The sequence below is a fragment of the Convolutriloba macropyga genome, chromosome 4 (genome assembly GCF_964194025.1).
Source record: "Convolutriloba macropyga chromosome 4, txConMacr16.3, whole genome shotgun sequence".
NCBI lineage: Eukaryota > Metazoa > Xenacoelomorpha > Acoela > Convolutidae > Convolutriloba > Convolutriloba macropyga.
The window spans coordinates 47,886,379-48,174,736 of NC_134471.1; the positions used below are offsets into that span (position 1 = coordinate 47,886,379).

The 288,358-nt window shown below is 36.2% G+C and overlaps 6 protein-coding genes across 10 annotated transcripts in view; 5 read left to right on the forward strand and 1 right to left on the reverse strand.

Moving 5' to 3' along the window:
• The first annotated feature begins 66,368 nt into the window (after positions 1-66,368).
• Positions 66,369-141,469, forward strand: LOC142337713 (uncharacterized). Of its 5 annotated transcripts, XM_075387169.1 has the most exons (19): positions 66,369-66,587; positions 67,900-68,025; positions 68,223-68,303; positions 82,337-82,382; positions 82,581-82,699; positions 83,379-83,582; positions 84,113-84,266; positions 88,128-88,187; positions 88,496-88,750; positions 89,107-89,383; positions 89,634-89,728; positions 118,408-118,563; positions 124,448-124,559; positions 125,058-125,084; positions 126,106-126,325; positions 126,554-126,607; positions 138,920-139,110; positions 139,217-139,229; positions 141,189-141,327. In XM_075387169.1, the coding sequence occupies exons 1-18, from the start codon at positions 66,544-66,546 to the stop codon at positions 139,222-139,224; spliced, it is 2,229 nt and encodes a 742-aa protein (XP_075243284.1). In that variant the 5' UTR covers positions 66,369-66,543; the 3' UTR covers positions 139,225-139,229; positions 141,189-141,327. The 5 variants fall into 5 exon arrangements, with proteins under 5 accessions (XP_075243284.1, XP_075243285.1, XP_075243280.1 ...); XM_075387165.1 differs by lacking the exon at positions 139,217-139,229 and having other exon boundaries at positions 66,370-66,587; positions 141,189-141,469; XM_075387170.1 differs by lacking the exons at positions 88,496-88,750; positions 139,217-139,229 and having other exon boundaries at positions 141,189-141,469.
• On the forward strand, positions 66,637-67,794 carry LOC142338463 (uncharacterized). Its single transcript, XM_075388231.1, has one exon. It carries the CDS (start codon positions 66,722-66,724, stop codon positions 67,643-67,645), a length of 924 nt encoding a protein of 307 aa, XP_075244346.1. The 5' UTR covers positions 66,637-66,721; the 3' UTR covers positions 67,646-67,794.
• An 11,161-nt stretch (positions 141,470-152,630) lies between the features above and the next one.
• LOC142338464 (omega-amidase NIT2-like) lies at positions 152,631-153,759 on the forward strand. Its single transcript, XM_075388232.1, has one exon. The coding sequence runs from the start codon at positions 152,788-152,790 to the stop codon at positions 153,661-153,663; it is 876 nt and encodes a 291-aa protein (XP_075244347.1). The 5' UTR covers positions 152,631-152,787; the 3' UTR covers positions 153,664-153,759.
• Positions 153,760-160,432: 6,673 nt separating this feature from the next.
• Positions 160,433-211,713, forward strand: LOC142338465 (DDB1- and CUL4-associated factor 5-like). The gene is made up of 11 exons (XM_075388233.1): positions 160,433-160,715; positions 178,771-178,893; positions 179,330-179,565; positions 179,838-179,983; positions 182,462-182,640; positions 183,087-183,223; positions 194,461-194,564; positions 198,030-198,198; positions 201,637-201,792; positions 203,675-203,866; positions 211,138-211,713. The coding sequence occupies exons 1-11, from the start codon at positions 160,497-160,499 to the stop codon at positions 211,421-211,423; spliced, it is 1,947 nt and encodes a 648-aa protein (XP_075244348.1). The 5' UTR covers positions 160,433-160,496; the 3' UTR covers positions 211,424-211,713.
• A 5,475-nt stretch (positions 211,714-217,188) lies between these two features.
• LOC142338466 (lysosomal thioesterase PPT2-B-like) lies at positions 217,189-231,769 on the reverse strand. Its single transcript, XM_075388234.1, has 6 exons — positions 231,618-231,769; positions 230,798-230,994; positions 227,549-227,702; positions 224,337-224,424; positions 222,428-222,594; positions 217,189-217,500 (listed from the first exon to the last, which is right to left on the reverse strand). Exons 1-6 carry the CDS (start codon positions 231,661-231,663, stop codon positions 217,259-217,261), a joined length of 894 nt encoding a protein of 297 aa, XP_075244349.1. The 5' UTR covers positions 231,664-231,769; the 3' UTR covers positions 217,189-217,258.
• Positions 231,770-247,358: 15,589 nt separating this feature from the next.
• The window catches only part of LOC142338087 (uncharacterized), a 230,832-nt gene continuing 189,832 nt past the window's right edge, over positions 247,359-288,358 (forward strand). Inside the window, exons 1-9 of the mRNA XM_075387719.1 lie at positions 247,359-247,495; positions 262,099-262,155; positions 268,355-268,470; positions 271,384-271,587; positions 271,956-272,309; positions 272,945-273,222; positions 276,122-276,306; positions 276,948-277,471; positions 286,064-286,302. Coding sequence (XP_075243834.1) covers positions 247,424-247,495; positions 262,099-262,155; positions 268,355-268,470; positions 271,384-271,587; positions 271,956-272,309; positions 272,945-273,222; positions 276,122-276,306; positions 276,948-277,471; positions 286,064-286,302 — 2,029 coding nt within the window. The 5' untranslated portion in view covers positions 247,359-247,423. The remainder of the gene's footprint in view (positions 247,496-262,098; positions 262,156-268,354; positions 268,471-271,383; positions 271,588-271,955; positions 272,310-272,944; positions 273,223-276,121; positions 276,307-276,947; positions 277,472-286,063; positions 286,303-288,358) is intronic.

The following is a 288,358-nucleotide window of genomic DNA, read 5'->3' on the forward strand; positions in this document are numbered from 1 at the left end:
CCCCCCAGACTCACGTGTCATATTTTTATTTTATGAAATAGTTTCTAATGGGGCGCAACTGCAGCGCACAAAACGGAAAAAATCTGTCTTCGATGCAGTGTAGCCTGGAGAATGATCAGAAATTTGTCTGATCATAAGTCATTTTGACCTGGGGAAATTTGTTCAGACGCGAGCGCACAGTAGTTTGATCGGAAAAGATTTCGGGCTTAATTGTTTCTAATAAGAAACCATTTCGAGAGCATTTTTCCCTTTTGCTTTTTTCTGTTTTTATTTGAACTGAGAGATGATGGCCCTGCCAAGAGGCAACAATACACTAGCATTCCAGGCAGCAACTTATTGAGAATCTGATGGCATTGATAAAACCATGGGGTCCAATGATATTTTACGGAATGTTGTCTAAGTTTATCTTCTGAGTCTGAAACAAACAGCACTGGTATTTTCACAACATTATTTTCACAACACTTAATTTGTCTCCTCATTAGCAATACGTTAGTAATATGACCATTAATCGGGTATATAAAACTCAGAATAATTATGAATCCCAAGGAGCGCACATTTTTCGACTTGAATAGGCAGAATATCCTGAACATTGCAAATTTGTATTAGAAATGTTTATACGAATAGCACAAACTTTCTATTCATCAAAGCGCTCACGTAACAAAAGTTGTATATAAAAACATTGTTTGCTTTTTGAGTGAGCGGTACACTCTAATCCCAATAAGAAAGAATGAATGTGATTGTCAGACGTATATAAAAAGGCGTGCTAAAAACCTTGGGCTTCATGGTCAAAGTCTTAGTTTGAAAGTTAATTGATTGCTTCAATTATGGCTGACACATGGCTGCTAAGTGTCAAATGAAAAATGCAGACAGTTCATTAGACAAAACTCGGGCTTCGAGTATTATCATCAAAAGCGGATTATCTTTGTTGATTTGTTTAATTTACCACAGTGATAGGACCGATACTTGGTACTGTCCAAAAACGATTTTTTTCCTTCGCTGAACAGAATGAAGGTACCAAACTCAATTAACTGCACATATAACATATTGCGTAGGGGCGGCTGCTTACAAGATTAACGTCTAACTCTCTGAAGGGAGCTGAAGCCGAAAATAAATCGTTTCCAAATCTTCCGCTCCAAATAAAAGTTGAACCAGCCCTACTGGACGAATTGCTGCTGTGAAACTTTGAAATAGTTGAAAATGATTCCAATTAATGAATGATTGATCCAGTCGAAATAGTGACGCACGTTACGTTGTGGAGTGTGAGACGTGATAATAATTCGGATCATCTACTCAATCAATACATCCCAAGAAATAATTAAAACTCTACAATAAAAACAAAATACAAACTAAGCAAAACGTAATGCACAACGTAAGCCATTGTTGAACACGCGCGATAAGTACAGGAGCCGGGTGCTTACAGCTAAATAATAGTTAACAGTGGTCATGTTACTTTAAAACAAACTAAACTTCCAAACAATTACCGAAACGGTACAAAAAATTCAGAAAAATGTTTAAACCATAAAAGGCGGGTTCATGGATTGAGTTTTAAGATCTAAACAAATAGGACTTTTTAGAAATTGTTTTTTCAACAAAAAAGAGCTTATGAGAAATTCTTAGTCAAGTGTTTCGTTTTATATATGAAATGAAACCTTTTTATTTGTGAACAAATTTCCTTAAAATTGCATTTTAATTTGATGCTAGATATAGCAAAAACGTATATAGTTTGACAATTGATTTAGTCATTTAGCAACTAAGGTAAATTAAAATATAATAACATCCTTTAACTGCCTCTGTTGTTAACTTACTTTTAATGTGTCGTGTTGTTTTCGGTGTTTCTGTGTATATCAGTATGCAAACCAAGTTTGTCTGTTTAAAGTGATACGTCAGCCCGTGTTGAACTTTTCCGCCCAAGATGATGTAAGAGTAGGGCTAGAATGGGAGGATTTTTTAACAAAATGCAGTTCAAAACCCTTACGTCTTTTTGGTCTTCATTAGGCTTCCAACGGGCGTAAAATGGTGTAAGAGTGAGGGGTAAAAGACAAATTAACCCCCTACTCTTACATCTTTTTGGTCTGTCAAGGGGAATAAATTGATGTAAGAATTTGGGGGTAATAGAGAAATTACACCCGAACTCTTACATCATTTTACCCCCTTGACAGACCAAAAAGATGTAAGAGTGGGGGGTTAGTTTGTCTTTTACCCCCTAACTCTTACACCATTTTCCCCACTTGGAAGCGCAATGCAGCCCAAAAAGACGTTAAAGTTTTGAGCTCCATTTTCCTCAAAATTTTTCCCATTGCAGCCCAACTCTTACATCATTTTACCCCCCTCCCCTTGGCAGCTCAACACTTACATCATTTTACCCCCCTGGCAATCCAACTCTTACATCTTTTAAACTCCTCAATCTTTTAGCCCCCATACCTGAAGACTGCCAGTCTTGAACCCACAACCTCTGTACCCTCAGCGGCGTCGCCTTATCCTCCAGACCATCGATGCTTGTCCAACTTTTGATGGTCTGTATATATAAATAATAATTTTTAGAATTGCCCCATCACAACAAATTACCCCCTCACTCTTACACCATTTTACCCCCCTTGGCAGCCCAAATCTTACATCATTTTAAACCCTCTGAACAAAATACCCCCACACCTTTACATCAATTTACCCCCATAGACAAATTACCCCACCCTCAAATCTTACAACAAAATGGGAGGATTTTAGGGCGGTATAATTTTGATTTCTTCTCAAATCGAGGTGTCAAGTACAACTAAACCACTGATCAGACAATCTTCGAGCACCCACGTGAAACTGAAATCGAAATACAGGGTCTGTAAAATTTTCAGGGATCTTTTCTAATTGTTCCTTCCTGCTTAGGGGGTTCCAATTATCATATTATTTGCTTCTCGTAGACGCATGTGTCAAATAATAAGAGACTATGTAATGGCACGTGCTCTGTGACGGGGGGGGGGGCAACGGAAAAAAATCCGTGTTCGATGCACATCAGTCTGGCGAATGATCTGGAACTTGTCTGATCACTGATAAATTCGGTCTAGGACGATGTGATCAGATTTCTGCGCACACTAGTCTGACGATAAAAAAAATTCGAGCGTAATATTGTCTAATCAGAATTAATTTCAAGTCATTTTTGAGAGATGATGGCCCTGCCAAGAAATAAAACTCAGCAGCATTCCAATCAGAGACCTATAGTGACTGATAAATTCGGTCTAGGACGATGTGATCAGATTTCTGCGCACACTAGTCTGACGATAAAAAAAATTCGAGCGTAATATTGTCTAATCAGAATTAATTTCAAGTCGTTTTTGAGAGATGATGGCCCTGCCAAGAAATAGAACTCAGCAGCATTCCAATCAGAGACCTATAGTGACTGTGATGGCACTGCTCAAAAACAAGGGGTCGAGCTGATACCATTTGCAGGCCCCCTTTGGAAGTAGGTTTTAGTAACTAGAACACGAATGGAATGCTGTCTAAGTTTAACTATTGAGTCGGAAACAGAAAGCACTGGTATTTTGTATTATTTATTTTTCTACACCTAGATTTTGTTTTCATTAGCAAATTTTTTGATTTCGTTTTTCATTTTTTAGTTTATTTGGCAAAAAGATCATCTTAGAGTGAACTTATATTTGCAAATTGAGAGATATATTCTTGTTTAAAAAACTCTGGAGAACTTAAATCTTTTTTAACTCAAGCTGGACCTCAATTAATAGTATCTCTTATCAATCTCTGCAAACGCCGTGGAAAATCCTAAAAAAAACCAATCAATTGGTCTTTTTGAGGGTAAGTGTAAAGACTGTGCTTGAGTTCCCGATTGGTTGGGATATTCTTTCGAATACTTTGAAGACTGCGTTCTGACTGAATTGTGGTATATCCAGTTTAAGAAGAATTCCATGTTCTCCGATATAAACGTTGCCTGGTAGTTCCAGTTTGTTGCGTAGACAAGCAATGATCTTAAATTTTTATTGAATTGCCGTTGAGCCAAAATCCATCGGAGAGTATCTGGCTGACCGAGCCGGGAGGAAAGCTTCCCACCAGCCATCTTTGGAAAAACTTCTCTCAATTTATTGTTGTATTCTTTCAACTCAACTTAATACGATTGAGTTTCTGATTTATCGGACAATAGGGAGAATGAGATGTTGTCCAGCACGTTTTGAGTTTTGAAGAAAATGAAAACATCATTTCGTTTATGGTCGCAGACCTGTGCTCGTTTTGCATCCTCCAAGTCATTTTGGAGACAATCCACTGCTCTATCAAGCATCCGAAAAACTGCCAGATGTATAGTTCAGTTCTTGTGCGATATTGCGTTGCCGTCTACTGTTTTCGTCAGCTAGGATATGCACCGCTGTTTTGAATGTGCCCAATAAATTTAGAAAAGTGTGCTTGCTCTAATGAAGCTGGGCTTTGATTTCGCTCATCTTGTTCTGCGAATTGTGGTAAAGGTGGAAAATTGATAGCATTACAAATAGTGTCTCACTCTTACAGAAGCCATCCGATGATTACATCCAAACTTGTATTTCCACCTCGGCGAGTGTTTGTGAGAAGTTGCATATAGCGTCCAAATTCATGTCAAGCACAGCGGGAAACGGAACGGCAATTTCGATAACATCCATAGAATCAGCCACTGCAATAGGAGGTTTTGGTATAAAAGCTACAGTATCTTGGGTTTGGTTGTCTGCCAGTGCCATCCAGGATATCAGCAGTGATAATAAGTAGCACCACAATATCTGAATAGGGTAGGGTTTGTTTATTTATCCTGCACCAATTTGTGAACGGGAGGTTTCGTTTGTAGTTTTTTTTTTCACAGAGAAATTGGGTTGCTTTCAAAACATTTTTTAGTTCCTAGTAAGTCAGAGCTTTTTTTTTCGTTTTTTTACTGTATGGCCAATTTTTTTTGTTTGTTTCAATTTCTTTTTTTCATAATGTGTTCATATTGTTAAAACAATATTCAATTTCGAATTTCGAGTTTTGAATTTGTATTAATTGAAGCAGAAAAATTTCAAAGTTTAATATTGTTCAAGTTATTTGTCGTCAATTCCATATCGCTTTTGATATCTCTTGGGCTTTTTTGGGTCGTCCTCTATTGTTGTCCATAGTGTCAAGGTTTATTGGCTCTAGAAGCACGTTAGAAATTTTACGCTTGACTGTGTTAAAATTGTGAGGGCAATTTTAATCAGACATTTTTGCTGTGGTTGCATTCTCGTGTGTTAAGATTGTAGTATTAAGGTTGGTTGTTGATTCTAATTGCTGCTCTAGAGAGGCGCTACAGTTAGACTCCACTAAATTTTATTGCACTTCGAGGTTTCGATTTACCATCTCCAATGGGTTTGGCTCAAGGGCGTCTTCTGCTTCTTTCGTTTCTCTGTTCGCTGAGCTCGGTAATCTCCTTCTGTTTCCCTCGTCAAGTAAATCATGGAAGTAGTCTTCATCTTCGACCATCCATTTATAAAGTTTGAGTCGTCCTGCTGCTCTCCTGGGGTCAACCGATGTTGCAATGACTTGTTGGTGTGACCGATCATCATCATCTTCCTCGTACAACATGTTAATTGGCCGTAGTCTGCCTGTGGAAGGCCTAGTCAATTTCCGTTGTTGGTCCTCTTTAAACTGGTTTCAGTTGATTATAGTTCACTATCTCGCATTTCCCAGTGTTGATTTTTTTTTCAAAATTTGCAATGGAGTTCCAAAATTTTCTCCAAAATGGTATATGGAAGAACAATTTTCCTTGATTTTGCCGTATGAGGAGCAACGAGCCATAATTTGTCGTTAGACATTCAAACGTCAACGGAGACATCTTTCTGATAGATATCGTTTGGTCGCTCTCGGTTTCAACCGAGCGCTTCTCTCGCATTCATGTGCGACTCTGTGAATTCGTCTTCCAAACATCTAGTAAACTCATACTTTCTTATCTCTACATCTTCACTTTTTTGGAAAAAACATATTTATTGGATGTATGCAGTCTTGGTCAAACATTAAATTGAAGGGTTTGTTATAAACAAAGCTGAGATATGGTAACATTTCGTCCCATGGATTTCCGGAGCAGTATTTAGAAATCACATCTGTTGTCACTCTGTTATGCCTCTCTACCATTCCATTTCCCCGTGGATGATAAACTGAAGGCCTTGTTATATCAACCGCTAGGAGTCTGCACAACTCCATTATCAATTTGCTGCAAAAGTTTGTTCCTTGGTCTTTTTGTAATGAATCAGGTGTGCCAAACAAAAAAACCCGGTATTCAACAAGCGCGTTGGCAACAACTTCTGCTGTGCTTGACTCTAGGGGTACACTGGCAACATATTTTGTGAAGAAGTCGGTGAGTACAAAAATGTATTTATAGCCGGTCGGTCTTCTCCTTGTAACTAGTCCCAAGATATCAGCTGCAATCTTGTTTAATTTAATCTTTACGTCAATAGTTTGTAGCGGGGCTTTACGTTTCTTGCCTGCTGTCAATTGAGCTTCGTCAACTAGACAACTTTCCCACTTCAGCTCTATGTCTCCTCCCATTTTGAGCCACTAAAATCGCTGACTAGTTCCATCCGGCGTTTTCTGAAAAGCAAAATGCCCACCGCTGATCTTCGAGTCATGAAGTTGGTCCAAAAAGTGGTCCCTTATGATCGTATGCTCATTGAAATGACAATTGGTTGAGTTTGTTACCTCTACAGGCAACTTCCTGTAGTGCCCTTCATCTGCTAAATCGAGTTGTTCCCATAAGCTCCACTTTGCAACTGCGTCTGCGCCCGCTGCAAATGCTTTCGACGTTTTCACTCTAAGTTTCCCAATGATGGTTGGGTTTGTTTCGTCGTTGCATCCGCCCAAATAAAAACAAAGTTCAATATCGGATCTTCCATCTGTGTCTTTCTCGCGATTTCTCTTCCTTCTTCTCTTATAAGGCTCGCTGTGTGTGTCACTCTGTTGAATCATAGTTCATAATTGTGGCTGCTTTAGCGAGTCGAACTTTCCTTTTGCTCTCCCAGGTGGGTTCACAAGACAACTCGTCTGATCCAATGTCAGCGTCAGTAGACCATTCTGATGAGGTTGTTTCGGTAAAGTCACTGGGGTTGGATAAAGCATCTATAAGATTGCGGTAACTCATCTCAAATGATAGCGCTTCAATTGAATTACTCAAAAGCTCCTCTTGCGTTGTTAAATCGTTTTCCACCTCTTCACATTCCATTGTTCCGTCTTCAAGTTTGTGCCGAACAAACGTTAACATCTTTGCCGCTCCGTTTTGAAATTGTTTTAATTTTTCTCGTCGTTTCAGTTGTTTTCACATGCTGAAGAAGACTACATTTTAATGTGTCCCAATGCACCAGTTAACGTCTCTGCGGCCGGGCAGTCGCCAAAGAACTGTTTTTGTTCCTCTATGGTGACTTTTGGCGCCTTGCTGTTTTGTCAAGATAAACCGTCTGCGTTCCCATGTTTTAATCATGGCCGATGGGCTATTTAAAAATCAAACTCTTGCAGCCTTGTAGCATCTAAAAGGTTCATCCTGTCATTGTTTTTTCTACACAGCCTTTGCAAGGATGAATAATCTGTTCTCAACGCAAACTTTGTACCACACAACTACAGCTTGAACCACTTCATAGCTTGGATTAAAGCAAGGACTTCAGGCTTTGTTATAGAGTGTCTGCTTTCTGCTGACGTCAAAATTCGGCTAGCAAAAGCAATAGGGTACTCAACGCCGTTGATTACGTTGGAAAATACTGCGCCCAAACTGTTATCACTTCTATCTATGTCCAAAACGAAGGTAGAGTGATAATCAAGTATCGTGGATTCAGTCGTTGCTGCTCTCAAAATCCCAAACGTCTTCTCGCTATTGGGCGTCATATTAAAGCGTTTGTTTTTCTTTGATAGCTCATGCAGGGGTCGGACATTCCTCGCGAAGTCTTTGACAAACCGTCTGTAGTAGCTGCAGAAAACAACGAAAGAGCAAACTTCAGTTTCGTTCTCAGGTCACTTCCACTCTTTGAGCGCTCTAATTTTTCCCTCATCAGGTGATATTCCGTCCGCGCTGAGTTCGTTTCCAAGATATGTAACCGATTCCTGGTACAGCTTATATTTCTTTGGTTTTAATTTCAAGTTTGCTGCTCTCAGCGCATCAAATACCAATCGCAAGTGCTCCTCATGTTCATCAATTGAACAGATGAAAACCAGAAAGTCATCCAAAAAGATGACGACAAAGTTGTAAAGGTTGTCTGTGGAGATGGCATTCATCAGTCGTTGAAACGTTCCTGGGGCATAACATAGTCCAAATGAAGATGTCAGAAACTGAAAGTGGCCTCCCTCTGGTGTCACGAAAGGTTTTTTGCGAATAGCTGCTTCGAAGAGAGGAACCTGCTAGTATCTAGAGGTAAATTCTAAATTCGAGAACACCTTTGCGCCATGAAGGTGATCGAGGATCTGATCTATCTGAGGACGTGTGATCGCTTCTTTTCTTGAGACCTCGATGAATTTTCTGAAGTCCACGCACATGCAATTGAGGCCATCTTTCTTTGTAACCAGAACAATAGGCGCACGGTCGTTTTTTGCTCCGAGTCTTCAAACTCACTTTTTACTGCTGACATTTTTCCAGGTGCTTGACTGTAGGGTGCAAGTTTTTTTGGTCGCAGATCTCCAGTATCTATTTCGTTTTCTAAAAGGTGAGTTCAGCCCAGCTCGGAGTCGTGTAGCGCAAAAACTTCCCGGAATGCAGTAACAGTAGCCAAGATTCGAAGTCTTTTTTTTCGAGCTGGCTTCCGTTTCTACCAGCTGGCAGATCTCATCTACCTCGGGAGAACTCTGTCCATTCAGTCTTCAAGTACCTTCAATCGGTTTGTCATCTGATGAATCCTTGTTTTCATTTAGTTCCTTTTCAGAACCGAAGGTGTCATTTGTTGCCAATGCAGCAGTATCGCTGAAATCATTTAGTAGCATTGGAGGTGAATAAGGTTTGTATGCTCACTCTGATATAATATTGACTTTTCTTCCCGTGTCCAACAATGCTTGGTGGATTTTTGCCTTCAGATTGGCATCAACATGAACCGTTGTGCCAAAAATTCCTTTGGATGCCTCGATGCTCGCACTGTTGAAACTTGTCTGCCTTTGGGCTCGTTGGAGAATCAATTGGACTACAAGTTGATTGTCTTTGGGAGCGCCATTTGATTTTTTGCTAGATCCACTCTCCCTTGTGCATTTATTGCCGAAGGTCCCTCAGTCTTGACAATGATGGAACTGTACGTTGCTGTTCTGATCCAGTCCCGCAGGGTTCTTTGAAATCCGTCCAGATGGTTGAACATTGGTGATAAACCAATTTTGGGTGTCCAAAAGGCGCTCCATGATCTGATTTTGGCGTTCTTGTTGCTCTAGGAGTTTGCCGAAACACCTCGTCTGGTTTTCCAAGTTTTCATTCATGCCAGTGGTCGAGTTAGTTGAAAGATATCGTATTTCGCCATATGTCATTTTCTTCGTGTTCAGTATCGAGCGTTGAAGGTGTCAGAATCTTCTTTTTAGGAGAGTGTACCTGACTTCACATTTAATTCTTCCGTCAATGAAAGCATTTTTATTGGCCTCCTGTCTTCCAGCGGGATTCAAGTGTGCATTTGCCGATTGGTCGAACTTTCCTACGCTTCTAGAATTACATGGCCTTAAAATGCCGGATCCATCGTTCGAAACAATCATAGTCTTTACTTGGGTATCGTAAAGGAGTCAGATTTGGGGGCGCAACTGGAATTCCTTGTCCACCGTTAGTGGCGCTGGCATTGTTGGATTTTGCATTGTAAGCCTTTTTCTCCATCGCTCTGTATTGTAACCGTTTGCGTTAACTGCAGAGTTAATTTATGGTTTGTTTTTTTATGTTGTCCTATTTTCACTATTTTTTCAAAATGATTATTCACATTTGAGTCAATGAAAATCCCTCTGTGGTCGCCAATGTAGAATTTGGAGGTGTCTTTTAGGTGGCACTATGATTGGTAGTCGCTCTGTGGTTACCTTTGTGGTGGCCAATATAGAATTTGAAAACCCGGGCTTGGGGAGTTCCCTATCTCAACTATTTAAATACTTGAAGATCAATATACTCAGAAAATTATAGAAGTGATAACTTCACAATCTATTATCATGTGATAACTTCACTACCTATTATCACAACCTGTTACACTAGGCCCTTCTACCACTCTGAAAATTCAGATTATAGGCAGTGCTGCGTATAATGTTATTATAAAGAAATTAGATTCAAAACAGTGCAACCTCAACAACGATCTAATTGTATCGAAAACTAAAAAGCTGATAAAACAGGTGGCACTATGATTGGGAGGTATACAAAAATTCCTTTGGTCGATTCATTTTTTCAGTCTCCAGAGGAGTGCTGCGATCAATATTCTTCGAAACCCTTGTCTTGAAGGTAACTGCAATCGCCTTTTGCCGGCCAATTCCAAGGTGCTCTTAACTTAACATATAGAGATTGATCCCTGTAAACTACCTGTGTTCCAAAATTAGTTATGCTGATTTACATTCAATGCCAAACATAACTCTATTGAAATCATAGAATCTATAAAGTAAAGATGCGAGATTGCCACAGATCTCAACCCCAACTAAAACTGTGTTCTACGAAGTGTCTGATTCCCCACAGAGTTCCTAATTGATTTCTAACTTTTTATTCGACAACTGAGTCTACTCCGAATCTATCGAATAGTTCTAAGATATTATAAAAATCGAAAATGAGGAAGACTTTTACCGCGGAGAATAATATGTTGGCATGTTAACGAGATAAATTAGAATCAAGGTTTTAGGTTCGACCAAGACGTTTGTCTTCAACAATGCATGTGAAAGTAATTGTTCGGTTTCAATCGTCAATTGAATTTCCGTCAAAATTCTTGTTGTTACTTGTTTTATCAACAAATGTCTGGTTAGCAAAGTTAGTAACACTTTTTTGAATTATTTTTTGTGATAATCTACAACAGTTTACTTCAATTTTCAAACTTTGTCAAATCTGGAACCCGTTACAGTAAAACGTTTGCGTAATCAACTCAAGTTTATTAACAAAAGCAAAACAATTAGATTGAAAACAGAGAGTCTCTGAAAGAGTTAGTAGTTTGGAAAAGAAAGAAAAAAACAGAAGTTCGGTTTTTTCAGACCAAAGGTAAAAAGATAAAAGGTTGTCTCATTGTCTAGTTTAATTATAACCATAGATTTTTTCATTGGAATCGCAATTTCAGCCAGGAATTTTCCTGCCAAAAGAATTGATGTTTTTTTCAGAACTCTAAAAACCGAAATTTTATATACTTGGCTAAATCTAATAATACTGCTTTCTCTGATTAATTCAAATTAATTAACGAACGCCGAGTTAGTAGTTTGGAGAAGAAAAAAAAAATTTGTTGATTTCAAGAGAAAAAGTGAAGAGAAAACAGAACTGGTATTGAGTTCAAGTCCAAAAATAATAAAACAAAATTGTCTTAATTTCAAGACTAAAAATGGATGTTCTTGAAAACGAGGAAAATAGAAAAGCCATGTACAGCTGAGCCTCAGGCAAAACAAAAATGAATTAAACCGCAGAGACAATGATTATAGAATTGAGATATAAACATCCACCTAAAGTTAAGCTAAAAACCAGAATATCAGCTTGAAGCTGAGAAATCTAACAATCCGCTAATTTCTGCAAATGAAACGTCTGGAACTGAAGGTAAAAAAGCATGGAATCCATAGAGGGCAATAGAAGGCAAACAACGTTACCGAGAAAATTGTTGAACTCTCTTCGCGGCCTAAAGAGAATACTAAGAAAGAAAGCAATGGAAACAAAAACTCCAAAACCGGAGACAACGCTACAAAAAGCAAGTACTGAAACAAAAATTTGCGAGAAAATAGTTAAAACTGATCCGAAAGCACAAAAGATGGCAAAAATTTCTGGCAGCCAAGTAAAATTTGTACCTGAGTTATTAAAAACTATTTTACAGAACAAGTTGAAGAGTATGTGAACATTGCGTAAGCTGACAATAGTTTTGCTTCAGGAAAATATAAAAAAATAACGGAGTAAAAAATGAAAGTCCGTCCGGTGCATCGGATGATGAACCATCCCTATTTCCTTCTCTTTCATTTTGTTTTAAATTATACGCATTCAATGTTAACAAAACTTTTTCAATAAAAATTTTTTCTGGATCACAGTAGAAAATCTGACAGCAGATTTTTTTACTATCAAAAACAAAAACAAAAGATAATTTAAAATATGCTGAGGTTCAACAGAGACAAAATTGAAAATTTGCATATGCGAAGCGGCAGATATTGTTTCTTCCTTTGAAAGAAGCATTTTATGCGACGATGTCATTTTTGTCATAGAAAACTCTGGAAATCATTATACCCTCTGAAAATGAATAAAAGAAGAAACTTTTAGAAAAACTTGTCAAAACTAGAACTTTGCTTTACAAATTTTTGAAGATGCAATTTTTAATTGCAGCGGTCTTTAATAAAGAAATTTCGTCAGGCGAGTGAAACCCATTATGTCGAGCAGCATACAGGAATCTTCATGAAAAAGGATAAGGTGCGATTCAAACGGAGCCTGCAGAATGGGTTTCACCTGCAGGAGAACAGCTTTTTAAAGACGACTTATTGAAACAATTTTGTTTTGTGCAATTCAAGGCCAACAAACATATCAGCGGATTAAATGCTTTAGTAAGGATGACCCTGCAAAAAATTTCTGTATCAAAAAGACAAGGCTATCAGCGGAAAAATTTTGCTGAAGAACAAAACAGAAGATTTTAATTTTTAAAACTAAAAAGGAAAGAGCAGTTTTTTTCTAAAAGCTAATAATACTGCTTTTTCTAATTAACTCAAATTAATTAACGAACGCCGAGACAAAAATCGATTGAAAACAGAGAGTCCCTAACAGAGTTAGTAGTTTGGAAAAGAAATGGGAGTGTCACACGTCCATTAAAAAGATGTACAGAAAACCTTAGGTTTCAAAATTAAAGATTTTGTCAAAACTTTTTTTATTACCTGATATATGGCTAACACAAGGTTGATACGTGTCAGAAAAGAAAACAGACCTTTGATAAGACAAAGCTCGGGCTGCGAGCCAAATCAACGAAACTGGCAAAATTTTATTGATTTGGTTAATCTACCAAGATGATAGATCTGATATTGGATACGGAACAAAGCGAGGATTAAATTCATTCCTTGAACACAAACTTACCATCAGAGCTGACCAGTCTTTTAAATCTTATTTATTTCAACCCACTTTTCTTCACATTGATCGACTTAATAATTTAACTTCTATCTTTGCATTTTAATCAAGTACCACGCTCAATTAGCAATTAGTAAAAGACATAGAGTATTGCGCACGGGCGGACACTATAGAAAGAGAAAAATTTTCTTGATTTCAAATGAAAAAGTGAAGAAAAAACAGAAATGGTATTGTGTTCATGACCAAAAATAAAAACAGAAAATTGTCTTAATTTAAAGGCTAAAAATGGATTGCCTTGAAAACAAGGAAAATAAAGAAAAATCAAAACTTTGTAACTTCAATTCAGGGCCGTAGAATTAGAAAAATTTTGGGCTCGAGGTCCACTGTGGGATTTATGCTTTCAAAAAGACGGTTCCCATTTATACACCAAGATCATTGATTGTACGGAATTAAAAATAGTTCTTATTGCAAATTTGTGTCAAGGGCTCCGCAAACTGAAGTGGAATTGCAGAGTCAATGCTTGTCCATTGAGAATTTGAAAGGTTTAAATCGTTCACTCATTCGAGTGTCTTCAAAAACTTGAAATGGTTAAATTGGGCACCAAGAGTGAGGCGCCTGGATTTAATTTAAAAGCACAACTATGCGCGCGTTGAACACAACTATGCGGATTTTGAACATAATGGGTAAGTGAAGCATCCATTTCAATATCTAAGGCTTTTTCTTTATTTGCCTGAAAAATTTCAAGCCACGCGAGATTCTCCTCAGTGCAAAATGGCTCCTGTTTGCTTCAAGTGGAATCATTTATGTCTTCTGTGGATAATTTACTTTGGGTGACTTTTAATTGACTTGTCAAAACAACTTTAATTACTACAAATTGGTGAACTTCTTTTAATTAAGAGGTTTTCTCTATAGGTTTTTTGCATTAGTTTAAGTTAGAAGTAAAAATTGCGAAACCACCACAGCAGGACAATCTACAGGCTACAGAAAAACGCACAGAAACCCAAATTTAAATGCTAAATTGCTTGTTTTAAAAGTCGTTTTTAGTCAACTTAGTTTCCGCCGTTTTTTGAAATTTTATTCTTCAACTCACAAGATGGCTTTCAGAGGACGTCCAGATATATGTTGGTCAGATTCCCAAAAAAGTGTAATTTGGGTCATTAAAGAACTTCAAATCTAGATGAAGTTGTTGCTTTTGGGAGAGATTTCAAATAAATTCTGAAACGGTCACAACCTATTTTGCAAGTTTAGCGGAGAATGGACTGTTCATTAAAAGATTGAAAGACAATTTTTTTCCCAAAGAGCGTCAGCTTCTTGGGTAAAATTTTGTCCGAGAGTGGAGTCGAGGTTGACAAAGAAAAAGTAAGAGTGGTAAAAAGAAATAAAAAGCCACCCTCTGAAAGTCAAGGCATTTCAGTTGGCTATTATCAAAAATTTATCTCGGGAAAACAAAAAACCTCCATACAGGTTACTAAATAAATGAAGTAAAATCGCATGGAGTAATGACTGCAAAAAAGCAGAAACCGAGTTAAAGAAAAAGCTTTCTGAAAATCCCATTTTCAGGGTCCCCGTTTACAGTTTCACTAAACAAATCAAATACATTCGTTTTGAGTACAGATTGCAAAAGTTCGATAACCGAACTAAAGAAGAAGTTTTTAGACGCCCCTGTTTTAGATTAACGAAATGCAATGAACAAGTATACACTACCTAATGATGCTTCGCTAGGAGGCACTGGTGCAATTTGTACCCAAACATAAAGAACCGAGAATAGAGTTTTTGCATATGCTAGCAAAACTCTGAGAAAAATTCAACGCAATTACTCAGCAACTCAACGAGAATTATTCGCAATTGGTCATCTTACGCAACTTTTTACTTGGGCAAAACTTTCTAAATATAACTAACCACAAAATTTTTTTACGGATCTGCAGTTTTAGAGAACCAGACGGTATGGACGCAAGATAAATAGAGAAACCGGAGCAATATAATTTTGAAATCATAATAGAGCAGGAATGGAAATCCCACACGTTGACAGCCTATCACACAAAAACTCAAAAGATGAGGAACAAACAGCTCTTGGTAACATTTTTGCGATGGATTCAGAGCAAAACAATATCGACTATTGGAATCGAGGTTGGCTATCACAAAAAATGCAGAGGGAACAACTGCAAGATTTGCACCAAAGTAACAACTTACTTAAAGAAGTATACTCATGAATCATAAACCAAAAAGGCGGAATCAAGACAAACTGAACATGGAGCTTCCAAGGATTTATCGAACTACTGGATTCAGTCTTCAATAAGTTGTCCCTTAATGAAACAAAAAATGCAGAACACGCATCAGTTGATGCGAGAGTTTATGGATATCTAACAAGAACGCGAGAAAACCTATTATAATTGCAGTTATTACAGATCAAACTTTCAAATAGAAGTGTTTGTTTTTAATCAAACGGTAGAAAACGATAAACACAAAAATTTACCTCTTCCCATAGAAGACCCTACACATTTGCTGAAATCATAAACAAGTTGAGTTTCAAGTTGAAAGACAAAAAAACAAAGAAACTTGTTAAGGTCTATCATGACCGACTGAAAATATAAAACACGTGTAAAACCATGTACAGCTGAGCCTCAGGCAAAACAAAAACGAATTGAACCGCGGAGACAATGATTATAGAATTGAGATATAACCATCCACCTAAAGTTAAGCTAAAAACCAGAATATCAGCCTGAAGCTGAGAAATCTAACAATCCGCTAATTTCTGCAAATGAAACGTCTGGGACTGAAGGTAAAAGGCATGGAATCCATAGAGGGCAATAGAAGGCAAACAATGTTACCGAGGAAATTGTTGAACTCTCTTTGCGGCCTAAAGAGAATAGTAAAAAAGAAAGCAATAGAAACAAAAACTCCAAAACTGGAGAAAATGCTACAAGAAGCAAGTAGTGACACAAAAATTTGCGAGAAAATAGTTAAAACTGATCCGAAAGCACAAAAGATGGCAAAAATTTCTGGCAGCCAAGTAAAATTTTTACCTGAGTTATTAAAAACTATTTTACAGAACAAGTTCAAGAGTATGTGAACATTGCGGAAACTGATAATGGTAGCAATTCAGGAAGATATAGAAAAAAATAACGGAGTAAAAATGCAAGACACTCCGGATCATCGGGTGATGAACCATCAAAAAGAGACAAAATTGAAATTTCGCATATGCGAAGCGGCAGATATTGTTTCTTCTTTAAAAGAAGCAATTTTAGTTAAGACGTCGTTTTTCTTATTAAAAAATCTTAAAATCCATATACATTTTATAATAAAAAACTTTTAGAAAAATTTGTCAAAACTAAATCTTTGCTTCACAAGATTTTGAGGATACAATTTTTAATTGCAGCGGTCTTTAATAAAGAAATTTCGTCAGGCGAGTGAAAACCATTAGGTCGAGCAGCATAAAGAAATCTTCGTGAAAAAGTATAAGCGTGAAGGTGCGATTTAAACAACGTGCAGAATGGGTTTCCCTGCAGGAGAACAACTTTTTCGAAGCGTTGTAGCCAATGAAAAAAATCTACATCATAACGATTTGACAAAAAAATGCTACAAAGAAACAAATTAGGTTTTACAGATCTCCTGGGTTGATCAAAAACTGTTTTAATCAAAACCAAATTTTTTGAAGACAACTTAGTGAAACAATTTTTTGAAATTCAAGGCAAACAAACTTGTCAAACGATTAAATGCTTCAGTAAGGATGACCCTGCAAAAAATTTTTGTAACAAAAAGACAGGGCTACCAGCGGAAAACAATTGCTCAAACAATTTGCTTTAAGAAAAAAGGAATTATTAGTCGAGAAGCATTCTAAGATTCGGATTGAAAATACAGTCATACAAATTTAAAAATTGGAACAACCAGTTTCAAAAAAATATCTAATACAAAAAATAAAAGTTACTTGTAGCTTAAAAACCAAATTCTTATACATTTGGTCAAAAGCCAACGATATTGCTATGTCTGACATAACAGCCTAGCTCATATTTCAGTTTGTTAAAACTCGTCCTAATTTGTTAATCTACTTAAGATTAGTCAATAATGGAGAATCTTGGCAACAACTTGTTGCACCATAACAGTAACACAAGTGTAGAATCAATCACCCAAACTTTTTATTGAACGCTGCGATTTAAAAAATTAATTTAGGAAGAAGAGTCTTCGAAAGAGTTGGTTGTGAAAAAACTAAACTGGTGAAATTGAAGAGTACTAACTCTTTACTGCTAAAAGACTTTGTCGAGTTTTGACAAAAAATAGACAACCGTTGAGATGAGGCCACAAAAGAAGAGGCAACATAGGAAGCTATAGGCAGCAAGCAGCTCAAAATAGTCCGACGCCCTCAATTGACGCACCCCCGGAATCATCCGACTTCTGGAAAAATTTTCAGGACAAACAAATATAAAAGCTCCGGAAAATCTACATTGAAAAGGCTTAATGGAAACCAGTCCTCTTTCCCATTAGCAACAAGAAGTAGGCTTCAAAATTGACAAAGTTATGAGCATCATTCTACCCAGGGCGCTTGAATATGGGCCCCAGACTGAATGCGCTATCATTTGCACATTGACAATGCCGCATATACTTCTCTCAAGATCCAAAAGTTAAAACGATGCTTAAAAAAAGCCTTGTCTACAAGGCTCAATCTATGAATCAGATGCAAATTCGATAGCCTGTTGGTTGAGGCAAAGGCACTTCAGGAATTTTTTCAAGGAAATCAAATAGAAAACGAGAAGTGGATGAATTTAGAGCCTTTGAGAAACAAATGGAGTCTGGTAAGATATCGAATTTTTTAACATGTTTTTCAGATTATGCGTAAACGGTTTGTTATCAGAATCCTATAAAGTGATTATCAAACGAAGCAATTTTATTGTACTCGCTCTTCAACAGGAAAAGTACCCTTGTAGTCAGAAAACTGATCCAAAATACGTAGTCATCAATCTGAAAAATTGAGACTTGCCGTTTCATCATTCTTCTTTTGAAAAAAAACAATAGCTCTGGAATAGAACGTGCCGCACTGAAAGAAAACAGATGGCACATCCAACTATTCTTGAAGCAGGGGAGTGAGAACGACTTGGACGTCATATATATCCTGCTCAATCGATCTTTGTAAAAAAGTGTCTAAACCTGCAATCAGAATGGCTACCGAAAAACGAAAATTATTGAAATACTATAACGCTTGTTGTCTGACTGCATTCCATAAAATTCAAGAGGTTCGCCCAATTTGCATTGGCGAGGGCCTAAGACGAATTATAAGCAGTAGTGTAGTAAAGTGCAATTAGCGAGATCTCCAACTAGTTTGAGAAACGTACAGATGTCCCTTTGACAAAAAAAGTGGCATCGAACAGGCTATCCATGCGGTATACCGACTCTTTTTGGAGCTTGTTCAGAAGCGATCTTTTTGAATGATGCCAGGAACGCGTTTAATAGGTTGAAGAGAGATCTGGCTCTAAAGACATCAATGAGCTATTTAACTATATTTAAACAACTTTCAGAAACTCGTAAAAGACCCTATCAGTCTATTTTTATAGGCAAAAGAGTAATGAAGTCTCAAGAAGGAACAGCAGACTGCGATCCAATAGCCATGGCTGTGTCCGGAGTAGCAATACTTCCTCCCATCGATATGCTTGCAAATAAAAATTTGACTCATAAATGTTAGGCAGATGACGGTAATGTGGCCGGTAGTCTTGAATCAATACGAATCGTGCTAGATAAGCTCAATAATCTGGCGGTAAGTTTGGTTATAATATGATCAGATGTTATCTCCTTGCAGAACAGGAATTTATTTGGAAGGCAAAATATTTTTTGGGGCATTAGATGTTGATGTTATTGAAGATCATCGTGTTCTGGTTTCAGTTATTGGCTCTGATAAAAACTGCATCAATTTCATGAAAAAAATTATTCATTGAAATACTCTAGATTGTTTAAGAAGTTCACCAAACACAGCAAGGTGTCCCCTCCGAATAGTTCACAAATGGACTGCAATATTAATTGATTTTTATTGCTGGGACTACTCTAAACTTGGAGAGTCTGCTGAGGTGAGCCAAAAAAGTATATGACATAATACTTATCCCTTCAGTTTTGAGTCATCCATTTCTCAATGACAGTGAATCTTCTATCAACCCAACTACAACTACAACAGGCAAGAAGATGACACACGAAGTGCAAACCAGAATTCCAGCTGAAAAGAGGCCCAAGCCAAGTGACACCATGTTCAACAAAACCCTCTCCGCTAACCAAAGCGCGTGTCCGGAAGTTTTGTCGTCCACTGACAGCACCAAGAATGCTAAGGACCATAGCTTTAAGATAGTCGCGGAGGGTTGAACACGAACCTGGACGAGGTCAAGTCAGTTATCATCATGATGTACCTGGCAAATATGAGCCTAGTGCGCACCCGAAGCCAAACCACCCAAGCACCAGCCCGCCTATTGTGAGCCTTCACGAGATGCAAGACAATGAAAACCCTTCTGATCAGCCGCAACCTGTTGATCGGGTTCAACCGTCACAGATGCGAAATGTCAAGGCAAGCCCAGCCCTCTTCTCCTCCTCTTCCAAGACGTGAGGTGGTGATCCAGTTCTACCTTGGTCACAAGACAAACGCGTGCACCCAAAAAGCTCGATGCATCAGATGTGGAGATCATTGTAAGCCAGCTGACTGACCAGCCCCCGGTAACACCCCAAAATGCGCAAACTGCCGCGAAGACCAAGCTGCCACCAATAGAGGCTGCATCAAATACCAGGACGAGCTATCAGCAAACTGACCTATCACAGTGAGAGACCTCCCAGAAATCCTCACAACAGTCACAAAAATTGTAGCTAATGCCGTGGTTCTAGCCAAGACTACCCAGGACCATGACTTCAAATCCGACAAGGTCCGCCATCAATACAAAAAAGAGAGACAAGACCTTCACCTCACCAACTTCCACTGCAAGCTCCTGAAAATGCCTCCAGACTCCAACAAGCAAGACAACCCAGACCCATCTACTAGATGAGACAAAAACCAATGCCACCAACAACGAAAACTATTTTGACAGAAACCTGCATAAGGAAAAAATAAGTTTTGGGTTTTTGCGTAGCTCCATACTCTGTCTGCGTGGCACACGCCACATACGCTGGCGCCCTTAAGAAGAGGCGTCAGTAGGAACCATTGTAAGGGAAGGAAATTGGTATCCTGAATGTTTCTAAAACAGTTCATCAGTTCATCGGTTCTTTTCTGTGAGCAAGTAGTCCTCTTTTTACAGCTTTTGTTTTCCTAGCAATTTCTTTTTCTACATGTATCTACTGGACGTTAGATGTTTTCTAGTTCAAATTTAAGCGTTTCGTTGTGCCAAGACTTTCCCAGTCTTGCTTTGAAAAATTTTGTATTTTCACATTCAATCACTTCTTCAGGAAGTTCATACCACGTTCAGACTATTCTTTGTGTGAAGAATTTATTCCTCAGTTTTTCGTTGCTCTTCCGAATTAACAACTTTTTAAAATATTCTCTTGTTCTAGTGCTGGTGTCCACCTGAAGAAGTGCTCCTTAGATTATGTGATCGTATCTTTTTGATGTCAAACTGACGGTCTCAATTATGTCGCCTCTCTATCATCGGTAGAAAAGAGCTGGCATGTCGAACGCTCTGAGTCTTTCTGAGAAACTCAGTACCCTCAGTTCAGGGATTTTCTTTGTAATTATTCTTTGAATATTTTCGATAGTTTCGATCAATTTTCTGCTTCCAGGATTCCACAAAGGGGTTGCATATTCGTCTTGAGGTCTTATCAAGGATCTGAAGAGGTATCTGATTTTGTTCACAGTTAAGATGGTGAAAGTTCTGATGATGCCTCCAGACTCGAACAAGCAAGACAACCCAGACCCATCTACTAGATGAGACCAAAACCACTGCCACCAACAACGAAATTTATTTTGACAGAAACCACCGAGTGGCGTATGAGAACTGCGAACCCACATCTCAAGAAGTTGCCGCTTAGACTGCTAACCAATCTGGCGAAACCTACACAACTCAAATCAAAGTCGAGAAAACCGCCCTATGTCTGTTAATCTTCTCAAGTACAGGTGGAGCCGGTCCGTCAGCATCAAACGCCATACAGTTGTTGGCTTTCAGGATCAGCAATAAGAAAAAAGATTCATATTTGGACGGACGTGATCACCTGCATAAGGAAAAAATAAGTTTTGGGTTTTTGCGTAGCTTCATACTCTGTCTGCGTGGCACACGCCACATACGCTGGCGCCCTTAAGTGGAGGCGTCAGAAGGAACCATTGTAAAGGAAGGAAATTGGTATCCTGAATGTTTCTAAAACAGTTCATATGTTCATCGGTTCTTTTCTGTGAGCAAGTAGTCCTCTTTTCACAGCTTTTGTTTTCCTAGCAATTTCTTTTGCTACATGTATCTACTGGACGTTAGATGTTTTCTAGTTCAAATTTAAACATTTCGTTGTGCCAAGACTTTCCCAGTCTTGCCTTGAAAAAATTTGTATTTTCACATTCAATCACTTCTTCAGGAAGTTCATACAACGGTCAGACTATTCTGTGTGTGAAGAACTTATTCCTCAGTTTTTTGTTGCTCTTCCAAAATTAACAACTTTTTTAAATATTCTCTAGTTCTAGTGCTGCTGTCTAGCTGAAGAAGTACTCCTTAGATTTTGTGATCGTACATTTCGGATGTCAAACTGAAGGTCTCATTTATGTCGCCTCTCTATCATCGGTAGAAAAGAGCTGGCATGTAAAATGCTCTGAGTCTTTCTAAAAAACTCAGTACCCTCACTTCAGGAATTTTCTTTGTAATTGTTCTTTGAATATTTTCGATAGTTTCGATCAATTTTCTGCTTCCAGGATTCCACAAAGGCGTTGCATATTCGTCGTAGAGGTCTTATCAAGGATCTGAAGAGGTATCTGATTTTGTTCACATTTAAGGTGGTTAAATATCTGATGAGGCCGAACATCTTTTTTGCTATGTTCACTTTGTTGACAATGTGCATTTCAATTTTAAACTCGTTGACAAACGTAACTCCAAGGTCCATTTCTGTAGTGTCTTGTTCTATCGTCTATGGCCGTTCGCTCTCTGCTCAATATTGCCTACCAACGATTCCGCTTTTCGTTAGATGAAGGACTTTGGCTTTCTTCGGCTGGAATTGTAGAAGCCACTTCTTGTCCAAAGGGGCAAAAGAGTCTTGTTGGACCAAATCCTCATCCGAAAAGCAGCTGACATCATTGAAAACTTTGTGTCGTCTGTAAACATGGAGACTGGTCTTTGAACACAATCTGTAGACAATTTATGAAGATGAAAACGAGGATTGGTCCTAGGACACTAATTAGCGGCTCAACACATTTGAAATCGCGTCTCAAAAACTACTTTGAGTTCACCGTGAGATGGTTTTGCCGGTCACCTAGGAAGGCTTCGATCCACCTAAGGAAATTTCATCTGATTCCGTAGGACCACATTCCTTTTAGGAGCCTTTTGTGAGGTACTTTGACAAATACTTTTGCAAATCGCAATAGATAAAACCAATGCACCGTCCTCTGTCAAATATCTTGCTCAAGTCATTTAGCACTGATTTTAGTTGGCAACTGTTGACGTTAAAGCTACTTCGCGCAAGGTGGTCCACTATTTCGCCAAGACCAATTCTCTCCATGACTTTGCAGACAATACTAGTCAGACTAACAGGTCTCTATTATTCAACAATTGCGGTCATTTTTTGAAAAGAGCTGTAATCGTTGCTTACTTCCAGTCCAGGGGGAGCTTCCTTTCATTTAGGAAAGTGTTAAATAACAACTCCAGTTGTTTGGCTACAACTCGAGTCAACTCTTTCAAGAGGTATGATGGATGAATTCCATTGAATTCTGGCGATTTATTTCTTTCGAACTCCAAAACCTTGATGATCAACATTTTCTTAGTGATGATAACATCTGTAAACGGACTTAAAAAAGCACGCTTGCCATCCAGTTCCTGAGAATCATCTTGTTCTGTAACAGACACACTGCAGAAACCCTTATTCAATGTCTCAGCCTTTTCTTTGTCGTCTGAAATTGTCTCTCTATTCTTTGCTCTCAAATCGCTTATTCCTGCTCTAATCTTGAGCTTTGAGTTTACATAACTCCAGAACCTTTATGGATTGGATTTGACATCTTTGGCAGTCTGGATTTCGATTTTCGCAGTTTCTCTTCGAGTGAGATCTCTTAGCTGGTTTCTTATCTTTTTGTATTTTTGCAGTGTCTGATCAGAGTTAATGCGCAAAAATTTCCTCGACAAGCTACTTTTTTCTTGATGTGCCTGCGAGTTTCAATGGTAACCGGCACTGGAATCTGTGCTTTTGCTTGACTCTTCGTTTTAGGCACCCATTGAGCTGTTACCCCTTCAATTTCTGTTTTCATATGGACCATTGTCTTTCGATTGCCATGTCATCAAACTGTTCGCTCCACTCGATCTGTGAAAGAGCTTCCCAACATTTTCTGTAGTTGCCTTTTGTGTAGATTTTTCTCTCTTCGACCTTCTCTCTCCAACCTATATTTTGTTCTAATCCTGATTCAAAATCACTATATATTATATTTTGATTGCTATTTATCATATCTATCTTAATTATATTTCTGATGCTACAATTTCTATGTTTTGCATATGATGCTTTAATGTTTGACTACTTCTCGATTTATAATATACATAGGAATTGACTTGCTGCCCCCGAGTCGGCCGAATACCCTTTTATGGGAGGAGCTTTCTTTTAATTGACCTTTTTTGAAAAGAAATGGTATTCGTGGGGTTGCTATTCAGCCTTACCGTTTAGCCCTCCATAGGGATCTGACACCGAGGATAAATCAGTTCCAACACATACACTTCAAGTAAAATTAGAATCTACCCTACTCAATGAATTGCCCCTACAGCACAACATTTATCACAGCCCTCAAAAAGAGAGTAGTCCCTTTAAATATTGAAATAGTTGAATATGATTCCAAGTAACGGAAGATTGATCTCATCAAAATAAATTTGCCAGTTGGGGTGTGTCGTATGTGATAACCATTTCAGATCACCTATTCAATCAAAATATCTGAAGAGATAAAACCAATTCTTCAATAAACTCAAAATATAAACTAAGCAATACATATAGCACAACGTAAGCCTATTGCTGAACACGGGCAATGTGTACAGAATCAAAGCGCTTTCACTAAAATACTAGTTAATAGTATTCCTGCTACTTTTTTCCGAAAAAACCTTTTATTACTTTTTGCAAAGTAAAAAATAGAAATGTTCCAAATACTTACCCAAACCTTGGAGAGATATATAAAGCTTTTAAGCAATAAAGGCAATAGTAGCCGCCCGTGCGCAATAGTTTATGTCTTTGGCTAATTGAATGTGGTACTTGTTTAAGACGCGAAGTTAGAAGTTAAATTATTAAGGAGTTAATTAAGAAGAAAATTTGGTTTACACTAATCAAGTTTCAATAGAGTGGTTAGCTCTGATAGTGGGTTTGGTGTTCAATGAATTAAGTTAATTCTCGTTTTGGTCTGTATCTAATACCAGTTTTATCATCGTTGTAAATTAACCAAATCAATGAAGATTCGTCAAATTCGCTGATTTGGATCGGAGCCCGAAATTTGTTTTAAACTTAATCTTTAACCTGGAAACCCAAAATTTTCAGTATATTTTCTTATTTACGTGTGACACTCACACTGCCCCCCTGAACAAAAGTAGAGTGTACCACTCACTCAAAAACCAAACAGAATTATCGTTCTCATGTCTTATTATATGAACGTCCTACTACACAGACGTTTGTAGTTTCATATGAAAAAAAAATTATCAGTTTTCTTTGTTAATAACTTGTTTTGCCTCGTCATGTCCAAATATTTTGTACGCTTCTCACGCCGCATCATTTCTTAGAATATGGTATGCCCGGTTGATGTTCTTGAAGAATTCGTCAACTCCACTATCATCAAGGTGCGTCAACAAGCTCATTTTGAGGTAGTGTTTCTTGATCTGGTCTTTTGCAGCAGAACTTTCTACCAACAAAATCTCATATAGCGTAGCAGGCCGGTTCAAACTGTTTTCGTTTCGAATCTCGAATAGACATTTCCACGTATCTTTTTTTGGCCTTTTCGTTTCTAAGGGAAATCTTTTGTCAATCAATAGCGGAATCTTTTTTCCGGCATTTGTTGGCCAAATATTGGTTGTAGTGTTGGAGTGTTCCAGCTGCTCAAGCTCTGACCGCATTCGGTCATTCAGTTTCTTCATTTTTTGATTCCTTCGCCCTTTTTAGCAGCAATGACTTTTATATTGGCAAACTCTTGCTTCAATACATTGATAGATTGCTCTTGAACCACATTTTTGGCTGTTGCTGCTTCAAAATTATCCTGTAGAGCCTCACGCTTGGCGCCCATTACTTCTTTTGTTGCCTCTTTGTTCATGTCACAATGATTATTCAGTTTTTGTCCAGGCTGGACGCGGTCTTCTTGCAGTGAAGAGTTTGTACTCTTCAATTTCTCTAACTGCGGGCACTGGTTTTGCAGTTCAACTTCAGTCTTCAGAGCATGGGACCGAATATTGGCGGGTGCTAGAAGTTCTAGCGTAGACATTCTCCAAGTCCGCGAAAGACAAATTTCCACCGACACACTTCCGGGGAAACCTCGGAAATAAGTTTTAACAATTCTGGCATATAGTGCACGTATTCACTAATTTGCGTGATCTTGTTGCCCGCTAAATTGAATAAAAAACATTTTGTGTCTAAATATTCTCGATGTTTTCAGTCGTGAACTCAAGAATTTTCCTTTTTTGGTCTTGAACTCAAGAAAAATTTTCTTTTGTTTGTTTTTGGTCTCGAACTCTGGACATCTTTTTTTCTTTATCTTCTTGAGCTCGAGACAACTTAATCTGAATTTTCTTTTTTTTTGGCCTAGACCTCAAGACAACTTTTTTTCATTTTTTTGGCATTCAACTCAAGACAACCTTTTTCTTCTGGTCTCGAATTCGAGACGTTTCCACTCTTTTTTTGCCTCGAAGTCAAGCCAGTCCTTTTTTTTCTGATCTCGAACACGAGACGTTTCCATTAGTTTTTTTGGTCGTGAACTCAAGACAACCCTTTTCTTTCTTTCTGGTCTCGAACTCGAGACGTTTGCAATCTTTTTCTCAAACAATTGACGCTTTTAGGGACTCTTTTTCGTCAATCATTTTTTTGTTCTCAACACAGAAATGTCCTTCGCCTTTAGACAAATGTATAAGATTTTAAATTCCAAAAAAATTGTTATTTCATTTGCTCGAAAAATTTCCTTTTGAAGCTGGTCGTTCCAGTGAATAAAATTTTTCATTCGACTGTATGTTCTATCTGAATCATATTTTTTGCGAAGTGGCCTCTTTTTCTTTTTATTTTGTATTATTGTCACGGTTATTTTGCCGTATTCTAAAAATTTTTTCCGTGTTTTTTCGCACAAACGATACTCGCATTTTTGAAAAATTTCTTTTGTTCTAAAATGGTTCAGAACTCAAAACCGTTACGACATCATCAACTGTGTCACTTAGCGATCACGCTCTTAAAAAATGTAATTTTTCTTCGAACTCTTTCATGGGTTCGACTATGATTACTGCTTGTTGTTTTTTTACCTTTTTCATCGACAATTTTGCATTTAAGGAAACCTTCGCAATGACGAGGTATATCGTAATCCTCTGCGGCAATTGAAAAAAAAAATTTATTACTGCGTTGTGCTGGGGACAGTTGCCTTGTTTTCCCAATTTTTGCTCGAAACTGTTCGTTTTTTCTGGGGTTTAAACTAGTCAAAATTATTTAAGATTTGCATGCCCAATAAACAAAGCGTTATTTCAATTTTGGTTACTATAAACTCACCTGTCTTTTCAGATGCAGTTTTTTTAAGTTGGAACTGAATTGCTGTTGACCCGTTTACAGGCAGTTTCTCAATGTTGGCAGATAATATATTTTTATTGGACACTCTGATCTGGCTCGGTTCTCCCAGTTAATGGTAGAGTGTGTCGCTTGAAAGATTAACACTACTTCCATTATCAATTAAGGCCGTTATCACATAGTCTCTTTTCATTATTTTGGCAAAAATTGCCTCCACTGGGCTGTTTCGCACGCAAAGTTTTTATTTAGCTTGCTGAAAATGAAGCCCTGCCATGTTCAGCTAGTTCTCAATAAAATACGGGCTATTTCGTTTGAAATGATTGGGACTCTCACGTTAAAAACAATTCTTGCATTCCGTACATGCATAAGTTTGCTGGCCTGAACGGCGACATTTTTCTTTCTCGAAAATCACTGCTCGAAACGACTCTCTTGCGACAGTTTTCGGCTTCTGTTCTGGACTCCTGGCGTTGGCAATTGTGCTCTACTGTCATAATTTCTTCGTCTACGATTAGCGCTGCTTCTGGTATAGCCATTATAGTTTCTATTTCTATCTCGGTTTCTCTTGAATATCGCTCATTTCCGCGCAAAAACTCTTTTGGCCTCGTTCCGTGCGACGAAAATTTTTGATCATCTTGCCTGTTAAATTGATTAGTCTGCAATGTTTGCACTAAATCGTTTATTCGAAATAACCAAATAACCATCTTCAGCTAGTTCTTATTTAATTACGGTCAATTTCGATTGAAATGATTTGGGCTCCCAAATTCAAAACAATTCTTGCATTCAGTAGATGCATGATTTTGCTGAAGGCACCTTTCTCAAAACTCACCGCTGTCTTTGACTGCTCCGCACGACTCTCGTGCGACCAATATCGGCTTCTGTTTTCGCCTCCTGGTGTTGGCGATTGCGCTCTACTATCGTAATTTGTTTGTCTATTATCAGCGCTGCTTCTTTCATAGCTATTATAGTTTCTGTTTCTATCTCTCGTTTCTCTTGAAGTTCGCTCACTTCCGCGCAGAAACTCTTTGACCTCGCTTTTTGCGATGAAATCTTTTGGTTAGTCTGTTATCTTGCCTGTTAGGTTGGTTAGTCTGCAATGTTCGCACTAAATCAATAATCGAATTAACCAGTTGGGCGTTTTCGTTCGATTGGATGGCAGAAACCCGCGGCTCATTGTCCTCCTCCTCAATTCTCCTGACTGCATCAATATGCAGTAATCTCTCTAAAGCTCTGTTCAAAATCATATCCGTTTCGCCCAATTTCCTTCTCAGGTGGAGTCTCACCTGACCATTTTCTTTGCCTTCGAGGAATCTCCTCAAAACTGAGATGTTTACTTATCTCGGTAGACCTTTGGGGGTACGGTTTTAAGGCTAAAGTTTGCAAATCACCGAGAAAATCTGTTATTATTTCACCCAGCTTCTGGACTCTTTTAGCTTGCTTCCCTCAGAAAACTAGCGTTTTCTCATTATAACGTTGTCTAAAAATATTACGGTCTCATCATAGCTCTTCCTAGTGTCCTCCGAAGGCGTACGATATAAATCAATGGCAAACTTTTGTTACCTTAACAAGAGATAATGCGGCCGTTCATCAATTTCGGTTTGGTGCCGTTTCTTTTCTTTGCCATTTTTGAGGTTGCAAATTCAAAGTGTGAAACATTATTTTTAAAATCATTTGATCCCGTAAAGGGCTCCGGTAAGGGCGTTTTTGAGGAGTGCCGCGCTATCCGTGTTTTAATTGAAAGCTGCTGTTATTCAAACTATTTCAGTAATAATGTTTGAAACTCGAACTACTTTTTTTACACTCTAACTCAGCAGCTCTTAGACATTATTGACACTGTTTTTTTATTTTGAAGAAAATCGAAAGTTTTTATTTAGCTTGCTGAAAATGATGCCTTGCCATGTTCAGCTAGTTCTCAATAAAATACGGGCTATTTCGTTTGAAATGATTGGGACTCTCACGTTCAAAACAATTCTTGCTTTCCGTTCATGCATAAGTTTGCTGGCCTCAACGGCGACATTTTTCTTTCTCGAACCTCACTGCTTGAAACAACTCTCGCGCGACAGATTTCGGCTTCTGTTCTGGACTCCTGGCGTTGGCAATTGTGCTCTACTGTCTTAATTTCTTCGTCTACGATTAGCGCTGCTTCTGGTGTAGCCATTATAGTTTCTATTTCTATCTCGGTTTCTCTTGAATATCGCTCATTTCCGCGCAAAAACTCTTTTGGCCTCGTTCCGTGCAATGAAAATTTTTGATCATCTTGCCTGTTAAATTGATTAGTCTGCAATGTTTGCACTAAATCATTTATTCGAAATAACCAAATAACCATCTTCAGCTAGTTCTTATTTAATTACGGTCAATTTCGATTGAAATGATTTGGGCTCCCAAATTCAAAACAATTCTTGCATTCAGTAGATGCATGATTTTGCTGAATGCACCTTTCTCAAAACTCACCGCTGTCTTTGACTGCTCCGCACGACTCTCGTGCGACCAATATCGGCTTCTGTTTTCGCCTCCTGGTGTTGGCGATTGCGCTCTACTATCGTAATTTGTTTGTCTATTATCAGCGCTGCTTCTTTCATAGCTATTATAGTTTCTGTTTCTATCTCTCGTTTCTCTTGAAGTTCGCTCACTTCCGCGCAGAAACTCTTTGACCTCGCTTTTTGCGATGAAATCTTTTGGTTAGTCTGTTATCTTGCCTGTTAGGTTGGTTAGTCTGCAATGTTCGCACTAAATCAATAATCGAATTAACCAGTTGGGCGTTTTCGTTCGATTGGATGGCAGAAACCCGCGGCTCATTGTCCTCCTCCTCAATTCTCCTGACTGCATCAATATGCAGTAATCTCTCTAAAGCTCTGTTCAAAATCATATCCGTTTCGCCCAATTTCCTTCTCAGGTGGAGTCTTCATTGCAAATCACCGAGAAAATCTGTTATTATTTCACCCAGCTTCTGGACTCTTTTAGCTTGCTTCCCTCAGAAAACTAGCGTTTTCTCATTATAACGTTGTCTGAAAAATATTACGGTCTCATCATAGCTCTTCCAAGTGTCCTCCGAAGGTGTACGATATAAATCAATGGCAAACTTTAGTTACCTTAACAAGAGATAATGCGGCCGTTCATCAATTTCGGTTTGGTGCCGTTTCTTTTCTCTGCCATTTTTGAGGTTGCAAATTCAAAGTGTGAAACATTATTTTTAAAATCATTTGATCCCGTAAAGAACTCCGGTAAGGGCGTTTTTGAGGAGTGCCGCGCTATCCGTGTTTTATTCGAAAGCTGCTGTTATTCAAACTATTTCAGTAAAAATGTTTGAAACTCGAACTACTTTTTTTACACTCTAACTCAGCAGCTCTTAAACATTATTGGCACTGTTTTTTTATTTTGAAGAAAATCGAAAAACTCAACTTTCACTGGTGTTCTTAGGTCAAATTATGTCGAGTTCGAATACGCTTGATTTTGAACGCTATTTTATTATAAAAAACATGTACAACCCGATTTACATTAACCGAAATTTTAGGGAGTACTCACTTGAAAGTTCGAATATTGAATTTCTTTTATGTCGAGTCCCGACACCAATTCAAAATTTTTCTTTCGGTTCGTGATGCTAAGACGTCAGACTCGTTTTAAAAGTCTGTTTTCAAACAGGAAACAGATTTCTATTTAGATGATGGTTTTCTAATTTTTTCTATTTTATTATAGAAAAAACAGGTTGGAATGATTTAAACTATTCGAAATTTTAAAGAGTACTCGCTTGAAAATTCGAATATGGCAGACACCAATTCAAAATTTTTCGTTCGGTTCGTGATGCTAAGACGTCACAATCGTTTTAAAAGTCTGTTTTCAAACAGGAAACAGATTTCTATTTAGATGATGGTTTTCTAATTTTTTTTCTATTTTATAATAGAAAAAACAGGTTCGAATGATTTAAACTATTCGAAATTTTAAAGAGTACTCGCTTGAAAATTTTAATATGGCAGATTTTTGTCGAATCTCGACACCATTTCAAAATTCCACTTTCGGGTTGTGCTGATAAGACATCAGACTCGTGTCGAAAGTTGATTTTCAAACAAAAAACTTAGATTTCTTAGAAATCAGTAGAGATTTCAATATTATTGGGCGGTGGTTTTCTATTTACTTCGTATCTATGTCGCCACTATAGTAGCCGCCCGTGCGCAATAGTTTATGTCTTTGGCAAATTGAGTGTGGTTTTTGTTTAAAATGCGAAGTTAGAAGTTGAATTATTAAGGAATTGATACAGAAGAAAATTTGTTTTAAAATATTAAAGGTTCAATGGAGTAGTTAGCTCTGATGGTAGGTTTGGATTTCAATGCATGAATTTAATCCTCGCTTTGTTCCGTATCCAATATCAGTTCAATCATCATGGTAAACTAACCAAGTCAAAAAAGACATATCACTTTCGTTGATTTGGCTCAAAACCCAAGCTTTGTCTAATCAAAGGTCTATGTTCTTATCTGACGCCTATCAACCTTCTGTCAGCCATAACACAGGTAATAAATCAAATTTTAAACCGAATCTTTATTCCTAAAATCCAAGATTTTTAGTACATCTTTTTATATACGTTTGACACTCACACTGCCCCCCTCTTAACAAAAATAGAGTGCACCACTCACTCAAAATCAAACTTAGAAGTTAATTTATTAAGTAGATCAATGTGAAGAGAGGTTGGTCTAAATAAATAAATATTTAATGGGGTGGTCAGCTCTGATGGTATGTTTGGTGTTCAAGTACTGAATTTAATCCTGGCTTTTGTCGGTACCCAATATCAGTTCTATCATCGTGGTAGATTAACCAAGTCAATAAAGATTTGTCAGTTTCGTTGATTTGGCTCGCAGCCCGAGCATTGTCAAAGTGTGTTTTCTTTTCTGACACGTATCAACTTTGTGTCAGCCATAAATCAGGTAATAAATCAAGCTTTAAATTAAAGCCTTAACCTGGAAACTTAAGGTGTTTAGTGCATCATTTTTTATATACGTGTAACACTCACAAAGCCAAGATTTTGAGTCAAAACTTAATATCTAGACGAAAACGACATTTAAGTATTTTGGTTTTAAGAAACATTTTGCGAGAAGTTTTTGATTCACTATTTTGTTTCATATTCTTAGACATTCTTGGTGCGCCTACGTACCGGTGTGCTCGAATTACGTGTTCTGGTAAAATTTTCGAAGATCTTTTTCATTTGTGCCCGCCGATTAGTGGGTGCCATATCAATACATTTGTGCCATTTGTGCCCCCAGACGCACGTGCCATATAGTAGTGGAGAAAACAGGGGTTCAAGCCACCAGCCCAATCTGACTCTTCCCCTCATGCTATCCGCATTCGGGGAAATGAGCCAAATTGAACTGGTAACTGGAACCCCTGTTTTCTTCACTACTATATCCACCACTATATACATAATACGTGCTCAATTTGCACAGTCTGTAAACAGTTCAATAATTGACGAAAAAAAAGCGCATGTCATGCTAAAATAGCCGCCACCATTTACTTGCACAGTCTATAAAGAGTACAATAATTGATGAAAAAAAAGTGCATGTCATGCTAAAATGGCCGCCACCATTAACAGAAATGACCATCAGCATTAGCAGAATGATATCAAACGAGTAAAAATTTCAAATATAAGACAACTTTAATTTTTACCTTGTAAGTTAAGTAATTGATAAAATTTTTATTTGATTTCAATAAGATATACAGATATCTTACTAGGATATACAGATACCACCATTTACTTGCACAGTCTATAAAGAGTACAATAATTGATGAAAAAAAAGTGCATGTCATGCTAAAATGGCCGCCACCATTAACAGAAATGACCATCACCATTAGCAGAATGATATCAAACGAGTAAAAATTTCAAATATAAGACAACTTTAATTTTTACCTTGTAAGTTAAGTAATTGATAAAATTTTCATTTGATTTCAATAAGATATACAGATATCTTACTAGGATATACAGATACCACCATTTACTTGCACAGTCTATAAAGAGTACAATAATTGATGAAAAAAAAGTGCATGTCATGCTAAAATGGCCGCCACCATTAACAGAAATGACCATCACCATTAGCAGAATGATATCAAACGAGTAAAAATTTCAAATATAAGACAACTTTAATTTTTACCTTGTAAGTTAAGTAATTGATAAAATTTTTATTTGATTTCAATAAGATATACAGATATTCAATTTAATCGAAGGGTTTATATATATTATTTTACCTTAAAACAGGTAATTAATTGGGAAATGATAAATTTAAGTTATCAAACATGTCTAGAAAAAAAAATGTTCTAGAATAATTCTTCATGAATGGACCTTTTTTCTCCACAACACTTCTTGGCTATTTTTCTCTCAGGTATGTGAAAACTATCCTAGGATCAGTGAAACTGCTTAGCAGATCCAAGTCTCAACAGACTATTATTCGGAATGGAAAAAGTTTCTAACAATGTTCTTAGCAGAGGTTCAGAAGGATAGTCAGCTACAATCTAGGAGCATGACAGAACTGCAATTTTCAAAAATGATAAACAAATGATTGGATATTGAGAAATATATTTAATATTAAAATATTGATAACCTTACTCTACTACTTCATTAATATTGATATTCTTACTATTGATAAATAAATATTGATATCCTCTAATTTTAAAATCCCTCTACTGAAAAAAAAAATTTTCTCGAGTTTTGTTAGAAACTCAACTTATAAACCGAAACGGGAAGTTCTAATTCCTACAAATTGTAGCTATATAACATGGCTATGTTGCTGTAAAGTTTCAATCTGCTCCAGTTATCAGTTGTTAAACGGGTGGTTTTGCAAGATTGAAAAACTAATAGCAATAATAAAAACATTAGCAAGTCTCTCTATTGGATTCAATAACTCCAATATCGGACTAGACTTAGGCTTAAGCTTCACAAAAGCCAGCAAGAGCAACCGACTAGTTCCAAAAACTTTGTCAATTATTCTGAACAAACAACAGATTGAATCCAACCAATTGTAAAGAATCTGATGCAATTAAGTATCGATTTTCGTCTTTTCTTCCAAATAAGACTTCAAATAGAATTTCTATGACTTCAGTGCAATAGTTGCAGCTGCTGATGATAATATGGTAAACTCGGAAGATTACCATTAATTATTTGCCAGATTCGGTAAGAAAAAACTAAAGATATTTTAAGCATTTCACGCAAATTTCTTTCAGTTATTTTTTGTGCTTAATTGGCAAACTGCTTAGCAGATAGTGGTGGTAATTCACATTTGAGCTATAGTTGGACTTCTTGTACTATTAGTGGTTGCTAAATATGAAGGAAAGCTAATACTACATAATTTTTTCTTTTTAAAAAATTAATTTTTTTCCAAAAAAATCAAAATTAAAGCCCTATAACCCGCATGATCCACACGCCCGCATGGCCGCACACCCCGCATGGTTTAAATCTGATTTTACCTAAAATTATGCGCATTGTGCGGGTTATGCGCCTTGATTTTTTTTTTAAATTTTCATTATATCTATACTTCTGGCTTAATTATTTACTTATATCTATACCTTAGCTAAATCTTTTTCTATATCTATACCTCAGCTAAAATTTTTATCTAGATTTGGCTAATAGCTCCGGTTAATCTATTCTTCTAATAATTTATCTATATCTATATCTTTGGCTAATAATTTGGAAACTATAAGACAATATTTTAATATTTGTGTTCAATGGAGCTATCTATTGAAGCTAAAGCAGAATTAGACTCAAAAGTTGAATTAGAGTTATCAATCGAAGCTAAAGCAGAATTAGATTCAAAAGCAGAATTCGACTTATCTTCTAAGAAATTAGACTTAATAAATTCATTTACAGGTTTTATTCCATTAACAGAATAAACGGGCTTTGGAAAAACTATATCTTCATGAAATCTTTTTATATGACCCTTCAACCCACTAAGGCTAATAACAAAAGAAAACTATTCACACTTAACCTTTCTTGAATTACATTCCTTACATTTTGATTTCTTTTTATCAAAACATGTTATTTGTTTTATAACCTTACATTTATTACAAATTTTATTTGTTATATCAAATATGAGTTTAGTTATAGTGTAACTATATGTGGGGCTAGGCTAGAACTAGAACCAGGGATAGTACTAGAACTAAAACTAGACCTAGAGCTAGAACTAGGGCTAGAACTAGAATTAGAATTAGAACTATAATCAGAGCTAGAGCTGGAAATAGAATTGGAAATAGAACTAGAATTAGTACTGGAACTAGAAATAGAGCTGGAAACAGAAATAGAGCTCTAAACACTCTATAATCGTTATTTATACCTGGCCCAAACTTCGATTAAATTTCTAGGATTATCTTTACACTGGACAAACTTATTTAAATTTTTCACACCTAACTTATTAAGAGTATTATGTTTAAATTTTTTGTCTATGATCTGATCATTACTCAATCCGGCTTTATCTTCAACGAAATTTATAATTTCACATCTAAATTTTTGATTATTTTTACATAGATTATTTAAATCATCTCTACACTTTCTGTTTAAAGTACGAGTCTTTTTATTCATATATTCATCTGTCAATTGGGTCCACCCTTGGCTAGGTTCATCCTTTCTCATATGCTGAATCAAGGGTGAAACGCGATCTGCGAAGCTGGCTTTCTGATGGTGAAACATGGGTGAAACCCTATGCGGCTAGCGGCAACTCTGTTGATCTGTGAGGCTGGTTTCCCTACCTGTTAAGCAACTTTCTACGTCCTCATCACCATAACCATGGCGGAAAAAAGTATTTGTTCTATTTAATATATTACTTGTACCCGCTGCTACAAATGCAGCAGTTTTTGCTGTTGTATCTGGACTCATATAATTATATATCATAAAACATTTAGCTATAATTCCACTTATGGCCGATACTGACTTTACACCATGAGCTTTAACTGTTTCATTAGTTAGAACATCATTCTGAATTTTATTACCTTTTGACGTAAGAGGTTTATTAAAATTGAACTGATAATTATCTGTAATAATAATATTTCTATCTGTAGCATTAATCATTAGTGGTTTCATATAAGCTATAAATTTATATATCTCATCACTTTCTAATTTATCTTTTAAACTAGGAGCTTTTAAGCCTAGGAAACCAACTCTCGAGTCATAGGTCAAAGTTCTATTTCTATCAATATTAAAGTGTTCTCTTTCTTGCTATACTTTATTATACCATAACGAAGTTCATCAGACTTCCCAACTCTACAATTATAGTAGTTACTGTTTAAGTTACTATTAATCATTTCATAGAAATTATGTTCACATTTATAATATTTCATTAAAACATTTAAAACGATCTGCTCCATTATAAGTTTTTAAATAAAAAGTATCACAACCCATTCTTGCTGTGATAATTATCTGGGCTGGTTTATGACACATTACAATCATTTGATTATAATGTTGTCTTTCTTCTGTAAAATAATAAACCGTATCCTTATTTAACTTATCACCCATATCATCAAGAGAAATTAAACTGTTTTTGAAATTAGGCATATCTTTTGATGTAATCATATTTATATCACACATATTAAATTCAGTATAAGACTGGCAAGTTTCAGGATTGATCCAATCTCTTTCATCTTTATATACTATGATTATAGGTTTTTGATCTTGATCTTGATCCTCATCTAAATCTTGATCTAAGTAAAGCTTCAAGTATTGTCTAACAAAATATGTTTTACGTGTATCAGTTCCACCATAAACAATAGTATGTAATGGTGACTTTTCATTTTCAACTCTAATTAAAATTCTGTTTATAAACCCAACAAATCTTATTTCTAGTTTTGTATTCATAATTGGTATTGAATTATATACTATTCAACGTAACATAACTACGAAAATAAGTACAAAAATTGCAAACCCATCTCTGTTTTTTATCATATAAAAATGCTTTTCCTAACTTTGAGGAGTGCAATAATAATTTTGGTATTGATAATAAAGCTCTGAGTAATATCAGAATAGAAGATCTAGATAAATATATAAGTCTAACTGCAATTGAGATAGTAATGAGAGATCATTAACCAGATAACACAAGTGAACTTAACTTCAACAGTATTTTAAATCTACAACCAACTGATGGTACACTTTTGGATTTAGTTATCAGGAGAGAAGGTGCTCCTATGTATTACTTTGATAGCTTTGGTGTTGGAACTCCATTATTCCTTGAAGGATATGTTGAATTAGGTTCTAATAGGAGAGTACAACAATATTATGAATCCTATTGTGGTGCTTATTGTGTATATATGATCTATCCCAGTGATAGAGGATTTAAGATAAAGAGTTCTTTGAATATTCTAGTTAATCAAGTTAAATGTCCAGGAATGTATAATGAGTGTTTGTGTTTTGGTTGTAAATGTAAAATTAAAGTTCATCATGGAACCTGCTTGGCTTGCCACGAGCAGAGCTCGTTGGTATACCACAGACGGAGTCTGTTCGCAGATGATGACGTTAATGTCATTGATTATGCGAATGTTAATGTTAATGATAATCAGGGAACCTGCTTCGCAGAAGTCAATGATAATGATAATACCAATGACCATATTATTGTCAATGATGGCAAAGCATTGGCGAAGCCGTTTCACGGATGGCCGGAGACCCATAATGTCAACGATATTGCTAATGATAATGATGAAGTTGAAGATAATGACAATGCCAATGACAATCGGGGAACCTGCTTCGCAGATGATAATGTTATTTTTAATAATAATGTCAATGATAATAATAATGACAATAAGAATAATAATGATAGTGATGATGACGTTGATAAATTTATATATCTATTTGGTGAAATACATCAAAGAAGTAAACCTATATGTCATAGTAATTGTACTAATATTAATTCTAAAAATTTAATGGGAGTCTAAAATCATGGCTAGATAATGATAATATAATTGTCAATGCTGTATTCCCAGAATACTTCAGATGTATAATATCTGGTCCTAGTGAATGTGGAAAGACATTCTTATTAAAGAATCTTGTTATGACTAGAATACACTTTGACAAATTATATATCATTGGTCCTACTGGTGATCAATATGATGGTATGAAGCATGGAAATAATGAATTTATTAAAGATATAAAAAATTTAGACCCACTTGATCAACTACCAAAAGATATAAAGAAACTCGGGATTTTTGATAATGTTAGAGCTAAGTAAACAGTTACTATTGAATACTTTTGTTGAGGCAGACATAATAATTGTATTATGATATATCTTAATCAAAACCTTTTCACAATAGATAGACAGATTTTTAGAGAAAATTTTAATCTATTTGTTTTATTTGACTAAAGACTTAAAGTCCTCACATCTATATATTAAGATTTCTTTAATAATATTGAACTTAGCTATACTGATTTTACTAATATATTTAATAAGGTATGGAAAGTGCCTTATAATTATATTGTCATTGATATATCTGAAAATAAAAAATATTAATGGTAAACTAATAATTAAATGGGATAGGAGAGTTTTGTTGTTTAATTATATTTATTATTAAGTCTATTACTCAGCCACAGTCAATGACTAAGTCTAAATCTATGTCCATGTCTATGTCTATGTCTATGACTAAGTCTAAGTCTATGACTATGACTATGACTATGACTAAGTCTAAGTTTATATATATGACTATGACTAAGTCTTTGACTATGTCTATATCTATGACCATGTCTGAGTCTATGACAAAGTCCATGACTACGTTTATAATTCTATGGATATCTATATTCTAAGTCAAATGTAAAGTAAAACTCAACACATCACCATTGAAATCAATTGGTCTTCCATGGTCATCTTTCATATGAAATTCAATATAATCTATTCTATCCTTTGTTAAATTTTGATATAGCATATTATTAGGATTATTTATTATCATATAATAAGGTGGTTCAAATAGATTAAATGTATATAATATATCTGTATCATTAACATTATCTTTAGCTCCAGATATAATTTTACAATGAATATTAATTCTTTTGAAACCCTTAATATCAAGAATTTTCATGTATTTTTACATTGTTTATATACTATTTTTCTGAATACCAGTAATGATGCTCTACATCAAAACTAAGTGCTCTTTGTTTTATTTCGATTTTATATCTCATTGTTTTTTATCTACTTCTATTGTAACATTACAATTAGTGTCATCTTTTATTAATTCTGCTATTTTAATTAATTTATATGCACCTGGTATAACAGCTAATTTATTGCCATTAAATAAAAAACGATTATTTTTTCTATTCATTTTAAATACCGAGTTATAAGCTGATATTATAATTAAACCCAGTTTTATTGTATTAAGTATAGGTTCACTAAAGTTAAACTTTTCTGTTGATTTTGTCATTCTAAAGTTAAGTGTATGCTCTTCTTTAGTTTTAGTTGGAGCTTCATGTACCTTTTGTAGTTCATATAGAATTAAGTAGTCAGTCAACTTTTAACTCATAAAAATGGTGGTAGGACTATTGAATATATAAATCATTGTCATCCTAATCTATTGATGTATAAGTTATTAACTAGTACTGGTGATGAATATGAGAGTGGTTTTGTAGGAAATCAAGGTAAAAGAGATTGTGAACTCAAAAGTGATCAGCATGTTAAAGTGAGTGATCTATTGGGTTTTGTGAATGACTTAGAAAAATTTATATATGGGTTGGGGTTTAAACTAATATTAAAAAGAAATAATAATGATAGAGCTCTATTTAGAGTTAATGCTGGTGCTGATGCAGTAGCTAATGTTGATAATATAGATATTGGAGATATATCATGGTGTGTACCTAGTATTGATCCTAGTAATGATAATAGAATTAATTTACAGAAAGTATTAAATTAAAAGAATAATATTGATTTTAGTTAATATGAAAGAAAGACATTTTATAAGAGTGTACCCAATGCTGTTAACTTCTTATTTGATCTTGGTATGGAGGGTGGAATGGAAAGACCCCAATACATAATAATTGGTTTTGAAAATAATAATGTTAATGAACAAACTCATGATGCGAGTGCATTTGATATAATGAATGTTACTGAATGTTATTGTAAGATTGGTAGTGAATTTTATCCTGAAGATAAAATGAATATTAGTTATCGTACAAAAAAATTATATTGAGGCTTTCAAAGAGATTTTATTTTTATCTAAGATTATAATGGATTATATCATATAATATTAAACCATATATAAATCATAGAATATCCAAAAGTAGTTATAGACTATATGTATTTGATACTAGATATCAATATGATCATATAGGTCCACAACCAAAACAAATTAATTTCAAATTGAGTACTGCAATTGTAGATGTTATATGTCATTCATTACTATTAACTGGTAAGGTTTTTAGTGTTAATAGTGATGGTAATAAGATGGTTGATATAAAATCTTAGTTATATCTAATGGTATAGTTAAAGTTCTTGTTAATAATAATAGTAGAGTTATAGTTCTATTTAATACTTTAGTAATAATTATATCTATTTTTTGTCATAGCTCTAAACTATTTCCTCCTAGTCTTAACAAAACCCTTAGCATATATAATATCTGATTTCTTTTTACTCTCTAGAGATAGACCTCTAGCTTCAAGTTTAGTCTAAGGCTTTGGCTTAGGCTTAGTCTTGGTCTATGTCTTTAGTAGTGGTTGAGGAACCAGGAGTGAAACTTCTTTGGCTTGATTTTCAAGTTTATGTTTACAGGTTACTTCAAGTTCATAACAACAAAGGATTTATACTTTCAACTTCCATTTTTTTATATATAGAAATACGAGTAATTTAATAAGTTTAAAACTAACTCATATTGTGTTGGTGGTAGACATTATAGTGGTACTATTATTATTAAAGGGGTTATTACTTCAAAAAGTACTAAGGTGTTGAAGGAATCTGGTACTATGTGTAGAAGGAATAAGTCAATGGCTGTCAGTGATGCAACAATAGAAGCAGAGGGATTGAAAGATTCCTTAAAAAGTGTTGGTAAAGCAACTGTTAACTTTGGAAAGAAAAATGCTAATAACCCAGTGAGAGCATTAGAAATATCAGGTAAAAAAGGGAATTGCGGCTGCAAGTAGAAACCCATGAGCTGCTTTATCAGCCACACCTGATTTAAATAATTTTGCAAATACTGCTGAAGTTATAAGAGTAGTACAGAAAAGTGAAGGGTTATACTTAGGTAAAAAGAAAATATATAGTAGTAAAAGATTATTTCTAGATAAAGATATATGTATAGATCTAACGCTAGATATAGAAGTACATCTAATAGTAGATATCAATAACAATATTATTTTTAATAAATATATTATTATAAAAAAACACTAATAACTTTAGTTTGAAAAAACACTTAATTTACTATTCTTATTCTTCTTATATTTTTCATATATCTTAATTAATTCATTATATTTATCATTATCTTTTTTATTATCATTCATTGATATAGTACATATTTGATTAAACTTGTCACTAAACTGTTTACCTAAAATATACATTTGTGAATACTTTATATTTCTTTTTCTTATTTTGGTTTTAATTGTTTTTGATAATGGACCAGTAACAGTTGCTGTAGCAAAATCTGTTGGTATAGAATAAGGTAATCCCATACCTGTTATTGCAACTGAGGTTGATGTTGCAGTTGTTGCTATTGATGATAATATTATTTCTGTTATCTCAGCTATGTTAAAATAATTTTTTATATCTACCTAACTTCTTATTATAATTACTAGTTTCAGTTTCATATTAATTTCTGATATCTTTTATAATGTTAATATTGTTACTAATATAAAACTTACTCTTAGCTAAGATTTTATCATTGATGTATTGTGCCGAGATAGAGGTGATATTGGGGTAAAGTAAGTAAAGTAAGGGTGCACTGGGTTTAGCTTCTTCCATTTTAATTAACTAAAATATTTTGCTATAGTCATAGTCATTGCCATTGTCATAGTCATGGCCATAGACATAGACATAGTCATAGACATAGTCAGAGACATAGTCATAGTCATAGTCATAGTCATAGACAATATCATTGTCATTGTCTTAGTCTTGGCCGTACTCAGAGTCATTGTCATAGTCATTATCATAGACATTGTCATTGACATTTTCATAAATATATAGTAAAAATAGCTCTCAACCTCTTTCGTTAAATCTTCATGATTAAAATTATAATGCATCTCAGGTCTTGCTTGTTTTTTGTTGTTTACTAGCTTACTTTCTAATAATTTAGCTATTATATATTGTAATATTGTCTTTTTATTCTTTATGAGATCTTCATCAACAGCGGAATTAGTCTTTTTATTAATTTCAGTAAATTTTTTTGAACAGTAGTGAACATATCATCTAGGTCAATGTTGGTGATGTTCTGATTAAACTTATTATTATCAAATTCCTGTTTTAATTGATTATACTTAGAGATAGTATCACTAGCAGCCTTATTACAAAAGTTAACAGTATTTGTAACTGCATTTGCTGATATAATAAACTCATTAATTAGTTCTTCCTTAACTTGTATTTGGTTTAGTTGTAATGTTTTAGTTGTGACTTCATCAAAGTCACCTTTTCTTAGTTCAGTTATATTTTTACTTGAAATATCTTTTTTATTATTAGAAGATAATAAGTTATTGTCACAAAACTCTTTTTTAACAACATCTTTTTCTCCTATCGGAGGATGTACATGTGTAATTTTATAGGTATCCTTCATATCAATATTATCATTTTCTTCTAGGAATAACCCACGAGCCCTACTTAGTGTTAAGTTGTTTGTTGATTGATGATACCAGTGCCCAGTGGATCTATTTGCTTGGTTAAATCTATTTCTTGTCATTATTTATATTAAGAAATAAATCCGGCTTGCCGGCTTAGGACCGTAGGTCTATATTTAATGATTCCAAAACCTTAATTAGATTCAAAGTCAAACTCGGATTTCAATAGTTCCTGTTCATAATATTTACCTTCTATTATCTCTCCATTAATATCTTCTATTTTATATGTTGGTGGTTGTGTGTTCAAAACTTCATTAACTTTAAATAGTTCTCTATTCCAATTAGAAGTGTAACCTTTAGAAAAGATATTACGTTTATCTGCATTTCTAACATAATCACCAACTTTAAATTTTGGTTTTGCTTTGGTAGATTTAACATAGTATTTAAAATTTTAAGGATTACTAGAAGCGTCAACGGGTGTCATTTTAAAAGTAGAGTGAAGGTTAATACTGCATCATTCAAAATATCTACCCAGTTACCATCACCATTGATGAACATTGGTTTATTATTTTAAATCTTTCTAAAAACAAAAATTTAAATCACTTTAAGTAGAGTATAATTCGGTTTCATATTCTTTAGGTAATGTGACGGCTGAGCTTACTATCTCAATTACCGAAATGAATAGCGCTTCAAGGCCATTTCAAGCCTCAAAGCTAGATTAGCATTACAAGCGAAATTTAATGCTACATTTTTTTGAAGCCATACGGATTTGTTCAATTTCTTCAACATTTATATTTAGCAACTATTATTAGTACGCAATCGTCATTCATGAAGTCAAACTATAACTCAAGATCGAATTACCTCAACAACCAGCAAAACAATACTACGACTTAACAGTATTGCATCAGATTCTTTGCGATTGGATTGCGAATCAACCTGTTATTGATACAGAATATTCGACGAAACTTCTACATGGTTAACAAATTGCCCATGACTTCAAATTTACACTGAAAAAGTAACGTTATGGAAAAGTGTTCACATTCTATCGACATTATTATCTACAACCAATCAACAGTTGAATTTGACATGTAAATCCACGTGACTAGCGGCATAAAGGAGCTTGAAAAACTACCAAAAATCAGTTGAAACTTGTTAATTTTGTCTTATTAAACTGACATACAGTGCGTATTGAAGCACATATAATAGTGTAGATTATAATAGTGATTGTATAGTCTTAAGTTTACTTTGACTTTTAAAAAGAGAATTAACTTTGATATTCTCAAAACTTTCTTTCTGAGGAACAAAGTTCCAAAGTAGGAGAAACTTTGTGCAAAGCATAAAGTCAGTTTCTCTTACTGGATTTAACGAAGCCTAGCATAGTTCACAAATTGCGTTATTAAGCAATTGAGTGCGCTGAAAAGCACAAAGTGCGAATTTGGTTACATTTGTTTACTTTGATTAAAGTGCGAATTTGGTCACATTTGTTAACTTTGACTATCGGGAAAAGGTCGCCCAGAACATTAAAACATTGCGAGATAGAAACTGTTTACCCTAACCAGTTGCTAGGACAGTTAGCTAGAGCTGCACATAAAGTGTTTTGCATTTTTGAATTATAATTTGAGTTATTAACCAAACCTCAAGCAAAATTTTATTGTTTGAAACAAGTCTGTTATTCAGCAAAGCCGTACAATTAGTTATTTGAAATTTTTGAGCAACAAGTAATGCAACGGTAATCTAGAGTATAGCGGAGAATACAGTTCACAAAAGTTAACTGCAACAACACAATATCCGGACAGATTTGAAACCGCTGAAACGAACTGGGCGGAGTAAAGTTTTCCTTGACTTTGATAGGAGATCAGCCGTTACAGGTAAAGATTTAAATTTTTTTTTTGTACAACTCACTACCTCTATCTTCCTATAACTTTTCTGGTTTTCTATTTTCAACTAATGCTATTGTAAAACCATTAGTTATGGATAAACCAGATTTATTTTTCAATGGAAGAGCCCAGGCATGTATTGTGAATATATCCATAACTGTTTCACTGTTTATATAAACTTAAAAATATTATTGTATTTACTTGAAGATGATTTGTCTATCATATCAGCTGACCATGTTTCATCTTTATACAAAAATATTGTTCTTTCTCTTCTAAACTTTGATATTTGAGGACTGAAAACTTCTTCAGCTATGAGTTGTCGTTTGTGCCTTTTTGCTTCATAATGGATGTAGTCATGGCTTTGCTCGTTGATGTAGTGATGGTTTCACTTATTTATTAAAATTAAAATCAAAATTGTCTTGTTGTTCTTGACTGATAATGTTCATTGATAATAGTTGTTTAGATAAATTTAAGATATCATCATATAATCCATCATGCACAGCTTTTGTTTCTAGTGTAAGTAATTCTAACTTTCCTATTAAACTATTGGGGTTCACTTTGCCGAGACCTCTAGCTTCTATTTGTTTATCAGTCTCGTAAACAGTTTCTTCCATTTCTTCTTCTATTGCCCCTTTTTCATATTCACTAGTATCAGGTTGATATATTTCATTTTCACTGGAGGTTGGTATTGATATAACCTGCGAATTGGGTTGACCGATACAAGCAAACATTCTTCTTATAAGTTTTGATCTATTACATTTAGTATCTCCTCTTTGTTTATAACCGATATCCATTAGAAATTGTTTGATTTTGTTTTCATCTCCTTTTATATCTCTTTAGGTTACATCTTTCTTGGTAATAAACATAGGGAAGCCCTTAAAAAAATCATAGATTTTACCTTTCATCTTTATACCATCATGTACTAGAGACACATTTATGCCATTTATTTTAAATTTGTTTGAATTTGGATCACTTGATAATAATTCGAATTGCTTATTTGTTTGTTTGCACATTAGTAACAAAATATCAATCATATCATTGTCTACAGCAAATTTCTTGCCTCTATCATCTTTTAAAGTTGAGGGAGCAGCTTGCAATTCAAGAAAACTTCTTTGTTGTTCATTATTATTATTTAATGCTTCCAATGTTTTGTTTTGAAGAACTTGCATTGTTTCATTATGGGCCTGCCAGGCTTCGCTATTAGTATTTAAAGTTTTGGTTAAAGGATCAAATAACTCTTCTATTTCACCATAATATTCTTGTTGTCTTAATTTATCTTCTAATCTATTTCTTCTGTTTTGTTTTTCTAGACCGTTTAATTCTATAAGTTTTTTTTAGATAAGCGATTTTTTTTATTTGTTAAGATAAAAAATAATTCCAGTCAAAAATTGCTTGGTAAACGTTCACAGATCATTATATAGTTTAATAGCACTTCAATTAACTTTCTATCATCATTAATAATTAGTTCTTGAATACTTTTAGCCAGTTTGTCTTTGTCTAATTCTAATGATGTATGGCGAAGTATGGTACCCCCTTTCTTAGTTTTATTTACTAGATCTTTTTTGAATAGATATAGATTCTAATCATGAGGATAGCTTTTATTATTATTTACATAAAATCTTTTATCATCAAATGTGTTTAGACTAATCTTACTTGTTTTTGTTGTTGTCACGTTATCACCAACTTTTTGTATTCTACCTTCATCTAGAGTACTCTGTGTGTTATACATTAGTGCATTATAGTATTCTTCATGTTTAGCTTTGTTACAATTCTTTATTCCTTTCTCTTTTGTTTTATTTGTTATTTGGGTAATTTTTAAAGCTATAAATCTTTGGTGATAGGGCTGTAAACTCTTCTATTAATCTACTTCCCAATTCTTGTTTGAATTTAACTGGAACTTTCTTATTAGTTTTAAATGGTGGTTCGAGATTGGATAGATCCATGTGCTCGTCACTAACCTTACCCTCGCTAAAACTTAGTACAAAATTATCAGTATCCATATAATGGAGTTGTAGATCTTTGAGAGACGGTTGAGGAATATTAAAGAATACATCATACATTTGCAATTAACTTAATTCTAATATAGTAACACCTAGATATACTGGAGAATCATATTCTATTTTTTTCTTTATATATTCAATTTGGCTATAATCCTTATAACTACTTATATTCTTAAATGTTGTTTTACTTATCTTCTTCATTGTCTTTTCTTCATCATGTAAGAACTTACTTTGAAGGAAGTGTAGAGAATTCATGCACATTCTTCCATATAGTGAGTTGTTCAATAATTTCCTTACATCCTTTTCCACTTCAGTTTCAGCTGTTGCTCTTTTATTATTATTGATTTGATTATAGTCTCCAAATATGTAATCTTGTTTAACTTTAATTACATTATGAATTTTAGTTATTTCTACACCTATCTTAACATAGAACTTTAACATCCTATAATGAACCATATATTCTGTTATGTTCTTTTGATCCAAAATAATTTCTCTGCTCTCCCTCTAGCTCTCTCTCTCTCTCTTTCTCTATATCCTATTTCATAATCATTTATCTTTATTTTATTGAGCATTAATGCTAGTTGCTCTGTTCTATCTTTACAACTATTGGTATAATTAATATCACAAACTATACAGTAACCATGATCACTATCATCTGGAGTATTTAATATACGATGAAGCATGGTTTCCCCTTTATCGGGGAACCCGCTTCGTGGATCTAGAGATGTGTCCTGATACTTGAATTCCTTAAAAAGTTTTTTGCATCATTGCATAACCGTATAGGTTGTTTGAGTCTATCTACCAGATGGATCTAATGCTATTGCTATTGTTAATATATCTATCACCTATTATACCACATATACCACCTCTCTTTCCTTCAACGAAATCATTTAGCATTTGTTTATCTTGTAATGTATCTAATGTAACACCACTTGACATTAACCAACAATAAAAACCATAACCTGGGAGACTTACATAGTGTAGAGGGTTGAGACCGAATTTTTTCTTAGTTCAACATATTCATTCATGCAGTAGACTAATATTTTCACATCTTTCTGTAAATACTCTATAGTAAGCTCTTTACCAGTTTTATGACTGTTGTCTTTATTAAAGATATCGAATTCCTCGTGTATTGGTAATTTATAAGATAGTGAGGATTTGAAGTCTTCTATATTAAGATTACCTATAAGATTATTATACAACTCTAAACCAAAGTATTCATATGGATATAATGTTTTAGTTTTACAATGGTATATCTTTGCCATTTGATCTAGAGGCATAGCTAAGAAGTTATAACTATCTAAGAATTTTAGACAACCAATACTAAACATTTTAGACTTACCAGGAGCTAGTGGTGTCATTTCTACTTTTCTTTTTTTCTGTTTAAAGAGTTAACCATATAGTAGATTGAAATCATAACCAGAGCCATTGTGGAATATTACAGTAATGAAGTTTTGTTGTTTGTACCTCAGGTTACACATTTTACATGCTGGTGCTCTATATTTACCAGTTTTATGGCAGTGGTCTCTTACTTTATAAATACATGTTTTACCACATATATGACAAATGTTACTGGCTTCATCATATAATTTATCGTCTTTATTAAATAACATCTTTTCATTACGCTTAAAATTATTCTTTGTTTCTATTTCTATAAGATCGTTAGCAAAACTTTTGAGGGAATCAAGACCGAACTGTTATTTGAAATTACTAAGCCTGACGTAACCCACACTTATTGGTATGTGTTCAGCAACTACATACTTATGGGTCTTAGTTGTGACATCGACAACACAACATTCTATATCAGAAGTTATAATATTTCTTATAATCTGACGTTTATGTTCATTTATAAAAGCAATTTTCTTCTTCCTAGGACAAAGAATCTTTGGTTTGAAAGAGTGGCTACATCCGTGTTTGGCGTTTTTAATTTGAGAGTTAAAACAACATGTGCATCTATCACAGTAAAAGAATTTATCATTTATTTTGTTTGGTTGATCTAACAAGGTTTCTATTGTTTTAATTAGAGCGCAGTGGTTCCTCCAAAATAATATTCTGACACCTTTTTTGTCATTATCAAAACCATCCAATGGTTTAAACAACTCTATATGGCCCTCATCACAAGGAGTGTATACCCAAATATTAATATTGTACATTTTTTTGTATTCCTATTATATAAGCAAAGTCATCTTCATGTTGTTGTCGTGCTTCGATACGATTATATACATATTTACTCTCAGGTGTTGCATGGTCCATAGCGGGATGTAGCCAAGCAGTAATAGTTAGTTGTAAGCAGTTGTATTTGGAATTGCGTATATTTAATATTGATTTAGAATTTTTGAGATCGGGGGGTAAATCTATATAACTACCAACAGAGGCTTTAGTTGGTTCAACATTTAGCTGATTAATTTTTAACCCAAGAAACTCAGAGTCATAGCCATAACCCTTGTATATTTCCTTTTCAAAGTTTAGCCATTGTGTGAAGTCTCCTTTTTCATATATTGCGTTATTAATAATATAGTCAGTGTTGAATACTGTTTTAATAGTTTTAACTTGTTCCTTGGTTCTCTTCTTGTAATCACACTCCGTTGTGATCTTATATTTAAAACTCTAAACTTTTTGAAACTGCTAACAGTTTTTAATTTCTTCTTATTAGTTATTAAAAGCTACATCTATATCTTCAATGTAATTTCCAGCTTTATCAGTAATATAAAATTCTTTCATAATATGGCCAGAGTTTATATCAAAGTGTTTTGTGTTTTCTAGATGCAGGCCATTATGACTATATAAGTGAGTGTTTAGAGCTTTTTTTCTAAATGCTTCATGACATTTTTTACATTCAAACTTAGTTCTGGTGAAGATATTATGTTCGGCTGTAGTTTTAGCTTTAGTACTTGGTTTAGTTTTGGTAATAACTTTAGTATTATCTTTAGTAATAGTTTTAGGTTTGAGGATGTAATCATCTTCTTCCGCATGATACACACATTCCTTAGTTTCATCTTCCACCTCATTCTCATACTCCTTTCTCGCTCGGGTTAAGTGCTCATCACTTAAATTGTGCTTGATAAAATGTTTCCTTGTTTTAATAGACATATTAATCATATGAATATACATTATAATGATCTTTATCTATATATAACTTGTATTATGTGTAAGGTAAATCAGCATATCAGCGGATTTAGATTTACTATTATTAAGTGTAGATTATGTATTTATCTGCATAGATATAGATATTAAAATACCAGAGAGAGATTTACGGGATATGTTGAAAAATTTAACATGAAAGGTTACAGAATTAGGATTATTTTTTATATGATATAGTCTTATAGTGGGTATAGCGTAGTGGAGAAAACAGGGGTTCCTGTTACCAGTACAATTTGGCTCTTTTCCCCGAATGCGTCTAGCATGAGGGGAATGAGTCAAATTGGGCTGGTGGCTGGTACCCCTGTTTTCTCCACTACTCCATATCTATGCATAATGAATTACTGTGTAATGGCACGTTATCTAACGGCGGGTGCAATGGGAAAAAATCCGTCTTCGATGCACTTTAGTTTGGAGAATGACCATGAACTTGTATGATCCGAGGTCACTTCGGTCTAGGACGATGTGATCAGAATCGAGAGCACACTAGTCTGATCAGAAGAGATGTCGAGCGTAATTTTGTCTAATCATAAACCCTTTTGAGCGCACTTCTTCCCTCTGGTATATTAAATGGATCACACTGAAAACACTGTGTTTTCAGATCACTTGAGCTAGGGTACACTGAAACATTATTTATTACTTGTCAAACCATACGAAGCCTCAGATAGGTTTCAATGGTATCTCACTTTTCCAAAAACTCCGTCTGGCCCTAGTTTTGACGGGTAAAGTTTAAAAAAATTGAATGCTATGACAAGGACAAGAAACACGAAATGTCCTACCTGCAAGAAGACAGTGAAAAATGATGATATGACGGCCATTTGTTGCAAAAAGTGTGGCAACTGGTATCACGGAGTTTGTGTTTCTCTGAAATATGATGAAGTGAAATGGCGGAATCCCGAAATTGTGTTTGGCTTTGCGACATCTGCATAAGCAGCAATATTTTCACCACTGATGCTAAATTGACTTCTGTTCTTGAATCAGTCAAAAACAAAATTTCAACTGTGCTCGAAAATGCAATACCCAAGGTTATTGAAAAAGTTGCTGAAAAGGAATATGATTCTGTAGCTATACAGCGGTGTCCGCTTAAAATTAATGAGAGCAATGACAACATTCGTAGAGAAAGAGACGATAGTATGAAACTTATCGTTACTGGTGTACCAGAAAGTGGAGATTCAACAAACAGTCGGATTGACAATGACTTCACTGAAATAGATGGTGTTTTGAATCACATTGGACTTAACACCGACGGCAATGTTGTTTCTTTTAGACGGCTGGGCAAATCAAGGTCACAGGGTGGTGAAAGTCGTAAATGTAGACCACTTCTAATTACTTGTGAAAGTCCCCATTTCTTATCTAGATGTTTTTCACGAAGTTTGAAATTGCAGGGCTACAAACATCCTGTTTATCTCATGAAATTTCTTTCCTCGTCCGAACGTGAAATCAAAAAGAAAATTCTTCAAAAACGGTACGATATAATTCATAGGGAAGGTAAAAATAAATCTGATTTCAGAATCAAAAAGCTTAAACTATACTATAAGGGCGATATTGTTCCTGTCATGGAGGTGCCTTCATGACTGGAAAACCTTAATTGTTTGCTTCTTATTTGCCAATCAGCCAGAAGCCTCGAAAGATGTCACAATATTTTGAAATTAGCTTTGACCTCGGATGCGAACTTTGTCTTCCTTACTGAAACCTGGCTCTCGGAGGAAATAGTTAATTCTGTAATACTTTTAGGTTCCTGTTATCAAATAATATCACGTAGTGATCGGGAAGTTGGAGAACATGGAGGAGTTCTGATTGCTTCACGTTCTAACGCTGATTTAGAGGCCTTAGACTTAACAATTGAAACATTTTCTTTTTGTTGTTGCTGTGCAGTTATCTGTGAAGGAGTTTTACCATTCTTTGTTAATATGTACATGCCTCTAGCGTCGTCGCGGTACTCGACTGAAATATCAAATTGTTTTAGCCAATACATCAAAACTTTTTCTTTTTTTGCTGATTCTAGAGGTATAGCAAACTATTCCTACTATTTTCTTGGTGATTACAGTTTTCCGGGAATTGATTGGACAACCTTAACTGCTAAAAGCACAGCCGAACAACAATTTCTTGACATCGTCAATTACTGTGGTCTAAACCAGTTTATCAACATGCCAACACACAGTCGCGGCAACATTTTAGATCTTGTTTTGTCCACAGTAGACACCCTCTCCTATGCGGTTTTAGATGCCCCTTTTACTGACCACAAAGTTGTTTGCTTTCAAGTGGCGTTACATAGTCACAGAACCTCTGCAATGGTCTATGCTAAATCGTCTTTCAATGCACTCAATTTCAACATTGAATTGAGACAATTTTATTTGTTTCTATCTTCTGATCCGTCCCTTCACCTTGACTACTATCAATCTTGGTACGATTACTTTTATGCGGCCATGTCAAAATCTTTGAAAGTCAAGCGTAAAAAACGACTCGACGTGCCATTTTTCATTTCTTCTCATACAATGCATCTATTGAAAAAAGGTGATACAATTACCAGAAAACTATCAAAAATATTCTCTACCAAATTAGACTTTCAGAGGGTAAAACTGAATGAAGACATTGATACTTCTATCGAACTGGACAGATTCTCCTTGGTAGAACAGCTCAACTTGAATAATACGAAGCATTGTTATCGGTTGCTGCAGTCACTGAAATCAAATTCCATGTATCCTTCCTTGATGTTTTTCGGCAACATCAAAGCTGGTAGCAGCTTTGAGAAAGCTCAGCTTTTTAATACGTTTTTCAGTTCGGTTTTCAAAGCCAGTTCATTCATTTTACCAGAACTCCAAGTGGATGGTAGCATCCACTTGGAAGATTTCTCTTTAACAATTGACAAATTATACAATTTGATTGGCAGAATTCCCTACGATTCATCAATGGCCATTGACTCAATTCCGTCTTTTGTACTCAAAGAATGTGCTCAACAATTGTCACCATTGGTCTTCGAGATTTTCTTGCAAATTAATAAAACTCAGCAGTGGCGTTCTCAGTGGAAAACATCAACCGTTATTCCGCTTCACAAATCTGGGTCAACATCCGATGTGACAAACTACAGACCTATCAGCATCCTACCGAAATTGTCAATTGTTTTTGAGCGTTTATTATTCAACTTCATTTACTCACGAGTCTGTTCCAAAATAAAACGTGAACAGCACGGGTTTATGAAACAACGTAGCACGGTCACTCAACTCATTTCGTACTTGACAAAGTTTATGCAGCTAAAGATACAACTCACGATTGCTTAACTGCTTATTTTGATGTGAGAAAAGCTTTAGACTCAGTTTCGCACGGATTACTATTACATAAATTTTCTTCATTTTGTTTTGATCACAACCTCCTAATGCTCTTTCAATCATATCTCATCGGTCGAAAGCAAGTTGTTAAAGTTGACGGAAGTTTTTCAAGTGAAGCAGTGGTGACTTCAGGAGTTCCTCAAGGTAGCGTGCTGGGTCCACTTCTCTTTATTAACGATGTTACAGACTCAATACAACATTCTGAATATTTTCTTTATTGCGATAACCTTAAATTGTTTTCTGTTTCTTCAATCGACAAAATTCAAAATGATATAGACAGCTTATCCTCCTGGTCAGTTTTAAACGAGTTGGACTTTCATCCAGACAAGTGCAAAAATTTGTCTTTTAGTCAACGCTACAACAATGCTGACCTCTCTTTGAATGGGTCTCGCTTGAAACACGTGGATTCAATTGTAGATTTGGGCATCACTGTGAACAGTTCACTGTGTTGGGATAAGCATGTTGACCTCAGCATTACAAAGGCTACAAATTTTTAAATTTTTTGAAGCGTAGTGTTCCAATCGGAGTTTATGTGTCTAGAAGAAGACTTTTATATAAATCGATGGTGTCGTCTGTTAAGGAGTACGGTTCGCCTGCGTGGTATCCTTCAATTTCGGCATTGCAAAAATTGGAAAAGTTTCAACATCGGTGTCTCAAATGGGTTCTGAATTGAAAAAAGTCTTACCTTGAAAGTTTGAAAGTCTTGGACATCTTACCTGTTTCTTTTCAGCTAATACGAACAGACCTACTCCTTCTATTGAAATTATTAAATGGCTCCATTGATTCGAATCTCAATACAAATTTTGTCTGCTCGACATCAAGAACTCATCAGTTTGGACATTTTGAAGTTTCAAAAAACAAGAAATTCAAGACGGATGAACATTTTTTGAATCGTTGTCAACGAGCCGCAAAGCATCTGATGAGAATGAATATTTTCGACTTTGACATGTCTAAACGTCAGTTTACGTATGCAATCGACCAGTTTTTACGCACTCGAATTGAATCCTTTGACCTGGATAACTCATGTTCTTTTTATGTGAAATGCTGTTGCTCTTTTTGCAGGACTTAATCTTGACTTAATCTTAATTTAATCAGCTTTTGATCAGTAAAAGTTGTTTTAGCAATCTTTGTACGCTCTTATGTTCTTCCCTAACAAGGAATTGAGTCTTTTACTACTACTACTACTACTACTACTACTACTACTACTACTACTACTACTACTACTACTACTACTACTACTACTTTGCTTTTTTAACTGAGAGATGATGGCCCTGCCAAGAGCAACAATCAGCAGCATTACAATCAGAGACCTATAATGACTCTAATGGAAATGCTCAAAACCAAGGGGTCGAGCTGATAGCAATTGCAGGCCTCCGTTAGAAGTAGGATTGAGTAACTAGAACAATTTGTTTATAGTATGCTGTCTAAATTTATCTATTGAGTCGGAAACATACAGCATTGGTATATTAAAAAATTTTTTTTCAACATTTCTTTTCTTTTCATTAGCAATACACTCTGATTTATCTTTTCCTTAGTTGATTTAATTACAGTAAAGATCATTTTTAGGTGAATTTATTTGAGCGATTTTTAAAGATCTCTTCTTGTTTTAAATAACTCATAACTCTGAAAAATTTAAAATTTTTCTTTGACCTCAACCTGGACTGCCCTGTTACTGATACTTTGTTGTGCGTTCTATTACCAATTAATTGCTCTCAAACTAAATTTTTAGTAATTCTTTTAGTCTTGTGGTTTGCGATTTTTGTCTGACCCATTGCCTTTTTGTCCCCAAAAAAGGGATAAGCAGGTGAAGGGATAAGCGCTTGGAAGCCACTAAATTCTCTTAGAGCCGTACGCCTAAGCAGTCTCTAAGAATGCGATTCGCCAACGCTGTTTCGAAGAGACAGTTTCATGGTGTGGAGGGCGGTTCTTATTCTTGAAAGTTTGACCCCCCATCAACCTAATCCACACTCCTCCACTTGGTCGTTTGGACCACCCTCTGGTCCAGCCCCACCCAACTCTCCCCACTCCACTCACCCCCTCCTCTCCCTCTCAATGCTAGCATCCGAGCCCGAACGTGGCACTATCGAAGACAACCACTCGCCAGTCTTTTAAGAGCAATTCGCCCGATTTTTTTTCGGTTATATTAGTTAAGTTGCACTCTGGAAAAAGTAACATTTAGAAGCATACCAGAAGCCGAAGGAAAATTTTTTGAGAGAAAAACATTCAATGGAGACAACAAATTATTAATGGGGCAGCAAAATTTGGCTGGAGTAGCTGAAATAAACAAGTATGGCTACAGATATAGAGAATATCCAAATCAATAAGTTCGAAACGCTACATAAAGGGCCCTGGGAGAATAAAACTACAAGATTCAGTTAATTTTAGCAACCGGGTACTCAGCGTCTCGGGAACAGTAAAAAGACTTTTCAATTAACAATGCAAGGAAATCCAGAAACAGTGCATCTCACCAACATTTAATAATTGACTTGTCTGAGCAAAATCGACTGGAAAATTAGTGGCGCAAATTATATGGCTGTCTGTTCTCTACATCCTTTTAAAGAAGAGTCCACTGACTGGCGAAATTCGCGAAAATAGTTAAGGAATTGGTAACCGAGAAGCTTTCCGCGATTCGGATGGAACAAAAAGCTATATGTAATTTTTTGTATTGAAATCACAGATATCATTTTGTTTGAATAGCAGATTTCATTGTAATCATAGATTTTTTTCATTAGAATCTCAATTTCAGCCAGGAATTTTCCTGCCAAAAGAACTGATGATTTTTTTAGAACTCATAAAACCGAAATTTTATATACTTGGCTAAAAGCTAAAAATACTGCTTTCTCTAATTAACTCAAATTATTTAACGAACGCCGAGAAGAAATTAGATTGAAAACAGAGAGTCTCTAATAGTGTTAGTAGTTTGGAAAAGAAATGTGAGTGTCACACGTACATAAAAAAGATGTACTAAAGACCTTGGGTTTCAAGATTAAAGATTTTGTTTAAAACTTGTTTTGTTACCTGATTTATGGCTGACACAAGTTTGATAGGTGTCAGAAAAGAAAAAAGACCTTTGATTAGACAAAGCTCGGGCTTCGAGCCAAATCAACGAAAATGACATGTTTTTGTTGACTTGGTTAATTTACCACGATGATAGAACTGATATTTGGTACCAACGAAAGCCAGGATTAAATTCAGTACTTGAACACCAAACATACCATCAGAGCTGGCCACTCTATTAAATCTTAATTTATTTAGACCAACCTCTCTTAACATTGATCTGCTTAATAATTAAACTTCTAAGTTTGCATTTTAAAAACGTACCACGCTCAATTAGCCAAAGACATACAGTACTCCGCACGGTCGGCTACTATAGTGGCGACAGAGATTCGAAGTAAATAGAAAACCACCGCCCAATAATATTGAGCGTTCTACTGATATCTAAGAAATCTAAGTTTTTTGTTTGAAAATCAACTTTCGACACGAGTCTGATGTCTTAACAGCACAACCCGAAAGTGGAATTTTGAAATGGTGTCGAGATTCGACAAAAATCTGCCATATTCGAATTTTCAAGCGAGTACTCTTTAAAATTTCGAATAGTTTCAATCATTCGAACCTGTTTTTTCTATAATAAAATAGCGTTTAAAATCAAGCGTATTCGAATTTAACATAGTTTGAATTAAAATACACAATTGAATCTTGCGTTTTTTTGAATTTTTTTTTTCAAAACTAAATACAATGTCAAAAGTGGCAAAGAAAAGAAACAGTAAACGGCGCTGAAACCGAAATTGATGAACTGCCGCATTATTTTTCGTTAAGGCTACAAAAGTCGGCTAATGATTTCTATCGTACACTTTGAGGACACTAGGAGGAGCTATGATTAGACCGTAAGAGCTTTCAGACAACATTATAATGAGAAATTGTAGTCTTCCGGGGGAGACTAGCTAGGAGAGTTCAACAGCCGGGTGAAAAATTAAAAAAATTTTCTTGGTGATTTGCAAACTTTAGCCTTGAAAGCGTACTCTCAAGAGTATAATGAAATAGGAGAACATCTCATTTTGAGGGGAGTCCTCCAAGGCATAGCAATTAGTCAGGTTCGACTCGACCTGAGAAAGAACATAGGTGACGCGGGTATGACTTTGGACAAAGCTTTAGAAAGAGCACTACATATTGAAGCAGTCACGAGAATTGAGGAGGTGGATAATGAGCCAGGGTTTCTGACATCCAGTCGAATGAAAACGCTCAACTAGTTAATTCGATTAATGATTAGGTGCGAACATTGCAGACTAACCAACCTAACAGGCAAGATAACAGACTAACCAAAAGTTTTCATCGCAAAAAGCGAGACCAAAGAGTTTCTGCGCGGAAGTGAGCGAACTTCAAGAGAAACCGGAGATAGAAACAGAAACTAAAATAGCTATGAAAGAAGCAGCGCTGATAATAGACAAACCAATTACGATAGTCGAGCGCAATCTCCAACACCAGGAGGCGAAAACAGAAGCCGAGATCGGTCGCACGAGAGTCGTGCGGAGCAGTCAAAGACAGCGGTGAGTTTTGAGAAAGATGCCTTCAGCAAAATCATGCATCTAATGAATGCAAGAATTGTTTTGAATGTGGGAGTCCAAATCATTTCAATCGAAATTGACCGTAATTAAATGAGAACTAGATGAAGATGGCAGTTCTTCATTTTCAGCTAGCTACCTGAAAATTTTGCGTGGCGGATACAGCCCAATTGAGGTCTTGTTTGCCAAAATAATGATACAAGACAAACTGATGATGGCCTTAATTGATAGTGGAAGTAGTGTTAATCTTTTAAGCGACACACTCTACCAGCAACTGGGAGAACCGAGCCAGATCAGAGTGTGCAATAAAAATATAATAGCTGCCAACAATGGAAAAATGCTTGTGAAGTGTTCAACAGATATTCATGTCCATCATCAAAATTTTACATCTGAGATAACAGTTTAGTTTCTAAGGACTGAAATTGAGAACGCCTTGTTTATTGGGCTTAGAATTCTATAATTTCCACAGTACTTTAAACTCCAAAAAAAACTCCTTTGCGGGAAATTGGGAAAAAATTACAATTGTTCCGATTACAACGAAGTAATAAGAATCTGTTTTTAATTGCGGTAGATGATCAGGTTTTACCTCGTAGCTGCGCAGGTTTGGTTAAATGCAAAATTGTTGATGAAGAAGGTCACAAAACGCAACAGAAATTATAGTTGAGCCCATGAAAGAGTTTGAAGACAAATCACCTTTATTAATAGCGAGATCGCCGGGAAAGAAAACGTCTCGAATTCGGAACAAAAAAAGAGTCTTGTTCAAGACTAAAAAACGGGAACGTCTCAAGTTCGAGACCAAAAAAATAAAGGAAAAATCTTTAGTTCAAGATTGAAAATATCGATAAACTTTAGGAGCAAAAAGGGCTTTCTTTTCAATATAGCTGGCAATGAGAATCCACAGATTGGTGATTGCCAGTTATTTCCGACATTTTCCCGGGATTGTACCAAACTTAATCTTGTCTGTCACGGACTCGGAAAGCTTGTACGCTGGAAATTCTGGCACCGGCCAATATTCGGTCGCGTGCTCTGCAGACTAAAGTGGAACTGCAAAACCAGTGCTCTCACTTAGAGAAGTTGAAGAGTACTAACTCTTCACTTCAAAAAGAGCTCGTCGAGCTTCGACAGGAACTGAATAACCTTTGCAACAAGACCAAAGATGCAACAAAAGAAGTATTGGGCAAATGGCGTGCCAAGTGTAAGGCGTTACGAGATTATTTAAAGGCAGCAGCAGCCAGAAATGCTGAATAGGAGCAATCCATCGAGATATTGTAGCGATAGTTGGCCGATTTGAAAGTCAAAGCTGCTAAAAAGCGCGAATCCATCGAAAAAATGGAGAAAGTAAATGACCAATTGAGGTCAGGGCTTGAGCAGCTGGAATACTACAACCAGTATTTGGCCAACTAATGCCGAGTAAAGATTCTGTCACTTATCGACAAAAGATTACTCTTAGAGACGAAAAGGCCACGGAGAAATTTTTCTTCGAGATACGAAACAAACACATTATGAAGCGGTCTGCAACGCTATAAGATTTTGTTGGTAAAAAGTTCTTCAAACGATCAGATCAAAAAACTCTACCATAAAATAAGCCTCTTGACGCACCCTGATGCTGGTGGAGACGAAGAGTTCTTCAAGACAATCAACCGGGCTTATAAAATTCTGACAAATGGTGCGGCGAGGGAAGCGTGCAAAATATTTGGACTTGACGAGGCTGAAAAAATTATGAACAACGAAAACTGATAACTAACCTGTCCATATGAATCTACAAACTTCGTATAGTAAGACGTTGATATAGCAAGATCTGTGAATAAAAATATTGTTTGATTTTGAGTGAGTGATGCACTCTATTCTTGTTAAGAGGGGGCAGTGTGAGTGTCAAACATATATAAAAAGATGTTCTAGAAACCTTGGATTTCAGGGTTAAAGATTCAGTTTAAAACTTGATTTATTACCTGTGTTATGGCTGACAGAAGGTTGATAGGCGTCGGATAAGAAAATAGACCTTTGATTAGACAATGCTTGGGTTTCGAGCCAAATCAACGAAACTGACATCTTTTTTGACTTGGTTAATTTACCATGATGATAGAACTGATATTGGATACGGAACAAAGCGAGGATTAAATTCATTCCTTGAACACCAAACTTACCATCAGAGCTGACCAGTCTATTTAATCTTAATTTATTTAAACCAACCTTTCTTCACATTGATCGACTCAATAATTTAACTTCTAACTTTGCATTTTAAACAAGTACCACTCTCAATTAGCCAAAGACATAGTATTGCGCACGGGCAGATACTATAGAAAGAGAAAAATTTTCTTGATTTCAAGAGAAAAAGTGAAGAAAAGACAAATGGTTTGTGTTCAAGTTCAAAAATAATAAGAAAAAATTGTCTGAAGTTCAAGGCCAAAAATGGATTGTGTTGAAAACCAAGAAAATAAAACCAAGAATCAAAACTTTATAGCAAAGCTCAAATTGGCTAATGCTCATTTGCGAGCTCTGGGAACCGAAATATCTCGGTAGTGCATCCCGTTGAGTCACCTTGTTTATCTCGGATCAGGAAAGTATCTTCATTGGAACTTCCAGTAAAGAGCTTCGCAAACTTAAGTGGAATTGCTGAGTCAATGCTCGCCCATTGAGAATCTGAAAATTATACTCCACCTCCAAAGGACGCAGTTGAGCGTTATCAAAAACTTGTCTAACGAAGCAGAAAATAAGACAATGGTCAAATTGGTCACCAATTGTGAGGCGCCTACAGCTAATTTAAAAGCAGGCAGATAGAAATGCCGAACGAGAGAAGACGATGGATTCATTGAAGCAAGAAATGGACTGTCTTAAATTCGATGCAGCTAAGAAAGGAGCATCGTCAGAGGTACCCAAAGAAGTGAATGACTAATTGAGGTCAAACCGCGGCAACTAAAGAACCTACAATTGGTTGCTGGCCAACGAGTAAAGGAGGAAGGCATAGTAATTGTCTAACAGAAGAACTCACTTGCTATATAGTTGACTTTGTTCTATATTGTCGAATCTCAAGTTCACGTTCAAGTCAACATTAACACAACGAAGATGAAACGTGCACAAGTTCACCTTTCATCTTCGTTGTGTTAATGTTGACGCGTTTAAGTCCGAGTCAATAGAAAATTTTCAAAATTTTTTTTTTTGAAATCAGTACAACGCTCAATATATTGGATGATTGTGTGTTGTATGAATTGCTGTCGGCACTATAGCAGCAGCCCGTAAGCACATTATTTGATTCTTTTACTGAGTGAGCGTTGTATCTGTTGAAAATACAAAGCAATGATTTGAATTAATACGACTTATTATTTTATGCTTTACCAAACAACAATAAAGGGCTGTGTACACCATCCGGCATCGATGAATGTAGGTCGAAAAATAGGGCATGATGAGTAGCACTTAGTAGCCGGATGCTGCACTCCATGCTGTTCCCCTCCAGACAGTGTAAAGACGGCCCAGTCACAAAAATAAATAACAAGTGGAGAGGAAAGCACCTACATATATATATATATATATATATATATATAGCACACATAGGGAACTAGAAGGGAAGGATTAAAATAAAAATGGAACATCAAGGAATAAGCAAATGAATAAAGATAAGCAGCCAAACACTCAGTGCAGCCTTCCCTCCTCCACGACGGCGCTAATCAAAGTCTCATTGAGAACACGAAGCTTGAGGGCACAACATCCCCTCAAGCAGAGAACACAGCTCCTCAGAAGTGCGAAGCTGATTTTCGTTCGGATGTAGCTTATAGTGCCGGCGTACGGCTCTCCGCGTTTTTCGCTGATCTTGGTTGCGAGTTGTTTCATAACGCGCGATGCTGATGGACCTGGACCACCCGAACAAGCAAAAACCAGTGCATTGAAATTGCTGTGTTCGGTTTCGCGGATTCGCTCTTCGTACTTATTTCGCTTGATGCTCTCGTGATATTTGTATGCATCTTTTATGGTCTTAGGGCAGCTCTTCGCATGAGGGTTGAAAATCTTCACATCGAAGAAAGTGCGATTAAAGCGGGAGCCCCAGATACCGTTTGCCTTGATGTCCAGTCGAGCGTCATCATCAGTGGTGGTGGAATTACTCGAGAAAATTTCTCTATCGAGCGACTGAAGTTTTGGCTCTATCTGTACATCGTGGCAAACGTCATCCATCAGTTTTGCAACACGTCTGATTTCGTTGTGTCGTAGGTGTGTATAACCGCCTTTGGCGCAATGGAGGGCATGGGTGAGGCTGAATGCTTTCCCGCATGGGCATATGGCTGGCGTGTTCTTCTCTTCCCAGGTGTAGCGAAGTGCTATTCCATCACGGAACTCAGTCTTCGTGAGGTCAAAACCATGTTTTGACAACGGAAGCGCGTTAAGCCAGCTTGATGCTCCTTTCTCCGAGGCCAGCTGGATGGAATACTTCATTTTTGGTAGATTGTTTTCGATTCTGGATTTTTTCGAAATGAGTTCACGTTGATTGTCTGCTTTCTGTCTGAGACTGATCTTGGTTTGTTCTACTTCACATTGTTGAATATTATTGAATGACGCCAATGGTCTTGCGAGTTCAACTGATTGCTCAATATTTTTGTGAAGATCTTGTGGGAGGGCGATGTTAAGCCCACCCATTCTGAGAGGGAGAGAAAAAAGTTCTCTTTCCTCTTGGATTACTTATTTGCCGACGATGATCGGTATGACTCGGCGAAGCCGCTCCTCCACCTTGTCCAGAACCCCGTCCATGGAAGGTGTAGTACGCGAGAGGAAGCTCAATTTCTGTTGAACCCCCTTCGTCAAACATGCATAGGCATTCTGGGGGGAGGTGAGAGCAAATTGACCAAGTCTGTCTATATTTTTTGGGTATTTAATTTCTGCATCTTTCAGGAATTTTTTACTGGCCTCAGAGCTTCCGATAACTGATCCCAGGACTCGAGCGCCCTGCGTGATTTCCACATTTGTGCCTACAAACACAGTTGACGCTTGGCGCTCGCCTCCTGGCTTAATTATCAACTGACACTTCGGAGGATTGACAAGATATCCATACTTGGGACCGAGCTCAGTGAGCTTGTCGAAGAGTGCCCTGATATCTTCTAACTTACCGACGACGCTACCATCATCAGCATACCATTTTTGTGTCAAAGATTCATTATGAAGTCTTGTTATTAGGGGTAGGATTGCGATTCCATACATTGCCATCACAAGGGGAACGCGTTGTGTTGTACCTTCCTGAGACAGTATGGTCGACTTATCGATGTAGAGATGAGACGGGTAGCTATAAGAATTCTGTAAGGCAGCATGCAAAGAAGGGCATAAAGCTTTCACGTTCTCTAATGCTGTTCGTCTATTGAGCACGTTAAAAGCGTTTTTGGCATCAATTAGAAGAATTGCTTCGTTTTCGGGATCATCAAAACTGTGGCGAAGCGAATGTATGACATGTTCAATGCCACATTTCTGGCCCAGGCACAGTTGCATGTTTCCACCGAGGGATGTTAGATCTTGCCTGATGCAGTCGACGATTATGCGTCCGGTGATGCGACGCATTACTTCACCAATACCAATAGTTCTCACACCTGGACATTTATCCAGAGCCACTAGTCGACAACCATTGTATGTAATCAAATCATCCGGTGGTATTATGGACGTGGCCAGCCTCTTAGCAAACTTGGCTACAAGCCTGCACAGGTTCGTGGAGGTTTGCCCGAAAGCAGAACAGAAAGTAGTCTACGCCAGTCATCGGCATCAAGACCTGAAGGCCCGGCACTGCCATGAGTCTTCATTGCATGCTTTCGGACGAACCTGGCACTGATTTTGTGGAAGACAGCGGGGTGGTAAGGAAGCGTGCGTGGATATTCGCTCTGAATGCAGTTGGGCTCCAAGGGTTGACCTTCAGGATGTTTGTCGCGTAAAATCTCGAGGACCGGTCTACCGTCTATGAGATCGGTAGGTGCAAGCAAGCCGCCTTTGTGCTCATCCGAAAGAACGCGAATAGCATTACTGATCTTATCACGAGACATGAAATCGTTGGACATCTTGAGGTTAGAGTGCTGCTGTTTGTTCCTTGAATTCATTCTCATTTGGATTGCCTTCGCTTCACAGAACAGTTCTGAGAAGTTGCAGCTGTACCATGCTTGCAGTCTACGCTTGATGGTCTTATTAATCGATCCATCGTCCGTGTTCTTTGTTCGACTGAGGGTTATGTGCGGAAGTATCATACAGAGGGTCAGAGATATATCGGATCTATCCGTGTTTACGGCAATCGGGGAGAAGACACTGTGAAGGGCTTCGGCGAACTGTTCCCCGGTCTTGTTTTTACCGAGCGTGAAGAACAAGGGCTTCCAAGTGACGACCTCGCGGTATATTTCGCACAATGTTACCGCGTGATGAGGCTGGAAGTGGTCCCAAAAGTTATTCGATGCTGCGGCGACGGAACGTTCGGGGGCGTGCGATGTTGCAGGATCTATGAGTGCAGTGTCGGGAACGGTCAAAGCGTTGTGTGGTGCCGGCGTTGCGATTGCTGTTTCGGTGGCTGCGGTGATCTCAGAGCAGTTTTTGCAGCTGAAGTTTTCGGTCCAATCCTTCGCTGCGGCTAGACCACTGCATTTCACGTGCAAATATTTATAACATGTATGACACCAGACGCCTCCCCTACGTAGGGGACCCCTGCAGAGTGGACAATGGGTTTGATCAACCATCAAGCTGCGGGCTAGGAGTTGGGAAGGCTGCACTGAGGGGGACTAGATTAAATTAATTACAGCAGAGTAATAACAGCAACGAAATTTAAAGTATTGAATGATGTTAAACAAAATAATAGTGAAAACATGGTTTCCATGAAAGGAGAAGTGCACGGTGTCTTTACAGAACAGCTTATGTTCAAGAACATTTCTAAATGAGGGTGAAACAATAAACAACTTTAGGGCACAAGAATCAATATAATTATACAAAGCGTAGTTAAGGGCACTGATTTTCTTATTTATGAGGCGATTACAGCTGGTGAGTATAACTTTGGGAACAATCAAATTATTTGGGCTAAATTTAACAATAATCAGCTGAATGAGGAATTTCCAATGCTCTATGAAAGTTTCAATACTACTACGGTGATCATTGAAGCCGGCAATTACTACAACAGTGTTCAGCTTCTGGTCTGGGTATTTATTGATAACATCACAGAGATCTAGCAGGTTAGCACCTCGATAGGAGTGAACACAACCCTTTACTTGACCCTCGTCTATATATTTGGTACGAGAAGTACCCAAGACCAAGTCCGAGCAGCTGGAGGGAAGAGGGTAGGCATCAAAACGTCCCATTCACAGAGCCTGCTAACATTCAAAACACAAAAAAATGCTCTAAAAATGAAATCAATTGGAATGCTACGACCTGATGTGATGAAGGAAGATGGTTGGCATCAAAACATTCACGGAGCCTGCTAACATTCAAAAACACAAGAAATTGTTCTAAAAAAGAAATCTGTTAGAATGATACGACCTGATGTGATGAGTCGGACCTCGACTCTAACGAACCATACCCGAACCTTGCCTCTAAAACCCTCCCATTGGAGGTCCCCAGTACAAGGATTTTGCCATAACAAATCTGTTTAATAAGTTTATCAAAACAATTTGGCTAATTACTTATTTGAATTAATAAGTAAGAATTCTAAACTTTTGAAAATTTAATTTAGTGGTACTTGGATGGTACGAATAGTTTTAATGGTTGAACAAGATCCTAACTTTTGACTCGGTTCCATCACCGTGGTTCTTTAAATAAATCAAGACTGGTACATCAGTTTTGTTAATATAATTCGAAGCTTTTTATCAAATGGCTATTTTAATTCTCTGGCAACTGTCCCTCTTGTGTCAACTATAAATCAAATAATAAAGTATTAAAAGGACTAATCTTTGAGCTCGAAAGGCAATCTTTTTTGAGAAATGAGTCTTTTTCAATATCTAAGGCTTTTTCTTTATTTGCGCGAAAAGTTTTAGGGCACGCAAGATTCTATTCAGTGTAAACCCGGGATGACCCTTCTTAGATACCATATCAAAGACCAAATATGGTTCCATCCAAGTCTAAGCAAAATTTCTTGCATGATCTTGCTATGGTTTCTAAGAAGCCATAAATGATCTTTGGTATGATTTTCAAGATTTTTCATGAAAATGGTAGTTTAGGGAGAGCAGCAGGTTTTCGATGTTTTTCCCACCAATGGAACATTTTATGGTCTTGGATATGGTACCCAAGAAGCCATTATGGTCTAGATCTCCATTTTTTCGTCGGCAGTTCCCATGAGATGTTGCGTAAAGCGTCTTTGAGTAAAAAATGAGGTTCCACGAAAAAAGCTTTATGATCTTGGATGGGCCATAAAAGTCTATGGTCTTGGATATCTTATCTAAGAAACCATTGAAAAAAAAATTTTAATGCCGTATGCAAATGCAATATTGCCTTTAGAGTTTTGTATAGCAAGCCAAAACACTTCGTTTTAGAGTACTTTTAAATTTTTGCATGGTCTTGGATATGGCATCTAAGAAGCCATACACTCCATATATGACTTTGATATGGTATCTAAGATCGGTGTATGGTGGTCAACCCGGGAAATGGCTCCTGTTTGCTTTAAGTGGAAACATTTAAAATAAAACATTTATGCCTACTGTGGATAATTTACGCTGCCTGACATTTATTTGAGGCAGGCTTGCTGACCAGAAACGGCTTCTAAAACAAGCAGTTTACCATGCAAAATTGCATTTTGTGCGCGTACTTTTGTCAACGAGTATGTCTTATAACTTTGCCTTTTTGACACTTGGTCGAATTTTGTTGAGGCAAACATTGGGTTAGAACAGTTGCTGTTCTCCGCGCAGTAAACCGCGATAGATCCGGCTTTTTCGACTTTTAAGACTTATCGAATAATCGATGTGAAATATAATCAGTGGTACTAAAAATGTTTTTTTTTAGTGAGAAATGTGAAAGTGTGAGTGAAGATGGTTATGGTAAATGAGCATTCCTGGAACTCTCTTCAGAGTGGGTGAGTATTTCCCGAATTGAAGAAGAATCGATGAGTTATATCTGTGACGATAGAAATGTTGTTACAGTAGCCGTTGTTGAATGTTTTGATAAGTCTTAGACGTTGAGTTATATTCCTGATTTTCTATTTTGGATATGAATGAACCGGATAATAACGGAGATGCTAACTCGTCCAGACCTAAGCTCGAAATGCGACCAGATGATGAGGTTGTCGACTTCACGCATAAAAGGGTTGAAAAAATTGAGGGATTTGAAATTCTAAATTGCGTTGAAACTGTGTGTTTGCGACAAAACCTTATCAAGAAAATTGAAGGATTGACAACACTCACTTCACTTGTTTGCCTTGATTTATATGATAATCAAATCGAAGTTATCGAAAATTTGACTGAATTAGTTAACTTGGATCAGCTCGATCTGTCATTTAATTTCATATCTTCGATTCAAAATCTGGAGACTTTGGTGAAGTTAACTAGACTCTACTTGGTTCAGAATAGAATTTCATCAATTGAGAATTTGTCGACTTTGACAAACTTGACAGTTCTTGAACTTGGAAATAACAAATTGAGAAGAATCGAAAATCTGGAAGTGTTGACAAACCTTGAACAACTCTACCTTGGTGGGAACAAGATAGCTGCTCTTGAGAACTTACAACATTTATCGAAACTTCGCATTTTGAGCGTGCAGCAGAACCGAATTGTCAAAATAGAAGGTTTGGAATGTCTTCTAGAACTGGAAGAAGTGTATTTAAGTGACAATGGGATTGAGGTGATTGAAGGTTTGCAGTGCAACCTCAATTTACGAACTCTGGATTTGGGTAACAATCGTGTTGCGAATTTGGAGAATGTTGCTATGCTGACTGAAATGGAAGAACTCTGGTTGAATGACAACGAGCTTAGTGATATTCGACAATTGAAAGAGTGCCAAAATATGACTAAGATTGAGACTATTTATTTGGAAGGGAATCCCTTGCAAAAGAATGATTCGACCGGATACAGACGCAAAGTGAAGCTAAACATGCCGGAATCGCTGAAGCAGATTGATGCTACTTGGTGTAAATAATCTTTATTGGACCTCAATCAGAAGTCATTCACATTATTCCATGGCATAGTTCTGTTGTTTCTTTATGTCTGTCTTAGCTTTCCTGGAAATGAATTAAATTCGAAAGTGAATTTGCCCAAATATTTCCCTTAATTTTAGTTTACACTGCAGTTCTTTTCTAAGTTAATGTTGCGCAAGCTAAGACGCGTATTAGCTGAAGAGTATCGAAAAGTTGATTTCTGAATCGCTTTTTTTTATCATGTTTGTGCTTTCAGTCTGAGAAGAGTGAAACAGGATATTGAAGATGAAAAGCGAACAGGAAGACTTGGAGTGGGAGGAGGCGCCAACAGTCCTAAACATCAGCAACCAATTAGAGCTCGCCAATCACCTCGACTTCCAAGGCAAGGGTTTCTTAAATTTGGAAAAATAGACTGGAAAAGATGACGACAGATTGATTGTAAATACTTTTCTAATAATGTCAAGGTAAGGTACCTTGGCACTCAACCGGACAATCACTAAATTTGTCGCTAGCTAAAGTTCTCAAACGTTTGCAATCTCTGTGAAACCATCAGCTTAGTAGCTATTTTCGCCATTTCAGGTTGAATTCGGCCGAGAGTCAATCTAACCACATTCAGGATCTGAGGAGATCAAATTTCAACCTAGTTCCACCAGTTCACAGGTAAGCTCGGGAAAATATTTGGCTGCTAAATTTGAATTTAACATAGTCAGTTGACGATTTCTATCTACAACTACGTTAATGTCAACAAAATGGATCGTACTTAATGATGAACTGATAATAGGCGATTCGATAATCTGATTTTGTGATAAAAAATAACCCTGAGTTTTTTTAACAACGTAATTTTTCAATTCACACAGTGTTAGATGGAATAATTCTGAAAGATTATTAAGCTTCGTTAGTATACTTGATGAGTCTACCATTAGTTGTTGCATTAAACGCCAATCGATCACTAGTTAAAATGGAATAGATAACCAGTCGGATAATGCTTGATTTAGTGGGATTCTGTGATATTTGAGATTCTGTGATATATGAAATTCTGAGAGATTAATAAGCTTCTTTAGTATGGTTGATGTTTAATAATAGCCGCCGTCAGCCTCTCAACGGCTATTATTTAGACGATCTCCTTTTTTACCATTCAAAGGAGCGTTTTTTGATCAGTAATTGCGTGAAGGAAGTGAAATGCGTGAAAATAAAGTGTTTAGGTCAAATTGCTGAAGAGAGTGGCTTTCCATGTCGCTTAGTTGAGAGAGAGAGAGAGAGAGAGAGAGAGAGAGAGAGCGCGAAAAAAATATGGCGTGAAAAAATTTTCAGTAAGCGAGCGAATTTTTTTGATCACGTGCGGCATTTTCAAAGCAGTTTGTCAGTTTTTAGTCCGTTTTTCAGGTAAAGGCGTTTGTTTCAATTATGCTAACTTGTAATTTGGAAGCATTTTTGACGGTCTGAAGAAAATGATACAATTTTATACTCAATTTTCAGCTATTTTACCATTTTGCCACGTTTAACGCTTTTTTTTGAAGTTTTTTAGTTCTTAAATTTTTAATTTTTTTATATCATTAAGGGAGTTCTCTAGATCACTTTTGGTTGCCCCCGATTGTTTTGGCTGCCTTTTTTTTAGATTATGCCAGTTTTGAGTGGTTTTAAATGAAGATAATTGGATAATGTTCATCAAATTTTGGCGGATTTTCGTCTGTTTCTTGCCTATTTCTTCTGATTATTTGCTTCTCGCCATAGTTTATCTTGTTCTGTTTTTACCTCTAGAGGGAAACTTATCATTGCAATAAATAAAACAAATTTCAATTTTTTCAGGTTTTGTTGGTTGTTAATCGTTGTGATATCCCTATAATTACTTTATACGGAATATCATTGAACTATATCTATATTTGGATATATGCCCTGCTCAAAATGTTTATTTGATTTATACTGACCTATTGTATTTACCACTAATGCTTTTAAGTTAATAATGTGAAATAAAATTGTCATGACAACATAAACATTGCTCTTAATTGCATCCTGTTTAATGTTTATACAAATAACTCACTTTGATGAAAATTGTAAATTCAGAAGACGAAAGTGGACATAGAGAGAGAAGTTGTCTGTGATTTAAAGTAGAAATGAAACCAGAAAGTAAAATTCAAACTTTTCTAAAGAAGTTTTTATTCACTACAAAAGCTGTCAGCACCGCTTCGAAGAAATGACCGCTGTAGCCTCGAATAAACTGTAAGGGAAAAGAAACCAATGGAAAATTTACTCATACTAACTAAAATTAATAATGAAATTCCCTAGCTACAAATTAAAAGTCAGAAAGAGCCGCTAGTATCATATTACATGGTGACAAAAAGGAAGGCAGCTCCAAAACCACAATTTTCCATTCAATTCCCTTTTAATATTTTAACATGAATATCGATTTCAACGAATTCATTCAGAAGATTCACTCAAACAGTAAAATTACAAAAATCTCAGATCCCGTGAATCTTATTAGTTATGGAAGCCCCAATGAAGCCAACACTTCAGCAGAGGTTGATTCAGTCTTCGCACATGAACTCAAAATTATCTTCTTTCTTGTCTTTACCGAAAATTATGATACAAGAGTTCTTGCCGTCAGTTCATTTCTTGATCACGACAATTATATGCCAGCCTTAGCAGAAATAAAAACGAAGTGCATCTTGATCTCACAAAAACCAATTTCCAGTTACACTTCGAAAATTGAAAAATTTGATTGATTCCCGATGACTTACACTGAGCTCTGTTATAAGCTTGGATTGGTAATTCTTGTTTTACTAATGCTGATTTTATGAGTAAATTTCTATTTCATTTAGTTGAAACGGGCAGCATGGTGAAAATTAGGTTTGGTATATCAATAACTAACAGCTCCAAGTAAAAAGCGCCTAATAATTACGCAAACGCCGAAGTTATGATCGCAAAATAATTACGCTTATTAAACTTAGTTCCTTGGGAATAGACATAACTTAGAGAAAATGAGTGTTTTTGGTTCATATTATAAACTTTATTCTTTAGTGTCAGATTAAGTTACATGTAAATATTATGGCTGCAAATGCACAAATAACAATTGAACCTTATAGTGGAACAGAGGGTGAAGATTTTCGAGAATTTGAACAGTTATTCCGAGGAATACCTGGCTTCGCTGCAGTACCAGCCAGACAACAAGGAAATTTTCTCCAAATGCATTTACGTGATGCAGCATTACGGTATTTTTAGACACTCGACGCGGCAACTCGAGCAGTTGTCGAATTAGCATTAACCGCTCTGGGAAATCACTTTTGCATCGTTCAATTAAAAGAACGGGTATTTCATAACTACCGAACCGAAATTGGTGATTGATATCTCATTTGATAGCTACGCTCACGGGCAAGAACTTTTAGAGAAAAAATTGTGGATTTTCAATCACAACACCTGAGAAAAGCAAAAAAACCAGAAAAGTCATATTGTGAAAACCGCTTGAAAACTGATCTATTTTAATATCTTACACTGAAAGCAGTGAACTCGTTCCTATTTGCCATCGCATGCCTACAGTCATGCACGCAGAATACACTGCTCTAACTCTTCTAGCGTGTATGATACAAGTCAAAGACACTGGCACAAACCACTGCACTCAAAATTGTTCAAACACCACTTGTAACGATTGAAATGACTTACCAAAACTACATGCTCATTTCCCTTTGGCAGTCTTGTCCAGCTCCTTCAACACATCGCGTGGCCAATCCTTCAACTCAGCAGCCGTCAAATCAGATAACATGGACTTATACACAGGAAGTCCACCACATTCATTGGCCGTCCGTTGTTGTTTAACCGTCAACTTTTTTGGAGCAATACTCGTTAAACTAGCTTTCAAATCCTAGTCATAGCAGTAAAAGAGCTTCACGTGTGCTTTCATCTTTTGAAGTTGGCAAGTTTGAAGTCTGGTCACCCATCTGTTTCCGATAATCCTTTATTTTAAGCAATTGCAAAAGATACGCTTAATCGTGAATTTTCAACTCTTTGGCGATAACACCCATGCCGATCCCTGTCGCAAAACAATTAACTACCTTTAATCCTCTCACATTGTCAAATTCTTTGCCAATCGACTCGAATCCCGTGACAAGTGCCCAAATTTTACAGCATGAGCTGCAAAACTGGGGTGAATAATAACATCATTGACCTCAGCAGTATGGTAGAAACAATTTTTAGATGACAACTTGAATTCACACAATGAATAATAAGTCGACAGTTTCGTTAAATTGACGCCAGCCTCAACTTCACCAGTTATAATCCGCATTTGCGAACCCGAGATCACTTTCGCTATCGAATATCCTCCCGTCCATTCAATATGCCCAAGCGTGAACCAATCCCCAAACTTTGCTATACTTGCAAAACTTGTCTGTGAACATGATGTTTCATCATAAATAACACCAGATTCAGTTGGCAACTCGAACGAAACAGTTTTTGATCCAGGGAACCCAAAATTGTCCACATTATTCCTTGTGATATGTTCAGCTGAATAACGAGCAATAAACTCGTTTAGTTCAGCCTCCGTTAGCGCTCCTCCCTGAAAACTCGCTTTCAATTCATCACTCGAACGATAAAGCTTTTCGGCCACCTCGCCTCTCAAACAAAAGGGCTGCTTTGAAAACTCACCAGACAAATCAAACTCACTCCTTACAGGCAACTGTTCAAAACCGATTAATTCCAATTAGCCTTGTTTGGCTAATACCATTATTTCATGCGGAGTAAGAGACATGCTTATCTGAAAACAAAACTCACGCTTACGTGCACAAAATTAGCAATAAATCAGACATGTGTTAGTACGTTTAAGGCGCCAGTTCATCATTCAAAAGTCTACATTAAATGACAACACACATTTCACCAGCCACTTGAGCAACACACATTATTTAGTTCACTAAAACAACACACAATACAAAATAAAAATACGAAACTCGAAAGTAAACACATTGTAACCATTAACTCTGACCAATAACTGTCTACACTCGATAAAGTTTACACTAACAGGAGTTCTGGATTAAAACAAACTAGGCAAAAATCGACTCCATCGCGGAACATACTCAGCCATTCAACCAAACCACCTCCTACAACGCTCATTGTACTTTAGGCTGATCAATAGACATGCAACCAACACAGCAAGAAAAGTCAACACACTCAATAGAAACGAGATTGAGTTCGATTGCTCCTTCTCAACCGCAAAGAAATGCTTGCATTGGGGAATGATCTTTACCTGGACACCAAACTTTCCCTAGAAGGTACTATTCTTACAACAAGTCAATACAAGACGATCAACAGTGGTATTGAAACACATTTCGTTCTGAAAAACTTTGATGTTTGGAAAACCTTCATTTCTTGAACTTAAGAATTACCAAATTTGGCTCTGTTAAACCAAACTAATATTAAATTAGTAAACACCGCTAGTAGAACCATAAACAGCGAGGAGGATAAAATTCACTTTTCTTTTTCGCAATCTCATACTTGATAGACCAATATTGATCAACAAAATGATACGATTCCGAGTTGAATTACTGATCACATGTATTTCCCCAATCATCTTCCTATGGATGGAGTCATTGTTTGATGCCAATTACAGTCAAAATGAAATCCCGGAGTACTTCTCTCGAGGAATTATATTTAATGGAGAAGCCAAAATTCTTTTGACCAATAAATGTGGAACCGCCCATCTCTACTTTGTACATTAAATACCGCATCCAAATTTAATACGTCTACTAGAACCTTTAATTTTGACCGATTTCTTCCAAAAATTGACGAAGAAATCAATTGTGCAGTACATGAAGTACAAAAAATACGAAAGGAGAGCGCGCCGTTCTTTAATGAACAAGAGAATGTAGGCCGAGTGAAAAGAGGAGCATCAGTTGCAGCAGCAGCTGTAATGGCTTGAATCGGTCTTTTTGGAGGAGTTGTACCCGGAGATAGTTGCGGACGAACAGTAACCTTTGGCTTATGTCAAAATTGCGGACGAGAAAATGCAGCTAATATTGACAAGTTACATCAATACGCATCAGTTTTAACCGATTTTGTCATGAAAATTGAAAGTAGTTCAAACGAAAAATTCTTCATGATTTCAACCGAATTGGAAAGCATTCAAAGAGCACAACAGGAAATGGCATCAAACCAGAACACGAATTGGGGAAATTGTCGAAAAACAGTTTGAGGTTTTTGAGAAAAACATTCATATTCTGATTGATTTTACACAACATTATTCTCTAACCAGCAACTGAATTTTAGCTTTGATAAAATCGTATCCCTTTTAGCCATATGGTATGCAGACATCAAAAGCTATCGTTGAGCTTTATTCGCATTTCGAATAAACCTACTCAACTCAATTCCCATCCTTTTAAGCAAGAGATTGCCAATGTCACTTGTACCACGTGAATCATTAAGAGTAATTCCTGAATCAGTCTACAACAACCAAAAAGATGCCGCAGATCGACTCACCTTGGCAATTCCGATGACGGATTTACTTTCTTTCTGTGACGCTGAACTGTTGCGTGAAATCACTACAGTACAAGAAGGTTTACTTCTGACTCTGGCCATCCCCATCTGCTTCGAGCCAGACAGCCTCCAATGTGTATAGAGCACACTTCATCCCAATGCCGCAATTAGAAACTTCTGGTGCTATACAATGGGTTACAGAAGTACCTTACTAAGCGATATCAGAAGACTCAATGGAGACAACGGTTCTCACGACAGAACAATCGATAACTGTCTGGGTTCATCACGTTACAAAACTTGCCACCAAACGTTAGAAAGACACCTAGGACAATCATCATGTCTCGCAGTTTTCTATTTTCATAGCCCAACAACAGCAATGACCGTATGTAATACAACAAAAATCTTAACCTACCCCCGAAAACCGCTTCACTCTGAGAGAATACAGTCTTCGGAGTGACAATACACCTCAAAACAGAGAGTACAAAGGATGCAATGTCTGCATGATAACACTAGAATTCGGCAGCCAACTAATAGGTAAACATATAAAAATTAGACCAGATCTTGAACCTTGTGGACAAATACCTTCAGCAACAATAGAAGTCAGACTCGCAGATCCCTTACAAAATTTAATTTCGACACTGCCATCAATTTCAGAGTAACCTTATTTCGAAACGACCATAGATGCAAATATCGCTCTCAGAAAACGAGTGAAGGCTGAAATGGTTAAAAACTCGATCTCCTATGACAGCAAACAAATCGAACGGATAGCAGCTCCAATCGTGCTTGATATGCAAATGATCAAACCAACATTGGTCAAACTGCATGAATATGTACCGCTGAAAGTGTCAATTATTCTTACAATCGTAGTCTTCATCGGAAACCTTTGTTTACACCTACTGGCAATGTATCTTTACCACCGTTTTGTTATTTTCAAAAAATTGACTCCATCTTTGCTTAAAGACGGAAAACAAAAGTTCTCGTTAAAACCGATCATAACAACGATGGCTGGGATTGACATCATCAGATGTCATTTCCAGAAAACGCGCACAGATTGGACAAGAAGTTTACGATTCTTACCCCAGAAAACATGAGGAAACTAAAAGCTCAATTGGATGAAGAGCCTGGCCCAGTTTCATCGACACTAACAACCAGAAAATGCCTCAGTTTTTCACCAACCCTGGTGTAGCCCCAAATTTGATTTATCGATCTACTAGCAAATATTTAATTAACAACCGATCAGATATATCAATGGGAGAGCAAAAAGAGTAAGTTAGTTCCGATTTGCCCGACGATGACGAAACTTTAACCATCTAATGTCGACAGTATATCCTATTACACATTAATATATCAATAAAAATTCTGCAAAATGGGTGGCACCACAAAAAAAGAGCTTTTAAAACTGGTAAAAAAACCAAAAATTTTCTACGTAAAATTTTGTGTTTGTGTGATATCCCCAAAATTACTTTATACGGAATATCATTGAACTACGGAATATCATGGATACATGATATTGCCCTACTCAAATTGATATTGCTTTGGATACATGCCCTACTCAAAATGTTTATTTGATTTATACAGACCTATTGTATTTACCACTAATGCTTCTAAGTTAATAATGTGATATAAATTTGTCAGGACAACATAAACATTGCTCATAATTACATTCTGTTTAATGTTTATACAAATAACTCACTTTGATGAATATTGTAAATTCAGAAGAGGAAAGGACATAGAGTGAAGTTGTCTGTGATTTAAAGTAAAAATGAAACCAGAAAGTAAAATTGTAACTTTTTTAAAGAAGTTGTTTTTCACTACAAATGCTGTCAGCCCCGCACCCAAGAAAAGACCGCTATAGCCTCGAATAAACTGTAAGGGAACAGAAACAAATCGAAACTTTATTACTACTAACAAAATTCCCTAGCTACAAAATAATAATAAGAAAGGGCCGCAAGTTGCATCATATTGCAATCGTTGTTTATTTTGTTTCCCCCAGGTGTTCGGTGGGTGAATCGTTGAGGAAAATAAAACATTTTTTTTTCACATTGCAAGGTTTGCGAAGTAGCATTTTCTGGATAGTTTTGTTTCTAGATTTTTTTTATAGATTGTACTTTTTAGTTGAATTTGTCCTCCATTTCCCTTCCCTCTACTGGGTTTTTCCTACGCGAACGATTTTTGTGGTTTTTTCGTTCAATTATTACCTTTTTATAAAACAGGACTAACTACATCGCAAGGTCTTTTTTGTGAAAAAAATATGCTTTAACGATGCTGCAAAAATTTTCGTTGATACTTGTTGTTTGTTTTTCCTGTAATTGTTTTAAGTAATTAGTATAATTAAGTAGGAGGTTCATTTCTTCGGTTTTGCTGATCATTTTTCTACCTCGAGTTGTTTCCGGAAATCTTCCGGTTATGTTTTTTTGAGATCGGTTCATATTGTAGTAGTGATTTTGGTCAAGCCGAAACAGGACGTGGAGCGAAAAAGCAAGTGCTTTTGGGGCGTGAAATTTTTTCTCTTGAATATTCAAGTAGAGTCAGAAATCGGTGTTTGAAAAAATTTTTGAAAAAAATTGCTTTTTCGTTAGTAGTTTTTTGTTCACATGCGGTAATTTCACTTTGATTTTTACTGTTTTTTTCTATTTTTTGGATCGGACCTTTTCTAAATGGTTTCCCCAATCAATTCAATTCAGGTAGAATAGTCAAGTAGAATCAGAAATCGGTGTTTGAAAAAAATTGCTGTTTCGTTAGTAGTTTTTTGTTCACATGCGGCAATTTCTCTTTGATTTTTACTGTTTTTTCGATTTTTTGGATCGGACTTTTTCTAAATGTTTTTCCCAATCCATTCATAGTTCGTTCTACGCCTAGTTTTTTCTGAGCCAAATTTTCCTTTCTCGCTAGTGATTTTTTTGTTCACATGCGGCCTTTTGTCTTTAATTTTCTGTTCAATTTTTTGGTCCGATTTTTTTGGAAATGGTTTTCTAAGTCGGGATTTCCACGTTTGTCTTTTGACTTACCTCACTCTCTGTTTCAACTGAATGATTTTCAAATTCTCACGTCTTGAATAACGTAAAGTAGTGAATACGGTCAAAGTCAAAAGGGAAAAATCAAAAATGCGATAAACATATAATGCCCGGTCATTAGGTCATAATGCATTAGGTTATCAAAGTTCATAAAGCGATTGCTAGCTGGCATTAGTATTATGCTTAATAGGCTTCAGTTTAGAAGCAAAATGAATCGTAGTTTTAGAATTTAACCGAATAAGCAGTGTTTACGCACCAAACAAGATGACTTTGAAACTTAGAGAAATTCTGCCACGTTATGTATCTTATTTTCCTTTTTCTGTTTCAATCCCAACGTGCGTCAAGCGAGTCAACGTCGGCTATTTGCCGGCTATGTTTGCATTATTTTTTGCCTTAGCCATTCGATTGCTGATGAAAATGGAATGTAGAACCAGTCGGATCGTGCGTGTTTAAGTGATATTCTTTGAGTGAGATGAGAAATTCTGAAAAAAAAAATCTTTTGTTCCCAATTGGCGGTCATTTTGTTTTTTTTTGCAACAGGACTACCCAGAAGTGTACAGACAGCGAATCAAAATATAGTAATTTCTAGTGACCAATTAGAGTAATTGTTCGGCTAGCGACTAAGAGCCAGCCAAAAAAAAGATAAAAGGATCTTATTATTTTACATGTGATGATACCAAAAGGCGAGTTGTTGCTAAGATATGCAAATTGTTGCATAAGAAACATTTTCATTTTGATGCGATTTTTTTATTCTAGGGCTTTTAGCTGAACGGGTAGATTATTTCAGTCCTGGAGAGCTGACTATTGACAATTGAGCGCTCGAGTCTTGACTAGTAATTCTGGAGTTAAGAGTTTTCCAGTTCTTTTGTGCCCCTTTATACTCCAGGTTGGGAACGTGTTCTCTTGTGGTTGTCTAATTGATGGCAGGAGTCCTTTTTTCAGTTTCTAAATGTAGGTTAGTCATTTCCATTTGAGAAAGTTTTTATAGACAGGGTGGAATATTTAATTTTTTCGATCAGAAATTGCCCCTATACTCCAATTTAATTGTTTCTCTAAAGCTTTTACCTATTGCGTGAACTAATGGTGCAGAATAATGTTAATGGCTCAGTACGAGGGGGTTTAGAACTGTTTTCATTGGTGATATCGGGACGCAATTTCGAACTGAATATACGGTTTTTATCACACAGACCATTTTTGAAGATGCTTTTTCTCTTCTTGGAAATCACATAAATCACATAGTCAATATCGGTGGTACTACAACTCTTTATACAAATCTGTGTAGCTTCAGTTTTTTTGTGAACATTCAAACCATAAGCTAATATAACCGTTTCTTGTGCTTTCTCCTTTTCCTTGAAATAGATGGCTAATATCGCCAACCAGAATTGATTTTTCAAAAAAAAACAAATATTTGTAGCTTCAGTTCTATTGTGAACACTAAAACCATAAGCTAATATAACCGATTCTTATTCTTTCTCCTTTTCCTTGAAATAAAATGTTAATGTCGCCAACCAGAATTGTTTTTTTCCTTTGACAGCAGAAGCAGCTTGCAGATGCAAATTGCTCCAGAAACATTCATTTTGATTTCTTCTGAATAACATGCGTCTAATAATGCAGTATCCTTAGATGACCCGTTGTTCTTCAGTCTCATTTCTGCCCATAGGCTTTCAAAGTAATCAGAGAAGTTATTAAAATCTGCTTGGTTGAAATTGTTTGGTTCTTGATATCAATGTTTTTTTCTGTTTCGAAGACGTTGGCAGGGACTGTTTAGTATGAAGACGCATTAAGAATTTCATTTTTTTTGCTTTTATAAATTGAATTATCCATCCTTTTTCACGGAAAGCTAAGTCTTCAATTTTTCATATGGAACCAGAAGATGAGCTTGTTGTTCGTGCTCTGCTGAAGTTTTTCTTTTTGATGCTAGCTATGGTTAAAAATTACTTTGACCTAGCAACTAGTGGTGCAGAATAATGTTAATGGCTCAGTACGAGGGGGTTTTCATTGGTGATATCGGGACGCAATTTCGAACTGAATATACGGTTTTTATCACACAGACCATTTTTGAAGATGCTTTTTCTCTTCTAGGAAATCTAACTTTTCATCCAGTTGTACAGCAAGGTATTGGACTCCTGGATGACCTCTTTAGCAATAACTTTTGAACTACTCCCTCCTGCTTCCCTTTGTCACCCAAAGACAATAAACGCTGTTTTCGAATCTTTTATTTGTAACTTTAGACTGAGAAAGTATTTTGAGAGCAGATGAATGTTCTGTTCAAGATCTGTATTACTTTCTTCTTTTGATGATGTAGGCGACATCGTGTCGTCCGCAAACTTGACTAGTTCACATGTTTTTAAAGCTGTTGTCTCCTGTTGTGTAAGAATTGAAAGCAACTGTCCAACCACCGTTCCTTGGCGAACCCCTCTATCTAATACAATTTTGTTGGACGCTGCAGTTGTTGGATAAGAGGGTAAAGGCTTACAAATTTTTTTTGAAATCGCTGTTTGAAGATTGGCTTAACTCTTCCTTCAAATTTTTGAAGGCTCGTTGTTCGTTCTCTTTTAAGGAAAATGCATTTGGTTTTTAGTTCCTTAGTTTTGGTTTTCAAAAAATTTCTTGATCTTGTAAAATCTATTTATCGTTTCCTATGAGTTTTCTCGGTGCGTGTACATCAAGGACTCGAAAAAATAATTTTCGAATATATCGTAGGTACTTGACTAGGATTATTACATCGGTAGATTTCAACCTAGCAATTATAACTAAGGGCTTGTCTGGATTGTTCTTGATTGTAAGAATAGTCCTAAATCCATTTGTACTCAAAACCGTTGCCTGATCTGATGTTTTTTAGTATGGATACTTGTGCAACTTGTTTTGCTAACACTGGACGTCACAAAGTTTGCTTAAAAGCACAATCTTAAATCACATAGTCAATATCGGTGGTACTACAACTCTTTATACAAATCTGTGTAGCTTCAGTTTTTTTGTGAACATTCAAACCATAAGCTAATATAACCGTTTCTTGTGCTTTCTCCTTTTCCTTGAAATAGATGGTTAATATCGCCAACCAGAATTGATTTTTCAAAAAAAAACAAATATTTGTAGCTTCAGTTCTATTGTGAACACTAAAACCATAAGCTAATATAACCGATTCTTATTCTTTCTCCTTTTCCTTGAAATAAAATGTTAATGTCGCCAACCAGAATTGTTTTTTTCCTTTGACAGCAGAAGCAGCTTGCAGATGCAAATTGCTCCAGAAACATTCATTTTGATTTCTTCTGAATAACATGCGTCTAATGATGCAGTATCCTTAGATGACCCGTTGTTCTTCAGTCTCATTTCTGCCCATAGGCTTTCAAAGTAATCAGAGAAGTTATTAAAATCTGCTTGGTTGAAATTGTTTGGTTCTTGATATCAATGTTTTTTTCTGTTTCGAAGACGTTGGCAGGGACTGTTTAGTATGAAGACGCATTAAGAATTTCATTTTTTTTGCTTTTATAAATTGAATTATCCATCCTTTTTCACGGAAAGCTAAGTCTTCAATTTTTCATATGGAACCAGAAGATGAGCTTGTTGTTCGTGCTCTGCTGAAGTTTTTCTTTTTGATGCTAGCTATGGTTAAAAATTACTTTGACCTAGCAACTAGTGGTGCAGAATAATGTTAATGGCCCAGTACGAGGGGGTTTTCATTGGTGATATCGGGACGCAATTTCGAACTGAATATACGGTTTTTATCACACAGACCATTTTTGAAGATGCTTTTTCTCTTCTAGGAAATCTAACTTTTCATCCAGTTGTACAGCAAGGTATTGGACTCCTGGATGACCTCTTTAGCAATAACTTTTGAACTACTCCCTCCTGCTTCCCTTTGTCACCCAAAGACAATAAACGCTGTTTTCGAATCTTTTATTTGTAACTTTAGACTGAGAAAGTATTTTGAGAGCAGATGAATGTTCTGTTCAAGATCTGTATTACTTTTTTCTTTTGATGATGTAGGCGACATCGTGTCGTCCGCAAACTTGACTAGTTCACATGTTTTTAAAGCTGTTGTCTCCTGTTGTGTAAGAATTGAAAGCAACTGTCCAACCACCGTTCCTTGGCGAACCCCTCTATCTAATACAATTTTGTTGGCCGCTGCAGTTGTTGGATAAGAGGGTAAAGGCTTACAAATTTTAATGAAATCGCTGTTTGAAGATTGGCTTAACTCTTCCTTCAAATTTTTGAAGGCTCGTTGTTCGTTCTCTTTTTAAGGAAAATGCATTTGGTTTTTTGTTCCTTAGTTTTGGTTTTCAAAAAATTTCTTGATCTTGTAAAATCTATTTATCGTTTCCCATGAGTTTTCTCGGTGCGTGTACTTCAAGGACTCGAAAAAATAATTTTCGTATATATCGTAGGTACTTGACTATGATTATTACATCGGTAGATTTCAACCTAGCAATTATAACTTAAGGGCTTGTCTGGGTTGTTCTTGATTGTAAGAATAGTCCTAAATCCATTTGTGCTCAAAACCGTTGCCTGATCTGATGTTTTTTAGTATGGATACTTGTGCAACTTGTTTTGCTAACACTGGACGTCACAAAGTTTGCTTAAAAGCACAATCTTAAATCACATAGTCAATATCGGTGGTACTACAACTCTTTATACAAATGTGTGTAGCTTCAGTTTTATTGTGAACATTCAAACCATAAGCTAATATAACCGTTTCTTATGCTTTCTCCTTTTCCTTGAAATAGATTGTTAATGTCGCCAACCAGAATTGTTTTTTTCCTTTGACAGCAGAAGCAGCTTGCAGATGCAAATTGCTCCAGAAACATTCATTTTGATTTCTTCTGAATAACATGCGTCTAATAATGCAGTATCCTTAGATGACCCGTTGTTCTTCAGTCTCATTTCTGCCCATAGGCTTTCAAAGTATTCAGAGAAGTTATTAAAATCTGTTTGGTTGAAAACGTTTGGTTCCTGATATCAATGTTTTTTTTCTGTTTCCGAAGACGTTGGCAGGGACTGTTTAGTATGAAGACGCGTTAAGAATTTCGTTTTTTTGCTTTTATAAATTGAATTATCCATCCTTTTTCACGGAAAGCTAAGTCTTCATTTTTTCATATGGAACCAGAAGATGAGCTTGTTGTTCATGCTCTGCTGAAGTTTTTCTTTTTGCTGCTAGCTATGGTTAAAAATTACTTTGACCTAGCAACTGACACTATCCTTAAAAGAAAACGACTTGCTTCGTTTCAGATCCTTTTCACTGGAGTCAATTGCTAATCCACCTAGAGATGCTCAGGTCAGTAGAATATATTTCCCAAATTTTTCTGACGATGAAAAATTGCGACCTAAAATTTTATACATGGTTCTTTGTTGATATCTGCAAATGCTTGTACCTGAAACCTTTCCACTTTTGCAAAAAGTAATTTCACAAAAAATACTCAGCCAATGTAAATGACTTGATGTTGATTTCAGAGAGTTAGTTATATTGTTTTAGAATATGGGTGTTTTCACTCCTCCGACCTACTTCAACAACGGGGGTGATTTGAGAAGGAGGCAGAACAACAGACTACGCAGTCAGAGGACGACCCAAGTGCCCAACAAATCAATATCCAAGTAATCTAAGCAGCCCAAATTCATTTAATAGCCACGTCCGCTATTACAACGGGTCTTTAATTAGTCAATTTTTATGGCTCTACTGTAGTCAATTGCTTTTAGTCCATTAAACTGTTTAATTGCTCTTGAACGAAGTTGATAGCAATTATTATAAACGTGTGTGTCTTTTTTTCTGCTAGAACATTCTTTGACTTCTCAAGTGACTTTTTCACTCTTTCGGTCTTCATTTTTGAGTGATCTCTATTGCTCCGAAGTAAAGCTTGTTGCTAATATAAAATCGGTTGCAGCATAGCAGAATTAAGTGATTCGTAGCGCAGTGGTTGGTGCTGGTGGTTATGGATTGGGAAGGTTCGAATCCCTGCGGGGAGAGGTTTTTTGCACCCATTGATCTAGGCTACAGCCCCTGAATTAAATTGCCTCGCCTGTCGTTCAAGAGCTATTCTTCCGACATTTGTCGGTTTGTTTTTTTTTTGGAAAATTAACCAGGTGTTTTTGTTGTCAAACTTCTAATGAATTGCTGTTGGCTAGGATATTTGGATACATTTAGCTCGTTTTTTGGCGTTATAAGTGCATTGTATTTCAATAAGTTACTATTTTAAAGTTAAATGTGTATTTTGAATCCGTACTTGTCATTAACAATAGAATAATCAATGATCAAATCAGTTCTCACATATTTTAGTTTCCTCGCTCAAAACAAGTCCCTAGCTACTTCACAGAGTTTCAACGCGGACGATGGTCAGAATTATGCCTCGATTGAAGATCATCCGCTGAGTTACAGAAGAGGGCCTGATCAACAGTATCAGGACAATCGCAACAGTCGTTATTCTCCTGTGTACAAAAAGAGGGCGTTAGAGAACCAAAACACAAGAAATCAACCTTTTAAGTTAGTATCCTTGGGACTGATAAAAGGTGTGCTGTTCATGAATGAATTAATTAGTAAGTTTAGCGGTAGATAATATTGCGATTTTCCCAGGCGCCATTTCTGGAAGAATAAAGCGGACAGATTGCCAAATATGTCATTGGCTCTCCTATATTTTTGAATTACGAAGTTTGAACTACAATGGATAAATTCGATAAATCTTGTATTTTTGTGGAAGATAAAATCTTGTGATTGGCGTATACTCAACACTCTATAGAGAGTGAAACATGATAATTGACTAAGAGTAATATCATCTCTGTAATAATGATTTAAAAAAGGAGCATAACGTGTTTTGTGAATATCCATCGCATAGATGTAAAACCTGGCTAATTTCGATTGACAGTTTGTATTATTGGTGAAGCATACCAAATGAAAATGCCACAGAAAGAATTTGAAAATTTTTTGTTCTAAAGAATTTATTGTACAGTCTTTTGGGTATATAAATGGTGATTGGAATGTAATAATGATGTCTAATCCTTTTCCATGTTTTTCAGCCTGTTAGATGAGTCTTTGGCCCCAACCCCTGTGTCCGAAGCAGAACAGAAGAGGAATATCAGACTGCGTCAAAGAGGTCGACGGGGGGAGGGAGTCGGGGATCCAAGGCAAAGAACTAGTTTAGAAGACTTCGTCGACAAGCTTAGGAATCAGGTAATACAATTTTTATCTAATTTTGACAACCCTCCAAATTTATTTGTGGGTTAGGAAATTTATGCAAGACTAGTTTTAAGATAGAGATGTTCCATAATAACAAAATTTTGAAAAATTTAGGAATTATCTAAAATTTTAGAAAATCATCCTTTGCTGTGAAGAAAAGAAACGGACTGCTGATTTTAGATTAATTAAACTGCTAATCTGTTGTGTTGATGACTAAAATCATGATAACCAAGTTAACTGTCAATTGATTTTTTCCAGTTTTTTTTTTTAAAATTTGGAATAAATATTCAGATTTGAACGGAAATGAAATGCGACCATTACACATCCAAAGAAAATATAATCAATTCCTTAGGTGCAGCTTCTCTAGGTTTTTGATTCTGGATGGTAAGGCAAGACCTGAATTATGTGTTTTGCATTTCATTGCCTGACTTTTTCATCCTTTGTGCATTCAACCAAAAAATGTCTGCATTTTTACATTTCATTATTCAAGTTTTTTTTAAAAAATTAGGGATAAATAAAATATCATTAAAGGCCGCCGAAAGCATAAAAATATAGTATAAGTAGCATATGCTTTTACCACTCTAGTCTGATCAGTTACCTTCGTTTCAACTCAAAATAACCATTTTGGGGAAACCTGTTTTTTTATATGAGCTTGGATGCGCATTGCTGGTCTTTTTTAGAACGCGAATTCTACACTTATTGTGAACTATGATCGTCGGTCTCTTCACTATGTTGATGCATATTGATATTCAGTGGATAAATCAAGATGCACTTATTATTTGCAAATAATATTTTATTTGATATCATTGTGTTGAACATCATGCAAATGCACATTGTTGGTCCTCCCTTGTTGTATAAGTTAGACGTGGCGCATATCCTAATGGTTTGCTTTTGCGACCTAATTTTCCGTGCTGTTTTTCCACAATGAATTTTTGATTTTTTTCTCCAAAAATGGAATATGCGAGGCTGGCTTTTTTTCAGTCACTACCCGCATTGGAATAATGGAATTAAAAATCAATTTTATAGCGGTTTTCTTTATAAAAAATATTATCAACAAAATTCCTTCTACGGCCTCAAGCTGGGACCATTTTAACGATTTAAATCCTCTTTAATCTATTTAATTCCGTTGAAAAAATGGATTGTAATTGTTTAAAAACCTTTGAAATGGATTTAAAAATGAGCTACGAAAACTCCATTAAATCTATTGTTACTAAAGTTTCTCCGCTCAGTGGGAAACCGTTATATAGTTTTAAGTTTGATTTAACAATTCATGTATTTGAAAGTTTTAACTAAACATTTCAAGTCCATCAGTTTCAGTTCATCCTCTCCATGCAGTACCTTCGCAACAGCAAGTCTATCGGCTCAACAGGTGCTCATATGAAGAAAACGAAGATCTGCATCTAAAACAGAGAACAAAATGCTCCAAACCTTAAAAAAAATTTCAAATACTGTAAACTTAGCAAAATTTTTGAATAAAATAATGAACTATACCTGCATAGAAGATGTCAAAGGTAGATTGAATGTGCTCATTCTTTGAATTTGATTTTCGACTCTAAACAAGGTTTCATATTAAAATTTGGCCAAAGCAAAAAAAATGAATTGAACTTGAACTCACCGACTTGCAGAAGAACTATATAAAGGCTATAAATTTTTGACTAAATTTCGTATATTTTTGAAGGTGTTGACTTACTGTTGTCCAGGTTTTGTTGGAGATCGTTTGCCGGAAATCAAGGATAACTGAATTAGTTGAATTGAAACTTAGAAAATCCAAATTGAACTAACCGATTTTTGGGCTTTTGATGTTGATTTGGGCTGTGATTTATTGTAAAGAAATCTTAATTTGAATCTGGAAAGAAAAAGTTGTGGAGCCAAAAAATGTAATGCCAAATTTGTTGAATTGAAATTGCAAACTTCTTTAAACGATGAAATCATTCGCGATTATGATGTGTTTTAGCAGTTATGTTTCGCAAAGCTAAATTTTGCTCAGTTCTGATTGGCTAAACATCGGTCGCGAGAAAGTAAGACAACTCTTAAATCGCTTTAAATCCGTCCTAAATTGTTTTAGATCCGTCTTCAATTGCTTTAAATCCGTAGCTGGAAGATTCTTTAAATATACCCCATATATTGGCAAATTGTAGTCTTAGCCTAAGAAAGTCTCCATAAAATCGATTGCTTGCTTAAGTTTTACGACCCGGGTAGTTTTCACTTATTGTTTACGCATCGTAGAAAAAAGAATAGCACCATTTTGTAGCTCAGAATCGAGTTTTGATATATAAGAATTATCAGACATTTGAAAAAGGGGGAATGCTTTGAAGTTGCGAAGGAAAAATCGAAAGGGAAAAAAATCGCTGGGGGGGGGGGGGGGGAGGTGAGACAGATCGCGTTGAAGTTTACGAAAAAAAAAACGGAAAGTTGTTGCTAAATCAGTCAGGATAAAAAGGAGTTTTGATTGTCAGTAGTATTTCTTTACATTTTCCTCATCAAAAAGATATTTTGGAAAATGAAGAATTCAGGCAACTTAGAGCTCTCAAAATAGCAAAAATCAACTTTGAAAATGTCAAACTGAAAGCAGAAAAGTTTATTCTTTTCTGATTTCTAGTGTTGTGTTGCCAATAATCATCTTATTTAGACGGAACTAATTTTTTCAGTATTTTCAAAATCGCGGAGAAGTAGAGAAATTGGGATTCATGGAATGAACATTAAATCATCCAAAGTAATTATTGAAAAGTAAAGATGGAAGTATTTTCTGATCTTTATTTGTATTCTTTTTGCTGCCAGAGCAGATCGTTCAAACAAATCTCCTCTTGTATAATGCAATACAGAAGAATTTGAGAGTTTATTGACAGCCAGGTGGGAAAACTTATGTTCATTTTTTTTGAAAATTTGAAGATTTTTTTTTTCGTATGTTGAAATTGCTCTTCGAATTGTTATTTTGCAGACTGTGGACGCTTCCTTAAATTGAAAAACAAAATATTTGATTGATTGTGAAGGTGTTTTTCTTTTCTTTTCTTCTTCAGAAGTTTCTTTTTTTTTCAGTTCACATAAACATTAATAAAATTTTCTATTTCTATAAAGGTACTCCGCAGTGAAAATGCCGGAACATTCAATTTAATGGTAACAAATGTTTTTCAATGCTACTGAAAATAACCTGTTAAGGACAGCCTGGAACGTTCCCTTGACAAAAGTAGAGGAAGGGAAGGGTGCAAAAACTGTCAGAAAAAATAGAAAAATTACTTTGTGTGAGATCTGAATTTTTCCATCATTCTTAATTCAGGTAGCAGAACTGAACAGTACTATTAAATGAGAAAAGAGTGCGTCAAAAGTGCTTCAATTTTTCACTTTGAATCTTCTTAGTATTCTGTAATAACGCCTAGGCCCCTTAGAGAATCTAACCCCCCCCCCCCCCCCCCACACACACACACACACAAGCTGCCCTCCCTCGACTTTATCAGGCTAAAATAGAACCGAGCCTCGAACAGTGTTTTTTTTTTATTTAACGGCTTCAAAATTTGTTTAAATGAAATGCATTTAGCTGAAATAATGAGTTTTCCGTTTGTTTCTTTACAAGTAGTGGATCTAATGTGCGCAATCTTTAGAAATATTTAGTTTCTCGTTCACCATTTTTGACAAGGAAAGAGTTTCAAATATACTTCGTTTGCATCAGTTTTCTACTAAAAGTTTTGGCATCTTTTAGCTAAACCTTTTACTTTTGAACTTGAAGTCAGGATAAGTCATGATTTCAATACACGACCCGTCTGGATCCATCCAGATATGTTTTTTTGTGGGCAATTAAAATTTGTTGATTTTGGGAGAGATCCAGTTGCAAACAATTAACTGAACTTTTGCTTTATTCAGCATCAAAACAACCCCGAAGGAGGGAGGGATGCGTCGCCATCTCTGCGCTACAAACCACTGGTGAGTTATTGAAGTGTGAGTTGTCTTTTATATGGTTGGTAAGGTCAATCTGCGCATGATTTCTACCTTTCTTGGCAATGCTATTCAACGGCAGCACTCGTGATTTGCTTGTGTACAGTTGATTTATGGGGTAAGGGATGAAAGATCCAAAATTTGTTCAGGACCGTCTATGATAGTTAAAACTAGTCAAGAAATTGAAGTGTTTCAAGAGAACAGCTGATCTAATTTGTCAGTGATATTCCTAGTGCATGATAACTATCTTGCGATTCACCTTTGCATGCGTTGTGTTCAATGTTCTTTGTGTGTAGAACTCATATTACATGCCATACTATGCGGGTGGATATGATGACCCTGGAATTGATGACCATTACTGTTCCTCATTTGATTATGAAGCAGCACCTCAGCATGCATGGACGGAGGCGCAATACACCTCTATAGCTCCAGAGGATTTGAACATTTTGCATTCAGTTGTGGACGAGATCGTGATGGAGACTTTGGAAGATGATCTGATTCCAGATTTGTTGATAGAAGTGTTTGTCGAGGCAAAAGATGGGCCTACTGGAGTGAGTGTGAATTTGAGTGATGATGTCAATTTATGAAATGAGACCAAGAGTGAAAATGAAGAGTGTAGTATTGTGTCTTTCGTTAATGTTAGAATTGATAAAAAGATTCTTTTTAAATGCTCGTAGCATAGCCACTGCTTTATCTCTTTACCTGCATGTTAGGCCAGCTTCAGTTTTCCGTCATTGCTGTAAAAGTTTGTATTTCAGTTTCATTCATGACCTTCAGTCAGGATCTAACGTGAAAATATAAAATTTTTTTAAAAGTTATTGAAGACGAAAAGATACATCGTACCAAGTTCTACGGACGTGAAATTCAACAACAATCATGAAGGTGTTAGTATTTTAAATTGTTTTAGGCTAAAAAGCCATTCCAACCGACTAACATCATCTCACAGCAACCGAATTATTCAACCACTATCCCTCAGAATCGATCAGTAATTAGCCCACCGTCTTTGCATTACCCTTGGATTGGAAGAGGCAGGGCCAAACAAGTACCCAGACCTAAGCCAATCGCTCCTGTCCCAGCTGTGGCTCGACCTATGCCAATTGTCACGAATAGGACTGCCGAAACTACAGAAGTTGATGATCCGGCTATTTTGGCGCAGGATGAATTGTTATTTAGACGAACGTTTGGTGAGTCGTTGCTTTTGAATCATTCTGTTTAATTCCTGAATGCGACATTAATGCGTTTATTTCTAAATATTTGCGTACTTTATGCTTACTGCAAACCTTGAATTACTTTTTTCATAGCTTCATATCTCAATTCTGAGTTGCATTTTAAAAAGAAAACGATCTTAAAGAAATTGTCGAGTACTTTTTGGCTGAGCACTTGCAAAAGATGTTATTTTGCAACAATATAGTATTGTAATATTGGCGTGTTCAGATCGGTTTTTGACTGTTCCCATGGTGAAAGCAAGCCAGTGGACAGAAACCGAAATTGTGGTGACTGATGTAGTCGACGAAATGATGCCAGATATAGTGAGTGTTTATTTTTTCATACTGACAAACATTAATAATTTAAATGTTTTTTACCTTGTCAATGAGAAATTGCAGTGGTGATTTTAGTCACGCTAGAGTAGTAAGAGGAGTGAAAATCGAATAATTAAAAGGCATGACTTTTCGCAAAGTGTTTATTAAAGTGAAGTAAGAGATTGGTGTTTGAACAGATTATTGGTTTTTGATAGCGAAATTTTTTTCCCGTGCGGCTATTTGACTTCTGTTTTCGCTGTTTTTCTTTTCATTTTCTATACAAAACTTTTAAGGCAATACGTACGTTCTAATTACGCATAGCTGCACTTGCTTAGACCACTCAAAAGGCAACCAATGATTTCCAAAGACTTTGAACTTTTTGTCTTCATGAAACAAAAATGTTTTTTAATAGCCGCGAAGCGATAGCGGCTATTGTTGGGGACATCGTGGTTTTTTTAATTCGTCGCCTCCATTGATGATTCTTACGACCTGACTTCTTGGAATTGACTTTTTCAATGACTTCAGTGACTTCTGCTGCTTTGCAATTAAAATTTGTGTACGTGACGTCATTTGTTCTGCTTTAAGGTGAATTGCGTGACTTACATCACTCAAAAATGACTTCTGAACTCACTTAATGAACTTTAATAAATTTTATGAACATTTTAAGTCTTTGAGTTTTTGATTTCGAATATAAATTTCGAAAATGGTCTTTTAGGGTTTTTTCCTTATAGACTTTATGTGTAAAAAAATTGACAGTCTGAATCTAAAACAAAAAGTTTAGTGGTCTATTAAAGGACTGGTGGTCGATCTGTCTATCTTATTCTTTAGTTGTTTCAGTTCTTGGAAGGCCAGTGGCTTTTTTCCGGCAATCTGCCATCTATGTTTTTAGATTTCCCGTTTGTTCTTTGTTCTTTATTTAGGTGCATCAATGATAGGTCTAAATGGCTCAACAAAATGGTTTCTAACAAAAATGACATCAATAGTTTTTTATAAAAAATTAACGACTTTTCGGATTTTTCCATCTTTTGTGGTTTTTTGTCACCTAGTCTCATTGTGGGCAGCTCTTAGTGGCTCTCTTATGCATCCCATTTTTATCAATTCAAAATTTTTTCATATCAAAAAGTTTCAACTACCTAGAGACTACCTGCTTTCAAAAATATACAGTTTTTTTTTGTTTTGTGACTTAATCAATAATGATGGGTCTCATTGGCTTTTCATTATCATATTTGAGTTAATCTAGTTTTTTAAATTCAAAATTTAACTAAATTTTAATATTCTGAGTTTGCTAGTACTGTCTATGCATAATTTTGCATTTGATTTTTGTCTTGATAATATAAATTGCGAAAATTCCAGCGAATCTTGGTATTTAACCTCCTGGTTTTCCGCCAGCTGATCATTAGAGTATATAGACGTTGAATGCTATTATTTCTGAAATTCTGTGAATTTGTTTCCTTTTTGTTTGACTGGCATTATTCAAGTAGTCTGCTGGTCAGATACAGTAGTTTTTATTGTTTCATTGATTTTTGGATTGTATTTGAGGACTTGTCCTGCTGTTTTACTTCGTCGAACGAAAATTTGTTTAGCTTTTTTTAGTTCACAGCTTGTACAACATTTTGCGTCAAATCTTTTGACTTTCCTAGGTTAGATTCATTCTTCGCTCATTCTACCCAAAGTGCTTTTAAACAGCAGTTGCTCTGCAAAGCAATCTAAAGTGAGCAGAATCAGTATCAGAGAAATCAAAATAGAAACAGTTTAAACGCATAAAGACCAATTTTAGATGCCCGGTACTTGAACTTTGTTCTTATAAGTCTTAGTTAAACTCCCTAATTCGTTTTGATATTGATGCTACCCCCTGCATCCTCTCATTAAGAAAATGGAGTTTGCATAACTACAAAATCCAATCAAAATAGTACAATGTAAAAATGGTTTTCTAAAACAATTAATTTTGCTCTCAACCGAAAATTGTAGCAATTATAATAGTCCTGTTGGTCTTTTTCTATGCGATTTTTCGCATGACCAATTTTTCGTCTGACCCATTTTGACTTCCGTCCTTAAAAACGGGATAAACAGGCCGAGCGGTCATTAAGTTTCCTTAGAGGCCCTTTGCCTCGTTTAGTACTCTTTCAAGTGTGTAGTATGATGAAGCTACCGGGAAAGACGTATTTTAAGGTTAAAAGGTCATTTTTGGGAGTTTTTGGGCCCAAAATGTTGCAATTTTTCGTTTTTCGTTATTTTTCGGCTTTTTTGTAGACCAGTCTGAAATTGAGGCTGGTCAAAGTTGATAAATGTCTTTTGCAAACTCTTTTTTAAATTTTTCAGCCCTAAGCGTCAAGAAACCTCCTCTAGGGTTCGATAATAGATTACTTCATAGTTTCTAGGTGTATTGGAATGGTTTTCAACCTTTAAATATCACAAATTATAGCATTTTTTGGACACAATTTGCAATTTTTTGAATTTTGTCATTATTAATAGCCGCACATCGATAGATGGGGCTATTATTGGCCTTCTCCTGGTTGGTGCAATTCTGTGTGGCGATTTTTGCTGCCACCAAATGACGTCACAACCTTTTCAAATCAGCTTTTTGTTCATGCAATTTAACTGAAGTGCGCGCGTGACGTCATTTTTCGCTCGTAGCAGAGTGAGCTTTTTCGTTCATTCGCGTGATTAAAGGTTTGATCACAAGTGACTTATCTCACTCTCAAAAATGACTTCCTCACTTTGAAGTTGACTTTCACTTTAATTCAAAGAGATAAGGTCAAATGTGTGTGTGTGACTAAAAGCTAATAGAGGTAGCAAAAACTTCTGTAGATTTTAAATCAAAATATAACATATCAGCCTTCAATGAAAAGACGAATTTCTTTGGTCTGTCTTTTTTACTGTTTTTTTGAGACGCCAGATCTACAAAGCTATTGCGGCTTTTTTCTGGCATCTGCCAGCTATGTTTCAAGTTTTTCCAGTCCGAGCCTCAAGAACCAAGGAACGTCCTCTAACTTTTGAAAATAGATTACTGCATAGTTTCTAGATGCAATGGAATGTTTTTCAAGTTTCTAATATCACGAAATTAAGCAATAAAAAAAATGTTGCCAATTTCCAAGTCTTTTCTAATTGTTTGTCTTTTTTAGGTTTCTCCAGCCTCAAGAGCCAAGGAACTTACTCCGGGGTTTGATAATAGGTTACTGCATAATTTTTAGAAGTAATAGAAATTTTTTCATGATTTAATTATCACGAATATAATTAATTTTTTCAGTTTTTAAAATATTTTCGATTTTTATTTTTCTGGTACCAGAGGCTGATGGACCTCCTCCGAAGTTTGATAAAAAGCTGCTGCATAGTTTCTAGAGTTAATGGAATGGTTATCAATGTTTTAAAGACTCAAGTATTAGCAATTTTTATAAAATTTAAATTTCATTTTTTCAGAATTTAATTTTTTTTTTCAGTTATAAGATTTAAATTTTTTCAGAGACAATGATTTTGTTCTGAAGATAATAATTTTACGAGTTTCTGCAAGATGTTGTTGAAATTTTCAATTCTTTCCAAAATTTTTTAATATTTTTGTCCTCTTCTTAGTTTAACGATCATTACTGGCCAACGAAACTTTTTAGGTCTTGCAGATGGGTTAAATGACAGAACTACAGAGACAAAAATGGTTTTGAAGATTATTTTTTTTCACTATAAAATATGGAAACGTTGAAAACTGCACTTTCAGTGTTTTTCTATATGATTTAATTACAAGCAAGTCTGCAAAACTAGAAATTGCGGAGTCGTATCTCATCATGGCTCTCTCATATTCCTAGCGCGCTCTCTCTCTCTCTCTTTTGGTTGGGTTTTCTTTCCTTCGCTTTCCTGTTCAAGTTTTATCTCTCGCAGACTCTCTCTCTCTCTCTCCTCAACTCTTTTGTTGTTGCCGCAATTCAGCGGCTGTTATGTGGCGTGATGTCATCATCTATTACCCTCACACCATGTCACTTCAATCAAGCTATGCTTGCCTCACTAAACCGTGACTAGCTACTGACAAAACCAACCACTCGCCGGTCGTTTGAGAACAATTCTTCCGACGTTAGTCGGTTATGTTTATCATTGTTTCTGTGTTCTTTCAATCCCAATCGGTGTTATGGAAATTAGTGGCTGCTTTTTGTTGAAAATCTGTCGGGTATTTTTCATTGCAGAAAATGAGAACAATTTTTCTCCCAGTACTAGTATATTTTGGATTTGCGTTTTTTAGTTTCTGGTTGCTGATTGTTTACTTATCAGTTGCTGACAACTTTGTAGCAAAATGCACTTGCTTTTCTAGTTCTCTGTCGTTATTCATATTGTTTTCAATAGTCGCGAAACGATAGCGGCTATTATTGGGGAAATTGTGTTTTTTTTAATTCAAAGATATGGAATTGTATTGGGGCGCTGTTTTCACACATTTTTCAATGACTTTGATCTTTCAAAACGGGATAAACAAGTTCCATTAGAGGCACAAAGTGGGCTTTAGTAGTCCCTCAAGTGCTAAGAGTGGTGATTCGGCTGGAATGGCCTTAATTTATGGTTAAAAGGTTTTAGTACTAAAAATACGAAAAAAGCAAAATGATGCCAATTTTTGCAATTTTTGCAAAGTTTTTTTTTCTTTTTTTGAGGTTTTCTAGCCTCGGGGGCCAGGGGCTTTCCCGCCTCATCCCTTTTAAGGTTTGATAATAGGGCACTGCATAGTTTCTAGTAACAATGCAATGGTATTCAACATTTTAATATCGCGATTTCTTGCCTCAGTAGCCAATTAACCGTTTCCCAGGTTTGATAGTTTGTTTGCTTTGTTGCTAGGGTTGAATGGAATGATTTTCAACTAAAATTTTTTTAAAATTATTGCCTATCGATCTTTGAGCCAACAAATTTTTTAAGGCTTGGATTTGGGTTACTGGAAAGCCTCTATAGACACAAAATTGATTTTGAAGATAATAGAATCACGATTATTAGCAACATATCTTCAAAATTTGAGCTAATCGATCGTCAAGGTCCAATGAAATTTTTTCAGTTCTCGCAGATATAATACTGGACCAGTTTCAGAGACAAAAATTGGTTTTGAACATATTTTTGAAATAGGTATATAAAAAAGGCATCAAAGTTTGCCTTCTCGGTAAAAGCTTCAAGAGTGTTAGCAATGAGTATATTTTTGTCTAGGTTTCTTGATTGTTTTAGTTTCTCAACTTTTTGATGATTTTGTTTGTGTTTTGGCTGGCATTTTTCAGTTGATCTGCTGGTCAGGTAGAGTACTTCCATGTTTTTCATTCAATTCTTGAGATTGTATTTCAGGACTTGTCCTGCTATGTCTTTTTAATTCATCGTCTCCATCGATGATTCTTGCGACCCGATTTTTTGGAATTGAATTTCGATATCAGTGATTTCTACTGCTTTGCAGTTAAAGTTTTTGTGCGTGACGTCATTTGTTCTGCTTTTAGGTCAATTGCGTGACTTACCTCACTTAAAAAATGACTTCTGAACGCGCTTAATAAACTTTAAATTTTATGAACATTTACTAGTTAAAGGTCAATAGTGTGATTCTAAGTGGTGCCAAACGTATATGTCCTAATTCTTGAGTTATTAGACTTTTGAGTTTCTGATTTCAATTATTAAATTCGAAAAAGCTCTTTTAGGGCTTTTTCATTATAGAATATGTGTCTCATAAAACGCTAGAGAAAGATCTGTTCAGGCTTGACTTGTTGATATTTCACTCTAGGGTTGTAGTGGCGTAAAAAGACCCATTAATACACCATCCGAAGTCAAATTAGTGCTTTGTCACGCCCCTATTTCGTCCCTCATAGTTACGTGATGATATTCCTTAAAATATCCATAATTAAGTGCTTTATATTAATTAATATTCAGTTAGTTTCAAGGCCATATATAGCCAGTATTTCCATCCAGGCCTGTAACCTCTAATTTGTTTATGGTTAGAGTTCCCTGATGATGAAATCGCATAATTGGTACATAATTTCATGAGAAACTATGTGCTCGGTAAAATAATTATTCTGATAAAGTAGGTGCTAATACGGAACTTGTATATGTACTTAACAAACATCAAGAGACGTACGAAAGCCGGAAATTGCCCAACTTGAAAATCAGTAAATATTTGCGAAGGACCAATACAACTCAAGGCACAGTCCTGCGAACCCACTATCACCAGAACACCGGAGAAACAGCCTGACTATCAGTTGCTAATAAAACTCAGCAAAAACTCGAACTTCTTATTCTATTATTTAAAACTTTGGCTTTATTTTCTGATTTATTAATTAAAGATTGAACTGGAAATTCTTCCTAAAATTAATAAGTTAAAACAGGCTACATTAGAGTTACAGCATGGCTAAATATAGCTCTAAAACCCAAGGCAACTAGTGGATATATCGCGCATCCTAACCGCTCAATAAAAGGCTATTACTAGCTAAGTTTATTCAAAATATATCCGCTAAAAATCGCACTGTGAAACACCAAAATAAGTCCTTGGAAATGACAATTAATCACATTATTTACTGCTATTATTAACCTCAGAAAACACCATGAGGAACACCTAGAAATCCGTGAGTAACATGATGACAGGAGTTATTAATTGTTTCCCAGTTTAACGGACCGAAATTCCGAATAATTCTTTGATAATTCGATATTTTCTTCTTTTATTCTGTTGTTTTCTTTTCTTCTTCTTCATTACCTTAAGAGCCTCCGATCATCCAGAACCACACCCAGCACTTCTGTTCCGAGCAAGATGATAATGCAGAAAGCAGTAACAAAGGAAAGAATGGGTGGAAATAGTGTTTGTGTCTACGTGGTCTAAGTGTAAGAACAATTCAAAAGTGTTTGAGTGGACAATAACTGGAACAAACTCAACCACAGCCGCGACAACGGACAAAAACAACACAGGGTATTTGCAAACGAGGATATTCCGAGTAAATGAATTTGTAAAATTAATTTTGGTGCTTTATTTATGTCAATTTATAAAGAACAAATTCTCCCCGCTATTAATAATTGTCGCGCTTCCCCCAATTTTGTTGAACATATCGAAGGCAATAACATCAACTACACCCATAACAGTAATAAAACACAAGCTCAGATAGTAAGCGCGTTTTCCTCTTCAGCTTATAAATCCATCGTTTTTTATGTGCTAGATAAAGATGATAAACGTGTTGCAATCTATTGGACAGCAAAAAGTCTAAATCAAAAAGCTCGCAAATTTGGCCTTATTCGTAACAAACTTCAATCTGACAGAGATATTAACCTTGACAACATCATTACTGATTATCAGATAACATCAGAATAAGCTAAATTACTGAAACCATCACTTAAACATTAATTAAAAGAGGGCAAAACAAAAGTTTAAACAAAAATAAAAAACAATTATATTTTATTTCCCCGCCCAGCTCCGGAGGTTAATGAATCAAACAGTGACTTCGGTCATTATGCTGTTGCCTATCTGAGTGCAGCTTCCACAAGGCCTGTGCGGTCGTGGTCCCCACGAATTTTCCTAGATTAAGGGGCACTCTTTAGAGGTGAGACTTCGGCGGCCCATACGGCTTCAACGATATAAGTCTGACGATTCGACCGGAGCTTTAGGAATAGGTTTATAAGCAGCCCATCTTTATTATTTTCTGAACGAATGGTTTCAGTAGTTTCTTTTCTGATATTCTTGTGCTATTCACTTAACTGTTTTCATCTCTTAAAACCCCTTAATCTCTCCATTAAGTTAAGTGTGCTATTTAATACTTTAGAACGAAAGTAAGACTGATTGAACGAGAAGTATATAATCTATCCGGGTAAAAAGCAAAATGGCACACGCGCAGATCAACATCACGCCTTTTTCCGGATCAGAAACGGACAGTTTTAACGAGTTCGAACAACTAATAACAGGTGCAATCGGAGTCGCGGCAATCGCAAACGCGCAACAAGCGAACTTTTTACAGTTACATTTAAAAGGAGACGCTTTACAATACTTCTTAACCCTACCAGAGGCTACCAGACTAGTCTTCGAAGACAGTATAACAGCTCTAAAAAATAGATTCACGCAGGATGACTTGAGAGAGATCAGAATTATAAAGTTAGAGAATCAAAAGTTTAATCCAAAAACAGACACTGTAAAAAATTTCTTAGTAAAGTTAAGAACTGAAGCCAATAAAGCATATCCAGCACCTGAAATAGTAGTAGCGCCAGCAGGAGTATGTGACCCAGAAGCCCGTAGATTCGAAAGAGAGACGGCAGCAAGAGATTCTGCCCTTCAGATGTCAGAAAACAGAAAAACGAACAGATAAAGCGCTTCTTTATTAAGTCTATGCCGAATTGGCTTAAGCCTAAGCTCTTAGAAAGACCAGAGACAGATACAATTGATCAATTATGCACCCTGGCTAGCCAACAGATTGCAATAAGGGAGATGTGCAACAGAGAAGAGTACCTTGATGACGGATTTAATGAAATAACTGAAACAAACACTGATAAAATGTTAAAAGCAATAACTGTTATTTCAAATAATCAAAAAGAACTTGAGCAGAAGCTTGAACAGAGAACAGCACCTAAAAATGAGCAACCAGAACAAGGCCCAGTAAACATTTTTACACCACATTACCCACAACAAGTCTACAAACAAAGTTAGACAAAATTTCCGCCCTCAATATCAGAATTATCGACAAAATTACCGTCAATATCAGCCCAATTATCGTCAATTTCAGCAAAACTATCAGCCCCAGCAACAGTATGCCCCTCGTGCTAATAATTACCGAGAGCTTAGACCACAATTTAATGCCCCTAGACCATTTTATCATAATGAACAGCCACAAACTCGGAATTATTGGACTGAACCTTCAGATAGCCCCCCATTTGTTCATCCAGCTTATGTTAATAGACCAGTTTATCGGTTTCCAACAAAAAATACCCCTCAAAACCTTCTTAGACAGGGAATAGTTTACGATAGTCCAGCACAAGACCGATATGGTATGCAAAAAGCAAACCAGTTTAATCGTGCAAGTATTCCTCAAAATAGAAATATGAGAGGTATGAATTTTCCATTTAATCAACAAAAAAACTAATAAAGCCACCCAACTTTAAAAAACCAAATAAAAATTTTAAAAACTCAGTTAATCATTATAACGAAAGTACGTCTAGTCCTAGTTTAGATAAAGTAATAGAGTCAGTTTATAATAAAAGTAACAAAAAGCGTAGAAAACGCAAAAGTAATAATAATAAATGTAAAGTGAATAAATCTGCGCAACTCCCAACACAAGTACCTCAATCCACACCAAAGCCAACACCACATTTTCAGCAATTATTCAGAATTGTCCCACTTTTAGGCAGAACATTATCCTATGTTAAAGTTAAATTTAATGGAGAATTAGAAAGACGCGCACTAGTTGATACAGGAGCATTTTCAAACGTGATAAGCCGCGAGTTTTACAAGGAACTTAGTAATACAAATATCAATTCAATAACAGAAATAGGAAAACCTGATGTAGATAAAGTAAAAATGGCAAACGGAAATATAGTTAAAATTGACAAAGCAATTAAAGTTACATTTAAATTGGGCACACAAACATTCACAGAAGATTTCCTTGTTCTAATTGTCACAACTCCTGTAATATTAGGCAACCCATTCTTCGTTAAACACAAAGTTAGCATCTGCCCAGGACAAAGCTACATTAAATTCCCTGACCAAACTCTACAAATAAATGAAAAAGCCAGAAAAGCAACCCAGAAGAGTTGTAAAACGTAAAAAATTGAGTTTATACACAGAAAAAGCAAGTCTTACGGCCAAATCAACAAGCAGTATTAGAATGCAAGCTTTACGATAAACTAGAATCTTTCACTGACCTTTGTGGGGTAATAATTCCAAATGAAATCTTTGAAAAAGATAGCGAAGTAATATTAACGTGATCATTAAGTAAAGTTGCTGAAAATAATATCCTTTATATCTATGTCTTGAACATTACTGATCACCCAATTACCATAAATAAAGGCGAAGAAATAGCCAAATTCTCGTTCTTAACGGCTGATCAAGCAGAAAAGTTGTTAGAAGTAGATCCTCAATTAATAAATGTAGCAAAAATGAGTGAAAATTATTTAACAGAAATAAATCAATTAATTCAAGTCACAGATACGCCAAAAAGAAAGGCCCAACCAGCAAAGCCGGCCCCGGAATATGAAAAATTGTGGTTGCCAACGCCTGAAACGTGCCCAGATCCGACAAATTTGTCGCCCTTGCAGAGAGAAATCTTTGAGCAATTGCTAAAACTGCAAGAAATGGAGAAATTAGATCCAAAGGGTAACCATCAGGACAAAATAACCTTTTTGAGCAAATTCCCGTGGGAAAGATTGGCCCTCAATGATGAGCAAAAAGCAGTAGTAGGTGAACTACTAGTTGAATTCAGTGATATCTGCGAAACAGATTTGACGTTGGATATAATACAGATTTAAAGATAAAGTTAACTCCAGAAAGAAGCATACCAATTTACGAACGAGGACCTCCAACGCCTGTCCATTTGAGAAATGAGTTACAAGTAGAACTAGCATTAATGCATTACTACGGACTGATAACAACTTTGTCTCAATCAAGATATAGTAGTCCCCTTTTCGCACAACAAAAGAATTCAGGAAGACTTAGACTGTTAATTAACTTGAGAAAAGTAAATCATTTGCTGAAAAACGATTTTGTGAATACAAATTTCGAACATGAGTGACGCAATAAACTACTTTGCCGGGAAAAAATTGTTTACGAAACTTGATTGTTCTCAAGCATACCACTGTGTGCAAATGGCAGACGATGTATCAGTGCAACTGCTAGCATTTAACTTTGCTTCGGGAACTTATGCCTATAAATGTCTTGCACAAGGATTGAATAAGTCAGTAACAGGATTTAGTTCCTTTATTAGACATTACTTGGACCCATGCTTAGCTTCAGGAAATTGTACTCAGTTTATGGATGATATCGGAAATGCAGTAACAAATTTTGAACAATTGGTACCCTCTTTGCGAGAAATATTTATCTGTATACGTCAATCCGGTCTGAAACTGTCGCCCGAAAAGTGTGAAATAGCAACAGATACAATGAAATTCCTGGGAAATAACATCAGTGCAGAAGGAATATCACCAGAAAAATCAAAAATAACGAAATTTCTTGATAAATATAAAATGCCGAAAACAACAAAGCAAGTAAAACGACTAGTTGGCTTCACGCAATTCTTCCGTAATTACATCCCTAACCTAGGTGAAAAACTAATGTCATTTTACAAGCTCCTGATGAAGGATGCAGTAATAGAAACCACAGAAGAACATGTAAAAGCATTAGAAGTAATAAAGAAGGATCTAATGGAAGCAACAAATGTAACATTGCGATTGCCAAAACCAGGCTTGCAGTATGTAATTCTTTGTGACGCTAGTTACCACGGCGCAGGTTTTGTACTAATGGTGGAAGACTATGTAAACGAAACTGGAAAGAAAAGAAAACATACGCTCCCGTATCGTTTGGATCGCATTTGTTTAATGCTACGCAATTAAAGTTCTCAATTTACTACAAAGAGTTCCTAGCTTTGTACTACGCGCTGGACTACTTTTCGCACTACATTTGGGGATCAAGTAAACAAGTAATTATACTCACTGACAACAAAAGCCTCACACAATTCTTCCAGTCAAAAGTAATACCTCCATCTCTTTGGAATTGTTTAGACAGAATACTCGCATTTAATATAGTAATTGCTCACATTCCTGGACGCGCTAACTACGCCGCAGATTTCCTCTCCATAATGGAGAACGACAAAACAGCAACAATGTCTTTAAAATTGACAGATAGAATTCCAGTCAGAGAAATAGAAATTGATACAGAAGCACAAAACCCCGATGTTGAACTGAACGTGTTATTTGATACTGACAATCTCTGTGACGAAATAAATAACGATGAAGTAAACTTCCTCAAAAAACTCGGATATTACCAGCATTACAAAAAACGGCAAAGTAACTTACCAGTAACAGAAATTCAAGGGCTATTTAAACTAAAACGAAAAACAGAAATAAATTTAATTGAGTACCCAAATCCATTAGATGAGTTCCCAGACCTTACAGATAATTTAATTAGCCTTAACTTAGCAGAAGAGCAGCAAAAAGATACAGACATCAGAACAGTAATAAATTGGATTCAACAAAATAATCAACAACCAGACTTAAAGTATGCTTCAACCAATTTAAAAAATCACAAACACTTAAACAGATTAATTCTTGAAGGGAATGTCTTATACCGGAATTTTTATGATGATACCGGAGATGTACTTCATAAACAATTCGGTGTACCTAAGCATTTGTGGAAAGAGACTATATATAGGCTCCATAATTCACAAACGGCAGGTCACTTAGGCTTTAAAGCAACAATTCAAGAATTTAGAAAGAGATTCTATTACCCAGGCTTCACCGAACATTTCATTAGTTTCATCAAAAACTGCCTCACTTCAAATTAACAGAGTATCAAAAAGCCACATCACACCAAAGTTACAACCAGTCAGTTCTCTACAATCATATCCAGGAGATATGCTACAAATTGATTTAGTAGGCCCCCTAAAGTCATCACAATATAAGTATGTTCTGAGTGGAATAGATGTTTTCACAAAGTACCTATTCGCAGTTCCATTAACGAATGGATACGCTGACACAGTAGCCCGAGAACTAGTAAAGGTGTTCTTCCAGCACAGCTACATTCCTCAAACGATACTTAGTGACTTAGGAACAAATATTACTTCAGAATTAATGTCAGAATTAGCAAGTTTATTAGAAGTAAAGTTGAAGCACGCCTCACTAAATCACCCTCAAACTATTGGAGCAGTAGAACGATCTCACGGACCACTGAAACGAATATTAAAACTCAATACTGAGGAACAATGGAAAGACTGGCACAAATATGTTCCTCTTGCATTTTTTATTCATAATACTTCATATCATTCAGCGACAAATTGTTGTCCTTCAACTTTATTCCATGGCAGAGAACCCATAAGGCCCCTTGACATTAGGTTCTCCAGAAAAGTAATGGATGCAGTAGCAGTAAATTCTGATTTTGTTAATGAACTGCAAGACGCCATGATGCAAAAGTACGGAGAAAACAAAGAAAAACTAACGACTGCTTACCTGAAGTTCAAAAAGTATTATGATCAAAAATTTTCAGCAAAACCGATTCCGGAAAAATCATTCTGTTTACTATTGAATCCTAAACTATTAGAGCAATCGACAGTAATAGCTTCCCAAGTTCAGAAATGGCTACCGCTATATAAAGTAGAAAAAGCCCTTACTGACTCTAATTACATCATTCGAAAAGTAAATACGAATTACTCAATGTGTTCATTGAATCAGATTGAAACCAATTCAACCAAGTGAAACTCCTGAAGACCTTGACGTTATTAACCCTACAAATTTTCAACCTGATCCGTCGAGAAGACAACACATGGAACCAGATCTATTCGATAAACATATCCCGAAATTGATAAACGAACAAGAAAAGGAGATAAAACAAGCTACAAAAGTGAAACAGGACCCAGTTAAAGTGACTATAAAGGTCCCACTAGGTGGACCCTTAGCAGGACCAGCAGTTAGACCACGAACAGCTCCAGTACATCTTCCAGTATTTGATTCTTCAAGCTCAGATGAAGCAATTCCTAATTTATTTGAAGAAAATAGTAGTTCAGACGAAAACCTAGCTGACCTGAACCTAGTTGCTGATCAAATAGCAAGAATACCGGTTGATCCACTAATTGCTGATGAAATTCGACAGCAGGAACCAGAAAATCGTGTTCCTCTCGTATCATCCTCATCAGATGACGAAATGTTTCTACCAGCCACCGTCAATAGAACCATTCGATAGTGAGTCGCCTCCAGAAACACACGAAGAACAAACTGCGTTAACTGACGGAAAAATAAGAGCGCGACCTTTTAATCCTAAACGAAAACCAGAGAAAAGTGCATTCAAATCACTAGACTACCAACAGCAAAAAAATGTACGCGGATTTAAATGCGATAGAGAAATAATGTTGCATAAAGAAGATAGAACAAACCCTCACCTAACCAACCAAGTCAGAAGATCAGGCAGTCCTAGACCAAAAAACGCACGTGCCAGACTGGAACAAGAAGAAAAACGCGAAGCAATAAAGCATCAGCACAAGCAGCAAAACAGTCAAATACACCAAGTAGAGAGACAAAACTAGATCAAGTTAGAGCAAGTATAGCAAAATATTCAAGGAAAAAGCCCAGTAGTTCAGCAAACAAACCAGTAACCAGATCTCAAACAAAAAACTCTTCACCAGGCTCTTCAAATCAAAACTTAAATCACTTTAGTCAAGAAATAAATGCAACATGTCTAAGTTCACCAACAGATATCTTATACTCTCCACACTCTTTTGCACACAGTATATCAGCAGACCTTGCAATGGCAAAGGGATTAGCCCAACAAGTCAAAAGCTGGTACCCAGCAGCCCCAAGTGCAATTAGACTTTGATATCCACCTGATATTGGCTCAGTTTTAATTTACTTCGACCCCATTTCTGAACGTTATATCTTCAGTTTAGTTACCAAATCTAGATACTACCACAAACCCACATACGAATCCGTATTAGCAAGTCTCTATAAACTGAGAGAAATAGTAATAAAGGCAGGAATTTCACACTTAAGTCTTCCAAAACTCGCCAGTGGCTATGATAAATTGGATTTTAACATCATTTTTGAGCTTATATGTCAAGTCTTCGACCCTCTACCCATAACCATCTATATCCATTAGCATGTACAGACTCAGTACAGTCTAGCAGCACCCTTCATTTGCCCCAAAAGCCCAACAAGTCTGAGCAACTTAACCCTAAAGTCCAAAAATCGCCAAAAATTCGAAAAATTTTGACCTCAAATCCTAGTTATTTTGTTATATCTCCAGAACTACTTGTCTGAACCTGGATTAACCTATTGTTCTGAAAAGCCCTTATCCATTAGAAGCGATTGCAGCTATTATTGACCCCATTCGACCCGTTCTAAGTACAAAAAACTTAGCCTAAAATTGACCCTTCCGAAAATCCTAGGTTCACTTCAGAAAAATAGTCCTAAAATTGTGAAAAATGCCCCGATCATCCCAAATGTTTGCGCTGCTGCATTTTTCAAGCCGAGAAACCGGCATGCAAATTTTGAAGCAATTTGGAGAACTTTAAAAATCGAGTGACGCTGGAGCCCTCAATTTTTGACACTTTTCGAATCCGCTCGAATTTAATGATAACTCCTACAAAAACCTCCAATTGACCTATTTTATAGCCCTAGACCATCCTACTGCTCACGCTTGACATCCCAGTACCCCGTCAAAAATCAATAAAAGTTGAGTTATGACAAAAATACCGAACCCTACCAAAGTGCGTTAAAATTGATTAAAATGTAGTGTAAATTATATCCCAAAAATATGCCAAAAACTGTCCCAATTGCCTCCAGCAGCTATTACCAGCTGTCACCTACATGGTAAAACCTCAGACAACCATTCAAACTCAATATTTCCAACTATATGTTGAAAAATGACGAAAAAACGAAAATTGCGCTTCTGCTTCAACCCTCCGCTTCAAAAATTTTGTCATTTTATTCTCCACCCGACCCAATAAAAGCCACCTATACCCCCTACAACCCTAGTGCAACCCCCCATTAGCTTTGTAGTACCATAATAACCAGTCCCAGCTCATCCCAGTATCAACCATGAAGACTTAAACCCAAACAAGCTCTGAAATTGCCACAATTTTGTCAGGAAAAATTCAGTTATTTCCAGCTAGAGTCAATATTATTAACTTCTGACAGCAATTAACCACACCATCAGCACTCCCACATCTATAGCTCTCAGAATATGCACTCCCAGCCCCCTAGTGCCAATACAAGCTGAGAAAAGACGGCCACAATAACGAAAATCACAAAAATTTAAGTGTAATTTCCAGAAAAAGTGATCAAAATTGCATCTTCAGACCTGAATATTGTTATACCCCAATTTTATTGTTAATTCAGTTAGCCCTACTCATGAGCAGTCCAACCATAGCAATATCAATCATTTTGAACAAGTTTTTCATAACCTCATAGCCAATAACCTATCCCCTATCTGAGCCTTTTCAAAAAACCCAGGTTCACTGCAGCAAAAACGTTTTAACTCGTGAAAAAATTGTTGAAACTGCCCAAATGTTTGCGGGGTTTTTTGAGCCGATAAAGCGATTCGCCAATTTTGAGCTCAATCGAAGCATTTTAAAAATTGAGTGACGCTGGGCCCCTCAATTTTGGAGACTTTTTGAAAATTTACGAACAAGTTCATAAAATCCGAAATATTGATCGAAAACCTGATATTATTAGCTTAAAACATCCGCATGCTCAAGTTCTACACGCCCATATCTACACGCCCAAAATATTGAAAATTGTTAAGTAAAATGTTGAAATAATAGAAAAAAACTGAAGCCTACCAGACTCTTCTCAAATTCGCCAAAATAGAGCCAGATTTAGACCAGAAAAATAGTATCAAATAGCCGAATTATGAGCCCATATCCAACATTTAGTCTCCCTAGTAGTCCTCTAAGCCTAATAAACCCATACAATCGCATAGAAATTCATAAATGTTGAAAAAATGGAAAAATTGAAAATTGCACATATCTGATCAAATTTAGCCCAAAATTCTAAAGTGAAAAACTCCAATATAGATAATAAAGTCAAATCATGCACCAAACTGCACCAATAGCTGCTACCAACATAGTACTCACTAGTATGATCCACAATTACTGTCAAAAATCAATTATCTCCAATCTATGTCAACTTGCACAAAACATGATGTTTCACAAGTAAAAATCTAGTAAATTTCACAGAAAAACCGGCACAAAACACAAGTTCTTCAACTTCAAAGCTACCAAAATGCTACCCCTGATAGCCACAGATATCAGTACTAACAGTTAGCACCTGATTTAGGCCACTAGAGAATCACCAGACCAACACATGTCTCGAAGAAGCTCAATTAGTGGAAAAATCATGCCTGAAAATTAGCATTTTGGATAAAAAAATCAATGTTCTGACCCGATAAATAGCTTCAAACCCTATAATTCAGTAATATACATTAGTACCAAGCACAGACAGTACCATTTTAACCATTCAATACCGATAATGTATGAACAGTGACGACTTATTCAGACCGAAATTTCATGATTCAAAAATAGCCAGGTTCAGATCACGAAAACAGTCATAACTTTGCGAAAAATGCTCAAATTGCGCCAAATTTTTGAGCTGCAGGGTTTTTTGAGCCCCTGAAGCGACCTACCAACTTTGAGCCCGATTGGAGCAATTTAAAAATTGAGTGACGCTGGAGCCCTCAATTTTTCGCATTTTTCGGTTTTTCATACATTAGTAAAAAAAGTTGACCAAAAAGTGCCCAAAAACCTGAATTTATAGCATAGTTATTCCCCACCGACGTCTACTGAGTGGGCTAAGCCAAAAAATTTGCCCAAAGTTTAATAAAAATCGAAAAATTCACATATGTATAAACCAGCCCTGATGCGGAAAAATGGCCAAAATTACGAAAAAATTACATGTGAAAATTAGTACCAAATACTCTTCCAAACTAGTTCAAATTACACACGAGTGCTGCTAACAACCAGGACAAGTATCTAGAACCCTTAGAAACAATCTATGATCAATAATTTACAAGTAAATTAAAGTTAATGCTCAAACATCAAAAAAGCCGTTATGTCACCAAAATCTCACTTTCACCAATATGTCATTATAAAGTCACACACCGCAATTAAAATGTTACCACATGCTCATACACACCACAGCTCCTAGTTCCAACAGTAAAAACAAACTATCAAAGCTACAATTGCCAAATAATAAGTAAAAACTCACTATAGATGAAACTAAACTACATGATGAATACAATTGCACCGATACTAGTCAATTCTCATCGGCGCTATCCTCAGCTACGGTACCACCACCACTAGTACTCTGACCGGACTGACCCCTTGTCCTAGTAGAACGAGTCACGTACCGCTCAGCATCGTCCAACCTGTTTAAATGTCATAATGAACAAAAAGCCTCAAAATTATATGAAAAACACGATAAATCTTCACAAAAACAGTTAAATACTCACTTTGGAAAGTCTACGATGGGCTCACAATGGTACCGATACTCATTGTCGATGAATTTCCCGATGCACTGGATCAGTACAGCAGGAGCGCTGGTCTTAGCATTGATAGAATGCCGGTAACACACCCAGCCGCCCCCCATTTCCTCAGTATACTGCCAATAGATATTGACATTGCATCCGAGGGAATATGCCATACCGACAAACTAAACAGCAAAGCCTCAGATAATATCTACCTACACCTGCACGTACCAGAATTATCAAGTATAACAAGAAAATTTACCCAGAACTCGGACAACGACCCATTATCTTCACTCTCAGCAATCTCATACTCCGACACAAAGTACCCTAACTGGTCTTTCACAAGTTCAGAGAACCCAGGCGAACGCATCTTGGCCATAATAGCCAAGCGTAGAGCACGAACATTATGCTTGGGAACCTTCTTGTCTGTAATAAATCGATTAAAAGTGTATTAAAGCCTTAAACTTCCTGAAAACTGCGATAAAATACAACAAATACCTGACTTCCGACCAGTTAAAGTGTAGTACAGAGCACTGAGACCACACAAACCACCAACTTCGGCCCTCACACCAGCCACACCAAGCAACTTTGGAGTTTTAAATGACACTACGTCCACATACTCAGCATAAATGTCATTGTAAAACTCGTACCCCAATTCTGCACACAAGTTTGCACGAAGATTTGCACGGGAAAAAGTGCACTGCACCTCTTTGCCGTGCATCTTCTTCACGAAACATGGCACACATTCACGACTAGCTCTAAACAATAAGTATACACCACTTCACAATTAATAATTTATGTAAAAAACTAAATAAAACCAAATAAAACTATAAATAAACATTATAAACATATGCAATTACCTCTCAACAGCGGCCTGCAATCCCCCCATCGATCGTGGAAAGAAGAACCCAGCAGCTTTCAGGCGATGGACTTGTTACCTGACACGAGTAATGTGCTTTGCAGAAGCACTGAACCCGACATGAAGCGAAGCCAACTCCTGAGACACCATCTGCTGAGTTGGAATTTCCTTCTCCTGAACTTTCATTTCGCTGCCCACCTTCACTTCCACCTTATACATCAACACCTCCCGACTTACAGCCAACTCTGAAGTCCCCACATTCTTTGTTCCCACTACCATATGCTCAGCTTTGTCGCGATAAGCTCGTCGCTCCTCAGATGTCCGAACAAATGATGGATACATCCATTCCGATTGAGACAACGACTTGCTTCGCAAGAAAGTCAGAAATCCTCATACTGGGCAACATCCATGACTAGCAATAACTATCTGAAAATTCAAAAATTGAGCCAAACTAGTTATTAACCAAGCAGAAAGTTACAGTGTTAAGTCAAAAATGAACAATCACAGGAATGAAAACACACAAACAGAACAGATTATGCAATAAATGCCAAGGACGTTTAAATGCCATGCCACAAAGATCGCTAATTGCTAATAACACATGCTGCAAAACACACAACGCCGCTCTGAACACACAATTACACCCTTCACTAACATTTACTTATTCTTATACCTCCAAATTCTTCCTTTTATCCCCTACTTACGCCCTTATTCCCTCACAAAACAAAGTTGACATATACTAATTACTATTATATTACTAGCACCATGTGAGAAGTATATTAGTAGCACCAGTCAATATTACACCTACAACTACAATATTAAAGTCAGTTTCAATAGTCCTTACACAGTTATATTAATATTAATTTTACATAATATTACAACAATTAATATAATTAAATAAAATAAAAATAAATAATAAGTCACACTGAATCTTCCCTGACAGCCTCCTCTGATCTTCTCACTTCCCCCCTCCTCCTCCTTCGATTTGCCCACACTCCCACAACACAGATACTAATGATAATAATAAAAAGAATACTAATATAATAATAATCCACCACTCAGTCCCACCACCACTATTCTTGTCAATAACTATATTATCTACTGCTGTCATATTACTCTTTGGATGGATTAATCTTGACCAGTGAACAGCGTTCCTTCCGACAAACCTAGTCCCAATCGCACAACATCCAATAGTTAGAGCAGAAACAGTGATATTAAAGCACATGGTGCAGTATCGTGGGCAAAATAATCTGAAAAACTCGAAAAAACATGTAAACACTGCACAATTCGACCCCCCCCAACCACTATTCCCATCATTACACACCCACCATTCAACCAAATAACCACACTTCAACATGCTTAAACACCATTTTTAGTAGTAATATCAATAAATACACACATCAACACACATGACCCAAAAGTAGAGTACACCTGAAATGAATGAACATCACATAAACAAGTGCCATATTGAGAAAGCTAGAACTAGAAGCCCGAGTAACGCACATAAATGAACAAATTAACACCGGAAGACCAAATAGAACCAGTTGAAACACTTAGAAGAGCCACATCAGTAGAAGATTGTCCTGAAACAGTTGTTATTATTGAAATACGAAAATGTTACTTACAATTGTGTTTAATCTCGTACTTTTCGGCCCCACTTTTGAGACTCCGATTAACACGGAAGCAGCTGTGGCTCAAGGAATAATCTTCCATAAGGATGGGAAGATATTAATCACTGAGAAGTTCATTAATGTGGAATTTTTAGTCCCGTTTCCTCGTTATAATTTCACGAAACGACAACAAGTAGAGACTCTACTTAACGAACTCTCACAGAAATGGATAACAAAGTCAGAGTTTTGTAATATGACGTCCAGTACCACGTATCGGAATCAGACACAGGCCTTCAATGTTGACTGGCTTTACACGCAGATCCTCAATGAAACAATCGAAGCTGAAATTGAAGTCCTCAAACTACGCAACGAGACCGAAAAACTCCTCACCAGAGTTGAAGAAGATCCTCACAACTGACAGAAAAGAGCCGCCCCGCTTGCTATATCAGCCGCAGTTGTTGGAATTGGACTTTTCGGCCCCGGAATAGCAATGAGCAGCGGATGATGCGGTGGAATCACAGGAATTTTTGGATCTTGTCAACGAACGTCTCAAAATGCTGAAAATATCGATCGATTAGCTAACAGTTTTAATAGCCTTAACGACTATGTCATGGAAATCGGCGCACAAACCGACGAGAAATTTTTCCTAGTTGCTGACGAACTTGCAAAGGTTTATAAAGTTCAAAACGAAATGCAAGAAAACCAGAACAGAAACTGGAAACTAGTTCAGGAACAATTTGCAATTGTAGACCATAATCTGAATGCACTAGCAACCTGTATGGAAATTCAATTATCACAGCAACAACTGAACTTTAACTTTGACACAGCAGCCTCATTAGTTCTTACCCTTTATGCAGATATTAAAAGTTATCGAGCAGCTTTTTATTCTTTTCGAATTGATGTTATCAATGCTATACCTACTTTACTTGATAAACGTCTTCCAATCTCTTTAGTACCGCGAAAATCTTTGATAAAGATCCTTGATGCAGTCCATGATAGCCAAAAGAACGCCCCAGATCGTCTAAATTTGGCAATACCAATGAATGACATACTTTCGTACTACGATGCGAAATTAGTACAAGAGATTTCGACAGTTGAAGACGGACTTTTACTGACATTAGCCATTCCCTTGGCCTCTAGGCAGACAGTATTTGAAGTTTATCGTGCAATTGTAATCCCTATGCCTCAGAAGGACTCTGTAGATGCCTTACGATACGTGATAGAGGGAGAGTACTTAGCAATCTCAGAAGGACAGATGGAAACTACAGTACTGACGAAAGCTCAGTATGACAACTGTCCTGGATCGCCACGATACCGAATCTGTCATGAGACAATGGAAACCCACCTTGGATTCTCCTCGTGTCTAGCAACCCTCAAGTTTCACCACTCAATCTCAGCATTGAAAGTATGTGACACAGAGAAGGTTGTGTTACCCAACCCTGAACGAGCACAGAACCTTGGATACGGAATTTGGCTCCTAACATCAGCTTCAAGTGATTATACCCTTAGTGAGATTGGTACGGATGAAAATGGCCGACACATCAATGTTCCTCATAAAGGTTGTAGCATCTATTTAATTACATTAAAGTGTGGACATACCATGTTCAGTGACCACATAAAAATTAGAGCTGATTTACAAAGTTGTCAGTACCTTCAGGCAAAGAGAAAAAAATGTAAAATTCCGGCTGATCCACTTGCACATTTAATTGATTCAGTACCCAACTTTAACGAACTATGACCGAAATATGAAACCAGCACTGAAGCAAATCTTGATTTATTGAAGAAAGTTAAAACAGAATTCATTTATTCAAACCGAAAGTTATCAACCGAATCACTAGACGGAATCGAAAAGCCAATTACCATCGAAATGAAGTCATTCAAGCCAGCATTATTTGATAAACTCGAATCTTACGTACCAATCAAGCTTCTCTCTCACTAACGATCATTGTCTTTATTGGAAACTTTCCTCTTCATGTAATTATACCATAATGTAGCCTTTGTACGAAGAATGGTACCAAACTTCATGAAGCTAAATGAAACAAATGTACCGCTCAACCCAGTAGTTTCCGTGTCGAAACATTTGAAAGCAGAGGTAGTGGCAAACGTCACAAAACAGCTAAGGAAGCCGCCAACAGTTATATCACCAGAAGACATGGGAACTCTCAAACGCAAACACAGACGAAACTCAATGCCAACAACCTCTACAATGTCACTCAACACAATTCAATGATTCGACAAAAGACCAACATTCCTCATAAAGGTTATAGCATCTGTTTAATCACATTAAAATGTGGACATACAATGTTCAGTGACCACATTAAAATTCGAGCTGATTTACAAAGCTGCCAGTACCTTCCAGCAACGAGAATTAATGTAAAATTACCAGATCCACTTGCAAATTTTATTGACTCAGTACCCAACATCAACGAACTTCCGAAATACGATTCCAGCACTGAAGCAAATCTAGATTTTGAAGAAAGTTAAAACAGAATTTATTTACTCGAATCGAAAGTTATCAACAGAATCACTAGATGCCATAGCAAAACCAATTACTACTGAAATGAAGTCATTTAAGCCAGCATTAATCGACAAACTTGAATCCTACGTTCCAATCAAACTTTCTCTCTCGCTAACAATCATTCTCTTTATCGGAAATCTAGCCCTAAATATTCTCTTCATGTTCTTATACCATAAAGTAGCTTTTGTGCGACGAATGGTACCAAACTTCATGAAGCTAAATGAAACAAATGTACCGCTCAACCCAGTAGTTTCCGTGTCGAAACATTTGAAAGCAGAGGTAGTGGCAAACGTCACAAAACAGCTAAGGAAGCCGCCAACAGTTATATCACCAGAAGACATGGGAACTCTCAAACGCAAACACAGACGAAACTCAATGCCAACAACCTCTACAATGTCACTCAACACAATTCAATGATTCGACAAAAGACCAACATTCCTCATAAAGGTTATAGCATCTGTTTAATCACATTAAAATGTGGACATACAATGTTCAGTGACCACATTAAATTTCGAGCTGATTTACAAAGCTGCCAGTACCTTCCAGCAACGAGAATTAATGTAAAATTACCAGATCCACTTGCAAATTTTATTGACTCAGTACCCAACATCAACGAACTTCCGAAATACGATTCCAGCACTGAAGCAAATCTAGATTTTGAAGAAAGTTAAAACAGAATTTATTTACTCGAATCGAAAGTTATCAACAGAATCACTAGATGTCATAGCAAAACCAATTACTACTGAAATGAAGTCATTTAAGCCAGCATTAATCGACAAACTTGAATCCTACGTTCCAATCAAACTTTCTCTCTCGCTAACAATCATTCTCTTTATCGGAAATCTGGCCCTAAATATTCTCTTCATGTTCTTATACCATAAAGTAGCTTTTGTACGACGAATGGTACCAAACTTCATGAAGCTAAATGAAACAAATGTACCGCTCAACCCAGTAGTTTCCGTGTCGAAACATTTGAAAGCAGAGGTAGTGGCAAACGTCACAAAACAGCTAAGGAAGCCGCCAACAGTTATATCACCAGAAGACATGGGAACTCTCAAACGCAAACACAGACGAAACTCAATGCCAACAACCTCTACAATGTCACTCAACACAATTCAATGATTCGACAAAAGACCAACATTCCTCATAAAGGTTATAGCATCTGTTTAATCACATTAAAATGTGGACATACAATGTTCAGTGACCACATTAAAATTCGAGCTGATTTACAAAGCTGCCAGTACCTTCCAGCAACGAGAATTAATGTAAAATTACCAGATCCACTTGCAAATTTTATTGACTCATTACCCAACATCAACGAACTTCCGAAATACGATTCCAGCACTGAAGCAAATCTAGATTTTGAAGAAAGTTAAAACAGAATTTATTTACTCGAATCGAAAGTTATCAACAGAATCACTAGATGCCATAGCAAAACCAATTACTACTGAAATGAAGTCATTTCAGCCAGCATTAATCGACAAACTTGAATCCTACGTTCCAATCAAACTTTCTCTCTCGCTAACAATCATTCTCTTTATCGGAAATCTAGCCCTAAATATTCTCTTCATGTTCTTATACCATAAAGTAGCTTTTGTACGACGAATGGTACCAAATTTCATGAAGCTTAACGGAACCAATGTACCGCTAAACCCAGTAGTTTCCGTACCCAAACATCTGAAAGCAGATGTCACTACTCTAGCCAAACAACTAAAGCAACCGCCAACAGTCATCTCTCCAGAAGAACTTGGAACACTCAAACGACAACGACGAAATTCCATGCCTGCAACTTCTACCATATCACTCAACACCATGGACTGATTTAACACAGACGATGAACTGGACAACCAAGCTCAATCCCGAGAGGAGAGTATGCTTTAAGCTCTTGAAAGTCTTATATAAGTTCGACAAGTATTATTCTTATAACAAATTAAGTACCCCTTCACTCAATAAGCTTAACTAATCAGTGCTTTATATACTCGAAATAACTGTTCACTTCCAGAAATCAACCAGTGCTTTAAACCCTTCATCCAACCAGTATCCTTCTCCTACTCCTTCTAAAAGTTTAGAGCCATTATTCAAAGAAATAACCATGATTATTTTCAGTGCTAATTCAATGTCTTCTCTTAATCTTAACTTTAACTTATGTCCTCATGCTTGCCTTCTGAAATAGCGCATCTTCAACAACATTAATGTTCCTTCAAAGCTCTTAATTTTGTCTTAACTTTCCTCACTTTAATTTTTATCTCAATTTGTCTTAACTTAAACTTTATTTCCCTTAACTTCATTAATTGCCTTTAATTGCCTTAAATGCTTTCGTTCCAAAACTCTTTTCTAAGAAAACATAAATTGGGTGGCTCCAACAAAAATATGTTTATATCATTATTTTCGTGCAGATTATATGTTTTATAGAAAAATTGTAGAAACCCAGTTCTTTCCCAAAATTTTCATGGAAAATTTTCATAAAGTCCGGTAGTGTCACGCCCCTATTTCGTCCCTCATAGTTACGTGATGATATTCCTTAAAAATATCCATAATTAAGTGCTTTATATTAATTAATATTCAGTTAGTTTCAAGGCCATATATAGCCAGTTTTTCCATCTAGGCCGGTAACCTCTAATTTGTTTATGTTTACGAAAAACAACCGCAGAGTGACAGTTTAATAGCAAACTGTTTACTTTTGCTTCAATATTTACTTTTTTGAGTTTCTTGATGATAAATTTACATAATCAGTAAATAACTTCATAAGAGATTATGTACTTGGTGAAGTAATTATTCTGATAAAGTAGGTGCTAATACGGAACTTGTATATGTACTTAACAAACATCAAGAGACGTACAAAAGCCGGAAATTGCCCAACTTGAAAATCAGTAAATATTTGCGAAGGACCAATACAACTCAAGGCACAGTCCTGCGAACCCACTATCACCAGAACACCGGAGAAACAGCCTGACTATCAGTTGCTAATAAAACTCAGCAAAAACTCAAACTTCTTACCCTATTATTGAAAACTTTGGCTTTATTTTCTGATTTATTAATTAAAGATTGAACTGGAAATTCTTCCTAAAATTAATAAGTTAAAACAGGCTACATTAGAGTTACAGCATGGCTAAATATAGCTCTAAAACCCAAGGCAACTAGTGGATATATCGCGCATCCGAACCGCTCAATAAAAGGCTATTACTAGCTAAGTTTATTCAAAATATATCCGCTAAAAATCGCACTGTGAAACACCAAAATAAGTCTTTGGAAAATGACAATTAATCACATTATTTACTGCTATTATTAACCTCAGAAAACACCATGAGGAACACCTAGAAATCAGTGCGTAACATGCTTTTATCTAAGAAACTTACTTCCGTTGAATTAAACTGAGCTTCCGCCAGTTGTATGAGAGCACTTTGGCAATCCGACATTAGTTGGTTTATCTTTTCAAGAAGTTTCTAAATATATATCAAATAATTCTTGGATTTTGCAAAGTTTGAATTGGTGAGCTACAAGTCATGGAAAATTTTGCATGGCTTTTTATCTCACCTTTTATTGTCTTACCGATGTAATGCTTGGTTTTAATAGCTACCGCCAGCGTCTCAATGGCTATAATTAGGTGCTCCTTTTTACTATTCAATGAATTTGACTTGTTTTGGGGTGCTGTTTTTTTTCAAAATCTGTTCACATTTTCATGATTTTTGAAGTCAAATTGAAGTAGTGATTTTGGTCACGCCGAAACAGCAAGTGGATCGAAAAAGCGAGTGGTTTTGCGGCCTGAAAATTTACGGTATAGTGAGAATTTGAAGTATAGTGAGAAAACCGTGTTTGAACAGAAATTCGCTTTCTCGCTAGTGGTTTTTTTGTTCACATGCGGCATTTTCACTTTGATTTTTCGTTTTTTCGATTTTTTGGATCGTATTTTTTTTCTAAATGGTTTTCCCAAGCCATTCTCAGTCCGTTTTTGATTTAGTTTTCTGTTTAGTCAATGAAAATTCTTTGAATTGTACGTCAGGACTTGTCCTGCTATGTTTTTCTTGTCAAGTTTTTTGTTACGACCATATGACGTCACAATTACTTTAAATCTGCCTGTTTATATTCTTTCGGATAATTTCAATTGAATTGCGTGCGTGACGTCATTTTTTTAAATCTAAGTGGAGCGAGCTTTTTGTTCATTCGCATAATTAAGTTTTTGTCACATGTGACTTACCTCACTCTCAAAAATGACTTCCTCACTCTTAAATTGACTTTTCTTTACTTTAATTCAAAGAGATAAGGTAAAGTGAGTGTATATCACTGTAATTGAAGATTATTTAGGACCACCTAATAGAAGCAGCAATAAGTAATACAGATTTTTAGTCAAAACATTACATCTCAGCCCTTAATGAAAGGAATAAATCTTTTTTCGTCTGTCTTTTTTACTTTCTTATTGAGACTGCATATCTACGAAGCTATCGCGGCTATTTTTTTGCAATCTGCCAGCTATGTTTAAGGTGGTTCTGATAAGTTTGACCGCCTTCACTCTACTCCTCAGTCACCATCCCCTCCGTCTAATTCCATCCCTAACCCCGCTCGCTGGACAACCTCTGACCCAGCTGGCTATTACTGAAGATAACTGGTCATTTGAGAGCAATTCGCCCGACGTCTCATATCTCACGTCCAAATTTTGTAATTCAAATTGACGCTTTCTTCTCGTTTTCCGTTTTATACGTCATAATTATCACGTCTGACTTCTGTTTCGCTTCTCAGTTTCAACTGAAGTAATGTTTACGTGATTCTGCTTGAAGTTTCTGAGAACTTATAGCGGTTATCGAGAACCGCGAAGCGGCTCGAGATATAAAGTCAGAATTTCGAAGTGACTTCTGCAGAGTCACGTAAACATGCTTAAAACACGAAACGCGCACGCTTAAAATTACGAAAGTCAACGGAAGTCATCCTCTGGCTAAGTAGGAATTTTTGGCACTGCAGACTTTCGGCATTTTAAATTTTGCACGTCAATGTTTCAATGGTTTTTAAATTTTTGCCTCATGTTATGCAGCGTATTGTTTAGAAAATCATATGCACCCCCCCCCCCCCAGTTACAGAGCAGTAGTAGTATGCACCCACTAAGCTGGGGTTATTGATAAAGCCGTTCCGTTTAGACTTATGTTTTTTAAGTTGTAATAGTTTGTTAAGGAAAATGCTAGTAGTATTAGTTTTTTGTCCCCGAATTTAGAGGCCGATTTGTTTGTCTAATATAATGAAACTGTGGATTAGGCTCAGCAATTTTCTGTTTTCTTTAATTGTTTCAATCAACTGTGGCTATTTTCCGGAAGTCTACTGACTCTGATATCTATTTAAACGGTGATTTGGCCATTTAGATCCATATTTGTAAATATCAGCCTATAAATTTTGCAGCTATATATTTTTTGCAGAATAAGTGATAAAACTAACTAGAGTGATAGCCCTGACCATCGTGATGGACCCAACCACTTTTAAAGATAATTTGTGAGGTAAAAAGTTGTAGGCGATCAATAGGATAAGTGAAGCAGCCATAGTTATGGCGCAGTTTATACAAAAATTTAAATTGCTATTGAATGATTTTTGCTGTGTATGATATAGGTACGTGAGGCTATTCTGGATGTGATTCTGGAAGATTTCATAGATGAGGAGATTGTTCCTGAGGTGGTTGCTGAGGAAAGCAGGGAGGTAGTTGTCGAGACTGTGAGGAAGTTAGACAGTCGGGTGGAATGGAAGCAACGCAGAGCTATCCGACAGGTTTGCGGTTTGACATTCTTTATTTTCCCGTGGACGGAGTAAACTAACCTCACGGGCTCGCTGAGATGGAAATTGTGGATCTTGTTGTCCTTTTATCTTTGGTGAATCGAGACTAAATTTCAGACAAAAATTATAGCTATGTGGATGTTTTATGCTTCATTACGTTGATTAAGTTTACTAAGTTTGCTGAAGGCAAGCTTGGCTAAGTTTATTGATTTGCCGCCCTCATCTTCTTATCCGGCTATTATTGCGTTATTACTTTTTTACAATTCAAAGAATTTGAAATGTATTGGTGCGCTCTTTTTTACGACTCGAACAGCAGTTGGTGGGGCGTCTTGTTGGAGCGGTAATTTTGACGGAGTGTAATTAAAACAGAAGTAAAGTACTTTAAAACAAAGTGGTTTGGTCAAATAGGTGAAGAGCAGGTAGAAGAGGGAATGGTTGTTGTTCATGTCCAGTTTTGAGAGAGTGACAAAAAAGGTGTGAAAATATTTTTGCTTAGCAAGCAATTTTTTGTTTGCATGCGGCATTTTCACAGCAGTTTTAATTTAAAGCCCAGTTTTCTTCGTTTAAAGGTCTTTGTATCTTAGATCTTAGGGCGTTTAGAAGCATTTCTCGCCATTTGAAGCAAATAATAAACTGTTAGATTCAATTGTCAGCATTTTTTTTTATTTCGTCATGTTGGAGGCTCTTTTAGCTTTTTTGTATTGTTCCTCAAATTTTTGTAGCCTTTGGGGATTTCTGTGGTTCAAAATAGTAGGATAGTTTTAAGCAAACTTTGACCGATTTTGCTTGTATTCTCGCTATAGGTTTTTTGTTCAATCTTTAATTTAGAGTTATCGTATAGGTTTTGCTCCCAAGAGGTTTCATTTAAGGCTAAATAGAGCACTTTTCATTGAAGTAGATAATAAATTTCATATTTTCGTTCTTTGCATTTTTGTGTTGTTAATGTTTCTGGCAGGAGTTGAGTGGGCAAGTTCTTAAGCAGAAACATTTCTGAAAGTTATTTCTCAAAGGTTGGCGAGTAGCATAGATTTTTGTGGATATTTTTGTGACGTATTTTAGAGAATATTTTTGTTGGACGTACTCCTTAATATGAGAAGACCTCTTTGTTTCTGTTGATTTTTGTGTTTACTAGTAGTCGTTAAATGAGTGAAAACAATTGGTGCTGCAAGTTATTTTCGCCAATGGTTGTTGGAGAAACAATTGGCGAAGAAAGTATCAGATGCTTTATCAGTTTTTGTTATATGCTACTTTTCCCTCTTTAATTTTCCTGTTATCGTTTCAGAACGTTGTTATAATTAATCAGGTGGTCCACAGTTTCAGTTAGGGTGGTTAATTTTCTGCTTAGCCTCGTTTCCGGAATTCTTTCTGCTATGTGGTTAAGAACTGCTCACATTTTTTTCGCCTTTTTCACGTCGGAGAACTCAAATTAGAATTGTAACTTTAATCACCCTGGAGTGGTAAAGGGAGAAAAAAAGCGAGTAGGTTCAAAACGTAGTTTCCGTATTTTTCAACTGGACTGACAAATTTGGTATTCAACAAAATTTCGGTTGTTGAAAGCAATTTTGGCATTGTTCTTAAAATGACACATTTGTGTTCTAATTCTGCCTATTTGTAATTGCTGGAAATCATCACAGGATACCTAATACTTTTAACGTTTGACACTTTATTTTTATAACTTTTTATGATTATTTGATTTTTGCCCCTTTTATTATTACTTCTGTTGTCTTCTCTCTTAGCTTCATTAATGGCAGGTCTCATTTTTTGCTAATGAGGCACAAATGTGTCTAATTTTAATGGTTTGATATCACGCTAGTGGTTTTCTTGACTGTATTTTTGAGTTATGCACATTTTTGTTGTACTCTTTGTTGCCTTATAGTTTTGTTAGTGTTTGTTGTACTTATGATATCTTATCTCTAATCTCATTGATGAGTGGTCTCATGCTGACTTACACTCAGAATTTTTGAGTTACAGTTTGTTTGTTTGGGGTTGTTTTTTTGTTGTCGTTTAAATTAGTCTCATTAATGAGAGCTTCAATCGTTTGATAATGAATAGGTAATCTAATTAGTAGCTTGAGTTTAGAGCAGTAGTTTTCATGAATTTGACACTTTCTTTAAGAAATATAAGCTGACTTTTAGTGTTATGTTATCTTGTTCTTCTTGAGAATTTATAGCTTAGGCTCAAGAGCACTTCTTATTTGCCCTCCAGCGCGGCGTAATTTTAGTCAATTTGTTTGACCCAGTATTTATGGAGTTTAATGCTTATTCAATGTTCAATGTTTCTAGAAGTTATGGAATTTGTTGTCCTTTTATTATAGCTGCGAAGCTGTAAGCTGAGCGTAGCTATATTGCGGTGCTCTTGGTTTTTTTTTGTTTCGTCGTCTGACGCTTCATTTTCGTTTTACATTTGTTCTAGAACATTCTGTCTCGTCACTGCTTAAATGGCTTTTTCGCGATTGATTTTACGCTTTCTGCGTGACCTAAATTGCTGTTCCTAAAACAAAGTTGATTGTAAGAAAACAGATTGTATGGTCCGACAGCCGAGTGGTGAAGGCGACTGGCAGTTAATCCGGAGATCGCCGGTTCGAGGCGCGACAGGGAAAATTTTTTTGCACCCAAAAACAACCTCCTTTGAAATAAACTTGTAAGTTTTATAGGCGGCGGCGATAACTATTATCAACTCACTTCTGTATCTTTTTCCATCTGTATTTTATGGCACGCAAGTCTATTTGGCAGCTATTCCGGCAATCTGCCGGCTATGTTCTCTTTGTTGAATGAATGGAGACTAAATTTCAGATAAAATTTTGCCCATTTGGATGTTTTGGCTCTTTTTTTCTACGGTTGTATTTCTTTACTCGAGTCCAGCTGAAATACATCTGCTCTATTGATTTTTGTACATGACTGCAGTAGCTATAGACTCTAATGTAGCTTCAATGAGTTGAAACCGAAGTTTTTTCTCGTTTTGCTGTCAGCCGAATTGTTTTGCACTGCTTTTTAGACAGTATAAAAGGTATCAAAGATTCCTCCAATTTGCAAAGACCGATGGCAAAATTGATGTTTTTCCCATTTGTTCTAAATAACTTGAACCATTTTTCCTAGTCCCCACTGGGACTTACTTAAGTCCTTTGGCCCACGCGGACGCGTGTCAGCGCTAAGATTTGTTCTGTCAAACTTAGGGTTCTTTAATTGGAAATCAGTTTATCGAATCATACAATAAAAGCTTGTATGAAGTTGAGTCCCACAGAATTGAGACTTTATGCTATTTGCAAAGCAACCCACATAATCAACGTTTCATTTTCTAATGAACCCACACGATCAGGTATTCAAATTTGTGAGAAGGGCTTGATTTAAGGGCTCCTAGTTGGTTTTTTAGGGGAAGTTAGCGTTCGAAGTACAAAAGGAGTTATTGCTGCTTCAGAATGGCACTTCATTGTTTGCTTTTAATGGCTCTCAACCTGTAGTAGTGGTCTGAGTCGTTTAAAGTCTCCGCTACAAGCTACATTCGACACTCGTGCCTACACTACAGTTTTCTTTGTTTTTCAGGACGAGACAATTGTGAGCTTACGATGCCTTGCCTCATATTATGCGAGCAATTTTATGGTCTCAATAGCATGAAAATTTGTGTGCTTGTACTGCATGACAAATAAAATGGTTTTTCGTATGATTTTCTGTTTATGGTACTTCTTTTCATTTGAGTTAAGGTGGTCGTTTTCTCTGCTTGATTTTTGTTACCATGTTCTATTTATATGAACTCTAGATTTTTTGGCGCGATGACTTCGAGTCGTTTCAAGAATTCTTGTGGTCGTCTTTTTTTAAGAACTGTTCACAAGTTTTCATGATATTTGAAGTCAAATTGGAGAAATTATTTTGATCACGCCGAAAGCGGATTCGGAGCGAGAAAGCCATCGTTTTGTAGCCATAAGGCAAAAATCTTGAACTAAAGTTTTGTAGAAATTAGGCGAATAGCAATTAAAACAATTACAGGAGGTAATTCAAAATCCACTCGATGCCATAGTTTCATGCAAACGAGTTATTGAAAGAACTTAAAAATGTATCACTGCTTTATCTTTTTGCATCTCTTTTTATAGTTGCGGAGCTGTAAACTGATCGGAGCTATATTGCGGTGATCTTGGTTTTTTACAACTCAAAGGATTTGAATTGTATTGGGGTGCTGTTTTTTTTAAGATCTGTTCACACATTTTCATGATTTTTGAAGTCAAATTGGAGTAATGATTTTGGTCACGCAGAAACAGGAAGTGGAGCGAAAAAGTAAAGGGTTTTGCGGCGTGAAAATTTTTCACTTAATTAGATTTTAATCATACGTGACTTACCTCGCTCAATGAAATGACCTTTTCACTATAAAACTTACGTTTAATTTGAATTAAATTAAAGTTAAAGGAACTCATATGTGTAATAAAGGTCCCTAATAAAAAGGCTTCTGCGCAATTAATTCTAGCAAACTTTATTAATTTATTGCTGAATGTTTTTAAATAGCTTTTTGAGTGGCTTCGAGACCTTTCTTTTTCAACTTATTTCTGTATCAGTTTCTATCTCTATTATATGGCACGCAGTTGCATCTTTTTCGGCAATCTGTCGGCTATGTTACTCTACTCAGTGTCATCACTGCCAGTCATTTTGATTTTAAAAAAATAACAGGGTATAAATTTTGACTCTATTATAGTTATTATTAGCTTTAATGTAAATAATTTAGAACCGGTTAAAAATTGGGTTGGAGTTAAACTACTTTGTAAAAATATTCAAAATTCGAGAATTCTGGTCGATTTTTCATTGTTTGTAGGATATTTTTCTTGAAGTCAATTATTATACGCACTTAATTATATTATAAATCAAGTGGATATTTCAGTACCTCCGTAAAGCGTTTTAATTGGTATTCGCATAATTTCCACAAAACCCCAGTTCAAAATTTTCGCTTAATGGCTTAAAAACTTCGTTTCGCCTAATCGAGTTTTCATCTAATATCCTACGACCCGTTGATTGAGAGAAATTCGTTCGTTGATCAAAAATTTGCTTTCTCGATTGTGGTTTTTGTTCACTTGTGGCAGTTGACTTCGATTTTTGTTTTCGAGTTTTTGATCGGATTTTTTTCCAAATCCATTTATCGTCATTTCTAGGCCCAGTCTCTTGCGCAGTCAATAAATATGCTTTAAAATGTGTAAGAGGTTGTTCCGCTAAGTTTTTTCGTCAAATAATAGTTTGTTTTCCTTGAATGCATTTTGCCTCTTTTTCCACATTTTGCGTGAAATCTGTTTGACTTCTTTAGGCTACTTACTATCTTTCTTCGCTTATTTTGCCCAAAGCTCTTTTAAACAGCCGTTGCTTAGTAAAGCGATCTTAAAATTAACGGAGTCATAAAGAACGAAATCAAAAATATAAACGGGATAAACCCATAAAGCCCAATTTTGGATGCCAGCTGCTTGAACTTTGTTCTGATAAGTCTTTGTTACCATCTGTAATTCTTATTTGCATTGATACCATCCCCTGTATCCTCGCATTAATTAACAGGAGTTTATCTACCTACGAAATCAAAAAAAAATATCTCTCCTTTAAACTGCTTTTGTACAAAAATTTTCAGTTTCTGTTTTTAATGCCTTTGGGGGTTATGGGTTTCAGTGGTGGCTATTTTCCGGCAACATGCAGGGTGTGTTTTTTGTTTTTATTAAAAACAGGTCAGATCGTTTTGCTGGAACGGTTTAAATTTTTGTTTTTACTTTTAATGATGTGTAAAATGTAAGTGTAGACTTTTATTTTTACTTTGGCGGAATAGCTACCGCTGATATTCTTAACAAAAAAGCTATATTTGCAAATTTTCTCCATGACTCACTTTTTTTAAAAAAAAATCAGCAGCGTATTTTATAATACAGGTTGCAAGAGAGCAGCTGATTGATGGTAGCAGCCTGGATCACTTGTTGGATTTGATAGCCAAGAGTGGACGCATATTCACTGAAGACCAGCATAGAGAAAACATTTTAGATGGTAAGCAGTGCAGACGTTACCATAGCTTGAAACCAGATCTCTGTGCTGACAGATTCTAGGATTACAGATTTTCATATGAGCGCCGGATTTTTAAACTAAAGGCATTTTAAAAGTATCTAAGTGTGTGTTACAAGCGGTTTGTGACTCTGAGAAAATCAGTTCCAAATTCTGGCTTGAACCGCTAGGCAGTTATCGACTAATGTCTTAATTCCACCAGATTTTCTCGGTGACTGCATCAGAGTAACGTAACATTTGTTTGAAATTAATCATTACAACAACAGATTGGCAAAATACGGCCACTATGTAACGTATCAAACGCACTTGTCTTAGAGATTTTCAGAATAAAGACGAAAGGCATCCTGATCATATAAAACAAAATTTTTGAAGTTAAGTTGGAGGAGTCTTCAATTAAAACAGTAGGCTGTTTTTGAATTTTTGAGGACATCATTCTCGATTTCATCCTCTGAAAATTGAAGAGACGTTGATTGCATATTTAAGGTTCCTTCGGTGATAAAATTGTTTCAGGTTAGTGAGCATTCAAGTTCAACTTGATCTTTCGTTTCAGAAATATGTTCATTGCCATTGCTGTTTTCTGTGTTTAAATTTATTGCATGCTCGGATTCTAAAGTTATTATACGGTAGGATGCGATTTGTGTAGAAGAAAGAATGAAAAGCTTATTTTCGCCAAATTTATATATATTACACATTTAAGCAAAAGTTATAGAACGAGGAGGGGACAGATTTTCAGAAATATTGTTTTTTTTTGAAAATCAAAAAACTTATTACCTAAGCTAACTGATCTGTAGAGTCAAGTGTTTAGCCTGAGTTCAGGAATTTATCATGCATCTTAACTTATCAAAAATATCTATCAACAATTTTGCAGTTTACACACTTCCTTGAATTTGTGATAAAAAGCAGAAATTTGTAAAGTGGACGCATCAATTACGTCCTCGGGTAAAACATAGTTGCTTCTGAGAAAATTGTATGTATCTGCATGAAATAGATTAATTTTGACGTAGATTAACGGTTGATTTTCTTGTTCTTTTGGGACCATCGAATGAAGTTAGTGTTTGAAAGCACTGTGTGCAATTTTTTTAATGAACGTAAGAAGTCTTACACATGGATCTCATGGACTGTGGGGTGTTCATTGGGAAGAAGATACCATTTCGTTTTGTAAAAACAGATAGATTTCAGTATTACTTTTCGGAGACGGCTTTGTTTGTTTAGCTTCTATTTCGCAAATTGAATATTGAAGTGACAGTTTAACATCTAATAGGACACCCAAATACTTTCAAACATGCGCAGTTTGATTAACTGTGAAGCATAATGAGAAAATCGAAAAGCACTTGATTTTGTGTAACAGTTTTTTGTGATTGATGCGAGCGGTGGTAAGAAGAAAGTTTGACTAGTGACAAAGTTGCAAGTGTGGAACACCTTTTCACCCTTTAGCTTCATAACCTTTAAAAATTTGCATTAAATTTGCGTGTTTTCGAAATTTTTATATGCCAAATTGCTTACTACCACTATATTCTTATCCTTATTTCAGATGTCATTCTTACGCAACTGTTAACTCAGTTCTTGAACGTGCGAACTCAGCTGACAACCACTGTGCGAAATTCGCCTCTGAGAAAAGTGCACGAGAAGTTAGTCACTGACGTGGCTGTAGATGTAATCCTGGAAGAGCTGGAAGCACAGCTAGATGAAGACCTGGAGGATCTCCATGAATATGAGAGCAGTTTGGATGACCCGAGGTTACTTGAAAACAGGTGAGGAACAACTGTCAATATTCTCACCCAGAGTAATTATCTCTTTAACAGTAAGTTGATTGAGTTCAATTTTGGACTAGGAAGTTGTTACCAGAGAGGACATTGCTTAAAAAACTTCAAGGTCATTGTTAGCTATGATAAAAATTGCTAGGCTATCATAGTTTAAAAATTTTCTGAGGTAGCGTTGTCACATTTAAATGTGCCCACTTGAACACAAATTTGCATTAGAGCGGCAAAGCGAGGAAGTAGTGCCCGGCCAGCATGGCTTGGTGAAGGTGAAAGGTAAAATTTTGTGTGTGTGTGTGTGATGACATTCTTAATTTGGATTCCTTTGTTTTCGACGCATTGATTTTTGTGATGTTTGTAAAAATATCATTTCATTTTGCTGCATAATATTCATGACCGCATATTGTTTTTTGTAGGAGAAACTTTTGTGTGAACATTACTTTGTAATCCAGTTCTGCTAACTTGAGCAGTAATTTTGTACGATCTGCTCGCAATTTACGTTCTTGACATTTTAAGAGGATAGTGAGACCATTTGTTATACAGATGAATGTCAATTAGTATTTAAGCAGACTATTTTGTCTTAAATTGAACTCAATGTTCTGTGGATTAACAAATCGAGCGCATGGGCTTTATTAATAGTGCATATGTAAACATTTAAATTTGCTCTCAAACAGTAATTTTTGTAGTGCAAAATTTTTTGATCGTTTTTATTCTTGATTCTTTTACTCGCTTGAGTGATTTGACTTTGTGAATTTCTTTTTCACGCTTGACTTGCTGATATTTCACTCTAGGGTTGTAATGGCATAAAAAGACCCATTAACACACCATCCGAAGTCAAATTAGTTCTTTTATCTAAGAAACTTACTTCCGCTGAATTAAACTGAGCTTCCGCCTGTTGTTTGAGAGCACTTTGTCAATCCGACGTTAGTTGGTTTATCTTTTCAATAAGTTTCTAAATATACATCAAATAATTTTTGGATTTTGCAAAATTTGAATTGGTGAGATACAACTCATGGAAAATTTTGCATGACTTTTTAACTCACCTTTTACTGTCTTACCGATGTGATGCTTGTTTTTGATAGCCGCCGCCAGCCTCTCAATTGCTATAATTAGGCGCTCCTTTTTGTACTATTCAAAGAATTTTACTTGTATTGGGGGGCTGTCTTCTTTTAAGATCTGTTCACACATTTTCATGATTTTTGAAGTCAAATTGGACTAGTGATTTTGGTCACGCCGCAACAGGAAGTGGAGCGAAAAAGCGGGTGGCTTTGCGGAGTGAATTTTTTCGCTCTAATTTTAAAGTAGAGTGAGAAACCGATGTCTGATCAGAAATTCGCTTTCTCGCTAGTTGTTTTTTGTTCACATGCGGAAATTTCACTTGATTATTACCGTTTTTCCGTTTTTTTTGGATAGGATTTTTTTTCTAAATGGTTTTCCCAATCTATCCATGGTTCATTCTAGACCTAGGTTTTTGTTTAGTGGATGAAAATTCTTTGAGTTGTACGTCAGGACTTGTCCTACTATGTTTCTTTTTGATGCTTTTTTAACTTTTGATCACGTTTTTCGTTTTCCATAAGTTACGAGTTTCACTTTTAACTTCTGACTTACTTCACTCACTGTTTCAACTGAAAGGATTTTAAATCCTTTCACGCGTTCAATTACGAAATGTGGTGAATGCTGTCGAAGTCAAAAGATCAAAATCAAAAGAGATGGGATAAACCGATAAAACCAGGTCATAATGTCATTGAGAATTAGGTTATTAATAGCCGCCCTCATCTTCTCAGCCGGCTATTATAGCTCTCCTATTCTTTTTATTTCGTCGAATAAAAAATGTTTTGCTTTACCTAATTTTGCCGCTTTTTAACATTTTGCGTGATATCTTTTTGACATCTCTAGGCTAGTTTCTCTCTTCTCTAATTCTGCTAAAAGTGATTTTGAACATCTGTTGCTCAGCAAAGTATTTCAAAATGAACAGTCAGTATAAAAAATTGAAGTCAGAAGTAGAAATGGGATAAACCCATAAAGCCCAATTTTAGATGCCCGCTATTTGAACGTCCTTCCTATAAGTCTTAGTTACCATCTCTAATGCTTATTGGTATTGATAGTTGCCCCTGTAGCCTCTCTCTAAGAAACAGAAGTACGTTATGTTCAACTGCGAAATGCCATCAAAATAAATCGGACTTATAAAATGTTTTTGTTCAAAAATCTTTCTTTTTCAATATCTATTCTTTCAATCCCAATCATGCTTATTGGAATCGACGGCGGCTATTTTCCGGCAATCTGCCGGGTATGTTCCAAGTTTAATAGAGTGTTTGCTAGCTGACATTCGTTTTAAGCTTATAAGCTTTCAGTTTAGAAGCTGAATTAAGTAAAGTTTTAGAATTCAACTGAAACTGCACGCGAAATTAGAACACTTTTTAACACTGAAAAAAAAACAGGAAAAATTCGTTGTATTTTCTTTTTCTGTTCAATCACGATGTGCATCAAGAGCGTCAACAGCGGTTATTTTCTGGCAATTTGCCGGCTATCTGCTTAATTTTTGCGACATCCAAATGTTTTTGCATTCGAATTTAACGAGGCACTGGAATTCATTTTGCGGCAGTGTGCCAGTAAAACCTTATTTAATGTTTTACTTGAAGCTAAATCAAATGAGTCAATGCGCTATCTTTGTTCCGACCCCACTTGTGGGAGGAACGATTTACTCAAATGGGTGTTTTTGTTCAGCCAATTTTCGCCGTTCGGTATATTCATCGCAGAGAAATCTGAGTGGTATCATTGAAAAGCTCGTTCAGCGTAATTAAAAAGCGTCGAAATTGAAAAGATTGTTTTGGTTTGGGTTTCTTTTCGAGAAGTTATCGAGGTTTAAACTTTTGTGTCAACACGTAATATTTGGCATGATTTTGTTCACTTTTAACGTAATTTCCCTTTATTCAAATTAACATCAATCAATTTGTTAATTCAATCTTAGATTTTACGCTACAGAATGAAACGAGTTTGTGTTCCTGATAGACGAAACGCGATAAAAAAAAGGCTAGTTTTGGTCTCATAGAGAAGTTTACTATGAAAAAACGTCGAATTCGATTTGAAATGCTGTTTTTTGAAAACCTTTTAAAATCTCATTTAGAGTCAATTGATGCTCAATGCAAAAATAGTTTGTTTTCAAGGAATCGCTACTGTTTTTTGAGGCTTCATTTCTTGAATTTTTAATGAAATTTTGATTTACTTTTTGATATAATAAATTTTTGTAGTCCCATGGCATAGACTCGTTAACTAAAAGTGCAGATGAAAATTAACCTATCGTAAACTTATTTCTGAACTTTTAGGTCAGTCTCTCTAATGACAGAGGACAGGACCCTTTTTTAACTGAAGCCAAAATTAATATGGTTAATGTTTTTGTCTTCTACCTATGTGTATTATGAAAAGATTTCGCAGGTTTATTTGATATTTTTCTCATTTTGGTTCCTTTTTTGAAATCTTTTTACATTATCCTATCATTGCCATCATAGATAAAGTTAGAGAAAAGCTTATGGTTTTAATGGCTTCGACACATTGTTGTTGCACTTTTCGACTGAATTTTTGGTTCTCGCCTATTTTGTTGTCGTTCTCATAGTCATAGAAATTTTGCGATGACGTATTTATGACCTATAGATAATAGATATCATCTTCCTGCCATTGAGGCATAAGTTAGCTTTTTTATTGATGTCCGCTGAAAGCTACGGGGTCTAATGTCTTGATACTACGGGTTTTCTTAGAAATTTCATAGTTTGAATATGATTTTAAAATGTTAGTTTTTTGAAGTCAAATTGTTACAATATAACAAATCCATTGTTGTTAGAACAATTAGGTGGAAATAAAAAAAAGTTCCTTCTAAAAATGTCATTTTTTTGGGCATTGACACTTCTCTCTATTTTTTTGTGGGTTTGCTGTTTTTGCTGGTTTTTTTTGTTCTTTATGTAGTCGTAAACATTTTTATAAATCCTGAGAGATCTTATTAGCTTTTACTTTTAATTGAGGATTGAATGAACATATTGAAGTTGTCGAACATATTGAATGCAGTCGTTTATAACTACTAGTCTTAAAGTTGTGATATACATTTTCCTAAATGTCCTAAATTTTTCAATTTTTGTAGTTCTTGTCAACTTGTAACTCATTCTGATCACTGAGGGGTCCCATGCACTTTCTTGTAATTCAAAGATTAATCTGTTTATTGATTATTCGTCATAATTGATGCTATTGTTGGACAACATGCGTTTTCATAAAGATTTTTGTGAGTGGTTATTGTTTGTTTTTTCTTCTTTTAACGCATTCGCGTTAATAACAGATCCCAATGATTTTCAGATGAGGCACAAGTGAAAGTTTATAATCTTAGTATATTCTAATTGAATTATTATAATTAATGCCTGAAACAAGAAAAACATAATATTTGGATAATAGCCAATAGTTTTAATGGCCTCAATAATTTCTGTTTTTGCAAATTCTTGGTCATTTTTTTTATTTTTCTGCACTTTGTCTTTTCGCTGGTGTAGTCTAACCAAAGACATGTCCTATTGGCTTCTCATGGACTTTTTGGTAAATTTATCGAGAATTTTTTAGATTAAAGTTTTTGGTTTTTGGCTAGAAGTTTGATATTATTTGGTTTAAAAAATGTTGATGGATTTTTGAACTTCGCCTTATTATTTCTTCTTATTGTCGACTTGTTACCTAGCCCCATTAAGGAAAATTCCCATCTGCTTTGTAGTTAAGAAAAAATAAATTTGTATAGTTAAGCTTTTATCTGATTGTGTTTTTACGTTGTTACTAGGTGCTTTAAATTTATATATTGAGTTTTTGCCGTAAAATTTTTTTTTCCGCTTATTTTCTTGTTTCTTTTTTCTCAGTCTTTTTAATGGCAAATCTTGTGAGTGCTCTAATGAGGACTGACATTTTGTAAGTCAGTTAGTAGTTTGGGTGTGTAACGATTCTTTTAAATTCAAATATCAATTTTTGAACATCTCCATCTGGTTGACAATTAAGTCGAAAAATGTAGATGAGCTCGGGTCGGAACATTATTTGCGAACGCACACTACCGAGCCTCCTTGTTTTATTCAGTTCTTTTGTTTATCATAAACTCTAAAAAAACTTTTGTGGCTAACTTGATTGGACAATTGCAGTTAGCTAGTTGGTCTCCATGGTATTTGAATTTCGCTGTTAGTTTTGTATTTTTTCTCGAACGTATTTTGCTGCAGCGTTTGTTGTCATGTATGCAATTTTTATCTAAAGTTTTGTTGAGTGGATGGTTTTGAGTTTTCAATTGTTTTCTCACGCTTGAGTTTTCGATTTTTGTGACGTCCCAATTTTTCCGATTCAAATTTAGCGAGACAGTGGAACTCAGTTGAAAGTTTTGCTGCCTGACCGATTTGTGTTTTCAATCGACATTGGAATTTTCTGAAAATTTGCTTGCTCTATATTCTCCCATTCACAATTTTAAGAACATAATTCAAATTTTGGAAACTGTCCATTCACATAATTGGAAACTGTCTTGAGGAGATACAAATTCATTCTGTTAAGCGCTGTTCTTAATCTTAAGAGTTTGGATCCCCCTAAGTCAGAAACCCCTCAACACTCCTCTCCCGTTCATTCTCCCCAGCTGGCTAATACTGAACCGAGCCACTCGCCGGTTGTTTGAGAGCAAGTTGCCCGTCGTTAGTCGGATATTTGATATTTTTGAGAGAAAGGAGAAAAGGCGTTCTAAAAGATTTCCGTAAAGCGTTGTAATTAGTTTCGATTTCTTAAAGTTGTTTTATTGCCGTCATCAGTATATCAACGGCTATAATTTTTAGGCACTCTCCTTTTTACGAGTCTTGCGAAGTGGAGTTATGGTGACCAGTTGTTTTAATCGGCCAGTCAAGCCGCACATGTCAAATGTTTCGTGTATGTTGAAATAATTGAAAAGAGGAGAGAAGAGGTGCAGCGTTCATGCTGGTTTTAAAATGATAAACGTGAAAAGTGGGTATTAATTTTTTTTCAAAACAGTTCAAGGGTTTTAACTCTAAATGTTTCAGCCAAAAAGCTGTTTTCAATTCTATTATAGTACGATTGTACGTTTTTCAATTTTTTTAATGTAATTGTACGTTTTGGGGCGCCATTGACCATCGGAAGCAATATTATACTTTAAGTTTTGAGCTATTTTGTTTTTCGTTGCTTTATTTTACATGTTTTCATTACTTAATTTTGTTTAATAGCCGCCCTCATCTTCTCAGCCGGCTATTATAGCGCTCCTATTTTTTACAATTCAAAGAATTTGAATTGTATTGGGGCGCTGTCTTTTTACAACTCGAAGAGGAGTATTGGAGAAGTCCTTTTTTTTTTTAATCAATTTTATTGGAGTGAATTTTGAAGCGGGAAATGAAACGCGTGAAAAAATTTGGAGTGATTTTGGGTGCTGAACAAAAGTGAAGAGCGGAGCGAAAAGAGAGTGGTTTTTTGTTCATACCGCTGGTTTTGAGAGAGCGAGAAAGTGATGTGTGAAAAAATTTTCTCTGAGCGAGCGAAATTTTTTTGTTCACGTGCGGCTTTTAAAAGCAGGTTTTTTGCAATTCTTCTTGTTTATGAGGTTTGATTATGATATTGTATTGGATTTGGGCTCGTTCTGATAGGAATTGAAGGTTTCAAGTAGTTAATTTGAGTTTTATGCAAATTTGGAGGTTTTTGATCAGTTTTGGTGATTTTTCAACGGAATTTAATGTATTTTGGCCTTTTATTTTGTTTTAATGCTTTAAGTGCAATTTTCATAGAAGCTCGTTACTCAAGGAATATCAGGGATACAAATTGATTACAATTTTGTTGGTATAAAACATTTTTTCTGAGGAAAAATGACAGAAAAATTGAGAATTTTTTAACCAGTATTTTAAATTTTTGCTTTTCTTTTTTTTTCAATCGTAGACCATTTTTTTAGATTGTTATGACTTGCCCATTGTTTTGCGAGCTTTTCATTACTCTATTTGCTCAAAGTAACTTCATTAGGCTTTATTTTTTCTTGTAAAATTTAGAAAACACCTTACTTTTTCTCGTTTTTTTTTGTTTAATTTGGTTTTAAATGTCGTTTCTATTCTTCCTCAACCTTTGAGAGCATTTGGGGAGTTTTCTAGTGGAATTCAGTTGTGCTAGCTTTTTTGGATGTCTCTCATTTTGATTAATATTAGTTTCGAGTTGTTTTTGTTAAAGAAAATCGAGTAAATCAGAGCAAATTTTGGCCACTTTTTGTCATTTTTCTAAGTTTTTTTGCCTATTTCTTCCAATTTGATGTTTTTTGCTGGCAACTTTTTCCCAATAAGGAGCATTTTTGTAGGTGTTCGTACTATGAATTTTCACTTGAAGGCTTAGCAGGGCAGTTTTCATTTAAACAAATTATACAAAACTCTAATTCGTCAAAGAGTTTTTCTTAGTCTTTTTTAGTTTGTTGTTTAACGTTTCTCTGCAAGTACTAGGTGGCCGATTGATCTAGCCAAATATATAACTAATTGATTTCTATGAGTTATTGATGGGAAGCTGCTTGTTATCTTTTTGTAGAAAATTTTGTTTGGATTTTTAGAGAATATTATTTTTTGATTTTGTCCTTTGTGAAGTTTCCAGTTCTCCAGTCTTTTCTTTGTGAATTGGTTACACTGTCTGTCGATTGCTAATATGCTGGTGATGCATCTGATTAGTGAGAGTATACAGATTTCTACTTCGAGTTGTTTCCGGAATTCTTCCGGCTATGTTTTTTTTTTTAAAGATCTGTTCACACATTTTCATGATTTTTGAAGTCAAATTGGAGTAGTGATTTTGGTCACGCCGAAACAGGAAGTGGAGCGAAAAAGCGAGTGGTTTTGCGGCGTGAAATTTTTTCGCTCCAAATTTAAAGTAGAGTGAGAAAACGGTGTTTGAACAAAAATTCGCTTTCTCGCTAGTGGTTTTTTGTTCACATGCGGCAATTTCACTTTGATTTTTTACTGTTTTTTCGGTTTTTTAGATCGGATTTTGTTCTAAATGGTTTTTCGAATCCATTCATAGTCCGTTCTAGGTCTAGTTTTCTGTTTAGTCAATGAAAATTCTTTGAATTGTACGTCAGGACTTTTCCTGCTATGTTTTTTTTACTTCGTCAAACTTTTTTTCGCTTTACCCATTTTGCCGCTTTTTCGACATTTTGCGTGAAATCTTTTTGACTTCTGTAGGCTAGTTTCACTCTTCTCAATCTGCTCAAAGTCCTTTTAAACAGCAGCTGCTCAGCAAAGCAATTCGAAATGAAGAGAGTCAGTATTAAAAAATCAAATAGAAACGGGATAAACCCATAAAGCCCATTTTTAGATGCCCGGTATTTGAACGTCGTTCCTATAAGTCTTAGTTACCATCTCTAATGCTTATTGGTATTGATACTAGACCCTGTAGCCTCTCACCGAGAGACAGGAGTATGTTCAAATACGAAATGACATCAAAATAAATTGCACTTAAAAATGTTTGAACAAAGATCAATTTTTGTTGATATTTACTTTTCTTTCAATCCCAATAGAGTTATGGGAATCAACGGTGGCTATTTTCCGGCAATCTGCCGGGTATGTTTCTTTATTGCGAGTTTGTTTTTATATAAGTCCGTTTTTTATAGCTGCAAAGCTGTAGGCTGAGTGGAGCTATATTGCGGTGTTCTTGTTTTTCTTCTTTTTACTTTTAATCACACAGCAAAGCTGAAAGTCAAATTTTCTGAATCTCATCTGCCTTTCACTAAAGGCCTTTGCGCGCGTGACGTTATTTCTCACTCTCTTTAGCCAACATTTTTAAAGCTCATTTGCGTGATTAGAATTTGATCATACGTGACTTACCTCAGTCAATAAAATGACTTTTGCACTTTAAAACTTGATTTAGAAAATTTGATTTTGGTTTAATTTGATTTAGTATAAGTTCAAAGAAACTCATATGCGTAGAAAAGGTCCCTAATGAAAAGGCTTCTGCGCAATGAATTTTAACACGCTTTAATAATTTATCGCTGAATTTTTTTACATAGCTGTTTGAGCGGTTTCGATAACAACTTATATCTGTATGTTTCTATCTCTATTATACGGCACGCAAGTCTGTTCTTTCGCAGCTATTGCGGCAATCTGCCGGCTATGTTTTTGCTTTTCTGGTGAGCTTTTAGTTGATTGTTATCATTTTGGAGTTGTTTTTGATAAAGATATTTTATCATTTTTTGGCCGTTTTAGAATTTTTCTGCTGATCTTTTTATTGCGTTTTGGAATAATTATGGTTTTCAAATTAATCATCGTCTGCTTAATTAGGACTATTCTATGGGTTGTATTACTGGAACATTTAAATTTTTATAAGGCCAGTTTGCACTGAAATATCTGACGAAAATTTGTTAGTTTTTAACCTTTCTGGGTGTTTTGTGTTTTCAAGTGAGTGTGTAGGTAGTCTTCGATTGGAAAGAATTGATTTAAAAAATTTTCCTAGAACAAAACTCGGATCCAAAAATTTGTACAGTATTTTGTGCAAATTTTCGTGATCAGATTTCTCTGTTCCCTTTCCTTCCACAATTTTATATGCCAGTTTAGACCTTTTAAAAAATATTATGCGCGTTATCTCATACAGAAACTAATAGAGGTTTTGTCGAAATCAATTTGTTTAGAGTCGCATTTTGCAAGGAGTTTTTTAATTGATGATCATTTGAGAGCAGCTAAAAGAAGCAGCATTAAGCTATACAGATTCTTCGTCAAGAATTAACATCTGAGCCTAAATTGAACTGTCTTTTTTGGTCTGTTTTTTAATATCTTTTAGAGGCTGCAGATATACAAAGCTATTGCAGTTATTTTCTGGCAATGTGCTAGAAATGTTTTAATAATTTCTTAATTTTATTTGTTGATTTACCTGATTGCCTCTTTTATATCCAACAAGTTTTGTTTTTATTTCCAAAAGTTTCTGCTCTTTTTGCATTCTTATACGAAGAGCGTGTTATTCAACACGCTGATCCTTAAAGTATGAATGCTATAGTTTTGAATGCTATAGTTTTTGAAATAAGTTCTTCTGTTTGACTGCCATTGTTCTCCTATCTGGTCAGGTTAATTATTTCAAAGTTGTTCATTCATTTTCGTTCACACGCTTCTATTAAAATTACATAAACTTTGATTTCTATTTTTTTTACTTTTTTTCCTCTAAATTTGTGAGACCGAATTTGGCTGGCACTGTGCAATTGGTCTGCTTGTCAGGTAGAGTAGTTGAAGTTTTTCATTGAGTTCTTTGGATTGGTCTTAGTAGTCTTTCACGTTTGACCTTGATTTACCTCACTTACTCTTTCAACTGCACGGATTTTGAATTGTTTTACTCATTTATTTACGCAATGTGAATACGTTTGAAATCAAAAGAGCAAAATCAAAAGAAATGGTACTAGCCGATAAAGAACGGTCATTAAGCCACAGTGAATTACGTTATCAAAGTTTATCCGAGCTGCTGCTTGCTGTCATTAGTTTTGAGCTTAATATCATTCAGTTAGAACACTGAATTAAGTATAACGTTAGATTGAAATGGAGACTCAGATCAAATTACGACACTTAAAATTGCTGTCAATTTTGATGTTTATTCTTTTTTGTAATAGACGCCCTCATCTTCTCAGCCGGCTATTGTAGCGCTCCTATTTTTTTTTTACAATCCAGGAATTGGATTGTATTGGTGCTCTGTCTTTTTCATGACTTTGATCTTTCAAAACGGGATAAACAGGTAAAACAGTTTCAATAGAGGTCCAAAGCCGGCTTTAGTAATTCTTCAAGCGCTAAAATCTAAATAGTTTTCCCAATCTATCCATGGTTCATTCTAGACCTAGGTTTTTGTTTAGTGGATGAAAATTCTTTGAGTTGTACGTCAGGACTTGTCCTACTATGTTTCTTTTTGATGCTTTTTTTAACTTTTGATCACGTTTTTCGTTTTCCATGAGTTACGAGGGTCACTTTTAACTTCTGACTTACTTCACTCACTGTTTCAACTGAAAGGATTTTAAATCCTTTCACGCGTTCAATTACGAAATGTGGTGAATGCTGTCGAAGTCAAAAGATCAAAATCAAAAGAGACGGGATAAACCGATAAAGCCTGGTCATGAAGTCATTGAGAATTAGGTTATTAATAGCCGCCCTCATCTTCTCAGCCGGCTATTACAGCTCTCCTATTTTTTTTTATTTCGTCGAATAAAAAATGTTTCGCTTTACCTCATTTTGCCGCTTTTTAACATTTTGCGTGATATCTTTTTGACATCTCTAGGCTAGTTTCTCTCTTCTCTCATTCTGCTAAAAGTGATTTTGAACATCAGTTGCTCAGCAAAGCAATTCAAAATGAACAGAGTCAGTATAAAAAATTGAAATCAGAAGTAGAAATGGGATAAACCCATAAAGCCCAATTTTAGATGCCCGCTGTTTGAACGTCCTTCCTATAAGTCTTAGTTACCATCTCTAATGCTTATTGGTATTGATAGTTGCCCCTGTAGCCTCTCTCTAAGAAACAGAAGTATGTTCAACTACGAAATGCCATCAAAATAAATCGGACTTAAAAAATATTTTTGTACAAATTTTTTTTTTCAATATATTCTATTCATTCAATCCCAATCATGCTTATTGGAATCAACGGCGGCTATTTTCCGGCAATCTGCCGGGTATGTTCCAGTTTTTTAATCAGTTTTGAATTGACTTTTGTTGATAAAAGTTGATAAATATCTTTTTATAAGATATAATTATTTTTTCTGACCTTTTTATGAGCTATTTGGTTGGTACTGCAAAGATAAACACGCAAAATGATTCTGAATTTAGCAATTTTCAAGTTTTTTAAAAGTTTTTGTTGTTTTTGAGTATTTTTTATCCCCAGTGGACAGGGAACCTCCTCCAGAGTTTAGTTTGTTACTGCATAGTTGATTGGGACAATGGAATTGTTTTCAAGATTTTAATATAACAAAATGTACCAATTCTTTATACAACTTGAATGATCTCAAACACCCCCCACCACAACAATACCAATAAGCATCCAATACCAATACTCGTCTTTTGTTCTGCTCAAAGTGCTTTTGAACAGCATTTGCTTTACAAAGCAGTTCAAAATGAACGGAGTTAAAAAAAACGAAATCCAAAATAGAAACCGGATAAGCCCACAGAGCCTAATTTTAAATGACTGTTACTTGAACTTTGTTCTTATAAGCCGTAGTTGTCATACCTAATGCTTATTGGTACTACAGCCTGTATCCTCCCACTGGGAAACAGGAGTATATTCAACTACGAACTGACGTCAAAATAGTTTGCACTTTAAAAATGTTTTTGTACAAATTCAATTTTTTTTTCATTATTTTCGACTTTTGTTCCAATCGTGATTATGGGAATCAATGCTATTTTCCGGCAATCTGTCGGGTATGTTTCCTTTACGTCACCAGAGATATGAAATTGGTTACAAAGTTTCAGCGTGATTCGTCGTCCTTTTATCCGCAGCAATAATATTGCCTTGAAAGGTTTCTTGAAGTCTTGAGAGTGAACTTCAATCATCATTTAGCCTTTGCACATCGACTTTGGTAGATTCTCGCTGCCTTTCTCTAAGCTTAACTGTATTTATTTGCAGTTTGAAACTGGCGGCTGGATCTGAGGCACTGCCAGATGGTCTTAAAGATTGGATTAGAAGTGTGGATGCAACGTTTGCACCCCACTCTTCGGCACACCCGCACCTGCACCCTCCTGTGGCAGCTGCTAGCAACAGTGCTGTTGGAGATGCCCCAGATCAACACACTAATTTGGACCACCTGCGAGAGTTCCGTGAGTAGAAATTTAGTTATGGATAAACTGCAATTGTGCGAATCTTTAGAGACTGATTATTTATAAGGCATCTTAATACATTGTGGAAAAATGTTTTTTGTTTTAGCTGAGTAGCGAAGGTATGAAATAATTTATTAACCTTAGTAACTTCTGTGAAACCAAAATTGGCATTGAAACTTTCGACGCTTTAACATAAAGTTTTTCATTAGTTGAATTTTTTGAAGAATTGTCAGCAATTGCTACTGCATTATAATTTAAGCTTCCTGTTCCAAAATTATATCCTGGATAATGAATAATTCCATGATAATGTTTAACTAACAGCTTTCAATTTTACATTTTCTAATTTTAAGTTTTAAAAGTACTTGTTGACTGTTGACATCTCTTAATTTCTACAAACATTATTGTTCATGATTAGCTCTTGTACTCTCCCTCACGAATAGTTCGCCGGAGCTATCATACTGACATGATTGTAGCCATGCGACATTTTTATTCCTCTCAGTCAAGTTGCATTATACTGAAGTTCAAATTTAAGTTACACCTCGAGGTCAGTGGAAATTCATCTGTTCTAGTTATTTTTGTACCCCCTAATGTTAAATTTTTGACCATTAAAACTTAACTGTTTTTATTCTCTCTTTTCTCTTTTTATAGCTGCGAAGCTGTAAGCTGAGCGAAGCAATATTGCGGTGCTCTTGGTTTTTTACAATTCAAAGAATTTGAATTGTATTGGGGCGCTGTCTTTTTTTTAAGATCTGTTCACACATTTTCATGATTTTTGAAGTCAAATTGGAGTAGTGATTGTGGTCACGCCGAAACAGGTAGTGGAGCGAAAAAGCGAATGGTTTTGCGGCGTGAATTTGTTTCGCTCTAATTTTAAAGTAGAGTGCGAAAATGGTGTTTGAAAAATTCGGTTTCTTGGTAGTGGTTTTTTGTTCACATGCGGCAATTTCGCTCTGATTTTTACTGTTTTTTCAATTTTTTTAGATCGAATTTTTTTCTTAATGGTTTTCCCAATCCATTCACAGCTCATTCTAGGCCTAGTTTTTTGTTTGATTTAAATTTTCATTTCTCGCTGGTGGTTTTTTTGTTCACATGCGGCATTTTGACATTGATTTTTTGTTTTTTTTTCTTATTTTTTCATCTGATATTTTTAGAAATGGTTTTCCCAATTCACTCATTGTCCGTTCTAGGTCTAGTTGTTTGTTAAGTCAATGAAAATTCTCTGAATTATACGTCAGGACTTGTCCTGCTATTTTTTTTGTTTCGTCGTCTGACGCTCTTTTTTCGTTTTACATTTGTTCACACAGCAAAGCTGAAAAAGTCAATTTTTCTGAATGACTTCTTCCCCTCACTAACGGCATTTGCGCGCGTGACGTCATTTCTCACTCGCTTTAGCAAAAGTTTTTAGGTGCAGTAAAGGTCCTTAATAGGAGGCTTCTGCGGAATGAATTTTAACAAGCTTTATTAATTTATCGCTGAATGATTTTTTTACCTAGTTTTTTCGAGGGGCGTCGATTTTTTTTTCAATTTAGATCTGTATCTGTTTCTATCTCTATTATACGACACGCAGGTCTATTCTTTCGCAGCTATTCTGGCAATCTGCCGGCTATGTTTTTCTCTTTGTAAATACCATTTACAGCATGTAATAATCATAGGAGATATGAATTCAATGTTTTCCCACTTTTTTGACCTGATATTACACCAACTTGTGATCAATTTTCTAAACTATTTTTCACCAATCCGCAACCTCGCCCCAGGTATTGGACTACGTTAAAATGAAATACCAGGTGATGGTAACTTACCAGATACCCCAATATAAATTTGATGAACGCCATCTGGGTTTGATATAATATTGATCGCAAGCAGGTGTAATGTTAGGCCCGTAAAATTAGAGAATGCTGACTTAAACTTCTGACGTTGTATACATTATGCGCCCGTTTTTCTTTTAAAAGAAGCGAATTTCGGATGGAGAATAAGTTTGATTTAGGTTTCTCCTGCTGAATTTTTGAATGCACAGACTACGTAATTGCTGATAATTTTAATCTTATATCGCTCTCCTATCAAAAACTCTTTCGTTTCAGAAGTTAATTACGATGAAGGTCACAAGCCCCAAACAAGTGACGATCCTGCGACCCTAGGTAACGTAGATGACAAGAATAAAGCACCACAACAAGAACAAAAACCCAACAATTTTGAACCACCCATCAAAACCAATTCACAGCAGTCTTGGCAACAGTTGTTTACAGACAGAAGCAACTCTAACTAGTTAGCTAAAATTGCGCTCTATATTCACTCTGAATTTCAAATTTGAAGAAATTACCTAATTAATAGCCGCCCTCATCTTCTCAGCCGGCTATTATAGCGCTCCTATTTTTTTTACGACTCGAAGAGGAGTGTTGGAGAAGTCCTTTTTACAATTCAAAGAATTTGAATTGTATTGGGGCGCTGTCTTTTTTTTTAAGATCTGTTCACACATTTTCATGATTTTTGAAGTCAAATTGGAGTAGTGATTTTGGTCACGCCGAAACAGGAAATGGAGCGAAAAAGCGAGTGGTTTTGCGGCGTGATTTTTTTTCGCTCTAATTTTAAAGTAGAGTGCAAAAATGGTGTTTGAACAAAAATTCGGTTTCTCGGTAGTGGTTTTTTGTTCACATGCGGCAATTTCACTCTGATTTTAACTGTTTTTTCGATTTTTTGGATCGAATTTTTTTCTAAATGGTTTTCCAATCCATTCACAGCTCATTCTAGGCCTAGTTTTTTGTTTGAATTAAATTTTCATTTCTCGCTAATGGTTTTTTTGTTCACATGCGGCATTTTGACATTGATTTTTTCTTTCTTTTTTCTTATTTTTGATCTGATTTTTTAAAAAATGGTTTTCTCAATTCACTCATAGTCCACTCTAGGTCTAGTTGTTATGTTTAGTAAATGAAAATTCTTTGAATTGTACGTCAGGACTTGCCCTGCTATGTTTTTTTTAATCAATTTTATTGGAGTGATTTTTGAAGCGGGAAATGAAACGCGTGAAAAAATTTGTAGTGATTTTGGCGCTAAACAAAAGTGAAGAGCGGAGCGAAAAGAGAGTGGTTTTTGTTCATACCGCTGTTTTTGAGAGAGCGAGAAATTGATGGGTGAAAAAATTTTCTCAAAGCGAGCGAAATTTTTTTGTTCACGTGCGGCATTTTAAAGCAGTTTTTTATTTTGCTTTGGTTGTTTATTTTATTATTTTGGTTGAGAGGTTTGGTTATGATTTTGTTTTAATTTTAGGCTGGTTTCGGTAGTGGTTTGAATGTTTCTGGAAATTAATATGAATTTTATGATAAGTCGGAGGTTTTTATTGTATTTTGCTGATTTTCGGGCTAATTTTTGCTTTTTTTAACGATTTTTTTTGTTTTACTGGCTCAAATGGGTACTGAAGAAACCCCTTCTACTTGAGCAATTTTATGATGAACAATTGGTTACAGTTTTGTTGGTAAGAATCTTTTTTTTTGAGAAATATGACAAAAATGGCGAAAATTGGAACTATTTTTCTTTTCGTTTTTTTTCTGTTTTCAGCTAAGTTTCTTTGCCTATTATGACTTGCCTATTGTTTTGCGAGCATCTGGATACCCTATTGGCTGAAGGGAAATTTTCTTTGGTTTTATATGTTTTTGAAATATTAAAAAATTTAGTAACTTTTTCCAGTTTTTCAGTGAAAGTTATTTTTAAGAGCTTTTTTTTCATAATTTTAGCCTAAAGTATTTTTTTTGGAAATTCACATAAGTGGTTTTTGTAAGTACTAGTTGTTTTGATGAAGTTTTTTGGCAGAGATAGTTTTTTCGGGATCTCAATTTATAACAAATTCAATCAGATTTTTTATCATATTTTCACAGATTTGATTTTATTGTTTTTACTTTTTTTGTTTCTTGACTTCGTTTCAAGATAATCATAAATTAGTGAAGACACGTTTTGTTTGATGAATAGTTGGATGGCTTTCAAATGGATTTTCACTTCGAGTCGTTTCCGGAATTCTTCCGGCTATGTTTTTTACTTCGTCGAATAAAAAAATGTTTCGCTTTACCTCATTTTGCCGCTTTTTCAACATTTTGCGTGATATCTTTTTTTACTTCTCTAGGCTAGTTTCTCTCTTCTCTCATTCTGCTAAAAGTGATTTTGAACATCAGTTGCCCAGCAAAGCAATTCAAAATGAACAGAGTCAGTTTAAAAAATTGAAGTCAGAAGTAGAAATGGGATAAACCCATAAAGCCCAATTTTAGATGCCCGCTATTTGAACGTCGTTCCTGTAAGTCTTAGTTACCATCTCTAATGCTTATTGGTATTGGTAGTAGCCCCTGTGGCCTCTCTCTAAGAAAAAGAAGTATGTTCAACTACGAAATGCCATCAAAATAAATCGGACTTAAAAATGTTTTTGTACAAAATTTTTTTTTTTAATATCGTTTATTCTTTCAATCCCAATCATGCTTATTGGAATCAACGGCGGCTATTTTCCGGCAATCTGCCGGGTATGTTTATTAATTTTAGAAAATAGTACAAATTGTAAATGATTAGTTTCTGTTGTATTTATGTAAATGTTTGTAAATAACGTGAACTGATTTTAAGCTGTCCCAATGTTAAATATTATATTACAGTGTTTTGACCGTTGTGTTTCTGTACTCGAGTTCAGTGGATATTCAGCTGTTCGAATTATTTTTGTACTCGACTACAATAGGTATAAGCTCCAATGTAGCTCCACCATGAATTGAAAACGAGGTTACTAAATTGTTTCTCCATTAAATGTCAGCAGAATTTTGTGCAGAATTGCATATGTAAGGCAGTTTCTCATGATCACTGGACGGCAACAAACAGCCAAGTGTGCAATATTGCTCGTACCTTTTGTTCGGTTTTTAATCAGTTCAATAATGAATATTATCATAGGGTTGTTATGGCCATCAAGAAGTTATCAAATTCTGAAGCGATGCCGATTAGTTGAATAACTTTGAGAGGGCGATGACAACCGTGAGATTATGTTTTTAGCCAATTCCTGTTGCGATTAAATGAGTTGCATAACTGTATCACATTGTTGCCGTGATTTGACTATGACTTTGTCACATTCTTTGTCACCATTGTTAATAGCCGCCCTCATCTCCTCAGCCGGCTATTATAGCGCTCCCAATTTTTTTTACGACTCGCAGAGGAGTATTGGTTTTCTTAAGGTTTTTTTTTTACCGGAAGTACTATTCGTTCAGACGCTGTTTTGACCTAAAAGCGAAAGTGAGTGAAACTGTCGTGTGAGCTAATTTTTTCTGAGCGCGAAAAGTTTTTTATAGCTGCGAAGCTGTAAGCTGAGCGTAGCTATATTGCGGTGCTCTTGGTTTTTACGACTCGAAGAGGAGTATTGGTTTTCTTAAGGTTTTTTTTTTTACCGGAAGTACTATTCGTTCAGACGATGTTTTGACCTAAAAGCGAAAGCGAGTAAAATTGCAGTGTGAACTAATTTTTTCTGAGCGAGAGAAGTTTTTTGATCATGCGCTGCGTTTAGTGAATGACTTTTTGACATTGAAATGTAGTTTTTGACTGAATGGCACATATAGATAACCGTTTTTAGCCGTTTTTTCGTCTAAGTGGCCTAGTTTTTTTGCTTGTAATTTGGTTTTTTGTTGAAATAATTTTTAATCGATGCTATGTTGAAATGTTAACCCCGGAAATTGATAATACAGTATTTTGCATAGCCTGAAATTGCGTTTCAAATGCGAAATTGGCACATATTTCATGATTTTTTAGTTAATTTTTGGCTTTTTTTTCTATTAATTTTTTCATTTTTGGATCTTTTAGCTGTTTTTTTGTCAAAAATCAGTTAATATGGCAACTTCCCTTTGAGATTTCATATACCCAATGCCTCTTTCTACCTCGATGAAGATTTGTTTCATAAAATTGTACATTTGCTAATCCGATTTTCTTAGTTTTTTACCATTTTTTTTTCAGTTTTTTTGTATTTTGCTTTTAATTACTAGAAATAGTATTTTGGGGAACAGGAGGGACTTTAATTTCGTTTCAACAAAAATGCAATCATTTTTTGGTGTTAAGTTTTTGAAAAAACAGATAAATTTTTTTCATAAATGCAGTCATAAATATTTTTTGACCACTTTTTTGCAAAATGTTTCATTGTTTCGCATATCGGAATTCTGCTTTTTCTTGTTTTATTCTCTTCAGCAATTTGGGTTTTTGTTTCGCATGACTCGTTGTCTTTTCTATGTCTCGAATGCTGATCAATGAAATGTACTCGTTTTTCTTGATTTTTTTAAATTTGATTTTTTACTTTCAAAAAATCAAGAATTGGTCTTTTTGTTACGGTGTTCCTAACATTGTGTCCATGTTCTTCACATTCTCGTTTGTATCATTCCAGTTTTGTCCTGGCACCTACTTTTATATTCGTTATTTTGATTTTTTCAGTTGTTAAAAATTGAATGAATTCAGCTTTTTCTTAGATTTTGGTTTCTTCGGTTTGCAATTGATTTAATTCAAAATAAGGCAGTACTGGGAGTTTGCTAGAAAGTCTTTTCCAACATTTCTACTTATTACTATTAATTGCAATTTTCTTCCGGGCTTGGTATTGTTTATAGACGATTTTTTGCCTTTGAATATTATTCTGTTGCTTTTGTTTTTCTATGATTAATTTAATTTTTGAATTAGTATGAAATCATGTTGTCTAGCATATATACAACAAGGAAGAATCATGTATTATTTTTGTCTTAATTGCCGTGATTAGAAATCTAATTGTAGTGGTTCTCTGATTCTTATGTTTGAGCACCCTCTTTGAATAATTTTGACTTTCCTGTCTTTTTTGAAAAGTTTTTATCTGCCGTTTGCTTTCGCGATCTTTTTGATATTAGAATCAATAATTATCTGAGGGCAACTGATGGCCCTGTCAGTTTTGTCCGGTTATCAGTTTTTTGACCATCCTAAAAATTTCAGATTTTTTTAACGTTACCAAACGTTTTCAATTATAAAATTTTGCTGCATTTTCTTTCTCTTGGTGACGGTGGTTTAAATTTCACCGATTTTTAGATCAGACCCGGGGAGGTCATGAGTTAATGGTTTAATACAAAAGGTAATGGCTTCAGCTTTTTGCGAAGTTTTGATTATTCGAGTCGCTTCCGGAATTCTTCCGGCTATGTTTTTTGTTTCGTCTGACGCTCTTTTTTCGTTTTACATTTGTTCACACAGCAAAGCTGAAAAAGTCAAATTTTCTGAATGGCTTCTTCCTCTCACTAACGGCGTTTGCGCGCGTGACGTCATTTCTCACTCTCTTCAGCAAAAGTTTTTTGTGTGATTAAATTTTGATCACAAGTGACTTACCTCACTCAATAAAATGACATTTGCACTTTAAAACTTAAGTTTAATTTGAATTTGTTTAAGGTCAAAGGAACTCATATGTGCAGTAAAGGTCCTTAATAAGAGTCTTCTGCGGAATGAATTTTAACAAGCTTTATTAATTTATCGCTAAATTTCTTACCTAGATTTTTGAGCGGCGTCGATTTTTTTTTTAATTTAGATCTGTATCTGTTTCTATCTCTATTTATTGGCACGCAGGTCTATTCTTTCGCAGCTATTCCGGCAATCTGCCGGCTATGTTTGATCATGCGCTGCGTTTGGGAATGACTTTTGACTTTGAACAGTTTTTTTTGACAGAATGGCACATACAGATAACCGTTTTTAGCGTCTTTTCGTCTAAATGGCCCATTTTTTTTGCTTGTAATTTGCTTTTTGTAGAAATAGTTTTAACTCAATGCTATTTTTAAATGTAAACTTCGGAAATTGATACCACAGTGTTTCGCAGAGCCTGAAAATGCGTTTCAAGTTCAAAACTGGCAGATATTTCTTGATTTTTTAATTAGTTTTTGGCTTTTTTAAATTAATTTCTTCATTTTTGGATCTTTCTGCCGTCTTTTTCAATAATAAGTTAATATGGCAACTTCATTTTGATAATTCATATACTATTTCTACCTCTGTAATTTTGTTTTGTAAAATTGTACATATGCTAATCGGATTTTGGTAGTTTGTTTCATTTTTTCTTAGTTTTTTTTTATTTTGGTTTTAATTATTTGAAATAGTCTTCTTTAGACTCAAATTTCGTTTCAATAAAAATTCAGTCGTTTTTCGGCGTTAGGTTTTTGAAAAGCAGTTGAAAGTTTTTTCAGAAATGCAGTGTTCAAAATTCTTTGACCATTTTTTGCAAAATTTTTCGTATGTTTGAATTCTGTTTTTACTTTTTTGTTCTGTTCAGGAGCATGGCTTTTTGTCTGGGACGACTCGTTGACTTTTCTATGTCTTCAATGGTGAACAATGAAATGTATTCGTTCTTCATGATTTTCTTATTTTTATTTTTAACTTTCAAAAATCAAGCTTTTGTCTTTCAAGAGTTTCGGTGTTTCTTATATTGTGTCTGTATTCTTAACATTCTAAATGTTATCATTCTAGCTTTGTCCTGGAACCTTCATTTGTGTTCGTTATATTGATTTTTTTAGTCGTTAAAAAGATGAATGATTTCAGCTTTTTCTTAGAATTTCCTTATTTCTTTGGTTTGCAATTGAGTTCATTCAACATAAGGCGTTACTGAGAGTTTGCTAGAAAACCTCTTTTTACAAAATTTATACTTAATGCTTTTTATTACAATTTTCTTGCGGCCATGATGTTGTTTTTGAATTATTTTTTGCCTTTGAATTTTATTCTGTTGCTTATGTCTTTTCTATGATTAATTTGTTTTTGAATTAGTATGAAATCGTTTTGTCTAACAACAGGTTAGAATTGTGTGTTTTGTCTTAATTGCAGTTTTTGTCTACATTAGGTTTTTTGGCGTTTGGTTTTTGAAAAGCAAATGAAAATTTTTTCAAAAATGCAGTGTTCAAAATTCTTTCACCATTTTTTGCAAAATGTTTCGTATGTTTGATTTCTGTTTTTACTTTTTTTTCTGTTCAGGAGCATGGCTTTTTGTCTGGCATGAATCGTTGTTTTATTTATGTCTTCAAGGCTGAACGATGTAATGTATTCGTTTTCAATGATTTTTTTAATTTGATTTTTAACTTCCAAAATCAAGAATTTGTCTTTTTGTTTCGGTGTTTCTTATTTTGTGTCCGTATTCTTAACATTCTAAATGTTATCATTCTAGCTTGGTCCAGGCACTTACTTTTGTATTCGCTATTTTGATTTTTTCAGTCGTTAAAAAGATGAATGATTTCAGCTTTTTCTTAGATTTTCCTTATTTCTTTGGTTTGCAATTGAGTTCGTTCAACATAAGGCGGTACTGAGAGTTTGCAAGAAAATCTCTTTTTTCAAACAAAAGTTCTACTTATTGCTATTTATTACAATTTTCTTGCGGCCATGATGTTGTTTTTGAATTATTTTTTGCCTTTGAATATTATTCTGTTGCTTATGTCTTTTCTATGACTAATTTTTTTTTTAATTAGTATGAAATCGTTTTGTCTAACATATATACAACAAGGAAGTATTGTGTTTTGTCTTAATTGAAGTTTTGTCTTAATTGGAGTTTTAATTGCAATTAATTTCAGTTTTAGTTGATATTGAAGATTTGTCTTAATTGCAGTTTTAATTGCAATTAGAAAACAAATTGTAGTGTTTTTTTTTTCAAATTTGAGCATTATTTTTTCTGAAAAATTCAACTTAGTTTCTAAGATCATTATCTGCCTTTTTTCTCATGATCTTTTCGAGACTAGAATCATGAAATATTTTAAGGCAATTGGTTGCCCTGTCAGCTTTTTGAGCCTATCAGTTTTTTGACCAGCCTAATTATTTCGCACTTTTTAACGTTACCAAACGTTTTCAATAATATAAAAGTCGCTGCTCTTTGTTTCTTTTGGTGACAGTGGTTATAATTTCAACAATTTTTAAATCAGACCTGGGGAGGCAATGAGTTATCGGTTTAATACAAAAGGTAATGGCTCCAGCTGCGATTGCGGTTTTTAATGAAGTTGTTACGCTTCGAGTCGCTTCCGGAATTCTTCCGGCTATGTTTTTACTTCGTCGAACAAAAAAATGTTTCGCTTTACCTCATTTTGCCGCTTTTATCAACCTTTTGCGTAAAATCTTTTTGACTTGTCTAGGCTAGTTTCTCTCTTCTGTCATTCTGCTAAAAGTGATTTTGAACATCAGTTGCTCAGCAAAGCAATTCAAAATGAACAGAGTCAGTTTAAAAAATTGAAGTCAGAAATAGAAACGGTATAAACCCATAAAACCCAATTTTAGATGCCCGCTATTTGAACGTCGTTCCTATAAGTCTTAGTTACCATCTCTTATGCTTATTGGTATTGATAGTAGCCCCTCTAGCCTCTCTCCAAGAAACAGAAGTATGTTCAACTACGAAGAAATGCCATCAAAATAAATTGGACTTAAAAAATGTTTTGTATAAAAATCTTTTTTTTTCAATATCTTCTATTCTTTCAATCCCAATCATGCTTATTGGAATCAACGGAGGCTATTTTTCGACAATCTGCCGGGTATGTTTACTATATTAGCTGTGGCGATAAAAGAGTGATGAACTCGTAGTTTAATGAAAGGCAGATTAGATTCCGTAGTGTTAATTGGGCGTTAACGTGTTAATTAACCTGTAAGTTATCGCAAAAGACAGTTGATTAAAGATTTAATGGAGAACAATTGACTCATGAGAAAAATTAATGATGCCCTGAAATCTGGTGGAAGTTCAGCTTAGCAGATTGATCTTCAGTTAACAGCATGCGCTTTATAAAACCTTGTATACATCCAATGTTATGCTAAATTAATGGCCCTAACTAGCTTTTTTAAAATCAGAAATTGGGAATATGCAGATCACCTCAGAAATTGTGGTTTAGATTATGAAGGACCTTGAGTATGACTGCTGTGTTATTTCCATAGACACCACTTCACTTGTTTAAACAAAAAGAGTAAAAAAGGTATCAAAATTTCCTCCAATTTGCAAATACCGGTCAAAATTGATATATTTTTTAAATAAGTGTGACCGTTTTTTAGCCCCACTGTGAATTGTACTTAGGTACGTCGGCCAAAGTGGACGCGTTTCAGCGCTAAGATTTCTAGAGATCCTAGAGATTATAGATCCTGAGTCTTATTATAATACACGTGTCTTCTAGCTGCGCCAATTCGCAGCTGGTTCATTTCATCAACAGGAAGCGAATGCTTATTATGACTTTGAGACTATTTTTTGTTTTAAAAAATTATGGTTTGTTTGATCCCCGGCACACAAAATTTTGTTTGTTTGTTAAATTAAACGCTGTTCTTTTCCAAAAATTTTAATTAAATTTTCGAGTTTTTCTATATATTGTACTATTGCTTTCTTATCACTTAATCTTATTAGTGACAGGCCAACGGTTGCTAGTGACGAGTAGTTCAATCTAATAATGACCTCATAGCAGTCGTTTTTTATTAACTTACTTTTTCTTATAAGATTTTTAATCTTGCATCTTTTTGTTTTTTTTAGGATGTTAATCGATTCTTGTTGTTCTTGTGGTCGTGCGTTATCAAAACTAATAGTTAATTTTGGTCTCTTAGCGTGGTGTAATGTTGATCTTTTTTAGCTCCAATTTTTGACTAACGTCTCCATTGACTTTGATTCGTTTCTTTTCCGAACGCATGTGATTTTGTGAATCTTGCATAGAACTGGTTCTATGGTCCCTTTTTCAGCAATTAGTGCTGCTGAGAGGAATTTTATAACCTCTTCAGTTTTAAAATAGGCTGTTGTTACGGTTGTTAAGGGTTTTGGCATGTAGCTATGAGGTTCTTTACTTTGACGCCACTGACTTTCAAAGATGTTCTGATTTTTGCCAATTTTTTCACGTTTTTCCCTTCTTTTTTGCTGTATCTGTCATTGCTTCCCGCGAGATTTTTGTATTGTTTTGTTTGCCCATTCTAAGGATACATTTAGTCAATAATTTCATAAGGTTGTTGTTCATGTTTTTAAATTGTTTCAAATTTTTTTTTTGTGATTCTGTAAACACTAGATCTTAGAAAAAGGAAAAAAGTTTTACTAATTGTTTAATAGCCGCACAGCGATAGCTGGGGCTATTATTGGCCTTCTCTTGTTTTTTACAATTCAAAAAATTTGAATTGTTTTGGGGCGCTGTCTTTTTTTAAGATCTGTTCACACATTTTCATGATTTTTGAAGTCAAATTGGAGTAGTGATTTTGGTCACGCCGAAACATGAAGTGGAGCGAAAAAACGAGTGGTTTTGCGGCGTAAATTTTTTCGCTCTAATTTTAAAGTAGAGTGAGAAAACGGTGTTTGAAGGTGTTTGAACAAAAATTCTGTTTCTCGGTAGTGATTTTTTTTTCACATGCGGCAATTTCACTCTGATTTTTACGGTTTTTTCGATTTTTTCGGTCGGATTTTTTTTTAATGGTTTTCCCAATCCATTCACAGCTCTTTCTAGGCCTAGTTTTTTGTTTGAGTTAAATTTTCATTTCTCGACTGTAGTTTTTTTTGTTCACATGCGGCATTTTGACATTGATTTTTTGTTTTGTTTTTTTTTGTTTTTTTTGATCTGATTTTTTTAAATGGTTTTCTCAATTCACTCATAGTCCCTTCTAGGTGTAGTTTTTTTTTGTTTAGTCAATGAAAAATCTTTGAATTGTACGTCAGGACTTGTCCTGCTATGTTTTTTTATTTCGTCTTCACGATTTTTCTTACGACCATTTGACGTCACAACTACTTCAAATCTGCTTTTTGTTCTTTCGTTCATGCAATTGAATTGCGTGCGTGACGTCATTTTTCGCTCTTAGTTTTTTTGCGAGTTGTTTTTCTTCTAGCGAGTTTTTTGTTCATTCGCGTGATTAAATTTTTGGTCACATTTGACTTACCTCACTCTCAAAAATGACTTCCTCTCTTTGAAATTTACTTTTTTTTACTTTAATTCAAAGAGATAAGGTCAAATGGGTATGTGTCACTCTAACTGAAAGTTATTTGAGAGCAATTAATAGAGGCAGCAAAAACCTATACAGATGATTTTTAATCAAAATATAACATATCAGCCTTCAATGAAAAGACGGGTTTTTTTGGTCTGTCTTTTCTGTTTTTTTTTGTGACTGCAGATCGACGAAGCTATTGCGGCTATTTTCTGGCAATCTGCCAGCTATATTTTTAATTTTTTTAACCATCTTGCGCAAATAGGGCCATGGGCTTTGTTTAATTCCCTAATTTGATGTTCTTGAAAACATATCAATTGTTAGATATTAGTTAATTCGATTCTTTTTATAATTCAGGACTTGTGCTTTATTTTTTCTAATATCGAATACCTCGCAATTTTTTTTATCAGTTTGAAGACCTGATCGTGCGGAACAAAATTCAAAAATTGATTGTGTAGGTTGCTTGGCAGATGGCATGCTGCCTCAATTGTGTGCGATTCAACCTCATACAAGCGTTATTGGGCCTTTTTCTGCCCTTTTCACCTTATGGTCCCAATGGAGATAAAGGGTTTAGATTTGACATTTTCTTCTGAAAATGTTGATTGCTAAATAGTGTAAGGTTTTGTTGGCATAATTAAGCTCTGTATCCGTAGGTAGAATTGCCTTGCATTCATTGTCTGGATTCAACTAGTGTTCAAACTTAATAACGAAATGTGAGGCCATATCGTGTTTGTTGGTTAAGTTGTTTGATATAATTGGTACTGCCCTTAATTTACATATTCAGATTAACTTGTGTACATGACGAGTGCTTTGAAGCAAGCAATGAAACTAGCTCTCATTCAACTCCGTGTAACTGCAGATAAAGCAGAGAATGTGCAACGTGCCTGTGTCAAAGTCAAAGAGGCTTGTGAAAAAGGAGGCGCAAATTTAGTATGTCTGCCAGAGTGCTTCAATTCACCATATGGAACGCAGCATTTTCCAGAATACGCCGAAAGTATTCCAGGGAAAACAACGGATGCAATTGCGGCAGCTGCGAAAGAGAACAAGTGCTTTTTGATTGGGGGAAGTATTCCTGAGCGGGACGGGTCTGGAAAATTGTTCAACACCAGCTGTGTGTTCAGTCCGAACGGCGATATAATTGGGAAATTCCGAAAAATCCATCTGTTTGATATCGATATTCCGGGAAAAATTCGTTTCATGGAATCAGAGGTATTATCACCAGGAAGCAATTTGTTGTCCTTCGAGATTCCAGTTGCAGAAGGTTCCTCAAAACCGATAAAAGTTGGAATTGGAATATGTTATGACATCCGGTTTCCAGTTTTGGCCAAGTTATATAAACAACAGGGTTGTCATTTAATTGTTTACCCTGGTGCTTTCAACATGACTACTGGACCAATGCACTGGGAACTGCTTCAACGTGCCAGGGCGACTGACAACCAATTGTACATTGCTGCTTGTTCTCCTGCAAGAGACGAATCGGCGGGTGGGTATGTTGCGTGGGCAAATAGTTCAATTGTTGACCCATGGGCTAAAGTAATCTCTCAAGCAGCCGAAGACGAAGCAATTATTTATGCCGATATTGATACCTCAGTTGTTGACAATGTTAGGAGTTCGATCCCAATTTCAAAGCAAGTACGAACTGATGTTTACACTGAAAGCAGTTTAGTGGAGTAAAACTTATAAAAGAGATGTAAATTATTATTGAGTTATACTAAACTGATCTATGTAATGCCATACCATAATGAGCAGTTGGATTTATTTTGAATCTTTCATTTTTTTTATTTAATGCGAGTTTTCAAAACATCATACCAGGATCGTATTTTCTTACAAGCTCACACAATGCTTGTGATTCTTCTCATTGTAACAGCCTAACATTGTTTAATGAAACAGAAAATAAAAAATGGCAGCGTTTTTAGTAGCTGAATAAAGTTATTGCAGCGGAGCAAGAAGCTAGGAAATTGCAGTTTTGTTTAATTTAACGACAAGTTAAGGGCGTTTGGTCCTATGGTTTGAATGAATATATTAAGCCTAGCTAGCTTTACTCTAATTATTTATCACGCATTGCACCAACATCCAAAAAATGGTTGTAGTCTAATTAAAGCCGACTCTGTAATTTGCGCTGAAAGTTTGGAAGCAGTTGTAACAAAAAATCGACAGGTGCAAGAATTGATCTCAGAAACGCATCTCAGAGTTCTTCTGTAGCGTGGTTGTACTAGTTTAAATAAAAATGCCTAATCATGTTCAACAAAAGCTCATTGTTATAACATGAAAGTCTTACACTAAATAAGTTCATGATCGCTTAATATTTCCCTCTGAAAGATTGAATCGCGGATTGAATGGCGTGCAAGTTTTATGATAAATTGTAAAAATGGTGTCCCGCCTTTTCACCACCATTCATTTAACGCCCTATCATTTAACCCCGATTTTAATCTTTCTATAAAATAAGGATTATTAAATTAGCAATATAATCATTTGGCCATGCCTTGCGGGCCATGGCCATGCCTCAGCGACCCGTGGGACTTGATATGAAACTATCACAACCGAACGTGGCATTAATTTATCCACTTAATTATGACAAAGCATGCCTTTAATGTCGACTGCTAATTGGGGGGATGAAATGATAGAGGGGTGAAATGATAGAGGGGTTAAATGAAGTGAAATATTTGAAACTTCTGCTAATAATTTTAGTGCACCAAGATAACTCTGGGGTGGGGATTTTTGCGACCATAAAAAACTTTGCAGCAGCACGCACCCCCTGTAAGATGAATTTCTCGTCCTGGCGTTTTCGCCTAACCGTTTTTGCCCCTTTTCTAGAATATGGTTTGATTTGAGTCACTTTTTCACCATTTAGTTCTTCACTTTTGAGTGATCGAAGTTGCTCCCGTTCTGAAATTTTTTTGGTAAAAGTGATTGTGAGCGAAGGGAAATCAAAGGCATTGTAGCTGAGTGGTTAAGATGACAGACTGCCAAGCTGAAGGTTCGACCCTGTGGGGTCATTTGCACCCATAAAACATTTCTAATCTACGCCCCTTAAAATTTGATTGCCCCCGCCTGTCGTTCGAGAGCAATACATCCGACGTTAGTCGGTTTATGCTATAGTTATTGTTGACCTAATTTTAGTCATTGTTTCATTTTTGAAAACAATACTTTTCGAAATTTGTGTCGTTAGTGTTATAAGAAATTCATAGCTGTTTGCTGTCATGTGGCACCAACTTTTCACGCAATGTGCATCATGAGCAATTTTAGTTTGAATAATTTGAGTCCTTTCTGTTCTATATTCGAGATCATTTTTTGAGGTCAAAGCGATTCTTATCGAATTCACTGAGTATTTACCGAATTCAAATCAGATTTGGTATCTCTGAAGCAGTTAGCTGAGACAGCAATTATGATAGCTTTTGTTGCATTTTCATTTGCATCTCTGAACATAAGGTTACCGAAATTATCTTATTATTTGCTCTCAAACTAATTTTGTAACATGCGTTTTAGTTTGCTGATTTTATATATGCGTCTTTGCAACTCTAACATTGGGATGGAGTTATAATTTGTCAAAGTTTAGAAAGGTTCGACCCTGTACTCTCACATCTTTTCACATGTTTTTTTTAAAATAAACAATCATAAATTGCAACAAAATCTTAGTTCAAAATCAACTGACAATTAACTTGGTTAACATGATATTCTCATCAACACAGCAGATTAGCAGTTCATTTAATCAAATATCAGCAGACCGTTTCTTTTCTCAACAACAAGAAAAAGGCCTCTTGCAATATGCTTTTGTTCTCCCCACTTAGATCAGGTAAGAACAAAAACTTGTGATCTTAGGCAATAACTTAGCTAGAGGTCTTTCTTCTGGATACATAATGTAGTTTTTCGGGTCGATGACATTTTCAAATTGAGCCCATTTGAAGTTGCTCGCACCATATTCAATTTGATTTTAGTTTGATGCCCCCACTCATTGGGTGACAAAAACATCAGAGCGCTAATAATTGGCGTTAAAATTTGTTGCCCCTGCTGATTGGGTGACTTATAAAACAGATTTTTGAATCCATGCCAGCAGACATTTATTCAACAAGTACGCTGTCCTCTCAAGTATCGTGATAAATATTTGATAACTTTTTTCCGATTACAACTGGATGTCAACATATTTCTTTAAGGAATAAATGCTCCATCTTCATAGCGAAACGATCTCCATTTAGATCTAGTTCCTCTTATGCACAGATTTGAAGCCCTTAAGATAGCAAAATTCAATCTCAGTTTGACCCAGTTCATGATAATGCTGTAGGGTTTGTCCCACTTAGAAGCGAGTCTCTCCGCCAGTCATCTGAGAAAAATTTTGCTTTCTCTGGCCATCATGCCGTCAACACTGAAAATTAACGGAGTAAAAGAGATATGTTTTTCATGGCAAGCCTCGGAGTATTTTCTCCTAATTTCGTCAGCGCAGCTTTCCAACACATCCTCTGGATTTCTGTTGCTGTAAGATTTAGCCTCAGTGTCTGTGACACGAATATCAAACGAGGCAATTTCTTGCGGGCTCCAGACACCTCTTATGAGAATATCGGCTCTTAAAGCTTTCTGATTTTCTGAATGTTCACGAATTACTGGTTCTTTTTGAGTGTAAGTCCATGCAAGGCACGATAAGTCTCCCAATAAATCTCTAATATCATTATGCCTTTGTGTAATCAGGCCTCCTTTTTTGCAGATTAGGGCATGCTGAACATGGGAATCTTCACCACAACCGTCACATTTCACAGGGAGGTTTGTTAGGGGTAAATCGTATCTTAGCGCCATTGAATCCTGGAATTCGTTCTTCGACAAAACAAAATTGTCTCTCTCTGACACTTTTGCGGTTAACCAACAAGAGTTTCCCGTTTTGAAATTCCGCTCCATTCTTTTTCTCTCTGATGAGCATGTTTTTAGTTGCTCTCGGACGAAGTTTGAAATGTTGAAGCGTTATCGTAAACATGGGTGTCTTTTCATGCAAAATTGTCGCTTACTGTTTACTTCTGCAATATTCTTTCTAGCTTGAAATTTGATTGTTCGTTGAAAGAAACTGGGTAAACTGGCGAAGACCGAGGGCGCCAAGTCTCTGATCAGCTATGCTATAGCTTTTCTAAGCTCTTAAGGGAACGGTTCAGCAAATTGGCTGAGGAAATCTGGATTAGGCTGATTTTCATGAATTACTGGGCGATTTTGGACCCCAATTTTATCTCCCAGGTTTTTATCGTCAGACTTGGAGGCTAGCATCCCTATCCCTAAGCTCTAGAGAAATGCGACGATAGTCGGTTTGGTTTAAATCTGCGTATCAAAATTTTTTTGCTGTGTTTAACTTTTTAGACAATATACTCATATGGTTTTCTTTGTATTTTTAATCTGTTTCGGGCATTCTCGGTTCGAGCCTATTATTCTTGTTCTACATTTTTTAAATCTGTCCGTTTTTGCGTGACGTCTCCTCGAAAAAATCTGATAAATGACATGGGCCATCATTTGCGATGTAATTGCGGTATCTAAGCTCCGCAAGCTTAAGCTACCTACTAACGAACCCATCCCCTGCCAGAGCAGTTCGTCTGATGTCAGTCTGTTATGTTTTTGTATGGTCATAGATCATTTTACGTGCATTCTATCGTAGATTTGAGGGTTAATGTCAATTGGGGGTCAAAATATCAATGCTAAAAAAATTCTTGAATTTTTAAAATGAGAAAAAATGCTGAAAGGTTTGATAGTATCTTTTCTTTAATCGTTTTTCGCCCTTCATTTGTCACAGAATTACCTCTGAACAGATGATAATAACAATAAGCGCTATGTAGCTGAGAAATAGAGCTCGGGGGATATAAATATGCTACATGATATATTGTTCCGACCCCTCTTGAGGGGGGAGGAACTATATACTCAACTGGGTTTTTTTTGTTCAGTCAATTTTCGCCGATCGATATATTCATCGTAGAGAGTTGAGACTGGTATCACTAGAAAGCTCGTCCAGCGTAGAATATGGAATTAAAAAGAGTTTTTCAATTTTTAATTTCCACAGGGAGTTATCGAGGTTTAAACTTCTGAGAAAAGTAGAGTGAATTCACGTTGTTTTTATTCACATTTTCCGAAATTTTTGCCTAAATTTTCGTCAATTTTGCTAAAGTTTGTTGAAATTTTTGAGGCTAGTGTTGTTGATTTTATTTTTAAAGACAAACAAGCCTTGTTCATTATTCTGATTTAATTTTTTTGGTCAAAAACTCTGGATAGTATTTCAAAATCTGGATAGATATTTCAAACTTTGCCGTTTTTTGCTAGCTTTACTCGTTCATTATCAAAAATGCAGAATTTTCAACCAACAAATTATCTATATCTACAATTTCGAAAAATCAATAGTTCCTAACGGAAAATAAGCATTAGAAGGGCTAGTTTTAAGCCAATCTTGAACTGTTACAATCCAAAAAGAATTCGGATTGCAATCAGTCGGCCTTTTTTTTGAAAAAATACCTATTTTTATTAATAAAGAACAGAACATATCAAATGAAAGCTCAGGAGTGACAGGTCCAGTGGGCTTCCTAAGCAGCTCCAAGCTAATGAAATTAGTTTTTTACCTGAAAGTTTATGATCGTTTCAAATTTTAAAAAATAAGTGATTTTTAAATAAATAATGGCTTAATGAACTTTTCCTTCATTTTTTTTTTAATTTGGTCAACTTGCAGCTTAGTGTCAGCAAGGAAAGAATGCTTCTTCATTCTACTGATGTGAAATTTAGTCTCGATTGCGTTTTTAGGCCTGAAGTTATTTTCTTCTGGCTTTGATACTACTAGATTTCAGATTTTTTTTGTTTTTAGAAATTTGCCTGTTTTTCACGTTTTCTAGTCACATTATCACATTACTGACAGTTCCCATATCACATTATTAGCGTTCAAAATGAAACACAATTGAACGTATTAAAATCCTTAAAGATATAGATTATCGTTTTAACGGCCTCGACACTTCTTTCTTCAAGAAATTCATTGAATTTTTTATTTTTGTCTTTAACTGTCATTTTTACTTTGTCAGTTCAGTTGTATGAAATTTCCTGTATAGTTAAAGGTTTCGCTGTGTTTTCATGGAAGAATAGATGAGCCGATATTCTGATATTAGTAGATAGCTGATGGCTTTCATGACTTTGAAAACAATCGTTTTCAAAAACTAAAAAAAAACTTTTTTACTTCGCAAGTTTGTTCTTCTTATTTTTCTTTTTGCTACCTAATCGTTAATTACAGGTCAAATTTGACTTTATGGGTGTCAAGGGAAGGTTTCAAAAGGGATTGAGTCCCAAAATCTTTTTTAAAAGAATGCGTTATGACCTTACTGACTTAGACACCGGTTTTTCACAAAAAAAAGTAAATTAATTGGATTTTTGTCATGTTTGACGTTCTTTTTGTAGACGTAAGCATTATTCTGGATAATTTTTAGGTCCGAAAAATTCTTTGGATTAAAAAACGACCCTATTTAAATAATTCTTTTTGTAATTAATGTTTTTCATGACTTTGGATATAATTTTGTTTCGAAAAAAAAATCAAAATTAATACATACTTTTGCCCTTTTCTCTTTTTTGTCTACTTGTTACCTAGTCGCACTAACAAATGGCCAAATACTACTTTATCCGTGTTTGAAGAGGGCGCAAACGAATGTATTTTAAGGGCCGAAATATTGCTTGACGGTTTTTACAGCGTTTTCTGGCAAGTTTCAATTGAATTTTTGTTTGTTATTTTTTTGTTCTTTTTAGCCGCTTAAAGAATTGAATAAGGACTGGTCCTAATGCCATTCTATAGAAACATTGGTAATCGTAAACCTTTGGGATATTTTACTCGATATCTAAGGGTTTTAATTACTTTGAAGCTAATTGTTTTCAAAAAAATAAGCGAATTTCTTAACTTTACTGTTTTTGATCTTTTTTGTCTAATTGTTAACAAATCTTTTTATGGACTGGTCCATATCTTTTCTGTTGATTTATAATTTATTTTGTTTAGTTTTAGGTTCATCTGACGGTATGTTGACTTTGTTAATAATTTTTGTTTTTTAAAACGGACAAAAACTTTTTGATGTAATTAATGTTTGTTGTTGTTGTTGTTGTTGTTGTTTGATTTTGCTGTTCTTCTTGACTCGCTTTCTTAATATTGGCATATCACAGCAATTTAATGCTTTAATTTTTACTCCACTGAGTTATTTGCTTTGGAGGCTATCTTATCGTTCATACACAATTTTTTTGAAAATTACTTGGGCTTTTTTGGGTTTTTTGGTATTCCCAAAAAATAATTTTTGGGTTCTCTATCTGTTCCTTATTTGGTAGACAATTATGCCAAAATTGTGGATGGGAGGGGTCGGAACCTTATGTGCCATCGCACATTGCTGAGCCGCCTTGTTTATATTATAATGTCGGTCTCTGCTCCAGGTGCAATCAGTGTCGAGTTGTTTTGGTGACACGTTTCAGGAAAGTCTATATGGCTCGAGAAGTAGCCAGCTGATTACAGAACATTCATCAACGTCTGGTAAATTACAATGAACATTGCAGACGTTTTATCAGCGAGAAAATTGTTTCCTGAAAAATTCGGTGCCGGAAATATCTGCTCGTCTAGACTTTCCAATTGCAACAGTTTGTACAGGAAAACACTTTTCGGACATCATGGATGTGTAAACACGTTGACATTTTCTCCGGATGAGAGATTATTAGCCAGTTCAGGAGATGATCGCCGAGTACTTGTTTGGGATACTGCTAAGGTGGGTAGTAGTTGAGCGAATTCCGTACGAGTTGAGGGGATCTATTAGTCTAGCAACAATCAAATTGAATAAAAATAGGGAGGCTAAATAAAAAATATATATTTATTATTGAGCTTTAAAAGAAGCTGCTGGTTTCATTAACACATAATAGCTGAAAAGAATTGCAAAAATCTACGTGTAGAACTGAAAAATTCGAATTTCGTCGGGATTGTCATAATCGCAATCTATAAAGTTGCTCTATTATTGTCCCATCCAAATGGAGGAATATATGCGAGGAAAGCTTTTCCTTCAGTCAGGTTTTCACTGTGTGCGCATCGTAGAGAGAAAAACACTTTGTTGCTCTTGTTTGTTAGTAATGGTTTACACAAAAAAATGTTCAATTTTTCAAAGATTTTAAAACGCTTTCTAAAAAAATACGAATGGGGAAAAATACGAATTTGTCGTGAAATGGTGGATTTTCGTAAAACAGAAGTAGATAAATGCATCATAAGAGATTTTATGTTCAATTCGTAACTCCAATACAGTGAGAAATTTAGGTTATTGCAAACAGAGAAATGAACTATTTTATCTAATTTTGTTTTTGTTAAAGATGAGAAAATGAGAGCACATCTTGTCTTTATTTTGAAGAAAATCTCTATATCACCAGAGTTTCCTTAAATAAAAAACACATGAATCAACTCTTTGCAATTCGCTAAAAAAAAGATTTTTTGTTGTATTTTCAAGATTTTTTGAAAATTTTCAACTCATTTTTTTGTATTTCCCAAATTGATCTTAAACTGTTCCTTTCCATTATGTTTGAAGTTTCATCTCATTGAAGAGACAAAGAATTTATACCACAAGTAACTTTTTCTAGATTGTACGCATTTTCGTAAGAGGGCAATAATTTGAAGATAAATCCAAAGAAAAGCAGAAATCAAACTAAAACTGTTAAAAAATAAGTTGAAATTTTCTGGCGGCTTTTTTTGGATCAATTTTGCGAATTATTTTTTCTAGCTTTGCTGGTTCAATGATTTAACGGTGAAAATTCTATTATAAGAGAATCGTCACGGTCAAATTTCTCGATTAAATCATTCAAAAACTAAACATTAACATTATAGATTTCTGTTTTTGTCTGGTTTTAAAAGTGAATTAAGGTAAGAAGATCTTCAGGTTGTTTGAAGCGTCATCAATTTTAAGTAGCCGCTCTTGTTAAGTAACCGTCATCAATTTTAACAAGCCGCTCTTGTTCTTAAATTAAGAAGGTTGAAGAAAGAGAGAAGCTTATTTTTGTAGCTCCTAGTTTTTATTTTTCATACAAAAATTTAAAAATTTGAAAAAGGGGAAAATGCAGAAAAAGATAATTTAATTATCGGGAAATGGTAGATTGTCGCGTAACATTGATCGAAAAGTAGTTGATTGTGCCTTAAGAGAATTGATGTTTAAGTCGTGCCGCTTATATAATGAGCAGTTTTGGTAAGTTGAAACAAAGACAAAATAATGACCAAAATTGACCAAAACAATAAGTGAGAAAATGAAGACCGTTTCATATTAGATTGTTCCTTCTTCGCGTTTCGCTCTTTTTTAGTTTTTGTCGTCATGTCCCTTAGTCTCATGAGTAATTACTCTCATTGGCTGTCTAATGATGAATTATTGAAGCGTTTACATTTTTTCTAGTTTTCTGTCACACAATATGACTAGTGACAGATGTTCTTTGCTCTTCATAAGGCTGAATTAAAATGTTTGATTGGTTTCCATTCATATCTAGCGGTTCTGTTCTGCAAATTTTAGATCGGTTGTTGCGCACTGATTTTAAGAGTGTTCCTCGTGGTGTTTCTGAGGTTAATATTCGGAGTAATTAACTTGAATAATCGTAATTGTACAAGGACTTATTTTGGATGTTTCATAGTGCGAATTTTAGCAGATATATTTTAAATAAAATTAGCTAGTAATAGCCTTTTGCTGATATATGCACTATTTGCATTGTATTTATTAGCTTTTCGGAGTTATTTAGCTATATAGAAGCCTGTTATAACTTAGCGTTTTATAAAGATTTTCCAGTTCAATCTTTAATTATTTTAGCGAGAATTTATCAACAATAATCAAAAAGAAGTTTTCAAATTCTATCAAGTTTTCAAGAGATTGCGATCAACTGATTTTCAGGCTTGTTCTCCGGTGTTCTGGAGATCGTGGGTTCCGTTGAGTTGTACCTTGAGTTGTATTGGTCCTTCGTAAGTTTTTACTGATCTACAAGTTGGGCAATTTCCGGTTTTTGTACGTCTCTTGATGTTTATTAAGTACATATACAATTTCCGTATTAGCAGCTATTTTATCAGATTAATTACTTCACCAAGCACATAGTTTCTCATGAAATTATTTACCAAATATGCGAATTCATCGTCAGGAAACTCAAAAAGGTAAATATTGAGGCTTTTAGGCTCTTAATATGTTTATAAGTAAACTGCCAATCTGCGGTTGTTTTTAGTAAACATAAACAAATTAGGGGTTAGTGGCCTAGAAGGAAATACTGGCTATATATGGCATTGAGATCTATCTGAATATGAACTAAATTATAGCACTAGTTATGGATATTTAAAGGAAAATCATCACATAAATATGAGGCACGAAATAGGGGCGTGATACTACCGGACTTTATGAAAATTTTCCATGAAAATTTTGAGAAGGAACTGGGTTTTACAATTTTTCTATAAAACATATAATCTGCACGAAAATAAGGATATACAAATGTTTTTGTTGGTGCCACCAAAATTATGTTTTCCTTGAAAAGTGTTCTGAACGAAAGCATTAAAATTAAAGACAATTAAAAGATTTAAGAGAAATAAAGGTTAAGACAAATTAAAATAAAGGTTAAGATGAACAAAGTTCATACAAAATTTAAGGATGTTAAGGAACGTAAAGACGTTAAGATGGGCTAATTCAGAATGAAGAGCTAGAACAAAGGTTGAAGTTATGAGTGAGAGAAAACGTTGGAAGTAGCCCTGAAAATAATAATGTTTATTTCACTGAGAGAAGGCTCTAAACTTTTGAATGGAGTAGAAGAAGTATACTGGTTGAATGAATAGTTTAAAGCACTTAATTTCTCGGATTGAAGCACTGGTTTGATTATTTAAAGCACTGATGAATAGAACTTATTGATTGAAGGGATACTTAATCGGTTATAAGTATAATACTTGTCGAACTATTCCAGACTTTCAAGAACTCAAAGCATACTTTCTTCTCGGGCTAAAGCTATGTTGTCCAGTTCGTCTTCAGTGTCGAATCGTTCACTTGTGTTGGGTGACATTGTAGAGGTGGTTGGTATTGAGTTTCATCTGTGTTTGCGTTCGAGAGTTCCCATGTCTTCTGGTGATATAACTGTTGGAGGCTTCTTAAGCTGTTTTGTGATGCTTTTCACTACCTCTGCTTTCAAATGTTTTGGCACGCAAACTAAAGGGTTGAGCGGTTCATTTCCATTTAGCTTCATGAAGTTTGATACCATTCTTCGTACAAAGGCTACATTATGGTATAAATACATGAAGAGGATATGTAAGGCTAAATTTCCAATAAAGTTTATCAAATAATGCTGGCTTGAATGACTTCATTTCGGTGGTAATTGGCTTTGCGATTCCGCCTAGTGATTCGGTTGATAACTTTTGGTTTGAATAAATGAATTCTGTTTTAACTTTCTTCAATAAATCAAGATTTGCTTCAGTGCTGGTTTCATATTTCGGTAGTTCGTTAATATTGGGTACTGAATCAATTAAATGTGCAAGTGAGTCAGGCAATTTTACATTTATTCTCTTTGCTGGAAGGTACTGACAACATTGTAAATCAGCTCTAATTTTTATGTGGTCACTGAAGATGGTATGTCCACACTTTAATGTGATTAAATAGATGCTACAACCTTTGAGGAATGTTGGTCTGTCAGCCATTTTCGTCCACACCAATCTTACTAAGGGTAAAACCACTTGAAGCTGATGTTATTAGCCAAATTCCTTATCCAAGGTTCTGTGCTCGTTCTGGGTTGGGTAACACAACCTTCTCAGTGTCACATACTTTTAATGCTGTAATCGCATGATGAAACTTGAGGGTTGCTAGACACGAGGAGAATCCAAGGTGGTTTTCCATCATCTCGTGACAGATTCGGTATCGTGGCGATCCAAGGCAGTTGTCATACTGAGATCTCGTCAGTACTGCTGTTTCCATCTGTCCTTCTGAGATTGCTAAGTATTCTCCCTCAATTACCCATTGTAAGGCGTCAACAGAGTCCATCTGGGGCATAGGGATTACGTTTGCACGATAGACATCAAAAACTGTCTGTCTAGAGGCTAGGGGAATGGCTATTGTCAGTAAAAGTCCGTCTTCTACTGTCGAAATCTCTTGTACAAGTTTCGCATCATAATACGATAGTATATCAATCATGGGTATTGCCAAAGTTAGACGATCAGGGGCGTTCTTTTGGCTATCATGGACTGCATCGAGGATCTTAGTAAAAGATTTACGTGATACTAAAAAGATTGTAAGGCGTTTATCAAGCAAAGTTGGAATAGCATTTATGACATTAATTCTGAAAGAGTATAGGGCTGCTCGATAGCTTTTAATGTCTGCGTAAAGAGTAAGAAATAATGATGCTGCTGTGTCAAACTTGAAGTTCAGTTGTTGTTGCGTTGCTTGCATTTCCATACAGGTTGCTATTCCGTTCAAATTATGGTCTACAGTTGCAAATTGTTCCTCAACCAGTTTCCAGTATCTGTTCTGGTTTTCTTGCATTTCGTTTTGAACTTTGCAAACTTTGCCAGCAACTAGAAAGAATTTCTCATCTGTTTGGTTGCTGATTTCCATGACATAGTCGTTAAGGCCGTTGAAAATGTTATCTAATCGATCGATATTTTCGGCGTTTTGAGACGTTCGTTGGTAAGAACCGAAAATTACTGTAATTCCACCACATCCTCCGCTGCTCATGGCGATTCCGGGGCCGAAGATTCCAATTCCGGCAACTGCTGCTGCTATTGCGAGGGGAGCGGCTCTCTTCTGTCGATTTCTGGGGTCTTCTTCGACTCTGGTAAGGAGTTTTTCGGTCTCATTTTGCAGTTTGAGGACTTCAATATCTGCTTCAACTGTTTCGTTGAGGATTTTCACGTAGAGCCAGTCAACATTGAAGACATCTGTTTTGATTGTATTTCGTACTATATGTGGAGTTACAAAACGCTGATTGCGAAACCCATTTTGTCTGAGTTCGTTAAGTAGAGTCTCTACTTGTTGTACTGTAAAGTTAAGTCGGGGAAACGGAACTAAGAACTCGATATTAATAAACTTTTCATTTATATGGTTCTTTTGTTCTTTATGAAAGATTGTTCCTTGGTCTAGTGCTTCCGTGTTGATCGGTGTCTCAAAAATGGCGCGAAAAGTACAAGATTTATCACAAGCGTAAGTAACATTTTCTTGTTTCAATAATAACAACTATGTTTCAGGACAATCTTCTGCTGATGTGGACGGTGTTTATATGCTCATTTTTTTGGTGTAATCAGGCTTCTAGTTCTAATTTTCTTAATTTGGCTCTTGTTTATGTAATATTTACTTGTTTCGGGTGTTTATGGATATTAGTACTAAATATGGTGTTTTATGATTTTGTAGTGTATTTGTTTCAATGAATGGTGGGTGTATGGTTATAAGGATAGTGGTTGGGGGGTCGAATTATGCAGTGTTTTCATGTTCTTTTGAGTTTTTCAGAATATTTGAATACAAATATGTGTCATAATATCACTGTCGGCCCGTATAATATCACTCTGGGATGTTGCAGCAATGGGACCAGGTTTCTGTCAAGGAACGGCGTTCACTGGTCCCGTTCGATTCACCAGAATGTATTATTCAGTCTAGTACATTAATAGTTTAGAAGATGGAGAAGGTTTGGACTGGGACACAATATTATTATTAGAATTCATATTATTATTTATAGTATTTGGGAGTTTTGGGATGTGGAGGAGGAGAAAGAGAGGAAGATGATTGAGGAGTGAAGAGAGGGAAGAGATTGAGATGGAGGATGAGGGAGGGGTTGAGATGGAGGAAACGACAGTGTAACTAGTTATTTATATTTTATTTATTTAACTTATTGACTGACTTTAGTTGTTTTTGATTAGTTGTATTACGGGGTAGTTAGTGTTAATATACCGACTAATATACAAGTTATAGGATGTAATTTTGTCGCAATTTTGATCATTTTTCCACATCAGGACAGGTGGTTCAAATATGTGATTTTTTTTAAATTTTTAGTCGATTTTGAGCAATTTTTATGCTTGGCCAATGATGTAGACATCGGTGGGGAACGAATATGCTATAAATTCAGGTTTGGGAATGGTTTTTCATCCATTGTTTTGTTTGTTGCTGAGAAATTGAAAAATGCAAAATTTCAGAGTCCTCGCCGTCACTCGAGCTTTAAATTCCTCCAATTGGAATCAAAATTGGCAGATTGCTTTAGCGGCTCAAAAATCCCTGCAGTGCAAAAATTTGGCATGAAATCAGCATTTTTCCCAAAGTTATGACTATTTTCGGGATCTGAACCTGGCTAGTTTTGAATTGTCAAATTTGGAGTCTATTAAGTCGTCATTCTTCGTATATCGGCACTGGATGATTAAAATGGTACTGTCTGTGCCCGGTAATGTATATTACTGAATTATGGGGTTTGGAACAATTTATCGGGTCAGAACATTGATTTTTGAGTCCAAAATGCTGATTTTTGGGCATGATTTTTCCACTATTCAGCTTTTTCAAGACATGTGTCGGCCTGGTGATGCTATAGTGGCCTAAATTGGGTGCTATCAATTGGTACTGCTATGTGTAGCTATCAGGGGTAGCATTTTGGTAGCTTTGAAGATGATTAACATGTAATCTGTTCCATTCTTTCCAGAAATTTGCTGGATTTTTGCTTATGGTACGTCATGTTTAATGCACAAGTTATAGGCTGGAGATGATAATTAACGACTTTAACGGTAATTGAGTTTCAAACTAGTGACTACTATGTTGCTGGCAGCAATTGGTGCAGTTTGGTGCATCTTGCGCTATTTTGACTTTTTTCTGGTTGAGTTTTCTGGTGTAAATCTTGCGCTATTTTGACTGAAATGAGAAGAGTTTGGTAGGCTTCAGTTTTTTGCTATTATTTCGACATTTTACTTAACAATTTTCAATATTTTTAATATGAGCGTGTAGAGTTGAAGCATGCGAATGTTTTAAGCTAATAATGTCAGGTTTTGTGTAATTATTTCAGATTTTATGGACATGTTCGTGAATTTTCAAAGTCTTCAAAAATTGCGTCCTCGTCGTCACTCAATTTTTAAAATGCTTGGATCGAGCTCAAAATTTGTCAATTGGACGGTTTCAACTATTTTTTCACGAGTTACAACGCTTTTGCTGCAGTGAACCTGGGTGTTTTGAAAGTAGATGATAGGTTGTTGGTTATGGGGCTATGTTTAACTTGGTCAAAATGGTTCAAATGTCTCTGGTTGGACTGCTCATAATTAGGGCTGACTAATTGAACAATAATAATTGACATATTCGGGTATTAAGATGCTTTTTTGGTCACTTTATTCAGGAATTGAACACAATTTTGTGATTTTCTAAACTTTGACAGTCTTCTCTCAGCTTGTATTGGCACTAGGGGGGTGGGAGTGCATATTCTGAGAAACATAGGTGTGGGGAGGCTGGTGGTATAGTCAATTTTTGTCAGAAGTCAAAATTGTTGATTTTAAAGGGAAATAACTGAATTTTTTCAGACGAAATTGGGACCATTTTAGAGCTTATTTGGACTTAAGTCTTCAATGCTGGTACTAGGGTGAACTGGGACTGGTTTTATGGTACTACTAGGCTAGAGGGGGTTTGTACTAGGTTAGTAGGGGGTATAGGTGGCATCAATCGGATCAGGTGGGACAAAATGACAAAATTTTTGACGTAGTGAATTGAAGCATAAGCGCGATTTTCGTTTTTTGTCATTTTTCTACATATACTTGGAATTAACTGGTTCTAATGGTTGTCGGAGGTTGTGCCATGTGGGTGGCAGCTGTAGGAGGCATTTGGGGCAGGTTTTGACCTATTGTTGGGGTATAATTTTCATTACATTTTGATCAATTTTAACGCACTTTCTTAGGGCTTGGTATTCTTGTCATATCTCAACTCTTAATTTTTGGCAGGATTTTTAGGTACTGGGGTGTCAAGCATAAACAGTAGAATGGTCTAAGTCTATAAAATGGGTCAATTAGGGAAGTTTTGTAGGAGTTATCAGTGAATTCGAGCGGTCACTCGATCTTTAAACTGCTCCAAATTGCTTCCAAATTTGCAGGTCAATTCCTCTGCTCAAAAAACTCGCGGCGCAAAAATTTAGAGTGTTTGGGGAATTTGACAATTTTATGACTGTTTTTCTGAAGTGAACCCAGGATTTTTGGAAAGGTCAATTTTATGCTAAGTTTTTGGTACCTAGAACGGGCTGGAATGGGTCGATTATTGCTGGGATTGCTTCTGCTGGACAAGTGTTTTTCAGAACACTAGGTTAATCCAGTTTCGTACCAGTGGTTTTTGAGATATATTAAAATAACTGGATTTTGAGGTCGAATTTTATTGATTTTTAGGCGATTTTTGGACTTAAGGACCATGTCGCTCGGGCTTATTGGGCTTTTGGGGCAGGTAGTGGGTACTGCTAGACTTTACTGGATGTATACATGCTAGTGGATGTAGATGGCTATGGGAAAAGCGTGCAGAGATTGTAAGATATCTTTTGGTGAACTGAGATATGTTGCTTTTTTTACTGAAATGATTTAATTTTTGATTAGATGAGCTCGGTGAAGAGTTTTTTGTGTGTGATCTAGTGACTGGTTTGTTTACTGGACTGCTGAATTTTTTCCCTGAATTTTTTGCTAAACTTGCTATGTTTTGCTGCTTGTGCTGATGCTTTTATTGCTTCTTTTTCTTGTTCCAATCAAGCTTGTGCGTTTCGCGGTTTTCGACTGCCTGATCTTCTAAGTTGGTCAGATCGGTAAGGGTTTCTTCTGTCTTCTTGATGCAATAAGATTTATTTCTCCGGTTTTCGTTTTGGCTGAAAAGGCGGAGCTCTTAGTTTCCTCTCTTTAATGCAAATTATTCTTCATGTGTTTCTGGAGGTGACTCAATATCGAATGGTACTATTGCTGGTTGGGGCTGTTGAAGAGGTGGAAACATTTTGTCATCTGATGAAGATGATACCAGAGGGACACGAACTTCTGGTTTTTGTTGCCTAATTTCATCTGCAATCAACGGATTAACCGGTATTCTGGCTATTTGATCGGCGCTAGGTTCAGGTCGGCTAGGTTCTCATCTGAACTGCTATTTTCGTCAAAAAAGTTAGGAATTACTTCATCTGAACTTGAAGTGTCAAACACCGGAAAATGTACTGTGGCTGTTTGTGGTCTAACTGCTGGTAATGCTACTGTTGGTGGGGCCGGATGTGGTACGGGAGTTGCTGCTGCTACTGGACCTGTTAATGGTCCTCATAGGGAAACGTTTATGGTCACTCTGACTGGGTCTCGTATCTTTGTTTTTGTTCTCTCGGTTTCTTTTTCTCGCTCATTAATTAATTCCTGAATGTGTTTATCAAAGAGATCTGGTTCCATGTGTTGTCGTCTTGATGGATCGGGTTGAAAATCTGCAGGATTGATAACCTCGAGGTCTTCAGGTGTTTCGCTTGTTTTGATTGGTTTCAATCTGATACGATGGACACATTGTGTGTAATTTGTGTTTACGTTTCGAATGTAATTTGAATCATTAAGGACTTTTTCAACTTCATACAGCGGTAGCCATTTCTGACCTGGGGAAGCAATTACTGTTGATTGTTCTATCAACTTAGGATTCAAAAGCAGACAGAATGATTTTTGTGGAATGGGTTTTGCTGAAGCTTTTTGGTCATAATACTTTTTATACTTCAGGTTCGCTCTTGTCATTTTTTCCTTGTTTTCCCTCCAACTTTTGCATCATGGCATCTTGCAGCTCATTTACACAGTCTGAATGTACTGCTACTGCATCCATTACTTTTCTGGAGAGCCTAATATCAAGGGGTTTTATTGGTTCTTTGCCATGGAATAAAGTTGAAGGACAATAATTTATTGCTGAATGATTTGAAGTATTATGAATGAATGTTTCTAGAGGAACGTATTTGTGCCAGTCCTTCCATATTTCCTCAGTATTGATATTCAAGATTTGTTTAATGGTCCATGTGATCTTTCTACTGCTCCGATAGTTTGACGGTGCTTTAGTGAGGCGTGCTTCAACTTTACTTCTAATAAACTTGCTAATTCAGACTTTAATTCTGAAGTAAAGTTTGTTCCTAAGTCACTAAGTTTTGTTTGAGGGATGTAGTTGTGTTGGAAGAACAACTTTACTAGTTCTCGAGCTACGGTGTCAGCATATCCGTTGGTTAAAGGGACTGCGAATAGGTATTTTGTGAAAACATCTATTCCACTCAAAACATTTTTAAACTGTGTGGACTTAAGTGGGCCTACTAAACCAATTTGAGGCATATCCTAGGTATGATTGTAGTGAGCTAACTGGTTGCAGCTTTGGTGTAATGCGGCTTTTTGGGACTCTGTTTAGTTGGAGGCAAGTGAGGCAGTTTTTAATGAAACTAATAAAATGTTCAGTGAAAGCTGGATAATAGAATCGCTTTTAGAAACTCTTGAATCGTTGCTTTAATGCCTAAGTGTCCTGCTGTTTGTGAATTATGGAGCTTATATATAGTCTCTTTCCACAAATGCTTAGGTACACCGAATTGTTTATGAAGTACTTTTCCTGTATCATCACAAAAATTCCGGTTTAAGACATTCCTTTCGAGAAATAATCTTTAAATGTTTGTGATACTTTTTTAAGTTTGTTGAAGCGTACGGTTAGGTCTGGTTGTTGAATGTTTTAATGAATCCAGCCTTTTACTGTTCTAATATCTGCATCTTTTTGTTGCTCGTCTGCTAAATTGAGGCTAATTAAGTTGTCTGTAAGGTCTGGGAACTCATCTAATGGATTTGGGTACTGAATTGAGTTTATTTCTTGCTTTCTTTTTAGCTTAAAAAGCCCTTGAACTTCTGTTTTGGGTAAACTTTTCTGACGTTTTTTGTAATCATCATAGAAGCCGAGTTTTTTTGAGAGCATCTAATACGTCTACTTTTATTTCATCATTAGGGATTTCGGCATCTAATAGTACATTCAGTTCAACATCAGGATTTTGTGCTTCAGTATCAATTTCTATTTCTTTAACTGGAGTTCTATCTGTTAACTTTGAGGACATTGGTGCTGTTTTATCATTCTCCATTTTAGAGAGGGAATCTGTGGCATAATTAGTGTTCAGGAATGTGTGCAAATACTATGTTAAAGGCGAGTATTCTATCTAAACAATTCCAAAGAGATGGCGGTATTAATTTTGCTTGAAAGAATTGTTGTCAGTGAGTATAATTACTTGTTTGCTTGATCCCCAAATGTAGTGCGAAAAGTAGTCCAGCGCATAATACAAAGCTAGGATCTCTTTGTTATAGATTGAGAACTTTAATTGCGTTGCGATAAACAAATATGATCCAAACGATACGGTTTTCTTCTTTTTCCAATTTTGTTTACATAATCTTGCACCATTAGTACAAAACGTGCACCGTGGTAACTAGCATCACAAAGAATGACATACTGTAAACCTGGTTTTGGTAATCGCACTGTTAAATTTGTGGCTTCAATTAGATCCTTCTTTATTACTTCTAATGCTTTTACGTGTTCTTCTGTTGTTTCCATTACTGCATCCTTCTTCAAGAGCTTGTAAAATGACATTAGTTTCTCACCTAAATTAGGGATGTCGTTACGGAAGTTTTACTTGATTCGTTGTTTTCGGCATTTTGAGTTTAGCAAGGAGTTTAGTGATTTTCGACTTTTCTGGTGATATTCCTTCTGCACTAATGTTATTTCTAAGGAATTTCATTGTATCGGTTGCTATTAACACTTTTCGGGTGACTGTTTCAGTCCCGATTGACGTATACAGATAAATATTTCACGTAAAGAGGGTATTAATTGTTCAAAATTTGTTACAGCGTTTCCAATATCTCTAAACTGAGTACAATTTCCTGAGATCAAGCATGGGTCCAAGTAATGTATAATGAAAGAGCTAAATCCGGTTACTGACTTGTTTAATCCCTGGGCAAGACATTTATATGCATAGGTCCTCGAAGCAAAGTTTCGTAAACAATTTTTCCCGGCAAAGTAGTTTATTGCATCGCTCATGTTCGAAATCGGGAAGTTGGTGTTCACATAGTCATTTTTAAGCTAAGGATTTACTTTTCTCAGGTCTAAGTCTTCCTGAGTTTTTTCGTAGGGCAAATGGGGGAATACTGTATCTTGATTGAGACAAATTCGTTATTAATCCGTAGTAATGCATTAATGCTAGCTCTACTTGCAGCTCATTTCTCAAAGGGATAGGCGTTGGAGGGCCTTGCTCATAGATTGGTATACTTCTTTCTGGAGTTAACTTTATTTTTAAATCTGTATTATATCCGACGTCAAATCTGTGTTTCGCAAAGATATCACTGAATTCAACTAATATTTCGCCTACTACAGCTTTTTGTTCATCGTTGAGGGCCGATTTTTCCCACGGGAATTTGCTCAAAATTGATTTTGTCCTGATGGTTGCTTTTTGGGTCTAATTTTTCCTTTTCTTGCAGTTGTAGCAATTACTCAAAGATTTCTCTCTGCAAGGGCGACAAGTTTGTCGGGCCAGGGCACGTTTCCGGCGTTGGGAACCACAATTTTTCATATTCTGGGGACGGTTTTACTGGTTCTACTTTCCTATCTGTCACTTGAATTAATTGGTTTATTTCTGTTAAATAATTATCGCTCATTTTCGCAACATTAATTAATTGAGGATCTACTTCTAGTAACTTTTGAGCTTGGTCAGACGTTAAGAAGGAGAATTTGGCTATTTCCTCGCCTGTTTTTATTGTGACTGGGTGTTCAGTAATGTTCAGGACATAGATATAAAGAATATTATTTTCAGCAACTTAAGAGGACGTTAATATTACTTCACTGTCTTTTTCAAAGATTTCACTCAAAATTATCACTCCACAATTGTCAGTGAATGATTCTAGCTTGTCCTGGAGTTTGCATTCAAGAATTGCTTGTTGATTTGGTTTTAATACTTGCTTTTTCTGGGTATAAACTTCAAGTTTTTTCCGCTTTACTACCCTTCTGGGTTGCTTTTCTGGCTATATTTGGTTTATTTGTAGAGTTTGGTCAGGGAATTTAATGTAGCTTTGTCCTAGGCAGGTGCTAAATTTATGTTTAACAAAGAATGGGTTGCCTTATATTACGGGAGTTGTGACAAGTAAAACAAGTCTTCAGTAAACGTTTGTGTGCCCAATTTTAAAGTAACTTAAATTGCTTTCTCATTTTTAACTATGTTTCCGTTTGCCATTTGAACTTTGTCTAGTTCAAGCTTTTCTATATGTGTTATTGAATTAATATTGGTGTTAATAAGTTCCTTGTAAAACTCACGGCTTATCACTTTTGCAAATGCTCCTTTATCGGTTAGTGCGCCTATCTAATTCTTCGTTAAATTTAAATTTAACATAGGATAATGTTCTGCCTAAAAGTGGGACAAAGCTAAATAATTGCTAAACAAATGTTACTCGCTTTGATGCGGGTTGCGGTACTTGTGTTGCGAATTGCACAATTTATTCACTTTTTTATTACGGTTTCTTTTGCGTTTTCTACGCATTTTATTATTTTCGGTAAACTGGTTTTATTACTTTATCTAAACTAGGACTGGACGTGCTTTCGTTATAACAATTAACTGAGTTTTTATAGTTTTTATTTTGGATTTTAAGATTGGATGGCTTTATTAGTTTTTTTGTTGATTAAATGGGTAGTTTATACCTCTGGCATTTTTGTGCTGAAGTAAACCTGCATAACTAAACTCTTCTACTTTTTGAATACCATAACAGTTTTGTGCTGCAGTTTGGCTATCATAAACTATTCCCTGTCGAAGAAGGTTTGCAGGGGTATTTTTTGTTGGGAACTTGTAAATAGGCCTATTAATATAGGATGGTGAACAAATGGGGGTTTGCTCTAATAATTCCGGGTGTATGTCTGTTCATTGTAATAAAATAGTCTAGGAGCATTAACTTGCAATCTATACTCTCGGTAATTATTAGGACGGGGGCGTAGTGTTGCTGAGGCCGATAGTTTTGCTGAAATTGATGATAATAAGGCTGATATTGGCGGTAATTTGGCTGATAATTTTGGTATTGCGGGCGATAATTTGGTCTATAACTTTGTCTATAGATTTGTTGAGGGTAATGTGGTGTGAAAATGTTTTCTGGGCCTTGTTCTGATGCCTCACTTTTAGGTGCTACTTTCTGCTCAAGTTTCTGCTCACGTTCTTTTTGATTATTTGAAATAACAGATATTGCTTTTAACATTTAATCTGTGTTTGATACAGTTATTTCGTTAAATCCATCATCAAAGTACTCTTCTCTGTTACACATCTCCCTTATTTCAATCTGTTGGCTAGCTAAGGTACATAACTGATCTATTGTCTCTGTACCTGGCCGTTCTATCAGCTTAGGCTTAAAGCGATTTGGCATAGCCTTAATAAAGAAGCGGTTTAAACTTTTTTTCTGATGTCTTTCAAGTCATCTTGTGTGAATCTATTTCTCAGAGCTGTTATACTGTCTGCAAAAACTAGTCTGGTAGCTTCTGGTAGGGTTAAGAATTATCTTAAAGCATCTCCTGTTTAGTGTAATTGCAGAAAATTCGATTGTTGCACCCCTGCAGTTCCTGCGACACCGACTGCTCCCGTTATTAACTGTTCAAACTCGTTAGAATGGTCTGTTTCTGATCCAGAGAAGGGTGTGCTGTTGATTTGCGCATCTGTCATTTTGGTTTTTACCCGTTTAGTTTATATACTTATCGTTCAATCAGTCTCATTTCGTTCTAAAGTATTAAATAGCTCACTTAACTTAATGGGGAGATTAACTGGTTAACAGATAAATAAAATGAAAAATGACTGTCCTAACTAGTTGATGAGTAGCACAAGAGCTCAGAAAAAGAAACTACTGAAACCATTTGCTCGAAAAAGAATAAAGATGGGCTGTTTAAGAAACTAGTGCCTAAAGCTCAGGTTAAATCGTCAGACTGCTAACGTTGAAACCTTAAGGGCCGCCGAAGTCTCACCATTAAAGAGTGCCCCTTACTCTAGCAATTTTTGTGGGGACCACGACCGCACAGGCCTTGTGGAAGCTGCTGTCTGATAGGCAACAGCATAATGGCCGAATTCACTGTTTGATTCATTAACCTCTGGAACTGATTAAATAAATTTGGTTTGCCCTCTTTTAATTAATGTTCAGAATGTGGTTTCAGTAATTTAGTTTATTCTGAGATTATCTGGTAATCAGTAATGATGTTGTCAAGGTTAATTTCGGTATCTGGTTGGCCTAATGTGTAACAAACTTCAATCAGATACCAAAATTAACCTTGACAACATTACTGATTACCAGATAACCTCAGAAAGTGCTAAATTACTGAAACCGCATTCTGAACATTAATTAAAAGAGGGCAAACCAAACAGTAATAAAACGCAGGCTCAGATAGTAACCGCTTTCTCCTCTTCAATTTAGAAGTCTACTGTAATCAATTTGCTAGATAAGGAAGATAAGCGTGTTGTAATTTATTGTATAGCCAGAAGCCTAACTCAAAAAGTGCGGAAGTTTGGCCTAATTTGTAAGAAACTTCAAACTTGCGCACTTTTTGATTTAGGCCTTTTGCTATCCAATAAATTACAACACGCTTTTCTTCATTATCTAGCACATAAATTACAATAGATTTTTAAATTGAAGAGGAGGAAGCGGTTACTGACTGAGCTTGCGTTTTATTACTGTTTTGCTTTATTTTTATGTTATTTCCTTCTATATGTTCAACAAAATTGGGGGAAGCGCGACAATTATTAATAGCGGGGAGAATGTGTTCTTTATAAATTGACATAGAGCACCAGAGAGTATTTTTACGAATTCATTTGCTCACAATATCCTCTTTTGTAAATACCCTGTGTTGTTTTCGTCCGTTGTGGTGGCTTTGGTTGAGTTTGCTCCAGTTGTTATCCACTCAAGCATTTTTGAATTATTGTTGCATTTAGTCCACAAAGACGCAAACACAGTTTCCACCCATTCTTTCCTTTGTTACTGTTTTTTGCATTATCGTTTTGCTCGGAAAATGGTGTGCTGGATGCTGGCTGAAGACTATTGAGATATTGAAATGAAAGAGAATAAAGAAAATATCAAAAGAAGGGAAAAAATGTCAAATTTGTCAAAGAATTAATAGGAATTTCGGTCCGTTAAATTCGGAAACAGTTAATAACTCCTGTCACCATGTTACGCACTGATTTTAAGAGTGTTCCTCGTGTTTCTTCGTGTGTTAATATTCGGAGTAATTGTTTTGAATAATCGTCATTGTACACGGACTTATTTTGGATGTTTCATAGTGCGATTTTTAGCAGATATTTTTTAAATTAAATTAGCTAGTAATAGCCTTTTATTGAGTGGTTCAGATGCGTGATATATCCACTATTTGCCTCGTTTTAATTAGCTTTTCTCGGAATTATTTAGCTATATAGAAGCCTCTTATAACTTAGCGTTTTATAAAGATTTTCCATTTCAATCTTTAATTATTTTAGCGAGAATTTATCAACAATAATCAATAAGAAGTTTTCAAGTTTTTTCAGGTTTTCAAGAGATTGCGATCAACTGATTTTCAGGCTGGTTCTCCGGTGTTCTGGAGATCGTGGGTTCCGCTGAGTTGTACCTTGAGTTGTATTGGTCCTTCGTAAGTTTTTACTGATCTACAAGTTGGGCAGTTTCTGGTTTTTGTACGTCTCTTGATGTTTATTAAGTACATATGCGATTTCCGTATTAGCACCTACTTTATCAGAATAATTACTTCGCCGAGCACATAGTTTCTCATGAAATTATTTGCCAATTATGCGAATTCATCGTCAGGGAACTCAGAAAGGTAAATATTAGGCTTTAGCCTCTTAATATGTTTATCAGTAAATTGTCAATCTGCGGATGTTTTTAGTAAACAAACAAATTAGGGTTTATAGGCCTAGATGGGGATACTGACTATATATGGCCTTGAGATGTATCTGAATATGAACTGAATTATAGCACTATTTATGGGTATTTATAGGCAAAACATCCCGTAACTATGAGGCACGAAATAGGGGCGTGACATCTGTCTTTGTTCTTTGTTTTCTTTTTACCTGGCCTCAGTTTTGGCAGGTCCTATCGAATTTCTAATTTAGTAAGCTTGAATTTTTTTAGTTTTTCAATTTGTAGCTAATTGTGTCATTGGCAAGGTTCGTTTTCTAAAAATTTTTATTTTTGCCTTCATTTTTGTTAGTTGGTCCCTTGGTAAGCTGAATTTTGTTTAGTCTAATATTGGGTACTTTTGTATTCTTACAGATTAAAGGTTTTATTTGCTTGTCTTAATGACTCTTCCGACATTTTTTTTCAAACAGTAAAAATCGAATTTCGCCGGGAGTCTGATGTGTTGTCTCTTTTATTAGTCTCTGGCTGGTGTTGTACAAAATGGGTGCATCCTAGCGGTGCCCAGAGTCTAGAGTATGCTGTGATATGATTTAGTGGATCCGTCAAAGCTGGTTTTTAAAAATTGATTTAAAGATTTTTGGCATATGCTTTGTTGAGCAGAATATTTTGGTATATGCTTCTTCGAATCAGGATTTTGGCCAGATCATCAGTGAATTCAATTCTTTGAATTGCAATTCAGACTCTTCCCTCCTGTATTGTAGTTCGTCATCTCTCCGATTTATGTTACGATCATTTGATCACGCGATCATGATGGTTTTGAGCATAAATTATTTACCCTAGTCAAAACTTTAAATAAATTTGATTTTAATATCGGGATCATTCGAATTTTACATTCTGAATAGCAGTTTTTGACTTTGGCCGTTTGTAATTTTTAGTTAGATCTCGTCGCTGTTGTGAACTTAAGTGCTGCTTCTTGTGTTATCCATTTTTACAATGTTCAGTGTGTTAATGAGAGACAACCAAGCTACCACATGCAGATGTGTAGCAAACACGACTCGAATGTGTTTACAACCTGCTTCAATTCAGACGCCTCATTACTGATGTCAGGTGGCAATGACGAACGTGTAGGTGTATATTTATATCTGGATTTCTAATAATTCCATATTGCCAGCACCGCGAAATACCAAGTTGAAAAAAGAAATACGAATTTTTGATCATTAATGCGAAGCCACGCCATTAAAAATTACGTCAGAGGTTTTATAAACTACCTTTAATATATCATATATTAATTCGGTGACGGTTGATCAGGGTTACTTATTTAAGCGTCCTGAAGAACGTTTTAATGCTGAAGTCGGTTGTCTTAAATTTCAATTGTTTGATGGCTACTGTTTAGGTGTTTTAAAAAAGCATGTACATTTGTTTAACCAGTTGCTATTGGGTATATCAATTTTTATCTAAGTGTTTTATTTATGTCTCGGAATAAAAGATCTTTATCATTGTAAGATTATCATAGTCATCAGTGAAGCGTCTTGAAATTATGAGACTGTTCGTTTGTTCCAGATATTAAGCCATGATGTGCATTCAAATAAATTGTTGGCTGACTTCACCTTCAGTGGAACTGAGATACTCTTCATAGACTGTCATCCTACGAATCCAAATGTGAGCATAGCTGGTGCTTCCTGTGGCAAATTGATGTCTGTGGACCAAAGGGTTCCGCCTCAATCGGATGTTAATGGACAACAGCAACCTCACAGGACAGCTGTCATCAGAGATGACTGTGTATACTCTAGTTTCAGGTCAGATTGTATATCAGTGGAAAGCCACTTAATCGTAATTATAACCTAATTGCCACCTATTATGCAACTAAGAATAAGAATGCAACTGTGGACCCGATTAAAAATGGTGAAAGCCAAAATCGGCTGTTTTTAGGACCTTACTCTCAGCTTTCGAGCAACACACAACATTAACCACATTATCACAGTAACTGTGTCAACGATTTGTCGGCGAATCTTTTCAAAACTCCAGCAAAATCTATAAATGTTGAACTGTTGGGTGGGTTTGTTTTCAGGTGTGTTAAGTTTGTGCCATGTGATGGGAACTACATAGTGGCAGCTAATAGCATCAGTGGTCTGTCTCTCCGAGACCTGAGGAAGAGCAAGGACCAGGTGGTGATACACTACACACAGACTAAGCAACACCAACAGGATTCTTTGGGTGAGGTGTTGATGAAATTGAATGCTATAGTTGTTTCATTTTTTTTAAGAAAACAAATTTGAATTAACAATTAACTTGGTTACCATGACTGGGTTTATAAAACAGAGATCACCAGTTTAATAAATCAATTTTCAACAGTTCATTTTAGTATTCCAGATATGAAATATATGTTTCTATTCTCCCCACTTTGGTCAGGTAAGAATAAAACTCATAATTAATGAAACTTAATCAATCGTGTTTTCATTTGGAATAGTAAAACCCACACAATCGGGTTTTCAACTAGGATAGTGGACCCACACTATTTGGTTTGCAATTGGGATACTGAAACCCGCACAATCGAAAGTCATGTGAGACATTAAGGAGGCTTCTTTTGCTTGCAGCTGGCTCACAGTTCTACGCTTCTTGCTATCAGCTATAGCGTTTCCTCGCGTTAGTGTGACTGAAACCAATTGCGCAAGCCTTCTGAAAGCAACTGACAAACCAGCTGAGTACAAACTTCTGTTGTCAATGAGCAGAGTTATTCGCTTCAATGTCTTTCTGACCAATTCAGACAGTCCTCCAAATGATTCAAAAGTCATGGGAATAAATTGAACACCTATATTGGCACATTGTTGGGAATATTGCTCCAACTTCCTGTGTTCCGCAGCTCTCAGGGCAAAACCAGACTTCCTCGCCGCATTTGAAATAATACTGGGTTGCAGTGGGGAGGTAATGGTTATATCCAGAGCTGCCGGTTGCCTAGCAGACCAACAAGGTAAATACACATCTCCAGGTCGAGAATTTGTTTCTGGTATCAGGTTTTTCTGCTCGCAATTTGGTGACAGGTTGGCAGCGCTGCAAGTGGATAAAATTTTGTCCCTTGGGCGGTCTTGTCGCGAAATCATATCGCCCCGCCCATGACATGCAACAGCATGATCACCGAGTGTATCCAAAGATCCTGTTTTACAATAGGGACACTTCCTTTCTTATTCATATATGGGAGCGCCAAGTCTGTACTTCACACTGTACTTCGTTTGATTTTCAATTTGTTGAGAGCAACTTCGTCGAGGACTTACTGTATTTTGCTTTGAGTAAGCTGCGATATTGACAAACCACTTATTTAATCAACGATTTTGGTAAAAGTGTAATCTGCTGTCGGACTTTGGCCAGTTATAAGGTCTACTAATGTAGCTGACTGGGATATCGAACCAATATAGGCTGCTTTTTTCTGATCAGACGCTCGTCGGATTCTAATTCCAGTCTTATTGATAGGCAAACTTGATAGATATGCTTGATGCCATGATTCATTGGACAGGACTGTTCCCAGTATATTCTGAGGTTGTCCTTTGAAGCGAGTCAAATTCCTCAAAAATATTTTTAGCTTCATCTGATGGTGTATTGCAGCGCAGTGAATACACCATTTTTGGTGCACCCAGGCAACTACGTAGAATTCCAAGAGCACACTGTGGGTCGTTTATGTACTCGAGGTTCTCCAGTATTTTTTCGATCTTTTGAACACGTTTCTGTATCGAGGAAGCAACGAATCCGGGGGGGGGGATCCAACAGCAGCACTCAGTATTTCAAGTCCCTCTCTACTGTTTCTTTTAATTCTGCTATCGATCGTGTTCAGAGCTCCTTTTGACCAGACCTCACATTTGTCTCTTCTGAGTTCTAGGCCGCAAGTTTTGCCCGATACAATCAATATATCTAAAGCCTCGTTCAGTTCGGGTTCTGTTCCAGCAATAATACCATCGTCAAGGTACCAACAGTGCTAGGTAAGATTAGGTATTTTTGATTCAATCAGTTCTATTATAGGCCACAAGGTTAGAGAGAACAACAGAGGACCCAAGGGATCTCCTGGTTGCACTCCAGATTGACTCGTTACAGATTTGTTACTATAATAAAGATGACTGTGCTGTGAGCAGCAATATATGGCAAATGATGCAAGACTCGGCATTAATGTAACAGCTGCATTAAGAATTTGACTTCGTTTAATGGAATTGAAGGCATTTTTAAAATCGATCTGTAATATTCCTGCATCCTGTGAAATAATTACAAAAAAACAAACAGGAACAACAAAAAGTTATAGATAGTTATAAATGTAAATTGGATTGAGGTCTCGAACGGATGTTTTGTCGAACTGTTGTCGCTGCTCAGGGTTCTCTGTTCAGTTTTTATGTGTGTGAGTTACGACTCTGATCAAGTCCCTGAGAAAATGTGGCTTTCTTTGAGAACCGTGTAGCTAGCCGAGATGTTAGTCAGAATTTCGCACAGTCACTTTAGCAGACACGTAATCCCATCTTGAAACACGCACTTTGAGTTTTAAAATCTGGCAATGTGTATGGGAAAATCTGTAAACCGAATCTATCACTGCAGAATTTCTGAAATACTCTAGTTTCTAAAGGGTACGTTGGAGAGTTAAATAGGATAGGTTTGTTGGTTCCAAATTATTTAGGAACTTCCTGCTCCCTGTCGTTTTAAGTATTAGTACATTTTCAGCGTCGTTGACTACAGACAACGGTGACATGATGCATTGCACATTGGACTCGTCTGGGACTCAGTTGCTGGCGCTCTCTGGACGTCAGTCTACTCTTTATCTGTACGACATTGACAAACCAGAGGAGCCAAAAGCGACGTTTGCTAGTCGCTGCTTATTCAAAAGCACTACTACAATAAAGGTTGAAACTGTTCCGAGAGTTCTTTTTGCGACTGTACTCTTTGCGTTGTACCTCTTTGTGTTGTAAACTAGTAAAGAATAATATAGTTCAATTTCTCGGTTTCGATTTACTGACGAGGCTAAGTGATGATTAGCACTCTGGTAACAAAAAGCTATGTATAACATGATTTATGCTCTCCTTAATTACGATTCGTGCTCAATAAGTATGATTTGCGCTGAGGCGTGAAATATCGAAGTCTTATAGGTGATACAAACAATCTACTGGACGTTTTAAAAAGCTATGGCTAAAGCTGAAGGCTCAAGGACGCATTACTAGAAATATTATCTGAACTCAAAATGTGATTTATTGTTTTGACGTTTTCTAAAATATCTTACTGTGTACGCAGCTTTTTGATACCACAATGGATTTTCAGCACTGCGACCATAATATCATCTGGACCATTTTAGGTTTGTTCCTTCTTCGGACCCTCCGACAACTATGTGGTATGCGGCTCGAATGATTTCAATATCTACATGTGGAAAGTGCCGAAGCAGGGAGGCTTCAAACATGTCAGGATCCCTCACATGCAACTGAAGGGTCATAGGTACGAACTGTTCATTTATTGTCCCATATTTTTAATGGAATTTATATGCGAGGGTGGCCTTTTACTTTTTTCACTTTCTCCCAAAATTTTCACTTGAGAAAATTGAAAAAAAAGGTAAAAGGATCTATCTGAGTGGGGTTTTTGGGTTGTGAATTATTATTAATAGCCGCGAAGCGATAGCGGCTATTATTGGGGACATCGTGGTTTGTAACAATTCAAAGAATTTGAATTGTATTGGTACGATGTCTTTTTTTCAAAATACCTTTAAAGTGGAGTGAGAATTTGGTGTTCGAACAATTTGGCGGTTTTTTAGATGAATTTTTTTCGGGTGCGTCGATCTGACTTCTGTTTTCAGATTTTCCTCTCCTTCAGTGCTTTTAAGACGGTACATATGTGTTCTAATTGTGCCTATTTGCCATTGTTTGAATTCATAAAGGGGCAGCTAACACTTTTTATGACTTTGCCACTATTTGTTGTCATAAAATATAAGTGAATTATAGATTTTGCCCGCTTTTTTGTAAAATTATCTGTTGGCTTTTGGCTTAATATCATCAATGAAGTGTCTGATTGGTTGTTAATGAGGCAAAAACGAACCTAATTAATGGCTCGAGTTATTAGCGAGAGGTTTTCATGACTTTGACGCTACTTTTTCTCAAAAATTTTGAGTGAATTTTGGAGTTCTGCAAGTATTTATTGCACTTTTTGATGGCTTATCAATTAATATCTTTGGGGACAGGACTCTGATGCTGCTAATAAGGGTTCGCTTTATCGATTTAATCTTTTTTTGTTTAAAGCTAGTGCTTTCTATGACTTTGACACTAATTGTTTTCAATAATAATTTTCGAGTTTTGCGAGTTTTTTTTTCAACTTAACTCTTAGTCTTAACTCTTAGTGTCATTATTGACTGGTCTCATTTGTTGCTTGAAAGGCTTCAGTTAAAGCAAGTCATTTCAGTTCATAGCTTTTGCTTTCTGTGACTTATACGCTTGTTCGTTTTAAAAAAAATCTGAGTGATTTTTAGGTTTGCTAGTATTTGTTGTACTTATTGCTGTCTTATCACTTGATCTAATTGATGATAGGTCTCAACGGCGTTCTTTTAGGAGTCAATTAATTGATGTAATTTTATCCTTCAGTAGCTGTTGCGTTCTATGATTTTTATACTAAGTGTTTTCAAAAAGTTTCAGCGATTTTTATTGCGATTTTTGGTTATTTTTGTCTTATCATTTAATATTATTGGTGAGAGGGCTCATCGACAGAATTCTTGTGTTGCTTTATTACTTAGTCTCATTACTAACAGCTCTCATTTGCCTTTTAAAGCGGAGTAAATGATTATGAGGTCATAAATTAATACAATTTTTTGAATTGTATTTCAGGAATTGTCCTGCTATGTGTTTTAGTTCGTCGTCTTCATCGATGATTCTTACGACCTGGCTGCTTGGAATTGCCTTATTCAATCACTTCATTTAATTTCACTGCTTTGCAGTTAGAATTTGTGTGCGTGAGGTCATTGGTTCTGCTTTTAGGTCAATTGCGTGACTTACCTCACTTAAAAATTGACTTCTGAACGCGCTTAATGAACTTTAAACTTTGTGAACATTTACTAATTAAAGGTCAATAGTGTGCATCTAAGTAGCGCTAAAATTTTAAGCCACAGTTTCTGAGTAATAGAGTCTTGAGTTTTAATATCGAATATTAACTTTGAAAAAGCTTCATTAGGGCTTTTTCCTTGTAGAGCAAATGTGTCTCATAAAAGTGACAGTCCGAATCTAAACCAAAAAATCTGGTGGTCTATTATAAGTCTGGTGGTCGATTTGTCAATCTTATTTTCTTAGTTGTTTCAATTCATGAAAGGCCACAAGCGTCTATCGCGGTTATCTTCCGACAATCTGTCGACTTTGTTTATTTGATTTTCTTTCATCTTCGAAAATCTTTATGACTCCTCTTTGAAAAGAGGACTGGCTAGGTATAGGTTGAAACCAAAAGGTTGAAACCATAGGCTGAAACCAAAAGGAAGATAACTTCCCAAATAAATTGATACTTTCTTCAAATCTTCTTTATTGCTCTCTAACAATGTTTATAGCACTTATTTTAGTTCTTTCACCATCTATTGCGATTTCTCGTCCTACCAGTTTTCTGTCTAGTTGTTTTTAGCAGCGAAGCTGTAAGATGAGCGGAGCTATATTGTGCCGCTCTTGGTTTTACAATCCAGGAAATAGATTGTATTAGTGCCCATTTTTTTTAGAATCCAAAATATTTAGATTGTGTTAGTGTGCTGTCTTCTAAGTTCTGTTCAGACTTATATCTGATTTTTCAAGTCAGTGGGAAGTCAAATTAGAGTGGTGATTTTAGTCACCCTGAATTAGTGAAGGACGCGAAAAAGTAAGTTTGAGGCGTGATTTTCAAATTATCTTTAAAAGTGAGAGAGAATACAACATGCCCTACATTCAGTCAAGAACAGGTGTGTTAGCTGCAGAAAGGGAGAGAGCAAACGATAGCACCAGTTTTGGCAAATTTACCCGACGAGTGGTTACATGCTTCAACAGGCTGTACAATTGTTAGATTGTAGTGCTTTTAACTTTTCTATTTGAAGTATGGTTGAAGGAACGAAAAGCGATGCTGACGTATTTTTGCGTGTCTAAATTTGAGGGCGATACATGTAGAAGTACTGCCTTATTTGGATACAGAGTTGTCGCATGCATTTATGCTTTTTTTTGCACGGAAAGGCTATCCGAATACAATGTTCAGCGAAAACGGGACAAACATTGTTGGAGCTGAATAAGAAAATGCAAATTACGTTGCAGCATGGAATAAAGAAGGGGTTGCAGAAAATCTAATTTAACGGGCCATCAGACGTTAGCTCAACACACCCACAGCGCCTCTCTTTGGAGTAGTATAGAAGCAGTTGGTCCGAAGCTGACAAAAAGCAATGAATTCTATGTTGAGGAGCGATCAGTCATTGCACAAACAAATCAGAAGGCGAACTCGTTTAATTGATTAAAGATAGTGACAAGCGAGGTTATGATGTACTGGCTCGAGTTACGGAGACGATCGAAGAATATGACGGTGAGGCTCGATCAGTGAAAGTTGGAACGATTGATCGAGTTTACAAAAGGGCGCAGTAGTGAAGCTCTCATGTGCTACCAAACGGGAAATGTATTTTATGACATAAGCTGAAAAGATAGTTGTTGAGTAGGAAAGATTCAGTATTTTCAATGGGCTAGGATTTATGAATGAATACGTAAAGCGAGCATTGAGAAAAAGCAAACCAGCAACACTTCTGGTAACAGTTAGAGAAATTGAAAAAGCGAAGGCAATCATCAATTTACTACAGCAAGAACAGTGCTTGTAGTCCCTGAGAATTGGTAAAAAATCCAGAAGGCAAGAAAATCCTACATTTCGCACCCTTTCTTGATATGGAAGGACTAAGTCAAATCGAGAGGCAGACTAGGTCAAATCCAATTGGACTTCAGTGCGAAACATCGAATATTGTTGCAATGGAAACTCAGTTGAGTTATTATTACGAACAGAGTAGAAGCACAACCAACATGAAGGCACTGATTATTCACGGAACACTTTTCAGCAAAAGATGTGGCGCTTTCGAATACGAAATGCCCTACATTCAGTCAAGAACAGGTGTGATACCTGCAGAAAAGGCAGAGAGCAGACGATTGCACCAGTTTTGGCAAATTTACCCGACGAGCGGTTACATGCTTGAACAGACTGTACAAATGTTAGATTGTAGTACTTTTAACTTTTCTATTTGAAGTTTAGCTGAAGGAACGAAAAGCGATGCTGACGTTTTTTGTGTGTCTAAATTTAAGCGCGATACATGTAGAAGTAGTGCCCAAGTTGGATACAGAGTTGTCGCATGCAATTATGCGATTTTTTGCACGAAAAGGCAAGCCGAATACAATGCTCAGCGACAATGGGCCAAACTTTGCTGGAGCTTAACAAGAAATTGCAAAGTAAGTTGCAGCATGGAATAAAGAAGGGGTTGCAGAAAATCTAATTTAAGGGGCCATCAAACGGTAGTTCAACCCACCCGCAGCATCTCTTTTTAGACGACTATAGGAGCAGTTGGTCCGAAGCTGACAGAAAGCAATGAATGCTGTGTTGGGGAACGATGGGTCGCTGCACAAACAAATCAGAAGGCGAACTCGTTCAATTGATTCAAGATAGTGACAAGAGGTTGTTATGTACTGGTTCGAGTTACGGAGACGATGGAAGAATATGACGGTGAGGTTCGATCAGTGAGAGTTCGAATGGTTGATCGATTTTACAAAAGGGCACAGTAGTGACGCTCTCTCGTGTGCTACCAAACGGGAAAAATATTTTAGTATTGGAAGGCAACCGCAGCACCTCACTTTGGAGGAGTATAGCAGAAGTTGCTCCGAAACTGACAGAAAGCAATGATTGCTGTTTTGGGAACGATCAGTCACTGCACAAAAAATCAGAAGGTGAACTCGTTTAATTCATTAAAGATAGTGACAAGCGAGGTTTTGATGTACTGGTTCGAGTTACGCAGACGATTAAAGAATATGACGGTGAGTGATTGATCGAGTTTGCAAAAGGGCACAGTAGTGCTCTCATGTGCTACCAAACAAGAAAATTATTTTATTGTTGGAAGGCGGGGCATGTGATCTGAGGGCCTCTCCTAACTAAAGTTTCTATTTTTATTGAAAAATCAAATCCAGCTCTATTTTAAGCTCACATAGGTTGTAATACAAATACGTAGGTGTACATTGTATTGTTAGGCCAATTTTTCACAAATTCCAGATGTGGATTTGAAACCTTCCTTGGACATTCGACTTAGTTAAAAACAATTCATGTCTTCTATTTTGCATGAAAAAAGTGAAATTTTGTCTTTTTCAACCGATCAACGGTTGATGAGAATTGACATGCAAAATGCTAGGATCTTAAGAATCTCTCATTAAGTGGACGTTTAGCGGGTATGGAAGCAAAATTCTTGAGCAGGAAATTGTTACGATGTCTTGTAATGAAAATCATTCTTGAGCTGTAAGTTGTTTGTTACTGTGTTCTCTCTACTGTTTCAACCCCAAAACTTTTTAGTCTACCATTTCTTCACCACAGTGTTTTTGTTGAGAATTACACAGAGAAATTTGCCATGCTTGATAAAGTTGTAAATGTCAATGCTTAGCTCACTGATGGATGTTGACTTGTTCTTTGAGGGCTACTATTGGTTTCTGTTAAGTATTGGGTTCTACTGATACACCTCACCCACCATGCACACACATGCACACACACACAAGAGCAGTATGAATCCTATATTCTTCCCAAGAATTACATTTCCGGTACTTCGTAACAGGAAAATTTTTCAGACCTATAATTACCAAAATTCTCACTCGGAATCTGACTTTTAAACATTATTACTTCAATTCCTGGTTGAGCGCCTATTTTAAAATGCAGACATTTTTTTAGTAGTAGAAAGCTTGCATACCTCCGAAAAAGACGTAAGCTTATCTGTTCCGGTCTTTGAAGTTGCAATCTAGGGATCCTAAATCAGCAGAGTAGCAGTACTTAAATCAATTACACTGAAGCAGATTTTACATATTGGCTCAAAATGCACACCAAAAATTTGATATCTTTCTTCAGATCAATAGGGAACCAAGTGGTGAGATCAAAGCGATTTAACTTGTTAGCCAGCTGGAACTGAAAAAATCATCAAGATATGGAGTCCATTTCACTTCAACCGCGGTGAGCAACGATCAAATCGCTCGACTTTAATAGGTTAGGTTGTGTTTTATTCTGGTCTCCTACTTTAAAAGGCTGCTATAAAAATTTTCAATTTCTGATTGAGCAGATAATTATCTGCTATCAAAGTACCTGCCAGCTTTGAGCTGTATATCATATATGGCAGGTACTTTAAGATCATATATGGGAGTTTTGTATGCAATATTGAGCTTTTGTTTGGAGATTTCGACGTTTCAATAATTTTTTAGGTACACATAGTTGCATAAAAAACTTTATCGATTCTGCAGTTTTTGTTGTTTTTTATTTAATCATATTCAGTTTCTTCTGTTCATTTGGGTGTCCCGTGGGTGCAATGAATCAGCACGACGTGTTTCTTAAGTTATTTGAGAAGCGAAAGCAGTTTCGACAAAATCGAGCTGATGCAAATCTCATTTGGGACAAATTTCGTAGAGTATTTGCCAACTTTCAATCTGCAAAAGTGGCGATCTGCAGTAAAAGAAAACCTCAAAGAAGGCGATCTCATTTGGTTGATTGAAGATAGTGACAAACGAGGCTATTATAGACGGGGTCGAGTTGCGGAGACCTCCGAAGTGTCTGGTGTGGTTCGATCAGAGAAGTTGGAACGAACGATCGAGTTGACAAAGACCAGGAGTAAAGCTCTCACCTGTACTTTCAGGCGGGAAAGATGTTTTGGCATTTGAAAACGTAGCTGGTGATATGAAGGCAGGCCCGCTTAGCTAAAATTACCATTGTCATAAAACAAAAAATGCTGCTCTAACTTAAGTCGACATACGTCGTCATATGAATACGTTGGTGTACGTTGTATTTAAAAATAATTTGTTCCGTCAATTTTCAATTTTCTGGCGCTGATTTGAAATATTTATTGGTTATTCGACATGGTTAATAGCAATTCATGACGTCCATTTTGCATGGAAAAAGTGGCGTTTTTCTGTCGTCATCTTCAACCAATGAACGATTGAGAATTGACATGCAAAACGGAAAGATCAGTATATAAATAGAGCTCTAAATAAAAACTGCCAAAAAAACAGTCGACATTCGTTAAATTTACTTATTAATTGGACATAGAGTGCGAATGGAAGCACAGTTCTTGAGCAGTAAATTTATACTGTATTGTATTGAAACTTGTTCTGGAGCATCAAATTTACTGTTTCTATATCCTACTTTTACAATTTGCCTGAGCTGCTATTCAACGTTTGACAAACCAGCTTCGGGTATTTCGAATCTGGAGTGCAAAGAGCTTAACGGAACCTAAGTCTAAGTTTAAATATTTTTGCAAAACAAGTCTTAGACATATCTTTTTTCTTGGATTTGTTTCCATATCGGATCGAACCGATACACGTGGAGACCCATATTGTGTGATCTGTTGTAAACCTAGTCCAGTTTTATATTTAAAAAACTAAGAGTAGCGATCCGATATATTAAACGCGTGAGCTCTAAAATGGAACAACATTTTTGCATGTTTAAGGGGCCTCTCGAAGCGCATGTTTAAGATCCGCATTGAGCAGCACTGTTAAGTGAACATATCGAGAGAGGTCAATGACCTAAAAGGCTCAAAGTAGATGGATGAAAACCGAACCTGGGACAAAAGACTGTTAGTCAGGTGCAGTTACCAGGAGGCCAAGAGGGCCTAAAAGTATGCTCGCCAGGAGGGAATTTTTACTGTCCTGGGTACTACGTGATTTTTGTTTGCTCCCGAATTAAGTTTGAAGTTCTTATTATAAACGTGTGTTTTTCTGCAAAGTTTTAGCGGTACAGTTTTTGCGCTATTCTAGAACACACTTAGCTTTCAATTAAGTTTTTTACGCTTTACTTTTTGCTTTTCACGTGATCTCAAATGCTCTCAATCTGAAATATGTTTATTGATACGATAAAAGCGATTGTGAGAAACGTTGGTATGTAGTCGTTATAGCGCAGTTGGTAAGATTGAGGACTGCTGTTCTCAGGGTCGGGGTTCGAACCCGTGTCGGTTACCCTGCCTTTTGTTTACATGAAAATTTCTAAACAGCACCATGGTGCCTGTTTTTCGAGAGCACTTCTTGCAACGCTGATTCGTTTTATGTTGCTGTTTTTGGGGGATGAAAAATGCTAAGTAAGTCGCACTTGAGCGCAATGGTTAACAGCGTTTCTGTCTTCACGTGTTTTTAGAATCTTAAAACATGCAGCCTACACGACCATACTTAAGCTCCTGATCTGCACGTTTTTGTGCTCATTAAAATTGCAGCCTAGCAAAAACGAGCGAGGCAAAAAGCCAATGACCAGAAATTTGCTTATGTGACAGTTCAATAGACAAAAGCAACAGTCGTCGGTAGCACAAGGAGTTAGAGCTTTAACTGTGAAGCCACGGGCGCGGGTTCAAGCACGAGCAGGGGCTGAAAAGGATGTATAATGTACTGGGTAAAAAATTTGCGATTTGTTTGTCTTTTTCTTCCGTTCTTCATTTCTTTTCTTTTATTCGTTATCTTAATCTTTTCGTTTTTTTTTCACGCATTTTTTCTGCATTTCATTCTCTCCCTCTCAGATATCTATTATCTATTATATTAATTGTAAGTCGCACTTGAGCGCAATGGTTAACAGCGCTCCATTCTTACATGTTTTTACGATCCTTAAACATGCAGCCTACACCACCATGCCTAAGCTCCTGATCTGCCACATGTTTTGTTCATTAAGAATGCAGCTTAGCAAAAACAATTTAAAACAACTTAAAAATGTTATAATTTTGGTTGTCTTTTTCTTCCGTGCCTCATCTCTTCCTTTTATTCGTTCTTTTTTTTTCATTTAGTTTTTTCTCAATTCCCTCAATTTTTTCTGCATTTCATTCTCTCCCTCCTATCTATCTCTCTATTATTTTAAAGAAAAGTTGCACTCGAGCGGTATAATTAACAGCGCTCATATCTTCATGATTTGACGGTCTTCAAACAGCAGCCTACACCACCATGCTTAAGCTTTTGATCTGCACATTTTATGTGCTCATTAAAATTGCAGCCTAGCAAAAACAAGCAAAACAGAAAGCCAATGATCCAATATTTGCTTATGTAGTCAGTTCAATAGACAAAAGCAACAGAAAGTCTGCAGTCAAGGGAATAGACCTATGTCTGTGATGTGGGTGGCATGGGTATAGGAACCACAGTACACATGGCTTACCACAGTACACTATGCATCCGAATAGGAAAGGAAAAGGATGCATAGTGTACTGCGGTAAGCAAATTGGTATTTGGATGTCTTTTTTTCCGTTCTTCACTTCTTTCCTTTTATTCGTTATCTTCCTTTCGTTCTTTCTTGATTCCTTCATATTTTCTGCATTTGAAAAGTCAATAGGCGTAAGCAATCGGCATTTTTAGCGTAGAGGATAAGAGTCATGACTGTTCAGCGAGGGACAGGGGTTCAAGTCTATTTAAAGACTTAAGATTTCCTGGACCACAAGTTTGAGAAGTTGGTTTTCTTTTTCTTTAGATTTTTTCGTTCCTTTTATTTCGTGCCTTTTTCTTTGCTTTCCTATCTTTCTCTTTCTTCTCCTTCTTTCTTTGGCTCTTAATGTGCACACGTTGTGCGCTCATTAAGCTTGCCAAAGCAGGCGAGCCATTAAATTTGTTGACCAACTGTTTGCTGATTCAGAAATAGGAATAGACAGATGCAACACGCATCGGAAGCGTATACGTGGGGTGCGGGTTCGAGTTGGTGCAGAAAATGGCTTGTTTTTTGGCTCAAAAGTGGTGAATGTTGTTTTTCATCCACTATTGGGTTTCCCTCTTGCTCCCTTCTTTTTTTCATCTTTCTCTATTATATTTTCTCTTCTTTGTTTTTTGTTATAATTCAAATGCCATGTCACCATGTTTAAGTTCCTAATCGTCGCATGTTCTAAGGTTCTTTATTTATGCCTAACTTTGTGCAGGTGTTTTGAAACGCGCTATGCCACAATGTATAAGCTCGATATCTCCAAGTTTTAGCGCTCCTTAAACATGCAACTCAGCACAGCCGAAAATTTCGCTTATCAGAAAGTTTCAACTACATAGGGTAATAGGCGCAATGATACGCGTCGGTAGCGTAGGCGTTAAAACCTATACCTGGTAAAAGAGGGGCATATGGGTTCGAGCCGGAGTTGGCACGAAACAGAGATCCTTTCTTTTGAACCTTCTAATCCGTTAAAAGATTTTTCATGTGATGCGTTTGCGGGCCTGCTAGTTAGTCATAAACTGCACTGATAATGCAACGGTAATCTACAAAATTGTTCATAATTCAGTTCATAAAAGTAACTGCAAAAACATAATTTCCGGACAGATTTGAAACGGCTGAAATGAACTGGGCGGTATAAAGCTTTCCTGGTCATAAGTGGGAGAGCAGCTTAACAGTTAATTTTTGTAGCTCGTGTTTCAATCAATTGAGGAAATTCTCTGTCTTTGGGTAAACAGCTGGCACCAACAACAAATACCATCGGGTAATTCTTGGCACTACGTAACGTAATAAGTTTATCACAGGAGTTTGGCTGGAAACGCATACTTTTAAATAGTCGCTTTTAATCAAAAGTTTGTGCTTCTTTGTAATTTGTTTCCCGATTGTTTGATGAAGCTAAGAACTGAAATATACCGACGACCTTTCAGTTCTTGATTTTGTCCATAATCTGTAAGCCGCTATTTGAATTCGAATAAAAAACAATAATTGAAGACTAATTTTTAAGGTACAGATAAATCTGGGACTTTTTCGCCGCTTAATTATGCAACGATTTTTTGAAACATTTTTTATGAAACATGACTTCAGATGGGTTGGAAGTTTGATTTTTTTAATGTGCATCACCGATCTTCCATGTCTTTGGAAGTCCATGTTATTCATTGTATTTTGGTCGCTTAAGATGATTTCCATGTTAACAAAATTTTTTTGGTCTACAAAAAAATACTCGCCGGCTGATGGTGATAGCTCCTAATTTAGTTCCCAACTTTTTTGCCTACTGTTTCTCAATCACAGTGTTTTTATAATGAGAATTTAATAAATACCCGGAGAAATTTGCTATCTTTGATAAAGTTGTAAATGTCAATGCTTAGCTCACAGATGGATGTCAGCTATGTACTTCGAGGCCTACGCTTGGTTTCTGTTAGGTTTTGGATCCTACTTTCTTACCTCCCGCACCATGCCCACCCTCCCCACCATGCGCACACACATGCACACTCCCACAAGCGCACTAGGAATCCGGGTATTCTTTCCAAAAATTGCATATCCGATATTTCATGGCAGGAAAAATATTCAGACCTATAATTCCCAAAATTACCACTCGGAAACTTACTTTTAAATGTTTCTCTCTCAATTCTTTGTAGGAAACCTATTTTGAAAAAGCAGAGCATTCTTTTTTTCTAGTAAGAATCTTGCGTATCTCCGAAAAATAAGAAAAGTTATGTTTCCGTCTTTGAAGTTCGAATTTAAGGATCCCAAATCATCGATACCTAAAATCAATCACAAATAACCAGATTGTACAGGTGGGCTGAATTCGCACATCAACATTTGATGTCCTTGTTCAGGTCGATAGTTAACCAAGTGGTGGGATCAAAACGATACAACTTGTTAGCCAGCTCAGGAACCGAAAAGATCATCAAGATATGGAGTCCATTCCACATCAATCATGGTGAGCAACGATCAAATCGTTTGATTTTGAAATGTTCGATTATGTTTTATTCCAGTCTCCCGCTGCAAAAGGCTGTTTTGAAAAAGTTTAATGTAATTTTTTAGGTGAACAGATAATTATCTGCTATAAAAGTACCGGGATTCGGAGTTAGGATCTTTGATGTACACGGAATAAATCTTGGTTTTCAAAGTGATCATCCGAGGAAACCAAATTATTAATCAGAATTCTCATCGGTTTGTCCAAAGTTTATGATAATAACGATAATGCTAATTGTGGTGTCTGTGTAATCGCAGCGGAACAGCATTAGAACACAGCGGCCTGTTCGCAGCTGCCCTTTTTCTTTTTTATTCCCCACTTTTCGACTGTTCCTTTAATGATCATCTTTGCTCTTTTTCGATGACGATCTGTTAATTGTTAATAACCGCCCTTATCTTCTGAGCCGGCTATTATAGCGGCCCTAAGTTTGCTTTGCGACCAAGGGGAGTATTGGTGGATTATATTTTCATCTATAGTTTTTGGAGTATATTTAAGACATGATGTTAATCAATAACGCACGCGAAAACTGAGTGTTTAGGTCAAACGGCTGAACTAATTGAAGGGCAGAGAGATGAAAGTGTGAATTTCTGTTCATGCCGCAATGAGAGAGAAAAATAGGGTGGGGAAATTGCGAGCGAATTGTTTCGATCACGTGCGGCTTTTTCGAAGCAGTTTTTTAGTTTTTTACTATACTTTTTCGGATAAAGTGGTTTTTCTAAATCTTATTTACAAGCAAATGTACGTTTGGTAGCATTTTTTACCATCTCAATCATATATTATAGTTTTATATGCATTCTTGATCACATTTTGTGATTTCGCCGTTTTGGATACCTCTTTTAGTGGTTTTTGTACGAGTTTTCATGTTTTTAGTGTTTAGTGTAACTCTTTAAGTTGAAATTAGTTTTTATTATTAGCCGCAAAGCGATAACTGAGGCTATTATAGGCCTTCTCTTACTTTTTTAAATTTTATCGTCCAGATTTTTGTTACGGCCATATGACGTCACAATCTGCTTTTTGTTCGTTCGTGCATGAAATTTCAATTGAATTGCCTGTGTGACGTCATTTTTTCAATCTTAACGAAGCGACTTTTAGTCATTGATAAAGTTTTGGTCACACATGACTTTTCTCACTCTCAAAAATGACTTCCTCTCTCTGAAATTGACTTTTCTTTACTTTAATTCAAAGAGATAAGGTCAAAGGGGTGTGTGTCACTCCAATTGAAGGTTTTTTTGAAGACAGCTAATACAAGCAGCAATAAGTATTTCACAGTTTTTATTTAATTAAAACTATGTTAATTCACGAAATTAGAAAATCTTGGTTCATAAACGATCAACGATCATTGTTATCAGTTCAACCCATGCAATCAAAATAGTTTCTTTTTTGAAAAATTGTTTGAGGTAAAACTTCCTGTTCTGGACAATCACATTTCACCCGCCACTGAGGTACAACTAGTATGATAATTCATTAAATTTGGGCTATAAGTTAAGCAGATTCTTAATCAAAATATAACATCTTAGCATTTAATAAATAGATTGTTCTCTTTTGGTCTCTTTCTTTTATGTTTTTAGACTGCAGATTTACGAATCTATTGCGGTTATTATCGGGCAATCTTCCAGTTATGTTGTTTTTTATTGCTTTTTGATTTCGTTATATTGTTTTTTTGTCTTAGTTGTAGCAAATATGCTAAATATAAATATTGATTTGAAGAAAACATGCTAAATATAAACGGTTTCCGGTTTTTGAATTACTTATATAAAATAATATAATCAATCTTTAAGTTTATAATAGCCGCCGTCAGCCTCTCAACATCTGTTATTTAGGGGCTCTCCTTTTAAATTCGCTTTACCTTTTGGTCACGTTTTTCGTTTTACTTAAGTACCAATTTTGAGGCTTGACTTCTGACTTACCTCGCTCATTGTATCAACTGAATGGATTTTAAATGTTTTGAATTACGCAATGTAGTGAATACGGTCAAAGGCAAAAGTGCAAAATCAAAAGAAACCGGATAAAGCGATAAAGCCCTGTTATTAAGTCTTAGTGCATTTGTAGCAAATTTTATCAAAGCTCATCTTTAGATGAGCTTTGATAAGATTTTCTTTGATAAGTAGTGAATCTTATCAAAGCTCATCATTAGAGCGCTTGCTCGTTGATATGATTATTAAGGTGACTAGCTTTAGTTTGGAAGCTGAATTAAGTAGTTTTAGAATCTTACTGAAACAGCACACCAAACACTCTTTTTGAAAATTGAAACTGAAAAATTCCTGTCAGTTTTTATCTCTTCTTTACGTTTTATGATTCAACCCCGATGTGCGTCAACGGCGGCTTTTTCCGTCAGTTTGCCGGCTATGTTTGTAGTTATTTACCTCTGGCTGATGTTTTAAGTGTTTTTAAGTGCGGTGGGGTGTAGTGTGGGTGACAAATGATTAAACGGTGTTTCTTATAGTGTCTTAACTACAGTTTTTGAGACTTTTTTAAGATAATATTGTTAAAATATTTAACAGGTTTCATAGATTTGTCTTCTATTTCTTTCTTTTTACACGGTTATTCTCCTTTTTGAAATGATGTATAGTTGTTTATGTTTGATATTTTTCGTTGAACACAATTGAATGTCACCACACAATCTTTTTATAAAAGTACATGTGGAGTTGCAACTCATGACATTCTTCTAAGAAATTTGATTCATAATATGCTTTTTCCATGATAGTTTGTTTCTTCAGTTTGATGTTTAAAGTTGAATGGTATAATGAATTTAATAGTTTCATCAGTTTGTGTTTCGCGTTACATTAGGTCACAGCTTGTTTGGGTGAATTTTTTTTACTTCTCTAAGCTAGTTTTCTCTGCTTATTCTGCTCAAAGCACTCTCAAACAGCAGTTGCTCAGCAAAACAATCTAAAGTGAACGACTCGTCAAAACGAAATCTATACTAGAAACGGGGTAAACCTATATATAAAGTCCAGTTTTAGATGCCCGCTAGTTGAACTGCGTTCTTATATGTCTTAGTTACCATTTCTAATGCTTATTTCTATTGGTACTACTAGCCCCTGTATCCCCTCATTAAGAAACAGGAGTATGTCTAACTTCGGAATGACATCAAAATAGTTCGGACTTTGAACGTTTTTGTACGAAATTCAATTTTTCTGTTTTAATCCCAATCGGGGTTAAGGGAATCAATGGAGGCTATTTTCTGGCAATCTGCTTGGTATGTTTACCGTTTAACTTAAACTATATCTTCCTTTTGCCTTACAAGTGATAGAAGGCATAAAAATATCAGTAATTTGTAGCATTCGTAACCTTTTTGCCACTGATTGAGCAAAACTGCCTGATCTGATAGAAAAAGTTGGTAAAAATGTGACCAGATGGCGTTAGTATCAAAATATAAAAAAAAAACAATTAGATTACAAACGTTGCATACAGTTACATGCTCTTCAGGAATGGGCAGCATAGACAAGGAAGTTGGAGTGACAAGAGAGCATCGGTATTCGTACGATGACTACCTCAACTTCATTCTCACTGAAGGACCAATAGACCATGACTACGAGTTTGGAACTACAGAGGAGGATCCCAGAGTACTCGCTCTCTTCGATCTCGACCATCTTAGGTATTAAAACGCTCTTGGAGTTACTATCGTTTTTCCACATTTTGTAACCTGCTGCAACAACTATACAATGCTCGCTTTTCGGCAATTTTTGCTTGATCGGTTTTTCATCTGACCATTTGGCTTTTCGAGTGACTTTTGGTATCTTTTGAGTGTCAATAACAGGTTGTCCATGTCAAAGAAGATTAATTGTCAAATTTTGGACTTTTGATTTCCGACTTTTTTGTCTGTGATTATCCATTTATGGATAATGTCCCCTTTTCAATGTTTTATTTTGAAGTGTTTTGTGGGCATAGTTACTATGCGGAAACAGTCAAATGATTATTGGGCCTGTCTATGCAGAAATAAATAAATAATTTATTGTTTTTTAAACGGCTTTCATTAGGTCTTTTTTTCTTGTTTAGTGTGCTGCATGTCGTGTGGTTCATCACTGAATAATCAGCGAGGTATCTAAAAAATTTGGAGAACAATTGTGGGAATACGCTCAAATTGTAGAGAAATTTCTCATAAATTTATTAACAGATCTTTGTTGACAATTTTCTTCGTTTCTTTTACCGTTTTTCCTAAAATGATTTTTTTTGTTTTTGCAATAATATCTGTCCTTTGGAAGTTTTTTATGCAATTTTTTCTCTGACGCTTTTGGTCCAGAAATTTTGGACGAGGAGGTAAAGCCTGGAGGGAATTTGAGCAGATTTCTCAGAGCCTTTGGCCTTACTAGCCTCTGAGTATGCGATTCACGGAAACTGTTGAGGAGACAAAATCAGTTTATGAAGATTATTCTTAGACGTTTGACCCCCTCTCCCCCCCCACTCCTCAGTCACCATCCCCTCCGTCTCATTACATCCCTAACCCCGATTGCCGGACACCCCTGACCCAGCTGGCTATTACTGAAGGCAATGGGTCATTTGAGAACAATTCGCCCTCAAATTGCTTTGAGGGCGGTTCTTATCCAACCCAATGCCCAATCCCCTGCCCCCCCCCCTCATCGCTTGTCCCCGCCCTCTGCAGCCAGCCGATCGTTTGAAAGCGATTCTCCCGACGGTATTACGTTATGTTTATTATATTGTTAGTCACTGATTTAAGATGATTAGTATTAGATAATTAGTAAGTTAAGAAGCACAATGACTTCAAATTTTCAATTTTTAGAGAAAATTTACATATTTTTCAATATTATGTCAACTTTTTTTCAATTCGCATTATTTAATGAAGTAAAAAGTTGATATAAGCAGGTATTTGCAGTCATCTTTTTTTTACTCAAGTTTCACTTCGAATTGATTCCGGGATATTTCGGCTAATGTTTTTTTTAATAACCGCCGTCAGCCTCTCAACGGCTATTATTTAGGCGATCTCCTTTTTTTTAATTCGCTTACTTTTTGATCACGTTTTTGGTCTTACATAAGTCACGATTTTCACGCTTGACTTCTGACTTACTTCACTCACTGTTTCAACTGAATGATTTTAAATTCTTTCACGCATTCAATTACACAATGTGGTGAATACTGTCAAAGTCAAAAGATCAAAGTCAAAAGGATGAACCGATAAAACGGTTAAACCGATAAAGCCAGGTCATTGAGAGTTAGGTTAAAAGTTCATTAGAGTTTTTGCTAGCTGACATTGGTATTAAGTTTATTAGCTATCAGTTTAGAAGCTGAATTAAATATAGTTTTAGAAGCCAACTGAAATTGCAAGCCAAATTAAAACACCTTTTGACACTGAAAAAAAACAGATAATTTGTACATTTTATCTCTTCTTTTTAATAGCCGCCTCAGCTTTTCAGCCGGCTATTATAGCGCTTCTATTGTTTTTACTTCGTCGAATAAAAATTCTTCACTTGACCTTAGTTCACAGCTTGTTCAACATTTTTCGTGAAATCTTTTTAGCTTCTCTAGGCTAGTTTTATTCTTCTCTCATTCTGCTAAAAGTGCGTTTAGACAGCAGTTGCTCAGCAAAGCAATTCAAAATGAACAGAGTCAGTGCCAAAAAGCGAAATCGGAAATATAAACGGGATAAACCCAGAAATCCCAATTTTAGATGCCCGTTACTCGAACTTTGTTCTTAGTTACCATCTCTAATGTTTATTAATAGCCGCCCTCATCTTCTCAGCCGGCTATTATGGCGCTCCTATTTTTTTTTACTTCGTCGAACTTTTTTTTGCTTTACCCATTTTGCCGCTTTTTCGACATTTTGCGTGAAATCTTTTTGACTTCTCTAGGCTAGTTTCACTCTTCTGTCTTTCTGCTCAAAGTCCTTTTAAACAGCAGCTGCTCAGCAAAGCAATTAAAAATAAAGAGAGGCAGTATAAAAAAATCAAAGTCAGAAATGGAAACGGGATAGACCCATAAAGCCCATTTTTAGATGCCCGGTGCTTGAACTTTGTTCTCATAAGTTTTAGTTACTATCTATAATGCTTATTGGTATTGATACTAGACCCTGTAGCCTCTCACTGAGAGACAGGAGTATGTTCAATTACGAAATGACATCAAAATAAATCGCACTTAAAAATGTTTTTTTTATACAAAAAGCAATTTTTGTTGATATTTTCTTTTCTTTCAATCCCAATAGAGTTATGGGAATCAACGACGGCTATTTTCCGGCAATCTGCCGGGTATGTTTGACATTGATACTAGCCCCTGTGTGGTCTCACTAAGAAACAGGAGTGCTTTCAACTCCAAAAATGACATCAAAATAGTTCGCACTTTAAAATTGTTTGTACAAAAATCATTTTTCACTATTTTTTTCTCTTCTTTAAATCCCAATTTTGGTTATGGGAATCAACGGCGGCTATTTTATGGCAATATACCGGCTATGTTTAAATTTGCCATTTTCCTCGTTTTTTTGCTACGACCATTTGATCACGTCCCAAGAAGTCAGCGACGTTTTTCGGTGATGTCTACAACTCTGCAACTAAATTTGTATGCGTGGCATCATTTATCACGGCGTTCTCTATGGGACCTTAGGTTAGTTGCGTAATACGTTTTGGCCTACCTCACTCAATAAAATGACTGCTCTCATTTTTTAAATCTGAATTGATTATTTAATTTTAAAGGAAATTAAATAGAGGTCTTTTCGAGTATTATAATTATGAGGCTGTGTTACCCGAAAGACATTAGTGTTTGTAATGTTTGAAATTTGATTTGAAAATAAAGGTGTTTTGAAATCAGTGTCTCCTATTCTGCAGCGCAGTTTTGTCCTTGATCTTCGTTAATTAGGGGGTCTTAACAGTCTGTTTCGTTGCTATTCTCCAGCAATCTGCCGGCTATGTTATTTTTTCATTTTATATCTTAGTAGTAGTCCATAAAATTCTATGATTCCATTTCAAGGCCCTTGATGACATGTGAAGGCCCGTGTGAAGTTCGGAAGTTCGGTCGTTTGAAAGCAATCGCCCGAGGGTAGTTGTTTGATTTATACAATTTTTTATATTCATTTGTTTTTTTTTTTCAGGGTAGGAGAACGTGATGGCGATTTGAGCAGTGGCAGCGAAGATGCAGATTCCAATTTAGTTGAGCCTAGCGATGGATTCAGGAGGTTTTCTAGATACTCTTATGATGACGGTGAACAGGTCCTCCCGAATCAGGAATCTACCAATTTTTCTGAAGGGTTAGGGCCTTTATCAGTATCAGATCGCTTCGCGTCTCAAGGGATCTTCACATTATTAATTGCCCTCAGACGAAGTTCGTAGCAATTATATTAGTCTTGCTGTACAGTGGCGTAGTTTTTATTATATAGTAAACAGGAACTGCTGGTAATTTTTAAGGTCAAAGATCATTTCGAGAAGTTTTCTTCACATAACAGTCGCTCACCCCTATTCAAACTACAGACATGCCACCACACTTACATAGGTAACCCCATCATCATCCCCCCTCGCCAAGCCAACCTAACCTAATCACCTCTCCCCCTGCGGCCTACCCCAGCCCCCCACGCCAAGAGGTCCCTCTCCCTACTCATACACCTAAAAACTAAAAGTTTTTCAAACGCTTTCTGTCGTTTTAGTGAGATATTTGTTAGTTTTTTCTCTTTTTTTATTTTTGATATAGAAACGTTTAGTTTAGAGTTGTTTCGGAGTCGCTTCCTATATTCTAACATCTTTGTTTTTTTTTAGCTGAAGCAATTTTGTCCTTGACTTGAAATTTGCCTCCTTGTTTTGGAACATTGGCTTCAATTATAGAACGCGGACTTCTGTTATTGAATATTGGACTTTAACAATAAGCTTAGTTTCGTATAAGTAATAATTAGCAACTGCTAATAATGTTTAATGCGAAAAGGTCATTATGAGAATTTTTGCTCCCATAGATGTCACGCCTCCCGGTTGAAACCACAGACTCCCACACTTACCTGCCTCTCAGTCATGTCATTTATCTACCTACCCCGCACTAATCTACTTGCCCCCTCCAACTACCTATACCCTAACTGCCTACCCTCAACTTCCCTCAAATCTACCCCCCTCAAAAAAACCTACATATTCTCCGAACCTATCTACCTACTGCCTCCGAAACCTACATCTATTCCAACTTCAGGCCGCACCTACACGCTGTCCTAACTAAAAATTGTCTGCATTTTGAAACACTTTCTATAGTTTTTATTAGGTAATTGAATTTTGTTATTTCTTTTTCTTTGATGTTTCTTACCTTAAGTAAGGTTAGTTAAGATTTTAAATTGCTCTTGAACGAAGTTCATAGCAATTATTGTAAACGTGTTGGTCTTTTTAATGGAAATTTTTCGCTTGACCGTAGGGACGGATAGTCGAGTGGGCAGTGCTTCTGGTTAGGGAGCGGGAGGGCCATGGTTCGAAGACCGGGGTGGTTGGTCAACTGTTTTTGCACCCATAAAGTAAAATTGATCTAGTCTACAGCCCCTGAATTAAATGGCATCGTCTGTCGTTCGAGAGCAATTCTTCCGACATTAGTCAGTTTATGTTTTATTGTGCGACTCTTCTAATTGGTTCCGGTATTCTACCGACTGTTTTTTATTGCGATTTTTGGCTTGACCAATTTTTCGTCCTGAAAAACGGTATGAACAATTAAATTGCAGAGGGTATTAAGTCACTGAGTTGCACTCTTAGAGCTCTACTAGCCTTTATTTGTATAATTCACCGAAGCTACTGAGAAGAGATAAAGTCATGGTGCAAAGGCAGTTTTTGGACAGTTTGGACCCCTCTTACCAAACCACTTACGCGCACTAGTGCTATCTTTCCTAAGCCCTAAATGGCTAATGCCGAAGCTAACTACTCGCCGGTTATTTGAGAGCAATTCGCTGGTTCTATTAGTTGGATATATTTGACACAACCTTCATCCCCGGTCTGAAGAATAAGATTGTGTTTGTTGTTTATTGGGAACATTCGTTTGAAAACTTCTAGATTTGGACCATTTCTTCAGCTGGTTCTTTTTTGCCAATCTCGATGGCTTAAGTAAAAATCCACGCTTTTTGAATAAGGAGTTGATGTTGCTTTGAATAAACACATGGCTGAAAATTTGCATTGCAGTTACCTGGATGCTCTGGAGAGATCGAGCCAGGAATCAGGTGAGGGAACTCCTTCGAGAAAGACACGGAGAGGTGGACGCTCTCGGGATAATTCAGCTAAAGATTCTCGAGATGATGATAGCGAGTCTTCGGAGGATCTGTACACTTTTGATTGGCCAGAGGACAGTAACAGCAGTACCAATGAGTCCAAAAGGTTGGTGTCAACAAAAAAAATGTTTTTTTTTTGTTTTGCTCAACTGCTATTTGTTTTTTGAAAGCAGCAGTGGACACTCAAATTGAATGAACAGTATGTTATAGCCTTTTCTTGCAAACATAAATACCACAGTTCCATTACAAGTTTAAGTACGTGAATTACTTGCGAATTGCGTCATTTTATCGAATTGCCGTATCTTATTCTTGGTCAGATGTAGGAATTAACAAATGAGTTCGCTCTCCCATGATTTTCAAGATAATGTTAAAAGATTTGACTGCGCTTTTTTCAAAACGGTATCTACAGTATTTTGTTTCAAATTGAATAGTGTAAGACGGTTCATTCAATTTAGTACGTTTTTTAGATTCCGAGTGAAGTTTTACCTCAAGTTGATTCAGTAGTCACCCTACTATGTTTTCAAGATCGGATTGGGTGTGAATTTTAATCACTTTGAAGCAGTAAATTTTGAAAAAAAAATAATTTTTTAACTGTAGTGAGAAAACAGCGTTTGATCAAAAGTTCGCTTTATCGATACTGGTTTTTGACGCGCCGCAGGTTGTTTTCTGTTATCACGTTTTGTTCTCGAACTTAAATAAAATGTGATACATGTGTTACAATGGTGCATAGTTACAATTGCCTCAACAACACAATCAGCCGCTAGTAAGTTTTATTTATGATTTTGACATCTGCTAAAAATTTTCTGTTGATAGCTAATAGTTTCTACTTAGTTTGACTAAGTTTGACTTATTTTGACCTTATTTTTAATTGCTCTCAAGTGAAGTTTGTAGCAATTATATTACTCCTGTGGTCATTTTATGCAATTTTTCGCTTGACCGATTTTTCGTCTGACCCACTTGACTTTTCGTCCTCAAAAACGGGATAAACAGGTAGTGCTCGGCGGGTAGTGCTCGGAACATTAAGTTCTCTTTGAGCCCTAAGCTTTACTATACTCTAAGAATGCAATTCACCCAAAATTTTTGAGGAGACAAATTCAATTTTTGAAGGGCAGTTCTTAATCTTAAAAGATTTAAAAGAATCTTTCACCGCCATCAGCCATACCACCATTAAAACTCCCATTGTGCACACTCCTCCACCTGCCGATTTGAACCCCCCTCTAATCTAGCCTTCGCAACCCTACTCCCATCACTTAACCCCCCCCCCCCCGCTTGGCCCCTCACACGCACACACCTGTCAACCCCCCCAATGCTAGCATCCCTAAGCCCCAGCTGGCTACTACTGAAGCCAACCACTCGCCGGTTGTTTGAGAGCAATTCGACAGACGTTAGTGGGTTATGTTTGCTCTTTTTGTCGATTTTTCCCTTATGTTCAATAATGGTTGCTTACATTGCCCTTCTAATGGTAAAAGCGTTATACCATTTTTCAACTTTTATTATTAGCTAATTTTTTTAAATGGGTTTGACTCTATTTTATTGAAAGATTGTAATTTTTTTAGTTTGGCTTGCTCCTGTTTTGTTATCTTTTTCTTAGCATTTAAAGTAACAGGATTCAGTGGTATTCTAGTATCAGGCACCATTTTTTTCGAACACCGATATTGTATCTTTGATGTTGCCTTCACTTCTTTCTTGTTATTAATAGCCGCGTCCTCAATTCCAGACGGCTATTATTGCGCTCCTAATTTTTTTAACTTCGTCTAACAGATTTTTGTTTCGTCTTACCCTGACTTCTCGGAATTGACTTTTTCCAATGACTTACCTCACTCAAAAAAATGACTTCTGAACTCACTTATAGAACTTTAAATTTTATGAACATTTACTTGTTAAAGGTCAATAATGTGCATCTAAGTAGTGCGAAACATATATGCCGTAATTCTTGATTATTAGAGTCCTGAGTTTTTGATTTCGAATATTAATTTTGGGATCTTCGTTTGTGCCTCCAGTACGTTATGCACCCCCCAGTTACAGAGCACGTGCCATTACATAGTAAGTCATTATGTAAAAAATATTGCACGTGCATCTGTGGGGTGCAAATAATATCCGCCCGTTAAGCTGAGGGGGCACAAACGGAAAAGATCTAATTTTAAACGCCCTATTAGGGCTTTCTCCTTATAGAGCTTATGTGTCTCATAAAAATGACAGTCCAAAGCTAACCCAAAAAGTCTAGTGGTCTATTAAAGGACTGGTGATCGATCTGTCTATCTAATCTCTTTAGTTGTTTCAATTCATGGAAGGCCTCAAGCGTCTATCGCGGCTATTTTCCGGCAATCTGCCGGCTATGTTTTTTAAATTGCCGACATCTGCCTCTTAATGGCGGTTATTAAAGCGCTCTCTCTCTCTCTCCCCTTTTAAATTCGTTTTTTCTTTCGATCACTTTATTGTTTTCAGTTTTTCTTTTTTTTCTAACTGTTTCAATCCGAACGGCGGTTAGTGGGATTACTTTGGCGTGTTTTAATATCTTTGACTCCTAATTTTGAAAACATTTAAATTTTCACAAACTTAATTTTGGTTATTTTGTTAGTTTTTAAAACGCTCTCGAATGATAATCAGTTATTGTAAACGTGGGTGTCTTTTTATGCAGATTTTTCGCGGGACCGTTTTTGTACTTTTATTCTAGAATAATCTTCGACTTCTCAGGTAACTTTTTCTCCCAATTTTTCTTGATTATTGAGTATTTTTAATTGCTCTCACTCCTGAAATAAAGTTTATTTATCAAACAAAACCCCGATTGTTAGAGAAGATGAAAAGGCCGGGATAGCCGAGGGGTTAATGTAACCGTCGAGGTGAATCGGAATCAGGAGGTCGGGGTTCGAACCCTACCCTCATCTGATGGAACCCTCATCTGATCGAACCCTCATCTGATCGAACCCACCCATAAAGAAATATTTATCTAGCTACAGCCCCTGAATTAAATTGCCCCGCCTGTCATTCGAGAGCAATTTTTCCGCCGTTAGTGGGTTTATGTTTCCCTAATTGTTTTTCCACATTGTTGGTGTAATTTTGCATGGACTCCGTTTGAACAGTTTTTGATTTGCTGTTGTTAATTGCTCTTGAACGAAGTTCATAGCATTTATTGTAAACGTGTGTGTCTTTTTTTGTGCAAAATTTTTGCTTGACAATTTTTACTTTTCGAGTGACTTTTACGCCCTTGACTTTTTGCGTTTCGCGTGATCTAAAATCCTCTCTCGATCACAATTGCAAGCAGCTAAATTCAATTGGCGGAAATCTAATACTAAAAGTCAAATGAAAAGTGCGCCGAAACTGGTGTCATTTTTCACTTTAATTCTTAATAGTGGTATATGTTAACCTCTAATGTGGTTATTTGAAGACCTTTATTGAATTTCTGAGTCCCATTTAGGCTCCCCTCCCTCCCTCCCCCCCGACTGAAGCAGGCTGCAATTGATTAGAGCTCCCACTAGTTGTTGGAGAGCAATTCTTCCGACGTTTAGTCGGTTATGTTTAGTTTTGGTGATCTTGAAACCACTAATATCTTCAGATTTTCTTCTAATTTTTTCTGCTCGTTTTTTTGTACAATGAGCCATATGCTCCTTCACTATCAATCGCTATTTCTGTAAGAATGCTGATAGCCAGGTTTATACAAGAGAATTTTTATTTTATTGGGGAAGATCAACTTGAAGTGAAGTATTGGTGGAGGGCGCTTTTTTTCTCGCTAATATATTGGATTGTATTCAAAACAGGATGTAAAAGTCAGTGACGCACGTGAAAACGAAGTTTTTAGGTCAAATGGCTTCCCGAATTGAAGAGCAGAGAGAATAGAGTAATTTTCATATCCGACCGCATTTTTACGAGAGAGCAGGAAGAGTGGGTTTGAATAAATTTTCGTTACGCGAACAAAAATTTTTGATTAATAGTGGCTTTTTGGAAGTTGTTTTTTGAGTTAACTTAACGCGAAAAGTTGATTTTCTAAGCCCTAATAATATGTAACTGTACCTTTGGGATTTTTGATCAGCTCAATCATATTAAAGACTTGTTTATATAGAGTTTTTACGTGTACTGCTAAGTTGAAAAAATCGAAGGTTTGATAATACAGATTTTAATAAAATACACGAACCTTTTGTGCTAGTTTTTTTGTTTATATTTTTGTTTTTCTATAGTGAATTCCATTGCCTTTGATTTGCTCTCAAATAAAGTTCTGTTGTCTTTTTTGCAATTTTTCGCTTCACCAATTTTTTGTTCGACCCTTTTGAATTTTCGTCCTCAAAAAGGGGACAAACACGTGGTGCTGGGAGGGCATTAAGTTCATTTAGAGCTAACTAGACGCTAAGTATACAATTCATCGAACCTCTTTAGGAGACATAAATTAATGATGTGAAAGGTAGTTCTTAAGAGTTCAACCCTCACTTCACCCCCCCCCCCCCCCACACACACACACACACCTCTACTTCTCCCCCCCACCTTCACCCACACTCCCACTTCAATCCCCCACATCAGCCCTTCTCGCCTCACTCGCCACTCCTCATCCCCTCCACTTCATTCCACCCGTAATAAAACACGCTCGAACGACCCCACCCCCCCCCCCCCCCCCTCCGCAAGGCTCACCACGCGCCGTCTTCAGTGAAGCTAAGGCTAGCCTCCCTAAACTACAATTCGTCCGACGATAGTCGGTTATGTTTTGCTCTTCTATTTTTTCCATTTTGCTCGGTTTTTCGATGTATCTTTTGTTTTAAGTAGCAAGTTGTCAGTAGTATTCAAAAATATTTTATCACAGTTTGTGTTTTACTTCAGATTGTTTCTTCCGTTCGTTGTTTCAAATTGAATGGTATTATGTAAATAGATTTAGTTTGGTTGTTTTTCGCTAGGTCATAAGTCAATTGTCACTTTGAGTCGATTCCGGGGTCTTCCGGCTTCAGTTTAACATCTGTTCACAGATTTTTGTGATTTATGAAGTCAAATTGCAGTAGTTATTTTGGTTAAGCCAAAATTGGAGTTTAGATTTCATTCAACAAATTTATGAAATATAATGAAAACCATTAACGTCAACAGAGTGAAATCAAAAGAAGAAATTAAATATATCGATGAAATCCAGTCATTCAGTCAAAGTGCAATAATTTATCACAGTTCATTAGAGCAAATGCTAATCTGCATCAGTGCAGTAGCCTTAAATTTAGAAATTGTATTCAGCGTAATTATCTAATTAATCGATACTGCACGTGAATTAATTAGAGGGCGTTTAAATATTTTAAGGACAATGGACTCTAAATATCTTTTTTATTTCCATGTTCAAATCCCATTTCATATCAAAGGGGTTGTTCAATCGCGGAGAAGCCGGAGGACTATTTTTCTTTTCTGAAATATTTTGTCTAGGGCAAGGAGACAAAATGGTAGAAAGGGTATTTAGATATGTTGCATATCTGTGTGCCGGTCTCTGAAGTGCGTAATGCTCGTAAACAGCCGAGAAGGCTTGAACCACAAGAGACGCTTAAATGAACCCTTTTGTGCAATTATTGCTGCAATTTTTTTTCTTAGAGTTTTTGCTCGAGTCTGCTTTATTCTGAACAATGATAGTTGATAATCGTTGAGTTAAATGATTTTATGCAAGATCGATTGAAAAGAATTTGAAGCTTTTGTGGTTTTATGGTCTTTCTGGTTCTTTATGCTCTATTGAATGATCAATTATTTGTTAGTGTTTTCTAGAGCAGCTATGTTAATCGGTTGTCTGATTGTCATATTGTGCTGTCGTTTCGTGGTTTTGAAAATTTCTTTGTTTTGTCAACATTTTTGAAAATCTACTTTTAGAGGCTTTTTGCATCAGATTTACGTATAGCAGTATTTTTTTATTTAAAAAGCGGTTGTTCGTTTTAGGTCCTTTTTCTCTTTTTTTGGTTTTTGTTGCTCGTTCCTTCGAGGATTACTTTAAGAGAACAGTCGTCATTACTAGTGCTGACCGTTTGCGAACTGTATTTAGTTGCTTCAATTTTCAGTATCAATGGAAGGAACCACTTCAATTTTGTATTCAATTTTATCTATGATTGGAAGGAACCAGTATCAATGTAAGGAAGCACTTCAATTTTGTATTCAATTTTAGCTATGATTTTTTTTATGTTTATTTCATTTCTATGAAATAGATAGAATTTTCTGTTTGGTTCTGTCTTTTCATTTTATTATAACTGCAAGCTGAGCGGAGCTATATTGTGGTGCTCTTGGTTTTTACAATTCAAAGAATATGAATTGTATTGGGGCGCTGTCTTTTTTTATGATCTGTTCACACATTTTCATTATTTTTGAAGTCAAATTAGAGCAGTGATTTTGGTCACGCCAAAACAGGAAGTAGAGTGAATTTTTTGTTTTTTTTTTCACATGCGGCAATTTCACTTTATTTTCTACTGTTTTTTTTTTCATATTTATGGATCGGATTTTTTTCTTAATGGTTTTCCCAATCGATGCAAAGTTCATTTTAGGCCTAGTTTTTTTGTTTGAACCAAATTTCCCTTTATCGCTGGTGCATTTTTGCTCACATGCGGCATTTTAACTTTGATTTTCTGTTGTTTTTCTGATTTTTTTAGGAAATGGTTTTCGCATTTAACTCATAGTCTGTTCTAGGTTCAGTTTTTTGTTTAGTGAATGAAAATTCTTTGTATTGTACATCAGGACGTTGTTTTTTGTTGACGCTCTTTTTCGTTTTACATTTGACGCTCTTTTTCGTTTTACATTTGATCACACAGCAAAGCTGAAAAAAACTGTCGCTGAAAAAAAAAAGCGGTTAGTTCAATAATCCAGAAGTTTGTTGCTGGTATCAAGTAGTTTTATTATTCGGCTTCGAAGTTAAGTCGATTGTATATTGTTTTGCAAAAACACTATCTGTTATGCTATTGTGATCTAATGCTTTAATGCTTATCCACTAAAGCAATTTCACTACTGTTCTTACGCTAGTAAGTTGATACAATTATTAGATTTCCATTGTAGACTAATGAAAATAACAACCCGTTTTTTAGCACCATCGAGGGTTTAGAAAAACCAGAGGCGAAGCAATATTGTTGATTAACTTGAAAGGTTGACATTGCTGTATCGAGATTGGAAAAGGGAAATTGATCTGTTTTTCTGCATTCATTTACAATTCGTTTTGTTTTATATAACGCTCGGTTTTTCTCTAAGACCTCTTTTGCTGATTTTTGCAACTCTTCTGCTTTTCATTTGTACATATATCATTTGTAACTCTTTATCATGTGCAATTTAATTATGTTAAAAATACCTTTTACTTTTTGTGCCAAATCATTGATGTATGAAAAAAAAACAAATAATAAAAAACTGTTATTGTCGCAACTGTTATAGCAATTGACTAATTGTTCTGACTTGCTTTAGAAAGAACAGTGCTGCGGATAGTGACGACAGTCCGAACACTATCCAACCGAAATCGAACAAATCAAAGCATTCCACGGAGGATGATAACGGTGTTAATGGAAACGCAACAAAGGAAAGCTCGAGCAATCTAGATGATACTGTATCAGTCTCTGAGACTGATGACGAAGGATCACATCACAATTCATCCGCTGTACGATTGAAAAACGCCGATCGCGGTCGACGTAACAGAAAACGGAAGAGTAGTCAAATGACATCTGAATGTGGAAAGGAATCTAAAGATGGGTGAGGCTTTGGAGATGGATAGATGAGAGTTTATCAAAGAGAATTCCGGGCTGTTTATAGCGACGCATACGATCTAGAACCCTCTGCAGATATGTACGCTGTTAGTTTGCCAGGGATCTCAGAGAAGTTATGTCTCAGTGGAAAGAGTTGTTACTATATAGAGCTCAGTAATTTGAAAATTACAGACAGGAGCCCAAAAAACAATGAAACTACAAGTTCTAAGATGATTTATTGTACCGTATGCTTTGAGTTAACCCAGAGTTAAAATCAAAATTAAAGTTATGCTGATCTGAAGTTAGTGCGCTAGAATTCCGTTGAAAGAAAAACCAAATGCAAATGACACATAAAATAAGATTGTATGGACACTCGTGTATTTGTTTGTTCAAAGTAAATTGGAATAGGGATGTGAAGCTTTTAAGTGCAAGAAAGAACTAGAGCAGGGGTCATAAGAGGGTGGCCGTTGTATTGGCCGACTGAGCGTTTAGCCGTATGCAAATATATGGAACAGTTTTTTTTACTCAATTATAGCGTAGCAAAGGTCTATCCGTGGCTGCGCCCACAAATCCACCCTCCACCCCGCCGGGAGGAGGTGCGGCCACGGATAGGCCGAGTGGAGCGCCACCCGACGCATCAAATATAATGGTCCACCGAACTACTAATTTATCGGCAACGGAGGTTTTTTTTTGACAAATAATGATAAAACTGTATTTTAAATTTCTCATTTTTTTCGGCTAAACGACCTGTCGGCTAATTTTCCTAGCTTCTCATGAGAGTAACCCTATTTCGATAATGTACAAACATTTGCAGTAATGGTGTGCCTTGGTAAGCTTGCACTTTGCAAAAAGCTGGCCTGAATCCGCAGTGGTCCATTTTCTCTGTACTTGCTCGTACTTAGATGCCCTAACATGATTTGAAAGCTGATCTGGGAACAATTTTGGCTAGCTAGTGATGTGTAATTGCTCTCAAATGAAGTTTGAAGAGACAATTGTGTGTATATTTTATTCAAGGAAAGTTTGGATCTTTTCCGTTTGTGCCCCCCCCCCCCCCCCCCCAGTTCGTTTTGCTCCACCCAATAACAGAGCACGTGTCATTACATGCTAAATCTTTGTAACAATATTGCACATGCTTCTGGGGGGTGCAATAAATATGCACCCACTAAGCGGGGGGGGGGGGGCACAAACGGAAAAGATCCCAAAGTTTTACCGTTCTTGTCTTTTCGGGTGACTTTACCTCCTTGACTTTGATTTTTGCGTAATCTGCATATTGTGCTCTCATTCACAACTTCAAAAAGGTGAACTCAATTGTTGGTAGTTTACTACTACAGATCAACTGTGCATTGCGCCAAAAACTGCTGCAGTTGCAGTTTCTGTCTTAATTTTAGTTTCAAATAATGACGTCTTTTGAAGCCCCTCAGTGAACTTGTCACCCCTGATGTTTACGCACCACCTTCCGCGGCAGTTGGTTTATGTTCATCTATAGTGGTTCTGGAAACTAATGAGACTAAATCGCCTTTTGTTTGCGCCGACAGATCATAGCAAATTGAAGTGTAGAATAAAAATTAATATTTTTTTTGTTTTTCTGGAAAAGTGTGTGGAACCCATATCTTATTTTTGTACTTCGCTACTGATCTAAATTGCCATTTCTGGAAAAGTGTGTGGAACCCATATCTTATTTTTGAACTTCGCTACTGATCTAAATTGCCATTTCTGGAAAAGTGTGTGGAACCCATATCTTATTTTTGAACATCGCTACTGATCTAAATTGCCATTTCTGGAAAAGTGTGTGGAACCCATATCTTATTTTTGAATTTCGCTACTGATCTAAATTGCCATTTCTGGAAAAGTGTGTGGAACCCATATCTTATTTTTGAACTTCGCTACTGATCTAACTTGCCATTTCTGGAAAAGTGTGTGGAACCCATATCTTATTTTTGAACTTCGCTACTGATCTAAATAGCCATTTCTGGAAAAGTGTGTGGAACCCATACCTTATTTTTGAACTTCGCTACTGATCTAAATTGCCATTTCTGGAAAAGTGTGTGGAACCCTTATCTTATTTTTGAACTTCGCTACTGATCTAAATTGCTAAATTATTAATTGCTCTCAAACGAAGTTTAGCAATTATTTTAGTCCTGTCGGTCTTTTTTTTATGCGATTTTTCGCTTGACCAATTTTTCGTCTGACGCTTTTGACTTTTCGTCCTCAAAAACGGGATAAACAGGTAGCGCCCAGCGGGCATTATGTGCTCTTAGAGCTTTTCAGGTCTGTTTCAGCTCAAACTGTCTTGGAGACTTATACTTATACTTATGGTGTGAGGGGCGGTTCTTAGAGGTTGACACCCCCCCCCTTTGTTGACCCCCCACCCCCACTATTGGCTCCACCCCCCCCACCGCGCTTTTGCCCCCCCCCACCCAGTGCTTCCCCCATCAGCCCCCGGTTCACCCCCCCCCCCCCCCCGTGGCTAGCTACTGACCAAGCCAACCGCTCGCCGGTCGTTTGAGAGCAATTCGCCCGACGTTAGTCGGTTATGTTTCATAATTGTAAGGAGCTGAACTCCATTGACGGCCGTTCACGTTTGAAAGGCTAATGAAAAGTGTGAGCATTAGTTTCATTCGTTTTGAAATTAAATTGTGATTTTCATCTGTAATAATGTCTAATGACACCATTGTTCCGACCCTCTTTTGTGGAGGAACTATATATTCAACTAGTTTTTTTTGTGCAGTCAATTTTTGCCGACCGATGTATTCATCTTTCAGAAATGTGAGTGGTATCATCAGAAAGCTTATCAAGCGTATAAATTCAAATTAAAAAGCTTTGAATTTTTTTTTCGCGGAGTAGATTGAAAGTTTTGCGAACGTTAGCCTAACTTTCGTTGTTCGGTTCTTTTTTTCCCATTTTTTGCTGAAACTTTGATCAAGTGTTGCTAAAATACGATCAAATTGGTAACGATAATCTGATTGATTTTACATTTAAAGATTGAGGAGAGTTGAGGAATTATTTGGCAATGTTTGTAGCTAAATTTATAAACATGGAGCATTTTTTCTTTTTTAAAAATAAAAATTGGCATCAAATATGCCATTTGGCCCACTTTGTCTTGTCTGACCTGTGGCACAGATCTGAAAAGGGCTGTTGTAATCTTTTACTCAGATATGGCTAATTTTACCTCAAGTCCCTATGATGGTTTTCTGGAGATTACATTCTTGCGGTCGTTCGCAAAGTTTAACCTATATTTATAAAAAAACATGCATCGTTCAATTTTGATTTGTTAAGGTTTTCGTTTGCCAAAAAACTTACGCAACGATATAGAGTAATTGCGCTTTTTAACAGCCACGCAGAGATAGCACTGTCAGTTTTGGTCTCATCGTTGATCTTTCCAGTGAAAATGTATTCGGATTTTATTATGATTCTGTCTCTTTTATTAATTATGTTTTGCATTTTTTTCATCCCAGTTGCGAGAATGTTTTTTTTTCATCTAAGCTTTTAATTGATAATGTCTTTTTTTGTTCCGGTAAGGTCCAATGAACCAATATTGTGTGTTGTGAGTAAAGTAAAGCTCATGAGCTTTACTCATAAAACTCAATGTTGGTTTGTTGGACCTTATGGGAACATAAAAAGACCTCATATCAATTAAACGTCTGAATGAAAAAAGATTTTCTTGCAACAGGGATGAAAAAAATGCAAAACATAGTGCAAAACGACAGAATTTATGGCTCCGACAAATTGTTTTCTTAAATTTTTAATGAATTCTTGAGATTTGTCAGCATTTGATGTTCTTTTTGTGGTCCTATGACTGATTCTAAGTGACGAAATATGTAATTCTGTATCTTAAAGGCCATTGAAGAAACTATCTAATGCTTTTAGTTGATACATAATGGTGTTTTGGTAACATAACTCGCCAAGAATCAAAGATCAATTATTTTTGATGCTTTTTTGATCAAATTAGCTAATTCGGCAACATTTGGAACATTTTTAATGGAGGCAACAAGAGAAAGACCAGTTTTTGGCGTAGTTGTTAATGTTTTTAGTTCAAAAACTTTTTGGAATGTCATGGGGTGCTGTATAAATTTTTTCGAATTATTTTTGCCTTTTTTTATGTTAGTTGCAGACCAGAATAAATTCAACTCGAACCTAAATTTTTTTCATTTCAAGTTTACGTGCAAGGAGAGGAAAGTGAATAAAAATATAAAATGGTTTCGGCTAAAATCAGATGATTTTTTGGCTTACACGCCAATTGCATAAAATTGTTTGTGAAATTTTGAGTTCTACTTGTTTTCAGTTTTAAGGTGTATTCTTTTGCCTAAGTCACATTGACGACATATACAATTGGCTTCCTATGCAGGAACATGTCAAACTGTTCATCATTTTTTAGTTGAAAGCATACGGTTGTTTTGTCTTGCGCTTTTAAAATCGTTTTTCAAAAAAATCATGGTATTTTGAGATTTGTCAATTTCAATTTTATTTTTGCCCGTTTTTAGCATAGTCTCAGTAAAGAGACAGGTCGCCTTCTTCGTCAAGATATTTTTAATGTTTTTTTGATTGCTTTTGGAATATTCAATTTATGGGCTTTTGGCGTTGATACTACGAATTTTCCAATTTTAAATAATCAAGTTTTTAAATAATATTCCAATTTTTGAGATTCTCTTTTTGTTTCTTGCCCGATCATCACATTAATAACTATCGGCGTGAGAATAAGGTGCAATTGATTACTCTCTTTTTCAATGAAAAAAAATGTTTTGATAGGTTTCCACACTGTTTCGTCTCAAAATTGCAATGACTTTCTGATTTTTGCCTGTAGTTGGTTTTTTGTTTGCTCTTGACATTCTGGATAATGACAGGTCTCCATGATCTTTTATGAAAGTATAAATGAATCCATTGAATGATTCCAGCTGATAGCTAATTTGTTTTCAAAAAGTATAATTTTATTTTTTTAGTCTGCCCTGCTATTTGCTGATAAAATGCAATTTATTTGGTTTGTTTTACTTTTTATTTGATGCTATTTTCACTCTTTCATTAAGTGTTTTAAGAAATAATAGATAGGCGTTTTTATATTTCGTTTGTGTTTTCTCTTACTCTCCTTTATATCAGGTATCATCGGCCCTCTGATGAGTTTTTGTTTCATTTGAGTGATTTGAGCTTAAAGCGATTTTTTATTTGATGCACAATTATTTTTGATCATTAAGTGATTTTATGAAAGTTTTCTATCTCTTCCTCATTTGGTGGATAGTTAAGTCAAAAATGTGGCTGAGTGGGGTCGGAACATTTTGTGCGAACGCACATTACCGAGACTCCTTGTTTTGTAGATTGTAATATGCTTCCATAACTTGAAACACTAAGATGTTCGGTAAAAATGTTGCAGATTATACCCACCCATCCACTATCTGAGGTGCATTTGAAAATCTCCAACAAACCTCCGTCTCCCAAATAAAAGCAAGCGTATTGCGCTATTGATCTTCGTTGAAATAGAATAGAGCACGGCTTGTATTTAAACAATAACTAGCGTTCAAGAGAGAAGAAGGTTTCAGACTTTCACATCCGGACCAGAGAAAGGATGCTTGAAGTTTTATTTTACCGGTGCTAACAGGCTCAGAAAGACAGGAGCCACGCCTGTTGTACGAGAGCAATGCTTATGGCGTTAACCAGTTATGTTAATTTCCTCAAAATTGATAGATTATTTGTGTGGTATCTAATTCTGCTTGCAATATAATTTTAAAATGTTGCTGAATCCTAAAGCCAGTGCAACGTAAAATCATAAATTGTAAAAGAACTGCTCTAAATATGAAAAACTTAAATTAATAGCATAGTTGAATGGCTTGCGTGAGTTATGAAATTCTAAGCGTCCTTCAATAGAGATAAGGCTTGATGCATTTCTCGTACACACTCTTCGTGTGTGGCCAGTGAGTGTGGTGGACACCACTCACGGTACAGAAAGCCAGTTTGCCAGCTTGGTCCAGAGTCCTCAGTCCAAAGGTATCCTGGGTATAGTAGTCCAGGTCTTTCATTGCCACAACGTTGAGCTTTGCATCCCAGAATGAGTACTGGGCACTTTGCCAAGGCTGGATCACTCTGTCGTCTGGACCTCCGACTGAAATGAAGGAGTTCAAAATCACTCGACCAAAAAATGAGATCTTTGAAAGCTGAACAAATTGTGCGAAAAACTTGCAGAATGATTGCTGAATTATTAGAGCTTAAATCTTGTCATTTCATGGGGCTTTCTTTGTCTTGGTTCTTTTTGTCTCACCCAATGACAGGAGAGCTGAAAGAGTTGACGGAAAATTTACTGACAGCAAGTAATGAAAATAATAAGAAGGGGGACGATATAAAAGAATTAATGAAGTATGAATTTAAATAAGAATCCTGATAATGTCAAACGACGTAATTTAGCTGTTAAAAATTAAATATGCAGATTCTTTCGCGCGTAGAACTTCTGCAAACAGGGCTCAAAAAGCTACGTCTGTTGAACACAGTGGCGACGTCCCATTATACCCAAATACACTCAATAATAGCCCATTATTTGAAGTAAATGAAGGAGCTGTCAGATTGGTACCTACCAAACTGGTGGATATACTCGCAAAGACTCCATAAATGTATGCGGGGTTGCTTTAAATTTTTTGTATTGTACTTTTGTGTGACTTGAAGCAGGATACAATTATGAAGACAGAATTTCCAGATCATTTCCTTTTTTACTGGCCGCAGCTTTGTTGGTGCATATTATTCATAATCTCCAAAAGCAAGCGCTCTAGCTTTACCATAGCATATAATTTGCACGTGGTGAGATAAATGGAAGTGCTATACTGAGACAAAATCCTTCGGAGAAGGGTTAGTAATTCAGTGCATAGACGTGATCCGCAAGCTCCACGCGGTGCCCTTGGCTAACTACTGGAAGCTCAGTTGGCGGTAGTATACTAAGCTGATAGTCTGAGGAGTGTGAACTGTACAAGCCACCTCGGAGTCAAAACAATCTGTCCATTTTTCCTTGCCATTCTGCTTCACATCAACGCAGGCAAGAACCTGAGATGAGAGGCGTTGAGTCAGAGCATCGGATAGTGCCCTTGAAAGAAGGGTGTGACCCTGTTAAGACGGGCTCTCGTTATCTTGTCTCACTGCACTCGCACTGTCGAAATGTCACCCATTAGTGATAGATGGTCTAACTTAATTTGAAATTCAACAAAATATCAAAAAAATTGATAGTAGATAAAACTTTTGTGCTAACTAATATACTAGTGACGCTTGCTGGTGGATGAAAAAATCGGTTTATTTCCCTGCACACAATTATTATCCGAAAAAATGACAATCTAGTCAGAAATAGTGTGTAGAGTCCAGCCAAAACCGATTCAATTTTGCTCACAGAAATAATTATCGCAGTTTATTAATGCAACTGGCTATTTATTATGCACGTTTGATCCAGACAACACATGCTCTGCAAGTCCTGCAAGATGGTCTTAAAGAGAATTGAGGCTCACAGCAATCAACTCCTCAAAGAGCTGTGCTCCTATATTGGTAATCCACCTATGCTCTATTCTTCATGGCTTGGGATCCGTCAATCCAAGGTAAGGTGTCCGTGTTTACAGCAGAAAAATTTTAACGTGAGCTAGTTATTTGGCTGTTTCCTTTCTGTTTCGTCGTTTGACTCTCTTTTTTGGCTTTACATTTGGCATAACAAATTTTTAAAAATCAATTTTTCATAGAATTTTGAATTTTTATTTTGAATTCGTTGGAGGTAAAAGGAACTCATATGTGTAATAAAGGTCCTTAATAAGAAAGCTTCTGATAATTAAATCTTATTAAAATTGTAACGCTGAATGTTTTTTACATAATTTTTTTGAGCGGTGTCGATAACTTTTCAACTTACAACTGTATTTGTTTCGAACTGTATTATGCAACACGCCAGTCTACGAGCGGTTGAGGGAATATTTGGGCTTCTCATTATACATAACGCGGCGACGTTATAGCCCCAATTAGGATATATCAACAAGGGGGCGACAATAAGATGATGTATGACCACGAAGCTGGAGAAACAATATTCCACACACACAGACACACACAAACACACACTCACATACACACTCGCACACACATGCACACATACGCACGCACACTCGCACACACACACACAAACACACACACGAACACACAGACCTAAACACGCGCACACACATACACACACGCGCGCGCACACACACACAAGCTCACACACGCACATACTTGCCTACACACGCACACACACAAACACACGCTCGCATGCACACAAACACACACGCACACAAACACACGCACACGAACACATACACACACAAGCACACACGCAAACAAACACACAAACATACACAGACACACACACACGCACCCAAACAAACACAGACTCAGACACACACACACACATACACACGCATACACACTTATACACTCACACAGACACACACGCACACACACAGATACATACACACACACGCACACAAACAAACACAGACTCAGACACACACACACGCACGCACACACACACATATACATTCACACAGACACACACACGCACACACAAAGACAGAGAGACGTACATACACGCACACACGCTCATAAACGCACACACGCACGCATACAAGCACACGAACACATACACGCACAAGCACGCACACAAACACACACACACATACATACACAGACACATACACACAGACGCACACAAACAAACACAGACTCAGACACACACACATATACACACGCACACACACACACACACACACACACACACACACACACACACACACACACACACACACACACACACAGACAGAGAGACGCACATACACGCACACACGCTCATACACGCACACACACGCATACACATGCACACACACACACGCTCACACAAACACACACGCACGCACACATATACACACAGACACCACACCTGTGCGGAGACACGCACCCATTCACACACACATACACAAACACGCACACAAACAAACACAGACTCCCACACATACACACACGCGCGCAAACACACAGACAGAGAGACGCATACACACACGCACACACACACACACAGACAGAGAGACGCACATACACGCACACACGCTCATACACGCACACACACGCATACACACGCACACACACACGCTCACACAAACACACACGCACGCACACATATACACACAGACACCACACCTGTGCGGAGACACGCACCCATTCACACACACAGACTCACACACACACACACGCGCGCACACACAGACAGAGAGACGCATACACACGCACACACACACACACACACACACACACACACACACGCTCACACAAACACACATATACGCACACAGACACTAAACCTGTGCGGAGACACGCACGCATTCACACACACACACACAGACACACACACACGCACTCACACACGCGCACACATATATACACTCACACAGACACACAAGCACACACACAGATACATACACACACACACGCAGACAGAGAGACGCACATACACGCACACCTCATACACACACACACGCGCTCACACAAACACACACGCACGAACACACACACGCACACGAACACATACACAGAAGCACGCACACAAACACACACACACATACATACACAGGCACATACACACACACGCACACAAACAAACACAGACTCAGACACACACATACACACGCACACACACACGCTCACACACATGCAAACACACACGCACACACATATATACACTCACACAGACACACAAGCACACACACAGATACATACACACACACACACACGCAGACAGAGAGACGCACATACACGCACACCTCATACACACACACACGCGCTCACACAAACACACACGCACGAACACACACACGCACACGAACACATACACAGAAGCACGCACACAAACACACACACACACATACATACACAGGCACATACACACACACGCACACAAACAAACACAGACTCAGACACACACATACACACGCACACACACACGCACACACACACAAATACACTCAGACAGACACACACGCACAAACACACACAGACAGAGAGACGCACATAAACGCACACACGCGCATACACACAACACACACACACACACACACACACACGCTCACACAAACACACACGCATACACACGCACGCACACACATGCACACAGACACCACACCTGTGCGGAGACGCGCACGCATTCACACACACAGGCACACACACACACACACACACACACACGCACATACACCCACACAAGCACACACATGCACACACACAGATGCACACACACACAAACACACGCACACACACACAGACAGACAGACACACACACACACACACGCACACACACACACACACAGACATACACTCACTCACCCACACACACACACACACACACACACACACGCACACACACACACACACATACACAAACCCACACACACACACACACACACATACACAAACCCACACACACACACACACACACACACGCACATACACACACACGCACACACATGCACACACAGAGAGATAGACACACACGCACGCACACACGCGCACACACACATACACACACAAACACACACACACACACACGCACACACACACACACACACACACACACACACACACACACACACACAAACACCACAACTGTGCGGTCACCCACGAGCACACACAGGCCTTTTCCCCTATTAAAGAGCTACACAACTGCAAAAAAGATAATACTCTCAAAAGGTTTCCAGATAATGTTCGTGTGTGAACTGCAACCTCTTGTGCACGCCTTTAATTTGTTCACTTTAGCTTAGCTTAGTTGAGCAAACAGACTCAGTGGATATTTTCCGTTACTGTCCCGCCAACCCTCCGCACCCCCAGGTACGGAGCACGTGTCAATACATGGTAAATCATTTTAAAATTAGTTCAGTTGCACTCTGGTGATGTAAAGAATACGCATCCATTGAGCTGGGAGTACAAATGGAAAAAAAACCGATGCATTCCTCGAAATGTAAGCGATAACTGCAATGGTCTACTTGCAGGCTTACTTAGGACTACTTTGTTGAGGTTGACGAAGTTGTCCTTGTATCTCTGTGAGTTCTCATGAGAAACTTCATTGTTGAGATAAGGCAAGTAGACATTGGTGTCCAAATAGCTGCTCCTCTTTGTTGGGTCATTCCAGTAGTTGCACACTGAGATCAACTGGCCAGCTTTGCTGAAAACGAAACAAATGTGCCAATAAGTGAGAATGGTTTTGTTGTCGATTTGAATTAAGCAAGCGAATAACGATTTGTTAGAACAAAAACTATAGAAAATAAATCTTCTCTCGATAAAATCCATGATCCCTCGCTGCGTCTGCTGCTGTCTACGCATAATAGGCGATAGTTTTCCTGCTTAAAAAGCTTCAATCATCGACTACTTTGGTATATCCGAATTTGGATGTACCAAAGTAGTCGATGATTGAAGCTTTTTAAACAAGAAAAATGTCGCCTATCATGCGTAGACAGCAGACGCAGCGAGGGATCATGGATTTTATCGAGAGAAGATTTATTTTCTATAGTTTTTGTTCTAACAAATTGTTATTCGCTTGCTTAATTCAAATCGACAACGGAACCATTCTCACTGCTTATGTTATAGGTCAATATTGAGGCATCACACTTATTCTCGTCCCATTGCTTTCCCTCTCTGTTATCCACGACTCTTACGACTAAAAGTGTCGTTTCAGCTCCACTTGCATAGGGAGGGACATTAATACAGATAGACCTGCCAGCTGCCCCTTCATTGAATTCCCACAAAAGGTTTAAGCAATTGATAGTAGAACTGAACATTTCAGTGTCAGAACGAGTAAAAAATTCACTCTCCATCGAGTGTTGAGTGATTTGAGAGCAGCTATTTCTAGAAAGTTGATCTCTCTCAATGTTTTGTTTTTCCTCAAAAATTGTTAGAGATTTTTGGTCATAATATTCTATTGACAAAAATCAAACATTATGGGATCAAAGGTAATATCCTGAGATGGTTTAAAAGTTTTTTTTTGTGTAATTGAAAACTGCTTTTGAAAGCATTTAGGGTCAAAAACTTTGTTAAACATTGAAATTGGTCTCTCAAGTGTCTCTGCTGGGCCCTCTTTCGTTCTTGTTTTACATTAATGACCTCTTTTCTTACTGCAACAATCGAAAAGGTTGTCTCTTTGCAGATGATATCTCAGTGTTTTTCACATTGCGAACTGCTTCTGATGTCTACAGACCCTATGAGGTGAGTTTCTCTTAGACGCGCATTTTGAACAAAAAACAATTCTATAAATTTTATCTAACTAAAATTGAGCTAACAATACGATATGATTTGATTGTTTACGGTACCACGACAAAAAGTAACTTGAACAAGAGTTTATTAGCCCGCAAACGCCTGTTTACGGTTATGTTTGTCATGATGGTAGTGTATCCGCTATTTTACATTCAGAGAAAATATACACTCTTTGTTAAATTTACCATTTATATGTTTAAATTTTTTCCGTAGTTTTTCCGAAGACAACTGCATTTCCGGAAATCCATGCTTGCTTGAACTTTTCTGTGGACCTCAGATTTATGTGGACCCCTCGAAGAGTTCTGTGGACCTCAGATTTATAAAATGACATGTGCCTTCCTTACTGTCTTGTTGATATATAAACTGAGTACACAATTGATTGACATTTATGACTTATCAACGAATTGAATTATAATTTGTTGGAATTCTTTTTAAATACCTTAACGACGAATGTGAGTTTTTGCTGTGAAAAAGTTGTTTGCTCAAAGGCATATTTTATGTTTAATAAATATTAACCCTCAACAGTTTTAGGGTTAAATAATGTGTTTAATAACATGTTAAACATTGTTAACATGTTAAAAATTATAATGTTAAAATTAAATAAAGTGTTTAATAAAATTACCCCTCAACAGATTGGAGGTTACTTGAGGTACTTACTTGTAACACACTCTGTACACTTCCTCCGCCATAAGGTGGTCAAAGAAGAAAGTGTCATTCAAATATGGAATTCCGAACTGGCCTAGACCTGAAACAAAGGAATTCTTGCAAAGAGAACGGTATTCTGGTCACAGAATTAACACTATCCGATAGTATGAGATATATATGAGATAAGACGATAGTATGAGATATACCAAATTTTCTTCAGTCTTTCAATAAAACCAGTGGGTTGTAATTGAATCGCCTAACTGTAATAATTTTAGATGTAATTCAATCGAAATTAAACGAAATTGATGCATAACTCGAATACTTAAAAACTTTTGCGTGGCCTGCTTTTACAGAATTTTGGAGCTCAAAAAGTGTTATTTTATCAAGAGGCCGAATTTGTGTAACGTTTGCAGCTGTCAACATCATATCAACTCAAATCTGTCACTGAACTTCTGCAGTTCGAACTTTAAGGCCTCCAGATTTTACTTACTTAAAAACGGCGATTTTATTCATCAGTCAGGCAATATTTCAGAAGCCAATTTTACAAAATCCATTTTAACTTAAAATCATGTTGAGCTTTACTATCGGCTTGTATGACCGCCATCACGTACAGCTATGCCGACGTATTACTCAGCTGATTATAAGAGTTCTGATTATTTAATACATTTTTCTCCCGATAAACTTGTAAACCAATTGATCTTTTGATGGAATCAAACCGAAATTTCTGAAGTCTGCTTTACCGTATATTTGGAATCAGCTTTTGTTTATTTTCAGTTACTGTGTTAGAAAATGTGAGTTTCCCAGTTTGTGGAAAAAAGTGCATGTACGGCCCCATTTCAAAGGCGGTAGCCAGTTAGATATCAAGAACTACCGACCGATATCAAGAACTACCGACCAATGTTTAGCTCCTTGTCACCACTATTGAGCCTATGTTGTAAAAACAGTTCTCGATCTTTCCGGAAAAAAGCTTTGCGTAGAGCAACATGGTTTTAAGAAAAATCGTTCAACAATCACTCAATTGCTCCTCTACTGCAACAGGTTGTATGAGTTACTTGAAGCAAACAAAATGCCGATGACAATGTATCTAGACATAGCAGAGGCTTTTGATACCATCAATTTTAATATCACACCTTAAAAATTATACCGAATGTGATTTGATAGTGCTTCTTGGGGTTTTTTGCGTCAGATTTCACTGATCGACAGCAGAGTGATGTAATATTTTGGCGGAAACCGGACTTTTGACCAATCACCAGCGATGGGGCTCAAGGTTCAATTTTTACAGTTTTTTCCGTTTATATAATTGACCTACCCGAAATAATTGTCAATGAGTGCTATTTTTACGCGGATGACACAAAAATCATCAGCACTGTGGACAATAAAATGCAGCTGGAAGAAGATATTGAAAAGGCTATTGTTTGGAGCAAGGAGAATTGTTTAAACGTTAATTTCGATGAGATTAAAAACGTGCAATTTTCCTTACGTAAAAATCAAAACAACCAGATTTTCCGTCTTCCCACCAATGGAACCATCTCACAGGAAAAACACTTCAAAGACTAGGGTATATATTTTGAGAAAAATTATCATGGGATTATCACATAAATATTGTTCTACTAAAATGCCATCAGAGGCTTGCTTATCTAAAGAGATCAATTACAAGTGAAACAACAATGTCAGTAAAATGCAATCTAGTCAAAACTTACATAATATTGGTTTTGTTTTATGGACCGAATGTTTGGTATGCAAATAAAACTGTCGTCAAGCATATGGAAAGGCTTCAGAGAAAAGTTTAAAATAGATACAATCAAACAGTCATTTTACTTACAAAGAATACAACGATTGTCTTCGATCAGTCAAAATTACTTCCATCCACATAACAAATTGTCTTGTTGGATCTCTTGGTTTTAAACAAAATTTTGACGAGAAATCTTCCACTTTAGGCAGAGCAATTTTGGTAAATAAGAAATGGAAATCTCAAAACACGATCTAACGAGAAAATAATACTGTACTCAAAAAATGTAATCGCCAGCGTTGCCGATGTAACTCTTTTTAACGAGGTACAGACTACAACAATTTGATGTCACTGTCGCGTGATTTTCCCAACTATAATCCTTAATCAGGACCTCCCAAAATCAAAAAAAGAAGTCAAAGAATACATTTTTGATTTAGCTAAGAAGAATTTTAATTACAAATCATACCCATATGGATGAACAGTATTTGAGGGAAATCAGATTCAAGCCGATTATAAGATTGCTGAAAATGTAATACATATTTCACCCGATAAAATTGTAAATCAATTGATTTTTTGATGGAATCAAACCGAAATTTCTGAAGTCTGTTTTACCGTATATTTAGAATCAGCTTTTGTATATTTTCAGTTACTGTGTTAGAAAATGTGAGTTTTCCAGTTTGTGGAAAAAAGTGCATGTACGGCCCCATTTCAAAGGCGGTAGCCAGTTAGATATCAAGAACTACCGACCGATTGCCATGCTTAGCTCCTTGTCACTACTATTTGAAAAAAATAAGAAATGGACATCCGAAAACACGATCTAACGAGAAAATAATGTTATACTCAAACAAATGTTATCGCCAGCGTTGCCGATGTAATTCTTTTTACCGAGTTACAAACTACAACGTTTCGATGTCACTGGCGCGTGATTTTCCCAACTATAATTCATATACATGTCCTCCCAAATTCAAAAGAGAAGTCAAAGAATACCTGTTTGATTTAGCTAAGAACAATTTTCATTACAAATCATACCCATATGGATGAACAGTGTTTGAGGGTAATCACACTCTAGCCCCGTTAGGGACTTACTAAGCTTGGTGAAACTGAGTTTGGTGAATAATTTATTATTATTATTATTATAACCAGATAATTTTGAATGAAGAAAGCGCGAAAAATTTGGAACCAATCGCAAGGATGTGGCGAGACATTGGATTTTATTATTTAGGAGAACAAGAGAATTGAAGCGATATAATGTTAATACTGATAACTGCTGACCGTGGTTGTTCCCTAGTGACATTAAAGTAATTGACTGCGAAACGTATCCTTATTTATTGCTGTTTTTTTAGTAATTGTTCGGCTCTTTTTCAATCACCTCTTATAGCTTCGGCGCCCTCTTAGACGTTACCATGGAAAGGTGATATTCTGCACATTTTACGTTTGGTTGTTCTCATTCTTCTAAAAATGATCTCAAAAAATATCAAATTGATTGTGTACTCACCAGGTGCAGAGAGTGATATGAAATTGTGTATGTTTGGATTGTCTCCCCATTCGATCACACCTCTGCTCACAATTCCACCCTGAGAGTAGCCCAGAAGATTTACTCCCCCATAAACGTCTGTCACGTTTTTCAACAAACTCACAAACTTTGGCACCTGTAAGCAGATCGACAATTTTAGATTAAGAACTCTTGAAGCTTGTAGCTTAATTATAAAATTTTCCAGGAGCTGGTTATTCTGGCCAAAATAAAACATTGATTACTTTTCAGTACGTCGGAAAAAAAGTAGCTTGTTTATTATCAGGTGTTCATCTGGGAAAAATGTACTTTTGTCATATTAGCTGTACTGGACTTCGAGAATAAATTGACACTGATCTCTGAAACCCAAGAAAAACATTAAAGGCATTTTAGAGGTTGTGTTCACAGTGAAATCTCAGGTGAAATCTCAAAGCTCTCAGGCATAGTAAGGGTTCACAACTTCACTAAATTTTTACTTTGAACTTTACCTAACTATTAGGTTTTAAAATATTACACATTAGCAACTAAGTTACTGTTAAACTTCTATGTTCGAAAAAAGATGTCAATGATCAATAAAAAAAGAAGTAAAATTTCAGGCCATTACCCAAAAAATATACATAGCAAACTAATGCTCCTCTTCGAGTCTTAAAAAAATTCAATACCTTAAAACACTAATTGCAACTCTTGAAAGCCAGGTTGCAATTATTTGGCTTCTCATGCTGGTTTCAGTTTTCCAAACTCCAAATTTCTTTGGAGGTTTGGCGTTTTATGCTAGCCTGGCTTACTTTGCGAAGTAAATTTTGACAGGTCGATGTTTTTTGGAGAGAGATAAAAATAGGGCCAACGAAGGTTTTACATAAGAAAAAAAACTAAATCAATCCATAATGAAATTTTTCTTTCAATTTTTTTCATATCTCGAAAAAATAGGCTTAAAAAATTTAAATAGATTAACATTTTTGATATTTTTACGCTTCGTGTTCGCATATGTGCCTAAAATGTATTCGATTTATTGAGAATTATGTTGCAGATGCAAATCAAACATTAAAATTCAGACGGGACTGATAAAACAAAAATTTGAGCTGAAAAGTGAGCAAATAATATGTCAAAGTTTGTTTCATTTTTGAATAAAACATCGATTAAAGGAAAAACGCAACTTTTTTCGGCATACAAAATGCAACCTACATTAGTGATAGATGGTCGCGAGATAGTCACTAGTAATGCCTTTGGCGTTTAAAAAGATTGAAAAAGAATAAAAGAGGAAACATACAAATCGCCAGCAGTTTAAAGTTGTCAAAAAGTGTTCTAAATTGGAGTAAAATACCCAATGCACTACGAAATTATCTTGAATTCAGTTTCAAAATTGATAGCTTTTAAACTCAGTACTAATGACAAACAGCATTCGCTTTGATGGTCTCTGCTAACCCAGTAGACAATGAATTTCCGCCCGAGCTTCATCAGTCAATCCCATTTCTTTTGACCGTCATCTTTTGACCTCGACTGCATTCACCAGATTAGTTAAATTTTGCCACCAGAAACAAATCTTGGTTTCCGTTTTTGTTTTGGAAAAGTGCGTTAGGTCAGTCAGAAATCAAGGAGGAAAATTGGGACTACCGTAAATTATTGAGGGAAACGAATTTGGCTCTTTTCTGTTATTGCCCCCCCACGTCCATTTGCACCCCCCACTTATACATGTTATAGCATTTTGGTTGCATTTCATACACATACATATACAATTATATACAGACGACATTTAAAATTTAATTATGCATCGAAGTTTTGAAATTAAGACGTATACGGTGATGGAATTTTGCTTATAATGTAAGAACACAAAAATTAATGCGTGTTTTTGATGTTTTTGCGCTTTTTTTTTCACAGAAATAGCTTTATGGCACTATTTTTGTTGACAACTGGAAACAAAAATTAAAACATTATATATTCGTCTACCGGTACCGTCTTTTGATAATGACTAAAAGATGGGATCTCTAACGACCAAAAAGTACATGTTTTTTGGGGGTTGCAAATAGACTGGCTAATTCAGGGCTGGGGGGGCAATAACAGAAAAGAGCTACAAATTGTTAACGATTGACTATATTGGGCTTCCTTCTTGAGACGTTTTTGCAGTTTTTGAGAAATCAGCATTTTTCTCGATGATTTTTTGTCCTTTAAAATGTGCACTTGTCCTTTGAAATTGAACAATTTCTGTCAGTGCTTTTGCACTTGGAATGTTCAACGTTGATTAAACAATTGTTTTGAGCTTTGAATTGGCTGAAAAATTTTCTCAAATTTCTGAAATATATTTTTATTGTTAGTTGTGCTTTACTAACAAAAGTTTTCATCAGGGAAAAGGTGCTGTTTTTTTTAAATGAAGATATAGTTTCCATGTAAAGTATTGACGCCAATTGGGCACTTTGTCAGACATAAATCTTTTAGCAGGTCGTAACAGGGCCTTTTCACGCTGAATTTTGGCTAGACAATAAATAGTCCTTTGTGCAATTGCGGCTTTTTGATGAGCTTATTTGTGAAACAAATATCTTTTACAGGGTTAATTCGGTCTTTTTAATGAGGTCATTTGGCAAAGAAAGATTTCATACGCCTTGATGATTTTGCCTTTTTAAATCAATACATGGCCGTGGCCTTCACAATTTGACAACACTGTCGAGCGCAACAATCACGATCTAGACTGTTCCACTTTTCACCCCTCACTTATTTGAACCCGCAAATTTAGCATTGCAAATATAATTAACAAGATAGTTCTCTCATAATTAACAAGATAAATTTATCCCATGTTCTGTATCTGTGATGGATTCCTATCAAGTCACATGGGCCGCTAGGGCATGGCCATAGCCCGCGCGGCATCATCATAGTACCAATTTTAATAGTACAATTTATATAAATCATTTAAGTCGGGTTGAAATGACAATGGGTTAAACAGATATGCATGAGACGAGAAACCGACCTAGACAGGCACGTTTAAACTGTTTTGGGTCACACTAAAGTTGGAGTAAACCATAAAGTCCAGGAAAAGTCTTTTCGCAGTCATTATAGTTCGAGCAACGTTTTCTCATGGATAGTTTTAGTCGAGGAGGGCACCGCTATCTACAATTAATTTTTTCCAATATATGAGTTTTTTTTTAAAAAATATATATATTGTAGAAAACGGTATTTTTTTCCGGCAGGATTAATTAATGATTTTAAGTGGCTCTCCTCGAGTGGCGATTGGCTTCTTCTACTGACCTGTTCTTCTAATGTAATGATGGAATAGTCATCGTTGAATGCGTCCAGTGAGAAGGTGGGCATGTCTGGGAAGTCCTCCTTCACCCATCCAATCACCTCGTTCAGGTCAGTATAGTCTGAATTCACCCCATGGATCAACACTAAGGGGCGAGTGACGTCATCACTGGCAGAGGTCACGCTTATGAGAGCTGCTAAAGCTGAAAGTCGTAGTTGAATGTGAATGGGATGTTTCTGTTTTCGTATTTATTTCTTATGTTTTATTTAAACTCAGAATCTTTATTAGGACATCAGTTATGATATCAGTTGCCATTTCTAGTTGAACCTAAAGTGGGACATACATCAACACTCTAAGTTCACCTGAACCCTACAAAATTTAGGGTCTGGTGCAGACACATTCACTAAAACCCAAAGCCCCCACGTAGTTCTTTGTCGGAGAAAGATTTGAAGAATCACTTATTTATTAAAACGGCGTGTGGTGATTTCAAGGTCTCGACCACATGAAAAGAGCAATAGAGTCGAGGTGGGGTTGTAGCCGACTTTAATTACAGGGTCGAGCACACAACTAAAGTCAAAGTAAAGTCTTTTCATATCCCTATATTACGGTCGACCAACAGTCTTTTTATCTTTTCACATCCTGTCTCTTCTATTTCTTTCTTAAATGGTTTAATTCGGATTGAGTAACCATGTTTATAGGGGTTTCAAAATCCCCTTTAATAGATGACCGGGCCAGGACAGGAAAAAACGATTAATAGCAAAAACAAACAAACAATTTTGAGGAAAATCAATAGCTAAAATTTCTATGAAACGCGCTGAAACATCCCAATGACTACGAGAGATGTTGCAAATTTAAACAAAATCAACTTCATTGTAACTAATTTGGAGAAAGAGCGAAGAGAACGTTTTATTGTAAGGGTTCAAACAGAAGCAAATACAACCGATCGCAACTGAGCCAACTAATCATAGTGAATACTGAAACATCACTTTGCCCAAGAGATTCTGTAAAGCTTAATATTATACAAATCTCTCAAATATAGAACGCCAGACATCACATTGTGTTGTATAATAGCTGGACGATGACATTGTCATTTGATTCTATACTCATGATTAGGAGGTTCGAATCTCGCATTATATTAGACTGTTGTGGACCTTGAAATTTAATATGTCTGCAAAGTTCTATTTAAGGTCAAACTCTTGATTTTTCATTGTCATTTCTGTTGTGACACTTCCATTATAAGACGTCATTATTAAAACGGATTTCAGTTGTTTCGATTGTTTAAATTTGGAATTTGCAATCGTGAAAACGGTAAATGTGAATGACTTCCACGGTTTTGACTTAGAAATGCGGAATGACTGCATGCTCAGGCAAAATTTCGTGGAAAAATTCCGGGTGACGATCAGAATTGAATATTAAATTATTTCTATTTGACTAGATAGTTTCAACAGTAATGAAATCCCGGGCGGAGGTATCACCCATATTTCACCCTTAATTAGCGGGTATAAGGATGTAATCCGTTTTCCACTCCTATTTATAGGGGAAAAGTGTAAGAGTACAGTTTTTAAAAATTACACTGTATTTACACTCTTTTCTCGACTCTATTTACACTCTTTGCAAAGAGTGCTATATAGGGTGAATGATAAAAGATTACTATCTTTTTTCCGTCAATATGCTAAGTTTCAATTTTTTTAAACTCTTGCACACTTGTTATTTACAGAGTGTAATTTATGGTGGACTGATAAAAAATGACAGTTTTTTCGAACGTTATGACTTGTTGTATCATTTCTTTTTATTCTCTTACACTCGTGTTGTTCCTTCATAAACGTGTACACAAAGATGAACGTAAACGAAAACCGTTTTTTTTTCAAATAAAAGTTATGCCAAATATATTTGGAGTTTTGAAAACCTCTTAAAAAACAAACCTTCGCGTTGAGTTCTAATCAATTTTAACAGCACTTCAACCAGACGATAATGTCTTTTTTGCAAATATCTTTATTTGATTATTTGTTCCGAAACAACTATTGAACGATTTTTTTCTAGACAAGCTAGCCCATAGAGAATTTGAGTTTTTAGAAATCTCTCACAGAGACAAACTTTGGGGTTAAACTTCAAAAATTCCTAGTATTTGGGAACGCTCTTGCATAGCAGAGAACCTACATTTGCACAAAAAGTAATTTAGAAAATTTCTTGTTTTTTTGTAAAGGAATCATTGAATTTCAACTGCTCACTTTTACCTTTAGATTAATGCAGGAGAAGTTGAGCAGTTGAAATTCGATGGTTTTTTTTTCAAAAACAAGAAAAAGCAAAATTATCTTTTTGAAAATTGTCATACTGCTTGAGTTTTTCTGAATGTTTGCCGGAGGATCTTTTACACACTTCAGTTTGACATAGGAAAGTTTTCTCAAAGTTACTATAAGAAAGTATTTAAAAACTTAATACATACACTGATTTTCAGTTTTCTCTCTTGAAAAATTGATACGTCCAATATTCTTGCACCAAGAGGAAATTTCTGTTCCCCTCACGTTTAATTTCAGTTTTTATGAGAATCAAAAACTCAAACCAATGACTCCAGTTAAGATACTGCGTCGGCTGGATAAACCTAGAGTTATACCCAATCAAAAATAACGGATAAAAGATTCGTAATTTACTACGCATACGACCCCTTACAAAATCCCATCTTTTTGTAAATCAAATTATCAAATTATCTGGGGTTGAGCTGTATTTTGTTGTTAGCTGTGAGGAGATCAAAGCGAATGGAACATAAGGAACAGAAACCTTAACCGGTTGAATCATTCCTTTTCCTCCCCCTCATGGTAACTAAACACAGAATTGTTTTTGAGAGAACTGATCAGCAGAGGGAAAACGTTAAGTATAACCTACTGGCCATTAACACGCTTAGTGACCCAAAAAGTACGCAAGATACTAATGCATGCAACATGCAGTCCCAGGAAGGTGCTCACACTGGTTTGACAACAATAAATTCAAAATTTGGTTATCGATGCGCACTATCATACAACCCTGGGTAATTTATTATTTCCCCCTGACAAAGCTAATAAACTCTACAAAGTGCAGGTGCTGGAAAGTTTTTGAAACACCGCAACTTTGAAGATTAAACGGGGATCAGAACATGACTCTGGGATAAATTTAAAGTCGAGTTGGGCATAATCCAGGTTCATGCAAACTCTGATTGCTAGAAAGAATATTTCTAACCAAATTTCAGCCAAAAAAGTCGAGCTCTTAGTTAATTCTGAGCTGAATTTTTACTCTGATCAGATGCTAGACAATATAGTTTTGGAGAGTTTCTTTCGCATGAACTACTGACAATTTTGAGCGCAAAAATGCACATTTGTTTCTTTGTCTATGTAAAGTGCCGATACCGATGGTCCCAATGGCTCAACCAAAGAGTAAACAGAAGCGTTCAGAACCCACACGTTCAGTTGAACTGGAAAAGGAACTATTATCGGCATCGAAAAGAGTACCTATAACGCGCAACCGTGGAGGAAAATTATACGTAATCTAGATCAAAAATTATAGCAACGCCCTCAGCGATGAAACTTTGGTGAGTTTGGAAGTCTTTGAAATGAGACAATTTCGAAGAAGCAGTCGAGAAGACACCAAAGAAGTGAAACAAAAACCGACCAAAAAGCAAAATTTTTGCGCTTAAAAGGTCAAAACAAACAAGCTGCCAAAATGTTAGTCCCTGAAGGACTCGCATCTGATGATGAAGTTGCGATTAAAACGCTGAAAAACCTGCAGCACAAGGAAGCCATAGCTTTAGTTAATTCCCCGAAAAATAATTCATCAACAGCTTTTCAGTTTAGCAAAATGTTGTTTTCGAACAGCTTATCATTTTCAACAAGTTTGCTGCTGCTGGACTCTCCAAAACCTATCCTGAACATTTGATCTATTCAGTTCAAAGTACAACCCTAGATCAATCAAAGTCAGCACTAACATCAATAACAATTTTCGTCAATGCAGGCTCTAGAGGAGACTTTTCCAAATTCCTCTCTCAGGTACTATGCAGCACTTCAATTACTGCGCGCTGGAAAAGGGTTGAATACAAAACACTGCAGTTAGCGAAAGACAAAGGCGGATCAAGGCAAACTGTTTGTTGAAAGAAGCAACTGAATTGTTTTAATCGTTCCAACTGGAAGTTGAATTAAGCTGAGGAGCAGAAACAAAAGTTCGTTCTGCTATAATTTTCTATGAAAATATACTCTGCTCAGGGTAGCCTCTTGGTATTCTTCAGCGTTGACATCTTTTGCCAGCTGTTAACAATCTTTTTCTGGGGATAACAGTAATCACTTTATCTGTTACTACAAACACATACACCTTTTCCACAAAAACAAAAAAGTGCAGAGTGAGTCTGATGTCCCCCAAGGCAATCTATTGGGTCACCGCTGTTCTCAATGATTTTGAAGCCATTGATTTTAAAATTTAGGTAGCTCACTCCCGATCTTACACAACACAACTGGCTCTTAGCGGACAATTTTGTTGCCGTGTCAGAACACCAGCTGAACGGGCCGCTAAAAATTCTTCTTAAGGTTGGGCGGGCCCGAAAGAGGCTCCGTTTTACTAAAAATGAATTGCAAATTTTGGTTGAATACAGAACTGTCATCTACCGATGGTCCCAATGGCTCAACCAAAGAATAAACAGAAGTGTTCAGAACCCACATGTTCAATTGAACTGGAGAATGAAATATTATCAGTATCGAAAAGAATACTTATAACGCGCAACCGTGGAGGCAAAAAAATATACTTAATATAGATCAAAGATTATAGCAACGCCCTCAGCGATGAAACTCTGGTGACACCAAGGAAGTGAAAAAAAATGACCAAAAAGCGAAACGTTTGCGCTTAAAAGGTCAAAACATACAAGCTGCCAAAATGTTAGCCCCTGAAGGACTCGCAACTGATGATGAAGTTACGATTAAAACGCTGAAAAACCTGCATCACAAGGAAGCCATAGCTTTAGTTACTACCCCGAAAAATATTGCATCAACAGCTTTTAAGTTTAGCAAAGTTTTGTTTTCGAACAGCATATCATTTTCAACAAGTTTGCTGCCGCTGGACTCTCCAAAACCTATCCTGAACATTTGATCTATTCAGTTCAAGGTACAACCCCAGATCAATCAAAGTCATCACCAACATCAATAACATTTTTCGTCAATGCAGGCTCTAGAGGAGACTTTTCCAATTTCCTCTCTCAGGTACTATGCAGCACTTCAATTACTGCGCGCTGGAAAAGGGTTGAATAAAAACCACTGCAGTTAGCGAAACACTAAGGCGGATCAAAGCAAACTGTTTGTTGAAAGAAGCAACTGAATTGTTTGAATCGTTCCAACTGGAAGTTGAATTCAGCTGAGGAGCAGAAGCAAAAGCTCATTCTGCTAAAATTATCTATGAAAATATACTCTGCTCAGGGTGCCCTCTTGGTATTCTTCAGCGTTGACATCTTTTGCCAGCTGTTAACAATCTTTTTCTGGGGATAACAGTATTCACTTTATCTGTTACTACAAACACATACACTTTTTCCACAATAACAAAACAGTGCGGTGAATCTGATGTCCAACAAGGCAATCTATTGGGTCACTGCTGTTCTCAATGATTTTGAGGCCATTGATTTTAAAATTTAGGCAGCTCACTCCCGATCTTACACAACACAACTGGCTGTTAGCTGACAATTTTGTTGCCGTGTCAGAACACCAGCTGAACGGGCCTCTAAAAATTCTTCTTAAGGTTGGGCGGGCCTGAAAGAGGCTCCGTTTTACGGAAAACGAACCGATGGTGCCAATGGCTCACCCAAAGAAAAAAACAGAAGTGTTCAGAACCCACATGTTCAATTGAACTAGAAAATGAAATATTATCAGTATCGAAAAGAGTACTTATAACGCGCAACCTTGGAGGCAAAAAAATATACTTAATATAGATCAAAGATTATAGCAACGCCCTCAGCGATGAAACTCTGTTGAGTTTGGAAGTCTTTCAAATGAGACAATTTCCATGAAGCAGTCGAGAAGACACCAAGGAAGTGCAAAAAAAATGACCAAAAAGCAAAACGTTTGCGCTTAAAAGGTCAAAACAAAGAAGCTGCCAAAATGTTAGCCCCTGAAAGACTCGCAACTGATGATGAAGTTAATATTAAAACGCTGAAAAACCTGCATCACAAGGAGGTCATAGCTTTAGTTACTAACACGAAAAGTATTGCATCAACAACTTTTCAGTTTAGCAAAATTTTGTTTTCGAACAGCATATCATTTTCAACAGGTTTGCTGCTGCTGGACTCTCCAAAACCTATCCTGATTATTTGATCTATTCAGTTCAAGGTACAAACCCAGATCCATCAAAGTCAGCACTAACATCAATAAAAATTTTCGTCAATGCAGGCTCTAGAGGAGACTTTTCCAATTTTCTCTCTCAGGTACTATGCAGCACTTCAATTACTGCGCGCTGGAAAAGGGTTGAGTACAAACCACTGCAGTTAGCGAAGCACTAAGGAGGATCAAAGCAAACTGTTTGTTGAAAGAATCAACTGAATTGTTTGAGTCGTTCCAACTTGAAGTTGAATTAAGCTGAGGAGCAGAAGCAAAAGTTCATTCTGCTAAAATTATCTATGAAAATATACTCTGCTCAGGGTGCCCTCTTGGTATTCTTCAGCGTTGACATCTTTTGCCAGCTGTTAACAATCTTTTTCTGGGGATAACAGTATTCACTTTATCTGTTACTACAAACACATACACCTTTTCCACAATAACAAAACAGTGCAGAGTGAGTCTGATGTCCAACAAGGCAATCTATTGGGTCACTGCTGTTCTCAATGATTTTGAGGCCATTGAATTTAAAATTTAGGTAGCTCATTCCCAATCTTACACAACGCAACTGGCTCTTAGCTGACTATTTTTGTGGCTATTCCACAATGTGCATTGGGTATTCTTCGACATTGCTTGGGTGCACCAAATCTTATCTATTTCCCCTGCACTAATAGGCCAACATTTGAATTAATTGAGTTCATGAAACGTTCTGACAAATGCCAAAAAAAAAGAAAATTGGATCAAAATCTCTGAAGTGTTATTTCCTATCACGCTTGTTATCAGGCATGCCTTCTTATTACTCTGTCAGGTTTAGGGATTAGACTCACATCAGTACAAAGTTGCTTACGTGCGATACCTCCTAACGTCAAATAATTAGGTTATTAAAAAAATCACAACTCAATCTCTCAAAGAAAGAACATTAGTTTGCAGCTCTCTAGGGGAATTTGATTCTCCGTATGGTCAATATTTACACAAAAGAATTTCCAAGATAATTTAGATCTCCAAGAAATTGAGACCTGAAGGAAGATCGTACTTCAAAGAGATAAAAAGCTACACCTGAATTGCTGTCTCTTCCACATTCAGCGCATGGCTAGCTGGAGGACCCATTCATGTCCTATGTCTTCATTTGACCCATAATGAATTTCGGGTGAGTGTAAAGTTGCAACTTGGTTCTACAACTTGAAGGAAATGCCCTTATTGCATTCTGGTCACTCTGAATGAATTCGGTGACCATACTGGTGTGTCACAGTAGAGAGCGCCATTGCGGGACACCATATTTTCCCAGACCACGTTGCAACAGCTTGGTCCACAGCCAGTTTTTCGCAGTTTTTAGATGAACGAAACCTCATCGCTGATAGCAATTACCAACATGGAAACATTTTCTGCGATCGTGGACGTCAAGCCGTTCTATAGATCTTGATGTTACCGTGACTTCTTCTCTGGAACCAAACATTATCCAAAAATAAAATTGAGAAGTCAGGTTACGCAATAAAAGCAGCTGGGGATCGATAGTTTAGGGTGTACAAGCAAAAGTGTTCTCAACAAGATATTGCGTTTGTGTCATTGACAGTGGAGGTATTAGGTGGCATGTCTTCAATTGTCGCGAAGGACATTTAAACTAACCGAATCACTTTTGGTCAGCAGAATCTGTCAATTTTAGGGTTATTCCACTGCTTTTGACAGGCTCGCTCAGTAACCCTCAGTAGTTGTAAGTCGTCGGTCTGCGGTAATGCTGCTTGCCGGCGCGCCATCAAAGTCTCGGATGTCTACAGAAAACTTCAAAATAGCCAGCGTAAAGTGAAATTTAAACACTTTTGAATTAGGGGACATAATAATCATCTGCAATCACGGGTTTCTGTTCTTGCGTGCTCAAAGTGGGGAGAATATAAATATAGATTTTATGTGTGGAAAAATGAACTGGACTGATGAAAGATGCTTCATTTAACTGTTTTGATAAACCTAATCATGGTAAGCAAGTTAGTTGTGAATTCAAATTTTTTATTGGGGTAGTAAAGAAACTATGTCCTTCAGGCTGCGATGTCGAACTTTTGCGATTAAAACATTTTTCAGCTGTAGAAGGGCAATAAATTTCCAATAATAAGATTTGAGGGTTTCTCATAGATTTGAAATGTGAGAATGTTTGCTTGAAAACTGTTCTGAAAAATGAAAAAAAATCTTCAGAACGCTATTTCATTCAATTTTATAAATACTATATGGCAAGAAGGGCTGTAAAGAGTTTTTGTTTTTTGTTCCTGCTGTCATAAAGTTGTAAAGGGATTCTGAAAAAACCATTATAGAGTTCAATATGTATAAGAATTCAAAAGCTGAGAGAAAATATCATCCTTTTCAGGCGCCGCATCATCCTTTTCCATTTTGTTTCGACCCTAATTTTTTTTCTCAACCAATTATTGATCAGTCTGACCGATATATTCATGGTAGTGGATTTCGAGTGGTATCGTTGGCATCGAAATACAAAATAAGCAGGTTTCTTTTTATTTCCACATTGTTCGAGGAGTACAATCGAGGTCAGACATTTTTGTGAACCTTTGACATTAGACGTGACTTTTTTCATTTTTAGTGTCAGTTCAATGTCATATATTTTTGTAACAGATTGCTTTTCAAATTATATATTACGTTAAATTGTGTGTTGTCAATCGACTTACAGCGATAGGAAGGCTTGTTTTGACATTTCGCATCTTCATGTCAGTTAAAGACAAGTCAAATTTTACAGATTGTTTTCACGTGCAAATGAGTGCCAATGAACCTATATTATATGGATCACGGTTTTTATGGTTTTCATAAGCTTTTAATGAGCTTTTGAGTTTTACCATTAATTGTTGCTCTTTTTAAATTTTATGAATAAATATCAATAATCAAATATTTATCAATAATAAATATTCATTCGTTTACCTAAAGAGGAATATGTGAATCCATCTAAGAATTTGAGTTGATAGCTAATAGCGCTTATGGCTTGGAAATTTTTCTATGAAACGATTTTTTTTGAACACTAACCCCTTTTTAATGTTTTTTTTTCTGTGAACTTGAAGCTCATATTCGCTAATGACATGTTACATCTGTTTTCGTATGGAACAAAAGTATCTCTTTTTTGTGGTTTCATGTTTTAAATGAGCTTTTGCTTCTAGGACTCTATGATTTCGATACGACGAACTTTTAATTTTTTTTTTGGATTTTTGGATGTTTATTCATTTTTATGGTTCCTTTTTAAAGTCTGCCCACGTTATCATAATATTGAAAGGTCGCGTTGGCATTGAAAAGTGGCAAAAGCATCAAGTTTTCTCGAAAAAAAAAAGATTTTTATGGCTTCAACATTTCGCGTCGCAATTTTATTGACCTTTTGGTTTTTGCATGTTTTTGTTTCTACATGTAGTTATGGGACCAATACTAATAATGCAATACCAATAATGACAGGTCTCACTGGCTTCCTATTCAAGTAAAAACGGGACTTATTAATATTTTCAGTAGAAGAGTAAATTTTTAATGACTCTGAGTTTGTTTGTTCTCAATAAAGTTAGTAATGTTATTTTGAACTTGTCCACTTTTTGTTCTTCTTTTTGTCAACTTTTAACTTAATCTCAGTATTGACAGGTCTTATCCACTCTCTTGCAAAACAACTTTTATCTTGTCTGTAATATTTTTCATGTAATTTATTATTAATGACTTCAACGCTAAGTGTTTTCTTAAATTTTTTGTGAGTTCTTGAGACTTTTCAGAATTCGTTGTTCTTTCTGTTGTCTACTAAGATATTCCAACATAATAAGTGTCATTGATGTTCAAATCGGACCCAAGTGATAATATAAAATATTTTCAGTTAAAAACTAATGTTTTTAATAGCCATCTAGCCTAACCTTTTCGTTTTTCATAAAGCTTTATTTAAATTTTCTGGTTTCCCTTGTATTTGTTGTTAATTTGTAGTCTTATTGTTTGTTCGCAAAAAAGAAAGGTCGCATTGGCTTTCTGTGAAGTTAACCATGGCCCATGGCTCTTTTTGTATTTTTGCTTAAAACATATTGGCTGTTAGTCTTATTAGAGATAGTTTTATCAGCTTTCTAGTAAAGTACAACTAAATTTTCATATTTGAGGTTTTAATTGGTGGCCTTTTGAAATTGTCACTGGGGAATTTTAGAAATAGGTTTTGAGTTTTGGCCGTAATGAAAGTTTTTGTTTAGTTTATTTGTTCTTTTGTCTGGTCTCATAGTGCGATTAATGACAAGTCCTGTCGGCCAGCTTATGCAGATAGCATTATTTATCTCATTTATTTCGTTTCGTAGTTAGTTTGAGTTTAAAACACCTGTTCGTACTCAAACACAAGTTTACTTTGACTTGGGCGTTAGTTTCATATCTCGTGTTCATTTGGTAGACTATTATATCAAAAATGCGGATGAGCAAAAGCAGATTACTGAGCCTCCTTGATGATTGTGCTTTAAATATCCGTTGGCCAAGTTAAGTAACGTCATGTAACATCTGTTTTTCCCTATTATTTTTGCACTTTAGGCAGGCTGAAATAACCATAAATTTGTTTCTGCGTAATCGCAGCGGAGTAGCATTAGGCTTTGAGTCGGCATTAACAGTAGCCTGTTCTCAGCTGTTCTTTTTCTATTATTCCCCACATCTCAGAGTGTTCATTTAGTGAGCATGAATGCTCTTTTTTGGTCATTATAGCCACTTTTTTTGCGTCTGAAACTTGCACGTGGTACCATCATTGCAGCCAAAATTGTTCAGGCTATGGTCAACCTGAAGCTATGATTAAGTAAGATATCCTCACAGACAGCTTCACGGAGGCAGGGGATCGAACTAACGTTAATTGGCGTGTCAATCACACACCTTACCTCTCGGCCATCACGCCAACATTTTGTCTATTTTTTGTCTAAATGTTGCCAAATTTGTCTAATTTTCTTGAACTATAAGCTCAACAAATTTTTGACAAGATCTTCGTAATAAAGAAGAGACTCAAACAAGAATTCAATTTTTATTAAACAGTTTTGTTAATAAGATAACAAAGCCTATGGAAATTGAAAATCTTCTAAATTACAGATTTTCTACTCTAGGGGAGTTCATTGGCTTGCAACAAACAAACAACATTCCTCCTAAAACTGCTCCGAGAAAGTGTTTCACGTTCCGATATATAACAACCAAGGAAACAAATGTGCTCATGGATTCATTGAATACAAGTAAACCGATCGATCCTTCAAAAATACCAGCTTGGGCAATAAAAGATGCTACAGCAGCGCTAGCAGAAGCACTATGTTATCCCATTAATCAGTTCATTACAGAAGGAAAATTTCCAGAAGATCTTAAAAAAGCTTGTGTAACTCCACTCTTCAAAAAAGGAAATCCCGAAGACCCGCTCAATTATAGACTTATTTCGGTCACTTCTGCTTTGTCAAAAAATTTTGAAAAGGCGTTCAGTTCACAGATCACAAGTTTCCTAGAAAGTGAGCAATTAATGTCTATTAGTCAGTTTTGGTGATAGAAAAAAATCTCAACAATTGATGCTATCCTGAAATCGACAGAACAAATAAGTTTAGAGCTCAACAAGAGAAAAAAAGTTACAGGTTGGTTTTTAGATCTTTCAAGGTTTTTGATTCTATAAACCAGAAAATACTGTTACGGAGATTTGAGAATATAGGCTTTGACGAACATGCTACCAATTTAATAGAGATTTGTTTGAGTGAAAGATCTCACAGAGTTGTCCTAAATGGAATTGAATCAGATTGGATAAATTTGAAAAGAGTAGTTCCACAAGGTACTCTTTTAGGACCTCTTTTATTTAACATTTAATTCAACATTTTAGCAAAGATCGTAGAAAAGGATTGCATGGTCGTCCAGTATGCAGACGACACTTTTATTTTTACATCCGACACTGATGAAATATTGTCAAAAACAAAACTTGAACATAACATCTCAAAAATTATTGATTTTTTCCTCGTTAGTGGTGTCCTAGTTAGTGGTGAACAAACAAAAAAACAGAGTATATTGTGTTCAGCACCAGGAAGAGGCTAACAAACACTGTTCTGAATAACGATCACGAAAGAATAGCAGAATCAAATAATGTGCAGTATCTTGGCGTAATTATTGATAGCAAATTAAAATTTGATGGAGAAATGAAAAAGATTCTTCAGAGAATGGCTTGTGGAATAAAAGTTTTGAAAACACTAAGTAAAAGTTTACCAGAGAAAACAAAAATTTTATTGCTTAATGCAATAGTAATAAGTCATCTACATTATTCCGCTTTAATTTTGATAGGGTTGCAAAAGTCATTACTCAAAACTTTAGAAAAACAATTGATTTGGGGAATAAAAACCATTTTCAATAGGAGAAAATACGATCGGTCCACAGATCTCAAACTTCGCAACAAAATATTACCAGTCTCTTTTCTCTTGAAATATCATTGCTCAAAAATTTTTTTTTGCTTGCTCAGCAACGATCTTCCAGCAAATAAAATTGAATCTCTCTCTACCATGAGAATAAAACAACATGACAGGTCAAAAAAATAACGTTTGATATAAGAAAGAATGATAAGTTTTTAACTAATTTTTTTATTGCACTAGCCATTCCAATTTATAATAGTTTGCCTTCTAATATTAGACTGAAAACAACATCGAAAGCTTCCTTAAAAAAGAACTGAAAGAATGTTTTTGGAAAGAATTTTTGAAGGACCCAAAAATAACTGATATGAGAGATGACATTGAGAGCACTAGATTTCAATTTCTTTTAACTCTTCATGATGTACATACAAAATATTGAGAATTTTTTATAATTGCATTTTAGTCTATTTTTTTACTAACGTAATGTCACATTTTAGCTAAGTAATTTATTGATTTTATATTTTTAGATAATGTTATATTCTTAACTTTACATTGCCTCTTTTACCATCTGCTTTTTATTCTTATGTGTACCAGAGGAAATTAACAATGATCTTTTTTTCTATTTTTACAGATACAAAACTTTCTATTAATTTTTTACAACAATCAGCAGAGCTACTGTAAGCTGATTTTTAATCGCAAAATCATCTTTCAGAACAGTATAATAGTTTCGCCAAGAATTGCTAGTACTTTTTTCATCGCCTGACCCCAATGGAGCTGTCTGGCCTACATTGAGATATGCACAAATTCTTGAAATATTTGGATGTAGAAAAGCTCCACTCCTTTACCGTTGGAGGCCTTGCTTTGCGCTCCTCAAAAGCTAAATAACTTTGAAAAAAAGTTTCCCAGCGACAAAACATTGAAAAGCGACAAAACATTGAACAGTTTTGATTTGCTTTATTTGGATTCAATTTCGGTTATTTTGATAATATCGTTGCATTTGAGACAGTTCTATGGACAAACTCAGTAACTATGCAGCAAGTTTTTATAAACAAGAAAGAATCCATTATAGAATCAAATAAATTTCTGACTTTGATAATCTTGAGTACCCAGGCCTAGGCCTATGAAAAGTCTTTAAAAGTCTAGTAGGGGGAGGGGGGGGGGGCAATATTGACTATAATTACACGGTCGAGCTTCCTATTTAAAGTCGAGCTAACATCTTTTCATGGGTCGAGCTTAAGTCTTTTCATAACAAAGAAAGTCCAGCTAAGACCTTTTCATGGGTCCACCATTAGTCATTTCATAACCAACAGCTGAAATAACTTGACAGCTGAAAAAATCATATTGCGTGAATTGTGCGGAAGCATTATGAGATTTTCTAATTGTTTTATTTTTGTTTGATGAACCTCAACCCGTTTTGCTCTATCATAAATTTATTAGATTAATCGATGATCACAAACAATTATTGTAAAGAAGGCCTCACCTATGAATACAAACTGCATTCAATCCCTTTTAATTAAATCGATTCAAGTATTGAAAATATTCTCACTCATTCATTAATCAATTATGGCATTTTTCCACTCACTCTAGGAGCACGCTTTTTTAAACGTCTTCCAAGACAAACAGTTCAACTATTGATAAAAGATTGTTGTATCCATAATTTGCTTGCTGGTTACTAGTGACAATTGTAATTAAAAACGTGGAAATTTGGAGTTTTGTATTAATTCTAGATTCAGTTCTATTTTCGCACGCCTTTATCATAGCGTTTCGAATTTTGTCTTTGAATCGTATAAAACCGATTATCGATTAAAATTAATCCTCATTTTTATAACATGCGGAGTATTATGAGGAGTTGAGTAAAAATGGCAAATTGGAGAGTTACAATTTCACCTGACGGATTTTCCCACTGCAATTTGGCTGTGGAAAAAAATGACGTAAGTCATATATTAAGTACGTATTCCCCGGCTAAGTGAATAAGATGATCTAGAAAGAAAGTTTATAAATAGAATGTTTTATTAAAGTTTAGCTAAAAATAGTTCAGTTCGGATTTTTTCTAGAAAAGAATTCCTGAAAGCGTCAGAGCTATGCCGAAAGCATAGTTTACTGCCCGAGTTGTGATTTCAACTCTAAAAAGCACCAGAAGTTAAAGAATTTTAATTTTTCTTCGCGCGTTTACCGGAATTCATCGCATTTATTGCATCTTTTGAAACAACTATTCAAGTATTTATTCCCTGAAAAGAGTAAGAAACGCGGTGAATTGCACTAAATGCGTTGAAAATACTCAGCCAGGCTTTTCGACGATATTGTGAAATTAATTGTGTAATTCTTTTTCATTTTTGTGTTACTGTAACAATAATCACTTTTTCGTAAGAAAGCAACTTTTAATAATTGTTCCGACCCTCTTGAGGGGTGTTATGCTTAAGCTTTGCAAACAGACTTGGATGTGTGTCGCAAATACACTATCTCAAAGTGTAGTGGGAATCGCAGAGCGAAAACTTGAATAAGTGTGTTTTACAGCATTGGTTTATTGGAATCGCGATGCGAATACACAGCTAATTTGTCTTAAGTAAATTAAGAGCGTTTGCAGAAGCAACTTGAATTCAGATTGACTAAATGAAATTCTGATTACTTATAATAAAATACTGTGAACAACATATGAAATAATATATTAGACTAGCGGGAATATTTTTATATGTGAATAATAAAAAGTCATAACTCAAGTTATAAGCGCATGATATAAATATTGAAAATAGAGGATAAAATAATTAAGTACACATAAAGGTTTCGATATATAAGTATACATACGTATCACATTTCCCCCATGACGGAAAAAATTTTAATGTATTTACAATTTTTAGGGTCAACCACAAACTATGGAAATGAAAGGAAATTTAACACAACATAAAGTAAACTGCAAAGATGCCACAGATGTTATTTTGAAGAAATGAAAAGATTGATTATTAAGTATATGCGAAACATGTGTGCTTGAGAAAAGATTAACTGCACATGTGTGTAGTATGTAATTGCTTTTATAACATTATCACTTGACAATAAGAGACAGCTCATTCAATACGAAAGTGTAATTGAAATTGGGATTCGGAGGGCAAATACGCTTTAAAGTTTACGCGAGCGTGCAAAATGAATGCATAGGAATGAATAAATAACAGACACACAACAAGACGGGGATTCGCGGAGCGAATACATGAACGAATTAAAACTAATACATTGAACAGCAATTGAAGAAAATTAACATTAATGTATCCATTAAAGACTGGATTCGTAACACGGAAACATGAACGAAATAAATAAATGTAGTTTATATGAGTTTACGTAGTTTTAACAGTTTTGTTCAAATTTCATTTTCTGCATCCCACACAGAAAGTTCCCGTTCTTGTTCATATTCATAATATCGAACTCTTGAATCTGGTGGAGAAGCTTGACCAATTTGGATATCAGGTCGTGGTGGGGAGGGAATTCTTGATTGTTCCGCATTTTGAATCAGTGTGACTACTGTATTTTCGTTTGTTGAGCCCTTCTTTTCTTTTTTCGATTTTCGCTTTTTCGATTTATTGGAGCTGGATGATGCCAACGAACTGGTTGGAGATATGTCCGCATCTGCAAATCCGTAAAATTGGGGCCGTTTGCGTTTTCGAGCTGCTTGTAATTCTTGTGAGGCGGAGGACTTTACTGGATTTTGTGATGAGGACGTTGATGGGGACGTTGATGAAGACGTTTTTAAACGTCTTCCAAGATAAACAGTTCAACTATTGATAAAAGATTGTTGTATCCATAATTTGCTTGCTGGTTACTAGTGACAATTGTAATTAAAGAAACGTGGAAATTTGGAATTTTGTATTAATTCTAGATTCAGTTCTATTTTCGCACGCCTTTATCATAGCGTTTCGAATTTTGTCTTTGAATCGTATAAAACCGATTATCGATTAAAATTAATCCTCATTTTTATAACATGCGGAGTATTATGAGGAGTTGAGTAAAAATGGCAAATTGGAGAGTTACAATTTCACCTGACGGATTTTCCCACTGCAATTTGGCTGTGGAAAAAAATGACGTAAGTCATATATTAAGTACGTATTCCCCGGCTAAGTGAATAAGATGATCTAGAAAGAAAGTTTATAAATAGAATGTTTTATTAAAGTTTAGCTAAAAATAGTTCAGTTCGGATTTTTTCTAGAAAAGAATTCCTGAAAGCGTCAGAGCTATGCCGAAAGCATAGTTTACTGCCCGAGTTGTGATTTCAACTCTAAAAAGCACCAGAAGTTAAAGAATTTTAATTTTTCTTCTCGCGTTTACCAGAATTCATCGCATTTATTGCATCTTTTGAAACAACTATTCAAGTATTTATTCCCTGAAAAGAGTAAGAAACGCGGTGAATTGCACTAAATGCGTTGAAAATACTCAGCCAGGCTTTTCGACGATATTGTGAAATTAATTGTGTAATTCTTTTTCATTTTTGTGTTACTGTAACAATAATCACTTTTTCGTAAGAAAGCAACTTTTAATAATTGTTCCGACCCTCTTGAGGGGTGTTATGCTTAAGCTTTGCAAACAGACTTGGATGTGTGTCGCAAATACACTATCTCAAAGTGTAGTGGGAATCGCAGAGCGAAAACTTGAATAGGTGTGTATTACAGCATTGGTTTATTGGAATCGCGATGCGAATACACAGCTAATTTGTCTTAAGTAAATTAAGAGCGTTTGCAGAAGCAACTTGAATTCAGATTGACTAAATGAAATTCTGATTACTTATAATAAAATACTGTGAACAACATATGAAATAATATATTAGACTAGCGGGAATATTTTTATATGTGAATAATAAAAAGTCATAGCTCAAGTTATAAGCGCATGATATAAATATTGAAAATAGAGGATAAAATAATTAAGTACACATAAAGGTTTCGATATATAAGTATACATACGTATCACATTTCCCCCATGACAGAAAAAATTTTAATGTATTTACAATTTTTAGGGTCAACCACAAACTATGGAAATGAAAGGAAATTTAACACAACATAAAGTAAACTGCAAAGATGCCACAGATGTTATTTTGAAGAAATGAAAAGATTGATTATTAAGTATATGCGAAACATGTGTGCTTGAGAAAAGATTAACTGCACATGTGTGTAGTATGTAATTGCTTTTATAACATTATCACTTGACAATAAGAGACAGCTCATTCAATACGAAAGTGTAATTGAAATTGGGATTCGGAGGGCAAATACGCTTTAAAGTTTACGCGAGCGTGCAAAATGAATGCATAGGAATGAATAAATAACAGACACACAACAAGACGGGGATTCGCGGAGCGAATACATGAACGAATTAAAACTAATACATTGAACAGCAATTGAAGAAAATTAACATTAATGTATCCATTAAAGACTGGATTCGTAACACGGAAACATGAACGAAATAAATAAATGTAGTTTATATGAGTTTACGTAGTTTTAACAGTTTTGTTCAAATTTCATTTTCTGCATCCCACACAGAAAGTTCCCGTTCTTGTTCATATTCATAATATCGAACTCTTGAATCTGGTGGAGAAGCTTGACCAATTTGGATATCAGGTCGTGGTGGGGAGGGAATTCTTGATTGTTCCGCATTTTGAATCAGTGTGACTACTGTATTTTCGTTTGTTGAGCCCTTCTTTTCTTTTTTCGATTTTCGCTTTTTCGATTTATTGGAGCTGGATGATGCCAACGAACTGGTTGGAGATATGTCCGCATCTGCAAATCCGTAAAATTGGGGCCGTTTGCGTTTTCGAGCTGCTTGTTGTTCTTGTGAGGCGGAGGACTTTACTGGATTTTGTGATGAGGACGTTGATGGGGCGGGTACTATCGATATGAGCGGTTGTTCCGGAGCTGTTGCATTGTTATTCTCATTTGACGCAACCGTGTGACGACTTCGTTTGGGCTGTGGTTTAGCGGGTTTACGGACTGTGAGGGCTCGAGAGACATTTGAGTTTACAGATGAGACAACGGAAGTAGTATCGCGATGGCGATGGCGAATCTTGATTTCACCCCTCTTTTGTCGCCTGACATCATTAATATGCTTAGCGATCTTTGTCTCCGTTGTTTGTTCATAAGGTGCAGGACGTCTTTGTGCGTATGCCCAGAGATTAGTAGACCTTTCTGCTTTGGTGCCGAACTTTGCCAAATCACTATCTCTAACTTTCACTGGAGATCGTCCAGGCTCATTGATTATGGTTGTTGTAGGGGAAGATTTTGTGACAAAGGATCCTGGTTTGAGAACCTTATACAGTCCGGCAAGCTGTCTTTTGGCCCTCTTTTAGTTAGGTAGTTTCCGCGCTAGCTTTACATTTAAGGATTTTTCTGTTCTGGGAATGGGGTTCGTGATTTTTGGATGAATAATGAACCGCGATTCCTTATTGTCCGAATTGCGATAGCGAAGTCCTGCGTCTTGTTGTGCCTTGTTCATGGATTTCTCAATGTTCAGATCGCTTTTTTCGGGGTTGGTCCATCCTGCGTCATCAAGGTAGTCATCTACAGGAACTGTATCGGCATCAATATCAGTGCATGGAACGCAATCCGATGCTTTGGCCAAAATTTCTCTATGCATATATGGCCACCATGCATATTGAGATAGAGAAATCATCCCCCAACTACCGGGGTGGGTCATGTGTAGTGATTCCACTACTGCCTCCTTTATTGAATTTGGTATGGCGACGCGTTCGTCGACACACAAGCAACCGGACCGCACATGAAAGTCTTTCCAAAAGGAGTGAATGTATGGGCTGACTTCTTTGCATCGGGCTCCGTCACCTTGTAGAAAACAATCTCTAATCTCCTTTAGTACTGCGTCCTTGCTAGTCAAGACTGCTAGAAACGACTTTGTAAAAAGCTGATTTAAGTTGCTTTCAAAAACTTCCTCCCTGGACAGTTCAATGTCCTGAGTTTCCGGTGATGATGAGGCCTGGGTGTTATTGTTGGGGTTTGCACTAGGAGTTGTTATTGGGGTTTATTGAGTGCAAAATGTTACTCTAGGAGTAGGCGGGGGAGTTGTAGGGTTGGTTTGCGATGATCCATTAGCTGACATTGTTATGTGATTTATTTTATTTTCTAGTTTTGCGGTTAAATTACAATTGAAATGTTTAGGCTGGATTTGCGATGCGGGTGCAGTATTATTTTGAAGCAAGTGATTTGCGTGGTAATTAAATTGAGAAATGAATGCTGAATTATAATTGCGCACTTGTGCTCGAGTAGTGAATGAATTATTTGAGGCATTTGAGTTATGCGGGTTAAATTTAGCAGGTTTGCAAGAGTGGACGCGCGTCTGATTGACTTGTAAGTTGTTTTTGCTGTTTATGGGCCGCTTATGGAAAGGAATTTTATTTGAATGACTAAATAAAGATGTAATTGCGTCGCGAATGCGGGAAATTGTTGCTACCATGAATTCCTCATCATATTGAGTGACGCTTTTTGCTTTCTGGTTCGGTTGGCGCGAAATATAATCAACTAAATCCATTCGGGTGCCAGGAATATGCTCTATGATAAAATCAAATGGCAACAAACGATCAATCCAACGTGTTAATCTGTTATTATAAGATTTATTGGAACGGTGAGATTTTAGAACTGAAAGAAGTGCTATGTGATCTGTCATAACCGTAAAAGTCTTTCCAAATAAATAATATTTAAAAATTCGATAATCTCCTTTTTCTCCTAGATCACAATTTTCCAAAAGTTCTTTGAGATGTCCATAGAATTTCTCAATTGTTTCTCCCTTTTGTTGTTTTCGTGTAAGAAAAAGATACCGATCAAAAGTTATGTTATGAATCCGAATGAAGGTTGTATTCAAAACATCCCAAAGGTTTTTGGTTGAGATTGCTTCGAGACTGATAGTCGAATTTTTCGAATTGAAGACGCGCCGCCCTTCCATTCCCAAACTCAGGTACATCAATGAAGAGGCTTTCCGATCACATAGTTTCCACGGTTTGTCTCCGCATAAGATGCCGACCGCTTCAATGCGTTGACACTGATTTTTCCACGCTGTTTTCGACTGTTCGTTGCTGGTACGTCGATCTCGTTCTGATTGTGCTGTCGGGTTGTCAACTGTGTCTTCATAAGCTGGTTCGGGAGGCAAGATAACATTTACTGGAGGGTCAGCTAGGAGAAGGTCCACTTCAATTCCTTCCCGAGCAAGAATTGCAAGTTTTAATTGCGTCCTCCAATATTCCCAGCGAAGTGGGGGTTCTAGGGTTGCCTTTTCCCAGAAGGGTTGAATTCCGAGTGGAGATTTGCCACTGTCCTTTATTGCTGACTGCGCCATGTTATGCTTAAGCTTTGCAAACAGACTTGGATGTGTGTCGCAAATACACTATCTCAAAGTGTAGTGGGAATCGCAGAGCGAATCGTTGAATAAGTGTGTTTTACAGAATTGGTTTTGCGTCTTGTTGTGCCTTGTTCATGGATTTCTCAATGTCCAGATCGCTTTTTTCGGGGTTGGTCCATCCTGCGTCATCAAGGTAGTCATCTACAGGAACTGTATCGGCATCAATATTAGTGCATGGAACGCAATCCGATGCTTTGGCCAAAATTTCTCTATGCATATATGGCCACCATGCATATTGAGATAGAGAAATCATCCCCCAACTACCGGGGTGGGTCATGTGTAGTGATTCCACTACTGCCTCCTTTATTGAATTTGGTATGGCGACGCGTTCGTCGACACACAAGCAACCGGACCGCACATGAAAGTCTTTCCAAAAGGAGTGAATGTATGGGCTGACTTCTTTGCATCGGGCTTCGTCATCTTGTAGAACACAATCTCTAATCTCCTTTAGTACTGCGTCCTTGCTAGTCAAGACTGCTAGAAACGACTTTGTAAAAAGCTGATTTAAGTTGCTTTCAAAAACTTCCTCCCTGGACAGTTCAATGTCCTGAGTTTCCGGTGATGATGAGGCCTGGGTGTTATTGTTGGGGTTTGCACTAGGAGTTGTTATTGGGGTTTATTGAGTGCAAAATGTTACTCTAGGATTAGGCGGGGGAGTTGTAGGGTTGGTTTGCGATGATCCATTAGCTGACATTGTTATGTGATTTATTTTATTTTCTAGTTTTGCGGTTAAATTACAATTGAAATGTTTAGGCTGGATTTGCGATGCGGGTGCAGTATTATTTTGAAGCAAGTGATTTGCGTGGTAATTAAATTGAGAAATGAATGCTGAATTATAATTGCGCACTTGTGCTCGAGTAGTGAATGAATTATTTGAGGCATTTGAGTTATGCGGGTTAAATTCAGCAGGTTTGCAAGAGTGGACGCGCGTCTGATTGACTTGTAAATTGTTTTTGCTGTTTATGGGCCGCTTATGGAAAGGAATTTTATTTGAATGACTAAATAAGGATGTAATTGCGTCGCGAATGCGGGAAATTGTTGCTACCATGAATTCCTCATCATATTGAGTGACGCTTTTTGCTTTCTGGTTCGGTTAGCGCGAAATATAATCAACTAAATCCATTCGGGTGCCAGGAATATGCTCCATGATAAAATTAAATGGCAACAAACGATCAATCCAACGTGTTAATCTGTTATTATAAGATTTATTGGAACGGTGAGATTTTAGAACTGAAAGAAGTGCTATGTGATCTGTCATAACCGTAAAAGTCTTTCCAAATAAATAATATTTAAAATATTCGATAGCCCAAACCACCCCAAGCAATTCTAGTTCGTTTATACTATAGCGTTCTTCGTTGCTATTAGGAAGGCGAGATGCAAAAGCAACTGTTTTCCACCCTTCACAATCTAGTCGTTCGAGTGCAGCGCCTAAACCTTGGCGAGAGGCATCGCATTTGATGCGTGTTTCCAGTGTTGGATTAAAATGGGTATTTTCTGTAGCATTTGCAATAACAGTTTTAATGTGTTCAAAATGTGTTTGATGATATTCGTTCCAAAGAAATTTTTCATTTTTCTTTAACAAAGGCCGAAGAGGATGACATATTTTAGCAAGATTAGGAATAAATTTTCTTAAATGGTGAACACTACCTAGGAATGAACGCAATTGTTTCAATGTCTTAGGAGCTTTGATTTCAGCAATTGCTGCTGTTTTAGATTCTATGGGTTTGACACCACTTTGCGGGAATGTAAAACCAAGCCAATTTATCTGGTGTTTTGCAAAATGACATTTGCTTAAATTAATTCTGAGGTTATCGGCCTCGAGTTTCTGCAGGCAATTGTAGACGTATTTGAGGTGCGATTCCTGGGTACTTTTGCTAACTACAATTATATCGTCCAAAAAACAATATGTATGAGACAACCCAACCAGTGTACAATCCATCGCCTTTTGAAACTCTGCCGGCATATCCGTAAGTCCATAAAATCCCGTCTTAAAACGGTACGTACCGGTTGCGTCTCCCCAAATGATATTGAAATTACAATGATGTGCGGTATCCGGAAGCAAGTTTAATTGGCTATATGCGTATTTTAAGTCAATTGTTGAAAAATAAACATTTTCCCCATGATTAGAGTCATTAATATGTTGTGAAATTGAATCAATAAGACTATCTATATTTGGCATTTGATACTTGTTCTTGTGTATAGCTTTGTTCAGAATTTTCGAATCAAGAGCTAATTTTACAGATTTTTCCTTCTTGACTGTAATTACAATCTGAGAAATAAAGTTTTTATCAGAACATTCTTGTAATTTTTCAATATGTCCTTGTTCTGTAAGTTTCTTTAGCTCGTCAGATACTTTGTCTAACAGATTTATAGGGACACGGCGACCTTTTTGGTGTGATGGGGTATAGTTTTTGTGAAATTTTGAACAAACTATATGTACTTTGGACTTACCGATTCTGGAGATTAGATCAGGGAAATCGATTGCAATCTGTTTTTTATTTGGACAGTAATCTTGTTCTACCTGATTGATTATCAATTGATTATTTGATTGTTGAATTGAAAGTCCAAGTGCTGGAAACAAGTCTCTACCCAACAGTGAACGATGAAAGTCTGCCACTACTTGAATTTCAATTGGATTTGCGTGCCAATTGCCGCTTTGAATTGAAGTTTGAATAATGCCTACCGTATGAATAGGCTCGTTCGAAAATGTTTTCCATTGTTTGGGATTCGCCCCGCGTATCCACTTCGATTTTGAGTCGTGGGAAATGATTGAATTTGCCAATGATTCGTTTATTATTGTGCATACGCTGCCCGAATCCACCAAAACATTTGTTGATGTATTACCAAATATTACAGGAAGGTTGATTGCTGTCATCGAAGTTGTGAGATCCGTTGATGATACTACAGCTACACAATTATCTTCATCTGATGAGTAGTTTGACTCCAAATCAGGGTCAAAATCTGCCGGAATTTGATTGACATCCTCAACTTGGTCATCTTTTTCGACATTATTGACTCGTTGCTTAGGTCTTGGGTACGAATTGGGATCTTTAGGTTTACGACAAACCTTAGCGAAATGGTTTTCAATACCACATTTTTTGCATCTCTTTCCCCGAGCGGGGCATCTATTACGGTGTTCAGGAGTCCAGATTGATCCGCAAAAGTGACAAGTTGTGGGCTTTTTCCGTGCGGTTGTATTCATAGTTGAAAAGGGAGTAGCATTCGCGATGCGCATCCGTTGTTCTTGATTGACGGTTGAATGTAATTCAGCTTTGTTGGCATTCATTTTGAGTTGATTGAGGGTATCCATTTCAATATTGATTGCTATTGCTAATGCTCTATCAGGGTCTACTGTTTCTTTTAGAAGCTCTTTTTGGATATCTTCGTTCTGTATGTTTGCGATAAAAACGTCTCTGATGATGATATCTCCTTTTTCTCCTAGATCACAATTTTCCAAAAGTTCTTTGAGATGTCCATAGAATTTCTCAATTGTTTCTCCCTTTTGATGTTTTCGTGTAAGAAAAAGATACCGATCAAATGTTATGTTATGAGTCCGAATGAAGGTTGTATTCAAAACATCCCAAAGGTTTTTGGTTGAGATTGCTTCGAGACTGATAGTCGAATTTTTCGAATTGAAGACGCGCCGCCCTTCCATTCCCAAACTCAGGTACATCAATGAAGAGGCTTTCCGATCACATAGTTTCCACGGTTTGTCTCCGCATAAGATGCCGACCGCTTCAATACGTTGACACGCTGTTTTCGACTGTTCGTTGCGGGTACGTCGATCTCGTTCTGATTGTGCTGTCGGGTTGTCAACTGTGTCTTCATAAGCTGGTTCGGGAGGCAAGATAACATTTACTGGAGGGTCAGCTAGGAGAAGGTCCACTTCAATTCCTTCCCGAGCAAGAATTGCAAGTTTTAATTGCGTCCTCCAATATTCCCAGCGAAGTGGGGGTTCTAGGGTTGCCTTTTCCCAGAAGGGTTGAATTCCGAGTGGAGATTTGCCACTGTCCTTTATTGCTGACTGCGCCATGTTATGTTTAAGCTTTGCAAACAGACTTGGATGTGTGTCGCTAATACACTATCTCAAAGTGTTGTGGGAATCGCAGAGCGAATCCTTGAATAAGTGTGTTTTACAGAATTGGTTTATTGGAAACGCGATGCGAATACACAGCTAATTTGTCTTAAGTAAATTAAGAGCGTTTGCAGAAGCAGCTTGAATTCAGATTGACTAAATGAAATTCTGATTACTTATAATAAAATACTGTGAACAACATATGAAATAATATATTAGACTAGCGGGAATATTTTTATATGTGAATAATAAAAAGTCATAACTCAAGTTATAAGCGCATGATATAAAAATTAAAAATAGAGGATAAAATAATTAAGTACACATAAAGGTTTCGATATATAAGTATACATACGTATCACAAGGGGGGAGGAACTATATACTCAATTGGGTTTTTTTTGTTCCATGAATTTTCGCCGCTCGATATGTTCATCGTAGAGAGTTGAGACTGGTATCATTAGAAAGCTCGTTCAGCGTAGAATATGGAATTAAAAAGATTTTTTAAAGTTTAGTTTTCTACAGGGAGTTATCGAGGTTTAAACTTCTGAGAAAAGAAGAGTGAATTCACGTTGTTTTTATTCACATTTTCCGGAATTTTTGTCAATTTTGCTAAAATTTGTTATAATTTTTAAGAATAGTGTAGTTGATTTTATTTTTGAAGACGAACAAGCATTGTTGATTGTTTTGATTTAATTTTTTTTGGTCAAAAAATCTGGATAAACATTTCAAAATTTAGCCTTTTTCATCAAAAACAGCACGAAATAAGCTACTTTAGTCCACTTTGATTAAATTTGCCGACAGTACACCCCCAAACAACACTCATACAATCTTTGTAGACTCAGAGGGGGGCTATTTCTACTTCAGAGTCCGCTGAGAGTGCACTGTAAATAAAAATTTGCCGTTTTTTGCTAACTTTACTCGTTGATTATCAAAAATGCAGAATTTATTTTGAGTTTTTAACTAACAAATTATCTATATCTACAACAGTCGAACAATCAATTGTTCCTAATGGACAATAAGCATTAGCAGGGCTAATTTTGGACTGTTACAATCCAGAAAAAATCGGGTTGTAATCAGTCGGTCTTTTTTTTTAAAAAAAGACTTTTTTTAATAATAAAGAACAGAACATATCAAATCAAAGCTCAGGAGTGACAGGTCCAACCAATTCGCTCGCTAAGCAGCTCCAAGCAATTGCATTTAGTTTTTTAATTGAAAGTTTATGGTCGTTTCTTTTCTTAAAAAATAATTGACTTTTCAATAAATAATGGCTTAATTAATTTTTCCTCTATTTTTTTATTAATTTGTTCAACTTCCAGCTTAGTGTCAGCAAAGAAAGACTGCTTCTTCTTTTTACTGATTTAACATTTATTCTCGGTTGCAGTTTTAAGCCTGAAGTTATTGTTTTTTGGCTTGGATACTACAAGATTTCAGATTTTTGTTTGTTTTGATATTTGCCAGTTTTTCATGTTTTCTAATTTTGTCACATTATCGCATTATTGACTGTTCTCATGTCACCCTATTAGCATTCAGAATAAAGCACAATTGAACATATTAAAATCTTGAAAGATATACATCATCGTTTTAATGGCCTCGACGCCTCTTTCTTGAAGAAATCAATTGAATTTTTTAATTTTGTCTCTAACTGTCATTTCTATTTTGTCGTTTCGGTCGTATGAAATTTCCTGTATAGTGATAGCTTTCATTGGCTTTTCATGGAAGAATAGAAGAACCGATATTCTGATTTTAGTAGATAGCTGATGGCTTTCATGACTTTGAAAACAATCGTTTTCCAAAATTAAAAAAAACTTTTTACTTCGCAATTTTGTTCTTTTGATGTTTCTATGTTTCTTTTTGTTACCTAATCTCGTTAGTCAATTACAGGTCAAATATGACATTTTGGGTGTCAAGGGAATAAAAGGGATTGGTGTCCCAAAATCTTTTTTTTAAAGAATTTGTTATGACCTTACTGGCTTCGACACCGGTTTTTCACAAAGAAAGTAAATTAATTTGATTTTTGTCATAATTGACGTTCTTTTTGTAGATGCAAGAAATATTCTTGATAATTACAGGTCTCGAGGGCTTCCTTTTCATGAATAAACGACCATATTTAAATAGCTCTTTTTGTAATTAATGCCTTTCATGACATTGAATGTAATTTTGTTTCGAAAAAAAAAAGTATTACATACTTTTGCAATTCGCTTTTTTGTCTACTTTTTACCTAGTCTTACTAATGAATGGCCACGTACTACATTATAGCTGTTTGAAGAAGGCGCAATCAAATATACTTTGTGTGCCAAAATTTGGCTTGACGGTTTTGACAGCGTTTTCTGGCAAGTTTCAATTTAATTTTTGCTTGTTGTTTTTTCTTGTTCTTTTAAGCCGCTTGAAGAAATGAATAAGGACAGGTTCTAATGCCCTTCTATAGAAACATTAGTAATCGTAAACCTTTGGGATATTATACTTGATTTCTAACGGTTTTAATCACTTTAAAGTTAATTGTTTTAAAAAATTAAGCGAATTTTTTAACTTCACTGTTTTTGTTCTTTTTTGTATAATTGTTACTAAACCTTTTTATGGACTGGTCGCATATGTTTTCTGGTGATTTGTAAGTTATTTTTGTTTAGTTTTAGGTTTATCTGACTGTATGTTGATTTTGTTATTAAACTTAGTTTTTAAGAGGGACATAAATTTTTTGATGTAATTAATGTTTGCTGTTGTTGTTTGATTTTCCTGTTCGTGTTGACTCGCTTTCTTAATATTGACATATTACAGCAATGTAATGCATCAATTTTTACTCCACTGAGTTATTTGCTTTGGAGGCTATCTTATCGTTCATACAGAATTTTTTCAGGATTCGCAAAAAAATAATTTTTGGGTTTTTCTATCTGTTCCTCATTTGGTAGACAATTATGCCAAAATTGTGGATGGGCGGGGTCGGAACCTTATGTGCCATCGCACATTACCGAGCCGCCTTCTTTTCTTCTTAGCTCACACTAGGTTTTCAGCTTTGTCTATTTTGCAGAGATATTATGGCATGGAAATGAACAAATATGAACATAAGTGAAGGCAAAAATTCCTGCAAAAATTCTTAAAATGGCGAAAAATTTGGTTAAGTGTTAAAATTGCAGTCAGGATACATGAGCTTGAAAATTTTAATTTTCATGAGGAGTGTTTCACTACTAAGTGCAATCAGTGTTTAATTTTAAGGGTTTTTCGAGCGCAGTAGTTTTTTTCATAGCCAGATGTATGGTTGCCAAATTGTCATGGACTCCACATATGGCTTTGATATGGTTGCCAAGAAAGTTTTGGTGGTCAACCCTAGCTATTGGAGCATATAAAAAGGGGGGTTCGTAATGTGAGTTCGTTAAAAATTATTTTAAAGGAAACTGGTAAAAGCATGCAAGCTTAAATGAAACGAAATAAAACGAACTGATAAAATACAATTTGTTCTCACAAAAAGACGTAGTTGAAGGATTTTTTCTCTGAATCAAGAAATGAAAATTGTTAAAGCGAAAATATAATTCCATTAGAGATTTATTCCAAAATGTTTCACAAATGAACGAACAAAACTAAACACTCTTCATCGACAATTGTAAAGTTTAAATAATGCAAATGGTATTTCTAATTACCGAATAAAAACTTTCCGCAACCGGTAAATAAAATCTTGCTCTAAAAACCTATTTTCAACTAAAATTTTCTGCTAGCAATGATTGACAAGTTGATTTGCAAAGATAGCAGTATATTTATTGGAAAAATTTCAAAACAATAAAGAAAATTTTCAATTGCTGACGTTCACTGTGCTTCTTGCAAGATCAGAACCTGAGCACTTAGAAAAAATAATCAGCATAGACAAGATAAGTCGTTTCGTATATTCGTGCTTTGAAAAACAACAGTTTACACTTTGGTGTTTTTTTTTATTTTGTCGCAACAAGAGCACTGGAATTTAAAAATTATTTCAAAATTTTTCTTCTCTAGGTCAGGAATTGCAAAGGAAGCGAAAGCAATAACGCAAATTATCAGTTTCATAATGTTATTTGTTTCATGTTTGAACTGCAGTTCATTTGGTTCTATGATACGTTTATACGTCTGTGAGTGAATATGAACTGCTACGAAATTGAGTAACATCAAAACAGTTTAAACCTAGTTTTGGATTGCAGAAGAGAAAAATTTGAAATAAATTATATTTCGGTTCCTCAAGAGTTTTAGGTGCTGCTGTTTTCGTGTCTCTGAGATGACACACAAAGTTAGGTTTGCATAATTTTGCTTGCCCATAGGTAAATAGTATGTCTACACTAGAATTTCTAACATCTGTTTATATAATCCTTCTCATACAATCTTTGAACATTTTAACCGATGGCAAATGTTTCAGAACTTGAAAAGATCAAGGATTGGTAGCTGCTTTCCTGTCTTACGAGACATTTTCTTAAATTAATACTGGTTCAATTATGTTTTCGAGTGATAACCATCTCCTATTTGATTCACAAATAACAACTCCAAATGCTCAAAAAATGAAGTTGCTTGATAAATTCGGATTGCCGATGCCCATTTTATTTTAAAAAAATAATTTTAAACAGGTTAAGAAAATGCAGTTGCCGCTTTTTCTCGCCTAGTACGCATTAGCTGCAACCAGCTATAATTGTCAGGCGTAAAATATCAAATTATCTATATTATCAAGAAACTGGTCAAATACAATTTCAAAAATAATTTGGATAGGCGAAAAAATTTTCAGTTTTTTCGCAATGCGCATTTTTATTGATTGTGAGAAATAGGATGGATTGTTTCATTTGGAATAAAGGACTAATTTTTTTTATTGAATCTAAAGTTGGTTCAAAACTTGGACAAATAACAAACAGGCATTTTTTACGCCATTAATTTGACAGTTTGAAAGGTAATATAATTTAACCACTCAGGTGATGTTTGTTGAACGATAGAAGAGAAATTTTTGCGCTTAATTTTTAAATACTATTATTCTGTACACCCTATGCAGTTACAGTAGGCCCAAAACGACTTCAACATTTGTTTTTTGGAAACAATCTTCAAAACTTCTTTTCTTGAGAGTGTTTTTGTGCATATTTGCATAGGATCAGCATTAAAATGAAATTATGTTGCCTATAGCCGCCACTGAATTTTAATTTTGTTTTGTTCTTGTGGACTTCAGTGCTCATTTTTATGTCTTCAGTTTTTACTCTGCAAATGGTCATCGGTCAAGACTCCGCATCTGTTCGTTGAGTTCTTCTTATTCTGCTTTCTTTTCATTATGTAGACTCAAGCAATTTGTTCACTCCCTTCTCATTGCGTGAGTGGAGAAGAATTGCGTGAATCCTATCTCTTTGAGTGACATACCACTTCAGCTCTAATATTGAGGCGATCACTTTATAAGGTTATCGCTCCGCTCAATTTGTTCAAGGCATTTGATGGAAATTGATCAAGGCAACTTATGGTAAAATCAGCCGTCGTTCTTCAAGAAGTAAGAGAGCCATATTCGAATTGGAGAGATCGGCATATGCATCTCCCACTTCTTATGCAAAAGTGTGATGCTCTCAGGATGGCAAAACAAAATCTTGTTTAAACCCAGCTCAAAATTGTGGCATAATGCTTTTCCAATTTTGACGAAAATCTATCTGCTGGTCTTTTTAGGAAAATGGTGCTTTCTCGGGCCATCATGCCACCAACGCTGAATGCGAGGGTGCAAACGAGATTCTCCTGACTTTGTTTAAATTATTTCTTCCGCTTCTCACCAGCGCAGCTCTCTAATACGACTACCGGGTTTCTGCTGCATTAAGATTTTGTCTACGTGTCAGTTACACTTATATCAAATGAAGCATTTTTTTAGGGCTCCATAATCCTGCGATTATTTGTGTTGATCAAATTATGATTGTCTTCTCTCGTACCTTTACTATAGACCAGACCAATAGTTTTAAAGTTTAGCGTTAGGTTGGAGCGCTTACTGAATTAAAATTGTTCAATTTTATAAAAAACCCGATTCACAATTCGTTTCAAAAAATTTGGTTGCTAGCGCGGCATAAACTTTACTTTGTTGGCAAAATCGTTTGATTTGAGTTTGATCTATGCGCTACCTCAGGTATGGATATCTTTAAAAGTTCTTGCATGGTTTAGTAGCTAATTGTGCGAGTTTTAGTAGGATATTTTAGTTGACGCAGTTTATGCAACATAATTGTAAACCTATGCGTACCTCATATTTTATTAATTTATTCCTCTGCTTTTAGATCGTGGAGTTTGACTGGTCGCTGGATACTGCATCGGAGCAGTTTTGCGTCACCCAGGTTTGTGACTTTGCACAGAAACTACCATCAAACCTAAGGAAATCTGGGAAATATTCATTCTCATTTTTACACTTCAGAGCCGTCAAATGTACACTTTATAGTTTTTGCTAATATCCGCTATATCTGCTTAATCTTATGAGGTCGACGGTTATCTGCAAGACTCGTTGTAACAGTCCTTGTAAGATGATGCATAATCATACAAGACTCTTGTAAGAGTATTGCAAGACCTTACTAGATACTTTTTTTTTCAAATTGACTACGGAGTGACAATAAATTCAGTCAGCCTAAAGCTAATCTTTCAACTTAAAATAATTTAAAAAATCAAGATCCTTGTCAATAGCCTCCTTAAATATTAACTCTGCCGAAATAACAGAAGTTCGATGGATTCAATTATAAGCTTCTAGATAACAAGTAGAAGCAACTTCATATTTACCACGTATAGCTATTACAAAATTCAGAGTGACAAGCGAGACTTAGACGGCAGTTTTTTATGTTCATTTAACAGGTTTTTTCGTCTGATGTTATTGAGGTCAAAATCGGTTCATAATCAGTCAACAATTGTCTGAAAAACCTAAAAAAATTAAGCCAAAAACCACCTTAATTGACACATATCCTGGTTATATTTACTTAAAATTAGGTGATATGAACTTTTTTGGAACTTTCTACGTATATTAGAACGGTTTATACGCATTCAAATCCGTATTTAAATTCTCGATTATGATTGGCTATAATTCATTCATTTACTTCATAACATTAAAGATAATTGACAAGCATCCGCTGTGACTTGCACAGAAATTGTTCCCACCTATCAAATTACCATTTTTATTATGGAGGTATGTGGGGAAACGTATGAGTAGAGAGCAAACAAAAAGATAAGAACAATTAGAGTACAATTGAAAAATCAGAGCGTACAGTTTTTTCAAAAAACATTCCAAAGTTCACAACATTTATGTAAAAAGATGATCTAATCCAGATTTCATCAGGCAACAACAATTACAAAAACACATGGATTAATATCTCCAATAAAACAACTATAATTAGTAGATCGATTTCAATTCATCTCTAAATGACAACGGATAAGAAAAACGTCTTATACAGAGAGCAACGTATTAGTATTGGTGATCATAGCAACATGTGGTTTTCTAGACGGCAACTTTCGATGCTCATTGTGCCGGTATTTTGTCTGATATCTAATCAGTTCAATGCTAGTCAACAATTTGTACCAATGAAACCAAAAAACCGAAAATTATTGAGCCGAATCTGGTTTTATTTGAGAGATCTCATGATTAGGTTTACTTAAAATTATGTTAAACAAACTTTTTCCGGAACATTCTAAGTATATTAGAACACTTTTCTGTCATTTAAATCCGTATTTAAACTACTCGATTTTGATTGGATAATAACCTCGCTTATTTACTCAGTAACATCCTCCGGCCCAGAAGAAGATGTTGGGAGAATGGTTACTAATTTTACAAATGGGGGACGAGCGATCCAGTAGACGTGCGCAAGACGGCGGAGCGCACGGCGCTGTCTGAACCATAGCGGAGTTGAGTGACTCGAGCAGTAGGGTAATAACCCCTTGGGTTGCTCTCTTCAATTACCCAAACCAAGTCACCGGTCTTTAGCGGTTGCTCGGCAGGCGTCTGCCACTTGAAACGGTGGTTCAGGGCCGGTACGTACTCTTTAATCCAACGTGACCAAATAGCGTTAGCGTACGATTGTGCGAGGGCGTACCGTTTACGGTAATCGAACTCGTTGACGCCAACGAAGAAAATGATTAGATGTTACTGAGCTTAGGTTGGACGGGTCGGCACTTACGGCGTTAACGGGCTTGCGTTTAGAGCGCATTCCACGAGACAAAAAGTAGTGTTCAAACCTTCGTAAGTGAGGCGACGAGTACGAAGGATGGTGTAAAGTATTCGGTTGGAACTAAGTGCTAGCCTCTCCCAGATGCCACTTTGGTGTGGCGCGTTGGGTGGTTTGAGCCTATACTTAATGCCTTTAGAGGCAAGTTCCGTTGCAATATTGATTGCACTCCATTTTTCGATATTCTCGAGTAGTTCTTTTTCCCCCGCCAACGAAGTTGTTTGCCCTGTCTGAAGAAATGATTGCAGGTGTAGCCCGACGGGCAACATGCCGCTCCACTCTCATTACGCACGAACTCGCGCCCATGGATGGAATAATTTCAACATGAACAGCACCAGTAGTTAAGCATGTGAAGAGGAAACCCCATCTCTTCTCGGTTGTCCTACGCAAAGTTACATAAAATGGGCCGAAGAAGTAGACCCCGGTGTTCGTTGAGGGGAGGAGACTAGTATGCGAGTATTTCTACCGGGAGGTCAGCCATGATGGGTTGGATAGTGGCAGCGCGGAACATTCTGCACATAACACAGTTCGATATAATTGAACGCAATGAAGATCGTAACTTAAAGATCATATAACGTTCCTGTACTTTAGCCCGCAGACAGTCAACGCCTTGATGGTGGTTTTTTTACGTGGGAATGCCGCAGAAACATCTTTACAATTATGTGGCGTGCGTCAAGAATGATGGGATGTTTTACATCAAAAGCAACCCCCGACCAACCGTTTGATGCGGTCAGTCAAACAGATTAGACCATTTGGTCCAACGAAGGGGGAAAACGGCTACTCCGCTTAACCAGATTGTCTTCCAGGCGGCCTTTTTTTTCTTTTAAAAATTTCTCCATGAACGAGATACTGAAGATGACGCTCGGCTTAGTCAAGCTCAGTGCGATTCATTATACTACCATCAACATTACGGTAGCATTCATGAGAGGGTAACAGCCAGAGTATGTAAAGTGTTATCGGTAGCGGTTTTTGATAAGAACTAAACATATCGAATCAAAGGAGATTAGTTGCGGAGGTGGTTCCGTAGTTTCGGATGCGGCCAATGATGTGTTACTATTATCATTTTCTTTAGTTGTTATACCGAGTTTGATGTTATTAACTAATTCAGTGCTTAGTTCAAACGGGAAGTGCTTGGTTCGTAGGAAATCTGGGCCGTCAACCCAACTACTTGATTGCAAGACCTCAGCTGACACACCACGAATAATGGCGTCTGCCGGGTTATCACTTGAGACAACGTGGTTCGACTCGTCGACGGTAGTGTGTTCTAAGATCTCGATAACACGGTTTGCAACAAATAATGGATGCTTGGTTGACAAATTAAGCCATTGCAAAATAGTAGTGCTGTCGGTCCACATGAAAACCCGTTTGACATTCACTGTGAGGGCTCGACAGATATCCTGTTTCAATCGAGCGGCCATTAACTCTGCCTGTAATTCCAGCTTTGGATCTTTCATCACCTTAATAGGTGCTACCCGAGTTTTACCCAGGACAAACGTAAGCTCGGTTTGGGACCCACTCGAAGTATTCACTTGAGCTCGGAGAAATGCAACGGCACTAAAAACTCCTTGCGAACTATCGCCAAGCATGTGTAGTTCCAGGTGCTGAAAATTTCCCGAGAAGTAGCTCCTTGGTATAGTAATTTCCGCAATCTCGGGTAATTCTGCACTCCACTCGATGAACTTTTCTACGGTGTCTTTTCGTAGCTCTTCATCCTAATGCTGCCCGCGGACACGCCAGATTTCTTTTAGTTACGATCGAGCACCAACGGTAAGTGGTGCCACTAGACCGATGGGATCAAATACCTTAGACACTAGCCTCAGTACCAAGCGTGGTGTTAGAGACTTAGTAACTGTACTGGAGGTACCTCGACTCACAGCTAGGGTATCTTTCTTGTGATCCCATGTCAACCCAAGCACATGCGAATATTCCTCCTTGATGACGGGATTACTTTTGGTGGACTGCGGCGACCCATCAATTTGATCGGTCAGATTTGGTACATTGCTTACAAACTTAGTGAGCTTGAACCCACCTAGATGGAGAAGAGGTACTAATTCCTTCGATCTATTGATAGCCTTTTCAGGGGACTATACCGAGTCTAGGTAAACGTCCATGTAGAAGTTTTCTAGGACGGCTTTGGTTGCTTGGCGGTCTGACCTATGGTGTCTCGGGTAGTGCGTTGCAATTCATAGTAAGCGCATGTGGGCTCGTCTTTAGCCCCGAAAATGTGGCGCACGTATTGATACACAACAACATTTGTTCTGGGGTCCTCCCGCAGCAGAAAAACGTACTGATGGCCGGTCACGGTCTGAGACACCAATCTGGAAGAACTTGCCTTCATTTTCTGTGGACACAAAAAATTGGTGTTGAAGAAACCTGAGTAGTACATGGATTAAGTTCTGGAGCAAGTCGGGGCCAAAGAGCAAAGATTTGTTCGGGAGGTATCGTGAAACTTCACTGCACCATTTAGTACCCTACGCACTTTCGCGGTTTGCTCTTTTTGATTATGGGATGATGTGGTTGGTACCACTTTTTATCCGACCGCTGATCGACCATGTGAGCGTCAGGAACTGTTTTTAAATAACATCTGGTCCTCACTGATGGTTTTGGCGTAACTATCTTTTAAAGTTGTGTCTCTCGAGAGCCGCTTCCCGAAAGATTTATGTTTCACCAGTGACGAAAAGTAGTTAGTCGGGAGCTGGATGTTGTCATCAGCCCACAACATACCGACATCCTATCCTCGGCCAAAATGAATTGTTGTTGATTGCGGATCGTGGGTCAGCCGCTTGTACGCACCGTACGATTCCATGTCGTATCATGACTTAGTTTCACAAGCCAGTTCATAATCCTGTTCAATATTTGCTTTGAAACACGTCGAGACTAAACTTCAACTTGACGGTAATGGGTCGCTTAGAACGCAAGTTATGGGTAAGCGGACAGCGATCATTGAGCACTTTTCGTCGGCTGAAAAGTACTCTAACAGGCGGATGGCATCCTGTCTGATATCCTGTCTAAGAATCATCTCAATGTCTCCATAGCTATATCTTACTGGATCTAGGGCGGCCAGATGGGGGTAAATTTTTTGCATGGACTTAACGTCAATGATGTCAGAACCTACGTTTAATGTTTCCCTCACATAGGGACGCACAGTAAACGCTTCGAAGTCTTGATCTTTATGAGGTGTTACAATCAATTGGACCTTTTTTTTGTCAATTAGTTCTTCCTTATTTATACCGTTGATGGTCAATTTTAATGCGGTACCTTGCAAACCGAATCTAGCTGCGAGACTATCGGACACCCAAGAGTTACTGCAGGAAGTATCGCATAAAACCAAAGCTGTTGTATTAGTTCCAGAAGAATTTTTTAGTTGCAACTCTGTCACCTGAAGGAGGCTTTTGACATCCGTGACAGAAGACAAAATGGTCGTTTTGCTTGGTTGCTGTTGACCAGTAGATGGTTTACTACTATTGCCTACGCTTGACTTCGATTTATTAAAGTTGTTAATTGAGGGTTTAGCTTGAAAACCCTTTCAGCTCCGTGAAGTAAGGTGTTATGGGAACTGTTGTAGCCATCTTTCCTACAATTACATTGACTTCGAAAGCTAAAAGTTACCAGAAAAATTTTTAAAAATATTGAATAACAAGAAATATTTTTGTTAAAAATTTTGAATTGTACAAACTGACTGTTCAGTTTGAGATATGAATATTTATGTAAACTAATTTCTTTCATAAACTCAACATACATTGCTTCACTTCTATTAAATTTAAACAACAGATTACCTAAAAAAGCTGTATTTGAAGCGAACTACTCCTATTAACATTGAGCGAAGTATTAGAAAACCGAAATGAAACAGTGTTCGCCTATACAAAACTGACAAAAGGTATAAGTTATTTTGAATCCATTTTCCGTTTTTTGTTCAACTTACCATTTTTCGTATTGAAAAGGTAAAATTTATAACGCCTAAACTGATTGACATTAGACCCAGTAAACAAGAATAAGTAAAACAAAACTTAAGCGACGGGCATCTAAAAATGGTCTTAATGGGTTTATCCCTTTTAAATTTTAATTTCGATTTACGACATTAAATCCCATCCGACAGTAAATATGTATCGACCAGATTCAACTTAACCAAAAACCCAGGGTGGCGTAAAGTTCCTAGCCCGCCATATAGTTTTGAGGGTTGGAACAATAATTTGCTATTCGTCTCCTTAATCTGCATTTAGTAAGGCGAGGGCCGTTTATGAATTTTTTAAATTAGGTTTTCTTCCAGTTATGACTTATTTTCACGTTGTTAAGAGAATTCTTAGACAACAGTAAAAAAAATATTGTCTTTCAGATAGTACAGAGTGAGGAGGGAATTTTCGCAGTTCCCAATGGAGTCTCATTTGACATCGATCTCAAATGTCACTTCCAATGGAGGCCCCGTCTGACTGGCACCTTCAACTTCGTTTGGTGCGTACAAAGAAGCCAATACTAAGATCCCTATATTGAAAATTAACGCAACTATCCCCATACATATGTTAGTCATACTCAAAACAGCACAATAAAAACAAGTATATTAATTAACTGTCAACATTATGAATTTATTTTTGATTCCACCAGATTCTAGCATCGCCTGAAAAATGTAAGAATCAGTAAAGTAATGTAAAAATCAAGGAGCCGATAATATGCGTTTGCACTGAAACCAAACCGCAAATAATGACCCTTTAGAGGGCTGATGAGACCTGCCATTAACAAGACTAAGAGACCATACAAACCACAAAATGAAATAGAGCAACAAACAATGAATACAACCAAGACTCGATATCTATATTATATAAACAGAACACAAATTAATAACAAAGACAAAATTGCCTCAGATTTTAACTACTATTACCTAAACAAAAAAAAACGTTTCCCTCACAACAAAGATAGAGGACCTTTCCTTTATAATATTAGGTAACAAGTAGACGAAAAAGAACAAAAGGAAATATTAATTTGTAGCTCCATAGAAAGCAATGGATACCTTTCAATTTCCAAAATGTATACGACCAAAAATAATGATGAAACAGTAAAAATTAAAATTTCTCTCTAAGTTTACGTTTAATATCATATGTGGCCTGTCCTGTCAACAATGTGATAATGTGACAAAACTACAAAGACAAAATTCAAAATAGGGCAATTGTACAAAAAAACTTAAAAAAATAGTATCAGAGACAAAATTCATTACTTAAGTAAATGACAGTGCATACTAAATTTTAATTAATTAGAAAGAAGATACGGCCCCTCATTGATGAGATTAAGCTAGAAGATGTCAGATATAGGATAAAAAATTCATTGTTTTCTTTCGAAAAAAAGAATTTGAAGTCATAACAAACATCACATTTCAACTGAAAAATACTGGATGGATTAACCCCTAAATCCATAGAAAAGCAATGGTAGCTGCCATTAGGGAGACAAAGTCATAAGATCATAAAATGATTACTAATACAAGCTGAACAGAATTTCACAATCTGTTTTGGAGAAACACAGTGTTGAAGCCAAAAAAACCGAGAGCTTTTCATTGATATTACTGTATATGTTCATTGGGCCTGATTTGTAAGTAATCTAAAATATATGGCCTTGAAGTAAAATGATCATGGTCACTCCAAGTCACATAAAACAAAACGGCGAAAGTTTTTTTTAGGACGACAGCAATTAAAAAAAATCCGTAAAAACAATCCAAGTAACTTTTGGATTGAAAAAATCCCCACTTAAACAAAAACCAGCTTTGTTTTTTGTGAGCGATTACTAAAAAGAACCTGATCGTTCCAAATGTGAAATAGGTAATTTGACAAAAACAAAGAAATATAAGAAAAAAATAAATGATGAGTTTTGGATAATTGTTGAGTTAAAATTAGCAAAAAAAACATGCATAGTTTCAATTCCAGAACACTCACATAGAATACAATTAATCGAGCCCTCTTTGATGTTGGACAATTTGGGTCAAAAATTTTTATGTTTGTACTTCCAGCAAATTTAAACAAAATGCAGTAATGAATCGTAAGTGGTGTCCTTTTTGATGAGAAATCTGATTTTTGAGAAATTTTAAATTTTGAGAAACTTGGATCAAGATGATCAGCATCACTCTTTTATCTTCGAAGGTAATATCATTAACACAATCCTTAACAATTTAAGCACATTTTTTAAAAAATGTACCGAAATTGGAGCAAAAATGCGGAAATCAGGCAAATGTTCACATTTGTTGTTTCAACCCCGATAGACGCTTGGAAATAAGAAAATTCAATATACTCTTTATTATATATTCTATGTTGCACGTGCTTTCTAATGAAACCCTTCACAACTTTCTACAACAAATATGTATCAGCCAAATTTTAATGACCGAAAAAACAGTTGAGCATATATTTCCGCCCCGAACTAAAGTGGGTCGGAACAATAAGATTGCTTGTGATACGAGTTTGATTTTTTAAAAAAGGTCAAGGTACCAAAGCAAATTACCGTCTCTGTTTGTCAGGGAAGCTCAAGAGGCCCATGCAAAAGCTAAGACAAAATTTGCATCATTCTTTGCTCAAACCCCATGACAGAAAGTGCAGGTAAATTTACCTAAAATTTCAGGTAAATTTACCTGAACTGTGCATGCGTTTTGGCGTTCCTGCACACTACCTGCACGGTTCCTGAACGTACCTGCAAATGCAGGTAATTTTACCTGAAATGTGCAGGTAGTCCCTTTTAACGTTTTACCTGCAATTTACCCGAACATTCCAAATTTTAGGTAACTTTACCTGCACAATTTACCTTAAATTTTAAGGTAATTTACCTCTACAGTACACTCACGGTAAGGGTAAATTACCTGCAACTTTAAGGTAAATTGTGCAGGTAAAATTAACTTAAATTTGGAATGTTCAGATAAATTGCAGGTAAAATCTGCAGTTGGACTACATGCACATTTCAAGTAAAATTACCTGCATTTGCAGCTACGTGCAGAGACCATGCAGGTAGTGTGCAGGAACGCCAAAACACATGCACAGTTCAGGTAAATTTACCTGAATTTTTAGGTAAAACTAACCTGCACCTTTTTTAGAGTGCACTATGGTGGGTCGGAACCAAAAGGCGATCATTTGGTTTTTTTTTCGAAACAACTAAATTAAAATAATCATTAAAAGGTTAAACTGTGAAAAAGAAACTAAACCTGAAAAAAGAAATGATAGGATCATGCAAACATTCATTATTGTTAAAACTATTAATTATTTGTTATCGAAGAAAAATTTCTGTAAAATAATTCTATGAAAATTGTGTTCACTACTTTTTATATCCAATTTTCCCTCTTTACTTCTGTCCGATAATAACTAAACTTCTGCACATTTTAGTTTGCGTTTATGGTTTTAGCAGCAGCAGTTCATTTGTCTTGTCAGTAACAGTCGATAACAAAAAATTGTTCACACCTCTGCTGCAATGCGAGAATGATGTGTTCACACCTGGTGGAACGATTTCAGTCCTCAGAGAGGACATTCCAGTTATCATCCAATCAGATTGCAGACTGCTCAGTTGCGAATTTCAGTTCAGACCAGACGGCATTTTCAAAATTACAAGGTTAGCTTGCAACATAAACGAATTGTAAAAATTGCAGTGAAAAGCTGTTTGAGAAAGTTTTACAAAATTCAGAAAATTCTCTACACCAACAAATAGAATTGCTGACCAATCCGTTCCACAATTGGTTAATTAACCTGACTTGTGTCCTGACCATGTCAAGTTTGGATTTATTGTAAATATATGTCGAGTTTCATAGTTTTCCAAAAAAATCTCGACCTGGGAAGCTTGCGTAACCAGAATTATTAATTTTTAGTGCTAACCAGCTATTTCATGAATGTAATTACAACTATTTGACAAAACAGAAGACATTTTAGAAGTAAAGATATGCCTAGTCCTTTGGACTTATTTAAATTTTGTTCCCATTTTAGACCCCTCAAACGGCAACAGAACAACCAAAATTGGTACGAATTTCCGGCATCGAAATCCAGACAGTATCTCATAATAGCAGACGACGAAAACGAACAGAGCCGATTGTGTTTCAACGAAGAGTCAACAAATTATTGCATTGCTGATGTCCAAAATGCACCAATAGAACACCGGGTTTCAATATCGGATAGTTCGAACAAAGTTGTGAGCATTTTGAAGGGTGATAAAATATGGTTTTCCTGGGAAAAATGCAACATAAGGAAATCTATTTTTCAAGTGGACTTGAATTTGAACCCAAAGGAGAAGTTCTTCTTTCAAAGAAAGTTGACTTCCCGATTCCAAAGTGACTTAGAAAGGTAAATAGTGGACAATTTTGGTCAAATTTATAGAATCTGGTTTTAGTGGCTTTTATAAACATTTGCAAACATCTGAAACTCTGATAACATCAAAGTGTCGTTAGACTTGTCGCGAGAAGATCGCTTTAAATAATTTTATTTATTGTATATTTTTTATACGGTGGCATGATGGCCGATAGGTAAGGTGTGTGATTCACACGCCAATGATTGAGAGTTCAATCCCCTGCCTCCGTGAAGCTGTCTGTGTAAGGATGAGCGCTTACTGAACCATAGGTTCAGGTTGACCATAGCCTGACCAATGATGGCTGCAATAATGGTACCACGTGAAAGTCTCAGACGCAAAAAAAGTTGCCATAGTCACCAAAAAAAGAGCAGTCATGCTCACGAAATGAACAGTCTGAGATGTAGGGAATAACTGAAAAAGGACAGCTGAGAACAGGCTAATGGCAATACACTGCAGACTGAAAGCCTAATGCTGCCTCGCTGCGATTACGCAGAAACACATTTATTTATTACATAGAATATAATTGTTGATACTTTTTATATTTTTCAAATTTTACTTCCGAGAATTTTTCGATTTTTGCGTTGTCTTGAATTTTCCAGTTTTTTGACGTCCGATTGTACTTTCGTTTCAGCGTGAGCGGATTATGCTGCTACGAGTTCCCAGCAAGTGGATTTTTCCACTTTGCAACGTCTGAAAACTCCTCCCAGATAATTTCAGTTGAAGTTGTAGAACCACCAAGAGCTCATCAACTGAAATTTGGCCCACAGATTCAGTGCAATGGAGGAGATTTGGTTGATGTTGAAGTTGGAGATTATATCAAATTCATTTGGGATAAAACAGTTCAGCTGACGTCACAGTTTGTTCACGCGTCTGAGTGTCTGCCGAAAATGACTAAAAAACAAGAAATTGGTAAGAAAACTTGAGCATGATGTCATACTTCACATGATATGGTTGCCATGTCAAACCAGGGCGGCATTAATTTGTATGACAAATCAAAAACAAAAAAAGTAATCTTTGAAGTATGTGAATGAGATAGTCGTATGAATGAAAGATAATAGTAGAGGCTTTGCAGGATTGAAATTGATTCAACATTTTGAGCAATTATTTTTAAGGAAATATATCCGGTTGAAACAAATTCATTGATACAAAGCGATGACTAATTTAGGTTGTTAGTTGCTTCATAAATTAAAGGCAAAGATATTCTTTACTTTAACTTAAAAGTTTGAGTTAGAAACAGGTCAAACAATTATACGCGAACAACGGTTTTTAAGATCTTGGGAATATCATACGTAATTTTTCATATGAGATACTTTTGTTGCCCCTGAACCACAAATTCAGTAGAAGTTGCACAAAGTTTTTTTTCAATTAAAATTCAATGTTGTTATGTTCAACAGAAAAGCAATCTAATTTAGGAACTGTTTTCAGTAGTTACACCTATATGTAAAAGTTTTGGGGAACCATTCAATTTTAATTTGGTCAAGAAAAAATCTACTATAAAATTTGTAACTGATGTGTCTACTTGCAATTGAAGTTTATAGTTAGCGCATCATTAAATAAATTGAACAATTGATCTGTTGCTACGCTAGTATTTGATAAAGTTTAGATTTCTGTTTCCCGTGTCCGGACAAAACAGTCCCAGACAAAACAGTCCCAGACAAAACAGTCCCAAATCGCAAAATATTCCCAGACAAAACAGTCCCAGACAAAATAGTCCCAAGAAACCAGACAAAACAGTCCCAGACAAAATAGTCCCAAATAAAATGTACCTAATGCCATTATACCCAATGTACTTTGAAATGTTCGTTCAATAATCCGACAACAAATTAGCAGTCGCTATTACCCGTATGTTTTAACATACTTAATGGCCATGGCCATGCCTCAGCGGCCCGTGGGACTTGATATGAAACTATCACAACCGAACATGGGATTAAATTATCCGCTTGTTAAATCATACGTGTGAGAGCTATAATAATGGCCTTGGGACTATTTTGTCTGGGACTGTTTTGTCTGGTTTCTTGGGACTATTTTGTCTGGGACTGTTTTGTCTGGGAATATTTTGCTATTTGGGACTGTTTTGTCCGGGACTGTTTTGTCTGGGACTGTTTTGTCTGTTCACCCTGTTTCCATTTAGGAAACTAAAATGATTGTTTTTGACAAAAATGTTTACAGCGTTGTAACAGCCAATTTCTGGAGTGATAGCCAATTCAGGGAGTGATAGCCGAGAAGTAAGGTACGTGACTACCACGCTGAAAGTTGATAGTTCAATCCCCTGCCTCCGTGAAACGCTCTGTGGGAGGATGAGCTTAAATTTAACCATAGCTTTAGATTGACCATAACCTGGCCACACATAGCTGCATTGATAGATCCACATAAAATAAATTGCAGACGTAAAAAGTGGACATAGTCACCAAAAAAGAACCTTCATGCTGACAAAATGAACAGTATGAAATGAAGGGAATAATACAAAAGGATAGCAGAGAACAAATATCTGTTAATGCACTGCAGACTAAAAAATTGATGCTGCTCCGCTGCGACTACGCGTGAACGAAACTATTATTATAATACATCTACTGGAGTACAATTTTATGTTCTATGATGTGTTTTCTAAAATAATTTTGAAATACGGCTGTACGCCAACAGAGAAAACGAAAAGTAACTTGTTTCTTTTGAAAGTTGCCCTAAAACCGCCCAATTAATAGCAAAACAACCTGAAAATTATTGAGAGACAATAATTGAATGCAGTTCTTCTTAACAATGACATATGTTCTTTTTTAATTGAATTGCTGGGAAAATGTAGATAAAACATAATGCACATCGCATAATGAAAATCAACCTGCGTTATCATCAAACTTCATGTTATACGGAACTGCAACGATAAGAGTTAGCTGACATTTCTAATGCGCCGTGTTACGCATTGTTTTGTCTATCTTCAATCAAGTTTTCAATTTGTCAATTCAATGAATTTTTTTAAATAATAATGATGACAAAATAAAAGTATAGGGGAAGTACCCGTGCATTAAGATTGATTAATGATGGAAAACGCTCACTAACTCGAGTGAAATTGCTGGCCTGGCCTCTTTAATATTCCAATTTGACACTAGTAAGAACTTTGAGTGTACACTAAATAAAGTTAAGGCAAATAAATAGTTTAACTATTAAAAGGTTAAACTAAATAGAGCTAGGATGTTTTTAAGGTAAAATTACCTTATCTTTATTTAGTGTGTGCGCCTTCAGTTTTTTCCTGCTAATCTATGGGTGGTTGACAATGCCAAAAACTATAAGGCTTTAAATTCCCTGTCACTGGAATTTAGCTAGCCATTTTTAAAATCATCCTAAGTTCGCGAGGAATTGACTATTAACTCGCGGTCAAAACAAACCTGAAAAATGATAATCGCTTTCAGCTGCAGAAATAAATGAGAGTTGTGATGAATTGAATTGCAGTGTTTTTAACTATAAAGGACCCTCATTACTCTCAAGGTTCTATTTGTTCCATATTATTCGCTAGTTTCCAATGTTTCGTGGTAAGCATGGGCTGTTGTAAGTTATTTTTGTTGCTGTTCGAAAGAAACATTAGCTACTTCGGAAGTTAATTTTATGTTCAGCTGAACACCGAACCCTCAGTCTTGATTTCAGGTGCTTTACAAGAATTAGAATGTTTACATTATTCTTGTAATCTTATACCAGCTGCTTATAAAAGTAATTTACTGTTAAAAAATATCAAGTAAAGTACGTTCATAGCGTTGGAGTCCTGAATTTAGGCTCCAGTTATGTCTCTTGTTGTTAGCTTCAAGATTAATTGAATTTTCAGAACCAGATGATGCTGCTGAAGTGAGTCTTCTTTCCAAAGCTGAGCTGGACCAGGTGGGCCAGTTGGGTGAGATTTCTGTGAGGATGAATCGAGCGGGGGTGTTTTCTTATTCGCTGTACCCTCTGTGCCCAGTTGCAGTGACAATTGTTGTCAGACATCCAAACATTATCACACACTACATTGATGTGAGTTTTGTTTAGAATTTTCACTGTTTACTATATATTAAAAGCAGGTTCCACTGAGCATAGTTCACTAATCATTGGCACTTCAGTTCATTGACCTGAACTTCATTCCAAATTCCTCTCCTTTTTGGGTGAGAGCAATCAAACTCGAAAGCCGTGGGTCATTGTTTACATCCCTTCTAATTGGGTGAGTCGAAAGTAAAGACCAAGACCTCTCCTCCCCACCTAATCCTCAATTATCAGAATTATATGATTTTTGCTAAAGTTCTGATTTTCAAACAAGATTGCAAATCGCCATTGTAATTAAATTTGAATTGATTTCAACGCAGTTGTTTCGTAAAAAACTAACATCTGGTTTTAAATGTTTTCAGCTATCTAAATAAATTGTACTGTTCAGAAAATAGCCGGAAATCGTAGCTAAAAACAATACGACCTAAGGAAAACATTAATTAGCAGGGTGCTCTTAATTGAGCATTGACTTTCCCAATTTCAAGAGATCTTTTTGTGTTTTGGGTTTAAGCACACGACTGTGTTGCCCATTACTAGCCATGATCATAATTTCATATAGCTGCAATTTTATACTGTTAAATACTGAATATTTTGGTATTATCAATTTTCTTTGACTGCCTGGAATTATTTTTTAGCTGGATGATAACTCGGATGATCGTCGTATTCTCAAAATCAGTCCATCCGACTTCGTTGTCTTTCAATGGAACTCAAGCCGAACAGTTTCTTTAGCCGAAATTTCACCGCAGGGCAAAACAATGAAACGCGGCTTCAAAAGTGGACCTGCGAAAATGGGCCCCGCAATTTTCGTCCACCAGTTTCTAAGACCAGGCGTTCACTACTATCTGGATAAAATGAACCCAAAAATTTACGGAATGATCGTCGTCGGCGAAACGAGACCTCAAATCGTAAGAGTTCCAGTTCTCTCGGACGTTTCGTCACCAGGTGTTGATGCTAATAAATGCACTTTTCGGCAAAGTGAAGAAGTCAATGCAATTTCGGCTCTGTGTACTGGCAAAGGTTCGATCGTACAAGCGGCCAATGGTGATGTAATTGTTTGGATGACAGAAAACGCTACATCAGAGAGTGAATTTGGACCGCTAGACAACATTGGCACTTTGCCGAAAAAGAAACACCAAAACGCAATCGAATACATCCCCAAGTAAGAGTAACATTCCGGCATCAAAAAAATTTTGCCTCCTTTGCAGTGATACAAGCGGATAACCTTTATCCATTACTTGGGCGTTATATTTCCTGCAAGAGGAATTGTTTTTGAGCCAAAGTTTGTTAGGAGATCGATTTTACGATCCCATAAAGAATAAAAACCTTACATATTTTAGCAGAAGAAGAAAAAATATTGGAGCAAAGAAAAGAACTTTGAAAATATCTTAGAGCTTAGAAACTTAACTAATGTTAATAAACTCAGAAAGAAAACAAACTTACCAGATTTATAACGACAACTGCAGCTAATAATTTAGAAAATGAATGTGAATCAGTTTTGAACTGTATTTTTGTCAAATATTGATATTTATCTACTAATATTGAATGCGAACGATCTCTTTGTGAACGATCTCAAGTGAACTAAATTTTTGCATGTGATAATCAAAGTACGCTTGCTCATACGCCCCAGAATTGCCTGATTTTTTATTCATTAGCCTTTTAACAAATGTCAACTGTAAATGTTATATTTATTTTTCAGATTATATATACGACTTATTTTTGTTAAAATCTTCACGCTTTTCTTCTCCTTTGAATCTCCTAAAATTAATTCTTGTTCCCTCAGATATCTTTTGAGCTTGAACAGCTTCAAAAATCTCCAACTTGCCAAAACTCGCCCTGCCTCCCCATGCCAACAATTTTTGGGCTCAGCAATCAGACCGTTGATACGCCAATAGAATTTTGGTTGATACTGTAGTGTCAGTGTTGGCAGTTTTTGCTATTCTAGATTGCTGAAATTTTTAAGATCTCAAAATTGAGATTTCACTCGTATATAAAAACTTAATCAGAATTTGTGATAGAAAAATTGAAGTTTAAACTTCATAATGGAACCATTGAACAATAGCTTGAAATGGATGACGTTTAGTGGGTTGGCAGAGGACTACCCAACATGGAGAAGTCGTTTCTCTGCCTTTGCACAAACAAAGGGCCTCTTCGAAACGCTCACAGACACAGTTGAGCTACCTGACAGACCGGCACCACAACGAGGGAAGATGCCAATGGTGCGTAAGGGCGAGAACACAAGGCAGAGACTCAAGCTAGAGCTACAGCTGTAAAAGAAGATGAGAGCCGCAAAAACCAGATTTAGTGCTACCTGGCAATGACACTAGACGCCAGCAGCCTCATACTCATTCGGCATGACTGTGTGAACAGCAAGTGTCCAAGAGATCGTCAGAAAGCGTGGCGACTTCTCCAGCAACGCTTCAGAAGCGACGAGACAACTACCAACATAAGTCTGCTGAGGCAGTTGGCCAGACTACAATTTCGAGAGGACAAAGCCATCCACCAGTACTTCAGTAGAGCGCAAGAACTGGTCACCCGATTGCATCACGCTGGTGAGGAGCTTTTTGAGACGCTGCATAATGCAATGGTATTGAACGGTCTTCCACAACGACACGAGTTTTTTGTCGTGCAGGAGAGCTTCAATCCTGCAGCGAAATTTAAGGAATTGCAAAAATGTCTCACCAACTTTGAGGAGAGCCTTAGGCAGAGAGAGGATGTGGAGCGGGAGCAGCAAGTTGTCATGTCAGCAAAGAATGCTTCTCATCAAATTGTTATAAACTCTTCATTCAAATCATGTCCTAGGAAGTCATTTTCTATGCCTAGTAGTTCCAAAAGCTCTAGAATCTGTTTTGTATGTAACAAACCTGGACATTTAGCAACTAGTTGTTACAAAAATGACAGCATTGTAAGTATTATATGCAAGGCTAAAGGACACCTAGCAAATGCATGTAAACATCAACAAAAAAGTCCTCATAAAGGCTTTGAATCTAGTTTAAACGCTGAAAGCTCCTTTGAAGTTTTTAGAACTGATTTGGTATTAGATTCAGACACTGATCACATGATGATAGATTACTTTGGTTTAAAAATTATCAAAGACTAGAAATCACAGTTAACAATCCAGATGGAGGGAAAAAAGTTGAAGGAATAAGAGATGTAAAAGTAGAAGCACCAGACACTAAAGATGTGCTACATAAACTGACTTTTGAAACAGTTCTGCATGTACCAGAGTACAAAAAATACTAAATTTTAATTTCATGTTTAATTCAAAAGCAACACAAATTTTTTAACACAAAAGATAAGTCAGTGCTAAAAGAAAGTGCAAAGAAAGCTTCAGGCTGATAAGAAGAGGCAAATTGTTTTTCTTACCATAAAGAAAAGATAACAAGCGCAACTTTTCAAACATAAGCGGGGGCACTTGCCAAACAAAACATTGGCAAAAAAGACTTAGACAATTGAACTTTAGAGATGTGGCAAATACATCAGATGAAGTTTCCCGAGCTTCATTTTTTTTGAAATTTTTGCGTTGGGAAAAATTTTGGAAAAGCTTGTTCCAAAAGTGAGCGATAACAAAGCAACTCAAAAACTAGAAAAAGTTTACTGTGATGTTATCGGACCAGTGAGTCCATCAATTATAGAGGGCAACAGATATGCATTTAGTTTCATAGATGAATTCAGTGCCTACGCAGTAGTAAAATTTATGAAATACCAAACGCAAGCATTGCAAACTGTCACGAGTATGTTGTACAACATGGCCGTCCAAAAATTTTGCGAACTGATATTGGGACACAATACAAAAACAAAGGCTTTAAAAAGTTTTGCATAATCAAAGAAATAGCTCGTGAATTCAGAGTTCCTGAAACACCCGAGCAAAACACCCGTTGTTGCACAATGTTTTAATAGAACAGTAGTAGAGGCTGCAAAATGCCTTCTAATAGATTCAAAATTGCAAAAAGCCAATGGGTTTGAGCAGTAGATACAGCATGTTATCCTAAAAATTTAGTTGTCAAAGACAAAAATACAAAGTCATCCTTCAAATTTTTTCAGTAGAAAATCGAAAAACAACCATCTAAAAATATTTGGTTATGTGGCCTCTTCAAAACGTGTGATGTCACTTAAAAGTCAATGTTTGACCCAAAAGCAACAAAGTGCCTGTTCATTGGTTACTCTGATAACACAACAGCTTATTTCAGAGGTTGAGATAACTGAAACAGAGTGTTCCAGAAAGTGAAAACAATACAGAAACTCAAACTGAACAAGAATCTAAAGAAGGAAGACAAAGTCCGAGCGTCAAACCAAAATTCAATATTAATGTACAGTTGAATCCAAAAGTCGCAGTGAAAAATGTAGAAAGAAAGTCTTCAAGGATTCCAGTACCTGTCAAAAAATCACAAGAGGATAAATCAAAAGCACGCTCAAGACTGCAAGTGATAGTTAAACTAGGTCAAATAGCAATTCCTTTAGGAGACCAAAAGAACATACAACTTTGGTCAGAGTACGATGAAGTGAAAAGATTGAGAAAGGAAGCAACACAAGATAGAGAACTTGAGCGAAGTGATTGGTATAAAGTACCTCCAGCCAGAACGCTTTGGTAAAAGCTATTCTCATGCTGTTCAAAGCACAGTGACAAAGAATTTCATCGAGCCTGAAAATTTGATAACGTTATTGATTTGAAACAAAAAGACAAATGGCTTGAAGCAATAAAAACTGAGATAGAAATTTTAAATGAAACAGAAACTTCAGACTTAGCTCCAACAGAAAAAGGACAAAATATTATTCCTGGCCGATAGGTGTACAAAATAAACATAAACACGGAAATATCGATAAATGTAAAGCTTGTTATACAGCAAAAGGTTTTGAACAATTTGAGGGAATTGAATAATCGGTTACCTTTGCTCCCAAAGGCAAACCTGAAACCTTTTAAATTCTACTTGCTTTACCAGCTATCGAATATTTCTTTTTAAAACAAATGGATGTAAAAGCAGTTTATTTGCATTCTAAAATACATGAAGAAATCTATCTAGAGCAACCAAAAGGTTTTGAAAAGTTAGACAGCAATGGCAACAAATTGGTTTGTAAACTAAGAAAAATCAGTATTTGGACTGAAGCAAGCAATCAAAAATTATTATCAGGGGCTTTCAACTTTATTAATTCAGGAAGGTTTTGAGAGAAGAAGATGAAAAACTGTTTGTTCTAGCCTGGGTTTATGACTTAGTCATAGCAGGAAATAGTCAAAGAGAGATCATCAGATTGAAAAGTTCACTAGAAACAAAGTTTAAAATGGACGACAGAGGAGATCTTGAATGCTTTCTTGGAATGCGAAATCGAAAAACAGAAAATGGAGCAATTTTAGATCAAGAAAAGTACACTCAAAACTTTTTAGCACATGCAAGACCGCAAACCAAGGAAAACACCAGCAGTAGATAACCTAATACTTGAAGTAGATCAATAAGATTCAGTAAGAGTAGATTCACATGAGTTCAGAAGTCTAGTAGGTTCACTACTTTACCTAGCTGTGAAAACTAGACCAGATATCATGTGTGTCACAAATGTCTTATCACGCTTCATGAATGACCCAACTGTTGAGCATTTTTTTTTGCTGGCAAGCGGTTGTTGAGATACCTACAACATACTAAATCACTTAGACTCTCTTTTTTTCCCATCAATTAGCAACAGCACTCTAGCTGGTAAAAGAGATGCAGAGTGGAGTGGCGAGGTCAATGATAGGCGATCGACCACAGGATATTGTTTGAAGCTGGGAGACAGTGGGGATCTTTCAGTTGGCAAGTCATGAAGCAACCTGGAGTGTCACTCTTATCATGTGGTCTTCTTAAAGAACTATAGGAGAGAACAACCAGAGTTGCATAAAGCTTGCAAATAACCCGGTACTTCACAAACAATCAAAGCACGTCGACACGAAATATCAATTCATCCAAGATCGAGTTGAAGACAATTCAATCAAATTGATCTACACGCCAAAAGATGAAATGACAGCAGATCTTCTGACAAAATCTTTGTCACAGCACAATGTAGAACAACATCGAAAACAATTAACGGGCGAGTTCAGATTCTTACTTAGCAGCAACAATCTGAGTGGGGGTTTTAAAGCACAGAAAAGATCTTAGAAAAAATCTTAGAGCTTAGAAATTCAACTTATTTTGATAAACTGAGAAAGAAAACAAACTTACCAGATTTATCAGGACAACTGCTGCTAAATAATGAGAAAATGAATGTGAATCAGTTATAAACTGTATTTTTGTCAAATTTTGATATTTATCTACTAATAATGAATGCGAAATGCAACTTTGTGAACGATCTCAGGTGAACTAAATTTTTGTATGAAATAATGAAATGACGCCATTCATAAGCCCCAAAATTGGCTGATTTTTGATTCATTAACCTTTTAACAAATGTGAACTTTAAATGTTATATATTTTTTCAGATTATATATACGACTGATTTTTGTTAAAATCTCCACTCTTTTCTTCTCTTTTGTATGTCCTAAATTTAAATCTTATTCTCAAACCTCTTTTGAGGTTAAACAGCTTCAATCTCAAATTTGCCAAATTTTGTCCTGCCTCATCGGGGTTGTTGCGCTACCGTGTCCCTAATCCTGCTAACAAAAAAACCGAATTTGTTCATGTAGTTGAGAATTCTTAAAGCCGATTTACAGGAACATAGTGTCCTATAACAACGCAGATAGGTAATTTAACAAAGAACACAGAATAGTTTTTTCTTGTATTGAGAATAGAATGTCTTTCCATTAAACTTTACATCCAGATTAATCTTTTTATTAAAACTATTACATTTATTTTTAGAGATAAGATTAAAGTTAGGTAAATTAGGACTACTCTAGTTGGAATGCTTTTTCTGCTATTCGTGGTCAGGGCCGAAAAGTATGTAATGGATCTATATGCTATGATTTGCATGGCTGTAGGCATTCGATTTTTCTTCCTATATTTGCAAACGGAGTCGTTTTTGTGCAAAAATGACTTAACTCTGCAAACCCAATTTATTTGTCTCTGTAGCTTGTTTTGTAATTCTAAGCTGCAGCTGTTCAGAAGTATTGCTGAGTAATGAATGTTACGATGTACAAGAGTTTTAAGTAGGAGCAATCTAGTACGGTCTGGTATCGTATCTGAAATTGAATTGATTGTTTGAATAGCAATAGCCACTTTCTGCAAAATCCTCTGAATTTATTGTTAAGTTATTATTGGTAATGCACAATTTGCTGTGCTTTTTTCAATATTAATCTTTAGTTCATTTGCATAAAGGCTAATAATCGCCGAAAGCTCGTATACTTTCTGCAGGGTTTCTCTTTGAAACTACTGAAGTTGTATCCTCTGCGTATTGTATAATGATACAATTACTTGCTATACAAATCGAAAGGTCCTTCACATTTATTAGAGATAAAAATGGTCCAAAGATTGTCTCCTGGGGCACTCCCTGGTCAACCGAAAGCCAATCAGATGATATGTTATCAAATGCCAATTTTGTTTTCTATGGTCAAGATTTTAAAAGTTCTATTGCGTCGGTACATAAACCGCGATCATTTATTTTTTGAGGATTATTTAATGAGATGTGGAATCGAAAGCTCAGAGAGATCTTAAGCCTTCGATTCTATAAGGGTGTGTTTTAACTTCAATTAGCGGTGTTTCTAATTTTAATTAGAATTTATCTTAGGGGTGTTTCCAATTTTAATTGGCCAATTTAAAAGGAGCAGAAATTTACTTCTTATCATGCCCTGTTTGCTTTTTTTTTCAGTTAACCTGATGTTTTCTGCTCAAAAACTTTTCTTATTCTGGCAACATGATAATCGAATTCTAAATTGAAGGAGTGTTGGAGTGTTTTGGTGGGTTTAAATTAAAATTAAACTTTAAATGCGTTTGTCAGAGTCCATTAATTTAACTGTTGGAACGCCAGTTTTTTTTTCTCCAAATATGGTCATGGATATTCGCTTTTTATATCTTGTCAGATCTCAATTCCCCGGAAAATTGAGCCTGATTGTATTGAAACCCGCTAAGCTCTCACAGTTATCATTCATTAGAGCTGTATACAAAAATGTCAGCTTGATTTGTACAGCGTTTAAATCCACAGATAAGTTAGGGGATAAAAACTGTTATATGCGAGGAAAAAATTGAATCACAGACAAGATATTCCGATCAAAGCTGGTATTTTGCCAACTGAAATAATCACTTCAACGTTTTGTTGCTTAAGTTTCATACAAATCTAAAGCATCGGAAACTTCTGCATGTTCTAAGAAAAATCGTTTAATTCAAATCGAGGGTAACAGATAAGAGCATTTTTTGAAAACCATTCAAATAGAAAAAATTAAAATTTATACCATGTTAATCGAGGTCAATGATAAGTTATATAGATAAAATAGATTAAAGAATTTCCGAGAAAGCAAAATGAAAAAATCTCATCGAACAGAAAATTGGGATCAAATGCTTCTTACTTTCGGATATAAAAAGGACAAACAAATTTGAGCTAAAATTAGAATTCTTCAAAAGATAATCCGCGATTTGCATCATGTGGACTGACATGTAAATGTTTGTACTTCCCCAGACATTTGAGAATTTTTACCGTGTAATATCTTACAATTTTCTTTCAAATTTGTTTTATTAGTACTTATAAGATTATTTTTCGCCTGACTAAGACTTTGTAAGGCAATTTGTCAGATCTTATACGATAGAAAAAAATATGAGGAGTGAAAAGATCATACACGATAAAAGTTCACTTTTTTTACGATCTTAAAAGATAACAATTCTGCTTTATGAGATCTTACACGACAAAATTTCTGCCTGAGGAAAAAAATTTTATCGTGTAATATCTTATAAGAATCTCATAAGATCTTGTAAGATAAACATGCGGAAAGCTATGACTCATCTTTTTAGTAAGATTTTTTATCAGATCTTAAACGATAAAACTTCTTTAATTATGTCATATCGAAGGTATTGAAGACAATTCAGAGTTGCTTTCAAGCTGGAGCCAAAAAGCTACAGCATGCAACACTTAAGTGTCAGAGCAACGAAAAGAAAGTTATCTTATATCGCTTTTTGAGACTTATAAGATATTGTGAAAAATGTTATTCTAGTGCTAGGGGCTTTTTCTGAGGCGGCGATTATCAAACTAGGCTTAAAAAGTTTCTTCAAAGACCAAAACTGTTTTAGACTGCTTACTGTATCCATAGTACCTAGTTAAGACTCAGATTAAGACTGCTGCCAAATGGAATCAACAAACGTTTTCTTTTTTCATAAGTGGTAAGTTGACGGATTATTTTTTACTCTCATAGGAACTTGACTACGTTATACGCTTATTTTGAAATTATTAAAACATGTCTTGTGAAATCTTGGACGATAAAAATTCTGCCCTACGTGAACTTTTATCGTGTAAGATCTGATAAGATACTTATCAGATTCTATAAGATAACAATTTGGCAAAAATGAATTATTATCTTGTAAAACCAGATAAGATACTTATCAGATCATATAACATAACTATTCAGCAAAATTAAATTATTATCTTATAAGATCTGATAAGTATCTTATCAGATCTTACACGATTAAAATTCACGTAGGGCAGACTAGATAAGATCAGATAAGTTCTTTACACAGTAAAGATTTTTGATCAGCATGTAATGAGATCTTACACGATAAAAATTCCAGAATCACTGGGGTTTGCTCATTGTCGTGAAAAAAACTCAGGAAAGAAAAAAGAAACTGAAAATTTGTGTTTATTATGATTCCCTTTTCAGGCGCTGCCATGCTACTACTGTAACTCACCCTAGTCTGCAAGTGTTCGCCAGTCATGCATGGTCACAATGCACCCAAGAAACACTACTTCTAGAACATTCGCTGATGACGTCTCGGAGTAATTCGCCCAGCTCTTATCAACGATGGTCTATAGCGCCGGCTGAGTTAAATCCGAAGGCAGCAGAGGTGACAACATGGGAGTATTTGAGTGCAGTTATGGTAGACAATAGAAGCAATGGATGTAAGTATAATTGGCATAGAGAATAAAAAGGAATAAGGAATAAACATAGAGGAAAAAAATGAAACCTGTTATTTTTGCAAATAATTTTGTCACATTTCGGTGACAGTTATGTTCCAAAAGGTGTCGCACAACATTGACTTGTGAAGTATTGGTCAATTTTTCAAGAATTTCACATAATTACGCATGGTTTTTGAAAACGATATAAAATTAAGAATCAGAAGGGTAATGCACGCGCAGTGAGTTGAAACTTGACACACCATGATAAGACATGCTTGATCTTGACATCTCTTGCAAAAATTGAAACATCTTGCCAAGAATTTGAAATACCAACATTTATTGGCAAATTTTGATAAGATCTTGCCAACATCTTATCAAGATGATCCAAAAAAATTTCTAGACAGCTTTTGAATAATCTTGACAAATCTTGATTACACTTTTTGTTATTTCGGATTGCTACTCGATGTATCTCGTCCACGGAAAAGAAAACGAAAATCTCCTGTGAACTTAAGAAAAACAAAGTATGAGTAAAGTGGATCAGTTGCAATTTTAAGCCCTGAAACCATAAACTTACTTATAACTAAATTTTTAACCCAAAAAGGGCACCTTTGAAGACATCTTTAAATATTGCAGTAAATAATAGCCTTTGTCTTGCTCCGGATTTACATCATTTTGTTTCGAGTGAGTCTCAAATTCTTTTTTCTCTAGCAGGAAGAAAGTGAGGAAAACTTTGAATAGCCAACTGCTATGATCTCCAATAAGAAGTCTCCGCCTGATCCCTGGCCTGTTTTTGGATAGAATTTAGTGACACAACGAAATATCAGAGGGTTGGGAGTCTCTACTTCATAAGCTTAATAAGTTTAAACTACCTACTAATTAGGTTTCCGCTTCAAAATTACAGTTGTTTACTTGATTTGAAAACATACTTTTATTACGTCTAATTTTTGTCTCAAACTTATGTAGCCAATTTTTTCCTCAATTTGAGTTTCTTTCTGATGTATTAAGGCTTAAACAGAATAAACAAAAGAGCAAAAATCTTGTTTAATGGTTTTTAATTTCTGTAACTTGGCATATCTTGCCATGTCATGGTTAATCTTTCGTGGTTAACTTGCAAATATCTTGTTTTTGATGGCCATGGAAAGTTCTTGCAAGATAGTAAAATTCTTGATATTTTTATGATAAGTACCATGTCAGGATCTTGGCAAAATTATCCAAGTTTTAGTATGTTTCTTATCAAGGTCTTTTAGTTTTTGGTTTACTGGGCGATCAATGTCTTATTCTAACAGATTTCTTGATCTGGCATCCTTCAAAGCCCTTTGTAGTGAAACATATATTCTAGACTTTTGGTTGCTCATATTTGGTTGCGACTTCTTGTCAGATGTTTTTGGGAAAGAGTAACTCTCAGGTTTTGGCGGTAGTTTTAATCATCAGCAAATGTCATGCTTTTCTTGAGTTCCCAAGGTCATTGGGAACATGCTCCAAGAATCAGCTTCTGCGTGTTCTTCCATGTCTTCGAGCTTGCAGGTTGCTGTTGCTGTGTAACTGGTGGGCAGATAGGCTCCGTTCGGACAATCTTGGTACGGTTTCTTTGTCTTTGGTTGGGGAGGGGGGGGGGTGATGTTACCTTCTTTGTTTCTAAAGAAAAAATTCCGTTTCAGAAGGTAGACTATGTTTCCTAATCACGTCGGGGTCACCAATTTATGTAGTGAAACATATATTCTAGACTTTTGGTTGCTCATATTTGGTTGCGACTTCTTGTCAGATGTTTTTGGGAAAGAGTAACTGTCAGGTTTTTGGCGGTAGTTTTAATCATCAGCAAATGTCATGCTTTTCTTGAGTTCCCAAGGTCATTGGGAACATGCTCCAAGAATCAGCTTCTGCGTGTTCTTCCATGTCTTCGAGCTTGCAGGTTGCTGTTGCTGTGTAACTGGTGGGCAGATAGGCTCCGTTCGGACAATCTTGGTACGGTTTCTTTGTCTTTGGTTGGGGAGGGGGGGGGGGGTGATGTTACCTTCTTTGTTTCTAAAGAAAAAATTCCGTTTCAGAAGGTAGACTATGT

Bases quoted from the DNA above. Each gene is read 5' to 3' on its own strand.
- LOC142338465 (XM_075388233.1), top strand. From the start codon at position 160,497: ATGAACATTGCAGACGTTTTATCAGCGAGAAAATTGTTTCCTGAAAAA. The intron at 182,641-183,086 runs GTTGAAACTGTT...GGACCATTTTAG, and splicing joins AAAGCACTACTACAATAAAG to GTTTGTTCCTTCTTCGGACC. The intron at 201,793-203,674 runs GTTAGGGCCTTT...TTTGCATTGCAG, and splicing joins TCTACCAATTTTTCTGAAGG to TTACCTGGATGCTCTGGAGA.
- LOC142338463 (XM_075388231.1), top strand. From the start codon at position 66,722: ATGAATGAACCGGATAATAACGGAGATGCTAACTCGTCCAGACCTAAG.
- LOC142337713 (XM_075387165.1), top strand. From the start codon at position 66,544: ATGGTTATGGTAAATGAGCATTCCTGGAACTCTCTTCAGAGTGG. The intron at 82,700-83,378 runs GTAATCTAAGCA...CACATATTTTAG, and splicing joins CCCAACAAATCAATATCCAA to TTTCCTCGCTCAAAACAAGT. The intron at 88,188-88,495 runs GTGAGTTATTGA...CTTTGTGTGTAG, and splicing joins CTCTGCGCTACAAACCACTG to AACTCATATTACATGCCATA.
- LOC142338464 (XM_075388232.1), top strand. From the start codon at position 152,788: ATGACGAGTGCTTTGAAGCAAGCAATGAAACTAGCTCTCATTCAACTC.
- LOC142338466 (XM_075388234.1), bottom strand. From the start codon at position 231,663: ATGAAGTTGATTTTGTTTAAATTTGCAACATCTCTCGTAGTCATTG. The intron at 230,995-231,617 runs GGATGTTTCAGC...TACGACTTTCAG, and splicing joins AACATCTCTCGTAGTCATTG to CTTTAGCAGCTCTCATAAGC. The intron at 217,501-222,427 runs GTAAGCCTGCAA...CCTTCATTTCAG, and splicing joins CCTCAACAAAGTAGTCCTAA to TCGGAGGTCCAGACGACAGA.